This window comes from Equus caballus, chromosome 7, assembly GCF_041296265.1.
Source record: "Equus caballus isolate H_3958 breed thoroughbred chromosome 7, TB-T2T, whole genome shotgun sequence".
Taxonomy (NCBI): domain Eukaryota; kingdom Metazoa; phylum Chordata; class Mammalia; order Perissodactyla; family Equidae; genus Equus; species Equus caballus.
Window position 1 is genome coordinate 18,796,606 of NC_091690.1, and position 288,358 is coordinate 19,084,963.

Sequence of the window (288,358 nt, forward strand, 5' to 3'; positions counted from 1 at the left end):
AGCCCCAAAGAATTAATGTTTACTGACATGTGAGCAAGTGAAGAAAAGGGCCTCCAAACTTTTGAGGGGGAGGTTCTTTTTTTCTCAAGTTTGTCAGATTATCTATAGATACAGGAATAGGCTGAACAAACAGGCCTGAGTGAGTCAAATATGACAATGGTGCCTTTTACTTGAGCCCTGTCCTCCTAGGAAACTGTGATGGTTAAGAGATTCCCCCAGCCTTTTGTGCCTAGGGAAATGGTTCTTTGTAAAGAATTTCTCTTCCTCATATGACTTAGATAAGACTCAGGGATGCCCCTCTTGTTTACCTGTGACAAGGTCAGACACAGATGCTCCAAATTCCTTCTTTGCCTCATGAATGATTAGCTGAGCTCTTTGTACCTACTGACCAACCTGGACAAAATATCTGCCACCTTCACTTGACCAAACTTTAGTTAAGCTTCTCTCCTTCCCCCAGGTTTTTAAACTTTGACCCACCATCAGCCTGAGCCAGCATAGAAGCTCCTCCTTCATGGCCTGAGCATTGACTGACTACAGGAGAAACATTCCCCAATCAACTGTCCCATTAGTCCACCCCTTCATTCCACTCACTCACATCTGGTTCTTTCTAGCCTTATTTGCTCCTCTTTATAAAATAAAAGGCCTTTTCTGCCTGGCTTTTGAGACAGTTGCAGATCTCATGGTCAGAGCATTCTGCCTATTGCAATCATCCTCTACGATAGTCTCCCCACGGTAATAGTCCTTTCTCTCCCTCTTGCAATAATCCTTTCAAATAAGTACCTAAGTCCAGACTTATTTTTTATTTTACAAGTAGGATATGGAGAAGGAGATTCTTGAGAGGAACGTGGAAGGGGCTACTGCCAACCTTCTTCCCCTCCTTCCTGGAAATGCCAACCAAAAAAGAGAGGAAGATAGCACAGTGATAACTGGGTTGGACAACCTATTGTTATAGAATCTTCTAAGTAGGATGGATCTTAGGGATTAACCCTCAATTTGTAAATAAGGAAGCTATGGTCCCATGCTTCAATTTTCTATTGCCATGTAACAAACCACTCAAAACTTACTAGCATAAAACAGCAGTCATTTATTTAGCTCAAGATTCTGCTGTTTGCCACTGTAGACCAGCTCTAAGTTTTTTAGCTCTGTTAGACTGGGCTGGGCTTACAAGTGGGTCTGTGGTCAGCTGGAGACTGGCTGGTTTAGGAGGGCCTCAGCTGAGATAGCTCACCTCTGCTCCACATGGTCTCTCATCCCCCAACAGGCTAGCTTAGGCTTGTTCACATGATGGCTGTGCAGAGTTCTAAGAGATTAAGTGGAAGTGTGCAAGTCCTCTTGAGCCCTAGATTCAGAACTGGCATCACATTGCTTCTAATACATTCTATTGACCAAAACAAGTCACAAGGCTGGCTCATATTTAAGAGGTGGAGAAATAGACTTCATGGCTTGATGGAAGGCACTGCAAGGAATTATGGTCATTTTTGCCATCTACAAAATCCACAAATTCCCATGAGGTGAAATAATTTTCCTAAATTCAGTTCACTCAGTTCATGGCAAAGTTGGAACTGAAAGAGATAGTATGTGCCTTGGTTCAGTGCATTTTGCTGGTCATAGCTTTGCAATCTCCAGGTGACACTATTCTGATTGGGACTCTGGAACTAGAAGAAAGAGGAAGACTACCCTTTTCAAAGGATTTGCCATGGAAAGCACATGGAAGTGAGACGGACAGGCTCCTCTATATGATTATTCAGGTGGTGCCCTGCACAAGAGTGACAGGCCATGCAGAGGATCGGGAACTGAAACTCAATCTGTGCTCTGCCCACAAGCCACGTGCTCATGCACAGGTTTGATTACTTGGACAAAGGACTCCCTTTAACCAATTTCTGCAAAGGGACTGTTCCTTAGCAAGCTGCCTGAGAGGATGCTTATTTCTAATCCTCTCAAAGCTCTTTGTGAACTGGCTTTGGTCTTGGACACACAGCTCTCAATACTGCTAAGAAGCTGAACACGAAGGCAACTGTTCCAAGCTCTTCTCCTAAAGTGGCCATTCTGATGGACAGCCTGAGATGTTTGCCTTTGGAAAACTGTAGATGAAAACTATTGTAGGTACTGAGAAATAACCGATAAGAAGAGGCAAATCCAAGTTTGAAAGCCTGTAAAGGAATTTCAGGAAAAGGAAAAGTCCTCCTTAGTGTTTTTGGTTCATCCCACACTTGGCTTCCTGTTCCTCTTACCACTTTCCTCCAGCCCCTCTACCTCTCTAGAAATAGCAATTCTGTAGGTGTTGTCAACCACATTGGTTGTGTGCTTTGTCTCAGTCACCTCCCTAGCAACTCATTCCTTATGTTCACTGATTTCTGTGGGCTGTTCTACTTGAATTTCCTCTCTGCACGTGGTTTCTTACCCTATGAAATCTGATCTATTTACTTTTAAGACTCTGAAGAAAATTGATGATAAGAATAAATTTGTATTCCCTCAAATGGAAGATCTTCTTTAAAAATTTCCATAAGTGTTTCCAGACATTGGTACTATGCTACCAAATTGTTTTGTGCAACACTCACCCCATGACAACAGCCATCCTGTGGTTGAATTTGGGAGACATTCCATATTTGTATTCCCCTTTTAGAGAGTCACATGTACATTAGCATGTTAGAGGAAAGTTCTCTAGAAGTGAACTGTACTTAATATTTTTTAAATGTTCTTAAACTTATCTGCTTATGAAGAACTTTATTCTCTTAAACATGCTAGTATCTGGTAGATCTAGTGTTCTGTGGTGCATAATGTGGGGAATACTGCTCTATCTGATACTACAACAGACAGAAGAATGAGCTTAAATTGAAAGTAGATAGGATTAAGGACCTATCTTGAGTTCTGACCCCATCTCACTCCTAGCCATCTTTGTGACTTAGAGGGGACCAGTCACTCAACCCTTCAAAACTTCAACTTGGTTTCACATTTTTCATGAAGGCTTCCCTGATCACACTAAGCTTTTGTGTCCTCTCAAGTTCCTGAAATTCTCTTGCATTCACTGTGCTACTAATCTAGCCTTTGTCATTCCCTTATAGCCTCGTTGTGCCCCTGGCTTTAATCCTGGCCCCTCTCTCTCATGTGGGCATTTGCAGAATTCTTCTAACTTGGACCCCTGCCTCAGATGTGGACCTTTGACCCTCACCCTGCTTCCAGTCCTACCCACTCTGGCGCTGGAGGGATTATTCTAAAACACAAATCCAAGTATTTAACTCTCTTGCTTTAAAACTCTTTGATGAATCCTTCTTGCTTACAAGATAAAATTCAAACTTCTTATTCTGTCCTACAAAACATACACCAATCTGGTCCAATTCAACTTACCTGCCTTAGTTCTTAGTACTCCCAACCAAAGACCTGATATCCTGCCCACACTGGATTCTCTGTTGTTTCCTAAACACGATAAGCACTTCACCATGTGGTCATACTCTCTCTACCTTTTCTTCTTGGAAGCTCCTTATCATCCTTCAAGGTCAGTCCTGAATATCACTCCCCTGAACAGCGTGCTCTCTCTTTTACATACATTCATATAGCCCTTTGTATATACCTATATCATAGCACTTAATCACTTTGCATTATAGATGGATATGGGTCTGTATTTATGATATATTATGAGCTCTTTGATTGCAAAGTCTATCATAGGCTTCATGGTGTCTCAATGCATAGTATATTGTCAACCATATAGAAGGCTTTGAGTAAATGTGTGTGAGTAGATTGAAAACTAACCAGCCCCTCTCTGCTTTAGCTGGAATTTATCTTTATGATGATCTAGTTAAGGAGATGGCATATGTATGGCTCTCTCCCTCCAACACTCTCCCCCTTCAAAGTCATGGTAGTCATTGCTCATCAACAATGGCACTTTTCCCACTGAGCCCAGGTGTATTTTAGAATTCATATCATCACATTGCTCTCGTCATTATTGATTGGTTACAGCTGGCACCTAACTTGAAATTTATTTACCATCCTTGATATATCTGAACTCTGATGAGAAAAGAGACTTAATGAGTTGTCCAAGAGGCCACACAACAAATAAATATCAGACTCATGATTTGAATCCAGGTTTCTTGATTCCTGCTCTAGTGCTCTTTTCACTATACTGAGATGCCCACCTTTGTTAATTATAATTTTATTCCTGTATTTTCTGGGCTCTTCAATTAGTTGGAAATTCTCTGAGGGAGAGAACTAAGGATTATGCATTTTAGTGCCTCTTGTCTTGCACATTGTAGGAGCTCACCGCGTATTTTGCATGAATGCTGAATGGACAGATGAGGTTTCACTGTGTTTCTTGGTTCTGCCACTCCAATTGGCAGCCTTGGCTTTGGCATCACAATGACTCTGCACTTACAAAATTGCCAGATTTTTTGTGAACACTACATTTACAATCATGGTTTCACCAAGTACCCCCACCCCAAAACAGGTAGAGTACAGTATCAACTTAGTCGTGACAGCAGGGGAAAAAAAATGAAACACATTTGTAAATAATGCAATACATCAAGCACACCCAGTCTTCCCTTCCCCATATGGGACTTGTGAACATACATTTAAACAGACAGAAAAAAAGAATCTTTACCCTTTATAAGGTAAAAGATCTTTACCCTTTACAATCTTTACCGTTATATCCCTTTTATTGTGTTTACAATCAGTGATGGGCTTTCTTTTTCCTATGGCAGCTGCTTACACATTGTTGTGAGTCAGGAAAATACAGGAAAGTGTGATTACCTGAGAAGGGCTAACATGACTTTCTGCTTTAAATTATCCATTTCTTCTTCTTCTGCCCTGACTGGCTGACCAACATGCTGAAAATTCCTGCCATTGGAGTCATTCCTTTAGTCCTATGCATTATATTTCCAGAAGGCAACTGCTAAAATACCACGGATGCCCATGGACTTTTAAGTATGAAATATTTGAACCAGCCAATTAATTTTCCATAGAAGGATAAGAGTACAGAACCCTAGGTAGACAAATTGTTCATGTTTTTCAAGAATTGTTGTTCAAGAGTTAGAGAACAGAAAAGTCTAAAACCTGAGTTTTCTGGATATGGACGCTTCAGGCACCCAAGAGATAGCACATAGGCACTGGGCATCTGTAATGGGGTGTTGAATGGGGAACCCCTAACACAGACATAGAGATGGAGAAAGTTATAAAAGCAAGTTTTGTCTCAAATTTAGCTCATGGATTTGATGACTAAATGGCCAATAATTTGGAGAGTAGTGCCATTCTTTGGGTGATATGATACTTTTTACCATTTTTGTTTGGATTTATACAGCATCTTCTACATTGACTTAGCTTGATCCCTCTGTCTCTCACTTGAAATGCTGCAGGTACTATTAACTGGTCTTCCTTCTTCCAGAACCTTCAGCTTAGTTCATTCTCTGTACTGCCTCCAAGGTTATCTTTCTAAAATACAGATCTGATCAACACCCACTTTGTTGTCTTGGTCATTCTGTTCCCTCTGCCTGGTGGGTTTCCTTCTCTTCTCTGCTTTGCCCATTCCTGGTCAGCCAATATTCTAGGCCCAGGGAAAATGTTACCTTTTCAGTGCAGAGTCCCACATACACCAGACAATCATTTACTGTCTTGTCTGTGCTCCCATTGTACTTTCTGGTAGTGACTTTGTGGCATCACCACTTGGCTTTCTTTTCAGTGGTCTCTCAACCTGTTTTTCCCCTTCTAACAAACTTTTACCTGTTGATTAACTTTTGGCTGCCTAACACTTAGTACAATGCCTGGCACTTAGTGTGACCTCATTAAAAGTTTTTGGAATTAAATTGAACCCAAGACATTTGATATTCAATAAAATAGAGCAAACTTACTATAAAAATAAAAAAGAATTCTATATTTTGAGGCCTTCTCAAGAGCTAGGAGCACTGTCTTTCGATGTGTAAAGCATTCGTCTCTCTCATTTGGGCATTTAAAAATCTTTTTCTGTTAGCTGGAAGTAAATTGAATTAAAAAGAAGCCTCCATTTGCACTGAATACTTTCTATCTTGCTTTTGCCTTTTACATGACTTTGACTTACTTTTATAGAGATTGCTACACCTCCTCTTTCTCAAGAGTTAGATTTGGTGGATTTATTTTCCTTCCCCTTCCTCCTCCACCTTCTCCCTTTCCCTTTTCCCTTCCATCAATGTTGTTGCCATCATCAGTCATCATTATCATCACTATCCACCCATTGCCCTTATTCTATGTGCCAGATGCCTTACAAATACCGTCTCACACTTGATCCTCACAATGTTTTGCTGCAGTTTTTTATTTTTTTTAAAGATGAATAAACTGAAGTTCAGGGAGGTTTAGCATCTTGTCATACAACTGGGATTTGATGCTAGGAATGCCTCTCTCTCCTTCTTTCTTTCTGTCTCTCTCTTTCTCTCTGCTCCCTCCTCTATTTCTTTTCTTGTTCCCGTTATTATAAAAGAACAAAGCCAGGATTTTACATTCTGCTCTTTTACTTCTGGAAGCGAATTTCTTTTGTTGGTTAACACATATGCGGTTCGAGCAATTTTTCACCCACTTCAACAAACCCCCTTTAGACTCAAACTCAAGTTGAGAGGCTGGATTACCCTCCCTGTTGTAGAGAGCTGCTTGTGCTCCCATACAGATATGCATAACTTGCTTGTTATCAGCCCTAGATCCACAGGCAGGGCCTATTTAGCGCTTGCTGTGTGGGCGGCTCTTTCAGAGACAGATTTTCCTCTTCCCCTCTCCGGTTTGTTCTTCCTGATCCCTTATTTTAGATCCAAATGTTTTCTTCTGGAAAATAGTATATTTCACTGTGGTCTAGTTTCCCCAGCGCAATAGCAAATGGAATTTTTGTGTATTCATGAACAACTAGATTTTGACTTTTTATATCCTAAGGAAGCTAATTCTTGAACTTGAATAGATCGCCAGAAATCCTTATCCAGGATTTGGGCACACACAGTGTAGGTGGGTTACAGATGATTGTCTAATAGGAAAAGGGAGAATACATCCCAAATCAAGCTAGACAATTTTCCTTCTAACTTGTTAAGTTCTCAAGTATCACTGACCTGGATAAGTGGTAACAGATGGGCTGAGACCTAACTTGAGCTGGGGTGTGGCCACCCTCGCAGCCTACTCTAAGTTGATAGGTACTCTTAAAGGTGGGTGCTGGCACTGAGAAACAGCTCTCTGTGCTCTCAGGGGACACCCTGTGTGATTGGTGTGATGACTGAAGCATCTTCTTCACTATTGACATATTGTCCCCCAGGGTCTCATTGTCACCAAACTTCGAAAGTCCCTCTAAAGGGCATTGCTCTCAAGTCACTGTTTCATTGCATTCTTTCTTTCAGGGAAGGGCACTGCCTGCCTCAAGAGACATCCCTGGTGCCAGCATTCTTTTCTTCAGACCTTCCATCTGCTCCTGTAAATAGTTCTACCAACTACATTTTCTGTGATTTGCTTCATTATGTCTTAGTGTCCCTCACACAGTGCGTGATTTTTACGAAGTTGGTGTTTCTTGGGGAGGAGAGCGGAAAGGAAGGAGGGGGTTTATAAAAATAAAGAGACTGAGCTTTGCTTAAAGATGTTCCAAATCACCCACTTATAAATTGACTGTTTAGAGAGGCAGCTTTCAAAATTGGCTGGGGAGCTAGAAGGAAAAGAAGTAAAAATAATTCAAGCTCAGCAGATATATATTTAGTTAACAAATTCAAAGAGAAGCAGATGAAGAAACCTGGATAAACAACTAAAAACCAGCAAATGAAAATAACAGATCGCAACTGGGCCACACAGCTGACACATGAATAGTAAATCCTGACAGGGAAAAGCTGCAGGCGAGGCAGCCCAGGGAAACAGAGATTATCTGGGAAGCTGAGGCCAGCCAGCCCCAAAGTCTCAGTGTCTCTGCTTGAACAAGGCTCTGAAGCCAGGGCAGCGTGAAATTTCCTCTTTGCCTCAGCATCAAAGGAAGATAACTGTACCACTCTGTCATGCCAACATCCTTATTCTCAGCTTGGCTTTGACTCCTCTCTGGCCCCCTGCTAAACTTCAGGCCCTTCTCCCGTGGCCCATTTGTGGAACAGCTGTGTGCTTGTTCCTCCATTCAATCAACACACACTTACTTGCCAGGAACTATGCTAGTTGCAGGCAAATGTTGATTTATATTTGTACAATGATTTCTAGATTACCAGGTATATTCCAATATAAGTCTCCCAGCTACTTGGGAAGTAGATTATAATGCTTTCATTTCATGGATGGGTTAGAGATAGGGAAACTCAGGAGGGTACATGACTTTGTCTAAGATTTCACAGCTCTTGAGAGGAAAATCTGGCATTGAACGCCTATTGTGCATTATACAAGGCACAGTATCAGTTGCTGAGACCCCAGAGATGAATAAAATGTGATCTCTGCCCTCAAGAAGATTAGAAAACCAGGAAAGGAGAGCAAAGAAGAATAAAGACTTCTGTATGGATAGTGCAAGGAAGAAACTAAGTATGATAAGAGAGGAACAGATAAGAGAGGTATAATTGAGTGAAGCTGATAAGAATTTAAGGGATCTTTCCTTCCAAGGGCATTTGAGATGTAGTTGAGAATGGCTGGAGCTAAAAGCAGTCTCTAAGATCCAAAGAAATGTATCATAAATGGAGGCATTTCAGGTAGTGGTGACTGGCACGTGGGAAAAATATATTTGGGGCAGGACATCCTGCTGGCTGACTCCTAATTCACACAATGTAGAGAGTTTTCTATTGTTAAATCTGACCCATTGGCCTATGTTTTAGAGGCAAGTGGCTAAGGATAAACTCCCCAGTGAGTGATTAAAACTCCATCATTAGAGGGTTCAGACTGTGGAAGTGGTTTCTTCCTTAGACTCCACTCTGAAATTGCTTGGGTCCCAGCCTGCGCTTAACCATGTATGTGAGAAAACTCAGCCCATTGGTTCCACATCCATCCCCGTGCAATACCTCCTATACTTCTCCTCTAATCCTTGTCCCCACTGCTTCTGCACCAGCAGCTTCTCGCTTTTGACTTAAAATAACTGTTACAATGGCCTCCTACAGCTTCTTTCCAGTCTGTGCTGCACAGTGACCAATCTAACTCATAGCCATGATCCAGCGCACTGCTAGGTTCAAAAACATTGGATGACTCCCCTAGGTTAAGAGAAAAATATCCATAGTATGATGCTGAAGGCTAGGATAGCCAGGCATCTCAGTTTGCCCAAAAGAGTTCTGGTTTACACCTGTGGTCCCAGCATCACAGCCCTTGCTTCCACTCTCAAATGTGTCTTGGTTTGGATGTCACTTTACTTTAGGTCCTCAACCATCTAGTCTCTGCCTACCTTTCCAGACTTATAATCCACTCACCCCTCTCTGCCATCGTACCCAGTGCTTTAGATACAGCCCTCTTAGTCATCCCTGGCCAGGACCTGCACTTCTGCACCTTCACACTTTTGCACTGGAGTGGTTTATTTTTTGCCTATGCTATACTTTCTCATCTTTCAAACCCAGCTCAGATGCCACCTTCTCCTTCTAGCCAACTCAATTCCCTCCAGAATTAATTGCTTCTCCTTCTGGACTCAGAATACTTCTTTCATCTCTATCATAGCGATTGGGTCCTTCTGCCATGTATTATAATTTTTGTCTGAAGATTAGAAACCCTCATTAGAGTGTGAGTTCCTTAAAGGCAAGGACTCTGTTAATTGTCTTCCCTTTAGTGGCTTCCTGGTCCAGTATTTTGTATGTAAGAGGGGTTCAAAAGTGTTGATATGACTTAGTTGTTGAACAGTTCAGTAAACTGGGAGTTAATTCACAGCTGCTCAATTTCAGTAAGATTGTTCTCTTTTCCAACAGTTAGATCTCCTGGGGCTTGTGACCCTCTGACTTTGCCCCAGGGTCTCATATGACTTCTTCTTATATAACCCTGTCATAGGTTTCAACCAGATACATTTATCCTTCACCAGATATTCTTTGCATCATTAATAACCACTATCCCTTTCTGTCTACTTTGCTTATTGAATACTTGTGTTCTACTTTGAGTTAACCAATATAAGTCAACCAGGGTTTATGAAACACATTAAGGAGTAATGCTTTATGTAAGGATTCTCTATAGGATTGCTTTTGATAGCCAATTCTTCTTATTTTTATTATTTTATTTTAAAAATGCTTTGAAGAACGAATTTACTAAATAAAGGCAGCCCCTGTGTTTTGAAGACTGTGAGTGGATTTGTGTCTTGATATTGTTTATCCTTTCTTAGTTTCCCGATTGTTTTGAGATAAGTCCACTTACCTTTGGCCACCCTTGGGTTTCTGCCCTTGTCAATTCTTTGCTTTTATGTAGACTAATTAAGACTTCAGCCCTAATTATTCCTGGAAGATCACCTCACCAGGTGAACATTTGTCATTCTTTTTGGCCATCCAGCACCTTTGAACACTCTTCTATATTTGGGGAATTTACTACCATGTAAGTCATTGCCTGCCAGTATAGAAGACAGAAAAAAATTATTTTCCTACCTTCCCTTGTAGTCAGGGTTTAGGTATGTGGCTTTGGTGCTTGAAAGTGGGATATCCTCACCAAACATCAAATTGGAAGCTAGTGCTACGGAGAAAAAGCCACCTTGGGAAAAATCACTGTGGCAAGGATGATGGCAGTTACATCTGATTCTCTGAAGCAGCTGTGGTTGTACTCAGCCTTGGCCGTGTGGGAGGTGCAGATGTGGGGCCTCAGACCAGCAGTGGGGGCAGTGATGTTTCCAACGAAGCAGGATTGTGGTGTGATTTTGCCAGGATTCCTGGATGCAGAACTTTTTATTCTGCTTCTCTGGCCATCCAGGAGATTTGATGAATGACCTAATATCTTCTAATAAATTATTTTCTGTTTAAACTAACTAGAGTTAGTTTCCATTGTTTGCAACTAAGAAAATCCTGATGGATATAGAACCTACATTATGTCTGGTGCTAGTTCATATTGTTGATTCTTTCTCTGGAAATAGTCTGTTGTTGCAGAAGGGATGGTGAGACAGAAGAATCCTGCTGTGGCTTGTGTCTCTGTAGTGTAGCTTGTGTCTGTGTCGTTAAGACCTGGAGACTCTAACTTTTAAAGAACTTGCCCATCTGTTGACTTTTCTCCAACTCTATTGCCACCATCTGAGGACAGCCATCACCATTCTCTCTCTGGGCTGTTGCAACAGTCTCCACATCTAATTCCCTGGGTGCAGTCTTGGCTTCTGTGATCCATCCTCCATACTGCAGCCAGAGGGAGCTTGCTAAACTGTACATTTGATCCTGGTATTCCACTTTGCAAATGCCTTTAATGGCTCTCTAATACTCTTCAAATAAAATATGAAGTCTCCAACATGGTTTCAAGACTTTAATGTTACGGCTCTATTTACATTTCAAACCTGATATCTCACTTCTCTGTTCCTCCTACTTTATGTTCCAAATATGTTGAACTCTCTATCAGTTCCTTGACCATGGTCTTAAAGTCTGGGTCACTCTGTTCCTTCTACTTAGAACACTGCTCTTCTCCTCATTCAGCCTCTTTTGTCTGGTTCACTCTTTGCAATAGGCAAAGTATTGCTAACTGCTGTAGAAGAAAAATCCGAAATTCTCAGAGGCTTAACACAATGACAGTGTATTTCTCATTTGCTTCAGAGTCCAGTGATGGCATTCCTACTTCGTAGACCTTCTTCATGGCCATCCTGGAACCCAGGCTTCTTCTGTCTTGATAGCTTCACTGTCTTCTAAGCCCTTGGAGATGCCTCCATTCAGTGGAGCATAGGGAAAGAGAGAGAATGAAGGGTCTCTGAACTAGGTCTGAAAGAGGTGTGCTTCACTTTCTCTCTCCCCCACCCCCTGCACACACCTCAGTCACATAGCCACTGCTAATTATAAAGGGAACTGGGAAGTGCAGTCTTAGCGTACCCTATGGGAAACAGAAATGGAAGTCTCAGTCACAGTAACTCACTGATTTTCAAGGCTTCAGCTCTGACAGCCTTTTAGAGTTCTTCTTTGATCCTCTGTTCCCAAGTCCATTCAGTACGCTTTTGGTGCTCTCAAACTAATGTGTTTTCCAAGAGAGGCAATAGAGCATAGAAGCTAAAAATGTAGGTTCTAGAACCAGTCTCACATGGGTTTGCATCTCAGCTTCACTATTTACTAGCTATTGGATTTGAGCAAGTTGCTTACTTAAGTTTTGGGCGTGATTGATTACCTTTTCTGTAACACTTGGGCACCAGTAGTGCTTACTTTGGAATGATGAAGATTAAAGGAGTAAGGATTAACTGTAGAGCAGTTAGCACCCTGCTACGTATATAGTAAGCATTTGATAAATATTAGTACTTACAGTTCTTTTCTGTTTGTCCCTCATGGCACATATCAGTCTATAAAGCAAATGTCTGTTTACTGGCCTGTTCAGTAGTGTTTTGGGGCTTGCTTGCATCAGTTCACAAGAGCCAATTGTGTATTTCTCTTCCCAACCCCACTTTTGGAGAGCTCACATTGGTAGACTGAAACAGGCCATTGTGTAGATAATTATACCATGGAAATAGGCAAATTTTACAGAATATCAGTATTGTTTTTGTTTTGGGGTTTTTTTTTTTTTTTTTTTTTTTTTTTACCTGCGCATCACTGCTTCTGCTTATATTCTTTACCTGGTTCTGTGGGGGAAGTTCTGTGATGGAAAATCCCCACACAGTACCTTCTACATAAGTAAGTGCTCAATAACTATGTTTTGAGAGACTGGTTGAAAGTGTTGGAAGAAGATAGACTGGAGAACCACAGAGAGGGTGGAGCAGAGTAGTGTATGCCTCGAAGATCCTGAGTAACAGAAGAATGAAGAGGTAGTCAGTTCCCAACGACTTACCCAACAGTATGAGGGCATTTCTTGACTGAGCTGATTAGGAAACCAGAGTAGAGGTCAGAATAGATTAACGATCCATTTGTGTTCTCCAGGTGTCACTGAGAAGTGCAGGGTGGTATACAGGTGAAGTTTCTCAGCAAAAATTGAGCTGGTAATTCCCTGAGAAAGATGATATAAGCAATGCAATGGAGAACAAAGCTCCAGAACTGATCCTGGGTTGAGTTTCATCCACTGTATTTTTGTGGCGAGCTGAATTGATTAGTTTTATCTTCCAGGAATTATTTTCCATGTTTGCACTTGGTGTCAGGATCAGCTTGGGTCACTTCATTTATCTTATATACACTTATTAATTTTGAGGAAAAGATCATTCATTCTTTTATTATTTCAACCCTTTTTGGAAAGTATCATAGTGTTTAGGGGCAGGACCTTAAGCAGTTACCTGGTTCTGTTCCCTGCCTCCTGTCAGGCTCATCTTTATTTTCCTCACAGCATCTTGCCTTTGTTAAATAAATATTTATTAAAAGAACAGTATGAACTAATTACATAAGAACCCTCTCATATGAGAAGGTGATCTAACCTACTTTAAAAGATACGCAGAGGAGCTTTCATATACTGACCCATTTATGTGAGGGGTTTTCATTCTTCCTTCCACCCTCTCATCCTTCCTTCCTTTCTTTCGTTTTTAAAATTTCAGCCTAACTCCACGTCTATTACTTTGCAGATGTGACAGTGAAGATGGTAAGTGGTGGTTAAATTTTATCTTTTATTTATCACATCAAATGCAATACTTACGCACATAAAAACTAGTTCAATTTCAACACTACCTTCTCTGAACTTCAAAATCTAACTCTCCACCCTTTTTTCTATGTTGTAAGTTCTGCAACACTCTGAATCTCTGTTATATGAAATGGGTCTCCCATAGCCATCATTTCTTTGTATTGAAATTTCTTTTCAGCCTATCTCCCAGTCTAGGTAGCGACTTAGTTGAGAACAAGGACTTTGTTTTACTCCTCTAGGTTTTTCTGGCAAGAACACAGTATTTGGTACATGGGAGGAGTTCTAGAAATATGTATTGAATGTCTGTATATTTCATCAATGATAGAGAAGACTGAGGCTTATAGTACTTCTATATGCCTTATAGTGCAGAGGATATAGAGTTCTTAGACAACAAAGAGAATTTAGAAATCTTTTAAGTTCCCCAATTCTCTTTCAAAGATAAAAACCTCAAAGGCTCAAAGAATTAAATTTGAAACAGAGATTCAAAGTGAGTTTCCTGAAGTCACATGACTAAGTAAGTGGCAGAGCTGAGATTTGAACTCAAGTCTCCTAGCCCCAAGCCGAACTCTTTCCATAACACCACAGCTGCCCTTTTGCTGAGGGACCTAGTCTGATGGATTGTCCCAGGCAGCCTATGGTGATTAATAGGAACTGAGTAGGTACCTTCAGGGGCAAGCGCATTTTTTAAAGATCCATTTAGCAGAGGAAAGGCCATGAATTGCTACTCAGAGTTTACAAAGTTGTGTTCATTCCTGCAGGAAAGAGAATACACTATCAAATAAAGACTTATTTACACTAGTCACTGCTCCTTCTCACCCATTACTTTAACTTTCAAGTTTATCCTCGAAAGCAGGGATGAAAAGGACCTAAGGAGGAATTATTATTTAGAAAATGTAATCCAATCTGAAGCTGTGAAAACATCAGTCTTGTTCCTATTGCGGGAAAAAATATCCATTTACTAGGAGATTAAAATAGTGGCTATTTGCATTTCTTCCAAATAGAATCTTAAAATCTGTGATGGAATAATACAAGCCACGTGAGGGACATGCCTGGCCAATCACAAGTATGTTGACAAAGATAAGCCAAGAGCCAGAAAACTAAGAGAGGAGAATTACCTCACCCTTAAGCCTGCCCACACTCTGACTGATGTGTTTGGCATCTCCTTTAGCGGACTGGGCCACCGCTGTGCTCTCTGGACTTTTGTGAGTATAGTACCTGTTGACTACAAGGTTGTTTTTGCTGTGGTTTTTTTTAGCATAATAATTTCCCGGGAGATGGGGGCTCTGCCTGATACCTAGCATCAGATCAGTAACAAAAAGGATATTTCTGAAATACATAACTGTTTTAAGAGTCTTCAATAACTGAAATGAAGGGAGGCAAAGACACAACAATTTTGGTGATGCATTTCATTCCCTCTAAGCCCATGAAAATTACTTAAATTAGCCAATCCTAAAATGTTTTCTCTGCCGTGCCTTGCCTTGTTATCCCAATAAAGGCTCAGGCCTAGGCTTTCCCCTCGCTCCTACTTCTGCCTCCTGACCTAAACCTGATGCTTCCTCCTCGGGCCTGCGTGGCATGGCTTGCTCCCTCCTCTGGAGAAACCTCAGTAATAAGTTCTTCTTTCAGTGATATTGACCTCTCCATGTCTTCACTAGTCATCTCTACAAATTAAAATCCTGTGCGTACAAATGAGATATCTGGGTGGTATGAATTCAGGTTAATTTTACTTTCGTCTTCATTCTTGCCTAGATTTTATGTGTGTGGGCATTTAAAAAAATATATAGCATCCTGGTTTTTTTTTTCTTTCCTCTTATGGTTTTGATCTCTTCCTTTATTTTAAATATTCTTCTTTTAAGGACTATCTGAGAGCATCTGGTATTTTGGGAAACCTTACTCCTGTTGCTCTTGAGTTTTCAGGCTCGCTCGTAGTAGATTGTTTTCTTGTCTGTTGATAACTCTGTGAGCTTGTCTTACCTGGACCTTATCTGAGGGGGTCTTATGTGGATTCCCAGAATTGTTTCCCCAAAGGAGTTTTTCATTCTAACCCAGTGGCGTCACTACCTACTATTTCTCAGTTGGAAGCATCCCTGACCGTGAAGTTGGTGCACCTTCAGTCGGAATGCAGTATGAAGGCAGGCTGCAGTTGCAAATTCTCTTAGGGATTTAAAATTTCCCATTTAGGGCACAAGTAGCAACATACAAACTTCCGTGGTCTTCCTGAGCTGGTGGTCAGTTATTTTTTTTGTTTTCTAGCCCACACTTTCCTCACCTCTTTCCTTGCCTTTAGGCTTACATTTTGCTTTTCATCTCTTTTATCTTCACCCAGATCTCTTCATCTTCCTCATTATCTGTTTCCCTGTCTTTAGGACCTTCCTGCCCTTGCCCTCCTCATGTGAGGGTCTAAATCCCACTCTCTACCTTGCCTGAGCCCAGGGACTCACCCGCCCCGTTCGTTTGGACATGAAATCTCAAGCTTCTCAGCTCCCGAGCACCGTGTGACGCTCCAGAGCCCATCCTCTCTGCCACAATAACTGTGGCGGCCTTAGCTCACAGACTGGCTGCTCTCTCTGGTTTTTAGCTTCATTTTTGTTTTTCTGGCTCCTGAAAATTCCCCTTACTTTCCTAAGAGCTCAACTTCGTATTTGAAAGAATGTCATATTTTATCAAGCTTTACTATGGGTTTTGCAATAGAAATTCTAAAAATTTTGTCCTGGAAATGAAAATCTTATATAAATAGGGGAAAAAAACAATAAGCTGTTTCATTTTGGAAAATAAAAATGATTTGTCCAACATCATATATTGGCAGAGGCAAGACTTTAGTATAGGTCTCTGGCTCCAAATCCTTTGAGTTTTTTCACTGTCTACTGACCTACAGTCTCTTAAAAAAGAACACAGTGAGGCCGAGAGGCAGTGAACAGCATATGAGAAGGCAAAGGCCTAGGTTCTTTTCAGTAAATTTACCACTGGCTTCATCTTGAGCAAGTTTTCTTACTCCTCAGATCCTTAGTTTCATTATTGCCCAAATGGGAAAAATATCTACTCTGCATATGGTCAATCTTGCCATAAAGATGTCCATAAACAAAAGACTAAAAGTTCTTATAAAATGTTGAGAAAGAAAAAAAAAAAGCTGGTCTTGTAAAAAGATGTGTTGTGGAAGTGGAGGTCATGGTACAGCTACATTAATCCTTAAATATTTTGTTTATAGCTAACCTTTTATCTTCCATTTTATCCTTCATCATCAAGATTTCCAATCTCCATATGGTCCTTTCCACCCTTGTCTTCATTGTAATCCTCTGATATCTTGAACACCTGTTTTCTTTCTATCAATTATTCAAACATTTGTTGAAACCCTGTCTGTGGATACAGAGAGGTCATAGACCGTGAGGGAAACAGGTGAGCAGACACAGTGACCCTGCAGTGAGATGAGAGTTAGGCAGAAGTGAGTGCAGGGGACTGGAGGAGCGCAAGGGAAGGAAACTCCTTACCGTCTCTCATCCGTAAAATAATATTTGTCCTGTGTGCTAGTCTTGCGGAATCTCCTCCCAGTTAGCTGAGTGGATGAGTCGGAAAAAAACTGACCTATTTTGATAGAGGCTGTTGTTTTGCTTTTCTTCAGAAAATAAGCTTTCTAGAGACAGTGCTCCAGCCTGAAGGAATGATACTGATGGTGCGGATTGAGGCAGCCCAGGCTGGCAGAGGGATTGTTTTGGAGCAAGCAGGCTTCTGGTGCATCCTTGGATCACATCATGTCAGTTAACTACGTTGACAGATGGCCCAAAGGACCCTGAATGGACGGCTAAAGCTGGGTTTCTCTTTAGGAGAACTATCTGACCAGCATTGATAAGATCTATGTCTTAGGAGAGGTGGCTTTATGTACCAGGTGGGGAAAGCTTTCTTCCATGAAATGCTATTCACATTTGTAACGTGTACCCTTAGAGTGGTCTTGTTGGAACAGTATCACATACCAGTAACAAGCGCAAAATCAATTTTGTTTTGACCTTTTTAAATGGCTTGAGATGCCTCTATCTTTTAGTTCTGAGGTTATCAAAGTTATAGGCTACAGTACATTTGTCCTACTGAGGAATCTCAAGGAACATAAACCAGGGGTTGGTGGAGAGAGTGGGGGGTGGTTGAAAGGGGGTGACTAATCCTAGAATAGGTTAAAAAAGCGAAACACCCAAAGTAGAAATATTAAAAATAGAGAAGCCTCCAGGACCAGATGGTCAGAACTGTGAACAAGCCTGGGGACAAAATTAAATCAACCCTCAGGGAAATATTTTGTCATCTTTTTGGAAGATTTGGCGGGCACTCAGAACTGCTGAAAATCTTCCTGTGCCCCTCCTCCATTTAACAGCTATCACAGCGAGAGTTAGCTACAATCTGACCTACTTTCCAGGAAACTTTTTTTGGTCAGAAAGAAAAGAGAAAAAAAACATGAAAAGATATGGAGGCAGTGGGGTGCAGTGATAAAAAGTTGGATTTGCTGTCAAGAAATCTGGACAACAGTCCTAACTGTCAATAATGAGATAAAAACTAACATCTATGGAGTATTAAGGGCACTACATACGTTACTTCATCTAGTGCGTACAAAATCCAGATGTGTGGGGCTCTTGTCCTCATCTTACTGAAGTAGATACACTGAAAGAATAAGGGAGGAAAACTTCTTTCTGCCTTCTTAGGTTCTATAGCTCTGGTCTAAGAAGTAAACTGTCATAAAATAGATTAACAGGATAAAAACACAAATTTATGTAATATTTTCACATGTATGTGGGAGTCTTCAGAAAGAAAATGAAGACTCAAGGAAGCTTATATACCTTTTTACATAAAAAATGATAAATTATGGGGCCATGACAAGATAAAGGGGCTTGGGCTAGGGACAGCAACTTGTGGGACAGTGACTAGGAAATAAATGAGGGAAACTAGTGGAAGATACGTTATTTAGTAGGTTCGTTGATACAAATCCATTCCGATGTTGACTCCCAGCCTCTGGTGATAAGAATGTTCTCCTCCTGGTCCAGGGAAGCGCCTTTCTCATGAGAAATTTTCTGACCTGCTTTTAGGTAGAATGACGGAGGTCACAGTGCCCTTCCTGCATCTGCTGTTTCTCAAGTGCCTTTGGCTCAAGATCATCAAGATGTCAAAGTAGCATATTTTGGGGTGGCGTGTTTTAAACCCATTTAGGGGTTAAGTAGCTTGCCTGCTATTCTGCAGCTATTAGGGAGAAGGGCCAAGACTTGAACCTGGGTCACGTTTGACTCCAAATAATATGCTTCTAAGCATATGCTGCACTGACTCATCTGCCTGACTAACCTGGGGAAAGTCACTTTCTCTCTCAGCCTTTTTTCATTTTTTAACTTTCAAATGATCCAGCTAGACTTGTCCTATTTGTTAATAAGTAAGTGCATAATTATTGGCTTGATATTCATCTCTCTCTCTCAGATTATAACGGCGATGAGGACAGCCATTTTGTTGGAATTGCCATATTTCCAGCATGAGGCACAGTGTCTGACACATGATACATGCCCACTAAATATTCACTGAATGAATGAAAGACCCACAGCAAATCTCTTTCTTTCATCTGTTAATCCCAAGATCCAACAGCAGCAACGTCAGATGAGTCTTTTTCCCACTCTCCCCTGCTTCTGGAGGGACTTGCCAGAGGGATGGGGACTTTCTTGTTTGGTTTCTCTGTGATCCTGCTCTTGGAGCCAATGCTAATTTCTGTGGGACAATTTCTGTCCCCGACACAGCAACAAACATTGTCATATATTAAAGTCTCTTTATACACTTCAAGAAGCAATGGCATCATCAATAATAAGAATTTAAAAAGCACTCTCTCTCTGCCAAGGCTTGTGCTAGTCATTGTGGTGTTAGATGTGACACCAACCTCCGCCTACTAGGGCCCTCGAAGTTGGTGGGGAGAGCAAGCAGGTGCAGACAAGGCAGTTGTTAAAAGTACTATGTGGGAACAAGTGCCAGATTATGCAATGCTGAAGCTAACACTGTGATGGTCCTGAGAAGGGGAGGCCAGCTGTGGCAGTCCTGAAGGCTTGGTGGAGAAGGAATAATGGAGGAGGGGGAGACTAGAGGAAGAGGGTTTGAATAAGTAAAGAGAGGGAGGAAGCACAGGCCCTAAAAAGCTTTCCTCCTTCTAGAGAAGAGAAGGTTGCACACCAATTCCTGGGCTGGCCCCAGATTCAGCAATAATGGCATCAACTCAACATTTATTGAGCAGTGACCATGTGCTGTGCACTGTGATTAGTTCTTTTATGTGTATTATGTATTGTATAATGCTCAACACAACCCAAGGAGGTAGTACTGGTTGTTATTATTGCTTTCATTTTACAGATAAGAAAACTAAGGCACAGACTGGTTAACAGCCTCCCCAAAGGACCACACTTAGTAAGTGGTGGAACCAACATTCAAACCTGAGAATCTGCATCACAAGATGTATTCAAGGGAGAAGAGACCTCGATACGGATTTGTGGTGAGGAGTTTCTCAGATTTCAGCATGGCCCTGCTCCAAGAGAAGCAGTGAGGACTCCCCTCACAGCTGAGCTTCTGTGTCTTTTTGAGTGTATTCTGTCTTGGGAAACACAGGGAAAGTGAAAATCATAAACCAGATGGGGTCCTAGTATGCAGATCGGAATTACAGAAAGCCCCAAACCTCAACTAGAATGGCTAAATTGAAGTGTGGTTTAGACATGCCTAGACTCATCAGGATAACCTTGGAAACTGTGAAGATTAGAAAGGGGATTGACAAATCCATTTCTTAGCAGCTCAAAAATAGCTAGTCACTAAGGTTACAAAATGAGGCTCACATTGCTACAACCTGTCTTGTCTCCCTAGGATGGGAGGTGTGTTTCTTGTAGGAACCAGAAAGCTGGACAAACGTGTTTTGGGGAGTCTAGTGCTTCTGGTGTGTTGATGCAAATAATCCATAACCAACCTATAAATGAAAATCCAGGTGAGTTTATTCTGAGCCAAAATGTGAGGACTAGCTTAGCCTGGGGCCTTCCTTCCTCAAGCAAAAAAGGGCACCAAAGAAGTGGGGTGTACAGAGTAGTTATAGACCCTCAAAGAGCATGTTTCACATATGATTGAAATGTCCCTTTTACAATAGTCACAAGTCTGCTCTGTTGGCACAGCGATTGATGGACACAGCAGGTAGGAGATCTGCTGTCTGGGTAGGCACAGCAGGGTGCAGAGTGGCAGGTCTGCTTTCTTGAGCTGGGTGGTCACAGGTGAGTGCAGTAATCAGTTCCTAGCCTAGGGAAAGATGCTTATCCTTAAGGAAATGTCAATGTGGGGGAAGTTGCACCTTTATCTTAAGGCCATTTGTTCTTGTCTTTAGGACACAGCAAACGCTTGAAGCAGATATACAATGCATGCTCAACGGCCATGTCAGTCCCTTTTGGAACAACAAAGACAGGCCGAATTAGCTTTACACCAAATGCCTTCCTCAGATACTCCAATATCCTATTGCTTGCCATTTATTTGTCAGGTGAGAAGTCAGCATCATTTGGGACAAGTTAGCACCTCCTCCCAGGGAAGTGGGCTGAACACAAGATTTATATGTGTCTCTGGAGTGAAGAGGAAAGTGATCTGGAAGGTCATGAAGCTGAGGAAAGAGCTGAAATGGCTCAATCTACATCCTAGTTTTGTATCGCTGCTTGTAGATGGCTGGAGAATGGCTATGCCTGGGCTTGTCTTGGCAGTGACCTTGCTAATTGCTTTCCTTCCTGATGGCTTTCCGGTAACTATATTGTGAAGCCATTGCAGTTGATGACTTCTCTCTGTTTTTCAAATGGACTCTGAATTAGCGTGCTTTAAGGTAATAGAAACCTTTTCACATGTGCATGTCTTGTCCTTTTTATAAGTTTCTGGATGGTAGGTACCTTAATTGGCTCTTAAATTCATGGTGGAACTCATGATTTCCAGAGTCTCTTCCAGTGCTGACATTCTGAGATTTGTTTGCTTTTATCCAGACTTTTAGAGGGTGACTGAGATTGGAGTGAGAGTGGGGAAAGCTAGGAAATGTGTTCTGACATAGCAGCTATTGATAGTAAATTCTCTTCCATTGGTTATTCATATTATGGATGAATGATAGGAAACTGAGGTTTGCTTTTTTACTATCTTGAGTGATGTGGGGTCGGTGAGCCAAGGAGTCGAAAGAAAGATTTCTTGGACTCTCAAGGTCTGGCAGTAGTGCTCTTTTATTCAGAGAATAGTATGTAATAGCATGGGGACAGGACCCATTGGCAGTAAAGAGCTGCTGCATGGAGACAGGACCCATGGGCAGTCAGAGCTGCTGCTGCTGCTGCTGCTGCTGCTGCAGACATGAAGACAGGACCGATGGGCAGTCAGAGCTGCTGCGTGGGGACAGGACCCACAGGCAGGAGGAGCTGCTGCTGCAAACATGGGTGGAGAGTAGGGCTAAATTTAAGGCATAGGTGTGTGAGTTATCTCTTTACAAGACAAAGGAAAGAATATGTAAAAAGAGTTGTTAAAATGGTATCAGTGCTGGTGGGGTCTGGTTACTGGGTGGTCTTATAACTTTTAGATAAGAATCAAACCGGTTTAAGTAAATGGCAGAAGCCACCGCTTAAATATTATCTTCAGCTAAAGACAAAGGAGGATGTTGGTGGGGGGCGGGTCAGTTTCATGAGGTTACCAGACAGTAAACAACTTAAGTCCTTGCCTTCTCCATTAAGAGTTTCCAGAGATAAGGCCATCCCCCCTTCCTCCTGGTGCAGAGAGGGAGACACTCCCCACAGATGGAGACTTCCTTCACAAATGCAAATGTCTCTCATCAAAGGGGAAGGAAATTCCACTCCTCAGAGCTTCCTTCTCATCTGCAGTTTTTAAAAGTAACCAGCCTAAAATAATCCTCATCATTGAGGATTCAAACTTGTATCTCTTTTTCAAATTTTATGTTGAGTTTGCTGGCTAGCAAATCTCAGGACAGTTTGGGTAGAATTGATTTATTTTTCTTTATGAATTTTTCTTCCACGCAGAAAACCCAATTCTGAAACATTAGTTAACAAAGAAAATGTCTTTACTTGTCAACATATGAATTTAAAACCCTGCTGTTTTAATGTTTTCCAGACAAGATCAATATCTAGAGTCACTTTCTTCTTGAGCAAAGAAAACATCTCACTCTCCTAGTCAGGAAAGGGCTGCTCACTGAAGGCAGGGCTGAGACTCAGAGCTGCAGGGAGTTGGGGAGGAGGGCAGAACTCATAAAGACACGAGTGACAAGACTGACTTATTTACATTGCATGGATTACATTACGTTGCATGGTACTCAGGTCCGATGATCTTGTCCTTGCTTTGAACTGTCCTCATTGCTGCCAAAAGTGTAATAAAGGAGATGCATTTCTTCAAACTTCCTGTTCATAGAGTTTGATTTTTTGTTAACATACTATGTTTTTTTGTGTGTGTCTGTTCTTTCTAGGAGTCTTTCCCCATAGCCGTCTTGATCCAGCTAATAAAAGGGTATTTTGTCTGATGATGATCTTCTGTATTAAGAATTTTTGTGGAAAACTGAGGGCCTTTTAGGGAAAACTTCATGATTTTCCTGCTCTAAGTTCATTCCTTTGTATTGTTCAGTTGTATTCAGTGGTATGTACTACAGCTTCTTTTTAATCATTCACTGATTGAAGGACACCTGTGTAGTTCTTAATTTGGAGTTATTATGAATAAGGCTGCTATGAACATTTGTGGACAAGTTTTTGGGTGAAACTAAGTTTTCATTTCTTTTGGATAAATGTCTAAGAATGCAATTTCTGGGTTGTATGGTAACTGCATCTTTAGTGTTAGAATAGACTGCCAAACTGTTTTCCAGAGTGGTTGTGCTATTTTATATTTCCACTAGCAATGATGGATTTCTCCATGTCTTTGCCAGCATTTGGTGTTGTTACCATTTTTTTTTTTTTTACTTTAACCATTTTGTATGCATGTAGAGATATCACATTGTAGTTTTAATTTGCATTTCCTTAAGGGCTGATGATATTGAACACCTTTTCATATGCTTATTTGCCATCTATATATCCTCTTTGGTTAAATGTCCATTTATTTCTTTTGTTAATTGACCTTTTGAATATGTTCTTTTGTAAAGTTTATTTTTTTTGGCCTATTTTTTCTATTGGGTTTTCAGTACTTTTTTTTTTCTTTTTGGTTCATAGGGCTTCTTAATATATTCTGAATTTAAGCCTTTTTTCAGATACATGTTTGGAGATATCCTCTCCCAAGTGAATTACATTTTCACTCTCAAGGGGATCTTATGATGAATGGGATATCTCAATTTCAATGTCTGATTTATCAAAATTTTCTTTCTAATTAGCACTATTTTGGGGGTCCTCTTTAAGAAATCTCTGACTACCTGAAGATCATGAAAATGCTTCCTAAATTTTTTATTGTCACTTTTCTATTCTCTTGAAGATTATGTCTCTGACTGGTGCTATTGCTTCCTTAAATAGCTTGAAGAATACACCAGAGAAGCCATCTGAGCCTGAGGTTTTCTTTGTGGATAGGTTTTAAGTAAAGGGAGAAATTTTAAAAATAGTTATAAAACTATTAAGATTTTTTAATTTCTTTTTCTGATAGCTTTGATGACTTCTGTTTTGAAAAATTTCAATTTTATGTAAATTTTGCCAAATTTTTGGTGTAAAGTTGTTCATAATAATTTTCATTATTTTTTCAATATCTGAAAGATCTGAAGTGATGTACCTTTTTCAGATCTGTTAATGGTAACTTACGTTTTCTCTTTTTTTTGATCAGAATTGATAGTTTATTAATTTTATTCATCTTATAAGGAAACATTTGGGTCTGTTGTTTTCTTCTGTTGTATCTTTGTATTCTAGTTCATTAATTTTTCTTATCTTTATTATTCCCTTTTACATTGCATACATTTTATTTACTGTTCTTTTTTAGATTAGTGTGGTGATGCTTGAATGATTGATTTTCTGCCTTTTTTAATAATATAAACATAGAAAGTTATTAATTTCTCTCAGAGTGATACTGGACCTGATATCAGTTCCCCTACATTAAAACCAGCATATATAGGGTTAAAATCAAAGCACTCATCTCCTTTCCCTGCTTATCCCTTTGCTTCCTGGCACCAGAATCCACCATCATCCATGGAGACAGATAACCACACACACCCACCTGCAGATTCCCTTATCTTGCCATCCTCCTTCTGTGAGCAGCCTCACAAGGCCAAATGCAGGCTGGTGGAAAAACATGAACTAGCAAGGCCACAGGCTCCTCCCCTCCCTACAAGCAGCCACATTCCTTGCAACTTTTAAAACCCCTGGCCTCCCATCTTTTGGGGAGACAAGACAAATTTGAGGGCTCACTCTCATCTCCCAGCTGACATCACCCAAAATAAAAACACTTTCCTTTCCATAAGCCTGGTGTTCCAGTTTTTATTTGGCCCTTCTTGTATGGCAGGTAAAGAACCGATGTTTGTAGCCGGTAACAATAACACTCTTTATGTTCCATAAGTATTTATATTTTATATGTTGTATCTTCATCATCGTTCAGTTCAAAGTGTTTTCTGTTTTCTTTTTTGATTTCTTCCTTGAGTCATAATTCATATCTAAGTATATTGTTTAATTTCCATTCAATCGGATTTTTTTCTGAGTATCTTTTTGTTGTTGAATCTAGTTTAATTCCATGTGGCCAGAAAATATGTTCTGAATGATAATCAATTTTTTGAAATGTGTTGAGGCTTTCTTAATGGCAAAATAATACTCTTTGTATAAAGTTAAAACAGCCAGAATTTAAAAAATATGTTTTATGAGTACATGGAGATGCAACAAAGCTATTGTGAGGGAAGAGAGGACTATGTAAAGAATGGACCATATAATTGTGATTATATTCTAGCTGTATAGGTAGAAGCAGATTTTTGTAACATTCCTAACTTTCATTTTGAATTGTGGATTCATGGTGCTTATTATATATTTAATCTAACCAATCACTATGTTTATATAAGTTGAAGTTTTTACTATTAAGAGCTATTCAAACATACAGAAAAAGGCTGAAAATGATATAACATAACTCCCCCCACCACACAAGATTAAATTATGTTAACATTTTGCTTTGTTTCAGATCAGATCTTTCTCTATCTGCCTTTTAAAGAAATAATATATTATAGGTACCGCTACAGACTTTTACAGTATTCTTTTCTTCTCTCTACTGCACTGGACAGAACTACTACCCCAAAATGGTGTCTCCTTTCCGTGAAAGTTTGTATATTTTCACTATATTTGCATATATTGATAAATTATAACTTTTATTGTTTTATTGTGTTTTGATTTCAAAAGAATAGTTTTATATTTTGAAACTTGTTGTAGAGGATTTATTTTGTTTCAACTGCTAGTATGGTAATCCCTTATTGTAAAAAAATCACAGTTTATTCATTCCTCAAAATTTTCCATTGTTTATGAATAGTAAATATTCTTTTCCTATGTCTTTTTGGGTATATATGTACATGTCTGAGCTATGCATCTACTAGTGGAATTCTAATAGAAATTGTAAGATTGCTCTTCAAAATTATTTTAATAAGTATACAGTTATCAGCAATGCATAATTAACTAACATTTCTTATGTCTTTGCCAACACTTAGTGCTCATTTAAAAAAATTTACATTTCCTTGAAATCCAGATAAATAGAACACTTTTTCAAATGTCTTTTTTTCTGCAAATTTTTTTTTCCTGCAATTGCACGTCTACATTTTCTGCCTTATTTCTGAGTCTGTTTGTCTTTTTATTATTTATTTGGAGTGGTATATAAATACACACACATGTTATATAATCTGTATATGAATCCTTTGTAGGTTTTATGTATTATAAATGTATTCTACTAGGTTATGTCTTATATTTATACTTTATTGATGATGTCTTGTCACTTAAAAGTTTTAACTGTAACATACATAGATTTTTCACTTTATATTTTGTCCTTTTATTGTCTTACTTAATAAATCCTTCCATACCTACATGTCATGAACATATTTTTCTGTATTTTCTTCTAAAAAAATTTATTTTTTCATACTAAGCTTTTAAATCTGCTTGGAATTTATTTTTCATGTCATATGAGGGAAGACTATGCTTTTTTTCCTTCTCCTTCTTCTTTTTTTCCCTTAAGGTTAGCCCTGAGCTAACATATGTTGCCAATCTTCCTTTTTTTTTAAATTCCCCAAAGCCCTAGTGTGTAGCTGTATATCCTAGTTGTAGGTCCTTCTGGTTCTATGTGGGAAGCTGCCACAGTGTGGCTTGATGAGCAGTGTGCAGATCTGCACCCAGGATCCAAACTGGTGTACCCTGGGCCACCGAAGCAGAGCATGTGAAGTTAACCAGTATACCATGGGCTGGCCCCCTCCTTCTTATTGATAAACAGTTGTCTGGTCACCATTTATATGAACAGTCTATCATTTCCTTGCTGTGTTGTAAGGTTAGCTCTGTAATATACCACATTTTCATGTACACCGATGTCTGTTTCTTAGATGGTTCCAGTGGTCTAGTTATCTTTACATGCAAAGAATACAAGCCTATAAAATCATTATAGTTTTATAGCAATTTGCACAAGCCTGAAAAGTCCTGTATTTCTCTGCCCCTTCAAATTTATCTTGGCCCTTTTCTTTTCCAAAAAAATTTAGGATCAACCTGTGAAGGATTTTCTCGGAAAAAAGATAAGTTTGAGGGAGAATTACCTTCTTAATAGTACAGAGTCTTCTCATCCATGAACATGATATGTTTTTCCATTTATTTATGTTGGCTTTGATGTTTTTTAATAAAGTTTTATAATTTTGTTCATAAAGGTATTATATAGCTCTTGTTAGAATTCCTTCTGGTTACCATATTGTTTTTATTTCTATTGTAAATGAAGGCATTAAAAAGAAAAACAGTAATTGTTATTGCTTTAAAGAAATGCTATTGATGTTTTTTCTTAATCTGTTGTTCATGAGCTCTCAGTTCTGTTCTATTGATTTATTTGTCTATTCTTTCATCAATACCACACTGCAGCTTTATAGTATACCATAGCCTCAAAGTATAGCTTTGAAGTCTGATAGTGTCAATCCTCCAACTTTATTTTTCACCTTCAATGTTGAATTGGTTATTCTGGGTCTTTTGCTTCTCTATATAAACTTTAGAATCAGTGTGTCAATATCTGGAAAATAACTTGCTTGGACTTTGATTGGAAGTGCACTGAATCTATATATCAAGTTGGGAAGAGCTGACATTTTGGCAATATTGAATATTCCTATCCATAAACATGAAATATCTCTCCACTTATTTAGTTCTTCTTTGATTTCTTTCATCAGAGTTTTGGAGTTTTCCCTATGTAGATCTTGTACGTATTTTGTCAGATTTATACCTAAGTATTCCATTTTTGGGGGTGCTAATGTAAATGGTAATGCATTTTTAACTTCAAATTCTGCTTGTTCATTGCTGGTATATCGGAAAGCAGTTAACTTCTGTTTATTAATCCTGTATCCTGCAACCTTGCTATAATTGCTTACTAGTTCCAGTGTGTTTTGTTGATTCTTTCAGATTTTCAATATAAGCCATTATGTCACCTGCAATCCAAGACAGTTTTATTTTTTCCTTCCCAATATGTATATCTTTTATCTCCTTTTCTTGTCGTATTACATTAGCTAGAACTTCCAGTACAATATTGAAAAGAAGTGATGAGAGGTGACCTTCTTGCCTGCTGCTGATCTTAGTGGGACGGCTTCTAGTTTCTTACCATTAAGTAAGATGTCAGCTGTAGATTTTTTGTAGATGTTCTTTATCAAGTTGAGGAAGTTTGCTAAGAATTTCATCATAAATGAATGTTAGATTTTGTTCAATGCTTTTTCTACATCTATTGATATGATCATGGGATTTTTCTTCTTCAGCTTGTTGATGTGATAGATTACATTGAATTTTTTTCTTTTTTTTTAGGAAGATTAGCTCTGAGCTAACATCTGCTGCCAATCCTCCTCTTTTTGCTGAGGAAGACTGGCCCTGTGCTCACATCCATGCCCATCTTCTTCTACTTTATATTTGGGACACCTACCACAGCATGGCTTGCTAAGCAGTACCATGTCTGCACCCGGGGTCTGAACCAGTGAACCCCAGGCCGCCGAAGCAGAATGTGTGCACTTAACCACTATGCCACCAGGCTGGCCCCTATTTGATTTTTGAATGTTGAACCAGCTTTGCATACCTGGCATAAATCCCACTTGGTTGTGGTATGTAATTCTTTTTCATACATTATTTTATTTTATTTGCTAAAATTTTGTTGAGGATTTTTGCGTCTATGTTAAGGAGACGTATTGGATAGACAGATTGGTCTGTAGTTTTCTTTTCTTGCAATGATCTTTGTCTGTTTTGATATTAAGGTAAAGTTGGCCTCATAGAATGAGTTAGGAACTATTCTTTCTGCTTCTATCTTTTGGAAGAGATTGTACTGAATTGGTATAATATCTTTCTTAAATGTTTGGTAGAATTCAGCAGTGAACTCATCTGGCCCTTCCACATGCCTTTTGAAAAATCTGCTTTCTGTCCCTGCAATGCACTTCCTCATCTATTATACCTAGAAAACAATGACTTACCTTGTTTTAAAATTTTTTCTGAGAAGAATTTACCATATTTCTCTTTCTCTCCCCAAAGCCTCAGATGCTGGGTCTGTGTTCCTTTCTCTGCCGCCTTTCACTTTGCCTCCTGAGGTCTTTCTTTCTATAAGCCTACCCACTAGACAAGGCACAATTTCCAACTCCTTCCTTTCCTCTACCTTTGAAGACATGCCCACAGGTCCTTTTTAGTGGAAGAGACTTTATTGCTTAACACTGTGGACCAAGAATTGGGCAGCAAAAATAATGAAATGTGAGATGAATATTTTATGGTTCTTCGAATAATAATCTCTGGCCTATGCTTCTTGCTTTTCTTTTGAGTTCTTAAATTTGTAAAACAAGATAGACTAGGTTTGGGTGTGGTAATAGGTAACCCTCAAATATCAGTGGCTTATCATAATAGAGTTTATATTTTCCTCAAGCTACATGTCCATCGTGGTCACTCAGGGATCCAGACTAATGAAGCAGCAACCATTCTCAACACTACTGACTGGTGCTGGAGGAAAAAAGAACTTGGGGTGTGGTCGGGATCTTACCCTTGCCCTCAAGTGATACGTATCTTCCTCTCAAAACTTATTTGCTAAACCTAGTCACACGGCCCCACAAAATAACAAGGGGATCAGGATATAGTGAAAAATTGGAAATATTTAGGGAAACAGCATTACTGCCTACCAGTGAAGAAAATCCTCTTTCTATTTCTTAGGGAGGGACCCACAACTCTCAGCACTCCAACTCTTCTCCAAATTTAGGGGAAAAGCAGGCCAACATCCTCCTTCTCTTCACAGTATGAAACAAGCTTGCTGAGAATAGCTGGGTAAAACTATACATGTCTTCATGTTTTATAAAGGCAATTTTCACCTCTAAGAACATTAGAGTGAGAGATATATATTTCAGGGATCTCTGATTCACACAGAAATCGTTCCTTTTATGCATTTGGATTCTAGTCTTAGCTCTAACTGGCTCTGTAATCTAGAATTAATAATAATAATAATTAATAGTTATAAGAATGATGAAAGCTGACAATAATTTGGTGATTACTACATTTCAAACATGTTCTAAGAAGTCTATTTATATGCATTAATTCACGTAATTCTCACGACAACCCTCTGAAGTAATTTTAGTAGCCCCATTTTACAGATGAGGAAAATAAAGTGCCAGAGAGTTAGGAACCTAGCCCAAAACCCTACAGCTGTAAGCCAAGGAGTTGGGTTTCTGTGTTGAGCAATCTGACTCAACAACTAAGGTAGTGTAGCTTTCTGTCCTCTAGTTTTTTTTACCATGCTACTCGATATGCTCATTTTATTTTATTTTGATGTTGTGACAACCTCCTTTGTCTACACTAGGACTCTTCGTATATACCAGAGTGCAAACAATGGACATCTGAGTCAGTGACAAGCTTTACTGATTTTTACCTCTTTGCTCTCATAATAGATTTGAGATACGTTATCTCTTAGTCTATTTTTAGGTGTTTTGAACTATTTGATAGTCTTAGCTACACTGAACTAATGCCATGATAAAATGTCATGGGCCATGACACTGACTCTCTCCTAATATCCTAAAATACATCATCTGCTTCATTTTCCTTTGTGTCAGTCACGGTCCAGTCAGAGAAAAAGACCCCTTTAGACATTTCCTACAGAGGGACTTTAGTGAAAGGCAGTGGTTAGATGTGGAGAGGGGAAGAATCAAATAGGAAATGGTGAGGCAATCAGAGAGGAGCAATAGCAGAAAGCCACTACTGCCCTTAGGGCTGGAAAGACAATGAGAGCAAATTTGTTCCAGAGTCCAGAAGACAGGACCATTCAGTGAGAGTTAGACCATAATTAAGGGCTCCTGAGGAACTGGGACCACAGAAGGAGGGGTTGGCTGTGTATGGGGGAAAAGCAGCCTTCTGCTAAAGATGCTACCCAAGGCAGACAAGAAAGGGAAAAATATCCTGGCTTCTCCTCATCTCCTCTCCCCAGTAGTCTACCGGTTTCTACCCTTGGCCAAAATTTTCCAGATGTCAAATGACAAGGAAACTTAAGATATGTAGTTCCTTGCAATACAGAGGAGACCGGGGCGGGCAGATAAAGGATTTGAGAACAAGTAAGCAAATGATTGGCACACTGACAATCTCTGTAATTCTCTCTGAAAGAAATGGATAAATTTTGTATAGCTCAGGCAGTGCCATGAAAAAGTCATTTCTCTCTTAAATAAATGTTATGTGATAGAATCCGCTTGAATGAATTTTTCACTTTTAAAGTGAATGACTTGATATCATATAGACACAGTCATACTTGATAAGTTTTACTAATTATTAAGGGAGTGTAATTCCATATAGCAGATGAAAGCTAATCCATTTATAGCCTATCATATATAAGTACACATTCCTTTCCACGTTCCACCCCCTTCCTGTTCTAGTTGCCTGAAATTGCAATATTTTATCTCAAGATTACTCACTCAATGTGTTCTCCAGTGAAGGCCTTGCAATAACAGTTTTCAGTCAATGTGTGGGATTATGATCCTTAAGGGCAGAGTGGAGATCTATGACTCTACTCTGACTATGTGACATAAGTTCACCTTGTTACAAAAGGAGAACAAAATCTACTAAACAAGTTACGGTGAGTCATATAGAACAACACTTCCCATACTGTGTTTCATATACAAATCATGTCAGATGCTCTGAGGAAAAAACCAAAACGTAGTGAGGTAAACTGAATAAAAGCTCATAATTTATCGCCCTTTAGGAAAGTCACAATGTCTAATAAGGGGTTGGTGACAAAAAAAACAGTTGTTTAATCAAGCATCCCCAAATTAATGTACTTTAAAAGAAGAGTCAGACTCCTGCTGTCATCTAAGTGAGAGGTGGATGGCTGAACTAGGGTTGTGATCACAGGCATGATATGACAGAGGGATGTGACAATGCGGACATTGAATTGATGAGGGTTGCCTTAAAATTGGACTGGGAGTGGTGTTAAGTTGAAGAGAGAAATCAAGAGTAGCCAACATTTTCAATGATCAAAAAGTTAGTTGTGTCAATGACACACATGGCCATATATAAGGAAGTTTGTTGAAGCATCATTTATAGCAGTAAAAACCTGAAAACAAAGAAGTTCTCATATATGGTAATAATTGAATAATATATATTCAATATAATATTCCATGTACTAATACATAATATATTGAATATCCTGAAATATATGTATATATATACACCCACACATAATATAAGATTATTACACACCTCATAACAAGACTGAGTAACCTCTATACCAATAGCCTTGGAAGAATTTATATCATGTTCAGGGACAAAAATAAGTATGTAGAATATGATCAAATTTTAGTAAAAAAAAGATAAAATATGAGATGGTAAAAATTATATTCATCATGATAGACTTCATTGCTCTAACAACCCACCCCAAAATATCAGCAGCTTAACCCAGTAAAAGTGTTTTTCTTGCTCTTGTCATAGTCCAATGTGGGTCAGCAGGAGTTCTTTTTCCTCTCCATGCAGCTGGCAGATGGGGAAAGAAGACAAAGGCGGCCTGTGGAATGTGGTTTGCTTCTCTTTATGAGTCAGGCCTGGTGCACATTACTTCTACTCACATTCCTTTGGTCACATCCAGCTGCAAGGGAGGCTGGAAAGTGAAATCCAGGTACATGCCCAGGAAGGAGAGGGGAACACAGATGGTGGTACATATTAGCAATCTCCTCTTCAGAGAGTTGTCATTAATAACGTGGCCATGGTAGGGATTTGAGATTTAAGAGATGCTGAAGTCAGGCTGAGATATTGAGTAAGGAGATGGGAAGATAGAATGGATTTAACTTTGGCAATAGTCTGGGGTGCTGATAAGATCCCCTGGAGAGACCCAGTGGGCAGTGGGAAATGCAAATAGATCATGGAAAAGAAGCGGGAACTGGAACATTGCGTTATTTGCCTTGGATAAAACACATGCAAACTGAAGAGGCTGCCACGGACTGAGGAGAGAATATCTATTGACTTCTATAAAAGGAAGTATGAGAGGAAAGTTGAGGAAGCACAGGCAAACTAGTCAGAGAAGTAGGAAGAGAACCAGGGCATACAGTGCCTTGGAGGCTGAGCTTGATAAACTCTTTCTGGTTCTGAGCAACAGTGCATCAGGTGATGTGTTTCTGTAAAGAATCTGGGACCAAGTGATAGCTGAAGAACTCATCTCAGCAAGTTAGAGGAAGACCTTAGGAAGAAGTAGGATAGTTCTTAAGATGGAATGTGCCTCTAGGAGCTCATTTTCTCTTGCCTCAGTATCTCTCTCTCCAAGTCTCCCTTTCCTGTTTTAATTTACTACTCCACTGAATGACTGACTCTTTTTCTACGTTTAACTCACATTCGTCTCTTCTAAGAGAGGAGTAGATTGGTTTGGGTAATTGTTATACAGTATAAAGAGCTCTTAAGGGCAAAAGTCTAGGACTGGGCCTCCTCAAGAGTTGTTGGCAGAACTTCTGGTACAAACGTGGTAGGTTAGCTCTGAATCTACTCCTTTCTTTTCCAGGGAAAGAAACAGAGCAAGGCGAATTAAATAGCACACATACAAACTTCATTTTCAGTGAAACCAGGAGACACATAAAATATGGAAACTCCAAATATTGTGAAATGGTATCCAGAAGTGTCTGCGGGCCAGAGCTATGTGGAAAACAGTGTTGGGAGTGGTGGAGAGTTGAGTAAGAAGTGCTCAGGTGCTTGCTGCACTGAGTGACAGCAAATTTCAGGAAGGACTTGCACAATACCATCCCTTAGGAGAGAAACCAGACCTGACAGTATAGGAGCTGAAACTGAAGCTCCCACTGCTATGAGAAGAGCTAAGCTCAAGGAGAACTAGAGTCAGACAGTTGTCACCTGTACAGGGACAGGTGAAGAGCGAAGGGGCAGAAAGTACCACAGAGGAGACTATTAGACTTCAGATTATACAGGCTCCAGATGAATAGTTTGGGAAGAACACAGGAAATAATTGTTTCGCAAGTCCTTCTTAAGGAACCTACTAAAAGAAAAAAAAAAGAGATGACTGGAAAAATTTTGGCAAAATACTGGTGGTGAGCCCTTTATATATATAACGTTAGAATTAAGGGGAAAAAAATTTGAAATGAGGAGGTGAATGATATAATAACTTTGTTGACTGCTTCATCCCTGCTCCAAGTAGATCAGCTACATGTGTGTCAGTTATAATTATTGGTCCAGAAAGACAAAAAGATTTAATGTGGAAAACAAGCTTCAACACTGTGAAGCAAGGTCATCATAAGTGACTCTCATACACTAATATTCTAGGGACCTGTGTTTGTTTTGCAGGCCATGTGACCTCATCATCTTAATTGGACTTGTGGTAACTTGTGCTTGTCCTTCCAGAGATGGCTGAAGGTAGGTAGGAGCTAGTGTGTGACCTAAAGTCCTAGCAAGATCTGCACCAAAGCATGGTTCATGGGGATCGCTTGGTTCTTGACTCGGCTTGGGAGCCAAACATTTGGTCTTTACATCCCTGCAGACTGTCCTTCCGTTGTTCAATCTCTGGTGAGTTTTGGTCAACCGAGTACAATTATTTCTAAGGCTGATAAACGTCTGCTCGTCCCTTCTCTTTCCCTCTCAGCCCTGCAGCTCCTTAATTGTTCCTTCATGTTCCCTGCATCCCGGAGCCCTTGCTGAGCACAGCTTTATGAAGCTTTGAGGGCAGTGATGGTGCGGGTTGCTTGAAAGGCCAGTATCCTCCCAAGGAAATCTTGCACTGCTATGTTTCCTGCTGCTGATTCGTTATGAGCTTATTTTAATTAAGGCTCACAGCAAGTACTGATTAGGCTTTACAGAATTCGATGTGGCAAACAAAAGGGAAAAGAGAAATGGTGAGTTAGTTTCTTTTCCAATAGCACCAAAACAAACTGGTCAGCTTAGTCAAATCAGTCTGATTTTATTTCCATGAAATGATTTCATCAGTTTGTTTGCTTGGCTCAGGCTGGTTGACTGTCTAATAACTGTCACATGCATGGGAATGGAAGAACTAGTTGGCCTGTTTGCACTGCTATGAAATGATATTGGCTCATAGCTCAGGTTGGCTGAAGTTCATGTTTAGAGTTATGAGCGATGGGGGCTGTCTTATCAGTGTGATTTACAGAATGAAGAACAATTTACCTTGCCCACAAAGGACCCTTCTGTGTTTCATGAAACCCCAACATTGCTTGTCCCTACATTCTTGGGCCCTGAAGATTGATGTATAAATATGAATGATATGCAAATACAAATGCCCTGTGGGAGGAATAACACATAAAATCTCTATGATGCAATCATACCGCAGCTCAGATTCATGTGTAAATGGCCTTCCTGGAACCTACCAGGGGCCGAGTAAATAAATGGAGCAGAAGGAAGATTTTAATGGGTAAAAGGGAGGCAAGAAAGTACAGAGGGCATGGGGGCTACCTGAATAAGGTGCTGATGTGGTGAGCATCGGAGCCTTGGGACTTGGCCTGGAAAGAGTCCCTATAAGGGAGCTTGGGGCCAGGGATGAAGCTGGTTTATTGTATAATCCTGCACAGAGCCAGACTCGCTGCTGACAAAAATGGAAATTTCACGTGCACTGTGCTGGCCTCCTTTCCTAGCTTTATCATGAAAGGCCTCTTATATTTGGGCTAAGAGGTGAAAATAAGGAGGACAAAAGGGCAAAGAAGGGCCAGTTATTTAGGGTAGTCAGAGAAAGAACATATGAAACCTCTTGGCTAAAATTGGACAGAAAGAAGCAGCAGTTAAAAGCCGATCTGCAGGAACTGAGACCTGATGAGGGCCTTCAAAGCCCCAGCTCTGCCTCTGTGGACTGTCAGCTTTCTGATCCTGCCTGGGCAAAAAGGAGAACAGTGAGTTTTCTCCCAGTGATGCCAGGAGCCAGGAGTGGATGTTGTGTGTGATACTGTTTCATGCTCAGGATAAACCCAAGCCAAGCGATGGGTGAGGGTAGGAAAGAACTGCCTTTGGGTCCAAAGAATTGCACCTCTGATTGTTTTTCTATTGGGAAATTCCCTGGGGTCTCATCCTTTGCGTGGAAGGATCATTGTGTGCTGAGTTCTTTGTTTAGGGGATTTATCTGCTGAGGCAACACTTAGAAATAAGAGGTTGAAGGTGTCGAGGAGCGACAGGTCTGAGAGTGGAAGCAGAGCCCCAGAAGCGGAGCCCCTGGAGATAAAAATATCACAGTACATGTGACTGAGCACCTGAGAAGAGAAACTGTGCCTTATAAGTTGTTGCAGGTTGGATCCCCTGGGATCCTCTGAGATGGAGCATGTGGAGTGTTTCTTAGAGAGTGCTTTTGAGATCAACATCTGTGGAAGGGGAGGAAAGACAGTAGGATTGAGCAGAGGGAGAAGTTGAGTGAGCCCCACAGGCAACTCTCGAGCTGGCATGGGGCTTCAGCTGACATGAGTTGGAGGGAATGAGTGGACCTTTATAGCCCCACAGTGATTGGATTTGGGCTGCCCCTGTAAAGAGGCATGACCTTCGGTAAGGCAGGCTTCTCCAGCCAAGGCAGTCACCAAAGAGGGACACAGCTTAGAACTGTTTTCCAGGAACACTCCCAGCAGCTAGGGAAATGAGTCTGTAAAATCTGACGTCCTCAGCACCTAACACAATACATGGAATACAGTCAGTGCTAACACATATTTTTGACCGGATGTTGAACTGATTTCCTAAGAAATAAGAAAAAAAGCTACCCCTCCATGGGCCCCATCTCCGTTAGTCCTGTGACATCCCTCTGCACTTATCCATGGCAGGATGGAGCAGGTTAAGAAAGATTTATAGAAAATCACTGCCTGGACACTGTTCAAATTAGTGGAACTATCTCTGGGTGCATAGAATCAGTTATCAGTTACATTCTTCCAATGTGATGATCACGTGGCTCTCAATTGGGGGCCATTTTGTCTAATGGACATTTGGCAATGTCTGGAGACATTTTTGATTATCATGATGGAGGAAGGCGGTGCTACTGGCATCTAGTCATTAGAGGTCAAGGATGCTGCTAAACATCCCACAATACACAGAACAGGGGCCATAACAAAGAACTCTCCAGCCAAATGGTCAATAGTGCCAAGCTTGAGAAATGCTCTCTTGGCCTACAGAGTAACAATGTACTTTTTGGCTACCTCTCTTACTACACCTACCTCCTGTCCTGATTCAAGTCTTATTGAATATTTTTCTCATTCCCGTAGTAGATTATGAGTGCCTAGAAGTTCAGTTCTTGTTTATCGTATATTTCTCACAACATCTAGTACATGGTAGGAGTTAGTTGACTTAGAGTGAAATACATCAGGAAACCATTGATATTTTTAGGTTGATACCTTTGTGCCAGACACACTGATGTTCCTCTCAGAGTATCAGCCACTTGCTAGGATGTATCTAGAGATTGGGTCCTTTCTGTGTGGGGTCATCAGGTGAGCTGGAAAGAGGATGGTGGGACACTTGCAGTGTGGACTGAAGACTGTGGCTAATCATGGGCCTTGGTTCCTACTTATATGTCAGGATAATTCAGGACACAGGGCATGAAGATAGTATGTAGCTGTTGCTTATTTCCTCAGGGTCTCAGGGGTGGAGGCTGGCTAAAAATGCCTCTGAAGCTGAGGATGGGAAGAAGCACCCAAAGAAGAGAGGATTGTTTTGTATCTATGCTTTGCTCCTTTCATTCCCCCAACTCTCCGGGCCCACTCCTCTTCCCCTGCTCCCCACTGTGCAGAATCCAAGGGGCAGATGGTCCTATACGTTATTTCTCCGGGTCTCTTGGAATCAAGACAGCCTGCAAACCTGTGTAAGGGGCCATCCTCAGGGATACAGTTCTTTACTGGGGAAAGAAGAGGTGTAAGAGCCTCTTCTTCTTTTCTCTATCTTTCCTTACTGGGAGGAAAAAGCAGAATTAATAATCAATTTTCAAGGCCTGCCTTAGAGAAGGGCTGGATTCCATTCCCCATTGACAATAACCTTGTGTCCACAGATTCAATATCTCATAGCTTGTCATTTTAATCTGCAAGTTTATCAGACCACACTGATAAACAATCAGCTCAGTGTATTAAAAGTTACCAGGATTAAAACTGCTTGAGTGTAGAGTATATATTACTGTTCATGGAACAATTTATTTTTCTGGAAGAAAACTATAGGTATTTCTTGCTAGTGGTGGAGCAAGCTGGCCTAGAATCCTAGCTTTTTGTTTTTTTGGGTGAGGAAGATTGTCCCTGAACTAACATCCTTTGCCAATCTTCCTCTTTTTGCTTGAGGAAGATTGTCACTGAGCTAACATCTGTGCCAATATACCTTTATTTTGTATGTGGGACACTGCCACAGGATGGCTTGATAAGCAGTATGTATGTCCACACCTGGGATCTGAACCTGCCAACCCCAGGCCACTGAAGCGGAGTGCGTGAACTTAACCACTATGCCACCAGGCTAGTCCCTAGACTCCTAGCTCTTGAATCTCATGAGGTCTATCCTAAGTGGGATTATAAAGTTCCTCCCTCTCTAGTCTTTGAAGACCCACTTTTTGGTGTTCAGTCCTGAAGGAGGCATTGGAAGTGATGTTATGCCCATATCAATAAAGCACATATCTCCCATCCTGCAAAAACAGTATGTCATTTACATAACGCATTCAGCCCAGCTGGTACTGTTGCAATCTATCATTCAATTAGGTGTTTAGGATATGTCTTATTATAGTCATAATAAAATCATTATGAAAATCCATGGAGAAATGCATTCTTCTTGGGCAGACATTGGTTTTTAAATTAGAACACCTTTCATTGTTATTCATTGTTTTTATGTGAAAATACCATAAATGATTGGACCAAATTATGAATGAGCTGTCTGCCAAATTACATTCTTAAAATCATCATCATTACTGGGTTATGCTAATGTGAAAGGAAGCAATCAACCTAGGAAACATTAGAATATTCCTGTATATTTGATGCAGAGTCAGCAAGGTGCCCGGAGAATGAGCTTAGAAGAATCTGATGGAAACGAGCAACTGTGATTGGATTACGTGTCCAGGAGCACGACTTGATGTCAAGACAGGGCCAGGGGAAGGATGCAGGCTACTGATGTAGAGCCAGACTCAGAGAAAACTGACAGGATTGCAGAGGGAAGGCTGCAACAGGGGTTGTCAGGCTAAGTCCTCAGTTTGCTAACAGCCTGGGCAGTGGCTTGATGAGCAGACTCTGACTTGGACAGGATGTCCTCAGTGCCCCGTCCTCATCTGGCTGCAGGTGCCTCCATCTCTCTCTCAGCTCTGCCTTGCCCTGGGTAACTATTTGCTCTTTTCTGCTTGGCTACCTGGCCTCTGACACACTGCTTTCCTCTGCCCCTCAGTTTTTGTGTGAAAGTGCCTAGATCCCTGACCCCAGAGTATGAATTATTCAACTAATCTTTTCCTGCCTTCACAGCCTCTCCACACCCTTCTAGAGCTGCTTGTAACCCCAGAACTAACGGGGCTGTAGTAGGGGAAGGTGTATTCCAGAATGCAAAGATAGACAACAGGTAAACCAATTTTATTTCTGCAAGATGCCACAGAATTCAGTTAAGCAACTAATCAATTTGGCCAGGGATGAGGGAGAGCATGAGATGGAAATACATCAATTAAACCAGTTGGATTAAATTGACTGGTCATTTCAGCCCAAATGCTTGATCAGTTTGCACTGTAGACACAGCCTTAGAGAGCTTGCGAAACACGGTTCCCATAGCAACTGCACAAAGAAGAAATGGCAATAAGATACAGTGCATGTGAAATTTATTTTATCTTCTTTTGCCTGACTTTCTTTAGGCCCATCTCATATTCCCTTAGGCACTGGCCATCTGGGCATCTTCTTTTCTTCCTAGCAGTTTCCCCCAGGAAAGAACTCCGTTTAAAATGCCCTTTCTTACCTGCCTCTGACTGACAGATTGAGATTGTCATTTGCAATAGTGAACTTCAGTCCTTTGTGTCTCTAATGAAAGCCTGCCTCAAACTGGCCTTGTCCTTCTCCCTTGAACTTCCTGGGTTCCCTTTGCTATAGGATTAGGGGGTTTATTGCAAAGGGGATTAAGATTTTAGCTCCAGGAACCTGTTCTAGATGATTTCTCTCAGTTAGGGAGCACATCGTTTTGCACACAGCTGCTTGTGCAGCTCTGAAAACCTGAAAGGAGAATCCAGCCTCAAGGTATCTCATTCTCCTATCACTGGCTGCCCCCCTTTTTATCGCTAACGAGTAGGTGATTCAGAACATTCCCTGTTTCTGCAATTTACTGACTGATGTTTAATTCAGCTTCTTCTATTGATCTATATCTTGACTCAAATGTCCATCTTCTGAACCTTGAAATGTCTTCATTAGAACTACACTGAGCCTCCTTCTTTAAATAAACACATAACACGGCAGAGCAGGCTGTCTCATCCCAGTCCATTTCGTCAGATGTAAAAGAATCTCTCTCTTCTTTTTAAAGTCATTCTCCCTATGAATTGCCTCTGACTCCTCTTTCTAATACACATGCAAAGAGCTTTTGTTTGAAGTTGTCTCTTCTATCCCATATCACAAAAGCAGCCTCTGTCTTTCTTAACTCTCTCTCCTAAAATGCATGTCGAATTTCCTCAGAGTGATGTTCCAAGTCTTCCACATGTCTATCCTAACTTACCTTTGCAGTTTATGCCAAAACAAGAAAAATGCAAAAATCTTCTGCTTGAGCCCAAATGGCTTGTTTACTGGACCCCCAAAGCAACTCACCATTTCCAGGTATACATCTTTGCTCATACCGTTCTTGTCTCCTGGGATGACCTCTGTCTTCCTCTGTGCTATTCAAAATCTTCCTATCCACTCTCTACTTCGATTTCTATCTCCTTTTAAAGCCAATTTTGATCACATAAGTTTATATTCATATAGCTATTATTAGGTGCTGCTTGATTGGTGTTGGTATTAGTTGTGTAATTGCTGTGTAATAAACCACACAAAAATCAGTGGCTTAAAACAGTAAACATTTGTTCTTATGCTAAAGGGTCTGCAGTTCAATAATGGTTCAACTGATCTAGGCTGGGCCTGGCTGGACAGCTCTGCTTCATGCTGAGGGTCAACTGGGATTGGCTCCAGATGATGAGTTGGCTCAAGTCTGCTCCATGTACATTCATTCTGGAGTCCGGAGCCCAGGTTGAAGGGGCAGTGGTTACTTGGGGCATGTTCTCATGGTAGACCACTGGAATGCAAAAGAAGCAAGCCAAACACACATGGAGTTTTAAGGGTTCTGTTCAAATCATGTTAACTAATAGTCCTTGGCCAAATTAAATTATGTGGCTAAGCCTATGATCAAATGGGGGAGGAAGTCTACTCTACCCACAGTAGGGGGGAGAAGAGAATAAATATTCACTGAGCAAGAATGAAAACTATCACAGCATTCTTCACATATTGCAATACCCCTTTCCCATGTAAACCTGTTGCATCTACCCGAATGGCTGATAAGCTTTTGCTTGAAGGGCAGGACTGTATTGTGTTCATCACATGACCACATAGTACCCTATTCCAATGACTGAAACGTAGCTGGACCCAAGTTAATATTTGTTTATGTCTTGTTCTCACTGTATATTTTTAACAGACTTTATTTTTTAGAGCAGTTTTAGATTCACAGCAAAATTGAGCAGAATGTACAGAGATTTCCCACATATCCCCTGCCCTTACACATGCATAGCCTCCCCATTAGCAACATCCCCCAACCAGAGTGGTACTTTTGTTATAATTGAAGAACATACATTAATACATCATGATCACCCCAAATCCACAGTTTATATTAAAGTTTAGTCTTGGTGGTGTACATTCTATGGGCTTGGACAAATTTATAATTAAAAAGTTATAATAAATTTATCATTGAAATTTATAAATGACCATTATAGTTTCATACAGAGTATTTTCAACTGCCCTAAAAATCTGTGCTCTGTCTATTCATCCCTCTCTCTCCACTAACCCCTGGCAACCACTGACCTTTTTATCATCTCCATAGTTTTGCTTTTTCCGGAATGTCATATAGTGGGAGTTCTACAGTTTGCAGCATTTTCAGATTAGCTTCATTCACTTAGTAATATGCATTTAAGTTTCCTCCATGTCTTTTCATGGCTTTGTAGCTCAATTGTTTTCTCTTTTTAGCACTGAATACTATTCCGTTGTCTGGATGTACCACGATTTATCCGTTCACCTACTAAAGGACATTTTGGTTGCTTCCAAGGTTTGGCAATTATGACTAAAGCTGCTATAAATATCCATGTGCAGGTTTTTGTGTGGACAGAAGTTTTCGACTCCTCTAGATAAATACCAAGGATGTGATTGCTGGATTATATGGTAAGAGTATGTTTAGTTTTATAAAAATCTACCAAATTGTCTTCCAGTGTGGCTGTATAATTTTGCATTCCCACCAGCAATGAGTGAGAGCTCCTATTGCTCTGCATCCTTGCCAGCATTTGGTGTTGTCAATGTTCTGGATTTTGGTCATCCTAATAGCTGTGTAGTGATATTTTACTGTTATTTGAACTTGCATTTCTCTGATGGCATATGACGTAGAGCATCTTTTGATTTGCTAATTTGGCACTCATGGCATATTTTCACCCTTACCGTATACTAAGAGTTACCCCAGAAACAGGTCTGAAAGCTATGAGAGTATTTCCTAAGATGGTCTGGACAAGAGTAGTTCCAAGGGGTGCTGTCAGTTTGGAGTAGGCAATCAGTGACTATTTCCAAATTCCCAGGCATTTTAAGTAAAGACTGCATAGCTGTCTCGTGGCAACAATGGCTCTCTTTCTTTTTTTCTTTCTGTCTACTCTATGACATAGATTCCAAGTATCTCCTTGAGAGAATTCTTGAGTGGCTTAATGCAAACTTGCAGTGTGTTTGATGGGCCCTGACACATTCAGGGCTTTCGCTTGCAGCTGTGTGGCTGATCCACATGTAAAATCCTTCCCAAGACGAATTTTGTTCACATTGAGAAAGTAGTGGGGGCTACAGAGGAATTCCTAGCTGAGAGGTATTATAGAAAGAGCATGGGTTTAGAGCTAAGAAAGACTTGATGCTGAATCACAACTCTGCCCTTTTCTGTCTGTAACTTTGGGCAAATTACTTAACCAATTTGAGCCACAGTCCCCTTATCTGAAAAACTAGGATATCATTTTCAGTAATTGATATTACTGTAATTGATAATATTTATTGATTATTTACAATGTACTTGGAAGCGTAGCTCCAAGGACCAAGTGAAACTGCATATTTTTATGTGAAACACCATGTTTGGTGAATATGAAGTGCTCACATTGTACATTATTCCTGACTTCCATTAGCTTCTATTTCTTACACTGTGCTGCCATTCCTCTCATGACTACCTCATCCACATATTTGTGTTCCTTAATTTTATTGAACTTTAAACAAATGATTAATCAACCAATTAATAAATCAGTCCACAGGTGTTTATGTGTTCTGAGTGTATGTACTGTCCTGGGGCCTGTAAATAACTGCTTATTTTTGTGACAGGTTAGGAAAACACAGATCTTTGTGATTTCTTGTTCTAGAAAGTATCAAGCTGGACCTCTCTCCAACTCAGTCCTTTTCAGCTGGGAACAATTTTGCTCCCCTAGCAGACACTGGGAATGTTCAGAGACAGTTTTGATTGCCACAACTCGGGGAAAGGGGAACTGTTGGCATCTGGTAGACAGAAGTCTGGAATGCTGCTCCATATCCTACACGGCACAGGGCAGCTCTGTCCCCCACAACAAAGCATTATCTGGCCCCAAAGTCAACAGTACCACTATTGAGAAATCCTACAGCCCAAGTGGGAGAAGGGAATTCTTTAAGTGAAGAACGGATTTTGCACAATCTCACTCTTACCTTAAGAAGCATGCTGAATAGGGACTTAGGCAGGGAGGTGTCTAATGGTGCTGAACAATTTGGGTAATTCACATTAAGACTATCTCTGCAAAAATCCATGTGGCTCTGGTGATTAACTAAATGTAAGGAGCAGAGTTTCTCTCCTCTCATTGCTGACAGATTAAGGTAAATGACTCAGAATTCCTTGGCAGAAATTACTGACAACAACCTTGTTTGCAACTGCTCCAGAAGCTAGGATTTAAAAGCACGCAAACATGCAGTGATAACCAAAACACAGGCCCCGAGCTGCCCTGCCTCTGACTCCTCACTGAAGCTTTCCTTATGTTTGGGTCCTTGGATGCTCAGGGAAGGACCCATCCATTTCTCTAGAGCTGTACTCGGAGGGTTGAGGAGTTTGCACAGTTCTCCTAGGCAGAGCGTCCCATGAGGATCCGAGGCCCCATCTCCCCATCGCTCACGCTAATTCCTCCTCTCCTTTCATGTCTTGCCGTGGCGAGTCTGGGAGTCTCCACTTCATGTGTTGCGCGTAGCAGCTGACAAAGATAAGTCCAGGAATTGAAGTTAATCATCCAGAATCAGGCCTAATCTATCAGAAGTTGTTTCAAATAAAGGACTTTGCTGAATTACACAAAGAAGGGGTCAGAAAGTAAAAATCAAAGGAGAAGCTAAGCTGAAAACTAGAGGGAGCAGTGTGGCAGAGTCTGGCTAGCTGTTCATCAAAGCCATTTCTTTTTCTTTCTGAGGTCACAGCTAGACTACATTTCCAGCCTTCCTTACAGCAGGCGTGGCCATGTAACTGGCCTGTGGAACACGGGAGTAAATGATGTTTGCCTCTTTAGGCTTGACCCTAAAAACTTCCCACATATCCTCCAACTGGATCTGGATGCTTAGGGCAACCTTGAAAGCTGTGTATTGAAGAAGAGCTCCCTCCTCCTGCAGTAACGTAATAGCCAAGGTATGAGAAGCAAAATCATATCCATAGCCCTGGATGGAAGCAGATTGGGGACCAGACAACTCAACTAACAACCAGAAAAGAGAAACAGATGCGAGAAGGCAGTGATGACAATGAAAGAAGGGGTATATATGATTTTTTCTTTTCTTGAGGTCGTATTAGCTTATAACATTGTGTGAGTGGTATATCTGATTTTTACTGACCAAATATTACTTGCTGGGGAACTTTCACTCTGGCTGCATCTTGCAGGTACCATTCGGTTTCTGGGCAATGATTTTGGACAGCGGAAGAGGGATTTGATAAGCTCATGAGACTAAAGAACGTGTAAGTCACTGTGATAGAAAGTGCAGCCCTCACTCTGATGGATCTACCTGGAGAGACAGGAGTCAGAGGTATATAATTTCACTCAAAAAACGTCATTAATGTCTTCCTTCTATCCACACCTTCCATTTATTCTGGCCAAATATTTTTCCTTCGTTATGCTCCTTAGGGTAAAAAGAATTTCCTTTCAACAAAGAAAAAGGCAAACTGATGAACACTACAAACAATTCAAACACACTCAAGTTTTAATTAAGAAAAAGTCTTTTCCCACCTCAAAACTGGCCTTCCTGAGCAGCACAGGTGCCCATAGAAATCACTAGGAAGTGGCCTGGGAGCGTGTTTAATGTCACTGCCTAATCACTTTGCTAAATGTCACTGCTTCAGAGCATGCATTTTTATCTTAAGTTTCTCCCCTGCTCATTTTCCTTCTCAGGTAGGAGCCCTCAATGCATCTACAAGGATGAACAAAACCTTCTCCAGCTTGGTTTCACTGCTTTTGTTTTCCTCTGGGATTCTGGGAGAGACTCTAGGCAGGGGACACTTATACAAACAACCAGATAATATTTCTGTTACAATAAAGAATTTTTTAATCTGTGACAACAAATATTAATGCTGAGAATTAGGATTTTATATGTCTTTATGTCTCTTTCGAACTCCTGCAATTTTGGCAAGGCATCTGCGAGCTTCGCTCCCTACCCTAGACCTCTAGATATCCAAGGGCATAGACATCCCTCCCCAGTTTTGTCTAAATATTTCAATGACATAATTCCTTTGGTCTTTCTTCCAATTTCTACCTTTACCCAAGACTTTTATACCATGCTCATTTCTTCCAACTTGCTGATAAGTAAAGAATGGTAGTGCATTTTAAACATATTTTAAGTAAACCACAAAAAGAAAAGTACAATATAACTCATTCTTTGGGACCTTAGTATGAAGGAATGGTACAGATGAGGGTGCTGGTTGGGGAGATATGTGGAGTCAAGGGCATGAGAGGCTTAATCAGCTCATTTAACCCCAGAATCTCAGTCCTTCACCAGGTTAAATATCTTTACTCTCTTTCTGCATCTTCTGCTCCTTTTGAAACTATGGCTTAATGTTGTCAAATGCCTTCCCTTTCTCATGTTCCTTTTGGTAAAATGAATCGTTTTATTTAATAACAAGCCTCACAGAGAAGGGAAATGAGGACTGCCTCACACAGTGGGCAACACCACTTGTTACCCAGCAAGCATCAAATGCTGCCAGTCTCTGGGACTCAGAAACGGAAATAAGCAGTTTCTGCTTCCCTGAGAGTTCCTAGTCCAGTGTTAGGAGTGGACATATTAGAACATTATTAAACAAGTATAAATGCCTTTAGGAAGGTGAGCAAGACACCAAAGGAACTAAACAAGAAAGTCTTTTAACTCATGGAGAAACTGAGGGAGGCTTTCCAGAAGAGGAAGTAATTATTTGACTTGATTTGCAAGTGATGGATAGGCTGTTAATCCAATGGGAGAAAATGTGAAAGAAGCAGTTGGGGGGAAGGAAGAGTTTAAACTGGCTGTTCTATGTCCATATGAAGTTACTGGTCTTGCGTTAAGGATGTATAAAGTAGATCCATAATAAGCTATGTAACAGTAGATTTGGGCATCCTTTGTAGATAGTAGTTGCAGCAATAAAACTAAGTTTTCCCAAGAATAGTATATAAGTATAAAGTCCAGGTGGATGATGGAAGAAGAAATTTGGCACACAAGAGGTCCTCAATAAATATCTGTTGTGTGAATGAATGAATGAACCTGGGAAAGCTATTGAAAAGGTCTAGCGCAACAGATAAGCAGAAAACCAGTAGATAATGATATAAAAGATAAATTTCAAGAAGGATGACTTATCAACAGTACAAAATGCTGAAGTGGGGACAAATAAGATGAACATATTTATTGGGCTTGACTGGAAGGTGTGCATTGGATTTATCTACCAGGAGATTATCCACAAAATCTACATTTTTATATTATGCAATATTATGCATTTTATATTACATTAGGTGCATTTTCTTTTCAATATAATCCTGGAGATTCTGACCATCAATAAGATAAGAAATAAGAAGCATAAGCACTAGAAAGGCAAAGACAAAATTGTCATTATTTGAACATAATTTTAATAAAAACCTAGGAAAATCAACAAATGATTAGAATAAGAAACAGGCTTCAACAAAGTTACTGGATTCAATATTAGCAATAGCATTTTTCTACACCAGTTAGCAAGTATCCAATTAGAAAATGTAATAGAAAATACATACCACATAAAATGGGCAAAAACCTACAAAAATATCTAGTAATTAAAAAATTATTCACAAAACTTTTATGAGAATTTAAAAAATATTATGGGGAAAATGAAGAAGCTGTTTTGGAAGGGAGTAAGACAAACTGATTCTAAAATTTAAATGGAGAAATAAAATCCTTGTGCACTAAATAATTTTTTTGAAAGAAAAGCAAGGAGAACAAGAAGTCTAGACTCAGCCTACCAGATACTAAGAAACAGTACAAAGTCATAATAATTAAAACAGTGAGGTACTGATGCAGAGATGCAGATGCAGATACACAGACCAATAGAGCAGAATAGAGCCCAGAAACAGAAACAATTTGTATGAGAAATTAGTATACCATAGAAGAAATATTACAAGTTAGCAAGAAAAGGCAATTGAAAAAGAGGAAATCCAATTGACTCCTAAGTATATGAAGAGATGCTCTGTTTCACTGGTAATCAGAGAAATGTAAAGTAAAAAAACAATTTAAACTAACAGCTAAAACAACTAAAAAGAGAAAAAAAATGAAAGCGTAATATCACTACAAAAAAATGCAACACAAAGGAAAACAGCAAGAGAGGAAAAGAGGAACATAATAACTATAAGATAGAAAACAGTTAACAAAGTGGCAATAGTAAGTCCTTCCATATCAATAATTACTTTAAATATAAATGGATTAAACTCTTCAATCAAAAGACATAGAGTGGCTGAATAGATACGAATAAGACTCAGCTATATGCTATCTACAAGAGACTCACTAGATTTCAGAACATACAGAGGCTGAAAGTGAGGGGATGGAAAAAGATGTTCCATGTAAATGGTAAACAGGAGAGAGCAAGGGTAGCTATACTTATACCAGAGAAAATAGGCTTTAAGTCAAAAACTTAAAAAAGTCACAAGAGAGAAAGAAGGACATTACATAATGATAAAAGGATCACTTTATCAGGGAGTTACAACAATGATACATATATATATACACACCCAACATCAAAGCACCTGAATATGTAAAGCAAAGATTGACAGAACTGAAGGGAAAAACAGAGAGCAATACAATAATAGTAGGAGACTTCAAGATCTTCAAGAACGGATAGAATATCCAGACAGATTACCAGTGAGGAAACAGTGTACTTGAACGCTATAGACCAAATGGATCTAATAGACATACACGAACACTCCACCCAACAGCAGCAGAAAACTCATTCTTCTCTAGTGCACATGGAACATTCTCCAGGATAGATCACAATAGACCACTAAGCAAGTCTTAACAAATTTAAGGTGATTGAAATCACATGAAATATCTTTTCTGAACACAATGGAATGAAACTAAGTATCGATAACAGAAGGAAAATTGGAAAATCCACAAATATCTGGAAATTAAACACCACACTTCTGAACAACCATTGGGTCAAAGAGGAAATCAAAAGGGAAAACAGAAAATATCTTGAGACAAATGAAAATGGAAACACGACATACCAAAAGCAGTACTATGTGGGAAATTTAGAGAGGTAAATGCCTACATTTAAAAAAGAAGAAAAATCTCAAATACATAACCAATTTTACACCTCAAGGAAATAGGAAAAAAGAATAAGCTCAGCTCAAAGTTACCAGAAGGAAGGAAATATTAAAGATTAGAGCAGCAATAAATGAAATAGAGAATAGAAAAACAATGGAAAAGATCAATGAAACTAAGAGTTAGTTTTTTGAGAAGATAAAATCGACAAAGCTTTAGCTAGACTAAGAAAAAAAGAGAGAGGCCTCAAATAAATAAATTCAGAAATGAAAGAGGAGACATTAAAACTGATGCCAAAGAAATAAAAATTATCACAAGAGACTACTATGAACAATTATATACCAAGAAATTGAATAACCTAGAAAAAAATGGGTAAATTCCTAGGAATATACAAACTACAAAGACTGAATCACGAAGAAATAGAAAACTTGAACAGACCAATAATGACTAAGGAGATTGAATCAATAATTAAAAAACACCCAACAAGAAATGCCGAGGACCAGATGGCTTTACTGGTGAATTCTACCAAACATTTAAAGACGCCAATCTTTCTCAAACTCTTCCAAAATATTGAAGCAGAGGAAACATTTCTGAACTCATTTTATGAGGTCAGCATTACCCTGATACCAAAGCCAGACAAAGATGCTACAAAAAAGAAAACTACAAGTCAATATCCCTGATGCATATAGATACAGAAATCTTCCGTGATATATTAGCAAACCAAATTCAACAGCACATTAAAAGGATCATACACCATGACCAAGTGAGATTTATCCCTGAGAAACAAGGATGGTTCCACGTATGCAAATCAATAAATGTGATACACCACATTAACAGAATGGAGGTTAAAAATCACATGATTATCTCAATAGATGCAGAAAAAACGTTTTACAAAATTCAACACCCTTTCATGATAAAAAGTCTCAACAAACTAGCTATAGAAGGAATTTACCTCAACATAATAAAGGTCATATATGACAAAGCACAACTAATATTCTCAACAGTGAAAAACTGAAAGCATTTCCTCTAAGATCAGGAATAAGACAAGGATGCCACTTTCACCATTTCTATTCAACATAGTACTGGAAGTCATAGCCAGAGCAGTTAGGCAAGAAAAGAAATAAAGACTCCAAAGTAGAAAGGGAGAAATCAAATTATCTCTGTTTTCATATGACACTATCTTATGTGTAGAAAACCCTAATGACTCCACAAAAAATTATTAAAACTAGTCAATTAATTTAGTAAAGTTACAGATACAAAATGAAAATTCAAAAATTAGTTGCATTTCTATACACTAACAAGGAACTATCTGAAAAGGAAATTAAGAAAATAATCCCATTTACAACAGCATCAAAAGGAATAAAATACTTATGAAGAAATTTAACCAAGAGATGAAAGATTTGTACACTGGGAACTATAAAACACTGAGGAAAGAAATAAAGAAGAAATAAAAAAAGGAAAGGCATTCCCCATTCATGGATTGGAACACTTAATATTGTTAAAATGTCTATAGCACCCAAAGCCATCTACAGATTGAATGTAATCCCTATCAAAACCTAATAGCATTTTTTTACAGAAATAGAAAAAGCAATCCTATAATTCATATGAAGCCACAAAAGACTCTGAATAGACAAAACAATCTTTAGAAAGAACAAAGCTGGAGGCATCACATTTCCTGATCTCAAAATACATTACAAATCTACACTAATTAAAACAGTATGGTACTGGCATAAAGACAGACACATAGACAATAGAACTGAATGGAGAGCCCAGAAATAAACCCACACATATTTGGTCAACTGATCTTTGACAAGGTTGCTAAGAATACACAATGGGGAAGGACAGTCTCTTTAACAAATGCTGTTGGGAAAACTAGATATCCACATGCAAAAGAATAAAATTGGACCCATATTTTACACCATACACAAAAATCAACTAGGAAGGGATTAAAGACTTAAACATAAGATCTGAAATTGAAACTCCTAGAAGAAAACATAGGGGGAAAGATTTTTGACATTTGCCTTGGCAATGATTTCTTGTAGATGACACCAAGAGGACAGTGAGCAAAAGCAAAATGGGCAAATGAGACTATTTAAACTAAAAAGCTTCGCATAGCAAAGGAAACAAGCAACAGAATGAAAAGACAATCTACGGAATGGGAAAAAATATATTTATGAAACATATATTTTACAAGGGGTTAATATTCAAAATATATAAGGAAGTTCTCCAACTCAGTAGTAAAAAAGTAAATAACCCAATTGAAAAATGGGCAAAGGACTTGAATAGACATTTCTCCAAAAAGGACATCCAAGTGGCCAACAGGTGTGTGAAAAGATGCTCATCATTACTAATCATCAAGGAAATGCAAATCAAAACCATAATGAGCTATCACCTCACATGTTAGGATGGCTACTATAAAAAACCAAAAGATAACAAGTGTTGTCCAGGATATGAAAAAAAGTAAACCCTTATACACTGTTAGTGGGAATGTAAACTGGTGTAGCCCTTATGGAAGACAGTATGGAGGTTCCTCAAAAAATTAAAAACAGAACTACTGTATGACCCAGCAATCTCACTTCTGGGTATATATCCAAAAGAATTGGAATTGTATCTTGAAGAGATATCTGTACCCCCACATTCATATAAACATTATTTATAATAGCCAAGATATGGAAACAACCTAAATGTCCACTGATGAATGAATGGATAAAGAAAATGTGGTATGTACATACAGTGGAATGTAATTCAGTCTTTATAGAGAAGGAAATCCTGCCATATGCAACAACATGAATGAACCTGGAGATTATTGTGCTAAATGATATAGGCCAGTCATAGAAAGACAAATACTTCATGATTCCACTTATATGAGGTATCTAAAACTGTCAAACACATAAAAGCAGAAAGTAGAACTGTGTTCGCCAGGAGTTAGGGCAGGGGAAAATGGGGAGTTGTTCAATGAGCATAAAGTTTTGGTTATGCAAGAAGAATAAGCTCTAAAGAGCTGCTGTCCAACATAGTATCTATAGTTAATGATACCCTTTGGGCACTTGAAACTGTGTTAAGAGGGTAGATCTATGTTAAGTGTTCTTACCACACACACACACACACACACACAAACCAAATGTCAAAAAAAAAAAAAAAATCCAAAAGGGCGTGAAGAAACTTAGGAAACTTTTGGAGGTGATGGATATGTTTATTACCTTGATTGTGGTGATGGTCTCATGGGTATATGCATATGTCCAAACTCATCAATTTATATACATTAAATATGTGCCATTTTTTGTACATCAGTTATACCTAAACACTGTTTTTTAAAAAAACAACAGTGAATTGCCACAGTGGAATGATTATTAAAATTTGATATGTTTTGGGGCTGGCTTGGTGGTGTAGTGGTTAAGTTTGCATGCTCCACTTGGCAGCCCGGAGGTTGCAAGTTTGGATCCCGGGCACGGACCTAGCACCACTCATCAAGCCGTGCTGTGGCAGCATCCCACATGAAATAGAGGAAGATTGACACAGATATTAGCTCAGTGACAATTTTCCTCAGGCAAAAAGGGGAAGATTGGTAACAGATGTTAGCTCAGGGCCAATCTTCCTTACACGCATACACACAAAATTGGATATGTTTGTAAGAATGTGCAGTGACAGTTACTCTTGTGTACTACTGGTGGAAAAATAAATTAGAGTAGTCATTTTTGGAAAGTGATCAGGTAGTATTTAGTGAAATTAAATATGCGTAAACCAATTTTTCTATTCCTGGGTATATGACCTAGAGCAGTATTTCTCTTAGTGTGTATATGAACCACCCGAGGATCTAGTTAAAATGTAGATTCTCATGAAGCAGGTGTGTGGTGGGGCCTGACATTCAGCATTTCTATCAGGTGCCAGGTGATGCCTATACTGCTGATTGGTGGAAAACACTTTGAAGAGCAAGGCCCTAGAATAGTGGTTCCAAACTTTGTCTACATATTACAATTGCATGGGGCATTAATAAAACTACTGATATATAAGTCACACTCCAGACCAACTGAATCAGATTTGAAGGGTACAGTGAGGTCTTCAGGCGTTAGAATTTAAAAACAAAGAACTTGCCTGTTAATTCTAATATACAGCCAAAATTAAGAATAATTGCCCAAGAGAAGCTTTCTCTTAGGAAGCGCAGGGACACATATTTAAGAACGTTTATCACAGAGCTATTTTGGCAAATAATTAGAGATAATCAAAATATCCATCATTAGTATATAGATAGGTAAATTTTGGCATGTGTACAGAATTGAGTACTATTGAGAAGTCAAGAAAACTAGAAAAGATTTTTATATGTAGCAATATGGACATATGTCAAAAATATCTTGAGCGAAGGAAAAAACAAAGTTAAATTTATTGCAAAATAACTTTTATGTAAACTATACATACAGACATCAATGCTGTGGATTTTATGGTGACATATATGTATATAGAAATACATAAAAGGTGAATTGAGTGCCTTAACCAGATAAGAAGAGTAGATTTGGGATGGGCATAAAGAGGAAATCCAACGAAAAAATTTAAAAAAAATAGAAGGCAGTCATTTCATAAGATATTGGTGACAGTCTTCCATGACTATAGAGGGTGAAAAACTCAATTCTATTCACCAGGTCAAAAAATAAGAATCTTCAGCTCTTATTGATGAACTTTGTAAGAATCATTTTTATGAATTTGCTAGGGTGGAAATCAGAATGCATTAAGTTGAGAAGAGAATGTGAAGTGACACTACTTTCCTTCATAGCTACCATCAGAAAGGTTAGCTATCAAGGAAATTAAAGAGGTAGGGTAGCAAGAAGAGTCTAGAGAGGGTGTATTTATGTGAGATTCTTGAATCAGTTCATAGATGGAGGGAAGGGGATCTATAGAGAAGGTGTAGTTGAGACCAAACGACCAAGAGAGTGGCTAGTTCTTAAAAAGAAGTTCTGAAAGACAGAAAAGTATGAAAATCCAGAACGATGGATCCCAAATGCTGTTCTATAGACTGCAGCTTGATTGTTTTCAATAGATCACCTGGGAAATACACTGTATACATATCCTCCCCCTACCTTTTTTTTTTTTTTTTTTGCATGAACTACTTTACCACAAAGAAATGGATCATCAGAGAGCTTGTTAAACTCTAGATTCCTGACTTTAGGAACTTAGATTCCTAAATCTAAATTTAGATTTAGGGGATTTAGATTCAGCTGAGTGGGTCTTGGGAATCTATATATATATATATATATATTTTTAAAGATTTTATTTTTTCCCTTTTTCTCCCCAAAGCCCCCCAGTACATAGTTGTATATTGTTCATTGCGGGTCCTTCTAGTTGTGGCATGTGGGACGCTGCCTGAGCGTGGTCTGACGAACAGTGCCATGTCCGCGCCCAGGATTCGAACCAAAGAAACACTGGGCCGCCTGCAGCAGAGCGCGCGAACTTAACCACTCGGCCACGGGGCCAGCCCCAGGAATCTATATTTTTAACAAGATCTCCAACTGATTTCTATGCTCCCCAGATTTGGGAAGCACTCATTTAGGGCACAGTGAAGAGAATAACATTGGGAAGAAGTAAGAACACTTCTTTTGAGACAGATAAAAAGATTTAAGCATGGGTGTGGATTTAGATTCATTTAATGGCCAAGCAAGGTTGGTCTCTGGATATGTCATCTGCTAAGAGGAGTGAAGAAAATGTGTGCCTCATCTAGAAACATGGCTTCAGAGCCCAAAAGGAATTTTCTGAGGGTAATAGTGATGGACATTGCTTTAAAAGTGCCTCCCTTCCAGGAATAGAGGAGTTCTTAAACCAAAAGTGTAAAGTGGATACAACTTTGAGCCTCAATGACCTATGGTGCTATAGAGGCTGGATCTCCCAGGGTCCATCCAGAGCAGCCGAGTGGAGGCAGTGAGGATAAAGCAGTGGTCATAGAGTTGACCATAACTGGAGAGCAACAAGAGATTTTCAAGAACTACAGCAAAGAGAGGAGACTCAGTCGGGACTTCTACTTCTCCAGTGGATGCCCCTATCTGAGAGCTGGGGTGGAGAGAGGCATGGGTTGGGAGAGACTGATAGGAAGACTACCAACTGGTGATGAACCACCATTCTGTATCCCTTTTCTGTGACTTTCTGTGCTTTACTTATTTCTGCTTGAATCCCGTTCTTCTCCATAATGCCACTCACACAGTTACATCTATCTGGCAAACTTAAGTTTATCCTTCAAGAATCATCTTCTGTGGGACTTCCCCTGACTCCCAGAGATCGGTGCTTTCTTGCTTCATGTATTCAATGGATTGTGTTTACGCTTGCTGTTGTAGTGTATACCACATTGTGTCATTTCCCTCAGTAGTTGAAATGGCATGTTATAGATATTCAATAATAACCACAAATTAATTAATAAAGTAATAATTGAGTGATGGTGGGAGTCAGATATTTCTGTGAAGCCAAGATAGCCTGAAGAAAGAAGTGTTACAGAAGGTAGGCATGATTGCTAAATGGATAGTTGAGAAAGATCAAGGTCAAGATATTCACTGCCGATGAACCAGGAGGTCTAGGAACATGAAAGTCAACAGACACAATTTATCCTAGGTAATTTAAAAGTGATTGAAATATCCTTAAAGTCTAGTGAGAGAAGCTTGCTTATCCTGGGTGAAATTATCTAAGGAAACTGAATTTCAAGATAATTCTACCTCCTGTTTTTTAAGATACCAATGAAACACAAAGTCCTGAGTGGGAAAACGACTTTTTTTCCAGATAGAAAACAGGTGATCTGTATTTAGCCGAGCGTAATCTTCCTTGAATCTCCCATCATGTCATCTAGCCTTATTCTCCCTGAATATTTAGCACATTCATCTATATTTCCATAAGTTATAATTGGTTATATATGCTTGCAAGTTCCATCACTGTGATTATATATTGTGTATATGGCTAATCCCCCGCAGGGTATCTAGGTTATTGCTTTTCATGCAAGAGATGTGACATCACAGAATGTTAAAGAGCATATAACACAAAATTCTCATTTTGCAAAAGAGAAAGCTGAGCCCCAGAGACATTATAGAAACCTGCCTCATATTACATATTCACTTAAACAATGACAAAGTCATCAAATCATTTGTTCATTCCACAAATATTTCAGTGACTTAATGTCAAAAAATGTAAAGATCTTGGATATGAAGATGAATGACACAATCCCTGACATCAAGAATTGCACAACTTTCTTGTGAATAGACACATAACAGCAGTATACAGTGGAGTGTGTACTTTGGTTTAAATCTTTGTAGAATAGTTTGACAATATCTAAGTTTTGAAACAAATGACTTTGGTCTTTCAATTCCCCTTCCAAGAATTAATCCAGTGGAAATAAACTTAGATGTAAGCAAAGATTTAGCCATGTGTTCTTTTTTTTCTTTATAAATGATGGTGCTACTTATGAGAGTGTTGCTAGATTTCACAATATACTATCATTTATGATACGTGGAATTCTTTGTAGTCATTAAAACGTATGTTGAGGAAGAATATTAACACAGAAAGATGATCGTGACACGTTGTTGAGAGGGCAAAATAGTAGATACCATGGCAGTTTATATATTATGAACCTGTTTTTTTAAAGAATATATTTATGCCTAAAAAAAACCTTTCAAAGTATTAACAGTAGTCATCTCCAAATGGTAAATTATGGGTACTGTTCTTTTTCTTGTTCCTGTTGGCTGTATTTTCTAACTGTTTTACAATCAATGCACATTTGCTTTAAAATAAAAAAGAAAAGAATTATTTCTAAAGAAAATAAACTATCTGGATATCCAGACGGTGCTTTAGTTCCTGAGTATCTGGCCCCATCCACGTGGAGCCAGAGGGTGGGAAGGTCTGACCTGTACTGACCCATTAATCAGTGACCCATTGAGCATGAGCAGCTGTTTTTCACAAAATTGTCCAAATGGAGTATTAAATGTAAATTCTTTTTTTTAATTTCATGGAGGAAAGCCAAGAACAAATGTTTTCTCTAAATCTTCATGGGGAAGAATCAAGTAGTGAGTCAATACATCAGAGTCAAATAGGCTTTTAAAAAATTTCCAGAGCATGTGAGAGCACAGCTCTGCTCCTTCTCTTGTGCCAGCCAGAGTTATTGATACTCCTCCCCATGAGCACCATGGCCCTGCCAGCCTCCAAGGAGGATCCCAAATCGCCGAATATCTCATTGTGTTCAGTACTGGTCATGTGCTTGGATGGTTTCTATTCTTTGAAAATTCATAGGTCAAGCCTATGTGCTAGCTCTCTATTAGGCAGAAAAGCAAGTTACCCAGAACATCCCACTCTCCAATCACCCAGGGTAGCCGGTATTTACTGGTTATTAGATCTCACTAATCTCTGTTCTCGACAAAATGCTTTCAATCTATTAGGAAGGCGTCAGCATGACATCAAAAGGACGAACTGAGACAAATTCAATGGGAACGCTGCACCAAGGTCAGAGCGAAAACAATATTTACCTCTCAAAGACCTCCAGGCACTCAGACAGATTAAATTAGAATAGGAACTCTCCTCTATTTATTTAGTTGGCAGAAGTTGCTTTATTTTATATAGATCACATAGCCATCATTGAAAATGTGTTCTATTTTTAAAGTGGCACACCCTGTCGGGGATCTGGCTTCTTACAGGACATGGTGTAGTCTAAGGGGGCAGAGAAAGAGGAAGAGGCGGAGAAGGAACAGTTACTGAACATCTCTGGGAATGTTATATAACTTCCCCCTTGAATTCTCATTGATCCCAATTCTCAGCCCTTCCGGGAAGTTATTATGATTCCCATTTTACAGATGAGCAAATTGAGGTTAAGTTTCAGAGAGTTTAATAAATGAATCCTTACTTGCACAGTTGGCTAAGTGGCAGCGACAGATTTCAGACCCAGGCTTGTCAGATCTCAAAGCCTCTCCCTTTTCTAAAGCACCCTGCTGTTTTTGAAGGTCAGACAGAATGAATGTCATAGTGTTATGTTAAATCAAAAAGGAGGCAGAGAGATCAAGTGACAGGGAAAGTAGACTTGGCTTTTAGACATTGAAAACCTTCTGCAAAATTGTCATACACTTTTCTATGCTGATATCAGCAGAACCTGGCAGATGCTGTAGTCAAGGGAGGAGAATCTGTTCAGGTTATGTGCACCTTTGCAGCCAGCCACCAGCAGGACGACACTCAGCAAAGTCAAGGAGCAAGTGGCCATTCTCTCTGGTGTTGAGTAGGCCTTGCTACTTGAAGGTGGGGCACAACATGCAGGCCTGTAGGGGAAACCCACTGCCCAGATTCAGGCTTGACCAGGCATGCTCCACTGTGCTGACTGCCCACTCCTAACCTACCCCCTGTCTTTGTTCTAGAAGCTTCTGATTTTGAGCCTGCCTTAACGCTGGCTTTAGTGATCTATCATCTGTGATTCTGCCACTAGAGATTTGTTTCATTTGTGGGGAGTGATGACGGGATGGGCTTGTCTTTTACTTTCTGATTTAGAGAATCGTGGTAACTGATTCTTCACTGACCTCCAAACATACAGTTCCTTCTCTGATAAACTGTTCTGCTTGAAGCCCATTTGGATTCTGACTCTGCAAACCTTTTTACTGGCTCTCAGGATCATGCTGGACTTCACAGGATTCTGCACCAAGAAAACCACTGGGTCACAGCCCTCCAGGCTTGAAGGTCTCACTAAAGCTTTGCTCTCCTGTGTCCCCTTCCCTTAGGCCCTGCAAGGTGACTCGTTACATTTAAATTTAAAATCATGGAATTTGTAACTTTGACCTCAGAAGTTAATAGAGTTCAATCTTGAATCTCTACCAATTCAACTACTTCCCCATTCAAAGATAATTATTTGAAAGTTAGGTCTTAAGTTGAGTCAAAATCAGCCTCCTAGCTACCTCTCACTGGTCCCAATTCTGCCCTCAGGGATTATGCAGCCCACAGGAAGGCAATGCTAAAAGATGTTTAGAAGAACTGATGCCCTTAATGAGGTTGTTAAGAGAGGCTTTTTGTCGGAGGAAGTGTGGCATGAGAGCAAGCTTTAGGCAGGCCACTTCCAGGAGTCACCTTTAAATTCTCATGGATCCCGTTTTGTAGTTTTGTGCCCTTGGATAAATCACTTAACCTCTCATTTTCTTCATCTATAAAATGGAAGCAATTATATATCCCATAGGGGTGTGCCAAGGATTAAGGGGGATTTCCCCTTTCTACTGATAGCTCCTTTGCCTTCGGCTCTTCTCTAGTCTGGGGTTTGGGATAAGGATGTGTTAGAAAGTGCTTTCAGGAATACTTCCATCCCCCTGCTCTTTGGGAGCTCTGCCTCTGCCTACCACTACTGCTTCCTCCTTTGACCATTTTGATCCTCATTATCACCTCCGCGGAAAGATGAACCAGAAGACATGGAAAAAGCAAAACTCAAATCCATCTGCTCAGTTCTGTGTATGCACAACTTTTGGAAGGAGGTTAAAAGCTGTTAATGAAAGTGAGTATGTAAGAGGCTTTTATTTATGATGCATCTATTCTAGACAGAACAGAGAGTAATCAAACATGACACCTGCCTTCCAGTGCCTTGCTGCGCAATGGAGGAGTTGGACATGCAGGTGAATAAATTCAGGAGTGTGATAAATGTTATAATAGAAGTACGCCTGGGTCATTGGGTCATTAGGATCCACAGACTGCTTCTGTCTCTGTCTCTGTCTCTGTCTCTCACATTGCAGCTAAAGAGGGTTCCTGGACTGTCACTGCTGAAGCGGCAACTCCTTATCCATCTGGGAAGGACCTTAGCCTCTTAAATTCTCCTTGAGTTTTGCTTCTAGTGAATTAATTCCTAGATGGTGGTGGAGAACTTAATGGCAACTTGCTATTGTTAGCAAAGAATGACAGATGTGGAGATAATTTTGAATTGTGTTAATGTTCTGAGAAACAAATGAGCTCCTGTTGATATAATACCTGATTTAAATAATGGATTACAGTGTATTAAATTTCAATGCCTTTGCTGGAAAGCTTAATCGAAGAGCAAGAGGTGTTCTTGTGAGATCTGATACCATCATAATCCCAAGACTTTGCTTTTTTCCTCTTATTAAGGCAGGATGAAAGTCAGTTTCTTTGGATTATCTAATCAAATTCCTAAGAATAAAAGCATTACACTTGAGACATCTTTGTAAGTCAAGACAATTATGCCAGGATGTATTCTGTGATATAAAAATGATATAACTTAAGACTATCTGTTAGAATATCTGTCCTTTTTTTGATTTTTGGTTTTTTGATGTTAATAATAATCATAAACTTATATGAAAGAAAATATACCTGTTTTTTCAACAATATGGATCAAATGGCATTAGAGTAGAGATAAAAAATAACTCGTGCTTCCTGTTCTCACTAACCCATCAGACCTGAGTCTGCAATGGCCATCTCTCCTCTGCCGCAAGGCGTTCCTCTGACCAGTCAGCATTGGAAGCAGGCGAAGGTTGATTTTATGTCACCAGCCCTGATATCATACTTCCATAATTTTGAATAACCCTGAGGTCTGTGTAGAACCCCTGTGTGCTCTGGATGTTCTTAACATCTTCTTCGCCTTCCTATGGTATAAAATCACTAGGGATAGAGAGGGAGGTTTGGAGCAAGGGAGAGAGGACAACACTAAAATCTTACTATACATTGAAGGATATAAGAATTTTCACTTGCTGAATGCCTTTTGTGTGCTAGGAAATTTACATGTATGTTTTAAAATCTTGATTTTGTACTATAAAATGGAAGCTTATTATCCCCATATTACAGAGGTGGAAACTGAGGTTTGCAGAAAATAAATGATTCATCAAATTTTCCGAATTAGTGGTGGCTGAGCTAGGGTTCACATCTCAATTTATCTGGCTTCAAATCTGCTACACCGAAGATGGCCTAAATCAGGAAACTAGGGGCTCCTGGGCCTGATCCAGCTCAAGGTCATGGTGTTTTGTTTTGCGCAGTCAGCACTGGGATACACTTTCCCTGGTTAGTCATTTTTACTCTTTTATATCCTGTCATATATATCACAACTTTATTTTCTCTCCCTGGTTCTGGTAGTATTTAGGGTTTGTGATCTCTGTCCCCAGTGTAATGCAATGATTGTGGGCTTTGGGCCAGTCAAGCATTTCAGTTCAGGCCCAGCCAATTCCTAACAATCTGTGTGCTTTGGGTAAGACTTAAGTGAGCCCAATTCCTCCACACAAATGGGGATCGCCAAACCTAGGTCATAGAGCTGCTGTAAAGATTAAAATGAAACACATGTAAAGTCCTTGGCATCTGGGAAGTATTAGTGCCCTCTGTGATCTCCTCCCACCCTCATCACCATCTTTTATGAAATCACTTCTTTGAAAATTGTCCACATGCTCTGTTCACTCCAAAGACTGTCCCTACAGAAGTGTTGCTTGGGGCTACAGTCTCAATTGCTACTGTAAGAAGATATTGAACTATCCATCCTCCCTCCTTTTCTACTCAGGTATGGAATTGAAAGATGCCGAATACCAAAGAGAGTGTGAAACTAAACTTCATATTTATGTGAGATAATTCATAACAGAAATGTTCAATAAATACCCTCATGATCCTTGGTCCCTTAACCATATCAAAGACATTTTAAAAAACTATAAGGAGAGGTGGGAAGATTGGTGGAAAGATTTCCTAGGAGTTGGCTGTTGCTGTGTTAAAAGGCTTTGCTCCTCCCCTCCTTTGTCTGAGCCTAATGAGGAGGGACATCTATAGGGCCCTTTGAAGAACTAGATGTATAGGTTGCTGCAGCTGTTGGTGGGGAGGAGGGCTCTGTTTACCTGGGTTGGATTCTTAGGCAGGAAATCTAGAGGACAAATGTCTGATGGACTTCTTTGGTGGCAGAACCAGGGGATGGTTGCTCAAACTGCATTAATCTGCATTCTTCGATCTCATTCTGGGCGAAGGTACATGAACGTTTCCCATAGAGTGAATGCGGACTGCATGGAGGAGCTTATAACGGATGTTGTCAATGCTTCTACATCCTGTAGACCTTTCCCTTTCGGTGTGCTCCACTGACTTCTAAGTACTAGTAACTCCATTGCTAAGGATTTTTCTAGAACTGAAGGGGGCTACTCTGCCTCGGGGTGAAGTAGGCCAGAAGTCCCAGGGGATTAACTGCTCCTTGGGGCAGTCTTAAAACAAGATTGACTTGAAATGTGAGACTGAGGTGTATTCGTACACCTACAAATACCACAGTTCCCTTATTTCTAAGCTGAGATAATTCTGAGGCATGTATATGATGCTGTTTCCCAAAATTTCCATGTGGGGTTAAACTCTAGTGGTAGCTGGCTTTGTGTTGTGCTCTTTATTGGCTGTCTCCTCTTCCCTTATTACCCGACTGGTGTTCTCTGCAACTCCCAAATAAATTACTTGCATTCAAATCCTTGCCTTCAGGTCTACTTCTGGAGGAACCCAAACTAAGACAATTGGCACTAGAAGAGATCCAAGGAAGATCACCTTTGTGATAGGATTCTGGAACTTGCCAAGCAGATCACAAAAAGGGCCCCATTACTGGTGATGATAAGAGAGGTGATGATAATTTCTGGCATGCTGAGCATCACAACTATGAATATTCTCATCTGTGGTGAATTACAATGGGATAAAGACTTACAAAACATTTCTAGCATTTTTTAGATATGGTGGCAACGGTAATTATGAGGATTGTGGAATTAATTGTTGTTAATTGTCATAGAGGCACTGAAGAAAAAAAAAATGGCAGCCTCAATTCAGCTAACCATCAAGTTATTCTTAGTGTGAAGTCCAGAAGACCTCTAACAGCATTTAAAGCGGCCATACTTCCTGTAGCCAGAGGCCACATCTAACCAAAAGTCAGGTACAGACCTGAGTATGAAAGAGGTAGAATTGCAAAGACTTAATTCTCAGGCCTGGGAAGTCTCTTATGCTAAAATCAGGGCCTTGATAGGGAAGGAATGTGGCCCTGAGAGGTGAGATGGGGATATTTGGGGCAGATGTACTTGAGAACCTTGAATTTACAGATTCTCTTGAACCACTGAGCCTACAGAAATGGTTCACTCCCCATGGTTATAGGATAGTGGATTCTCGTTGCCTAGAAATCATGACTAGGCAGACACCTCATAAGATGATACTTTTCTTCAAAGTTTACCTCTATCTACCTCACAGATTACAGGACAATAAATAGGGTCAAAACTCAGCTTGAACCCCTGGGAAAATACTTTCCCTGCACAAAAAGGTATCATTAACAAAAGAGCTGCAAGACTTGGCTACTATGTCCTAGCACAATCAGGGAGAACATACCTGTTAGTGGACTTTGAGGGTGCTAGCCCAGCAGTGAGGACTATGAGGCTGGATATAGAGTTTCTGAAATGGGGGCATTCTCCCGTGATGTCAGCTTTAATGTACTGGGAAGGACTCCTGTGGTCAATTCTAACATGCTGCTGGGATAGTTCCTTGAAGCTTAGAAAATGATTGCCTGCAGCAAATGAGATGCAATTGCTGTATAAACGCCCAGCTTCCTGGCTCCTCAGATGGGAAAATTCTTAGGTGGATGTTGGACACTCTTTCCTGGAGTTTTCTCTTAGGATTAAGCAGCAAGAAGCTGAAAGAAATAAACTTCTAGGGAGTGAAGAAATAGTCACCAGTGACAACTGAGCAAAGGGGTGAATATAAACAGGTCAAAGAGAAAGTTCTCCATCCTAAGTCACCCTGAACATCCATTAGGCCCCAGGAGTGTAAAGTCATCTTGGAACAGAACCAGTCTAGGTAAATTTTTCTATCCCTTTACCATTTTCCCCTCTCCTTTGCTTTGACTCCGGAGAGATAAGAAACTATCTAGCAATCCAGGGATGAATGGTGAGGAAAAAGGAGGAGAAATACAAGCCAGAGAAATAAACAAGAAACCAAGTGTTACTCCTTTTCATGGTTCTAGGCTTTCAGTCAAAAATAAGCCCATGCTATGAGGAAAGAGAAAGTATATGATTAATGTTTTTTTAATAAGTGTCTTAGACTAGCTGTTCTAATTACTAAATTGACATTGCGTTATGATTTAAAAGGATGTAGCATTGTCTTTTAACTAAAAGTGATCCAACAGGTCGTGATACCTATGAATTTTTCACTCAACAACAGAGAAGATATTTCTGGACAGTATCTAAAGGTACAGTGAAACAAACAAAGACAAACAAAGTTTCATTTGATTACATCAAATGTACCTGTCCAACATGCCCCCTCTGCTACTCCATCATTGTTTTTGTCTTCCTCTGAAACACTCTGGCTTTGTTCCCCATACACTTTGTTACAGTAACAGAAAGCACAGTTTATAGCAACTGACGTAGAGAAAAGGTAACAAAGAGTACAGGAAGAAATCTAGGCTGGCTCATCTGTTTCTTTCCTACTCAAGTCATACTTTGTGGTTGATAACTCCCAGGCTATTTCAAAGCCCTATTCACATTTCTTCATTTGTTTTCTTTTCCAAGCATAAAATGATATATAAAGACAATGAAGAAAAAAGAACTAAAAGAGGTAAAAGGTTAAAAATCTTGGGACCATTTGGGTTTCTTTCTTGATTCTCAAAATAAATACAGTAATGTTTGCTTCATGAGGGAGAGAGAAACAGGAGGAGTTGAGATGGCCACCCACAATGGGGAGTAAGTCACTTACTATCACTGTGTTCCATCAGAATCTTCCACCAATAGATCTGTGACCCAAACCAAGTGTTTCTCTCTTGTTGTGAACTTTTGTGTTATAGAAAACAGAACCCAAAGCTGTTCTCAAATCCAGCAAGATCGCTTCCCTTTTCTCTGCATGAACCTTCATTTACCATGGAAGGTAACAATTTTTGTTGGTACTGTTTATTCTCCTCCAAACCCTTTTGATTGATCCCTAGAACCTAATGATTTTTTGAATTTGTTACAGATTTATTTAATAGAGAATTCTTGATACTTTCATTCCACATCAGAGTCTTTCTTGGTCAAATTCAACGACTCAGAGAGAACAATAATTGAAATTATCATAAAATATGAGTAGGGCTCAAGATGCCTATCTCTTCCTTTGGACCACTGTTTCCTAACTGTACACAGGCAAGTCATACGTCTAGGCCAGTGGTTCTCAACCAAGGGTGGTTTTGCACTCCCACTCCCCTGTGACATTTGGGAATGTCTAGAGATATTTTTGATTGTCTTGACTGGAGAGGGTTGCTACTGGCGTCTAGTGGGTAGGGGCCTGGGATGCTGCTAAACATATATGTAGTAGTTTCCTATTGCTGTGTAACCTAGCAGCTTAAAACAACGCTCATTTGTTGTCTCACAGTTCTTTAGGTCAGAAGTCTGGGGGATTGGGAGAAGAGCTCAGCCAGGTTCTCTACTTACAGTCTCACAGGGCTGAAACCAAGTGTTGGCCATACTAGGCTTTTATATGGAAATTCTGGGGAAAAATCCACTTCTAAGCTCATTCAGGTTGTTGTCAGAATTCAGTTCCTTGCAATCATAAGACCAAGGTCCCCATTTCCTTACTGGTTGTTAGACATTCTCAGCAACTAAAGGGCACCCACATTAGTTTGTTTATGCCCGCTTCATCTTCTAAGTCAACAACCACATGTTGAATCCCCCTTGTGCTTTGAATCTCTGACTTCCTCTTCTGCCACTAGCCAGAGAAAGTTCTCTTCTTTTAAGGAGAATTGAGAGGCCTGATTAGATCAGGCCTATCTGAATAATCTCCATATCTTAAGATCAATTATTTGGGACTTTAATTACACCCACAAAAATCTCTCCACAGCAGTACCTAGATTAGTTTTTGATTGAATAATCAGGGGACTTAATCTCGGGGGACCATCTTTAGTATTCTGCTTATAATGCACAAGACAGCCTCTCACAACAAAGAATTATCTGGCCCCAAAAGCCAATACTGCTGAGATTGAGAAACCTGGTCTAGGCATATCTTTTTGTGTATGGTGGAAATATTTTCAGTTTATCTTTCTCATGAAAGGCAGATTCACAGCCTGCAGCACTTGAAAGAAGCGGATGCCACTGGGTTTCTGGTCATGATCCACAATTCTCATTTTCCAGGAGCTATTGGTCACAAAGATCTTAGGAGTTGTTTGACACCTGCTGGCCCATCTATCTTTACCCATCTACCTCTCTAGCTTCACATCCATCAGTCTGTTTAGTTTACATTCTTCTGTTCCTTGACACAAGTGATATTTCATTTAAAATATCAGGAAAAGAGAGGAATTTTAGCATTCTTTGCCTTTGGCCAGATAGTCAGAATGTGATCATGTGTGTAACAAGAATGCAAGTTCCTGATTACAGAGACTTTTCTTTGGTCACTGATGTCCTGAGCACCTAGCACAATTTGTGACACATGGTAGGAACACAATGAATATTTGTTGAATGAACGAGTTTTTCCAGTCAAGCATAATATAGCAAGAGGAATCTTGATTTTTTTTGCACAAATATCCAGATTTAGTAGGTCTGAAGCTTGACTGGAGAACGCTTTTATTATGAAGTGTAAAGGGATGAAACATATATTTATGCGACTAGAACTTAGAAGTACCCTGATGGGTATATAAAGGTGTGTAGGCTCTCAGCCTTTCTTAAAATTAGAGAAGCCACCTGCTTTAAACTCCCACCCTAGTAAGAAATCTCCTCTGTGACACCTCTGATGGGTCTAGTGTCACAGGAGTTGGACACTTTGGAATAAAAATCTTCAAAGTTTTTTGCCTGAATACTTCCTAAAAGAATTTTGGAAAATCATGGACGCCTCTGCACATTTTAATTTGACGTTTAAAACTTTTTAATCATTTAGTTGCAAAGAATGTAATTTCTGGCATATTCTATATCATATATGTACTTTAAATATATTTTGTCAAAACATCAGGTTGATAGATTTAGTACATTCAGTTGGTATAATATGTCTTCCATACTATCTATCAGACAAATGAAGTTCAAATTATCAATCCAAATAGACAAATCAGGCTTACTTTCTGTGAGCAAAAGTCTGGATTCATCTTCAATTTAAATAAACTGGAATACTTGTATCCCTGTGACAACCACCTCACTTCTAAATTCTAAGATAGATCGATATAAAGACAGTCTAGAGCCTTAAAATGAGTTCGTCACCTGGAGGAAATAAGGCATTATCCCATCAATATTGCTCATACATGACTTTTTGCTTTGCTGTCACCTCCTCAACAGTTATACATCCTCAAGATATTCCTTTGTTTAGTTTCCCAAGATTTCTACACCCTGAGTAACACACGGTGGGAACACTGAGGATCGGTGGACATAGGTTTTTCTTTTGTAAAGTAGCAGAAATGCAAGGAGAGGTGACAAGGATAAGTTTAACCTCAGACAGATACATTTTGGGGAAAGGTACACATAGAGATTGAGAATTTGGGAAATGATTCCTTTAAAATGTAGATAACCATATACCCCTGGAAAAAATCTTTATGTGCTTCCAGGGATTTGAGTCCTCCAGTTTGAAGACTACTGGTTTAGATGATAACCTGCTACATGGTTAGAAAGCTCTTTCCTATACTGAAATAGAATTGAAATATATTTCCTTCCTATATCTGTTCCACTTTATTTCAGTGCTCTCTTGAGTACCTAGAGTAGGATAAATTCATCTTCTGATGATGATGCTCCAACATTTGTAGATTCTATGACGCATCCCCCACATTTTTCCCTCTCTAGGATGAATATTCCAGGTTCCTTGAATTGTTCATTATCTACATTGTTTTTAGTCCCTTTACCTTTATAGTTATCCTCTCATAAAGGATACTCAAACTTATCAAAATTTTCCTGAATTATTTCCAAATTTTCCTAAAAGTTTCCAAAATTTCCTAATTTTGGTGTCCAAAACAGTATAATGCTTCTATTGCCAGGGATAAAATATTAATCTGAGTAATTTTCTTTACAATGTAAAGAGTTACCGTTTACTGAATGCTTACTGTATGCTCAGTGGTTAAAATAACACTGCAAGGGAGATACTATTATTATTATTCTCATTTTACAGATGAGAAGACTGAATCAAAAAAGGACTAGATAACTTGAACAAGATTAAGAGCCTCATTCAGAACCTTGTTTATTAATTAGTTGCTAGCTGGGCCAGTAGTTGATTTAACAGGAATATGAGAACATATGGGGCATACCTCTGTAGATATGCAGGGCCAGAGGAATCGAGATATATGATTAGGCAAAATGTCAGGATCACCTGGACATCCTCTGGAAAAGTCCCTGTAAGCATAAGAGGAGCCTGGCATATGTCATGCTGCACTGTGGTCCAGAATGTCATGCCTAGGTGACCTAGTGCAGAGCAAGGGTTTCCAAATGGAACTCTGCTCCGTCCAAGAGAGTGTGTGGAGCATCTTGTGGACTGCTGCCGGGGGAGGGGAGAACCCCCACAATGGGGCCTCTCATGTCCCCTCCTCTGCTCCAATCAAGCAGCTCTGCTTTTTGCTGGTTTGACTTGTTTACGCTTCCCCAATCAGAAGTATATAGAGATAGAAATAAACGAAATAGAGACAGAAATAGAGATGTATGTGTGTATGCGAGAGACAGAGACCACTATTCATGGAAAGAATACTAAGCTTGGAATCAGTTTGCTCGGGTTTGATTCCAGTAACATTCTTCTGTTAAGTGCCTTGGACATGGTCTTTAGCTACTCTGAGCTTTAGTTTCCTCACCTGACATATAGCAGGTACTCAAAGATTTTTTTTCAACAACTAAATGAATGAATGAATAAGTAAATAATTTTGCTTTTTGGCAAAAATAGCCTTGCAGGGTTATGTTGAGGATTAATGTTAATATAGAGAGAATTTATTTCATTTTATTTTTTTTTCTTATGGAGGTCACATTGTTTTATAACATATAAATTTCAGGTGTACATCGTTATATTTTGATTTCTATATAGACTACATCATGTTCACCACCCAAAGAACTAATTACCATCCGTCACTGTACACATGTGCCCAGTCATCTCTTTTGCCTTCCCCACATCTCCTGCTTCCCCTCTGGTAACCACCAATCTAATCTCTGTATCTGTGTGTTTGTTTGTTGTTGTTGTTATCTTCCACTTATGAGTGAAATCATATGATATTCGACTTTCTCCATCTGACTTACTTTGCTTAGCATAATACCCTCAAGGTCCACACATGTTGTCGTAAATGGCAAGATTTCATGTTTTTTTTTATTGGCAGAGTAGTATTCCTTTGTGTATTTATACCGCTTCTTTATCCATTCATCCCTTGATGGGCACTTAGGTTGTTTCCAAGTCTTGGCTATTGTGAATAATGCTGCAATGAACATAGGGGTGCAAATATCTTTTGGACTTAGTGTTTTTGTGTTCTTTGGAGAAATACCCAGAAGTGGAATAGCTAGACCATATGGTAGTTCTATTCTTAATATTTTTAAGAATCTCCATACTGTTTTCCATAGTGTCTGCATAAGTTTACACTCCCACCAGCAGTGTATGAGGGTTCCCTTTTCTCCACATCCTCTCCAACATTTGTTACTTCTTGTCTTGTTAATTATAGCCATCTGACAGGCATAAGGTGCTATCTCATTGTAGTTTTGATTTGCATTTCCTTAATAATAAGTGAGGTCGAACATCTTTTCATGTGCCTGTTGGCCATCTGTATATCTTCTTTGGAGAAATGTCTGTTCAGATACTTTGCCCATTTTGTAATCAGGTTGTTTGTTTTTCAGTTGTTGAATTGTATGTGTTCTTTATGTATTTTGGATATTAACCCCTTATCAGATATGTGATTTGCAAATATCTTCTCCCAATTGTTAGGCTGTCTTTTCATTCTGTTGATGGTTTCCTTTGCTGTGCAGAAACTTTCTAGTTTAACCTAATCCCATCTTTTAATTTTTTCTTTGTTTTCCTTGCCTGGTGAGACATGGTATTCAAAAAGATACTTCTAAGACTGATATCAAAGAGCATACTTCCTATGTTTTCTTCTAGGAGTTTTATGGTTTCAGGTCTTGCATTCAAGTCTTTAATCCATTTTGAGTTAATTTTTGTGTATGGTGTAAGATAATGGTCTACCTTCATTCTTTTGCATGTGGCTGTCCGGCTTTCTCCAGCACCAGTTTTTGAAGTGCTTTCCTTTCGCTATTGTATGTTCTTGGCTCACTTGTTGAAAATTATCTGTCTATAGGTGTAAAAGTTTATTTCTGGGCTCTTGATTCTGTTTCATTAATTTATGTGTCTGTTTTTGTATCAGTACCATGCTGTTTTGATTACTATAGCTTTGTAGTATATTTTGAAGTCAGGTAATGTGATACCTCCAGCTTTGTTCTTTTTTTTTTTTGTATCAGGATTGCTTTAGCTATTCGGGGTCTTTTGTTGTTTCATATAAATTTTAGGATTCTTTGTTCTATTTCCGTGGAAAATATTGTTGGAACTTTGATAGGGATTGATTGAATCTGTAGATTGCTTTAGAAAGCATGAACATTTTAACTACATTAATTCTTCGAATCCATGAGCATAGAATATCTTTGCATTTCTTTGTGTCTTCTTTAATTTCTTTCAACAATGTCTTATAGTTTTCAGTGTACAGGTCTTTCACCTCCTTTGTTAAATTTATCCCAATGTATTTTATTCTTTTTGTTGCTATTGTAAATGGGATTGTATTCTTAGTTTCTCTTTCTGCTATTTCATTGTTAGTGTATAGAAACACAACTGATTTTGTACACTGCAACTTTACTGTATTTGTTTATTATTACTAATAGGTTTTGTGGATTTTTTTTAGAGTTTTCTGTATATAAAACGTCATCTGCAAATAGTGACAGTTTTACTTCTTCCTTTCCAATTTGGATGCCTTTTATTTCTTTTTCTTGCCTGATTGCTCTGGCTAGGACTTCCAATATCATATTATATAAGAGTGGTGACAGTAAGGATCCTTGTCTTGTTCCTGTTCTTAGAGGGATAGCTTTCAGTTTTTCACCATTGAGTATGATGCTAACTGTGGGTTTACCATATATGGCCTTTGTTGTGTTGAGGTACTTTCCTTCTATACTATAGGGAGAGTGTAGTACAGACTGACACATAGTAGGTACTTTGCAAATAATAATAACAATAGCATTTATTATTTTTGTTATTATTTTTATTATTGTTACTATTGATTCAGTGCATTTTTGGTTTGACATATCAGGTGCTCATGTGGCATCTAAGCTAGATGGACATCCCTCATCAAACTTGAAAGCAAGTATTATATGTTGCTGAATATTTGGAAAGTGCCTGAGTCCAGAGGGGCTTTCCTGTCACAAGGGAAGATTCTGGGAATCTCAGACATCTTTTGGTCTTCCACTCTTAGAAGTGTGGTTGTCTGGGAGAAGGCTTGCCATTGTGCCAGATGTGCCAAAATCATATAGCAACTCAGTAAGATCAATTTCTGCCACCCAAGAAGTGTGCATGTTTGCTCTCACTGGTATTCCCGGGGCTTGAATCACACTACCCGGAGACATCCAACTGTATGCATTTAGCACATTCATTCTCTGGGTAAGAACAAATTGTGCACCCACAGCCTATTCTTTTTGAAAGAGAAAGGAAAAAAAAAGTGTGCTGGGCTTTTGACCTGAAAATTGATGTCTTTAATCTACCTAAATCATTTCCAGTTAAATACCATTGACTTATGGATCACATTTATCTGCTGAAGATTGTAAGTTTTCGAGGGCAACACCTTGTCTTTTCAGAGGTTGTATAAAATGGTGCAGACACTTTTAGCACTCCTGGTATAACGGATGGTTATCGTTTACAATAAAAGAGTAAGAACAATGGCAGCCTCATCACATGTCCTAGAAGCTTGGTGTGCAAAAGGAATCCCATTTTATTCATATTGTAATCCCATGATAACATATGGTAAAGATATGTATGGCCCTCACTGGGAAAACCTGATAAGTCATTCCTCCAAATCTAGAAAACAGATAGACCAGTGAGAGTTAATTCTAATTATGTAAAGATTCTTTGCTTTACAAGACAGTTTTTCTTAAGAGTCTCTTTATATAGCTAGATCCCTTTTTAGAGTATTCAAAATTGGATTTGCTTTCCAAAATGTTGATTAGATTCAACTTTTCAGGAGCAAAGAGAGTGCGCAAAAATGGGGCACTGCATGTCAGGTGGTCTCACTTAGTGATTACAGTGAAAACAAGGCTCACCACTTCGTGTCCTGAGCCCATCAAAGTCAGGATGTCCAAATGTGGTGGGTGGCTTTTACAGGACATTGGTGCCCTCGTTCAAGGCTAAGCCAGCATTAGGGTCATTGGCCATCGTTAATTGTGTGACTCTGGTATCCAAGGGCATCAATCTGTGCTCTGAAGTAATCACGCTTTATTCAGCACATACTGAACTATTCGCTTAAATACGGATCCCTTTTTCTTTTTTGAGACAATTATGAAGAAAAAGCTGATGACTTTTATTCAAATAAATGAAAACAGAATTTTGGGGAAAAATGATGTATTTCTTCCTCCATATATAAGCCAAGGGCAAGCATAAGAAAAGATGTTGGAGTAGGACTAAATAGGAAGCCAAGGGTAAGAAAGAGGGACCCTCCAATTACAGACAAACAATTTTTACTGTCCATGTCAAACCTTTCTCACACAACCCTCTGCTTGCAAATACAAGCAGATAGGAGGGTGTCAGTCATTCCTGCTCTCTCTCAATTCTGATGCATCGCAGGAAAAATCAGCAACGCATACCGCGCCACTCAGTTTAGCAAGTAAATATCGTACAGGCACTGTGTTAGACTCAAAGAGGGGAAGGAAACAAGACAGGGAGGGAAAAAGCAAATGCACGTTTATTCAGACACCTGAGTGTCTTCGAAGACCATACACTGTTTTTAGGTGCTATTCCAAACTAGCTTATCCAGTAGAAAAATGAGAATACCTCATTTTGAAGCTGGCTACTGTCACCAAATGCACTACTAATATCTTCCCAAGGGTTCTAAACCAATAGTTGATTAGTCTCTGCCCAGATTTAGACAGGTTGAGGAGAATCTTTTAGGAAGTTCTATCCATTTGCTGAAAGCCTATTGTTAATACTACAGCAAACGACCAAGCACTTATAAAGCACTGGGGCCGATGAAGGCGTACGTTGTAAGAGGCACAATGCTCAGAATTTTTGTAGGGCGGTTCATTTCTGTGCTCCTCTGGGTGACTTTCGTCTTCCTGCCTTGTAAACCGCGTGTGTGCTTTGCGTGTTCATGAGCCTCCAGGTAGTCAGAATAGGAGAGTTTAGTACATTGAGCGGGTCTTGCGCCTGGAGATGAGCGTGTGAGCGAAGAGAGGAGGATCATGAGTCAGGTGGACTGAAGGGCAAGTTGGAGACTCCAATGGAAAGGAAAACGGTTAATTTGGATTGTTGGATGTTAAATACATGTCCAGGTTTGTACTTCAGGTTCTTCCACTCCTGCGTTCAGAAATGCCCCTCTCATCTCTCCTAAGCACGCAATTTCTGTTCAGAACCAGGCCAGCATAGACAGGACTGGGGAGCGGGGTGATCCTCATCAACGGAGGGAGAAAAATCTAGCGTGTGCCCTGACGGGAGATGGATCTCTAGATTGTAAAAAGGTGTACCTGGGACCACGTGGGAAAGGGTTGAGGGTGAGGAACTGGGCAGCCAAAGAACTGAGGCTTCAGCCCTCCTTCCAGGCGTCGGAGTGCAGAAGGTAGGTGGCTTGGTCACAGGCTGGCGGTGGGGGCTGCTCTTCATAGCCCCTGGGCAGGGAACTGGGAACGTGTGAGGCGGAGGCTCGCTCTGTCAGGACGAGGTGCTGGGGTATGAGGGTGAGGTGGGGGCCTGAGGGGTGGCTTGGAGCCCTGGCGGTGCCTGTCTGACGTCACCGGCCTCTCTGGCAATAGGCTGCGAGCTGAGCTCCCCAAAGCGGCAGCGGCGGCGGCGGCGGCGGCGGCGGCAGCGCGGCTTGGTCTCTGGCCCCTTCACTCCGCGCGTTCTGCAGCCGCCTCTGCAGCCACGCGGCGGGGGCTCCCTCCCTGCAGCCAGCTGGCGGCCCCAGGTAAGGGACGCCATGCGGCTAAAGGCTTTGGGCGGCCGGGTGGCCGGGCGCGAGTGGGTAGGACAGCTCCGGCGGCCTGCGCAGGCACCCCTGGCCGTAGCTTCGGCCCCCGCCCCTGCCCCGGCCCGGGCTTGCGCGCCGCCTCGCTGCTCCGCAGTGCAACAGTTTGCAGCTGCTTCTTGAGAGCGGCCAGGGGGCTCTGCTGCGCGCTGCGGGTCTACTTGCCTCTCATCTCCGGGAAGAGCCTCGGGGCCCTCGGGCTGGGTCTGGGAAGGCCGGAGAGAAGGTCCGTTCCCCTAACTTGGCAGGCAGGAACCCTCCCCTTTCCATTTCCAGCTCCCCTAGAAAGAAGCAGGATACTGTCAAGTGGGGGGCACAGGGAGATGGGGAAAAGGGAGCATTTCCGGGGATGTGCTTTAGCTGAGAAAGGTGCTTCAGTTCCTTTTTTTGGTGGAGGGGAAGTACCAGGGAAGAAGGCTGGCGAAAGGATGGAGCGCGATCCTGCGCGTCAGCCGCGGCGGCGGGCAGAGGCGGAGTGCGGTATGGTGCCAGCGGCACCCTCACGGGAATGGGACCTAAGGGAGCTGACGCCGTCCGGGAAGGGAGAGTCGGGAGGGGAAGGGACGGGAAGCGAGGATTGCGAGCCCGCTCGGGGGCAGGGTGTGGGCTGGGTAGGATAGCATCCAGGCGAAGACGTCCATTGAGAGGGCGCAGGAAAGAGAGTCCGTGCTCTGGGTAGCAGAGACCGCGTTTTGAGGCGGCTGCGTGGCTGTTGCAATTAGAAAGTTGTGGAGGGCGCAGGGAGGCTGCTTTATCTGCTGAGTAATCCACGTCTCCGCGGTGCCGGCGCAGACCCCTTCCCTGCGGGGGCGCGAGCCCGAAACTGGTGCGCGGCCAGGGGCGGGCGGGCTGGGGTCCGCGGGCTGCGGAGAAGACCGGCAGCGCCCAGCTGAGGCAGGGTGCCCAGAGGGCCGCTTTGCAGTGGCGGCTGATCCTTCCAGTCCTCTGCACTCCCCTGGGCAGCGGCCGGGATCCTAACTAAGCCTGTTCTCTTTGCAGCCTGGTGCCTTGGCAAAGGAAAAGGGCGCGCCGACACGCGTTCGAGGCGGGGCCGGAGAGGATCTCCTGGGCACCGCTCGCTCCCTGGCCGGCTTGCTTGCCCGCAGTTGCTCCCTCAGTCCTTCGCTCGCGCGCATCCCCTCCCACACCAGGGAGTAGTTTTGGGTGGCGTGGGCTCAGTCCTCTTCTTGGCTGGTAGGAACGGTGTGCCCAAAAGAGGAAGTCTGGTGGGCCCGGCCCCTCCCAGCCCAGCGCCGATGAGTGCCAGGGCGCCCAAGGAGCTGAGGCTGGCGTTGCCGCCGTGTCTCCTCAACCGGACCTTTGCTTCCCCCAACGCCAGCGGCAGCGGCAACGCGAGTGCCCGTGGCCCGGGCGCAGGCGGTGGCGGCACCTGCATCACGCAGGTGGGACAGCAGCTCTTCCAGTCCTTCTCCTCCACGCTGGTGCTGATTGTCCTGGTCACCCTCATCTTCTGCCTCATCGTGCTGTCCCTCTCCACCTTCCACATCCACAAGCGTCGGATGAAGAAGCGGAAGATGCAGAGGGCTCAGGAGGAATACGAGCGGGATCATTGCAGCGGCAACCGTGGCGGCAGGGGGCTGCCCCAGGCGGGCCGCCAGGCCCCAACCCAAGCAAAAGAAACCCGGCTGGAGAGGCAGCCCCGGGACTCAGCCTTCTGCGCTCCCTCCAACACCTCCTCCTTCTCTTCGTCCCCTGGCATCCCGTGCCAGGGTCCCTGTGCTCCTCCGCCTCCACCACCGGCCCCCAGTCCGCGAGGAGCACACGAAGCCTCCTCCTGTTTGGACACAGCTGGCGAGGGCCTTTTGCAAACGGTGGTACTGTCCTGATTGTCTAGCCCCTCACCTCTCCCCTTCCTTGTTTCCAGCATCTTTGCCGTCCTCGCTTTTTTTCCTCCGTCCTTCCTCTTCCACTTTCCTCTGGCCTCTCTTTCCTCTTCCTTCTTTCCGTATCTGCCCTCTCCTTACTCTGTTTTTCCTCCGCCGAGGCACTGTGCGGTATTTGTAAATATTGGGCGAGGAAAGTCTCGGAAGAAGAAATAACGCTGATAATAATACTTTATTATTAACATTTATAGTAATTATAATACTAATAACACAATCCAAGCGCATGACAAATCACATAATTTTTCATTGTCAATGAAGGATGTATCTTCCCTCTCCACCCTGTGCCCCCTACAACAAGGAGGAGAAACTGCACAAGCTACCAAATATATAAAAGGCATTGACCCCCGGGGCGAAGGGAGTGGAGGGGGCCCAGTGTGTTGTACATAGCTGTCAAGTTAAGGTTCAGTTACCTTCCTTTCCCTCCGCCCTCCAAGCTTTTACTTTTCCTTCAGCTTCCCTCCCTTCCCCATTCCCACCCTCAGCCGGGCTCAGGCAATAGTATATTATAAAGAAAATGTCTACGTTAAGCACCAGGAGTACAAGAGGCCACAGAGACAGTCCCAGAAAAACGTTTATGACAGGTACTGCTCTCCAGTCAGCCCTCTTCTCACCCCTTCCTTAACCATTCCCTTTTTCAGGACCAGGCATTTTAATTTACTTTTAGAAATGTCCCTCGCTGGCCGAGCATAAGTACATTAGAAATCTTTAAGTGATTTTTTTTTTTTTTTAAAGAACCTACTTCTTTGGCTTCCTGCCCCGCCCCCTCCTGTACACCTTTGACTTGTGGCATTTTCAGGATTCACAAGGGACCCAGGAACTGTCCAGCCAGGTGTGGTGCTGAAATTGCCTCACCCAACTGGTTACTTACTGTGGTTGTGCAGGTGGAGGAGGGGCTGTTTTGGAAAGTGACTACTCTAGCTTTTTGTTGGTTTCTTTCTTCTTTTTCTACAATCGGGTTTGCGTGTACTATTGGTTTTCTTATTATTAAACATTGAGTAAGTTACCTTTTTTGTAAAAAAACCAAACCAACGAAGTATTAGGTGATGTGCAGTCCTGAAAGTGCAGTATCTAACCAACCAGAATGTTTCTGTTTAACTTTTAGAACAAATGCACCTTTGTTATATATTTATTATATTGGTACCAAATGCAGAAGCAAACTATAGTTCTGTACTACGTCCTCCAAACTGTATATTCTTGTTCTTAATTTCCAGCTGTTGATATAAAGGTTACCACTGGATGAAGAATTCAGTGGTGCAGGCCTGGCTTCTGCTGTTTCCAGAAGTGTTCTTTTGTACCTTACTCTGTAGTAGACTGTTATAAAAATATGACACATGTTTTCTTTTTTCTTTTGCGAATATCAGAAACAACCACAAGAGAAAACAAACAAATAATGGATGTGCAGGAATGCCATCTATTAAAACTTGGTTAATATTTAAACAGTGCCTGTAGTCCTCCCTGCATGCAATTACCACCTGGAGGCAGTGGTGCGTGTGCTTGCTTGTACTGTATGCGTTTGGGGGTGAGACTGGTGGGGATGTTGGGCAATTTGGATGACAGGACATGCAAATTTCAAGAGAAGTTAAATCCGGTGACTACACGTAGCATAAAAATGTTTGCAGCTTGTTTAGTTAGAAATCTGTGCCTGCATCAGAGATGCAGCAAAGGAAGGGCTCTCTGTCTCCTTCTGAGTCTGGTGTGCCTAACTTCACTGATTATGTGAGGAAAGATTGAGAAAAAAAGAAAGTGAGAGAAGAAGATCAATAATTTTCTTCTCTCTGCTAAGGCCAGACAAGGCCATCTATGTTAGAAATGGAGTCCACCTATGGTTATTTACCACTTTGTTTCCCTTGAATTGATGATAGAAGGGGCCAGAAGCATATTATAATCTTAATTATATGCAGTGGCATCCTTTCTTGGGAACCAATTCTTTGACTGCTGTTCAAACATTTGGAAAATGTATGAATGAGAATGTTCTCAAAAAAGCTCAACCAAAAGAGTTCTTACTAACCTGCAGGGTGTAAGGCAACAGTGCCCCTAAGTGCATCCCTCTCCCAAGTAACCAGTAGTTCTGTATTCTCTCTCTTGGTTCCAGGAATATGTGCTTGTATCTAGGGTAAATATTACCTCTGAGGTTTTAGGTCATCTATTAAAATCCCCAAGCTCGGTCTGCATCTTTTATAAAAATAACTTAATAAGCTTAATTTTAATCACTCATGAGATCTTCACTCAAGTCCTTTCCTGAAGCACAGGGGATCACCATTTAAGCATGCCATGTTGTAATATTAGGAAGACCAGGTAAAATCTTTGGGTACAATATATTAAACAATGAACCAGATTCTCTCCAGTGCCTTAGTCACTTCCTAGTAATAGGTAAAAGAGTGCATTAACTCCCTCAGGCCACTAGGGAATCCTTTAGTGCATCAGAGCTCTACATTGTACATCAGAATGACTAAGGCACTGTGAAGAAGAAAATCCATTAATTTTTGTAGCTCACCCTCATCCAGCTGTAGCTCTTTAATACCTTATTACGGAATGACTTTTGGACTTGAAATTTGAATAGAATCAGGGACTCAGAAGGGAGCTTCCTCATTTCCAATGAGCTCCACTAAGTACATGGATATTACTTTCCCCTTCTTATTTGGTGCACTTTTTACAGTGAATAATTTCCAATTTTATTAAAGCAATAAGATGTTCTGTTGTGAGCCGTGCTGGATGATGATTCCATTTCCTTGGTGCTGAAGCTACTCATACATTCTTGCCTTATGAATCATAGTGCATTCAAGGCATGCAATAATAATCCCCTTCCAAGGAGCAGCCTGTACACCGTAGGGGGTAATTATGAAATTGTCCTATATAATTTCTCCCCAAAGGAACAGAGGAAACAGGAGAAACAGAAAGCATTATGAATATTGTTTTAAAAAAAGATCTTGATACCTCTAAACATGGGCACACATCCATAATATGCTCTGATTGTGCACCTTTAAATATGTATACCTTTCTCCATTAATTGACTATGGTTTAATACTTTTAATAGTACTCTGTGTAAAGATGATATGGTTTGTGAGTCAAATTTCATGCTGAGTTTAATATACTCAGAACCCTACGCTTCTGTTGGTGTTACTTGAGATTTTTTATGAGATAGCGAATTACATAAAATTCTAGTAATGCCAGTCCCCACCCCAAATTATTGCAATAAGCACATTTCCAAGCAATTTGCACAGACCCTGTTTAAAGCATTGCTTTTTATAGAGCTCTATTGACAGTCTCAGGAGTTTGGGATGCTACCAACAGGGCATTTTGGATTTCATTTATATGAAACAAAAGGCAATTTGGAAATAGCTAAATTTATTTTAAGGATTTTATTCACTGATGTCCCGTCAAACTAATTGCTTCAAATCCCTATAGCTACATCTCAACTTCTGCACTTGCTATTCAGTATTAATAAGGTGGCATGCTTGATTCTTATTGTTTTTAAAAATGAGACAATTGGAGAGAGAATACCATTATGTCATCTGTATGGGACTCTGAATCTTAAAGATGTAGATGGATATAATCTTATTTAGAATTTATATACACCCATAGATGTGTATTTATATATGCATACATTTTGTACAAATTTACAATGGACTTTTTGTATTCTCTTTTCTGTCATTACAAGAATGAGATGGAAACCAAATAGTTGTTCCATCCTCTTATCCAGAGAGGATACTAAGAAGTCAGGTATATGCATGTACTTATTTCTCTGGGGTCAAATCTGAATGACTTTCTCTTTATTTAATGAAAGGGGAGAGTCCTGGTTGGCTCGGGGAATTGGTAATTAGATAAGCTTCCTTTCCTATTTAGTAACTCAAATGTAGCAGTGATAATGAACTTATGACCATATCTATGTGGTCTAAATATCTAGATGGAAAGCAAAAATATCTAGAACAGGTTTAGGGCCATTTAGACCACAAACCTGCATTGTGGCTTGATTTTTTATTTTCAACCTATATGTCATGTGGAGACACAACTTATATCTGCATAGCTAAAGGTAAAGTGAAAAAATGACCATTACCTGTTTAGTTTGATAAGTAGTTTTTGGAAAATATGGATAAATTAGCTTTAAAAACCTTTGACATCTGCCTTTTCCACCATTTATATTTATATCAATTCAATTAATTAGATAATGGTTAAAATTCCATTTTTTTTCCATTGTGCAGACATATATGCTTTAAATGCTTTTCTGTGGGTAACAGTTGAGCAACTGCTAGCTGATATTATGTGAAAGTTATAGGCTAAATTAGAACCAAAAAGTTTAGTCTAATCTGGTCAGGCTCCTCGGGTCCATTCCCATGTGAATCTGGACTCTGAATCTGAATCTGGAGAGCCACTTATCTGAGCTATCCGTTTTTGGATTTTTGGTGATTGTGGCTCATAGGTGTCTTAGTTCACAGGAGAATGAATTAAATTATCTATAGAGGGGCATTTAATCATTGGATTGAACATAAATCTGATTCTGATTTGGTTTTTGATTTATTTGATAACATTTGAGAAATAGCTTGGATGGCTTGACATCAATAGTTATTAATGTCACCAACCTAGTAATACAATTGGTGCCATGTAGGAATGCTTAGCTAAGAATAGGAATTTAATTAACTTTAATTGGGGACAATGGCTTGTCAAGGTGGTCCTACTGGTTTGAGGCAGGGACGCTTGTGATCTCATCGGGTTATTTCTATGGAGAGATTAACCACAAAAACAACGATGACAACAACAAGAACAACAAAAAACTGATTTTTGAACTTGAGTATATCCAACAGACAGAATAAAATAGATATTAGAATTCATGGAAAATTCGTTTTGCTTTTCTATCAATAAAAGAGTTTTCTTGCTAATTGCTTTTTTGGACACTATTTCCTTATTAATGTATAATTAGGATTACAAAATTGCTCATTCTATTACTCTCAGATGCTCAAAGAAATTAGTTTTTTTTAAAAAATTATATCATTCATCAGATCTTTCTCACAAACCAACTGCATCTGAGAAATGAGAAGTGGATAAATTTGGGTATAACTCAACAAGCTGAGTCCAGTACAATATCTAGTAATCCCTTTAGGCAGATACTCGGGCTCTAGGTCATATGCTTCGTCTCTCTGATATCGTCTTTCCCTGCCTATACTTCACTAATATAACCAGGTGTACAGGGAAAGGAGATGCTTGGCATGATTTTGTGGCTGTTGGGAGAAAGGGGAGCCTCAGAATCATACAAATTCCTCTGGATCCTAGCTGAACCTTGCTGAAAAGCAGCTGATTGGAATGGCTGTGTAGTCTGAGGAGCTATTGTCTTATCCAGCTTTTGTGCTGATGTTCACCACTACAGTCCTAGACCCTGGATCTTTGTCCCCAGTCTCAAAGTCATCATTCCCAGGAATCTATACATCTTGCCCTCTACCATCCCTAGGTACAGAAGTGCTCTTACACCTTGTCCCCTTCTTGCAGATATAGGATCTTCTGGATGTCCTGCATGCCACAGACCTACTGTAGAAAGGCATGGGTTCTAGCTCAGCATCATTCATCTATCCACCTCACTGCCACCCCAGCTCTACTAGTCTTCCTCCACGTCAGATGATGCCAGGAAAAAGGATTTCTTCTGAAGTCTTATAACTCCACTCTAATACATTCCAGACGGAGAAGTTGCCATTTCACCCTAATCCTTGGGCTTCTCCAAAGCTATTTAGATGTGTATGAAACACCACCTCCTTCTTTTTGATTCCTAACTGTGTGTGGAGAAGGGAAGCATGAAAGCCTTAACAACTGTCTGCCTCACTTTTCTTTTCTGTCTCATTTTTTCTCAAAATTGCCCCAGACTGCAAGAAGAAGATTTTCCTCTTAAGGCACCCCTTTCTCTACCTGAGACGACTCCTACTATAGTTAACATCCCACTTCTGCAATGGACTTTGTCTCCTCTTCTTGACTTTACGCTTATGACTAACTCTTAATGGCAGTTGGGCAAGCTGTAGGAGACAGAGAGATAAGTTTCTTGATAAGGAATCTTAACTGGGAGATATTTGAAACATACAATGCTACCATAGTAAACTTTTGTATTCTTGCAAAGGACATTTACTCATGATTAAGGTCTTACCCTCCCTTTTTCCAAGAAGATGAGAGCTTGATTATTATCCTACATTTATTTCTCTATAACTTCTACCCAATCCTTACAAATCTGGCTAGAAAACCTGGGTACTGATTGAGTCTTTTATCTTATATCACTATTTGGTCTCCAAGAAGGGATAGTCTCTTCCGAATACTGGCCCATTACATCACCCTACCCTCACCCCTTAGAAGCTGCAGATTACAAATGTTACAAATGTTCCCCTTGAACTAGGGGATAAATTTCTAGTGGATGCTGAATACTGGCATGGAGATGAGTAGCTATCTCTACCTAAAGGCAGCAGGAAATATGAATTAGCCACATCCCAATCTCTAACCATGTTCTTCTTTACTCTCAGGAGATAAATATTCTTTAACCTCAGCTGTTTGGCTCAAGAGAGGGATGGGTATTCACTTAGTTAGCTCTCACAAGACTGACAATGAATCTACTCACTGACTCCTTGGCTCTCCCTGGGTGGACTTAATGGATGAAATACTAGCTGGGTGTTCTCTTTCTGATTAATTGTTGAAGTCCAATCTCTTCATCCAAAAATACCATCTTCAAATATGTCCCAGTCTTAAACTGATGCTGATAGTACTAGGCTTCCCTTTCTGAAAAGCTGGCTCTACTTTTCAAAGCTTTACAGACTAAGAAGAGGCTCTGGTAATAACTTTTCTTAACCCCGCTTTTCTACCTTATGCTGAACATCCTCTATTTATATCTGCAAATCCTCTCTCTCTCTGGGTCATGGTCTTGATTCAAAATTTTTAATTGTAGCCTAGAGGTTTATAATCGCTCCATGGTATGAAAATTTGCTGCACACAGGTTCTCAAAATTCTTGGGAAACACCCTCAAAGGCACCGAGGTGGCAAAAATACTCACTTTTCACAAACAGATATGCAAAGCAAATGTGGCTACTCTATTTTCCTATAATTTTTATTTTTTATTTTTTCCTTTTTCTCCCAAAAGCCCCCCAGTACATGGTTGTATATTCTTCGTTGTGGGTCCTTCCAGTTTTGGTATGTGGGACGCTGCCTCAGCGTGGCCTGATGAGCAGTGCCATGTCCGCGCCCAGGATTTGAACCAACGAAACCCTGGGCCGCCTGCAGTGGAGCACGTGAACTCAACCACCCAGCCACAGGGCCAGCCTCCTATTTTCTATAATTTTATCTTTCTCACTGGGACTCACTTGCAGGGTAGGTCTTTGAAGAAAATTTTCAAACTCTCAAGTTTTCTCTCTTTCCTCTGTTCCTTTCCAAGGTGATGTCTAGATATGACTTATTTATCCTCGTGATGGCAGAAGAGGAAGTGTCCTCAGACCTGTGCAGTGTTAAAGGGATTCTTGCTGGTTAGGGCTAAAGAGTGGCCAGTCCTGTCTGTCTCCTGGGAAGCGAGTTCCTGCTAGCACCCACCAGTGAAGCCTGTGATCCTGGACAGTTTTATGTAGTCTCAAATTCTGAGTCTACAGTGGCTTTTTTGTTCCAAGCACAGGATTTTGCTATTTTACTGTGTTCTAAGCATCTCTCAGCCCCCTCAACTGGGGCAAATGGGAATTTCTGGGTCCCTTAGTACATCCTATTCAGACAATGGGAAACAGGAAGACTTCTAGTTGCCTATTGTCCCCATTGCCAACCCAGTCCTACTGCCTTCCTGTAGGAGAGAGTACAGGTACTCTCCCTGGCAAAGGCTCCCTCCGGTATAGCAAGAGAGATTTTCCAAAGCCCCAACCAGCCTCAAAGTCCTCAGGCTCTCTGATCCCATCAGAATGCTTATCAAAGGACCCTCTCTATTGCTGTTTGTCCCTGAATCAAGGGTTTTGGAGAGAAAGAATCTTGGAATCTGCCCTCTTCAATCAGTATTTGATTCCTTTATTTCCCCCTGAATTACCTAGGACTGGAAAGGATAGACTTTTCTATATAGTTCCTTAAGGACTGCCTCTGGTACAGCCAGACAGGAATGGGTAGATTTTGGGTTTTTTGCTTTCTAAATGCCATATCCTATACCCGGACTCCAATTTCAGAGTTAGGTCTTAGGGTGGAGGATAGGGTGTGGAAGAGTGATTGACCTACTGACAAACAGGCCTGCACTGGGAAGTGCTTCAGAAATATTTTATTAGTTATACTTGTTTACGCATAGGTGGTTATTTCAAGTTGAATGGCAGGAATTCAGTGATGTCAGAGAGACACCATCTCCCCACTCTTCTTGCCAGTGTGTGAAGTCCCTGTTAGGCTCTTAACTAACTTAAGAGCTTGGTTCCAGTGGTTTATGTTGTAGGCTCCTGTCAAGCACACTTGAGACATGGATCAGCTTTTTCTAGTGAACCTGTGATAGAAGGAGAGGAGGAAGTGTAGGTCCCTAAGTTCTAAAGGGACAGACATCATCAGGAAAGAACAAAGAAAGGAGAGGCTGAAAGATACACTTCTTTAGCTTTGCCCTTGTGGGCTGGACCCCCTCCCTCTGTCACAGTGTGTCCTGTGGGGCGATGCACAAAGGATGGTGATTATGCCCTATGTATGAGAATGTGGCCATGCTGGGGCAGGATTATTTGCAGGGTCTACCTGAGTTAGTCCTGTTCTTAGGCTCATAGGTAGCTTCATTCCTTTGCTCCAGTTATACTGCCCTGTCTGACAGTTGTCAGTCAGCCTACAGTCCCCAGTGCTTGGCTACATTCCTATATCCAACCCTGGTTTGGCCACTGACTAGGCGTCATTGACTGATTTTTTTTATCTGGTTGATGAGATGATCCTTTTGAATCTTGAACTCTAATATTTGGGAGTTCATTCTGTCAACAGATATTTGTTGCGAGCCAACTAAACACCAGACATAATTTTTGATGACAGAAATACAGCAATGAACAATATAGGCAAAATGTTCTGCCCTTCTGGGGGTTTCATTAGAGTGGAGAGACAATAAATAAAACATATAAGTTAATTATGGGGTATGTTATAGGGAGAAAAGAACTATAAAGACAATAGAGCAGGGAAGGGGGGTAAGGAATGTGCCAGGAGAGAGTGCTGGATTTTAAATAGGGTGGCCAGGAAAGGACTCACTGAGAAAATGATATCTGAGCAAGGACTTGAAGAAGCCATACAAATATATGAGCTAATTGATTAAAGGTTGTTTGGCTAGAAGGATTTGTAAAACCATTTCACCCAAGCCCGTAATTTTGTAAATGAGCAAATAGAGATTTTGGTAGGAAGAAGGCAAGAGACTGATGCTTACTGAACAATGTGTCAAGCACGGACACTCCCCAAGTATGGAAGAGGGGTAAAATCTGCCTGTAAACTCCTGAAGCTTATAGCCTAATTAACCAGTAAATTTCAATTCCATTCAATTGTGGTAATAAGTATATGTAGAAGTACTTCAGGACACAAAGTAAGTTAACAACTGAGTCTGTAAGGGAGGGTTAGGAAAGGTTTACCAGAGGAGGCAATGCTTTAATTGGGTTTTGAGGGATGAATAGGAGTTCATCAAGAGAAGGAAAAGCATTTTAGGCAGAAAGAAAAGAAGGGCCAAAGGCACAAAGGTAAGAATGTTGAGCATATTTGAGGAATGTTGTGATATTTCACACTGGGAGTAACATATAAGAAGTCTGAAAAGTAGAAGTAAGCCATATCTTTGAGGGCCCTTTAAGAGTAACTTTTGAGAATATGCTTTTCTGTTGTCAGTGGGGAGTCAGAGAGGAATTTTGGATACAGAGCAGAGTTACGGATTTGGATTTTTCAAAGATTACCCTGGCAGCATCAGTGTATGGAATAGATGCAACAGTGGTGGCAGAACTGGATTTAGAGACACCAGATGGAAAGCAACTGCAGTAATCCTGCAACGAATGATGAAGGTGTGAACCAATAGAGATGGAGATGAAGAACAAGGATATATTCAAGAACATGTTAAGTTATGAAATTGATGGAGTTGGTGATTAATAGATGCATGGTGTGAGAAAGAGGCAGCAAAAAGAGGAGGAAAAGGCGGAGGGTAGATTTATGCTTTCTATTTTGTGAATGAGGGCAACCTTGGCCTGGGTGTTGCTTAGCTGTCATGACTTGGGAACAAAGTTAATCATTAATAACAGGGAGTTCAAATGGAGGTCTGGGCTTTGCTGGCACAGCCTGAATGGGTTTGTCTCCAGGCCGTGCTCAGACTGTGGTGAAGCCCAGCTCTATAGAGCAGCCTGCAATTTGGCATATGAGCTTCAAGAAATAGCACTATCACTATCATGTAATTCCTGGATGACTACTCATCGTCTGTCAAGTTGAAGGAGTTCTCCATATGTCTGGAAGAGTGTATGTTCTGACGTTAGCTTCTAGGCCATTTGTTGCAATTCTGACATGTCTGCAGAGAATTGTGAAGTTTTGCAGGGTCTACTATAAACCCTGCGTAGCTCTCTTGGAATAGAGAAATGATCAGATAAGACATCATTGACAGCAATAAGAATCAATATACTGCTGAGAAGGAATCCCAGGGTACTAGTGAATTTTTGAAAAACCAGTGCAACCAGGATTATGGAGGAAAAGCCTGAGTTTAAATCTGGCTTTGCCGCTTGGTAGCCATGAGACCTTGGACACGGTCCTAAACTTTTCATGCTTCAGTTTTATGATGATTTGCTGTGTGGATCAAATGAGAAAATATATGCAAGGGTCTACCAAGAGTGGGCAATGAATGGATGGTAGTTCCTATGTTTGCTTCCTTTATGGAGATTGGGTGGCAAAGGGAGGAGGTGATTTTCTGGTAGGTCATTATTAGCAAGCTCCTGTTCTTTGTGCTCTGAAGTCACATTCCAGTCTCTAGCAAAGTGACTGGCACACAATGGTTATTCAATAAAAATGTTGTTGAGTAAACAAATGAATTGAAATTCTATAGACACATGCCTGATGAAGTACTCTGATGCTATTGTAGCAGTCTAGCCAGAATCATACCAGCAACAGGAAAGCAAAAATCCACAGGATATTTGTGACAGTGCCAATTTCACTTGACTTCTGGATGGCAATAAGAGTGGCATCCTTGGAATCTTTGGCATTTTTCAAGGATCTATATCTTCAAAGAAATGTTTTACAGATACAGTGGTCTTCCACCACACACTATCCCTGCTCCATGCTTGTCTGAATAGAACCTTAATAGTTCTCATGGCTGGTACAATGCAGTGAGTCAACCATAGGAGCTGAGGTCAAATGAACATTTGTTGAAGGAAAAGGATCAGGTAAGTAATCAGTCACCTGTCATTTTCTCAGCGTCCATCAAGCCTTCTGCACTGGGGGAGATGCTAAAGAAGAAGGTAGGACCCAATCCACTCAAAGAGATATGACTCAGTTAAGGAGGCAAGACTTCTAGAATGAAATAATGTAAGCAAAAGCAAGTTCAAGTGGCAATTATGAAGGAATAATAAGCCCAGTTGAATGAGCACAAACTAATCATTAATTGTATAGTTCTCTTTCACTTTCATGTTCAGAAAGGGAGCCATAGGATTCCACTTACATGTAGACAGAGAAATCTGGGTCTCACAGCAAGATTTGGAGGTGAGGCAAAGAGAGGCTGAGGCTCTGTCCATTTGGACTAGAAACCATGTTGCTGTCCCTCAGTGTTTATGAAAACTACTGGTGCTTGGCAGCATTGCCACAAGCTATCATTCTTTTTTAATACTTCCAACTACTACGGGATGCTTTTATTTTCTCCAAACCACGCAGTGTCCCACTCTGTACCCTACTGCCACCTGAAGTCTGTCCTCCTCTTTTTCAATTGCTTGACCCGATTCCAACGTGTGAAGGAGGGTGTTTCCCACACCACAAACAAGCAGTTCTTGGATACCAGCTGGGTGTCTTACAATTCAACTCAATTCTGACACTATCTACCCAAAGATAGTATCAGATTCCATAGGTAAAAAGCTCAGTCCCACAAGACTGCCCCCACCCTACTGCAGATGCCAGTCACAAGCTCAAGTTGTTCTCATGCTTCTGACCCACTGGCTATAAATCAGAGGGTCTCATGACCTCCTCCTCAGGTTCAATTAATTTGCTAAAGTGCTCACAGAACTCAGAGAAACATTTTATTTACATCACTAGTTTATTATAAAAGGATATAACTCAGGAACAGCCAGATGGAAGAGATGTATGGAGCAAGGTATGGGGAAAAGGCCGTCTCCAGATGTGCCATTCTCCCTGAATCTCCGTTTGTTCTCCAACCCAGAAGGTTGCTGAGCCCCATCTTTTTTGGGTTTTATAGAGGCTTTATTCTATAGGCGTTATTGATTAAATCATTGGCCATTGGTGATTGAGCTTCATCTCCAGCCCCTCCTGCTCCCTAGAGGTCTGAGGTAGAACTGAAAGTTCCAACCCTCTCATCAAGTGGTTGATTTCTCTGACCCAGCCTCCATCCTTAGGCACTTTCCAGAAGTTAACTCATTAACATAACAAAAGACAGCTTTATCATTCAACACTTAGGAAATTCCAAGGGTTTCAACTGGGAGCCAGGAACCACAGACAAGACCAAATATATATGAGAAATATATTTTGGTCATCTGAATGACCAAATATATATATTTTTCTTAGAAATCAGAATATCTCACCTACCAAAGTCACACTTTCTATTTAGGAACATCGTCTCTTGAAAATTCAAAATGAAAGTGTATCCCTCTCATAATATCTGGAGCCTGCTCCTTTCCTTCTTAGAACCATACTCTTTGCAATATTGAGCCTATGTATTTGGTACTAATCAATCATGATTATTGATGATTTAAGATGACATTCTCATTTTCGCAGAAGCCTCCAATGCCTTAGGTTGGGGCATATTTCAGAGCAGAGCTTTGGGTGCAGGAGAGTTGATCTCGAAACCCTTCTGATCCTGTCAAGGGAGTAACCACCTACCCAACTCTGCCCTCAGTGTCAAGACCCAGGACACACTAAGACCTAGAGAGGCCTCAGGTCTTGACAAAAGTGTGGCTTCCCAATCTATCTCCATCATGTGATTTAATATAAAAATAACATAAAACCATAAAATATATAAGGAAGTCCATTAATAAAGTTCTGTTTTTTCCCATGACAACTGTTTTAATACTTTGTTAAAACAACAGTTTTTATTTTTTTCATGCTTAGTCTGCCTGATGGAAAATCTAGCCAGTACCAAGCAGCCCTAACAGAGTAACTCGGCAGCCTAGTATGACCTCTACAAGGGCTAACATCTCAGATAGTGACTGAGGGGCCCTCTGTGGAAAGTTCATCAACCAACCCTCGAAAACTGCTGTGCTCCATCCCCCAGGAAGGAACACCTTTGGCTTCACATTGACATAGTTTCTCCTGTGTAGGGAGGAAACACTGGGACCACAGGGTCTTGTCAGGCCTGGTTGACGCTGATTTCTACACTCTGCCTCAGGTTTGAGGGTCACCTTGGCTAGGTGGAACATAAGAGCTTGCTCACCCCTGCAGCCTAGGACCAAAGAGGCTGTTTGCCTCTTTGGATGCCAGAACTTCCTAGGGAGCTAGTCCAGGGCCATCAGTTGTCTCTGACTTAGGTTTCCTCTGGGTCACTCTACCTGTGGGCCTGCAGTGGAATCTGCCCAGCCTTCATTCCCTTTCCTGGAATGCAGAAGAAAAAAAAAAAGCAAGGGTTGAAATCTTCAGGAAAACCTTGTTTCAACCCAACAGCATCATTGACCTTTGTTCTTTTTCCTGGTAGACATGTATCAACATCATTTAAAGGAAAGGACACTTTAGCACCACTTATGATCTACCCTATCCAGACTCAAAGTGGGTGCCTTTGTTTGCACCTGTTTTGTATTTGTTGAAGATGTCTCAGTTAATCTTCAGGGTAAACTTTCAGAGGTTATTATTTCCATTTTATAGATGAAAAACTGAGGCTCAGAGAGATTAATTTCCCCTAGCTCAACCAGGTAGTAAATGATCGAGTTTGGATTTGAATTAAGGTTTGCCTAACTCCATCTTTCTTTTCCATGCCACTAGGCCAAAATGCCATTTCTGTAACTTTTCTTATCAATTTCAAATAATTAAATTATTTCTCTGAGACTAAGAGCCCTGTGAAACTCACCTCAATAACACAGGGACATAAAACAAAAATGTATGTAGCCTGTTAGAGTGCTCCTTCTCAAAATGTAGTGCGGCGACCCATTTATCAGGATCTGAGGGATGTGTGTGGAGGATAGAGGATTGTCAAGCCTATTAAATCTATAGGTAACCTGGGCCCAACCCAATGCTTATTCGATCTGAATCTTTGGAGGTAAGTCTTAGCAATTTGTGTCTTTAGCCCCCAAGTGATTCTAATTGCAAGCTAAAATCCCCATTCTGAAAGGATGTCTGATGAGGATCTTGAGGGAAATCTAATTTCTGTACATTTTATCAAAATTTGGGTAGGAAATGGGTTATTTTTCAGGAGTCTATGGAGGGCACATGCTCATTAACTATTTATTGTACTGGTGGAACAGAGATGCTATTTCTCTGTGTCCTAAGATGTAGCTTTGAAATCGAATGGAATGACCCAGCTTTTGGAGCCCTGTTCCTTTTTGTTGGCATATAAAGAGACAAAAGAACCTCACGGCCCTACAGACCCTCACGACTGTAAGAGTCAATAGACCTGGTAAGCTCTTGCCTTCTAAAGATAAGTAACTAGAATTATGCAGATTGGGTTGGCGAAGTCATTCCCTCTGAAACAAACCCAAAAGCCACATCCACCTACCAAATTGCATAAAATAGACCTGTGGCCCAGAAGCAGTACACAAGCTGCGATGCAGTAAAGTAAAATGCTGCCAATACTACTGTTGGGATCTGTATCACTGGCGAAAATAATCAGTTACTCCTTTAGCACTGAAGAAGGTCATAAGCTGTATTAGAAGTACTAATAATATCATTCCTTCCCAAGGAGCCAGAAAAAGAGGACAAAAATTCAAATTGGGCCCAGATGGAGGGAAGAATGAGGAAAGGGGCTTCTATAAGGAAGGTAGAGACATAGCGATTATGTGTTGGAAGTGGAGATTTGAGCTTGCTCGTTTTTAAAAAACGATGTAAATGGAATGGTTGGAAATGTTTCGAGATCTTTTATTCAATAATAATGAGTTGCCTAAATGATACTAAGAGTTTTACTTTTATTATCTTATTCATTCTTCACAAAACTCCATGGAGTGGGTATTGTCCTCCGCCATATTTTACTGATGAGGAAACCAGGGCTTAGAGAAGGTGAGTGACTTGCCTGTGGCCACATGGTGAGTGGCAGAGCCTATCTGGCTCCTGAGCCTGGTGCCCCTCTATTCTGGCAGACTCGCCCTATTCCCGTATTGTCTCTGCACCTCCTGCAGGTTCTTTGCTAACATCAGGCTGTGCCTGGTCCAGAATGAGAATTGTTCCTCTGTGGTTGGCTATTCCATGAATGCTGACTCTAACCAACTCCTCTTGCTACTGTTTTGAAAATGGCCTATAGCAAGGGGTTCTAAATCCCTCCCAGTTTATTTACCTTGCCTGTCCCTACTTTCTGGTGGAGAAAGAGCTCACTGGGTGCAGATGACTCATTTTTGAGCTGTGACAGGATATGGTTAAGAGCCTGGGTTTGAACCCTGCCCCCATGACTCACTAGCTGTGTGAAGGTGATTTTGTGCAGGTTACCTAACTTCTCTACTCCTCAGTCTTCCAATTTGCAAAACTGATATGAGGATGAAAGGGTGAAAGGGTTGCAGGGAGGATTAAATGAGTTAGTACACATGAATTCATATGTGCTTAGAGCTGTGACTAGCACAAAGTAGATGCTCAATAGATGTTGTTGCAGTGTTGTTGTTAAAGAATAGTAATTAGAAACTGTGAGGCCATCTGTATGTTGATATATAACATTACCCAAACAATTCACACCACAAGTGAAACCAAAAGTAACTTTCAGAGACAAAACAAGGAGAGACCCAGTGACTAAGACTGTGCTTTTTCAACTAGACCACTTGTCTTCAAATCTTGGCTTGTCACTCAGTAGGTGTGTGATCTGGGGTGACTTACTCAAGTGTTTCATGCCTCAATTTTCCCATCTGAAAAATGGTAATAATAAGAGTATTTACTTCATGGGAATATTATGAGGATCAAAAACAAGTTAACATTTCTAAAGTGCTTAGAAAATGCCTGGCACATAGTAAGAATAGCCTAAGTGTTGGTTAATAAGCAACAACTAAAAGGACCAACTTAAGATGACACTCTCGAGGTCCCTTCTTGACATTGTGCATTTTCTAACCATCTATTCTATGTTTGTGGCCACTGCAGCTTTGCCAGCTGTTAAAGCCAGACTTGTTAGCAAATTCTGGTAATATGTTAACCTCAATTTACGAATACCAAATTTTTGTAACCCTTAGACTAAAGGCCTTAGTGTCTTATGTGATCATGCACAAAAGTAAAATTGATGCAATATGAGAACTGAAAAAGCACTTGCATTTTTGGAATAGTTCTCTGACCTTAAAGAGAACTCATATAGCCCACCATAGGCCACAGGTTACACTTTGAGAAGTGTGAGACTTGAGCTATATCATCTTCCTCTGAGAGTGTGAAAATCCCCCTTCATGCCATGGAAAATGTGGGAGCGGGGCAGCAGCATATCCAGCCATTCACAGATGGATTTCAGGCTGTGCCCATGGCAACCCCAAACCAGGGAGGGAGAGCATCCCTCGTCAATGCCTAAACCTTGTTAAATGTCCCGTGGGTATGAGCATTTGGGTGAGCACCTCTGCAGGACGTAGAAGAAAGCATCTGATGGTGCAAAGAGCATGGACTTTGGAATTAGTTAAGGCTGCATTGAATTACTGCCCCATCACTTACCAGCCATGGGACCTCGGACAGTTTACTCAGACACTCTGTGCCTTTATTTCTTCAACCTTAAAATGGGGATAACAATACCTACTTATAAAATAAGTTTGATGTCACAGTAAAAGAATTCATTTGCTGCATCTAACGCAGAACTGGAACATAGATGGTGGTTCTCCGTCAGCAGCAGAGCTATCATTTATCGTGTTCTTGCCAAATGCACAGGCGTGGAGTTAGGTACTTAAGATGCCTTATTTCACGTTGTCTCCACAAGGTTCTATGAGATAAGTTCTATTAACTTTTTTTCTATAGATGAGAAAATTTATAGTTGGCAAGATTAAATAACTTGCCCAAAGTCACATGGCTAGGACCCGTGGGAGCCATGATTTGATCCTGGTTTTATCTGAGTCTAAATTGTGCACTTCCCCACCTACTTTCATACCTCTTTCTCCTCTCCATCTCTCTGTTTCATTCCAATTCCTTCAGGCCTCCAAAGGCAACCATATGGCATTGAAGACCACCCATTCTTAGAGCAAATATACGGACTACACTATTAACGATCCATAAACTCAGCCCAGAACTTTAGTAAACGTCAAGGCAGCTGGGGGTGAGCAGAGCAGAGCCGGGCAGCAGACCTGATTGATCCTGTTGAATGCAGCTTATCTCCAGAAGGAAGATGCATTTGAGGGGCTGAGCTTCAGGTCTTCTTATTCTGTAGTTCTGAAATAACCTGCTCCGGAAAAGAAAGGCTGAGTTTACTGTTCCGCAGCTGGTTTGGAGGTATCATACTGGCTTAATCTGAGGCCTCCGATTAAAATGCCAGTACATGGTCGTCAGTGATATTTTCACTCTCTTTTGGTTTTTTTTTAATGAGGCCTTCACATACTTTCCAATACCTCACTGGGTGTATTAGCACCTTCTTGACTTCTATTTTTCCTTCTTCAATTAGTAAATCCAAACAAGGGTAATGGCCTCCAAATTTGGAACCTAATGCACCCAGACATTCAGTGAAGTGTTGGTTTTACAGTTTGAGAAGAGTGGCTCAGTTAACCAGGGAATTCCCCTATGTAAACGGACTTCCCTACCCCAGCTTAGGAATGTAATAAGCAAATAAAACAGTAACCCATAGCACAGGCAATATTCCCTCCCTAGGGGGCTTCAGGACATTCTCCTTAGACTTAAAACCAAAATGAAATTGACATGCACAGCACACACATTTGCACATATCTGACATATCTCACACTGTGTGAGACTTTTGCTTTTCCAGTTAGAAAAACTTTTGTGCAGAAATGAGGCTTTTCTTCTAAAACGATTATGGTTATTCATCCTCCCACTCTGGAGGTAGGTAGGTATTTTTGCCACTTGACAGAGACAGTCTTAGGAATGGGGGATATACTGAGAAATATGAAGCACCACTCGCTATCCTAACAGCCTACCACATCTGTCCCCATTAAATGGGTCCAATACACCAATGCAAGCTGGGTGAGTGTTTCTGAGCAGCCACCAGCAATCGCTCCAAGATTACTTCAGGCCACCCCCACTTACTTGCTCTGCTACTTTTGTCTTTGCTCTTTCTTGTTATTACAGTGTGCTCCACATTGGTTGCATACTATGGCTCCTGCTTTCCTTCTGACCCTTGGATCTGACCCAGTTTCAGCCTTGTTATCTGTGGCAGATGCTGTCAGTGCCTCCCCCATACTCCCTTGACATCAGTGAATGTCATGTGGATTCCCTTACATGTGAATGGCTTCTTACTGCAAACACAACTCTCTGCCTGAGTGCGTTTTCAGGCTGCAGGAACATGCTGAGCCTCCTTCCATGGTAGTCAGAAGTTCCAGGGAATTAATGCCCCCAGGAGAAGACTGCCGCCAATGACAGATGGGAGCTGGCGGGTAAATTCCCCAGCTTCCTTGCCCCTGGGATGGACTGATTCTGAGATATATTCTGTACAGTCTCCTAGAGACTCTCCTTGACTCATTTTTCCCCTCCTCTACTGGTGATTCCTGGAATCACCTCCCAAATAAACTAATCCTACTTAAATACTTGTTTCAGGGTCTGCCTCTCAGGATACCCAACCTGTAATAACATCCCAGTTTTAGACATGAGCTTCCTCTAGTACATGAACTTATATCTGTCTCCTGAGACAGTATGCCTCTATGCAGGAGGAGCTTGAGGCATTACAAACAAATTGCCGCAAAATTTCATGATTTATGCAAGTGAATAAACCAAATAGACAGTTTGTGAAGAACTTTCCCAAATTACTTGATTATTTGAGCAATCATTTTGTATGAACATAGTTTGGTATAGTGAGGGGGTACAACATGATGGTTAAGAGCCTGGGCTCTGGAGTCACATAAAACTGGCTTCAAACCCCAGTTCTGACTCATGCCATCTATGTGACTTTGGAGCAGGTACCTAATCTCTCTAGCTCATAGTTCCCTTATCTATAAAACGGGAATGATAATAATAGAATCTACCTCAGAGAGTTGTGAGAGTTAAATACCATAACACTAAAGCTCTTTTCACAGAGCCTAACACATTACACGCATCCAAATAAGGATTTGCTATCACTGATATGCCATAGTATGTCCCAAGGCATAAAATAGGGCATGTGTGGATAAACAAAGAAATCTGTAGATTCCGTTTCCTGCTACATAGTAAGTGGAAATTTGGGGGAAAAATATGATTTCTTTGGATTAACGTATGGCTCCTGGTATTAGGACTTGTTCCTTAGAAGCAGAGCCTGATATGGGCATTCTTGTACAAGTGATTCACTGTGGGAGAGCTCTCAGCTAAAACTTGTAAGGGAGTGAGGAAGGCAGGAGAGGGCCCAGAAAGTAGCTAAACAAAGATGTAGATTTAGCTGAATCTAGACTCAGCCTATTCCCTAACCCTGGGGAGCTTTGGAGTGTGAATGGCTCTATAGAGTTATTCCACACTGAGGCGACAGGGCAGCCCTTTTTACCCCATGGCAGTTAGTCCCTGTGTGGTACACCTCCAGGGGAAAGGCACAACCTCCTAAGTGTTTCCAGGGGAGGTGACTTTCATTTGCTGAGGACAATTCTCAGCAGAAGGGTGCAGCTGTGAACGGTTAGCAGCCAACATGCCCAGTAGCTGAGGGCTGGGTGCACTGCTTGATAAAGATGATTTAAGTGGGACCTCAACAGCCGCTTCTGAACTCCTCTATTCCCATAAAATGTATATCATATGTGAATAGCAGAGTTCTACTGTCTTTTCTGCTATAGTAATTAGAAAAAAAGATCTGCTAGTGCTTATCCTGCTTCTTGATCAATTAGTAACACAAAGTACATCAGTAGTCTGTTTCCTCCCTCCCCAGTCCCCAAGAATGTGACTTCTTGCTGGACATAGTAGCCATAGGCTATTACCAGGGAAGACTTGTATAAGCACTGCTCCCTCTGCTTCCTCCTAAAACTTCTTGCTGTTCTTGGGGATTCTGATTTTGCTCTCAGATCTCATTTGGGCAGCATCTCTGCATCCAGAAAATTCTTGGGATGGGAAGGCAATTTCACCATCCAGTGGGTTTATGAGAAATCCACCAGCCTGTTTTCAGACAGACTGTCTATATTGCACAGCAACTTGATTTGGGTCCAGGGACTAAAATCTTGAACACAACACATCCTAATTCTGAAAAGTCATTTTCTATTAATCTTTCCCTTCATGCCCATAGCTACTGTGTTTACTGGTGGCTAACAGAGTTGGTGAGCAAAGTCGGGTAGTGGGAGGGAGAACACTGGATTAGGAATTAAGAGGCCTGAGTGTGAATCCTGGTTTTACCACTTCCTAGTTGCATGAGCCTGAGCAATCACTTTTCTCTTGGGCCTCCTTTTCCTTCTTTATAAGACTGGTTTAAAAGACCTGCCCTGAGTCCTTCACAGGGTCATTGGGTGATCAAGTGAGAAAGCATATACTAAGGGGCTTTATAAAACACTGTCCCAAGGTAAGTTATTAATGTCATTGCTATTGCAATTATTAGTATATTTACCTTTGACTGTCTCTAGCCTTATGACTTTGGTTAATGTGTGATATAACCCAAAATAATTGTCTATGAGAATCCCTATGAAAGCTATGGCAATGACTCCACTTTCCCCCGAGCATTGTCTTTAGTGATCCATTTTCCCTTATCTCTGACATCCAAATAATTCCTCTGGGGTTACAAAGAAAGAGATTTTCTCAGGCTCCGCAAGTGATTTACTAGGGAGAGGCCAATGGAAAGATTCAATGAGATGCCTTGCTACAGAGTCCAGTCAGCTGAAGTCCTCCTTCCCTGGTTAAAAGTTACCCAACTTTTATCCAAGATTAGCTTTCCAGAGAAATAGAATTATGCTGCTACACTAGGGAAGGTAATTTCAAAATCCTTTAAAATGGATAATTTAACATCAAAATATTTATTCAGTTTATTATTTTTAATACAAAAGTTAACTTTTCTTTCAGAGCTGTACCGAGAACCCTTCAGTACCATCATGTCTGACATATGTACGAATTACATACATCATATCTGAAATATTCACAGGACACTTTGCAGTCATTGATAGGAGCTATGGATGTTGGTGCATTGAAGGTACTGAATAGTACTGTGTGTGTGGGGGGAGGCTGCCAAAAGTTTTCCTCAAGATCTGATATTTGAGACTATTTGTGAAATTATTGAAAGTCTTCAGTTCACTTTGTTTGGATATAGATTATTGAACCTATTGCATTAATTTGTAACTCAAACGTTTATTGACCACATTCTGTGTAAAAAGGGCCTTGACCTAGGTGAAGACAATCCCCATTTTGAAAGAAACACAAACTAGGAAATGGAGCTGGGAAGATAAAGCATGGGAGGAATATACAAGGATGGTGAGGAGAGAAGAGGACCACGCAGAAAGAAGACTGCAGATGTGACTAGCCAGTCATGACACACTAGATTGTTATGCCGGTGTTCTGCCACACAGGGGCTCTTTTGGAACCCTAGAAGGGTGGCATATTAGAGCATGGAGGATACTATCTGGTTTTGAAGGCAAGCAAAAAGATCAAATAAATGAGTTTACTTCTATAACTAAGGTTGCATAAAACCTTGCCGCTCAACATGTGGTCCACAGATCAGCAGCGTTGGTATCACCTGGATGCTTGCTGGCCATGCAGAATTTTAAGCCCATTCCAAAGGTACTGAATCAGAATTTTCATTTTAAAATATCCTAGGTAGTTGCACATTATGGTTAATAAGCACTACTTTAAAGAAAACGTATATAAGACGAGGTCTCTTCGTTAAGGAATGAGGCAATAGAGTTATAGGGAACTTCACAAATACGTGAACCAGTTTTGGTGTTTTTTCCACAAAGAGAGCTTTATTTTGGGGCCAGCCTCATGGCCGAGTGGTTAAGTTCACACACCCTGCTTCGGCGGCCTGGGATTTCACAGGTTCAGATCCTGGGCACCAACGTGGCACCATTCATCAGGCCATGCTGAGGTGGTGTCACACATGCCACAAATAGAAAGACCTACAACTAGAATATGCAGCTATGTGCTGGGGAGGCTTTGGAGAGAAGAAGAAGAAGAAGGAAAACAAAAATGAAGATTGGCAACATGTTAGCTCAGTTGCCAATCTTTAAAAAAAAAAGTAAATAAAAGAGAGAGAGCTTTACTTTAAGAAGTTCAATTTATAGTGGAAGAAGCAGAAAAATAGATTGATCATTTTAATGTAGTGTGATGAGTACCAAAGATATAAGTATAACACACTTGCAAATAAGGGAGGTTTCACATGCAACTTTGTTTAGTATTCTAGTAACTATTTTTTTCTTTATTTCTTTCAGCACTTTAAAAATTTTTTGTTAAGGGCTAGTTTTATAACAACGGAAGGGGCCAGGCCCTAACTCTAGTCTCAGTGCTTCTAAAATTGAGGATATTTGATGTCCTTCTGAAGGTCCTCTACCCAGGCTCTGGGTTCCCACTCTTACCCAAGACTAGATCTCTCACCAGCGCACAGTGACTCAGCATCAACACACCTGCTCTTTGTCTGGTCCTGTGCTTTGGTCCTCTTTCTGAGACTACCTGGCCTTCTGCCTTGTTTCCCCGCACCTGAGTCTTAGTCTTAATCAGTGGGGCCCTAACTTGCCAGTCCTGCCATCTCCAGTTGCTTCACTAAAGACTGAAGTTTGTCTTGATTCCAGTCTGGAGTCATCCTTCCTGCTGAGAGACATCCAGATACTGCCTGGATTTCTAAGGGTGACCTGGTTAGAGATTTGTCATTGCTGTATTTTCTGATTCCCTTATTACCTTTTTTAGACACTCAGTACAAACACCTTGCTTTCATTATAACTTACTGTTCTCTTACTCTCCAAATATTATGTCTTGCTTTTAGCACTCAACATGATTTGACAGTTTAAAAAGATGTAAGAAGAGTTCTGCTTCTAGCATGGCTTAGTAACTTCCTAACAGACTGATCTTTAGTTTACAACTATAAACTCTGGACAAAAGACAAAAGCAACTGCCTAAAGGCTCTGGAGAGTGAACAAAGCAGGCAAATTTTGCACTGCAGGCAGAAGAGGAAAAAGAGGGCATCACAGTTGAGTTTCCTGTTTTGACATCTTTTAGCATGTGCGAAGGGTATATCCAGACTGCTTAAGCAACAAAACCCTGATAGAAAACCTGCAATTTTTCTGACCTGAAAAACCAAACAGCAAAGGTCAGGGCAATTATGGCTGCTGAAAAAGTGAGAGAAGAGTTCTGGAAAGAAAAGTAGGAGAGAGGTAAATCCTTGAATTCTTTATGTAAACTCTCTTCAAATCTCAGATTGACCTCTGAACCACTCATGCACAAAGCACACTCAGAGAACCCAGCTAAGGACCAAAGGGCTTGAACTGCCACCCCAAGGGACAGAATTTTCAATTTGAGTCCAACCAAGTTAATTGACTTCTTAAACAAAGTTGCAACACTTTTGAGAGGAATATAATAGAATCCAGAATCTTTGCAACATACCATTCACAACAGCCAGGAGACAATCCAAAATTACTTAACATTTGAAGGACTAAGAAAGTTGACTCATTTCTGAGGGAAAATACAATCAACACAGAATATACCCTAGAAGACTTAGATGTTGGAAATAGCAGATGGAGACTTCAAAGCAGCTCTTATAACTGTGCTCAATGAGGTAGAGTAAAACGTGCTCATAAGTAGGGAGAAACTATAAAAGAGAGCTAAATAGAAATTATCGAACTAAAAGGAAAAATATCTGAAATAAAAATTTACGGGCTAGGCCCAAAAGCAAGCAGAGTGGAGGTGACAGAAGAGGGAATCAGTGACCTTGAAAATAGATCAATAAAAATTATCCAGTCTGAAAGAGAGAGGAAAAAAATGATTATCCAACAAACAAACAAACACGTAACAGGGTCAAGGGGCCTTTGGAAAATAAAGAGAAAACAAACATATACATAATTAGAATCTCAGAAGAAAAGGAGAGAGACAATGGAGTAGAAAAATGTTTTAAATAGTAATGGTTGAAAATACCTACAGGGAGGAAACAAATTTACAGATTCAAGATGCTCAGTTAATCTTAAGCAAGAAAAACAAAAGTAAACTTAAGTACATCCAAATAAAATTTCTGAAAAATGAAGATGAAGAGAAAAATCTTAAGTTGCTTATTTCTGCACGTGATTTTCTCAATCTTTGCTTTTTGCACATTGATCCTCTTTTATTAGGCATATACATATCTATGACTGTTACATGTTTCATCATAAAATGTCTCTCTTTATCCTTGGTAATACTCTGTCTCTTGAAATCTATTTTGTTTGATATTCATCTAACTGTGTTAGTCTTCTTATACTTATGGTTTGCATGGTACATGTTCTGCATCCACTTACTTTCAAACTATGTCTTTACATTCAAAGTATATCTCCTGTATACAGCATATAGTCAAATCTTGCTTATTTTAATTCAGTCTGTCAAACTCCTCCTTTTAATTGCGGTACTTATGCCATTAACATCTAATGTGATTATTGGTATAATAGGGGCCAGAAAAAGGATCTAGGTGTCTAATTTCTCCTTATTCCAATTTTCAGTCATTTTTTCTAACTTTTGCCCTTCCCTCATCTCTGTACTCCAAAGAACCCCTGTCTTGATTTTCTGAGTTTTTCTGGTATTCTTCACTAAGAATCTACTTGCATTTTATCAGAATGTCTCTCTTTGAGCTCCTAGGTTTTAGCTTCTCCATTCTGGTGAATTAGCTTCCATTATTCTATCTGCTTTCCTTCTTCCAAATATACGTTGCTGTTTTGTTCAACAAATATTTATTACGTGACTATATCAGGAAATATTTTAGGTGTTAAGAATATAGCAGAAAGAAAGCCCCTGCCCTCCTGAAGCTTAAATTATAGTGGAAGGAGACAGATAATAAAGCCATAAATATATAATACAACTTATGATGTGTTAAGTACTATAAAGTGAAACAAGCAGGGTGGTCAAGCTGGGAATTGGGGTTGGGGTGCTATTTCATACAGAGCGGTCAGGAACGTCTCTCTGATAAGGTGTCCTCTCTCACCTACCATCTTTTTCTGTTTAATATCTTGGGTTTTTACTTAAAAAAATTCCTTTATAGTCATTTTAGTGAGGTCTTGGGAAGAGAGCAAAGATAAATATATATGCTTAACCCACGAAGGTTAAATGAAATTCTAACTGTATTTTCTAACACAATTGTAGATCTTGTTCTTCTTCAGGTCTGTTAGGCTAAACAGGCTTATGAAAAATTTAGATATCCCTAAGTGGACTCAGTTTCAAGACATCTTATTGGTAAGGGTTTCTCTGATCCCTAGAGATCACTGCTACAAGCACTCAAATTCTATTAGAAGATATTAATAAAATAACACACAATACCTTTTTCAAACACAATTTGTTTAACATTTTGAAATCAGTTTCCCAATAATTCTACCTAGCTCTTCCTATTTTCCTAGCCTTGCAAATAATTGTATATGGAAAATTGGTATCCAGTTTGCCTAACATTGTTATCTAGCCTATCTAAATGCAGAAAAGTCAACATTCTACTATAGAGTTTAAGCTTTTTTCCCCAAGGACTTAGCATTTAAATTTCTGGGGTGAATGGTTTGCTCCTATTACCTTCTCATGATAGGCCTCTTATAGAAATGGATCCTGTTACGTGTTCGACAAACATTCATTATTTTTAGTTCTTTCCTGAGGGATGTTAACTTACCATGAAGAGGGCACATTAGAGTGATGTATAAATCAATGGCGTAGTTATCAATGGGATAGTAATGGGATGTCAGGCTCTAGTAGCTTGACGACCACCTAATATGGAAGTTAACAGCAGGACAGCCATGAAATCTTATGTCTGCTTCTTATTCCGGGGAAAAAATAAAAAACAACATGTTAAAGCTGCAGCTTCAAAGAGTTAAAATGGCATTGTTTTCCCTTTTGAAATGATCTGTAAAGTGGCAGGGCACTCTATCATAGACTTTTGCTGTTCGTGGTGAAATATGTGCTTTTTAGTGCAGTGAGTGCCTTGTTTCATGCCAGGTGATTATCTGCTCCCTTAGTTATTAAGAAAACATTTATTTAGTGCTTCCTTTTCACTGGGAACTGTTTGAGCACTGGGGAAACAAAACAAAAAAGAAAGACACTTCTCCTCTTCTTTTGCAGCTGCTAGTCAAGTGGGGTAGAGAAATGAGATGAAATTACAATTCCAGGTAGAGGAATTCAGGCCCAGAGGCACCCATCTTTGGGAGTCAGGCAAGGATTTCAGGGAAGAAAGCATTGTTCTGAATTTCCAAAGAGGTGGGAGCATAGTGTATGGATGGAAGGCATTCTAAGAGCACTAAAGTTTCATGATGGTAGAGTCTATGTCTGCTCATCTTTCTATCCCAGCACTGAGCATCCACCAGTACTCTGTAGACCATCAATAAATGTTTGTTAAAAGAAGGAAGAGCATGGGGCAAAATAGATGTTCAATACAGTGTCAAATGAATTTGCGTGTGCACATGTGTGTGTGTATCTGAAGCTACTGATGCTAACTGACATCTCCATACCCACCTCAGCCTTAGAGTCGTTTTCTCAGTAGTGGTAACTAACTGATGCTCCATACACAGTTGCTTGCCTAAGTAATGGATTTGAGTAATTGCTAACCATCCAATTGGGTTATAAAATAGGCGATCATTTTTATTTTACAGACGACTAAATAAGGCTTCTACTCTTTCTCCCCCTATTGTATATTTTCCATACAACAGGGTAAGATTTTTGAAGAATAGAATAAGATTCAGATAAAATGTAGAAAATAATTAAATTACTTATTCATCAAATATCTATTAAGAGTCTATTTTGTGCCAGGCTCTGTAAAAAGTCTTGGAAATAGGAAGATGAAAAGACACAGTCTTTATCCTGAAGGTGTTTACAATCTTTGAGCAAGACAGATGCTGAAACATACAATTACAACGTGGTGTAGGCATTATTATTAAGGTATGTGTAAAGCGCTATGGAACCATGGAAGAAAGAACCCAGAGTGTATGGGATAAGGTAGAACCAGTTTTCAGGGAATATTTCAAAGAGAAAGTAATGCCTTGGCTGAATATTATAAGACAAGTAAGAATTAGGTTATCTGTGTACTAATGGAGAAGAAAGATGTTTCTTGCAATGTTGGGAGGCAAGAGATCATGAGGTGTACTGGTAACGAAAAATTAGCAGTGTAGCATACAAGCCAAGGATAAGGAAAGGAGATTAAAAAAAGATGGTGGGAAATGTTCAATGCAGTGCTATTCACAACAGCTAAGATACGGAAACAGATAATGTGCCCGATCAACAGATGAATGGGTAAAGAAAACGTGGTGTATATATACAATGGAATGTTATTTAGCCTTAAAAAAAGAAGGAACTCTTGCTATTTACAACAACATTGTAAACCTAGAGGACGTTATTCTAAGTGAAATAACCCAGTCGCAGAAGGACAAATACTGCATGATTTCACTTATAAAAGTATCTAAAACAGTCAAACTCTTAGAAGCAGAGAATAAAATAGTGGCTGCAAGGGGCTGGAAGGGTGGGGGAAACGGGGAGATTTTATTCAGTGGGTATCAAGTTTCAGTTCCGCATCATGAATAAGTTCTAGAGATGTACTGCATAGCACAGTGCCTGTAGTTAACAACACAGTGTTGTACACTTCAAAATGTTTTAAAAGGGTATATCTCATGTTAAATGTTCTTACCATAAAAAAAAAAAAACAAAAAAACAAAAAACAAAGGATACAAGGAAACTCTGGGAGGTGTTGGATATGCCTGTTACCTTCATTGTGGTGAGGCTATCATGGATGTTTACCTATGGCCAAATTCATCAAATTGTACGCATTAAATATGTATAGTTCTTCATGCATCACTTATACTTCCATGAAGCTGTTTTTTAAAAAAGAGAAATGGTGGGAAATGGGACTAGAGAGATAAATGGAGTCAAATCATAAAGAACCCTGTATGTTATGCAAGAGTTGAGATTTCATTCTATAAAAAAATGTGAACGTTTTGAGTAGGAGGGTAATGTGGTTAGATTTAGATTTTGAAAGTATGGCACTGGCTGCACAGGATGTCATGCCTATATTCAGGGAGATGACTTAGAAGGTTGTGGCATCCTTCCATGTGGTGAGGGCCTGAAAGAGATGTATGGGCTGAATAAAGGGATATTTTCGAAGCATATATCAAGAAGAGGAGGAGAGGTTGTAGAGAAGAGTGAGAGAGGAGATATTTGCTGGAGTGAGGTCCTAAGGAGTCAGAAGGGAATTAAATCTAGAGCTGAGGTAGGAATTAGACCATCACGGGAGGAGGATCTTCTTTTCCATGGAATTCTGAGACTTATTTGTCAGCTATCTATCTACAAATACAGATAATGAGGTAAGAAGCTTATCATCATACACTTCTTACTGCAAAGGAGTTGAACACTATCTCTTCCACTGCCATTGTAACCAAACTATAGGATTCTTGTGGGCGGGCCCTAATGTCTTCTTCTTTTTTTATATACTCATATCTGGTATGGTAAATGAAGCTTAGTAGATAATCAATAAATGTGGTTTGTTTCTCGCAACTCAGTAACGGGTCGGTATCTCATACGGATCCAGCGTGAGAGTAAATGTGTGTTTAAGACTATGAATCATTTGGGGTTTAATAGCCTTTCGAGTTAGTCATGGTCCTAGCTTTTCTTGAGGCACAACTGTTTACAAGTACCACAAATAAAGGAAATGTCCTTTTATGTTCTTTTATTACATTATAGATTCTAGAGAAAGGGTCAGTAGGAGGGAGCCTTCTTTGTTGTTTTGCAGTTGATCTCAAGAAACTCAGAAATATGTACAGAATGAATTATGAGGATTTTCTCTATGAGCACGTGTGTATTATGTCTCCAGCACTTGCTGGCATGTCTAGAGGGCAGAAGATCCTCTGATGGGGCAGGAATACAACAAAGATGCCCACGTTCATGGAAAGGATTCTTTAGAAAATCAAATTAAGGGACTCCTGATAGCATTTCTGCACTCCAAGAACACTAACAAGGAGGTAGGGCTATAATTTAAAGATTTTCACGGGATTCAATCTGACAGAAAAAGGTATCCTGAGCACCTACTATGTGCAATGGACTGTACTCAAGGCTACTATGCTTTTGTAAAGCTAAAAACAAAAAAAAAACACATCACCTCCAGGAGGATAAATTATGAGATAAAGCTTTTGTCTGACAAAATGGTAATTTACACCTTTCTTTAAGCCCTCAACCAGGGCGTAAAGCTTGGCTAGTAGAGCTAGTGATCATTTTCAACACAGGCTTGCCATGTTGATCAGGCACATTTGTGTGGTGAACAAGCTGCCTAGCCTTATGTAGGAGCCCTGACTGTTTTGGGAATCCAGAATAGAAAGTTGAGGGAAATCAGTCCCTGACCTTAAGCACTCCCATCTTGGTTGGGGGAGACACACACAGTCAAACATCTGAGTGGCTCTACCGCAAGACAGAGAAGCATTAAATGTTCTAATTGAGGCATGCACATAGTTCTATAGATATCTCTAAAACAACAGGAAATCAAACAAACATATCTATCCTCACAGCAGCATGACATTGTGTGGAGGCAGCCACAGGGTTTATATAACCCAGCAACAAACATAGACATCTGAAAATGGAGGGGAGTCATCTGTGAAAATATGAGTGATCCCATTACTTATAAATACTCTGATAATATTTTAATTAGTTAGAATTTCATGGCTCTAGAAGTACAGAACTAAAAATATATCTCTAAGGAGAGTATGAAGACATCATTACATGCCGGAGTAAGCATTGGCTAGAGTTGTGAACAACTAATTGTAACAAAGTCACAACTAATTATAAGATTGGGAATTATTTTTCAAAAAGAAGTGATGCTTCACATATTGCATAGTGAGCATACAGTACACATTAACCTCCACAGAAAGTAAACTTTACAGATATAAATATGTCAAGAAAAAAAGTCATATAAATAAAGTATCTATAATATATATTTAAAGGGAAATGAGAATTTCATGGTATTTATGAGTAATGTCAAGAGTAATTTCCATTCCTTATTATGATATGATACCTGATGTTTCAATGTGAGAAAAAATGACGGTATGAGTGGGTCATGGATCTCTCCAGGGAGGTCTATCTTTGGTTCCAAGATTGACCTGGCAAGTGGAAAACACAATTGACCATAACTCTTATCCTTACAACCAAAATAATCTGGATAAGCTAGAAAATCATATTGTCTTTTTAACTCATCAAAGAGATGAGAATATGATATAAAGAAACTTAAATTAACTAGCCTCCAGAAAATGACAAATATTTCATAGAAGAAAGGAGACTCATGGCTACTCTCATCTCAAATAGAGTGGTGGGAGGTGGAATCTGCCATAGAAAAGTAAAAGGAGAAACCAGCCAAAATGTTAAGTAACTTAACAGCAGAAAGGGAGTCATGATAGATTAGAGTTCCAAGAATTCCAAGATGACCCAGTCACAGAGTGAATCTGAACCATCCTCCAACTGTTTCTTTCAGGGATTCACCAGGGGCTCAGAGATAGTAAACTAAAGCCTGGAGATGGGACAGGAGAACTGAGACACACACCCCCTGAAGCACAGTGTTTACGCTAAATGAAAATCAGCCACTCTCGGTAAGAGAGGGAAAGGGCGTGATTGCTGAGAGAAATCCATCTGAGGCCCTTTGAGAATTCATCCACCAAAGGCTTGGGGGATGGGCAAGAGAACTGAGAGAGAGCCCTCTGAGGCATTGAAGACCTTCATCAAATGTAAGGTACCTCTACTCAAAAGATTGGGGACAGAGAAGCAGGGATGAGAGAAATTCCCAAGGTACAGAAAACTGATGATGGTGCCAGAGAGCATTAACAACTCTGCAGTTACTTAATAAGCTGGCAGCTAGCTGTAATGCAGAAAGAGAGATCTTTTATGGTTAAGAAAGCTGGTAGTTCAACTTTAAATCATAATGAGAACTCTGGAAACTCACCAGTGCTCAGACCTTAAGTCATACAGAAGGAAAAGCCCTGATTCTACCATTAAAACATTTGAAGCTAAAGGAGAACTAAGTAAAACTAAGCAGCTAATCTAGAAGCCTGACACAACAAGGAATGTGCCCTTTTTCTGGAGGTGAATATTATTTACTTGTGTCTACTTTTTCTTTAATATAAAATATCTTTCATAAAACCATTACAATACATATGAAGCCCAAAGAAAATAGGACCCATGGACAACAGAAGAAATAGTCAACTGAAGCAGACCCAGAGATGATGTAAACATTGGTATTATCAAACAGAAAAGTTAACATAAATGTGATTTTTAAAAAAGTGCTAAAGGATCTATGGAAAGGGAGACAAAATGTGTGAGCTGATGGGAAACTTTGGCAGAGACATGGAAACTGAAAAAAGAATCAAATGGGAATGCTAGAACTGAAAAACAAAACAACAGAACTAAGAGTTCAATAGATGGACAGACTAGATACAACAAATGAAGAACTATCAAGCCATAAAACAGAACAAAATATTGCCATTTGTGACAACATAGATAGACCTTGAAGGCATTATGCTAAGTGACATAAGTCAGACAAAAACCAATGCTGTATGATCTCATTTATATGTGGAATGTAAAACAGCAACAACATCAAAAAACCAAGCTCCTAGATAAGGGAACAGATTCGTCATTGCCAGAGGTGGAAGGTGGGGGTTGGGGAAGAGGTGAGGGGGTCAAAATTTTCTTTATCCACCAATTCATTGATGGACACTTAGGTTGTTTCCGTATGTTGGCTATTGTAAATAATGCTGCAGTGAACATGGGTAGGCATATATCTTTTGTTTTATTTGGATAAATACCCAAAAGTGAAATTGCTGCACCATATGGTAGTTCTATTTTTAATTTTTTGAGGAAACTCCATAGTGGCTGCACAATTTACATTCCTACCAACAATGCACAAGAGTTCCCTTTTCTCCACATGCTCCCCAACATTTGTTATTTCTTGTCTTTTTGATAATAACCATTCTAATATGTGTTAGGCGATATCTCATCATAGTTTTGACTTGTATTTCCCTGATGATTAGTGATGCTGAGCATCTTTTCATGTGCCTGGTGGCCATCTTTTGGAAAAAGGTTTACTCAGATCCTCTAACCACTTTTTAATCAGATTGTTTGTTTTTTCCTATTGAGTTGTATGAATTCTTTATATATTTTGTATATTAACCCCTTATCAGATATATAATCTGCAAATATTTTCTCACATTCAGTAGATTAACTTTTCATTTTGTTGATGATTTCTTTTGCTGCACAGAAACTTTTTAGTTTGAAATAGTCTCCCTTGTTTATATTTGCTTTTGTTGTCTTTGCTTTTGGAGTCAGATCCAAAAAGTCATCTCTAAGACTGATGTCAAGGAGCTTACCTTCTATGTTTTCTTCTAGGAGTTTTGTGTTTTCAGGTCTTACATTTAAATATTTAATCCATTTTGAACTAAGTTTTGTGTGTGGTGTAAGATAGTAGTCTAGTTTCATTCTTTTGCAGGTGACTGTCCAGTCTTCTCCAACACTGTTTATTAAAGAGACTGTCTTTGATGTATATAAACCCACATACATATTGTGGGTTTATTTCTGGGCTCTCTTTTCTGTTGCATTGATCTCTGTGTCTGTTTTGATGCCAATACCATACTGTTTTGATTACTATAGCTTTTAATACAGTTTGAAATCAGGGAGCATGATGCCTCCAGTTTTGTTCTTCTTTCTGCGGATTGCTTTGGCTATTCAGGGTCTTTTGTGGTTCCATACAAATTTTAGGACTGTTTGTTTTCTTTATGTGAAAAATGCCATTGGAATTTTGATAAGAATTGCAATGAATCTACAGATTGCTTTGGGTAATATGGACATTTTAACGTTACTAATCTATAAGCACAGAATATTTTTCCATTTATTTGTATCTTCTTCAATTTCCTTTATTAATTTCTTATAGTTTTCAGAGTAGCCAGCCCTGGTGGTTTAGTGGTTAAGATTCAGTGCTGTCACTGCTGTGGCCCAGGTTTGTTTCCCCATCAGGGAACCACAGTACCTGTCTGTCAGTTGTCATACTGTGCCAACTGCATGTTGCTATGATACTGAAAGCTATGCCAGCAGTACTTCAAATACCAGCAGGGTCACCCATGGTTGACAGGTTTAAGTGGAGCTCCCGGACTAATAAAGACTAGGAAGAAGAACATGGTCTCTCACCTCTGAAAAAATTAACCATAGAAACCCTATGAACAGCACGAGAGCATTGTCTGATATAGCTCTAGAAGGTGAGAGGATGGTGCAGAAAAGACCAGTCAGGATTCAGCTCCGCTGTACACAAGGTTGCTAGGAGTCAGAATTGACTTGATGACACTAATAAAAACAACAAAAACAACTTTTCGGATTTCGTACTTTTCACATCCTTGGTTAAATTTATCCTGAGTATTTTATTCTTTTTGATGCAATTCTAAATGGGACTGTTTGCTTAATTTCACTTTCTGACAGTTTGTTATTAGTGTATAGAAACACAACAGACTTTTGTATACTAATTTTGTATCCTGCAACCTTACTGAATTTGTTTATTAGTTCTAACAGTTTTTTGATGAAGTCTTTAGAGTTTTCTATATGTAATATCTCATCGGAAAATAGTGAAAATTTTACTTCTTCTCTTCCAATTTGTATGAATTTTATTTCTTTCCTTTTTTTGCCTAATTGCTCTGGCTGGGACTTCCAATACTATGTTGAATAAAAGTGGTGAGAGTGTGCATCCTTGTCTTGTTCCTAATCTTAGAGGAAAAGCTTTCAGCTTTTCACCATTGAGAATGGTGTTTGCTGTGGTCTTGTCATATATGACCTGTATTATGTTGAGGTACATTCCCTCTATACCTACTTTGTTCAGAGGGTTTATCATAAATGGATATTGAATTTTGTCAAATGCTTTTTTCTCGTCTATTGAGGTGATAATATGATTTTTATCCTTCGTTTTGTTAATATGGTATAGCATGATTGATTTGTGGATGTTAAACCATCCTTGCATCCCGGGAATAAATCTCACTTGATCATGGTTAAAGATAGACTTTTAAAGAAATGATTCTGAGACAACTGGATAGCAGTTTGCAAGAAGTTAAAATTAGATCCATATCTTACACCACATACAAGACTAAATTATAAATACTATAAGAAAGTAGAGATAAATTATTACCTACCCTTAGTGTAGGGAAATGCTATCTAAAAATAATTCAAAATTCTGAGACAATAAAATAAAAGATTGATGTTTGACTACATAAAAAATTGAGGGACAAAAGACTAAAAATTCAATAAAAAATAACAAAGGGATATGGAGAGATAATTTGCAAACAAAGCTATAAAAAATGGCTCCCCAAGTCACTCGTAATTAGAAAATGCAAATAAAACAACACTGAGGAACCATTAATGACTTATTAGACTGACAAAATTAAAATTCTCCTGGCAATGTTGTGGAGAAATAGTCACTGATACAGTGCTGTTGTGGAAATGCAAATTGTTTTATCCTTTCTAAAAGAAAATTTGGCAATACCTACTAAAACTACATATGCACTTACCTCTGACCCATAAGTCCCACTCCTAGGAAAAAAAACCTGAAGATACACCTCGAACAATACAAACATACATATGTGCAAGCTTATTCATGGCAGCATTGTTTGTAATAGCAAAATATTGAAAATAATCTAAATGTCTACGCATAGGAAAGTGGTGGTTGAATAAATAGTATATCCACACAAGGAAGTATTAAGTAATTGTCAAAAAGTATAAGGTAGATCTCTATGAACAGATTTGGAATGATTTCTAGGATATATAATTGAGTGAAAAAAAGCAAAGTGTAAGAGTAGCTGTTGTGCTACCTTTCAAGAAGAAAGAAGGGGATATAATAATATACACATGCTTGCAGTCATTTGTGCAAAAGAAATATGTGAAGGCTACACCAGATACTAAAGAGATTGGATACATATATGACATATAGGAGGGTGGGAAAGGGGTGAAAAGGAGTGGGGAACGGGAGCAGATTAGTAGAGATGAGGATAGAGTGATACTTCTCTCTCTCTCTTTTTTTTTTTTGAGATTGGCACCTGAGCTAACGACTGTTGCCAATCTTTCTTTTTTTTTTAATTCTTCTCCTGAAAGTCCCCCAGTACATAGTTGTATATTCCAGTTGTGATGTGCCTCTGGTTGTGCCATGTGGGATGCTGCCTCAGCGTGGCCTGATGAGCGGTGCAATGTCTCTGCCCAGGATTCGAACCTGCGAAACACCAGGCTGCCGAGTGGAGGGCGCAAACTTAACCACTCAGCCAAGGGGCCGACTCGAGAGTGATACTTCTTGAAGCATAACTTTTTGTATAATTTTGGCTTTCAGAACCGTAGTAAGATTTCATATGCTCCAGAAAATAAATTAAAATTAACCAGGCTGCAGGGAAAACTCAAAATGGAATCCAAGCAATATCCAATTAACCCAACTTTATTACAAACGCAGTATATGAATAAATAATATAACCTCATTGAAAGGGATAAGGAAGAAAAGAACTAACCTAAGTAATTTTTGAAAGCCGTATTTTGACTGGATACTGTAAGGTTAAAGACAAAAAGATCTGCACTAAAATACTGTAGTCTAGCTAGTAATTCTGTTATTCAGAGGCATATGGGTTACCAACTCTAATTACTTTATGTCTATACTGTGATTAAACATATAAGTGAATATATTATAGATAAGGAGAGCAAGATTTCTCACTGTTAGAGAAAGAATTTACAAATAAGGAATCAGGAAAAACTAGAGTAAAACTTGTAGTATTGGCTTGCAGTGAAAGATATCAGTATGTGCTGCTCATATTAAAAATACATAGTAGTCCCCCCTTACCCATGGGGGATGGGTTCCAATACCCCCAGTGGATGCCCAAAACTGTGGATAGTACTGAACCCTATGTATACTATGTTTCTTTCTATACATATACACCAATGATAAAGCTTAATTTATAAACTAGACACAGTAAGAGATTAGCAACAATAACTAATAATAAAATAGAACAATTATAGCAATATATTCTAATAAAAGTTACCACAGATCCTAGTAACCTCAGCATATGGTTCTTTTTTTTCTTTATTGAGTCTAGAACTTTCAACTTTTCACTTAAAGGAAGCATTTATGGCTTCTCTTTGGCATATTCGATTTACCAGCATCACTACTCTTGTGCTTTGGGATCATTATCAAGTAAAATAAGGGTTACTTGAACACAAACACTGGGATACTGGGACACTCCATCTGATAACTGAGAAAGAGACTAAATGACTAACAGGTGGGTAGTGTATACAGTGTGGTATGCTGGACAAAGAGATGAGTCATGTCCCAGGTGAGATGAAGCAGGACATCACACTATTCAGAAAGGTGTGCAATTTAAAAATTATGATTTGCTTATTTCTGGAATTTTACATTTAACATTTGTGAACTGCAGTTGACTGTGGGTAACTGAAATCATGGAAAGCGAAACTGCAGATAAGGGGGGACTAATGTATATACAGATAGATAGATATAGAAATACTTCACACTGTAAGTATACACACACACATATACACGTGTGTGTGTGTGCAGTTTAGGATACTTAACATATTTACATATATTTCATAGCTCTTTTTGCTGAGAGGACCTAGGAGCAATGAGAATAGCTGGAGCCCAGATATTGAGAAATATCATTTTGCAATAGAAGAACAAAAGAGATCCTTGGAGAAGAAGTTGGTTCTAGGACAGAAACATGGGAAGTACAAGGTGAGCCTAAAATGTCTTGTGATGTCAGAATATAAAGTACTTAAAAATGTATGGAGAAAAATTGGATCACTCATACACTGCTGGTAGGAATGTAAAATTGTACAGCCACTCTGGAAAACAGTTTAACGGTTTCTTATATAAAATTAAACATGCAATTATCTTAAGACCTAGAAATTTCACTCTGGGCATTTATTCAAAAGAAATGAAAACTTATGTTCACACAAAAATCTGTACATGAATGTTCATAGCAACTTTATTCATAATAGCCCCAAAGTGGAAACAACCCAGATGTCCTTCAATGGGTGAATGGTCAAAAAACCTATTGTACATCTATACCATGGCATATTACTCAGTAATAAAAAAGAATGAATTATTGATACACACAAAAACTTAGATTAATCTCCAGGAAATTATACTGAGTGAAAAAAATCCATTCCTAAAAGGTTATATACTGTGAGTCCGTTTGTATAACATTTTTGAGATGACAAATTTTAGAAACGAAAAATGAATTAGTGGTTGCTAAGAGTTAGGGACCATGATGGGGAGTGTGGTGAGAAGGAGATGGGGTTTATAAAATGGAATAGTGGTGAATACATAAATGTAAACGTGATAAAACTGCATAGAACTAAATATGCAAACACACACACACAAACAAGTACAAGTGAAATGAGAAATACAAATAAGATTCATATCGGCGTCAGTATCCTGACTGTGATATTGTACTTTAGTTTTGCAAGCTCTCCCACTGGGGAGAGCTGAGTGAAAGGTACAAAGGATCTCCCTGTATTATTTCTTACAACTGCATGTAAATCTACAATTATCTCTAAACAAAAGCTTTAATTAAAGAAAAAGGATGGTGAAATGAAAAAAGAGCACAAATGCCAACAGAAGGGGCTCCCAATGGCCGATGCTGGAACAATCTGAACAACAAAATGAATATCTTGAGTATTAGATTGTAATCTATAAAATAAAGTAAATATCCATGAGGTGAAACTGATACAAATTAGTGAATAAATATATAAATGGAAGAGAAGAGACAATTCTATACAGAGGAATCCCAAGTACAAATGCAGAAGAAATTAGAGAAATATAAAATAATCATTAGGCAAATAACTCAAAAATAAGTATTGTAGGTAACATCCACAATTATTCTAAAATCTATGGGCAAAAATTTGAGGAGAAACAGGCTACTAATATAGCCTCAAAGTATCTCTCCCAAGGTATTTGTCAGTTAAAAAGGAAATGCTATTACGAATAAAGCTGCTATGAACATTCATGGACAGTTTTTTGTGTGAACATAAACATATTTGTGTGAACATATCTCTAAGATAAATGCCCAGCAGACACCACCCTAACTAAAGGGTCAATTAATAAAACTAGTAGTAAGACAAATTAACATTTTGCACTCCCCTAATATAATGCAGTTAGAAACACAGTGAGTAGAGTTAATGCAGCAGATCTGTTTTGCTCAGTTCTTGCTTATCTCTGGATCCATAGTGATGACCTTTTGTCAAATTCTGAGAACTACTGGAATGATCACAGTTACTGGGTAATGATGTTATTCTATATGCCTAAAGCAGTGAGTCAAGATGAATCAGGTTGTTGGCATGTTTACAGTAACTATGAAGATTGATGGTATTTACCTAGTACCTGGTTTGGGTTCTGGTCATATGGCAGAGATGCCCCTATGTGACCAGCAACCTTTAAGAACTTTGGACTACAAGACTCAAGCTGGCTTTCCTGGGCGAGGACCATCTCACACATACTCCTCCAGTTCACAGCTGGAAAGAAAGATGTGTCTGTGCAACTTTGTCCTGCCAAAGGATGACAAAGCCTGAGTTTGACCTTTTCAGCATACACCTCTGTATCTCTTCTTCCTGCTGTTCCGGCACAGTATCCTCTGCTGCAATGATTTTAACCGTGAGTCTGACTTTATGTTGAGCCCCATGAGTAATTGCTAAACTACTAAGTGATCGTAGAAGCCCTGAGACAGGGACACAATATCAAGTCTATGGTATTCTTGACAAAAACGTGTAACGACAATTTACTCAAACGAAAGTCATAAGATGTCCTACAAAAGAACCAACCAGTACTCGTAAAAACTTTCAAGGTCATGAAAGTCAAAGAAAGAATGAGAAACCGTCACTTACTGGAGGAGACTAAGGCTCCTCACAAATTGAATGCAATGTGAGGTATTCGATTGGATCCTGGACAAAAAAACTGCCATTAGTGGGGAAACTGACAAAATTTGAAAAAGATCTAGAATTTAGTTTGTAGTATAGTATAGTTTAGTTAATAGTATTGTATGAATGGTAGTTTCTTGGTTTCTCGTAATGTAAGTGTTAATATTAGAGGAAGCTGGTGAAATGTATATGTGAACTCTGCACTATTTTTGCATCTTTTCTGTAAGTCTATGTTTATTTCAAAGTACAAAAATGCAAACGAAAATGAAGATAAAACAAAAATGTTTGCAGACACACAAAAACTGAGAAAATTCATCTTCAGCAAACCTGCATTACAAGAAATGCTAAAAAGCAAAATGTGCTTAAGTCTGAAGGGAAATGATAGCACATGAAACTGAGGATCTGTCAGAGGGAATTAACGGCACCAGAAAGAGTAAATATAAAATTATTTCTTAATGTATACTTTAAAAGCCCATTGACTATTTAAAACAACAGCAATGTATTATGGGTTTACAGCATACATAGAAGACAGCAAGGACATGAATGGAATGAAAGGGTAAATCAAAGTAAAAGTAGTTTTTTTACTCTCTTCATAAAGTAGTAAAGTATTATTTGAAGGTAGACTGTGATAACTGAAAGATACATAATAAAATCTCTTAGCAACCATTAAAAATTAAAATGTAAATAAAAGAGATAAGATAGGAAAAAAATTAAATATATACTAAAAAGAAAGTAGGAAAAGGAAAACAGGAACAGAGCACAAATACATCAAATGACAACTAAATAGGATGGGAGACTTAAACCTGGTCATATCAATATTTACATTAAGTGTAAATGTATAAACTCTTAAGTTAAAAGGAAAAGATTATCAGGCTGAATAAAAAACAATATTTGTGATTTATCAGAAAAATATTTTATTTTATTTTTTTATTGCAGTAACATTGGTTTATAACATTATACAAATTTTGGGTGTACATCATAATATATTTTGAATTCTGTGTAGATTGCATCATGTTCACCACCCAAAGATTAATTACAATCCATCGCTACATGAATATGCTTAGTCACCCCTCCCTCCCCGACTCCCCTCTGGTAACCACTAATCCAGTCTCTGTTGCTACATGTTTGTTTGTTGCTGTTTGTGTCTTCTACTTATGACTGAGATCATATGGTATTTGACTTTGTCCCTCTGATTTATTTCACTTAGCATAATACCCTGAAGGTCCATCCATGTTGTCACAAATGGCCAGATTTCATCAAGAAAAATATTTTAAATGTAAAGAAACAGGTTGAAAGTAAAAAGGTGAAAAAAGTTACATCATGCAAATGCTAACAACAGAGGAGCCAGTATGGCCACACCAATATCAGACAAGTAGATTTTGAGACAAAGTATATTATTAGAAATAAAGAGGGTTATTTCATGATGATACAAGGATCAACTCATCTGCAAGACGAAATTATCCTAAATGTGTATACAGCTAATAATAGAGCTGAAAAATTTATGTAGAAAAAGGGACAGAACTTTAGGGGAAAAAGAGAAAAATCTGCATTCATTTTCAGAAATTTTATTAAGTAGTTTCTGTAATTGACACAAAAGATAGACAGAAAAATCAGTAAAGATATAGAAGAGTCGAACAACTTAGCCAAGTTGACATTTATAGAACACTACACCCAACAACTTCAGAATACACATTCATTGTTTGCAAGTATGAATCACATGCTGATCTATGAAATATGTCTCAATAAATGCCAAAAGATTAAAGCATGCAGTGTGTATGCTATGACACTGTGGAATTAAATTAGAAATTAGTAACAATATGATATCTTTGAAATCCCCAAATATTTGGAAATTAATACCACATGTCTAAATAGCGAGATCATCATGACATACAGGGAGTCATGATTCCAAGACATTCATGGGAGTGTTTGAGTGCTGTGGAGACTGGAACTTTAATCCTTTAATTGCATCCTCTGGGAGAAGCCAGACACCATAACAAAAGGACAATTAAGGCACCCTGTGGAGAGGTCCATGCCCTGAATTTTGAAGACGTTACCTCCAGGAAAATCACCAGGTTCTCAGAGTGAAGATCCAAGAAAGATTTCCCTGTGGCACTGATAGGAGGAGGGATAGAGTTAACATTGTGACATACTTCAGAGAATTTCTTCAAAACAAGGCTGACTTTCCAGGGAGAAAGATTTTACCAGACTGTTATCTTAACTGAGGTAAGGGTGTTTACCCAACTCCAGGCCTCTATAGCCTTCTTGTCTTGCCTTGGTGGGATGGTAGAACTATACCATTGGAGAAACATTTGTGAAGGTCACAGCTCAGAGACAGAGATGCCTTAAAACATTGAGACTAAATGACATACCCCATCCCCACCTTTAATCATCATACTACCAGGATTCCTGTGCAATTATGGGACTAAAGCTGACAGAACTGCAAGATACAGATTCTCTCTGAGGAAGAGTACTTAGGAAGGCCCCAAATCAAGAGAGAAGACAACAACAAGGATGCTAGAGGAATTTCAAGGCTCTGGCCTTGATAATATTAAATACACAACCCAACTCCTGGCAAGATTAACATAAATCTTTACACAAGAGGTGTATTGACTCCAGTTCCTATTATCCAATACAACATGTCTGGCTTTCAGAAAAAAATTAGAAAGCATGTTAAAGGCAAGAAAAAACACAGTATTGAAAGAAAAAGCAAACATCAAAACCAGAATCAGATATGACATAGTTGTTGGTGATACCAGACAATTTTAAATAGCCACAATTAATTTGCTAAGAGTTCTTATAGAAAAAGTAGATATCATCCAAGAATAGATGAATAATGTAAGCAGAGAGATAGAACTCTAAGAAAGTATCAAAAAGGAAACACCAAAAATAAAAAACACTAACAGAAATGAAGAAGGCATTTAACTGGATCATCAATAGACTCAACACAGGTGAGGAAAGAATCAATAAGCTTGAAGGTAGAGCAACAGAAGTTGCCCAAACTGAAATGCAACAAGAAAAAAGAAAAAGAAGAAAAAAAAGGACAGAACATCTAAAAACTGTGGGAAAGTTTCAAAAGATATTACATATGTAAAATGGAATGCTAGAGGAGGAGAAAGAGAAAAGAGCAGAAAAAGAAAAGGAGTAATAATAGCCAAATTTTCCAAAATTAATGACAGACAACATTACAGATTCAGAAAGCTCAGAGAATAGCAAAAATGATACACACTCCCAAAAAACTATATCCAGGAATTCATATTCAATCTGCATAAAACCAAAGACACGGAGAAAAGATTGAGAAAAGCCAAAAGTGGAGGAAAGGAGGACATTGCCTATACAGGAAAAGAAAGATTAAAAAAAGCAGTGTTTCCATCAGAAGCTATGCAAGCAAAAAGATGATGTAGTAAGATATTTAAGGTATTAAAAGAAAAAGACCCCAGCAACCTAGAATGTTATGTTCAGAAAAATCATCCTTCAAAAGTGAGGGAGAAATTAAGATTTTTGTCAGACAAACAAAAACTGAAGGCATTTATCACCATCAAATCTTCCCTGCAGGAAATGCTAAAAGAATTCTTCAGAGACATGGAAAATTATATTGATCAGAAACCTGTGTCTATATCACAGTGGATATAATGCTAGAGAAGAAATAAATAAAATCTTTTATTTTTCTTGTTCTTAGTGGATCTAAAAGACAGCAGTTTATTTAAAGTATTAATAGTGATAATGTATGGGTTCATCATAACATGTTGATAAGTGAGATGAATTTCAGCAATGTCATGAGGAATGGGAGGATTTGGAAATACTCTGTTATAAGGTACCATATTACACATGAAGTGGTATAGTGTTTTTTAAGTACAGACTGAGATTAATTAAAAATGTGTATTGAGGGGCCAGCCTGGTGGCAAAGTGGTTAAGTTTGCATGCTCTGCTTTGGTGGCCCAGGGTTCTCAGATTCGGATCCTGGGCACAGACCTACCACCACTCGTCAAGCCATGTTGTAGCAGCGTCCCACATAAAATAGATGAAGATTGGCAACAGATGTTAGCCCAGGGCCAATCTTCCTCACACACAAAAAACGTATATTGAAAACTCTAGAGAAACCACGAAAATTTTTTTAAAAGAAGTATAATAGATATGCTAAGACTGAAGGTAAAATGAAATCCTAAACTGCTTGATTAAAATCAGAAAAAAGAGAAAAAGTGAGGGGAAGATATAATAAATAAAAGCCACAAATAGAAAATGGTAAAAATATGGTAGATATCATCCAACAACGTAAATATGAATGGTCTCAATACAGCAATTAACGGAAAGAATGTCAAAGTAGATAAAATAAGACAAAACTCTGATTTGTATACAAGAAATCCAGTTTAATTATAAAGATGTAGACAGGTTAATAGTAAAGGGATGGAGAAAGATGTAGCACGTTACCACTGATCAAAAGAAAGCTGAAATAGCTACATTAATTCAAACAAAGCAGACTTCAGAACAAGGAAAATTATCAGTAATAAGGAAGGCATCACATAATGATAAAAGGTCAATTCTCCAATGACAATCTTAAATGTGTATGCACCTAACAGCATAGTCAAAATGCAGGAGGCAAAAGTTGATGGAACTGAAAGGAGAAATAGACAAATTTACTATCATAGTTGGAGACATCAACTTTCTTAAGTAATTGATAGATCAAGCAGACAGAAAATCATTAAGAATGTAGTTGACCCGATCAGCACTATCAATCAACTTGATCTCATTGACATTTATAGAATACTCTTCCCCAAAACAGAATACACTTTTATCTCAAGCTCACATGGAAGGTTAACCAAGGCAGAACACATTCATAGCCATAAAACACAACTTAAATTTAAAAGAATAAAAATCATACAAAGTATGTTCTCAGACCACAATGGAATTAAACTAGAAATCAACAACGGAAAGAGAGTTGGACAATCCCCAAACACAAGAAAATTAAACAACACACTTCCAAATAACTATCGGGCCAAATAGGAAATCTCAAGGGAAATTAAAAACATTTCAAACTAAATGAAAATAAAATTCTACCTAACACACATACCAAAATTTATGGGAATGCAGTAAAAGCAATGCTAAAACATGTGTATATATGTATAGAGAGAGACATGTTTAGTTATGTATATACATAGTTTATATATATATATAGTTGTGTATATATGGTTATGTGTACACATACAAATATAGTTATATAGAAAGTTATTTATATGGCTGTAATATATATTTATATATTACACTTATATATTACGCTTACATTAAATTATTCAGCTGTAAACATTTACACTGGAAAAGAAAAAAGATCTCAAATCAGCAATCTAAGTTTACACCTTAAGGAACTAGGAAAAAAACAAACTAAACTCAAAACTAGTAAAAAGAAGGAAATAATAAAGATTAGAGCAGAGATAAATAAAATAGAAAACAAGACAAAGAGAAAAAAATGAGAAAAATCAATGAAAATAAGAGTTGTTTCTTTGAAAATATCAACAAAACTGCCATCTTTTAGCTAGAATGACAACTAAGAAGAGAAGACAAAATAATTAAAATCAGAAATAAAAGTGGAGACATTGCTACCTACCTTATACAAATGAAAAGAATTGAAAGAGAATACTATGAACAATTATACACAAATTAGATAACTTAGATGAAATAGAAAAATTCCTAAAAATTCACATATTACCTAAATTGACTTAAAAATTAGAAAACCTCAACAGATCTTTAATAAATAAAATCAGTAACTAAAAACCTCCTAACATAGAAAAGTGCAGGACCAGATGACTTCACTGGTGAATTTTACCAAACATTTAAAGAAGAATTAACACCAATATTTCTCAAATTCTTCCAAAAATTTAAAAGGAGGCAATACTTCCAACTCATTCTCTGAGGCAAGCATTACCCTGGTATCAAAGCCAGATAAAGGTATCAGAAGAAAATGAAATAATAGATGAATACCTCTTATGAAAATAGATAAAAATCCTCAACAGAATACTAGCACACCAAATCCAACGGCGTTTTTAAAGGATTATGCACTATGACCAAGTGGGATTTACCCCAGGAATGCAAGAATGGTTCAACATAGCGAAGGCAATCAACTTAATACATTAGATTGATAGAATAAAGGAGAAAATATGTGATTAGCTTAATTGACAAAAAATAAAAAGCATTTGACAAAATCCCACACATTTCATAATAAAAAGATTCAGAAAACTAGGAATTGAAGGGACTTCTTCAACATGATAAAGGGCATTTATGGAAAACTCACAAATAAGATCATACTCAATGGTGAAAGACTGAAAACTCTGACCCTAAGATCAGGAACAAGACAAGGATGCCCACTTTCACCAATGCCATTCAACACTGTACTGGAGGTTCTAGCCAGAGCAATTAGACAAAACAAGAAATAAAGGGAATCCAAATTGGAAAGTGAGATGTAAAACTATCTCTATTCTCAGCTGATATGGTCCTATACATAGAAATCCCAAATAATCAACAACAAAGCTACCAGAGATAATAAATGAATTCAGCAAAATTGCAGGGTGCAAGACTAACATACAAAAATCAGTTGTGTTTCTATACACCTGCAAAGAACAATTTGAAAAGAAAATTAAGAAAACAATTCCATTTATAATAGTATGTAAAAGAATAAACTGCTAGGAATAAATTTGACCAAGGAGGTAAAAGATTGATACACTGAAACTACAAAATATTGCTGAAAGAAATTAAAGTAGTCCTAAACAAACGGAAACACATTCTGTATTCATGGGTAGAAAGATTTAATCTTGTTAAGATGTCTATATTATCCAAAGCTACCTACAGAGTCACTGCAATTTTTATGAAAATTTCAAAAACCTTTTTGAAGAAATGTAAAAGCCAGTCCTTAAAGTTGTATGTAATTGCAATGGACCCCAAACAGACAAAACAATCCTGCAAAAGAACACATTTGTTGGACGCACACTTCCCAATTTCAAAAGTTCCCACAAAACTAGAGTAATCAAAACAGTGTGGCACTGGCATAGAGATAAACATGTTGACCAATGGAATATAATTTAGAGTCCAGAAACAAACCTCTACATCTATGGTCACTTGCTTTTTGACAAGGGTGCCAAGTCCTTTCAATGTGGGAAGAAAAGTCTCTTCAACAAATGGTTCTGGGTCAGCTGGATTTCCACATGCAAAAGAATGAATTTGGACCACTACTTCACATCATATACAAAAATTAACTCAAATTGGGCCAATGACCTAAATATTAGAGCTAAAACCACAAAAATATTAGAAGAAAACATAGGGGAAAATATTAATGACTGGATTTGGCAATGGATTCTTAGACATGACACCAAAACACAAGCAAGAAAAGAAAAATGATAAATTAGGCTTCATCAAAATTAAAAGATTTTGTGTATCAAAGGATATTATCAAGCAAATGAAAAGACAACCTACATAACGGGAGAAAATATTTACAAATTACTTATCCGATAAAGACTTAATATCTAGAATACATAAGGAACTTCTACAACTTAAAAGACAAAACAAATTAAAAAATTGATAGAGGAATTGAGCAGATGTTTCTTCAAAGAAGATATACAAATAGCCAATAGGAACATGAAAAAATGTTCAACATCATTAGTCATTATGGGAATGCAAATCAAAACCACAATGAGATAGCACTTCACAATTACCAGGATGGCTATAATAATAATAATCTAAAAAAGAAAGAAGAGGGGCCAGCTCCGTGGCCGAGTGGTTAAGTTCGCTTGCTCTGCTGCGGCGGCCCAGGGTTCGGATCCTGGGCACGGACATGGCACTGCTCGTCAGGCCACATTGAGGTGGCGTCCCACATCCCACAACTAGTAGGACCTGCAACTAAGATATACAACTGTGTACGGGGGTGGGGGCGGTTGGGGAGATAAAGCAGAAAAAAGAAAAAAAAAGGATTGGCAACAGTTGTTAGCCCAGGTGCCAATCTTAAAAAAAAGAAAAAAAAAGAAAGCAGAAAATAATGAGCGTTGGTGAGGATGTGGAGAAACTGGAACCCTCCTACGTTGCTGGTGGAAATGTACAATGGTGCAGCTGCTGTGGAGAAGAGTTTGGTGGTTCCTCACAAATCTAAACATAGAATTACCATATGACTCAGGAATTCCTGGTTATATACCCAATAAAGTTGAAAACAGGAACGCAGATATCTGCACATAAATGTTCACTGCAGCATTATTCACAATAGCAAAAAGGTGGAAACAAGCCAAGTGTCTATCAGTGGATGAATGGATAAATAAAATATGATATACTAGGGGCCAGCCCGGTGGTGTAGTGGTTAAGTCTGCATGCTCTCCTTTGGCAGCCTGGAGCTCACAGGTTCAGATCCTGGATGTGGACCTAGCACCACTTGTCAAGCCATGCTGTGGCGGCATCCCACAAAAAATAGAGGAAGATTGGCACAGATGTTAGCTCAGCGACAATCCTCCTCAAGCAAAAAGAGGAAGATTGGCAGCAGATGTTAGTTCATGACCAATCTTCCTCACACACCCACACACACACACACACACAAGACATACTATACATACAGTGGAATATTTTTCAGCCATAAAAAGGAATGAAGTTCTGATACATACTATAACATGGATAAGTCTTGAAAACATTATGCTAAGTGAAGTAAGCCACACGCAAAAGGAAAAATATTATATGGTTCCCCTTAGATGAAATGTCTAGAATAGGCAAATTCATAGAGACAAAAAGTATATTAGGCATTACCAGGGACTGAAGGAGAGGGAACATGAGATATTTCTTAATGGTTACAAGAGCTTCTGTTTGGGTTGATGATAAGTTTTGGACATAGATAATGGTGACAGTTGCACAACATTGTAAATAAAATCAATACCACTGAATTGTACACTTACAAATGATTAAAATGGGGCCAGCCCTGTGGCTGAGTTGTTAAAGTTCTGCCTGCTCCTGTTTGGTGGCCCAGGTTTGCAGGTTTGGATCCCAGGTGCAGACCTACTCCGCTCATCAGCCATGCTGTGGAGGCATCCCAAGTGCAAAGTGGAGGGAGATTGGCGTACATAGATGTTAGATCAGGGGTAATCTTCCTTAGGCAAAAAAGAAAAAAAACAAAGAGGAAGATTGGCAACAGATGTTAGCTCCTGGCTCATCTTCTTCACATACACACAAAAGATTAAAATGGCAAATTTTACAGTATATATATTTTACCACAATAAAAAATTTTTAGTGACCAAAAATTTTGAGCAGACATTTCACCAAAGGAGATATAAGAATGACCACTAAGCACGTGAAAAGATCTTCAACATTATTAGTCATCAGATAAATGCAAAGTAAAACTATAATTTGAAATCAGTTCATGCACTCTAGGAAGCTAAAATCAAAAAGTCTGACACCACTGACTGTTGGCAGGGTTGTGGGGCTACTGAAACTTCCATCCATTGTTGGTGGGAATGTGGAAAGGTACAACCACTTTGGTGAATGTTTTTGTTCATTACAACATTAAAGATATATCTATCCTACAATTAAGCAATTCTACTCCCATAAGTATATCCAAGAGAAAGGAAAGCTTATCTCCTCAGTATGCATGTTTTCAGCAGCTTTATTCATAATAGTCAAAACCTGGAAACAGTTTAAATGTCCACCAAGAGGAGAATAGGTAAACAAACTTCTGTGCTTGTCAATGTAATACTACTCAGCAACTAAAAGAATAAACTATGAGGGCCAGGCCCATGGCTTAGTGCTTAAGTTTGGTGTGCTCCACTTCAGCAGCCCAGGTTTGTGGGTTCGGATCCCAGTCATAGACCTACACCATTCATCATCTATGCTGTGGCGGTGACCTACATACAAAATACAGGAAGATTGGCCCACATGCTAGCTCAGGGGCTAATCTTTCTCAACCACAAAAAAAAGAACAACAAAAAAATGGGGGAAGATTGTCAGTGGATGGTAGCTCAGGGTGAGTCTTCCTCAGCATAAAAAAAAAAAGAATAAACTACTGATACACAAAAAATATGGTTAAATCACATAGACATTGTTCTGAGTAAAAAAAAGTCAGAGACAAGAGTACAGACTGTATGATCCCAAATATATAGGAATCTAGAACAGGTAAAACAAACCTATATTGTTAGTCAGAAAATAATTCCTTTGGGAGAGATTTGGCTGCAAAAGATTGTTAGAAAACTTTCTGGAGTGATTGAAACGTCCTAAATCTTCTCTTGGTTGGTGATTACATGGGTGTATATGATTGTTAAAGCTTATTAAACTGAGAAATTAGGATATATTGCATATATATTATATCACAATAAAAAAAGGAAAAGAAATGAAAAATAAATAAAATTAGTTTTGCAAATTTGTACACAAATTTTAGTAGCAGAGAATGTGACTGACATTTAAGTTTTTGAAGATTTTCAGAAACATAGTTTGAACTGTTGGCACCGTAGATTGTTACTTGTTTCAAGTGAACTGCACGTAAATTTTATTTTTACCAGCAGGCTCATCATATTCAGCTTTGATTTTTTTTTAATTAATGTGAAAAATCATCAGAAAGTCTTTCCTTTCATATAACACTATCCCTTTTATATGTGTCAATCAAGTGCTGATTGTTATTTTAAATTCTTCTTGATATTTTTTAGATTATTTAAGGAAGATCATGGGAAAAAAGGAAAAGGTGAGAAAAGCATTCATTTATCTTTCTTGAAAAATCTGTGTCAGGTCATTGCCTCTATGGCGATGTGGTTTAGTCACCACATAAAAAAGATTTGGAGTTGGGGTTATCCATTGTGCTATAATTGCTAATTTGTTGGGTAATGAAGCAAGTAAGACAACCTCTTATCGAAGATCACCTCAAGGTGTGAATGAAATCCAGCTTCCTTGGAAATGAAGCCAGATAGTCTCCAAGAGTCATTACTGCAACCTGCAAAACCTAAAGGATTTGTTTAGGAGTACTTTTATATTTGCCACAGGATTAGGGAATCAGTTTCTACAGAGACTTATCCATGCCTGGGTGTCTAAACCTTTATCAGACACTATAAGTTGGTGAAAGTCCTTAAGCATTTTCGTGTTTAGATCTCAGTCCTTAGAAGGTTACAGTCTAGCCTAGGTGGACACATGACATGAAGTAGTGAGGAGGATGAGGAAGTGGGAAAGTAAGATATATAAATATTAAGCAGTTAAAGGACGAGGCACAATCACATTTAATTAAATGAAAAATGTATTATCCAGATATTAAAGGTCTGTGGGAGGTGACGAAGAGGAGAGGTCATTGGGAGTTAGAAATATAATGTTTTCTTCTAAAATAAAAATAGTGTTTGGTGTGCGCAGGGGGAGATGAAGACGGAGGGGCACTGCAGTATCCTTGTACATCTCGGTCCATCAAACAGCTGAATCCCTTGGCCTGCAGAACTCTCATTTAGTTGATTTTTATTGATTTCTTACAATAGTCAATAATTTAGTTCCCATTTAGTAAGTAAGGAAAGTCACTTAGGTTAATAACTTACCTAAGATTACAAAAAATTTGTGAGGGTAAAATGGGATTTTTACATAGATCTATCTGGTTGCAAAAATTTAACCATTATATATTGTCCTTTGAACTTTCTCAATTCAAATACTTGGGGCCTATGGTATTTTAGACTCCAGTGATAATCCAAAAATGGTACCCCAAAAATCCAAAGAATATTCAAGGAACACGTGACCATCACGAGTCATTCAAAGATACAAGGCCAGGATGCTACTCTTATTTGTGGGAAACCTGTGGTTGTGTTGGTTTCGAGGTAACCTACAGGGAAAACTCTTCCCCCAACCCTGTAACCTCCAAAGCAGTATTATGCCTCAGGAAGTTAATGATGTGAGCACCTGATCCACTCCTCAGGTCACAGAACCTACAGCAAATTCGGATCTTGTAGTTATCTTTGAAAATGTCCTGGCAGGACCCAGAAATGATAAGCTCCACTTCAGTATGTGCCAAACCATCAGACTGTGTTTAAATTAGTGAAAATTTTCTGAACACCTACTCTATATCCCATCCCCATGGTGCCTTGTATAATATCCGGAACAGCAATATTTCAGTGGTATGTTGAAAGTGGCTTGTGCACCACTGGGAAGGCTCAGGATCAGACTGAGAGGCAACCTAAAGCAATGCCCCAAATCACACTGCCAAACAGTCTCAATGCATTTGGCATGGCAGACTGTTTGCCACAGCAGCCACCATTGCCACAGCTACCCACAGAACCAGATCTTGCGTAATGCATGGCTTTCAGAGAGAGTTCTCTTCCTTTGAAATCCAGAGTGGATGTCAGATCGGTGGCTCCTGAGTCATAGTCCATATGTTCATGCCAAAGTAAACTAGGAAAGCAAGTTAATTTCAACTTCAACAAAGGGAGATAGACTCTCTTACCCATATAGATTCTGAGGGTGGGAAGTTAACCCAGCATAGGAAGTGTTTTCAGGTACCAGCAATAAAAGAAAAGAAAAAAAAAGATGTTTCCAGTCAGTATTGTTTTCAATTTAATTGAATAAACATGTAGTAAACACTCTATTTGCCAGGAATTGTGCTAAGTACTGGGGATTCCAATGAATGAGGCAGCGCATGAATTCAAGATGCTTACTTTCAGAGGCAGAAACAGACATACACAAAAATAACTAGAACACAACATGATCAGCTTTACAGATGGAGAGGTGAGGTAGGGTGGGCTTTTGAGCCTGTCAGGGAACAAAATAGACAAAAGAAGGCAAATGAAGTGAGTCTTAAAGGATGAAGAGATTTTTGATTTGAAAAGGAAAGTGACATTTTAGTCACATTCAAGCTGCAAATAATCCAATTTGGGGAAAAATATAGGTTAGTGAGAGATTAGATTATGAGGATATGGCATGGAAGAATAAAAAAAGGCATCAGGGAACCATGGAAAGTTTGAGGGGACAGATATAACACCATCAGAATGAGTAAATGAACTTGGGCAAGGTAATTCAGCAGTTGTGCAGAGGGCAGCAATCTCAGAAATGAAGCTATTACCATATTCCAAAGAAAAGGTAAGGAGGGCCTGAGCTAGGCTGGTGGCAGAGAAATGAAGAAGAAAATAGGATGCAAGAAGCACTGTGAAATTAAAAGGGTTTGGCAACTTGTTGGCCCACCAGTTGAGACAAATTTGGTCTTGCTTCTTTTACACTAGAAGGGCAGGTGCCTGCCTTAAGGCCTAAATCTGCTCTGGGCCTTCCTGTTCTAGGATATTTGCCCATCAGTTCTCCAAAGCCCAAATGATGTTTCATTTATAACAGAGCCCAGGTGTTTGCCCTTTGTGCAAACACCGTGGCTCCATAAACTTCAGAATGTCCTCGATCAATTCTGTCACATCCCTTTCATGAAGTAGAATGATTGTCTGCTTCACTGCCAGGCTCAAAAAGAGCAGTTCCTCTGTGGTTTCTCCAAGGTTGCGTTGATCAAGTTCTAGCCTCACCTGATACATCCAAGCATATCCTCTGAGGATCTACAGTGGTTCTTCCATCCAAAGGGAGCTGACAGAGGCCATCAGGGTTTTGTAATGGACTTCTTTTAGATTAGGTTTAATATTGGCTCATCTCTCCTAAAATGTAAATGGTATATCCTTTGATAAATGGACTGAAATGTAACCTAATTTAATTAAAATACCATGAGCAATAACTGACAAGCAGTTCTGGGGTTTTCATCTGTTTGTTTTGCAAGTAACACACATAATAATTCTTTAAATAACTAAATTATGGCTGTTTTGAATAAAAATCTAACTGTAACAATCATGCAAGGGTTGACTTTATTCTCCATAGATGAAAGCCAGTTAATTTTTTTGTTTTCTTCTCTACAGATAGTGAGGTCGTGGAGTCTGAACACAAATATAATCCTTTCATGTCTCACTAGTCTCGAAATCAGAGACTATATCTTTCCTTCAGTCATTCATTACTTATGGCTTCTGTTTATTTAAACGTATTGAGAGGAGTAATTTTCTTACACAACTGTGTAATTCTGCCTGGAACCTGCAAATTTCATGTAAGCTAATTCAAGTGTTTCTCCTAGAGCTAAGATATCCTAACCTTTGATCACAAAAGGGCTCTGTCATACAGAGACTAGTCCAACCACGGCAGGAGGATTACTAAAGAACTGAGGAATTACAATAGCAATGGCGAAGCTGCCTTAGACACACAGCATTACAGATACAATATCCCAGTAGGAATTACAATTAAAGCAAGTCCAGAAGGATTTTTTATTGAATATTCACCTGGAGTGAAAAGAATGTTCCAACAATGACAATTACATTGAGTGGTACTCCAGCAATGATTACAAGAGTGGTTTTCTTACTCTCACTATTGGATTTATATCTAAGTGTCACAAATCTGTCTGCGGTACAGAAGTGTAGCCAAAATTGGGACAATAACAATAAGAATACTTGCATTTGGAAAAAACCATGAAACAACGTTGTGTTTTAGTTTTGAGATTGTTTTGCCTTGTCTGCTTAATTCTGTTGCTTCATAAGTTTGACTCCCAACTGTCCCAGTTCTTTTATTGATGAATCCAGTCTTTCTCTCCTATTTTCCACTGGCCAGTATGTCACATATCATGTTTCCATTTATGTGTGAAATGTCCTTTTCTTCGATGTTGTGGACGAGTTGTAAAAGACTAAGATTTTCTGCTTCTTAAGATAGACGGAAAATATCTATAAAGTTGTTTAGTCTTGGTGTTTATCGGTAGATTAACAACTTCCCATTAAATATTTGTAACAGTTATAGGATTATGTAAGGGTGTTTTAGTCACTTTGATAAATTTTTTATGAGTTTTATAGCCTTGTCTTTTAATCTCTCTTTCACATTTCCACTTCTGTCTTTCTTGTTGCATGTTGTCTGACTTTTTTATTCAAATTTCTCTTCTAGCTCTTACTTCTCTCTTCAATTGTGTTTATTCCTCTTTAAAACTATCCACTGTGTTTTGTAATTAAAAAAATATTTATTAAAGTGTAACACACATGCAGGAAAGTGTACAATTCATAAGTGTAAAGCTCCATGAATTTTAAAAGCATGAACACACCAATTGAACCACAACCCACAACAACCACTACAAGGAATTAACAGTTACAGACTCCTGGAAGTTTTCCTTCATGCCTCTTTCAAATCACTATCCTCTCATCCACAAAGGCAATCATTATCCTTACTTCTATCATTGTAGATTAGTTTTACCTATTTTTAAACTTTATGTAAATAGAATCATGTAGCTTGATCTCTATTGTGTCTGGTTGCTTTGCCAGCTAGCAAAGAAGGTTTATCAAAGCTTTTAGTCTTTTCAAAGAACCAAATTTGATTTTCTTTATTTTTCTCTTTTCTGTTTTATTGATTTCAGCTCTGATAGTCCTTATTTCATCCTACTACTTACTTTGGGTTCTATTTGCCCTTCTTTTTGCAGCTTCTTAAGGTGGAAGCTTAATTATTGATTTTAGTTTTTTCTTTCATTCTAATAATTGCATTTAAAAATTTAAATTTCCTTCTAAACACTGAGTTAGCTGCATCACAAACGTTTTTATGTCATGTTTCCATTTTAATTTAATTAAAGATTTCTAATTTCTTTTGTGATTTTTCTTCAAATTGTGGGTTATTTAGAAGAGTGTTGTTTAAACTCCCCCACAATATTTGAGAATTTACTAAATTTCATTATGCTCTTAATTTCTAATTTGATTCAGTTGTGACTGGAGAGTGCCTGAGTTCAATTCTTTTCAATTTATGGAGACTTGTTTTATGTCTTAGAATATTGTACAACTCTGAAAAATTTTCCATTTGTACTTGGAAAGCATGTGTATTCTTCTATTCTGTAGAATGTTCTACATGGCAGGCCGTGCTAGTTTATAGTGCCATTCAATCCTATATCCTTGTTGATTTATGTCTAGGAGTTTTCAAACACAAAACTATAACTTGAATTGTCTATTTCTTCTTTCAGATCTAACTTTTTGCATCATGTATTTTGAGATTTTTTCCTTAGGTGAATATACATGCATAATTGTTCTATCTTCCTGATATATTGACCATTTTATCATTACAAAACATCCTACCTGTCTCTAGGGATATTTTTTGTCTTAATGTCTGTTTTGTCTGACATTCATACAGCTACTCCAGCTTTCTTATGATTACTGTTTGTTTGATCTATCTTTTGCTATCCTTGTATTTTCAGCCTATTTGTGTCTTTGAATCTAAAGTGTATGTCTTATAGAGAAATATAGTTGTTTCTTGCTTTTGTATCAAGTCTGAAAATTTCTGCCTTTTGATGAGTGATTAATCTATTCATATTTAATGTAATTTTTTATATAATTGGGTTTTCATCTGCTATCTTGCAATCCGTTTTCTGTATATTCCATGTCACTTTTCTTTCCTTCTTTACTGCCTTCTTTTGTGTGTAAAAACATTTGTTAACATACCAGCTTCTGTTTGTTTTAGCTATATTTTTAAAGGTTTTTTTTTTAAGTTGTTCCAGAGATTACAATATGCATATTTAACCTAGTGCAATCTACTTTAGGCAAACACTGACAATTTCAGTAAAATATGGCAACTTGCTACGATACAGCTCCATTTCCTCCCCTTCTTTGTGCCTATACACGACACCTATAAATGTTATAACCCAACAATAAAGTGTTATAATTATTGTTTTAGACAATCATATTCATTTAAGGAAAAGAAGAAAAGATTTTTTTCCCTGAGTAGCGATCACACTCTCCTGTTTCTTTGTATGTCATAATTTTTTTGTTGAAAAGTGAATATTTTACATGAAACATTATGTCTACTCTAGATTCTGATTTATATATCAGATACTTACAATGTCTGATGATCTTTATTTCTTCCCATAGACTGGAATTCTCGTCTCCTTTCCTTTCAGCCTGAAGGATATCCTTCATTTCTTGGGTGGCAGATCTGCTAGCAACAAATTCTTTCAGTTTTTTAAAAGAATATGTGAATGTCTTTAACTTCTATTTTTGTGGAATAGTTTTACTAGTATATAATTCTTAGGTGATCTTTTTTTCCCTCCTATTAGCACTTTGAATATGTCATTCCACTGCCTTCTTGCTTTTATTGTTTCTGATGAGAAGTCTCTTGTTAATTGTATCATTGTATTCCTATGAGATGAGCCATTTTCCTCCTCCTGCTTTCAAGATTTTTCTCATCTTTGACTTTCAAGAATTTGACTATGATGTTTCTAATTGTGATTATCATTATATTTATCATACTCGGTGTTTGCTGAGCTTCTTAGATTAGTAAATCAATATTTCTTATCAAATTTGGAAAGTTTCTGACCACTATTTTTTCAATTTTTTTTTCTGTCACCTTCTTTCTCTCCTCCTTCTTCTTCTGGAGAATAATTTCTATTTATCTTACTTCCTGTGTACTAATTTTTTTCTTCTGCCAACTCAGATATTCTGTTGAGCCCATTTAATGTACTTTTGTTTCACTTATTGCACATATCAGCTTTGGAATTTCTTTTCTTTTCCTTTTTTTTTGAGGAAGATTAGCCCTGAGCTAACATCTACTGCCAATCCTCCTCTTTTTGCTGAGGAAGATTGGCCCTGAGCTAATATCCATGCCCATCTTCCTCTACTTTATATGTGGTACACCTGACAAAGCATGGTTTGATAAGCGGTGCGTAGGTCCGCACCTGGGATCCGAACCAGCGAACCCCAGCCCTCGAAGCCGAAGTGTGCAAACTTAACCACTGTGCCACTGTGCAGGCCCCTGGAATTTCTTTCTATTAATAGTTTTTATTTCTCTATTGAGATTCTCTGTTGAATCATTATCATCATATTTCCCTTAAATCTTTGAGCATAGTTTAACTTTTTGAGCCTGTAATAGCATTTTGAATTCTTTGTCTAACAAGCCAATTCAACATCTCACTCAGCATCTCTTATTAATTAACTATTAACTGCCTTTTTTCCCTCCAAGTATGGGTCATACTTTGTTGTACTTTTGCATATCTCATAATTTCTTTTTTTTGCTTAAAGTGGTACATTTTCAATAATACATTGTATCGACTCTGAATTTTTATTTATTTTTCTGATACTTAAGAAAAAAGTAACTACCCTGAACTTAAATCGCAAAATCTAACTTCACTGCTGTATGTAGCTGTTGATGTCTCTGGGGACCCTCTGTATCTGCATAGTGGTGAGTCAGTGATTTAGGCAGAAATTGTGCTCAAATGTGTCAAGCCCATAAGACTTCAATACCCTCTCTTCATTGAATTTGTATGGTTTTGTGAGAGCATTCAAATTTTGGCCTGTTTTCAAGTCTCCCTTGCCTTCTCCCGTCTTATGACCTCTTTCCAGTATCTCCTGCATATGCACGCAGTTTCTCAGTCAGTGATGGATGCAAAGAATGCTTGTCCAGACCTTCTGTGACTGTCTCATTTACAGAGTTTCCGTGTTAAACATCTAGCTGGTCTGCCTTTTTCTCCAGCCGGGACCACAAACTTAGACTAGCAAAGATAAAGATTTTTCTATATATTTTTTTATCAAGCTCACCACTTTTAGCTAATAAATCTGGTATCCATCCATTCTACCCTGTCCCTCAAATCAAATATGCTCAATTTCTCAGCACAGCTGCTGGATTTCCCACACACAATGTAAAAACTACTGCCCTTGTTGACTGTGCTGGAAAGTGGGAGTGGGAATACAGGAAGGGCCCAGCCAAGAAGGACACAAATTCTCCCTGATCTTTATTTGAAGCTGTAACAGTTTACCCAAGAATAAATACTTCTCAATTTGTTGTCTGCCTTTTGCTGATTTCCAGAGCCCTAAAATTTCTTGTTCTCAACAATTTTATACAGCTCTATAGGGCTTATTTTGTGGGAAGGGCTCACCTAGTTATAGCCAAAAGTTCCTCAACTCTCTAATTCTTGAAATTCTCTTATACAAAAATTTTTATAGAACTGCACCTTTTTAGATTTATTCCTTATGTTTTCTGTCTTTACTTGCTCCTTAAATGTTGACATTTTCCTGGTGTCTGCTCTCAAAATTCTTCTATTCTCAGAAAACTCATACTTTCTGATTGATTGTAGAAAGGAGGTATATTAATTTGCTTGGGCTACCATACACACCACAGACTGGATGGCTTAATGACATAAATTTATTTTCTCACAGTTCTGGAGGCTAGGAAGTCCAAGATCAAGATACCAGCCAATTTGGTTCCCAGTGAGGACCCCTGTCCTAGCTTGGGTATAGCCACCTTCACACTGTGTCCTCACAAGCCTGAGAGATAGATAGAGAAAACTCACTGCTGTCTCTTACTATAAAGGCACTAATCCCATCATAAGGGCCATACTTTCATAACCTAATTATCTCCCAAAGGTCCCATTTCCAAATACCATCACACTGGGGCTTAGGGTCTCAACATATGAATTCTGGAGAGACACAAATGTTTAATCCATAACAGGAGAGATAGAGGAAGGTCTCTCAGCCAGAGAAGGCTGGAGCAGGTACAGAATACGTAGAGTAGGAGAGGATGGCTGGATCGGAGATAAGGCAGTGGCTTAGAGTATGTTGGCATAGGAAAGGGGCTCAGGCTGATTTTATACCTGGCACTCCAAAGCTACAGCATCAGCGACACTAGCAGATGTGGAATGAAGGAGTACTATTCAGCATAATGAACTTCAACAGAGTGGCAATGTCAGTGTATTTGACATAGAAAAGGAAACTGTGGTCTTTTGTGAACAAAAATCTGTACAACCAGATTCAATTGACCTGAAAGAAAACATTTTTCCTTCTCCTCTGGTATATGCTCACTAAATCTGTAATTCAATCTCCTGCCTTCCTAGAATTTTGTCTACAATTAGCAGTTAGGTAATAGGAGAAACACTTACATAATTACAATTTTGACTAATCAGGTCTTGGGAGAAGACCTACTTATGTATAAACTAAGTAGGGCATAGTGTTAACAAATATCTGAAGAGGGTGAATCTTAAAAAGAATACGGGAAATATTAAATTTGACATAAGGGAATATAAGTAGGAGTAATGAGATGACTGGTGAAAGGGAGTAAAGAAACTAGAGCAGGTCATAATTGAGATAAGAAAAAAAAATCAGCAAAATCCACAAGCCCCGAATAAAATCAGGTTGTTTCTCTGGGAAGAATATTTTATTAGTCTAAGAGACTCTAAGACATACACACAAGAAATCAAAAATGCGATATACTTTTATGACTATGATATCAGTCACACTTTATCTGGTATCTTTATCTGTGCAAAACAGTATGTCACACTTTATCCAGTATTTTTATCTGTGCAAAAAAAGATTTGCAATGTTAATCTAAAAGTTCTAGTTTAACACAATTACTCATCTCTCAAAGATGTCAGGTCTCTGCATGATACACCACACATTGCTATCCAGAACATTCCCAATGTCAGTTTTCTACCACCAACTTTTATAGCTCTACATGGGATGCAGAACCAGGAGAGAGACGCTTAACTAAAGTTAATCTCTGTCTTCATGTCTGCACAATAACCAAAGACTTGCTAAGCTGGGTTAACCATTTTGCAAGAATTTATTTATTCAATCCTTGAAATTATCTCATAAAGTATGTTCCCTTGTGTGGTAGATTACACTGATTTATTGCTTCCAATTATTTTCTGTTCTTTCTAAAAGAGAACACACGCTGGCAACAAAGCGTGGGCATTGACTTTCTCCAATGCTATGAATGTAACATTTTCCGGATAAGAGCTGCTCCTTTAACCTGAATCTCAGAAAGAATAATCCACGTCATGCATAGATACATGTGAAGAACACCTAACATGTAACATGAGCAAGATATAAATCTGCGTTGTCTGAAGTCACCAAGATTTGGAGATTATTTGTTGCATAGTATAATCTAGGGGGAACTGACTAATATGTTTTATTACCCGTATTTTGTACATGATAAAATTGAGTCATAGAAAGTTATGAAAAAGATATAATTGCCTGAGAATGTACAATTAGTGGTGGATATGAGAGCCCACACAATCCCTAAGCTCTCTCAGCTCTTATTATTTGGATTTAACACATCTCATGTAGGCATCATGCTGTCCTGATTATTCAGACGCAGTGGTTTGCAATTTCGCATAACCCATTAATGGCGCTCATTAGGATATCGGTCTTAGCTTTAACTATTCCGAAAGCTGGAATGAGAAAAAGTCACTTGTTAATAGAGTTATCTACATGATCATTTTCTTCATTGAAAATGTAAAGGACATCATTGGGTTTACTGAAAGACTCCAAAGAACATTTTATTGATGTTGGGCTCTATTTCATAGAATTTCACATCTTTTTAACGACTGACATTTTCTGGGCCAATCTTCTTTGGGCCGATGATCCTAGTTGTAATGCAAAAAAGATTCAGAATGAGAAGAATTAGGTTGTAATCCTGGCAGCATCACTTGTCAAAGTTCAACCTGGGACAAATCACTTAGCCTCCCATAACTCAGTCACATTATTTGTTGAACCAGGATAGTAATTCCTATAATACCACCTAATACAATTGCTAAAGAAATTAAACACGATATGTTATTACTTTACGTATTATAAAGATCCATATACAAATATAAATGATTATTCTTCTCATTAGAATCTTGGCATGAGAAAGGTTTTAAAAGGTCATATACAGATCTTTAATTTGCAAAGAGAAGTGCAAATTTCCATGTAATGGGAGCTAGTGAGAAGGAAAAGGAAATTATTCTCACCTTTACAAAACTTCACCAAAGCTCCTACATTTGTTTTGTGAGTCTATTCTACTTCCTGTAATGGGGAGAAGCAAATACATTCTGTGGTTAAACCTAGTAGAAATGAGCTTCTAGCTTCCTTGAGATAAGGAAGGTGAGAGTAGTTAGAGAAAGGGAATGATTATTTGCTACTCACTAAGTTTCTGCTTTTGCAAGTGTTTATATGATAACCAGCTCTCTGGTGATATGCATATACCACAATGAATCAATCAAATTTTGAGACAGCTCAAGAAATCATCTTTTCACTCACTTGAAAACATTTATTGAGGGTCTTCTATGTGCCAAGCGTTGTTCTCTATCTTAGAGATACGGCAGAAAACAGAACAATTGCCCTTGTGGAATTTACATTTTAGTGAAAAGAGACAGACAATAAACACAAAATAAACAAACTATAGTAAGTATAATTTCCGATAGTGGTATGTTTTATGGAGAATTTAAGGTAAGGACTAGAGACTGAGTTGGGGTGAGGAGATGGACAAAGGCAGCTAATATAGCCCAGGAAGATAACATTGAGGAGGTACTGTTTGAGCTGAGATCTAAAACAAGAGAGGATGAGAGAAGCGCCTTCTAGACAAGAGAGAAATGCAATAGTTGAGACATTGAGATGGAAATGAAAGAAGACAAATGCGGTTTGAGTACAGGCAGTTTGAGGGAAACTAGTAAGATGTGAGTTCTGAGAGGTTCAGTTAGGTAGGACTTCCAGGCCTGGAGAAGGATTTGACCTTTATTCTGAGTATACTTAGAAATCACTGGAGGCCTTTGTTCTGGGAGTGATATGAACTTGTTTATCTTTTTATAAGATCGCTTTGATTCCTGTGCAGAAAATGCACAGGAGTGGACCAAGAAAACAGACGGAGGCCAATGAAGGGTCTAGTGTAGGAATCAAGGTAGAAGATGCACGTGGCTTAGACGAGGGGTTAGCAGTGGAGGTGGGCCAAAGTAGAGAGACTGATACTATGTTTTGGCAGTGGATCCAAGGGATCATCCTGAGGGTTTGGATCTGCAATGTGAAGGAAAGAAAAACCAAGAAGGATATCAACAGTTTTATACTCAGCATTAGGATGGATTTTGGCATTTTAGTAGTTTAGGAAGACTTGTGGAGGAGCCAGTTGGAGTGGGGAGTGGTGAAGAGATTTCTCTTGGATATCATTCTAGATGGCTATAAGACATCCAAATGGGCATAACAAGTAAGCAGTTAGATAGATAAGGCTGGATCTCAGAGGAAAGATCTAGGCTGGGGATATGGATTATAGATTAATCAGTGTATGTATTAAATTTAAAGCCCTAAACTTGATGAGAGTGTAGATAAAGAAATAAGAAGACCAACAAAAGTACCATAGAATAATACAATATTTAGATCCAGAAACTTCCTACCATCCACACAGAAATACTACATAAATATTTGGTAACTGAGTGAATTTGTTACCATAGGGGCTGCCTAATTTGTTAGGAAAAATTTAATATGCCGTGCCTGAGCTGACACACTTGATTTATCTACTAAAATATGCTAAATTTATCATTCTTATTTTGTGCTAACAAATATTGAGGATCATTAAACTTTAACTCTTCATTTTATTATATTTATGCCAATGTGTTTTCCCCACTCCCAGACAACCTCTATGTAATACTGTGGTGGGTTTCATCATTCTCCTGGCCTGGGGCAGAGGGAAATCTTGATCTCATTCCTTTTAATTCCTGTTGAAGTACAGATATGAGGTGGAGGCTTTCCCTTATTGTCCCCAACTGTTTTGCACATCTAGGTGATAAAACATTATTACAGGAAGCTTATCAGTGTTCTACGTCACTATAACTTGGAAAAAGCTGAGCAAAATGTTAACCCAGACAAGTGGCATTCCTGCTCAATCATCAATGTGCCATAGGGAATCAGGTATTGCTGGGAAGCCCTCACAGGATGGGTATAGGAGGTTAACAGGACTTCATCCTGTAGGAAATTCACATTGTTCATTTGAACAGCAACAGAAGACATGTTGTATATTGACTTGGTTCCAACTTTCGATTAATGAAGCCCACGTGGGCAGATTTTGCGTTCTCTTGTTGCTGATTCCTCTCTGCTCCATGAAGTACATCCTAGTGTAACATCTTCCTTCACGTTTATGTCCCCGTTAATTCTCCTCCTCACCACCAGCTATGTAAATTCTCATCTAGCCTCATGTTTGAGTTGTATGTCTCTTAAACTTCTGTCTTTCCAATGTGTTATTTATATATAAAAATTGTGTCCTCTTGCTTCCGGGTTTTTTTCTGATTGCTATTCAAAGCCAAACTCATGGTATTCAAGAAAATCACTTCTCTTTCAAGACATGACTGTCTTTACCATGATTTTGATATTCTATTCCACAGATGGAATTGACATTTCTTTTAGATGATGTCTTCTCTCCTCCTAGGACAGTTAATGAAATCGAATTATGGTTTGGAGGGTAGTGGGGGCATAGGGAACCGAAAAAATGTGGCAAGGAAAATCTTAGGTAATATTTAGAAAGAGCACCCATTGGTAAAATAAATCAGATAAGGGAGATTCAATATTATACCACTATATCTTTACCTCTTTTATTTTTATAGTTTAAAGGAAACTTCTAGGGCAAAATAATATACTGTCTAACATACAGACAGAATGACATCTTCACCATCCTCCTTTGTTCTTTTATCTGTATATGAAATTACTCTCTGAGAGCTAAGACCCTAACGGGTCCACTGTGTCATAGTTTGAGTTTCTGCAGAAGCAGATCCTAAGCTGCAGATTTGACTGCAAACAGTTTACATAGCAAATATACCAAAAAGTGGGAATAAGGAAGTAAGACAGGGAAGAGAACGAAGCCAGTCTAGGTACATTAATGAGCAGGTTACCACTGTGGGCAACTGGGGCTCAAGTCTTGCTGAGAACTTGGGGAGATTGTGTAGAATGCACTTCATAGGAGTGTGGAAGGAGGGAGGAAGCTGGGTGTTGTCATTCAACTCTCATCTATCATAGACTGAGTTCTCCTTGGGGAATCAACTGACTGATATTCTGGTCTGCCTCGCATGGGCCTATCAATATGAGAAAAAAACCTCAGGCATAAAGATGCAGGCGCTTCTAGTAGAAAGCTGTCAGCATCCTTAAGAACTGAAAATGCCAAGGCAATATACAACCTCTAAATCTCAGTGGCTTAAAGCAACAAAACATGATTTTTCTCACTAATACTGTATATAAATCACAAGTTAGCACGATAATCTGTTCAGTGTCTTCCTCACTCTAGGACGAGGCTGATTGAAAGTTGGCAATCTTTGTGATGCAAGAAAACAGAACTCTGGAGGACAAGACACAAACAATTAAATCTCCTGACTGGAAACAACACATCTCACTTCTTACAGCTCATTGGCTGGAAAGAGTCACACGACCCGTCTCAAAAGCAAGAAAGCTAGGAAATGCAGGTTTGCATGTGCCTGAAAAAAAAAAAGAGGAGAACTGGATATAAATGAGCAGCACAGTTTACCACAATGTGCCCTTCGGGTCACCAAATGTTTGGATAACTCTCTTTTTCACTTGCAAAATACACTCACCCTCTCCTTGAGGAAAACCACCCAAAAGTCCCCTCCAGTCACAGCATTAGGTTATCCAACTGCTTCTTCCCCAAGCATCCAGTAGGCAGTGGTGGAACAAGAATAAGCTATTTGCAATAAACATTCCAATTTGGAAATGGGGACACTGGAAATACAAAGCAGATTCTAATCTGTAGCAATTCTGATATCCTACGGGGCAGACAATCTAAGGGCCTTTAAGGGGTGGGAGGAGATAATATTCCTTGGTTAAACTCTGATTCTGCTCCCAAGAAGAGTTCCTTTGTCTCTTTCCTGCTTGAACCATGTCTCTACATTCTGGATTATCCTTCATTTGCCATTATCTGTGTTGGTCAGATTTAAAGTGGGAGTTGACACTATGCTCTTCTTGGGGGCTGAGTAGATTTCTTAGCCTACTTCTTTCCCATAGAAGGTGGACAGCCCACAGGTTATTTTAAGTCTTGAGCAAGCACAGTCTTCTTTAGTCCAGACCAATAATTCTTTGGCAAAGAACTCTCTCAAAAACTTAGGTATCTTATAAATATTTGATTCCACTCTGTTCTATTTGTCAATAACCACGCTCAAAATTTATTTCAAGACTGATTCTCACGTTTGGTTTATTTCTTTTTCTGCTGACTCCATGCCTTTGCCTCTCCAATAGTTGAAGGTGTTTTGAGCCTATGAGGCTTTGGTGGGCAAGCCACACTGTTAGTCTTTTGTCCCCTCTGAGTCATTTTATCCAACTGAAAGGATTTACTGGGGCTCCCTTAATCCATTCCGAGGTTTTTAAACAGTCAGTGTAATAGTCACACCCTTGATTTGATCCTTGCTGCGAGTTTGAGTTTTAAACGTTTGTAACTGGAAGCATTTTTCAATTTTATCTTTCATTATTGACGGTGAGAAGCAATTGCCTCCGCTACAGCCACAAGTTTCTGAATTTGCAGGCCCTTCTTATTTTCTTTCTTGAAATCTGGCCAATTCTTTTTTCTGCTCTATTCTTTTTTTTTTTTTTTCTCTGATACCTTGCTAAACACAGCTACTAGCAACCAAAACATACTAATAACATTCTGTTTTTCAACCTCTTCCTTGTTGCTAAAAGTTCATTAAGTGCATAATTGGCCTTTCAAGTTATTGTGGACATCAGTTCTGCCAAATGTGTTGCCAGTGTATAATTTGGAAAGCTACCCTTCTAACTCTTCAGAATAGTTTCCTTTCTACTCCCTACCTGATCCCTAAGTTAATGGTAGATACTTTAGGTTATTTTTTTTGGTGTCACTCCACTTCTGGGTATACACTTGCATCAGTCAAGATAGTCTAAATTATGCTGTGATAACGAGCAAATTTGAAAATCCCAGTGGCTTAAAATAGCAAAGGTTTATTTCTTAATCGTGCTTATATATCCATCACAGTTTTGCTGGGAGCTTTTCTGGGTGTCATCTTGTTCTAATGACATGCTGATGGAGAAGCCATCATCTTGAAATTTGTCATTGCAGAGTGAAAATATGCCCTGGGAAGTCTCACACAAGCAATTAGATATTCTAATCCCAAATGGACACATGTCTCTTCTGCTCCCAACTCACTAACCAGAAATAGTCATATACCACCATCTAGTCACAAAAGGGTCATGAAATTCAGACTTCCTTGTACCTGAAAGGAGAAAAAACCTTAATGTTTATTAAGCAGAGTATGTCTGCTGGAGTCAGTCACTAGGCGTAGAGCCTGAGCAGTGGGGACTCACACACTGCCCTCTCCCATCTCCTACTGATTCTCCACCATCTGAGTGTGTTCAGCATGTGCTATCTTCTAATGCAGCCATACCTAGTTCCAGTCTTTTCCAGCTCCTAACTGCTTGGGAATGTAGAACCCGGAAACTATTAAAGTTGCAGAAATACAAAATGTTAGTGCTTGAGGGAGCTTTTGATATCATACAGTCCAATTTCTAATTTTTTAGAGATAAGAAAACTTAATCTAAAACACAAATGCGTAAAGATACATGTACCCCTATGTTCATTGCAGCCTTATTCACAATAGCCAAGACTTGGAAGCAACCCAAGTGCCCATCAAGGGACGAATGGATAAAGAAGATGTGGTATGTACACAATGGAGTACTACTCAGCCATAAGAAATGGTGAAATCCAGTCATTTGTGATAACATGGATGGACCTTGAGGGTATTATGCTAAGTGAAATAAGCCAGAGGGAGAAAGTCAAATACCCTATGATCTCACTCATAAGTAGAAGATAAAAACAGTGACAAACACATAGCAACAGAGATTGGATTGGTAGTTACCAGAGGGGAAGGGTGGAGGGAGGAGGGCAAAAAGGATGATTAGGTACAAATGTGTGGTGATGGATTGTAATTAGTCTTTGGGTGGTGAACATGATGTAATCTACACAGAATTCAAAATATATTATGATGTACACCTGAAAGTTATATAATGTTATAATCCAATGTTATTGTCAAATAAATAAATAAAGTTGGAATATAAAAAAATTAAAAAGAAAACTTTATCTATTGATGTTAACCATTAATGGTTTATACTGCTAATTGCACTTACTGTATAATTGTTATGTGCCAGGAACTGTGCTACGCAGTTTACATTTGCTTTCTCATTTAATCCTCCAAACAAAGCTACGAAGAGGTACCCTTATTATTGCTAGCCACATATTATGTATTAAAAAACTGATGCCAAGGGAGGTCCAATGACTCGCATAAGGTAGCACAGACAGCAAGTGCTAGGTCTTGGACTCAAATGCAAATCCTTCTGGATCCAAAATCCTTGTTGTCAAACATTGCAGGGTACCTCCTCCTGTGTCCAGTATTTCATTTGCCATTATTAGATTTTCATTCTCAGCACCTTCTATTTCAATATAATAATATGTTGTCAAAATCCATCTTTCTTTCTTCATATCAAAAAGAAATATCTCTGAGTTATGTGATAGGCATAAAGAGATACCTTTGCTGAACTGATGCCAGTAAAGAATGAATTCCCAAGTCTCAAGATGTTTAATTATTGAGTCCAGATGCTGGGATGACAAGTTTTATTTACATGTCCCTCATTTGTTTCCATGCTTGGTTTGGTTCCTCTTTGCTCTGCAACTGTCCTTGGGGGCATTTCTGCTTAATGGAACAGCAAGATCAATAAGCAGAACTGTTTTATTAGCCTCAACAAATGGCAGAGTAACTGGTCTGATGGTCACAATTTTGTAGCTCTGTTATCAGGACTTTGGTGTTCTGCATTTTATGATAGCTATTTCTCCAGGAAAGCAGAATTCAAAGATGAAAAAAGATTCCCAATGAAATTATGTAAACCCCTGGATCTAGTCATGCTTAAAGTAACTCCTTATCTTTCTGATAAAGTCTTTTTTTTTCTCTTAAGGTAGTTTAAGTATAGTTACAGTTAGTTAGAGTATCATATTGTTCATTTAATTCACAGTGGTCAAGTTCCCTTATTATATTTTCTCTTCTTCACTAGTTTCTTCTACCCAAAATCTATCTGATGAAGAGGTACTCTACAGGAGACGGGTTAGAAATCCTATATTTGCATTGTTAGCAATTTGGTGTATTATCTATCCTTCTCCAAAATGATCTTCACTTCAAAATTACTTATACACAACTTTGCACTTTGATATCAGCTTTCATTATAGGTCATTATAATAAAGAACCTATATTAGTGTCCCATGGCTGATGTAACAAATTACCACAAACTTAGAGGCTTAAACCCACACAAATTTATTCTGTTATGGGTCTAGAAGTCAGAATTCAGAAATCGCATCATTGGGCTGAAAAGGTAACGACAGAGTGGGGCTGCGCTCCCTCGGGTGGCTCTAGGAGGAAATCTTTTTCCAGCTTCTAGAGCTATCTTCCTTCATTTCTTAGTTTACGGCCACTTCCTTCACCAAAAAACTCAGCAGCATAGAATCTTCAAGTTTCTCTCTCTGCCTTGGTTACATCGCCTGCTCCTGGGTAGCCGTAACTCCCTCTGCCTACCTCTTACAAGGATGCTTGTGATTACATTTAGGCCCAATCAGGTAATCCAGGATAATCTCCCCAAATCAAGATCCTTAATTTAACCACAACTTTCACTATATAAGCTAATATTCACTCTTTTGCCATACAGGGCAAAAATCACAGTTTCCAGGATTAGGGAGTGAATATCTTTTGGCCCGTTACTTAGCCTACTACAGAGCCCTATAGAAACTGTTTCTCTATTTGTTGTAAACTCTAATTTGAGGACATTGTGTCCCAATATATATTTCTATATATGAGGTATGAAATTTTGAATTTTTTATTGGAAAAAGAGGTTTTAGATATTTTATATAAGTTGTTATGGTTCCATTTTTTGTCCTGAATTCCAAGAAGCTGATAGTTTAATTTGCTGCCCATGATGGAAGTATACTAATTTTATGGGTAATATATTTACCTTCTCTTCATTTTTAGCTTTGATTTTCAAATTGTAATATTTTATTAACCATAAATTACATGTGTGTACGTGTATTAGTGTAAATCTTTTCAGTCTTTTTAAAAAAGAAGCAGGATATCAGGTAGTGTGCTTGAGATCCAAGTTGCTTATAGGCCAGAAAAGAAGGTAGCTGTGCAAATGGGGTAAAATGAAACAGGCATTGAAAAGCAATATAAACACTGCTTTCTTAGGGTGAAGTAAGGATTCCTGGGAGGGGTTATATTTGAGCTGGATTTCTCAGGTAAAATAGTTGAATAGATAAAGAGAAGGCAAGGAGATTAATAAATTCCAGATAGAGGAGAGTGTTCATTCATTATTTAATACAGATTTTTTGAGTTGTTAGTATATGACAGGCACTGTTCTGGGCACTGGGGATACCGGAATGAAGAAGAGAGATAAAGCCCTATTCTCTTAGTATTTGTGTTCAGGAAAGAGGAGGTAGACGATAAACTTAAATAAATGTGTAGTCAAGTTAACTTAGTAAAAAATATGATGAAGAAAGTTGTTGTATTCTAGGAACAAAGACATGGCCTATATGACCAGAGTAGTTGTTCTCAAGAAGGGGTGATTTTGTCTCCTAAGGGACATTTAGCAATGTGTAGAGACATGCTTGGTTGTCACAATGGAGATGTGCTACTGGTTATCTAGTGGGTAGAGGCCTGGGATGCTGCTATACATCCTAAAATGCACAGGACAGACTCCCAGGGCAAAGAATTCTCGGGCCCAATATGTCAGTAGTGTTGAGGTTGAGGATCTCTGGGTTAGAGGATGAAAGTGAAATTGATAGTAATTGAAGTCACAGAAGTTGGCAGAGGTCAGCTCCTGCTGACATTGATAATCACTGGATTTCATTCCATGTGTAATGGGAAGCCATTGGGAAGTTTCAATCAGGGAAGGCAAATTATCTGATTTGTATTTTACATAATGACCTTAGCTGTTGGGTGTAAGATGAACTATAGTTGATGCCACAGGGATAAGAAAGAACAAGAAGCCTATTAAAATAATCCATCTGAGCTAATCATGATGACCATGATGCTTTTAAAAGATTTCTTCAAATTCTTTCATACTTCTCCCTTCAAAAGGTAGAGCTTAATTTCCCTTCCTTTGAGTGCAGACTTAGTGATTTGTGTTTAACGAACACAATATGGTAGAAGTGACAGTATGATTTCCAAGATTTGTTCATAAAAGACATTGTGTCTTCCTCCTTTCCCAATCTCTGGGGGAAACCAGATGACATGTTACAAGGACACACAAGCCCTAAAAGGAATTCCATCTAGGGAGGCCCTGAGGCTTCCTCTGTCCAACATCAAGCAAGGGACTGAGGCTTCTGCTAAAAGCTGTGTGAATAAGCCATTTGGAAACAAGTGCTCCAGCCCCAGTCAAGCCTTCAGATTAGGGCAACCCTGGCTGAAATCTTGACAGCAACTGCCTGAGACCCTGGGCCAGAATCACCAGACAAGGCCACTCCCGGATTTCTGACCCACAAAAACTGTGAGGTAATAAATGTTTATCAGAGTTTTAGGGTATTTTTTCGTGTTGCAATAGATAACCCATACAGGCAAGGAACCAGAACCAGCTTAGGTGCTTCGTGAGGGCAAATGGAATACAATAGAGGAAGGTAGTTCTAAATACCAGTTACAACAATGTGACCAAATAAGGAAAGGGAGATTGTAATAGTCATGAGTGTTTCTTCCTGAATTTGATATTTTATGTATATATTAACCAAATATTTTTATTTTTTCTTTCTCTCTCCCATTTCACTACCATACATAAGGTGTATTAATTAACTTTATATTCAAGAGTTAAGTAACAGAAATGTGAATAGCTAGAAGAATGAACATCACCCAGACACACAAAAAGGGGCTTTGCAGCCGTTTTTGGGGAAAAGGTTATCATGTTTTCATTTGTATGTGGGATGGCTGTCTCATGTTAGGTGAAGTGTGATTTTGTTATCATCTTTGTTTGGAAATTAGTATAGCCATGTTTTAAAGAGGTGTTTATGGGTGCCAACTTGGCAAGGCATGTACTGTGGTGGCTTTGTAATATGTCAACTTGCCTAGGCTGAGGTAAGTTCCCTAGAATGCTCTTCCTCATATGTTTCTGGTTAAAGTGAGCTGCAGAGTCATGTTTCTAGTGTGACATTTGGAGTGCGGAAGTAAAGTTGCAACCATTCTGGCTTTTGCACTCAGTGGTTTGAGAAGGTGATTTTGCAGCTTACATACATTTGTTGCTTATTTGCTAGACCACCCAGTTGTGTGGGGCAGCAACCAGGCCCGCAACTGCTCGACCTTCCCCTGGATTTTCCTTCCACTTCTCTGACCTGTGGGCAGAGGTATGTATTTTGTTCCGTGACTAAGGCACCAGGATCTCCTGCAGGATAATCCCATATCATCCAGGTTGGAGGCAGTGGGAAGAGATGGATTCCTTTTCATCCTTGTGGATTCCTTCATGTTCACACATTTTATATCTATGTTACCTTCCTGCCTACTGCCTAAACTGTCGATTTCAAGTTCTTGAATCAGATGCAAAGACAGCAGCTTTAGAGAGGCTGTTTAATTGGCTACCTCAATTGAGTAAGGTCTAATTCCTGCAATAGACCACACACACGCAGACGCACACACACACTCACACTTACTTCCTAGTGGATCATCTCTGACTGAATCCTGACTGTGAGGTTAGTGGAGAGGTGCTGACAAGTGGTTGGATTCTCGATATAATTTGAAGGTAGAACCAATGGAATTTTCTGGAGGTTTCGATCTGGGGACTGAAATAAAGAGAGGAATTAAGGATGACTCTTAGGTTGTTGATCTAAATCACTAGGTGAAATTAGGAAGAATAGGGGTAGGGAGAAAGAGGATGAATCAAAAGTCCTGCTTTAGATACTTTAAATTTCAGATGCTGATTAGACATCCAAGTGAAAGTATCAAGCAAGTAAATGGACATAAAAATGTATCTCAGGAAAGAAGTCTAAGTTGGAGATAAAACATTAGGAGTCATAAGTCTGTACATGATATTGAAAACAATGGAGCTGGATTTGTTTCCCTGGGGACATAGGGTAGATGAAAAATAGAAGAGAGATAAAGAAAGAGCCCTCCAACATTTAGAGATAAATCTGAAAAAGTGGTGCCAGAAAGAGAGACTGGCAAGAAAATAGTAAGGTAGAAGAAAAACGAGGTGAGTGTATCACAAAAGCCAATAGCAGAGAGCATTTCAATAGGAAGTGAAAAATGAACCCTAGAGTTGCCGATATTCCTAGAATGAAGGGGAGGCCTCAAACTTGGGGCATTCTGTAAAAGACTGCAGCTCCTTCACCTCCCTATTTCAATTGGCTGGACTCTAGAGTGGATTTAGAACTCTGCATATTCCTCACTTTCCTTTCCTTCCAACAGCATTCATGACTGCACTGAAATCTCATTATGCTATTTATCCTTTTGACTGACTCACTAACCTCTGGAAGTTCAGAGTCCCTAGGTCATTCTTCCTTTCATCCTGTGAAATCTCCTCTCCTTATGGCTCATGACATCCCCTTCATCCCCATCAACCTCAGGTATTAACTCTTTTCACTCAGCAACTCCTGAAACATTCCGACTGTGTCCTCCAGGATTCGTAGTCAGTCTCCAGCAACATTTCCTGTTTCTTCAACTTCCTCTTGAAATATTCTTTTCTTGCTCAACTTCGCTTTCCCTGGGGTTTCTGCTTTCCCTGTAGCCCTCTTTAGTGGTAGCATTTTCTCTCTCACATTCCACATACCACACGGTATGGTACCACATAAAACTTCCAAACTGGAATTAACACCTATGAATGGCATATTATCACACTATCTCAGTCATTATCTCCCCCTAGAACACTCCACTCACTCCTTAAATTTTAGCTCCCTGATTACAGACTCTTTCCAATACTACATCGTAGTTCCTGGGGATGTCAATTTCCATTAAGATAACTCTCCCAAGATCCTGGAATGTTAGTTACTGGATCACCTCACCTGCAATAATCTCATACCCTCCATATCCTGATCACTCACTCCCATAATTATACTAACTTGTCATTACCATTAACTTCAACCTCTCTATTGACTCAATTTCAAGCACCTGTTAATTCCAGTTCACCCTCTAAAGTACTCCACATCCTTCTGTATTTAATTTCCAGGACCTACAATCCATTGATTTTACAACTTTTTCACTGTCCTTAACCCCTTCATAATCTCACTATCCCCCTTACTCAGTTTAAATTCCACAGTTCATCATCGTAATCTGTCTCTTGCATACCTTCTCAAGTCTCTGGCACCTCTCTGTATTTATCTTACTTGCCTAGCAAAATCCTAGCCTTGATTAAATCCAATCTTCCACCTATTTTGTATCTGTAGCCCAATAACTGAACATGGCTGGGAAAACTCATAAACATGATTGTTATAGACTGAATGTCTGTGTCTTCCCAAATTCATATGTTGAAATTTAATTTCATAACTACTAATCTCAAATAAGTCCTTTGTGTGGCCCTGTAATCCTATTGTATTTTCCCGGTTCTTCCTTCTTCTGCTCTTCTAGATGACAACTGTATGCTCTCTTCTTAAGCCTCCAACATCTTTACTCTCCTAAATTTTCAGTCTCCTAAATCTCAGCTGGTGACCTTGCTGCTATTTCTCTGAGAAAGTAGAAACAAGAAGAAAAAAATTCCAAAGGTGCTCACCACCACAACTAACGACAGCCTTGCATTTGTGCCCATTTATTATGCTTTCCTGCTGTTATTATGGATGCACTGACCCTTCTTCTACTTAAGACCAACCCTTCCATTCGTACGCTATGTTTCATTCCCTCTCACTTAGTCCAGGACATGTTTATGGTAATTCCCTCTTCTCTCATGAATCATCAGTTTTACCATCTCTATTTGATCGTAATATCAGTTTATAAACAGATTATTCTTTCTCTTATCTGAAACAGAGCATTTTTTGACCCTAATCTCTCTTCTAGCTACTGCCCATTTCTCTGCACCCCTTCATAGTAAACATAGCCAAATATTTGCCCCCATTTTCTATGTCTAATTCCTCATCTCCCATTTTCTCTTGAATCCACTTCATTTAGGCTCTCACCTCTCACTTATCCATTGAAACTACTCTCGTCAGAGTTAGCATTCACCTTCTTGAAGCTGTGTCCAATGGTTACATTGTAGTCCATGTCTTACTGCATCTATCAGCTGCCTTTTACATAGACTTCTTCTTAAACACTGTTCTTTCTTGGCCTCTAGAGCTTCAGACTGTCTTTGTTTTTGGCTTGCCTCACTGGCTGTTCCTTCTTAGTTGTTTTGTTGATTTTGTTTTGACATTTTTGCTGGCTCTTTCTCATTGTCCTGATTCCCAAACTTTGGAATGCCCCAAGACTCGGTCTTTGGCTAGTCTCATCTTCTGACAACTTTCTAATTTTTTTCCTGGAGCTCAGTCCTTACCCCTGAGTTCCCCAATCATTTGTTCAACTGCCAACTTGTCCATTTGGATATATATTAGCCATTCCAAAATTCCTTGTCTAAAACCCAGCTCCTGGTCTTACCCCCACTGTATCCCTGCCCACACAAAGAAGACTTCCCACAGTCTTGTCCACTCACTAAATGACAATTCCATTCATCCAGTCCTTCAGGCAAAAAACCCAGGGGCCATGCTTCAGCTTCACTCCTTAGGACTTAGCAATTGCTATTTCTTCTGCTTGTTGTGCTCACCCTCCAGACAAGTGCAAAGGGAGCTTCCCTACCACCTTTAGGCCTTTACTCAAAAGTTATTTTCTCAAGGAGGAAATTCTCTGACACCTTACTAGAATTATAGCCTACCCCTGGTCCCTTGCCACCCTCTTGCACTGTTATCTCTATTTCCTGCTTTATTTTCTCCATAGCTTTTATGATATTCTGACACTATATATTTTTTGCATATTTGTTTGTGGACCATCTCTCCTCACCAGCATATAAGTTGAACAAGGACAAGGATCTTTGTTTTGTTCACTATTGTAGCCCCAGTGCCTAGACACTGTCTGGCAAGTGGTAGGTGCTCAATAAATATTTGCTGAATGAATGAATATACTTCAACAGACTCTAATTCCTTACATATATTTGAGTCTCAATGAATAGTTGTTGAATTTAACTTTGTGCAAGATGGAAAAGGATCATTGAGTACAAACATATTTTGCAAAGGATAAAACTTAAGTCTAAAAAAGCAAGTGACTTGCCATAATCAGACAAATAGTGGAGGGCCATAATTAAAATTCACATCTTTTGTAAGTATATATAAATTTGACCAAAATAAAAGCAGAGATTGATATACTTCAGATAGTTTGGAGCAGTGAGGTCCAGGACAGGTATCTTCATTTTTGTATGTGTTCTATATATATGTATTTAATACCCCCAATGTGCCCTGTCTTATTCTTAGGTCTGTGAATACAATGATGAGCAAGACAGAAAAGATCTCTGCCCTCATGGGGCTGTCAAAGGAGTCAATTAAACAAGCAATTACAACAAAATATGATAGGGAGCTGAAGGGTACTCTACAAGAATACAACAGAGACATCTAACATGGGAAAAGGCTTCCCAGATGAAATTACTTTTAAGGTGAGACTTAAGGCTAAGTAGCAGAAACTGATTTTGGCTTTTTCCTAAGCAAAGCTGTGAAGTTTGTGACTAGAATCTTGCCACTTTAAGAAGCTTAGAATTCAGAGTGTTAGATAAGCTAATGAAACTCCCATTAGCTTCTGTATGTTATCTCCTCAATGTTTATTACCATCATTGTTATCTCCACCATCAGCATTTTCATCATCTTGGCTACCGTGTTAGTTTCTATTATAGTAAGAACTTGCACCTTATTTGGAGTAAGGTGAATTCTTTTTTTTTTTTTTTATAAGGGAGATTGGCCCTGAGCTAACATCTGTACCAATCTTCCTCTGTTTTGTATGTGGGTTGCTGCCACAGCATGGCTTGATGAGTGGTGTAGGTCCACGCCTGGGATCTGAACCCATGAACCCCAGGCTGCCAAAGCAAAGTGTTCTGAACTTAACCACTATGCCACACGCTGGCCCAGGTGAATTCTTTTTTAACCTAAGTACACAGTATCATTAGTGTTCCAGCAGTATTTGGTTTCCATGAATGAATCCTGAGGGTGAATATTTTCCAAATAGCCTATATGTGCATTATGTAAAAAAGTGCATTTATGGACTTGCTTGATAAACTGCTCATCTCAAAGTACCCAATATACTGAGATCTTTTTTCCTTCTCCTATCTGCCTCAGCAGTACTTTAAATTGCTTATTAGAGCAGTTATGCATTCAGAATATTAATGAGGACCAGCATACTATTAAATTACAATGACATGTTAAAATTCAGAAATTCAGTGTCATCTTTATTTTGGTGCTTGGGCCACTAATAAAAGAAATACAGAGTCAAGGTGATTTTCAGATCATTTTAACAGGATAACTAATGTAAAAGGATAAGAATTTCTATCCTGGACTGCTTTCCATTTCAAAGTTGATGAGGACACTGTTCTGCTGGCAATAAAGGTAGAAAATTTATAAGGGTATGCAAGGCAGATTATGGTGAGACCTAGCTGTTGAATTTTTCATCTGTGCCGTAAACAAAGAAGGATGAGAAACATTTACTCTGCATTTCAAAGAACTATACATGAAAAGAGACTGTGGAGTGGGCAGCTGGCACAATTAAATTTCAGTCTTTAAAATGCCACTGCATTTTAGACATTTCTGTATATGGTTTCTCACTCTTCATTTTGTATTTTTTATTAAACTTTATAAAACTCATGTCTCATTTGGAGGACACGTCACTGCAGAGCAGCAACCAAGGAATTATAGCTCTCAATTACACTATAGGTTCTGAACTAAGGGTCATCCTAGTATTTCAGTTTGACAGTGATTTTCTTACCTTTCAAACCTGCTTATGCTATGATACAAAACCCTGATAACAATCCTTAAGCCTAAGTAAGATGAATTATCATCATGGTTGAGGGCGGAAAGTTCAAATTGGAATTGCAAAATGAACTGTCTGAAATTTTAGTGACCACGTATTATTATTGTAATGGATGGAGCCAGAGATTTTGGCATGTGCCCAGAAGATGGGGAGGAAGATTAAACCAAATGTTTCTGATAGGGACATCAAGGGCCTTTTAGAGGATAGAATGTTTATCTCCTCTGATGTCAAATTCTCTGACATCAGCTGGGTCCAACAATGTCCTTGTGTTAACATAAGGTCAGCAGTTAGTAATTTCTTCTGTTTCAGGTAATATTGATTATAATGTTTCACTTTTTGCCTTCCCTTACTGTTCATAAATGAGCCATTCCATTTTCTAGGTATTATTTATTTTATTTCTTTATTTGTATGTATGTGTTTGTGTGTGTATGTACGTATGTTTGATGTGTGTATATCCATATGTGCATATATACATACACACATATGATATACACACATATATATTACAGTAAATTTCATGTCTTTCAACTACTTTACAAGGTATGTTATTATTCAAGAGAGGGATATGTCATTAATATCTATGACTCACTTTGGTTTAACAGATGGAATGATTCTTCTTTTATTCAGCCTTAAAATCGGCTTTTTCATATCTACAATGATTTCTTAGCATATGATAATAAATGTTTGTGCACATTCAAGGATGTTGAAGAAACCATCTGTGATAAATGTTAATCACTGGGAGTTAACAAATGTACTCAGGATCCTTCAAGACTCTGTTGCTTGATTTTTATAGGTGTAAATCAGAGACCTGAAGCCATAAGCAAGACTATGATGCGTCGGCATAATGCAGAGGTGGAGAGCAGGTGGCCCACGGTAATGTTTTATTTTGCCAACATGAGATTTTAACATTATTTAATTTGCCAACATTTAAAAATTGAGAGTATTTGTAAAAATATCTGATTTTCTGCTTCTCTTGAAATACTGGAGGATCTGGGGACACTTGATCTATGTTCAGTGGTGTGCTAGTAGTAGGTGTTTAACAGCCAGTTTTTCCTCTGAAACAAGAGTCTTGATTTGTAGCATCTGCTGATTTCTGTGATGTAAATACTCCCACCTTGGCTGATTTCAAGCTACCAGTGTGAGGTCACTGAAGAGAGGTGGGGAAGAGATGAACACAATCTGTCCTTGCAAACCAGTATGAGCCAGCTCACCACTGTCTATATTACTCCTCAACAAAACTGGCTGAAGTTACTGCTACTGAACATAAACACAGATTCATTTACCCATCGCAGAGTAGGACCAATAAAGAAAAAACCTGAAACACCAGGCTTGGCAAGGAAAGAGGCTTACTATTATCAAAAGGCAGCCAGACAAGGAGATGGGAGTTAGAACTCAGATCCACCTCGTTGAAGGGAAAAAGGTAGGGGTTTTTATCTGGGGTTTTAGGTAGGGGAGGGGGAGCATGGGCTGGGGTTTCAGGTAGGGGAGGGGGAGCATGGGCTGGGGTTTTAGGTAGGGGAGGGGGAGCATGGGCTGGGGTTTTAGGTAGGGGAGGGGAAAGATGTGCTGGGGTTTTAGGTAGGGGAGGGGGAGCATGGGCTGGGGTTTTAGGTAGGGGAGGGGAAAGATGTGCTGGGGTTTTAGGTAGGGGAGGGGGAGCATGGGCTGGGGTTTCAGGTAGGGGAGGGGGAGCATGGGCTGGGGTTTTAGGTAGGGGAGGGGAAAGATGTGCTGGGGTTTTAGGTAGGGGAGGGGGAGCATGGGCTGGGGTTTCAGGTAGGGGAGGGGGAGCATGGGCTGGGGTTTCAGGTAGGGGAGGGGAGCATGGGCTGGGGTTTTAGGTAGGGGAGGGGAAAGATGTGCTGGGGTTTTAGGTAGGGGAGGGGGAGCATGGGCTGGGGTTTCAGGTAGGGGAGGGGGAGCATGGGCTGGGGTTTTAGGTAGGGGAGGGGGAGCATGGGCTGGGGTTTTAGGTAGGGGAGGGGAGCATGGGCTGGGGTTTCAGGTAGGGGAGGGGGAGCATGGGCTGGGGTTTCAGGTAGGGGAGGGGGAGCATGGGCTGGGGTTTTAGGTAGGGGAGGGGGAGCATGGGCTGGGGTTTTAGGTAGGGGAAGGGGAGCACGTGGCTTTGCTGGTTGGCACCTTCCCATCAGCCTGTGTTTGGCCTTGAAGACTGAATCTTGATGTCAGGACCTTGAATTTCTGAGAAAGCTCACTCACAGACTAAGGAGGGACAGAAAGGCCTGGTTAGTTTTAAACAACAGTTAATTACTGTTGACTAAGCACAGATTAGTTAGGAAAGCTTATCTCAACGTTTTTGCTCTACGGAACTTTTTTAACTCCTTAGTTCTTGGTTTCATTACTTCTTTCTCCCTTTAGACAAGGCACAATCTCTCTAGTTCTTCATGTTGCCTATCACATCGGTGTCACTTATTTCGATGATCTGCTCATTCACAGAGAGATTTTGTTTGTTTTTGCGACCTTTGACATAAGGAATAGTTTTACTGAGAATTAAGGCCTGGGACCTGGGAAAATGACATAAGCTCAATGGTATCTCATTAGGCACTGTGTGGTTAAGGCCTTAAGTTGAAAAGAACTGATCCAATCAGGAAAACTTGATAAATGGGACAGGAAGAGCAGACACAGAAGCATTGTGCCAATATCTACAACATCTATAGGATGTAGCCCAAGTCTTTTCCTGGAGAACTTGGCATTTGCAATGATTGATAAACAAATGCTAAAGCAGGGATGAGGCATTGCTTGGATTATAGTGTTGGATCATAAGGAAACAGCTGGTTTGAGAGGCAGCCTTCTGGACTGTGTTCATAGGGCTGGTAACCTGAGCAAGCGTCCAGTGATTTGAATTGGCCTTGTATCTCCCCACTTGCCTTTGGGGAGGTGTGGCCAGATAGCCGCCTCATCTGTAAGAGGGCTAATTTGCCATACCCCGTCTGGCCCTTTGTATACTCCACTGCTCTGCTTTCATGAACCAACGCTGAGCCTGCCCAGAAATGCCACCTATGACTGTGAGGGTTGTACACTGCACGACTCTGGTGCACACCTTTTCCATAGACTATGATTTGGATGGTCTCTCCTTAGCCCTTCAGTACATAGCCTGTGCAACTATATCTGTGTGGAAGTAAATGAAAACCAACTAGACAAGAACAAGAAAAGCCTACCTATTCAGAGCTTGCAATAGCAAGGGAGTCAGCCACCATCACTTGTGTTTGAGAAGAGACTCAAAGGCAAGCAAAGGAGTGGGAAAGCTTTATAGCAGAAAAAAGGAAGCCTTCAGGGATGCCCTGATTGGTGTTGGTGTGGGGAAGCTGTAGACGGGCTAACTAGAAACCTGTTAGTGGGGCATCCTGAACGATTGTTTGAGATTACACATTTTGCTTTCTCTGGTTGGTCCTAAATGGGAAGCAGGGACAAGAATAAGAGAAGCTGTCAGTTATCAATCAAGTCCTGGTCATTTTGGGCTGATTATTACAGAACTTATTGTTTGGCGTCCTGGATTGTTAGTAGAGATAGTAATCTGGCTTTCTGCAAGTCTAACTTACAGCAGGCTGGCTTCCTGGGTTGTTTATTGTAGATAAGGGGACTGTTTCCTGGCCAGGTTGTGAGTCAGAGTTCTATTTTTATACATGGTCTGGCCATCGTCTGATTGTATATTCAGTCTCTCAGGGTGGCCCTCACTGCCCTTCTCATTGATTACCTTTTCTCCGTTATACATTCTTATTTCTGAGGGTATTTGCAAATTGAGTCTGTCAATAGCAGGTCCTCCGTCAGTTAAAATAAGTTTTACAAAGGCATGTTTTAGGTGGTGTGATATTGTGATTTATAATAAGAAACATATATTTGGTCTACATCCACTGTTTTGGACACATAGCTCCTAAAGACTTTGGAGTTTCCTAAGTGATGCCAAAAACGTGACTTTTGGAAAGCACCTAAGGATGGAGGCTGGTTGCCAGGGGAAACAAGCATGTTCTTAGAGGGTGGGAACTTTCAGTTCCACCCCTCTACCTCTGGGGAGGGGAGAGGGGCTAAAGACTGAGTTCAATCATCAGTGACCAATGATTTAATCAATCATGACTATGTCATGAAGCCTTCATAAAAACCCAACAGGTTTGAGGTTCAGAGAGCTTCCAGGTTAGTGAACACATGTTTAACGCAGGGAGAGTGGAGCGCTCAGAAAGCACAGAAGCTCCACATCCTTTCCCACATCCCTTGCTCTAACCATCACTTTTATCTGGTTGTTCCTGTGTTATAGTAAACCAGTAATCTAGTAAGTAAAATGTTTCTCTGAGTTCTGTGAGCTGTTCTAACAAATTAATTGAACCTAAGGAAGGAGTTGTTGGAACCTCCAGGTGACAACCGGACCTGCAATTGGCATCTGAAGTGAGGGGCAGTCTCGTAGGACTGAGCCCTTAACATATGGGATCTGATGCTGTCCCCAGGTAGATAGCGTCAGAATTGAGTTGGATTTTAGGGCACTTAGCTGGTGTCAGAGAATTGCTTGGTGGTGTGGAAAACCCCCCCACACATTGGAATTGGATAGCAGAATTGTAGCAGTGGGGATGGGCGATTGGTGCAGATGGGCTAGAATGGTCCATGTCATACAGTGGGAAAGGGGAAGTAAGAATAAACAGAGAAGGACTGATCCCATGGGGCAAATCATGCCCAAGAGACCAAGCACTTCTCTAGCGCTGGCTCTGTTGCATTTTGGGGTCGACCAAGTTTTAGCTGAGGCTTTTATTGGAGGTGTTCCCACCCAAAATGATAACTGACCTTAGCTGTCCATCCTGAGATATCCAAGCCAGTGAAGGAGTTAAATATATCTTACATACTTAACTTCTAAGGGTGCAGAAATGAAAGCCAAAGAGGCTGCTGTAAAAGCACAAATAACTGATAGGAAAGTCAATAAAACGTAATAAAGGTTCCCCTAATTATTCTTCCCTGCAGATGGCATGCCCCCATGTATCAATTTCTTTCTCTTTTCCGACTTGACTATCTCTGTGAGAGAATGGGCTCTGCTCTCTGTTTTGTAATTACCCACAGAGCAGACTGGGTGCCTTCAACGTGTTGCTGGCTGGCCAACTAAGTTGTGTGGTTTTTATCAGGCTAAGCAATAAGCTGTGTTATACACATAGCCAATGATGGCAACTTTTTAGAGAACGCTGTTGACCTCTGATCAGGCCTAGGTCAGAGTCTAGCCTCTGTGTCCTCTGGTCAATAGACTCAACTCTTGTCCTCATCCAGAGCAGCACACATGGTAAACGCTGCCATTGAGTTTCCTTTTAAACTTGACAAATGATGTTCGAGAAGTTGAGCTACCAAATTCCTTTGGTTCCATATTAAACACGAGTTCTTGAAAGTTTGAATTTCCTGGATTCTGCTTTTCATTCTTTTTACCTTGCTGCTCTCTCTTCCTTCAGTACTCTGCTTTTCTCCAACCCTCAGATGTTGAAGCTTACCATGATTTTCCCCTTCCTTTCAATGAAATTCCAACTTTTAAGGTATTTCCCTTGCCAATTAGAAGCAATAATGTAATTTCTCTCTAGTTTTGCCTTATCTTGCCATGCAATATGAAGACTTCCCCTCTCTTTTTCCTTTCTTTTCTTCCACCTCTCTCTTGTTCTTTATTTCTTCTGCTCCTTCCTGTCAGCTTGCCTGTGTGTCCTTTGGCTTAGCTGTGCCTGAGTTGTTGGTTAGCATTATTGGGAGATCAGAGGGCAGAGATGTATTATTGAATCTGCTTTGCACCTCATTTAACATTACACAATATCCAGCTGTGTTTTCTGGTTTGACAATGATGCCACCAGAAACTACTTTTTTCTCCAGTGACACATTGAACTTTTCAACTTCAAACCATGCATACTAGATCTTTAGCAGAAAAAAAAGTCACATCATTTTGCATTATTTGTGGTGGTGTCTGTACAAATACATTAACAGGTGTAGAAAAACAAAGGAAATAGATTAGGAACCACAAGTCATCTAAGGTTGTAACAATTCTGGGTAGTTACTCGCATTTGTAACCATACATAGTGTGTACCATAAGGTAAGCTGCTGACACATGAGCAACGCTTTAGGTTAAAGTTTAAATGGTTAGGTGTCTTCACACTAATTGCCTATCTTCAGGCAGACAAATAAAAAAGAAAGCTCCTCCTTCTCTCCTTTTGGACATTTCCTCCCTTTTGAGCACATGGCTCAAAAGTGAGCAGACGGTGAAAAGAAAAAGTCCCTCCTTGCTCCTGGCAATCATTCCTCCTGCCAAGAGGACTTAACAAATGCTGGGTTGGTGCACTTCAGCTCCCACTTGCCCCTTTGGCTGGATGACTTTAGTAGATGGTGTCAATTGATTCCCTTTACCAGGCATCACACTGGTGGCCAGCTGCTTTCAACATTGGTTGCTGTATCCCTCGGGGATCCACCAGAGAAACAGACCCAGTAGGACATAGATAGATAGATAGGAGGAGAGAGAGAGAGAGAGAGAGAGAGATGGATTCAGATAGATAGATAGATAGGTATGTAGGTAAGTAGATAGATAGGTAGGTAGATAGCTAGGTAGATGGATAGACAGACAGACAGACGGATGGATAGATAGATAGATAGATAGATAGATAGTTAGTTAGAGGTTTACTGCAAGGATTGGCTCCCAAGATTGTGCAGGCTGGCTGGGAAGTCTGAAATCCACAGGGCAGGCCTTCAGGAAGGGCAGGCTGGAATTCTCTGGCTGAATTTTCCTGAAACTGCTGTCCACAGGCAGAATTTCTTCTTTTTCAGGAATTCTCAGTTCTGCTCTTAAAGGCTTTCAATTGCTTGAATCAGCCCCCCCAGATTATCTAGGATAATCTTCCTTACTTAGTGCAAACTGATTACAGCCTTTAAACACATCTACAAATACCTTCACGGCAACTCCCAGTGTTTGATTGGGTAACCAGGGACCACAGCTTAGCCAAGTTCATGCGTAAAGCTATCACAACTGTTAAAGAGTCACTGCTGCCCCTTCTCCAGAGAATTGCTGTCAGATGATGGGAGCTGCCTGGCTTGGGGATATGCCCCCATCTCAGGAGCAGCCCACAGCCAATGCTTGACTGCTGTGGGGTTACAGAAAGCCTGCCTGCCCTCTTACCTCCAGATGGAGATGATCTGTGGTGCCATTTATGCTCCAGAGTCTCCCACCATGAATCAGACCTAAGCTAGACTTTACCCAAGGCCAATTCTTTGGCTCCTTCCCCTACCCCTTCATGCTTCCGTCACTCATTCGCCAGTTTTCCCCAAAGAGCACACCCTCAGTAAATCAGGTACACCAGAATCCCTGTCTCAGGCTCTGCTTCTAGGGAGGCTGACCTAGTACAGTGCTTTTGTTCAGTGAACACACTACTTAACTGTACCAGCAGCCCCGTGAGTGGGCCTCCCTTATTTTCCTTTGTACTGCCCTCCACCTCTTCCCCTAACCTTGTTTTTCTAGAAACTTCCTTTATCAGGTTTAGTCTATCAATGTAACACTTTTGAGCTGACAAAACTGTAGAATGTTCATGTGGTTAGCTATAGTTCTACTGGGCTTTAGGACAGGCCTTGGGCCCTGGGTACTGGAGGTAGTTTGTAACAATTTTTTACTCCAAACTTTATTTTATTTTCTGTTATTATTTTTCTTCTCCCTCTCTCTTTGTGCTCCATTCCTTTCTTCCTTTCTCCCATTCTCTTCCTTGTTCCTGTTTCTAATGCCTTGGGCCTGCCAGTGGCAGCCTATGGGCAGTGCTCAGCCCAGCCAGGAGCCCACATGGGTAAGAAGGCTGCTAACCTTTATTCTGCCGTGTGACATACTATCAACCATTCGCAGGGCTTGTCATCACAAGTGACAGTTTACTGTAGTGGAAAGAGCTGAGGACCTGGATTCCTTTATGGTATTTTGCTTTTGATTTCTGCTTATTTTTGATCATCTGTTCTACCTTCTCCCCTGCTTTCCCCTCCCACTGAGGTGTTACTGCCTAGCTCTCCGCATTATGTCAGTCCAGTGCCTGGGTCTGCCCACTTCATCCAGGACAGTAGGTACCCGGTTTTAGAAAGAGAAATCTTAAGGATGAGCCCTGATCAGATGTAAATCTTATTGGGATCCAGGGCCTTAGGCTGCTGAGGCTCAAAAGCTCTTGAACACTAAGTGAGTTAATGGCTTCCATATCCTATACTTCTATCCTTCTTGGGCCATTGCCAAATGGAATCCCCCCCGGTCGTCTGTCATCTAGTGTTCTCAACCAGCTCAGCTCTTCTTGGTCCACTTTCCCCCTGTGGGTATCCTTCCACCAAAGCTTTCTAAAACAGTATTCTCCCGTTTGATCAATCTCTGGCCCTCCATCTTCCTACACTGCTTCTCAGGGATGCTATTGTCCTTGTGGCCCTTAAAATTGAGGAGGGTTGTCTTCATCTACACCCCTTATCTTGCAATCAGAAATAGAGAGGTTAAGAAGTTTTTTAGGGGGCTGACCCTGTGGCCTAGTTGTTAAGTTTGCGTGCTCCACTTCTGTGACCCAGGGTTTGGCTGGTTTGGAACCTGGCATGGACACGGCACCACTTGTCAGGCCATGCTGAGGTGGCATCCCACACAGCACAATCAGAGGAACTCACAAGTAGAATATACAACTATGTACTGGGGGGCTCTGGGGAGAAGAAAAAAAAAGAAGATTGGCAAAAGATGTTAGCTCAAGTGCCAATCTTTAAAAAAAATTTTTTTTTAGTTCCCTACACCATTTCTGGACTTTTGTTCTCCTTTTCTTGAGATAAACAGATGTTTACATTTACTGACACCATCCCACTACCATGGCTCCTTTGGGCCTCATCACCAACTTGTGCATCCCTTCTTTGAGATCCCAAACCGTGGTTCCTCATTCCCCTGATCCCCTGATCTTGCATCGCACACACTCACCATATCTGGTGATTTTTTGTTGTGGTGGTTTTTCTTTACTTCAATGCCCACAAGTGCCTTGACTCACCAGTTTCCTCCTAGTCTATCAGGGAGCCGTGTATCTGCACCTGCTTCCTCTTCCCCCACCTCTGCCTGGAGTCCTCAGCCAATCATTTCAGTTACTCTGTCTAACACTCAAAACACCTTTCCTCTCCCATCTGTTGAGCGAAGGTGGAGAAAAGCCATACAGAAGTGGGAATTCATGCTGTATATATTCTTAAATTACACTCTCAATGTCTTTTACAGTTAATGGTATGTATCCTTGGACAGTCCCCTTGTCTATTTCAGTGAATAGCTTTTTCGAAATTACAGACAATTGCTTTTGTTAATTTAAAATGCTATGATTCTAACTATGAAATTATGAGGAATATTTTCTTGAGAGCCAAGGAGAAAACAGAAGTTATAAGACTTGAACTCTCTCAGCTTCCTGCTGCCATTCATTTATATATTTATTTTGTTTATATATTATTTATTATATGTCATATAGTTTACATAAACACGCATATTATACATATTATATATTACATTATTATATATAATATCATATATATGCTATTTTATATATAATGTATATTGTAATATCTTATATAACATATAAGATATAATTACATGTATAATACACTGTAAATTTGCATATTATATATTAAATTCATAAATTTATATACATTCTAAATTTCCATTGCCTCATGTGCCAGAAGTCATGCTTTGTGTTTGCCAAACCCCCTTTCATTTTCCTCTTCCTGGGCACATAGGAAGACAACATCATTTTAGGGTGGGTCTTGTGACTACATCTGGCCAAGGGGCTATAAAGAGATGTGAGGTGTGTCACTGAGGCCAAATCACCGAAGAGCAAAAAAGTGTGAGTTCTCTGCATTCTTTCTTTCCTTCTGTGGCTCCCTGGCTGGTGGAGATGGTTTAAATGCTGTGGAAGCTCTAGATAGTGTAGCTGCCAGATGCCAGCAGCAGCACAGACCCCTGTGTCACTGCTTCGGAGGGGACTGCCCTGGCCCTGCTGTGGATTTTCATGAGCAAGAATGGAACCTTTCTATATTATGTTTCTGAAATTTGGGAGTTTATTTGTTATTAGCCCGATATGTATAAACCCTTTCTCCTCTCTTAGGTAAGAAATGTTGTACCTACCTAAGGATTCTTTTTTTAAGACGCAGTTTGTCTACTATGTAGCACATATCGTGAGCAATTTTCGGAACCCACCATGCATGTGAATCCTTCCATGCTCATTCCTGTGCTGTTCTCTCAGTCTAGAAAGTCTTGAGGCAGATTTGCAATCAGTCTTAGGTCAAGGCCTGATTCTATTATTTGTAGGCGTGACCGTAACTAGATTACTTGGATTCCTCATCCATACAAAAAGGACAATAATGCCTAGTCAAAGTATTGTTTTTTAGGATTAAATAAATCAGTGTTCACAGAAGCCCTTAGTCAATCCTTCATTCAGAAGTTAAAATGCCTGGCAGGATCTCATTAATGGTTTTGCTGTCTTTTTCTTTTCCCCTTATCAAAATCCTAGACATCCTTCAAGACTTACCTCAAATATGACCTCTCCTTCGTTATACATTTTCCTTTGCAATCGCTCAGCACAATGTTCACACATCTTATTGCTTTCTAGTAGATTTTAAACTCTTAAAGGGCAGGGAGACTTGTCTCTTTTATCTTTGTATTTTCTCCTTCCTCCTCACAGCACCCAATGAGTGCCTCGCAAGTAGGAGGCTCAATGATATTTATTAAGATGCAATGAAATGAAAGCTAATGGGTTTTGCTAATAAAATAGACTTGCCTTTTCCCAGAACCTCAAAACACATTTTGGAGAGCAGGGCAAGTGAGATTGGCAAAGCATACCCAGTGTATGCTCTCTAAGTCATTAGCAAGTGTTAAAACTGAAGGTTTGTGCTGTCTTGAAGCCATGACAAAGAATATTTGCAGTTAACTCAGTTTTACGAGGAAGCCATTCTACATGGATTTTGCACAGCTCGGTTGATAACAAAGACATGCCACAGAGATATTTGAAATTTTTCTTTACAGAGCTTGTTCCACTCACAGCTCTGGACTCAGAGCTTAACTTAGCTTGCATAATGCCTGTCAGAAGGGAGAGGAAGGCTGCAACTTAAGAGTGTCAGGAAACAGTGAAAGAGAGAATGGCACAGACAAAGGCATTTTGGCTTTCATTGTCTTCACAGCTCTGACCGCAAGGTTTAAAAATAATAGCAATGGTAAAGAGTTAGATATTTAGGTAAGTTGTGTGTTCTTCTACATACATTATGGTCCCTTGATTCAAAGGAATATTATGAGACATTTAAAAATCACATTTTGCAAGATATTTTCAATTGAGAAAAGGGTAAGAAGAAGCAGATTCTCAAACAGGAGCAAGCCTTAAATATATACGCTCAAAAAGTACGTATATGCAAATGCATAGAGAAAGCCTAGAAACAAATACAACAAAACATTAATAATATGTGTTCTTTTAAGTTTTTGGCTGACAGTATTATGGATAATTTTCATTTTTTATATGTGCTTTTCTGTATTTCACTTTAAATTCCTATAGGATTTCATCTTAACTTTTCTCATATTTCTGCTGTAATAGACGAAATCAGAAAACAAAAGACAGTTTGACTAATAGCGTACATTTAGGTACTTGTTATGGGTTAGGAACACCTCTAAGCATTTTTTTATGTTATCTTATTTCATCTTCATAAAAATTCTGCTATTATTTATATTTATTCACCAGATGAGGGAATCAAGGCCTAGAAAGGTTAAGGCAAATGCTCATGCCAAGGCCTGTAGTAGGTGGCAGAGCGCAGATTCAACATCAGTTAACTCCCTGCAGAGCTGAGCTCATAACATGAGACTCAAGGCAACTCCTAGCGAAGGGAGGGGAGGTTTGTGGTGACATGTGCTGTGTCATTTTGAGAAAACCATAGTCCTAGCCTAACCCATTGAGAGAAGTGATAAAGACTCAGGACTGATCTTGGAATGGAGGAAAGAGGATCTCTGAATTAACAGGGCAGTAGGGTGGCTTGGAAATACCAGCCTCAACTTCAAACTGCTATTTTCATCTAGAACAAGCTCCCAACGTTTGAGGGCCTGAATGATGACTACAGAATTTGAAGGTCTTTGAAGGTTTTTAACTGGAGAGTAGTAGTCAACTGTGTTCTTTTTTTAATAAGGAAAATATGTTTAATTTGGAATGCATGTTATAGTAAAAGGGTCAATGTCTTTAACATATATAAAGTTCTTCCAAATCAATAAGAATAAAAAATCAATAGAAAAATGAAAAAAGTACAAGAACAGCCAATTTACAAAAGAACATGTGTGACCAGAAAGCCAGTGAAAAAAATAGTTAATCTTTCTCATTAAGAATTTCAAAATTAGGGGCCAGCCCCGTGGCCAAGTTGTTAAGTTTGCCCGCTCTGCTTCAGTGACCCAGGGTTTCACTGGTTCGGATGCTGGGTGCAGACATGGCATCGCTCGTCAGGGCACACTGAGGCACCATCCCATGTGACACAACTGGAAGGACCCACAACTAAAATATACAACTATGTACTGGGGGGATTTGGGGAAAAAAGCAGAAAAAAAAAAAAAGAAGATTGGCAACAGTTGTTAGCTCAGGCGTCAATCTTTAAAAAAAAGAATTTCAAAATTAAATGACGGAATGTGATATCCATTTTTTAAATTGTGATATAATTGACATACAACAATGAATTAGTTTTAGGTATACAACATAATGATTTGATATATGAATATAATGCAAAATGACTACCACAATAAGTTTAGTTAACGTCTATCAACACACACATTTACAATTTTTTTTAAAACTCTGTTCTATTCAACAGTCATTAATTGAGAATATATCATGGGGACAAGGCATCATGCAAGTGATTCTAAAGGCTGGATTGGAGTGGTGGGAAGCTGGAGGCTTCCATGACTTGTTGAGATAAGGTCCTGGAGCTTAGGAGAGCGGGCAGGTCAGGCTTAGCACACAGACAAGAATGGTAACTGCTGTCTGTATGCTGCTTTTCAGTTTCCAATGTGATTTCTTAAACTGTTTTATTTATTTTTATTTTATCCACCTAGGAACCTTACAAAATGGAAAGACAAGCAGCATTTACGGAGTACTCACTGTATGCTTGACACCATGCTAGAACTTTTGCTCCTTCTGGCTCATCTAACCTCCTTAAAAGCTCCTTTCAGGAAGTCTTGGTTACATATTAGGTAACTAAAGCTTAGAAGAGTGAATTAACTTCTACATGGTCACAGGTTGTGAGCTATGGACCGCCACCTGAGTCCATATGCAGTGTGGGCTCTGGGTCACCTAAGGCTGACATATTGGGACAAATGCATTTCTACAAGAAAGATTTTCTTAAACAACTTGTTATGTCTTTCAGCTCTTTTCCCACTTATAAAAGGTGTTCCAGTCCTAGCAAACTGACAGATTCTCTAGAAATTTCTCCCACTATACACCATCTGGATCAGGACCCACTTGATCCATTTATGGCCCCTGGTGCAGGCTTTGGGCCTTGGAATTAATTCTTCCTCCTCATTAGCCTCCATTGGAATTGGGCTCAGCAAAGTTCAGTACACAGACAGCTGCCTGTTTTTATAAATAAAGTTTATTGAAATACAGCTATGTTCATTTTTTAATGTATATCTATGACTGCTTTTTTGCTACAACGGCAAGATTGAATAGTTGCCACAGAGAGTAGTCTTCAAAGACCTAAAATATTTACTATCTGTTGCTTTACCATAAAAAGCTAATCATAATATGTTTTGTCAATTTATTGACCTGGGTCCCATGTTGCTATTCCTCCTGAATTCTATTTTGGTTCAGGTCCACCTTTGTTCTATGACCATCATCATTAAGCCAGCCCTGTCCACTCCCTGCCCCACCCCATACTTTGCCTTGGACATGAGTTTGAGGAAAAGACAGATAGATAGCTGTGGCCTTTGAGAAGTCCACAATTTTTATAAAGAAGAAAAACAGGACTATCAGAAAACAGAGTTGCAGAGTCTAACAGAAGCCAACAGACAGATTTCAAACAAAAGCAGGCATTTACTGGGTGTAGAGTTGAAAAAGAAGGAGAAAAATGAGAAATGAGAAAAGACTATTGAATTTGACCATTAGCAGGTCACTGGTGACCTTTGGAACTGTAGTGTCAGTTGAGCGACAGGGGTGGAAACCAAATTTCCTGCAGTGAAGAAGATAATGACTCGGCTTTCCAGAACGGACTTTGTATTACTGGCTGAGGAGGTTAACACTTCCTGCCTGACTAATTTCTCACGGGCAATTTTGTGATTCTGTTTCCTTATTTAACTTCTCTACACATTCAGAAGAGCTAGTTACGCTCATCATTTGTAATCAAGCAGCTGCTGCAGATGGAGGATCTCTTGATAACCACAATCCACACGCTTACACAGTGTCTCCAATTGAGCGTTCAGTTTCACGTAAATTCTTTTTCTTCTTTGAAAGTGCAGAGACATAGCTTTTGCTCTGGTCTGTGCTCCTTGAAACCTGATAGCAGAAGTTGTGGAATGTTAATGAGGTCGTGTCTTTGCTGGTGGACAGAGAGATCAATGGCTTTCAGGTGTTAATGAGATGTCCTCAAAATTTATGCCCATTGTTGCAGGACTGGTGGCTCCCTGATGAACTGTTAGACCTTTTCTAGACGGACAACCAAAGGCATTTTTCAGCCCTGCATACATTTCAGTCATCAGGCTTGGATATTCAGTAAGCGCGGCAGAAATTCAAGCCATCTCAATCAGGAACTTCTTCCTTTCCACCTTCAAACTTTCATGTCTCTAACCTCAAAGAGAATAGTTCCTCGTCCTTCCCATCTGCGCTTTGATCCTAACTCCTATCACCTTCTCCAAGCATTCATCCATCATTTATCCCATCTCGTCAATATTTTTAACTTCTCTTCCACTGCTTCTTCTCTTACAATCTACAAATATATTTAAGCTGCTCCTCTCCTAAGAAAAAATTCTCGCTTGATCTGGCTTTTCTCTCAAGTTATTGCACCCTATGACATCACTCCCCTTTTACTGTAAGACTTTTTGAAAGAGAACACCAACCTCTATGTACTATTTCCTCAACCATTTTCTCTCCTTCATCCACTTGGTCTAGGCCTTACCTTGCTGTTGAAAATATTCTGGAAAGGTCATTAATCATCATCCAACTGCCAAATTCATTGACCTCTTACTCTTCTCCTACTTGGCCTCTCAAGTCTTCTGTCCTTTTCCAAATACTCTCTTACATTATGTCCTGGGGATCAAATGTTTTCTGGTTCTTCTCCCTCTCTGACCACTTGCTTCTGAATCATTTTTATGAAATCCTATTTTTCTGTCTATTCCTTAGTGCTGAGGTTTCTCAGATTTCTGTTCTAGGGTTTCTTTTCTTTCTTATTTCACAAATTCTTCCTGGAATCCTTCAACCTCATTAATGAAATTGCCTATCTTCCAAATGCTCAAATAACTCCCAGATTTGTATCTTTAATATTTCCCTCTCTCCTGAGCTCTCGACTAGCGGTATCCAATAGTACTGTCTGCAGTGAAAATGTTTTTCTGCACTGTGTGACACAGTAGCCACTAGCCACACACGGCTATTGAGCACTTGAAATGTAGCTAGTGTGATGAATTGAATTTTAGTTCTGTTTAAGCTTAGCAAATTTCAATTTCTTTTTTCTTTCTTTTTTTTTTTTTTGCTTGGAAAGATTTCCCCTGAGCTAGCATCTGTTGCCAATCTTCCGTACGCCCCTCCTCCCCCTCCCAAAGGCCCAGTACATAATTGTATATTCTAGTTGTAAGTCCTTCTGGTTCTTCTATGTGAGCCACCACCACAGCATGGATACTGATGGACTAGTGGTGTGGTCCCACACCTGGGAACCAAACCCAGGTCACCAAAGTGGAGATGCTGAACTTTAACCACTAGGCCATAAGGGCTGGCTCTCAATTTCAATTTCAATAGCCACATGTGGCTAGTGACACTGTATTTGACAGCACAGCTAAAGACCCTCTGATTTAAATCCCCTATTAAATATCTCTTTTTAATTTTTGTCCTTAACATATCCCAAACCAAACTAATCACCTAATCCCCCAAATATCTGCTCTTCCTATATTCCCCATTTCATTATATAGAATCATCATCTAAACATTTACCCAATGGCAAAATCTCAGAGTTATATTTGATTTTTTTCTTTTCCTCACACTGACAGTCAATTGTTTCTGTTCCCAAAATGTCTTTCAAACCTGATTTATCCTTTTACTGCTAATGACCACTTTCCTCCCAGCTTTGATTATTAATGACTTGTAATACATTATCTAATCACTTGAAACACATATGCACATTTACACACGTGCATATTTGCTATTTAAATGCTATAACACACCCATCTCTACATGCGGGGAGATAACCCTGGTATTGAACTTGAAAAGAATGAGATTTTTCAAAACTATTAAAAAATATTGAATTCTTTGGACTTTTCTATTCTCTGGGCAGTGTTAGTAATCTCAACTTCCTGTTATTTCATATGCCACCTGTGACTAACCAATGTTGCAATGGTGGCCGCTAATCCTTCACTCTTCCTGTACCTTAAAGACCAACCAATAGTTTACTTCTATTCCTCCTCACTCTCTAATGGTTTGAGCAGCAACTATACTGTGTGCTTACACTGACTAGTGAATGTGTGGCTGGGAGCCATTTTGAGGGATAGCCTTCCAGTTCTACTGAAACCATAAAACTGACCCTAAGAAAGAATAATCTTAGAGTTAACAGTGTCATGTCATTTCACTCACAGGGCTCCAGACTCTGATGTTCTTCCTAATCCTGAGGTCCAATGTAGAATTCAAAAAGTCTACCCAGCATGGAAAGAAACTGGAATGCTCAGAGGAACCTTGAGAATCCACCAAAGTGATGCTCATATCCCATCCTCAGTTGGTGTTGCTGTCTAACTGCTTGTCCTTTCAGTTCAAAGTCAGAAACATCCTCTTGTTTAAGTGATGAGGATTGGGATTGCCACCTTTGCTTTCAGCACACTCGTGAAGAGAAAGTCAAACCTCATGGTGTGGAGGACAAAGGCCAGGGTGTAGCTTATGGCCATCTGGACAGGAGGTAGTAGAAGAGAGCCTCCTCTTAAATTAAATCTGCTCTATGGACCACAAAGTGACACTCTTCTCTCTTGCCTGAATTATTTTAATAATCTAATTAGTCTTCTCACCTTTGGCCTTTTCTACTACAATCCATCCACACACTGCCCTATTTGCCTAATAAAATACAATCCTCTAGTTTTTCCTGATTAAAAGATAAAGCTCTAAATTTTCAAATAGCATACAAGATCCTTAATAATCTGATCCTCACTTAAATGATGGCCCCAATTCACACCATCCTTCTCACATACCCAGTGCCACGGAGTTTCAGGCATTTGCCAAAAATCAAGGTTGATCACCTTCTCTGGAGCAGACCTAAACAAACCACAAGAAAGAGATTTCAGGAGCCCAGAGGTACTTAGAAATCAGTCAAATGTTTCATTTTACGTTTAGTCACTATCTCAAACAATTTTGCACAGTACCTACTCGGATAACGTTAGGTTTCAGCTTTTTGCTTGTGAGACTTATTCCTTTATCTTTAATTTGTCAAATGTGGGAGCTTACTGGACCATCCTTCTCTCCAATCCACAAGAGGTTTTGCCCCAAACCAGATGTGTGCTTCAGTGAGGGGAACTGTTATGACCCCTTATTTAGCATCTTCTGAGAAAGACACGATTGACTATTGGAAGGTCCGATCATAACTTGATTCTTCATAGGAAGTGTCTCAGTGGGCACATCACTCCTATTCTTTCACAGTAAAAGGAAGCAACAAGCTGGGATAATTTTGGAAACAGAAACTATCATAGGAACAATGCAAGTTTACAACATCAATTTGTTGGGTACATGTGATTTTTAGTGTTTAGTTTTTTTGGGAAATGGATATACAGATCTTGGTGCAATATGCTTACTAGTAACAGGCTGTACATTTCATTCTTTTTCCATGAAAAGGAAAAAAATTGTTAAAATGTGATGCAACTCAGGGGATCAGCCATTTTGGGCACATGGAGGGGAATCTAACCAAAGGTCTCCTGTCATGTCTGAACACACCAAATTATTCACGGATTTCTAAATACAGTGCTCATCCATGCCTGTGGGTCTTTGTGCTTGCTGTTCTCTATCTTAATGCTCTTCTCTCCCTTCTGCCCTTGGCAAATACCTTCCATCTTCAGTGATGCTATTCATACATCCCCTCAATGATTCCTTCCTCTAAATTTCCATAGACATTTGTATTGGCCTCTGTACTAATAAAATACTCACCATATTGTACTTCAAGTTATGTTTCACATTTCTGATTTGTGTTAGACTGTGAGCTCCCAATACTAAAAGACAGTACAAAAAACAGGAAAGAAAAGAAAACTACAGACCAATAGCCCTCATGAATACAAATGTAAAACTCCTTAACAAATGTAAAATATTAAGAAATAGAATTCAGCAATATAGAAAAAGAATTACATACTATAGTCAGTGGAATTTATTCCAGAGATGTAAGGTTGGTTCAGTATTCAAAAATCAATTAATGTAATCCCCCACATTAAGAGGCTAAAGAAGAAAAATCATATCAGTTGATACAGAAAAAGCATTTAACAAAATTAAACATCAATTCATGATAAAAAAAACTTTCAGAAAATTATGAATAGAGAACTTCCTCAACTTAATGAAGAGCATCTGCCAAAAACATATAGTTAACATTATAGTTAATGGTGAAAGACTTAATGCTTTTTCCCTAAGATCAGAAACAAGACAAGGATGTCTGTTCTCACCACTTTTATTCAACATAGTGCTGGAAGTTCTAGTCAGTAAAATACAGCATTAAAAGGAAATAAAAGGCATACAAATAAGGAAGAAAAAACACTGCCTCTGTTTTCGGATAACTTGATTGTCTATGTAGAAAATCCCAAAGAACCTATGAAACAACCCCTAGAACTAATAAGTGAAATCAGCAAGGTCACAAAATGCAAGGTAAATATACAAACGATAGTTGTATTTCTATGTACTAGCAATGAACATGTGGATACCAAAATTAAAATGCAATGTCACTTACAATTTAAAAAAAAGGAGAGAAAAAAAGGCCAAAATTCTGAAGTGTAAATCTAACAAAACAGGCATAGGATGTATATGTTGAAAAAACAAAATGATGATAAAAGAAATTAAATAAAATTTAAGCAAATGAAAGAGACATACTGTGTTCACAGATTTAAAGACCCAACATAGTATATCAATTATCCCCAAATTTATTTACAAATTTGATATAATCCGCATCAAAATCCTAGCAAGATTTTTTTGTAGATGTAGAAGATTATTTTAAAATTTATATGGAGAGGCAAAGGAAGTAGAACAGTTAAAACAATTTTTAAAAAGAAAAATAAAATGTGAGGAATTTCAAGACATTATGTAATTTCAAGACTTGCATAGTTACAATAACCAAGACTGTGTAGCATTGGCAGAGGGATGACACATAGATCAATGGAACAGAATCAAGAACTGAGAAATAAACCCATATAAATATGCCCAACTGATTTCAACAAAGGCACAAAAACACTTTAATGGAGGAAAGATAGCCTCTTAAAGAAATGGTGCTGGAGAAATTGAACATCCATAGGCAAAGAAATGAACCTTGAACTAAGTCTCACACTTTATACAAGAAATTAACTCAAAATGAGTCATGGACTTAAACATAAAATATAAAACTTAAAACTTCTAGAAAAATGACTCATGGAAAGGGTAGGAGGGATCAAAGATGAAATGCTACTTCACTTTTGGAGAATAGTTTCTCAAAAAGCTAATCACACTCCCAGGATTCTATCCGAAAAAATCAAAACGTGTTCACACAAAAACTCGTACGTGAAGGTTAATAGCAGCATTGTTCCTAATAGCCAAGAGGTAGGAATGACCCAGATGTTCATCAACTGATGATGGATAAACAAAATGTAGTATATCCATAAAATGAAATATTATTCAGCTATGAAAAGGAATGAAGTGCAGATAACATGCTATAACATGGATTGTTTGAAAACATAAAGCTAAATGAAAAAAGTTAGGTACAAAGGTCGCAAACTGTGTGAAATATCCAGAATAGGAAAAACCATAGAGACAGAAAATCGAACAATGGTTGTCAGGGGGTGGGGGGAGGGAAAAGTGGAGAGTGAGTGCTAATGGGTTTGGGGTTTCTTATACAGAGGACAAAAATGTTCCGGAATTTAGCAGTAAATTCTGTAGTGGTAATCGTTGTACCACCTCATGAATATACTAAGAAAAATTGAATTGTACACTTTATAAGGATGAATTTTTTGATATATGAATTATATTTCAAAAAAACCTCTCTACATATGCAACTACCATATGACTCAGCAATTGCGCTCTTGGTCATTTATCCCAGAGAAATGAAAACTTATATTCACAAAAAAACTATACATGAGTGCTCATAACAGCTTTGTTCTAACAGCCAAAACTGGAAACAACACATGTTTTTTGGTGGGAGAATGGTTAATCCATTCACTGTGATACATTCGTACCATAGAATACTAGTAGCAATAAAATGGGATAAAGTATTGATATAATCATCCCCGTGGATGAAATGCCAGAGAATTATGCCTAGTGAAAAAAAAAGCCAATCCCCAAAGCTTTCGTACTGTATAATTCCATTTATATAACATTATTGCAATGATGAAATTATAGAAATCAGAATAGATTAGTGATTGGCAAAGATTAAAAATGGGGAAGGAAGGTGTGGGAGGGAAGTGGGTATCACTATGAAAGGGCAACAAGTAGGATTGTTGTGGTGATGGAAATATTCTGTATCTTGACTGCATCAACATCAATATCTTGGTTGTGATATTGCACTATAGTTTTGCAAGATGATACCACTGGGAGAGACTAGGTAAAGGGTACATGAGATTCTCTGCATTATTTCTTACAATTGCATGCAAATCTACACTTAACCTAAAATAATAAGTTTGATTAAAAAATACAACCTCTGAAATTGGCCTCTGGAGGTATTCGCCAATTAAACCTCAGTGGAAGTACTAGAACACTCTGAGATATAACCGTGGCACTTAAATTATCCGTAGAAATAACCCAGCCTGAAAGGAAATGCCAATGAGATTGCCTATTTACTGAGCAGGAGCCATCTGGGAAGATGAGGACAGCCAAGTCAAAGGGATCCCCCAGTGTAAGGGTGTGTTTTGCTAGAGTTTAGCTCATGGGAAAGGTTCAAAACTCCAGGGAGGATCGTCTGACTTTGGAAAAGGGAATTTAATGGGCAGTTTTAAACGGCAGCTGGAAAGGCTACAATCCGCACTTATTCAATGAAACTCTAATCTCTAGGTGTTGCTGCGCAGGCATTTTGTAGAAAGATTAACATTTGTAACCAGTTGACTCTAAACAAAGAGATTATTTTAAATAATCTGGGTGGGCCTGATTCAAGCAGCTGGAAGGGCTTAAGAGCAGTCCTGAGGGTTCCCTGAAGAAGGAGAAATTCTACCCATTGACTGCAGTCTCAGCTCATGCCCCAGAGTTCCAGACTGCCCTTCCTGATGGCCTGCCCTACAGATTTTGAATTTGCCTTGCCAGCTCCTACAACTGCAGAAGGCAATTCCATGCAATAAAGCTCTTATCTTCATATATATATTGTGTGCAATAAATCTCTTAATATATATAATATACACCCCCTCCCCCCCCGGTGGAACCCTGACTGATACAAAGGTTTGTTGCATTTAAAAACAAAGACAAAAACTCTTTTCTCATCTAGTAAACTCCAGAAATGTTTTGAACACAGCTCTGCAGCCTCAAATTTTATTATGTGATAGTTTTAATTGATTTGCTTGGAGCCTATGAGTTACAGGAAAACTCCAGCTCCTACGGTCAATTAGGAAATGACGAAGTTACGTTTAAAAGGGCTCCCCCTAAATTTAGAGACCAAATGGGAGTGAGCTGTCTGACCTTCAATTTTGATGAGACATTATCAGGCTAGGAGATAGAGGCTGTCTTCACTGTCAAAACTAAATTTCTCTCCCTCTCTCTCTTTTTCTCTCTTTCTTTCTTATACTTACCAAACTCTCACAAACTTCCATTGAACCTTGGCTAAGTGTCAGGCAAGGTGCTGGATACTGAGATTACAAACACAAATGAGCTGAATCCCACCTTCTTTCAAGGAGGGGCTCATGCTCTGTTAGGAAGACATGAACATAATTGACTATCAAGAATGCCTTGCCCTAAGGAAAGAGATTAATCTTTATCATCTTTAAAGATTCTTTTCCCATTTTGTGGCCAGGTGGAAGACATCCATGACATATCATTTCTTCACGATTTTAAGGAATCTTTGAACAATTTAAACTGCAAGCCCACTAGCACACTTGAAACCAAAGAACAAGCTGTAGCAACTTCTTTTGAGTTGTTAACAATCTTTACTCGTGAACGAACTATGCATTCCCTACTGATAATGTCAGGTAATTTATTTCACTAAAGTAAAATTTCTGGAATTATTCCATCCTGACACGTCCTCTGTCCCTATTTCCTGTACAGGCAGAACATGAAAATCTAATCATACTTTCTCACACATATTTTAAATGGCAAAGTAGGGGGCTCTGTGACATGCAACCTCTTTAGGTTTGATTTTAGATTTATTTTAACTACGAAAGCTCTATCTGCTGTTCAAAAAGAACTTTTTGTTTTTGTTATTGTATTTGTTGTGTGATTTTAAACCAGCAGAAGAGTTACTTTTTCTTTGCCAGTTTTGTTGATATCAACGTAAAGACACTATTGCTTTTGTTAGGAGTCATGAATTTAATTTACTTGTTTAGGGTCTTTTCAGAGCAATTAAGCATGGTGGGTAAGAGGATGAGTTGGGGGACAGTATGCCAGGCTTTCACCACTTGAGGGATAATAATAGCAAGTTGGTGAGGATTAAATGCAGTGACCATTTAAAGTGCTTAGAAATACACCTAGCATGCAATGAGCACCTGTGAATCTTAGCTACAGTTCTATTATCCCAGCAGCATTGTAGAAGTACCCATTTTGGCTACATCATGAGTCATATGACACTAACAAGTGGATGGAGTTTGTAGGAAGGCAGGCAGCTCATCATTGCTAACAAATATCTTGACCGTGTAATCTTACCTAATCTTCAGAAACACCCTCTGCAGATATATGGCACTTATCATTTTTAGAGCATTCCCTTCCTCATGATCTGCTTTACTGATCAGAAGCATTTCTATGGTCAGCAAAGGCATGCTTACCTCTCCATTTCACAGAGAAATTGTTCTCAAAGAAACAGAGGAATGTTCTCAAGATCAAAATCTCAAATTTGAAAGAGCTTAAACTGGAACTCTAGTTCTTCTGATTCCACGTTTCCCATCATATCTCATTTATTTAGTCTAAATCAAGAATTCACGTCCTTTGAAAATGAAGAACTTGAGTCTACCAGAAACATTCCCATTTTCCAGTGACTTCATTTTTAATATGCCTCACCAAAGAGAGGAAATATATCGTCTGTGTCTCTCAGGAACTGTTTTGGTCAAAGCTGCCTGAGATACACTCCCTCTTCTGGACAGGCAGCTCTGTCATTCTGTCTTTCCAGACACCCCTCAATGCTCCTGTCTTCCATAAAGGCCTCCTTGATCACCCTAGTCTGGACCTCTACTGTTCTTTTGCCTATCCAACTCCTTAGGCATTTTTATGCTATACTCCCTTTTATTGTTAATTTACATTTTTATGCTTATGCTTGTCTCTTCAATTTGACCATTAATGTCCTTATTCAGAGGGACCATAGCCTAGCACAGTACCTGCCTCAAACAGGGACATACGTGTTTGATGCTGTTGGTGGTGATAATGATAGTAATACCTACTATAATCTCTCCAATTATCCTCATTGGTGTTCTCTCCATGGCTGTGACCCTGGACAGCAACACTCATTTGGTCACTGATCGTTCACCTATTCACTTGTATTCATTCATTGTACCAATATTTTCTGAGAGTCTACTATATGCTAGGCCCTATCTAGTTACTAGGGTTATGAAGATAAAGAAGGTCTGAACTCAGGGACTTACGTTCCAACAGAAGAGACAGACTTAAAAGCTAATACATTCAATGACCTATTTCAAGCGCTACAATAGGAGTATTATTAGGATGGGAAAAATGAAGGAAATGTTTCTAAGTTATTTATGAGGGGAGAGGTGGGTTCAAGAAAAACCAGAGAAGAGGTGGAGTTTGAGCCAAGTTTTAAAAGATGAGTAAGTGGAACAAACCTACTTACGTCTGCCTTTTTCTGCTGTTGGCAGCAAATATGTTTCAAGGCATGACCAGACCACTAGTTTAAAGTGCCTGGAGCTGAAACAGAACTGGGGATTTTGACCTCCAGTGATTGGAGTAGGAGGTAATGACACGATCTAATTTAAAGAAACAAATTGCCTGTTATTTGGAGAAGTTACTGTGAAATGACCTAGAATTGTGTTGAGATCACTGTGGCCTGCTCTTTCAGAGCAGACTTGCTCTGCATTTTGACTTCTAGAAAAATGGTGTGTAGGATATGTCTCATGGTACACTAGTAGGCCAAATCCCTAAATAACTAATATATCATTCAACACATTTATTGAGCACCTACTCTGTGCCAGGTACCATTATAGTAGCTGAGGCTATAGCAGTGAACAAAGCAGACACAAATCATTGCCTTCCTGAAGCTTACATTCTAGTGGGAGGAACCTGACAATAGGAAAATAAATAAGTAAATTATCTAGTACATTAGAAAGAGAAAGCACTATGGAGGAAAATAAAGCAGAGAAGGGAGGTAGGGAGTATTGGGTGGAGGGTAAGCAAGCTGCAATTTTAAATAGGCTGGCTAGAAAAGGTCTCACTCGGAAGGGGGCAATCAAGTCAAAATGTGAAAGAGGTTGAAGTTTCAAGCAATGTAAATATGTGTGAGAAGGAACTCCAGGCTGAGTAAACAGCATGTGCAAATGCCCTGAGGTGGGAATATGCTTGGCCTAGTTCTGGAACATCATGGAGGCCAATGTGGCTAGAGTGGAGTAAATGAGGGGAGGAATATGAGGTTAGTGAGGTAATTAGGGGACAGATTGTGTATAGCTTTTACATTTTTGTGAGTATGTTGGCTTTAACTCTAAGTGACATGGGCAACTGTGGGATCCTTAAAGCATGATCTGTCTTTTGTTTCGGTGGGATAACTCAGGCTGCTGTATTGAGTGTTTTCTTGGGAGGAGCAAGGGTAGAATTAGAGAGAACAGTTAGGAGTATGTTTTTCAGTAATCTGGGTAAGAAATTACTTGACTTGGTCCAGGATGATAGCAGTGGAGAAAGTAATGTGAAAAGATCAGAATCAGAATATTGGTTGAAGATAAAGTCAACAGGATCTGTTGATGGATGACATATATGGTAGGAGAGAAAGAGAAAAGTAAAAGGTGTCACCATGGTTTTGACCTTATCTGTTTGCCATTTATTGAGATGGAGAAGACTATGGGAGAAGCAAGTTCTGAGGAAAGGTCCAGTTTTGGACATGTTATATTTGACATATTTATTGGACATTCAAGTGTAAATGTTAAGTCATAATTGGATATATGAGACTAGAGTTTAGGGGAGAAATCCATGCTGTAAACATAAATTTTTGAGTCGTCAGCATGGAGATGGTAGCTAAAGTCATGAGACTGGATGAAATCACCGATGGAACAGGTTTAATTAGAGAAGAGAGTCCTGGGGTGCCCCCAGGTTTAGAGGCTGTGAATGGGAGAAGGAATCAGCAAGGGAGTCTAAGAAAAAGTAGCTAGCGAGGTAGAAGGAAAACCAGGAATGTGTGGTGTGCTGGAAGCCAAGCAAAAGAAGTTCCAGAAGAAGTGATCAACTGTACCCAATACTGCAACAGATGAAGATGAATGAATGCTGAGAATCAGTCATTGCACTTTGCAACATGGCAATCACTGGTGACCTGATAGGAACAGTTTCAGTGGAGTGAAGGGGAAGAAGGTCTGACTAGGTTGAGTTTAGGAGAGGATGAGGGCAGAGCAATTGGATACAGCCAGTATAGATGACTCTGTTAATGAGTTTTCCTTAAAGAGATCAGAGAATGGAGCTCAAGTTAAAGAGTACAGTATTGGTGTTATTGGTTTTTTTATTTGTAAGGAGATAAAAATATTATATCCCTATAATCTGTATAACCCCATGACCTTTATTGGAAGAATTAAAACTATATGCCCAGAGCAGGAGCAGACTAAAATGTGGGTACCTATATCATTGTGCTTCTCTGTAAGAGATTAAGTGCTGTAAGAGATTGGGTTTTTTCAGAAGATTATTTTTCTTAATTTAACCAAGATAACAATCAGAATAGTTTGACTTGAAATAAGCTAAACTGTGCAATCATAAGCCTGAACATTGGCAACCAAAGTCCAGATTCGACAGTGATATTCCTGGTTGATTTCGCTCTTAGAACATCGCCAGCTTAATGATAACATTAATACAACAATTTGGTGGCCAAACTATGAAATTTTGATCACCTAAGACTTCACATTTAATTTAAGGATTATGCCTGGAAGAATCACAAAATATAGGGTTGAAAACAACTTTGAAGAGGATTTAATTTAATGTGCACGTTTGATCAACTGGTAAGTTGAACTTCAAAGGTTAAAATGACATAACTGAGATCACACAGCCAGTTATACAGGGCCAGGACTAGAATCCACTTCTTGATACCCAGTAAGTGCCCATTGTAGTATACCTCAGCTCCTTTCAACTTGGGAAAATATCCTGCCAATTCCTAAGAAAAGTGGCATATGTATCCGTTTATATGGCAATTTTCCATGAAGAACAAACATTACAAGAAAAAGCCATTAAGTTAGCTGGTCAATGCTGAAGTCAACACTGTTTATTGCTTTCCCGTTCAATCTGCAGCTGAAATAAGGAATTAATGCCCAACAGCTCTCAGTTTCATTTAGTACGTACTTAGAGACCATCTTCTGTGTGCCAAGCATCATAGAGGCATATAAGAGGAATATGATGAATTCTGTGCTTCTCCAAGGATTACGTCATTTGTAGAGAGGAGAGGGAAAAAGGAGACTGAAAACATCTGGGCCAGGCACCTTCATGTATGATCTCTTCTTAAATCTCACCACAGCTATGTGGAGTAGGGATGGTCATTCCCCTTTTACAGATAAAGAAACTGAGGTTAAGCAAGGTGCATTAAGTTGCTCAAAAAGTCAGAGCTAGCGGCTGGCCCCCTGGCCAAGTGGTTAAATTTCTGCCGGCTCTGCTGTGGCGGCCTGGGTTCGTGGGTTCAGATCATGGGCGTGGACCTGCTCCACTTATCAGCCATGCTGTGGAGGCATCCCACATACAAAATAGAGGAAGATTGGCACAGATGTTAGCTCAGGGCGAATCTTCCTCAAAAAATAAAAGCTATATAGGACAGACCTTACTGAATGTAGGGGTCATGTTTTTTCCATGCATTTCATGCATACCCAGCAGGGAATTGGAGCCTGATATTCTGTTTACAAGGTAGGGGTAAGGGACTCTCATCTGGGAAACTACATTTTTGAGGGACTAAAAAGAAAAGGTGAGGAGAAAATTCTCATAGAACATTAGAGGATCTTGCATGTTTCTTGACCTAGTAGCTCAAAGAAGGGTTGCTATGCTGTCCTCTCATGACTGGGTGAGTGGGGGAGGGGAAGAGGACATGAGAAGGCCCTATAGTTAGCTACTCGGAGTTGGGTTCCTCTAACCTAAGAAACCAAACTAATTCCCATGATGCCACAGAACTACATGGGCAGTTCTTTTAGAAGCTGGTGATGAATTTTAACCCAATGCCTAGAATTTGGTGACCAATGAACTTGCTGTATCTTTGGAAAATTTGAATTTTAATAACTTGAGGAACAACGAATTGAAATAAATGGATATCAAATGGATAGTGGTGGAAACGATACATCTAGGACCCAGAATACCTAAATTTTGGTCCTAACTCTGCCACTTACTACCTCTGGGACTAGAGGCAAGTCACTTGAGTAGGACTGTGTGAGTCCTGGTTTCTTCGTCTTTAAAATGAAAACAATGATGAGCACTACTTCCCGTAGTTCTTGAGAACAAATGAGATAATACACATGAAAATGCTTTAAAAACTCTTGAATGTCAATACAAACCTTAGTTATCATCATTCTTATAAGTAGTCTTACATTTCTGAATGCAATATAAGGTAGTTTGAACACACCAGGGTTATCTAGGAGTTTTTAGTCACTTTGCTTGGGCTTTTTGAGAGTCTTTTTTTTTTTTTGAGGAAGATTAGCCCTGAGTTAACTACTGCCAATCCTTCTCTTTTTGCTGAGGAAGGCTGGCCCTGAGCTAACACCCATGTCCATCTTCCTCTACTTTATACGTGGGATGCCTACCACAGCATGGCTTTTGCCAAGCAGTGCCATGTCCGCGCCCGGGATCCAAACCGGTGAACCCCGGGCCACCGAGAAGTGGAACGTGCACACTTAACTGCTGCACCACCAGGCCAGCCCTTTTTGAGAGTCTTTAGTACTGGGTAACCTAGAATCACAAGATCCGGTTCTATCTCTTGGGCCACTTCAAAGAATCCCTGACTCTCAGGTGTTCTACAGCCCTTGGAGTAAACAAAGAATCTTGGGGTGCCTCAGACTAAAGCCAAATTCCCAGCTATTACCCAGTGTCAGATCTAATAGTAGACATTAGAGTATAGGCTTTGGGAAATGTGATAGTATTTTGGGGATGCTGTGAGTTGGTCATTAAGACTACACTGAAAATGAAAAATGTGGGCCATTCTTAATGAAAATACACTTATGCAACTATCAGTGTGTTGAGCCTGGAACAGAGGACCACTGTACTTGATTTTGTGCTCCTGGCTCCTGAAAAACTTGGAATTTCCAATGTGCCAGCTAAGCAACAGATGTTCCTTGGAACTAATAAGATGGAAGTCATTGGTAGAAATATTCTCAGCATATTGAGATCTTCCATGGAATTCTAATTTGTTCGCTCACTTTACACAGAAATTTCCTTTAAAATCTATAATATAGAAGATCGAAGGTAAATTATTATACTAGAAATGTAAGAAGATTTAATTAGAATTGTGGCTCACTTTTTCTTTTAAATTAAATTATTCATCGTCTTTATTGTTTCCTACCTCATTATTGCGTTCATGATTGCAGTGGATGAAAGGTAAATTGTTTTGATTTAATGGGTTGAAGTTACTGCAGAAGGATTTGACAGAGTTCCCTTGGCTTCTTGTAATTGAAATAGATTTGCACTAAACATGCATTGTTAATTTAAATAAAACCTCTTCTATCAGCTGAGAGCCATTTTTGTGGGACAAAGCTAAGCCCCCACCTTTCTGACTTTGTGGGCAAAGGATTTGATTAAAATTGACCAGCTAAGTGTGACTGCCCTTCAGAACAATGGAACATTCTAATGAGAAACCCCTTTGCTGGGGTTTATATACTAGTGAGCAGTAGCTGACTAGAGTCAACTGTGTGGTTTTGGCTGAGGAGCTGCTCTCTATGTGTGAAAAGCAGAATAGAGAAGCAGAAATAACCGTCATGGGCTAAATTTGGGCAAATGAGATTGAGGTTATGTTGGTCAGGTATTACTTGGTCACAAGTAACAGAAACCCACTTAAAGTTACTTTCATATTAATGAGGTTCTATGCTAAGGAAACAGAATGCCTTTCAGAGCAGAGAGTGTAACCAGCCTCACAGGAGGTGGGAACCAGAGACTGGAGAGCAGATGGGAGCCCGGGCAGCTTGTCAACTTGTCTCCACATCAGTCCTTAGACTCACATGGTCTCTTATTTTTGCTTCTCTCTGCATATTTGCTTCATTTTTCTCCCCCTGGAGACCAGCTTTCTCTTGCCAATTCCACATGGGCTCAATACAGCTACCTTAGACCAAAGGCAAGGAGCCAAATTCTGGAGTCTTTTGTGTGTTGATTAAATTTCTTGGAGTTTGAGGCCTGCTTAATTCCCTTTGGAGCTGATGGTATAGCCTGGCCTTCAGGATCCCTGAAATTCTGAGTCCCAGAACTCCTGGGAACAGAGAAGCTCTGAGGGCTGGTCTCCAAGGTATTGGCATGATGTGGTTAGGAAGAATCCTAGGAAAAATTGAGGGGTCTGCAAGTATTCTTGGCTTCCTTCCTTGTTTCCTTCTGGATGTCATCACCCCATTTGGGGGCATCTACTGCCCTCAGAATGCCCCAAAGCTTCCTCCTCTAATCCCCATCTTTTCTCTGTCAGCAGTGGTCCTTTCTCTGGACTCATTTCCAGTAACTCCATTGCTATTTGTACCTTCCTAGTGATTATCTCCTCTCATTTATTCAGCTATGATCCGAATGATACCATCTAGCAAGCTGGAACCCTTCACAGTGAACAAAGAGTACTTGTTTTCGAAAGGTCTTTAACCAGTGACTCAAACGTTGAGAATGCCAGGTGCTAGGCAGGAGGCATTTGAGGTCCAAAGGGTCTTCACGTACATCAGAAAGATTTGGATTTGATTCCCTGCTCGGTTACTTTCAGTTGTGAGAACTTAGAGAAACTTGCTTGGTATCTCTGCTCCTGCATTTTTTTTTTTTTCCTGAAGATTGTTGCTGAGCTAACATCTGTGCCAGTCTTCCTCTGTTTTGTATGTGGGATACCACCACAGCATGGCTTGATGAGCTGTGTGTAAGTCTGTGTCTGGGATCAGAATCTGTGAAACCCAGGCTACCAAAGCCGAGCGTGTGGACCCAACCACTATGCCACTGGGCTGGCCCCATGCACCTGCATCTTTAATTGTCTCATTTCTACTTACCCCATAGAGTTGCCCTAAGGATTAAATGAGGTAAGGTATGCAAGTATGTACTGTATGCAAATGCAGTAGAATTTCAGTAAAAGATAACCCCTCAATCCTCCCCCTACCCCATGCCCTTCACTCAACTCTCATTACAAGGACAGTCACCTTCTTAGAGTAAGACCAACACCTTGTGGGGACCTTCAGAAATACTACTGGCTCCTCTCTTCAGGGCAGGTATTTCCCACTTTCTTATGCACAGATTGGAGATGGGAAATCACACTCTTCCAATAGAAGGTATGGTTGGTTACAACTTGCAAGACAACAAAGGGTCCCAAGACAAAGAGGCACTTTGGATCTAAAAGTGCCTGCTGGCATCATGGGCCAAGGAAAACATGGGGACATGAGTCTAGTTGTATCACCTTTTAACCACAGAAGCCTCTTTTTTATGCAGTTATATTAACTTATATATTCTCATGCCACCAAGCATGGCCATAATCTTGAAGATAATCACCTTATTAATAACCCCTACATTTTCACCACTGGTTCTATATTTACCATATCAAGTATTTCACACATTATCTCAGAAAACTCTGAGTCATTATCCTATCTTACAAATAAGGAAACTAAGAGATGTTCAGTAACCTGCCTAAGGTAGGATTCTATTGAAAGACAAAGGGATTCCAACTCCAAAAATAGTGCTTTAACCCCTTACAAAATGTGCTGTGCTGTAGTGTTTCCTGTGCTGCTTTCACTGTCCCTGTCCCCTCTCGCCATGCTCACAAAGCAACCTAGAAGTTCCAGCTCCCTGTAAAGCCTCATCTTCCTGGGTTCCATGGGGAAACTGCATCCCCACAGCTGAGATACAAGCCTCACCCACGACACAGATCTAGGACTCTGCTCTTCAAAGTGCTGCACTTGGACCAGTAGCATCACTTGGGAGCTTGTTAGCAATGCAGAATCTCACCCTGGACCCACTGATTAAGAACTGGCATTTAAAAAAGCTTCCTAGGTGGTTTCTAAGCACACGAAAGTTTGAGAAACACTGATCTGGGGTGTGAACCATAGTGGATGCAGATTATCTGAATTGCTATTTCAGCGTGTTAATCGCCTTTCTGCATTAACCACAACGTTTGATCCCTGTGAGCAATCTCTGTCATGGAGCTTTTCACCTTCCTCTCCCTTCCCAGCTTCATTCAATAGCGACTTTTTCACTGATTTGTCAGAGCATTTAGGAACCAGGAAATCCTTTAGGTTTCGGGGGCAGTCCTTTGCCCGGCCCCAAATAGAAGGCACTGTTGGGCCCACCGCTATACAGGTCAGGCCCGCCTTTGCAGCTCAAAGGATGAGGGATGTTTTCTTCATTTGCTAAACCTGAGCCTTACACTCTTCTTTTTTCCTCTCCACTTTGGACTTGAATACAGCACAGCTGCCTGGATGACAACTGTCTGCCTCTGTGGGGAGACAGGCTGAAGACATCAGCTGCTGTGCACCCAGAGAAGCCCCTTTCAATTTATTGCTTAAAAAAAATTTCTGGGGGCTGGTTCCGTGGCCGAGTGGTTAAGTTCGCACGCTTGCTGCGGCGGCCCAGGGTTCAGATCCTGGGCGTGGACATGGCACCGCTCATCAGGCCACGTTGAGGCGGCGTCCCACATCCCACAACTAGAAGAACCTGCAACTAAGATATACAACTATGTACAGGGGGGGTTTGGGGAGATAAAGCAGAAAAAAAAAAATTTCTGTCTTATTCTTAAGAGCAAAGAGATCCAGAGAAGGGGAATTCAGTCCTTTAGGGTAGTGATAGAGGGGCACTGGGCCTTTGACAAAGCAGAGACTTCAAGTAATTCTTTAATATAATGCTTGGTGAAAATAGGAGGTCAAGTTGTCCTTGGTGCTGTCGACCGATTATAATAGATCATTTTTAAGTCTTTAAAAAATTCTGTGATTTAGAGGTGCGGCAGAGCAGGAGAGCTCCCCAGACCCCCACTTCATCTCTCCTCCTCCCATCTCAGGCCTGAGTAGAAGGCCACAGAAAAGACTTTGAGCTGTGAGTGCAGGCCCCGTGACGGCCTGGGAGAATGCCGGTTGGCTCCTGGGGCTGCTGAGAATAGTGCTCAGATGGCTCAGATGGAGAAGGCTAGAAACCTCTGGAAGGGGGGAGTCTGGGTAATTTGACTGTTGCCTCTCACAGCTTCACAGGGATGGAATGATTAAAGCGTGCTTCTTGGGGAAGGAATCTCCTCTGGGAAAGATAAAAAAAGGATACAGGGTTGAGAGAAGACTTAGTTATCATGTGTGCTAAGAATTATTTATTGCCTTGGTTATAAAACTAATACATGCTCATTACAGAGAATTTGGAAAACATAGGAAAAAGGTCCACAGAGAGAAATAAAAGTTGCCTGTAATCCCACTAGGCAGAATAATTATTTATATTGGATTATATTTTCTTTCAGGTATACGCATTTTTTTTTCACTGAACATCATTCACAATCATTAGTAAATATTGTTAAAAATATGATTTTAATGATTGCTCCATATGAATGTGCTCAGTCTTACTTACGTAAGATTATTAAGTTGACCATTTCGCCTATTTCTAATTTCCAGCTATTAAAAATAACTCTGTTATGAATATTCTCTAACATAAATCTTTGACCATCTGTGATTATCTCCCCAGGCTAAACTCCTAGAAGTGGGAATACAGAATGAAAGTTCTGATTATTTTTAAAATTTCTGATATATATAGTGCTGATTTGCCCTCTGGAAAGATTGCTTCCGATTTGCAACTCCAACTGCTGAATTTGTTAGTACCTATTGCAGCTTTATTAGATGAAGTAGTCGCTATGCTTTCATTTATAAATAATAATAACAGCTAATTCAGACTGAAACAGAAGGGAGATTTATGGGCTCATGTAACCGGAAGGACACGGCTTCACTGCTTCCTCTCTACGTAGTTGCATTTCTCGCCTGAGTCTGATTTCCTTGCCGTTACAAGATGGCTGGCAGCCAAGTGCTTCTTTTTTTATATCTAGAGGAGAAAGAGGATTCAGTCCCACAGCTGTTGATAAAAGCCATTCCGATTGGCCAGGTTAGGCTAGATCACCAAGCACTAGGGCTGGGGGGCCCGTGACTGTGATGTAACTACCACTCAGGGAGCACCCTAGGAGCAGAGTGAGGGTCAGGCCCACCTTTGCCATATTGTTGCTCACAACAGCAAAGGTATGTAATGAGCCACCACAAGTCATTACATCCTGTACAGTATTGTCAGTTTCAAAACTTTACCAACCTGGTAGGCAAAAACGGTATTCCATTGCTTTTTTACTTTGCATTTCTTTGATTACTATTGAGGTTTAATATATTTTTAAAATATTTATAGGTTGTTTGTATGTCTTCTTTAGTGAACTGCTTCTTCAGGCCCTGTTCTCAGTGAAATCCACCTCTTACAGATTGTAAAAATCCTACTTAGGAGCTTGAAGATGCAGAACAGTGAGTGGCTCTCATCCTGGTTGCACATTAAACACATCTAGGGTGTTGCAAAAAATTACGATGTCATAACGTCACCTCCAAAGATTCTGATTTAATTCACATGATGTATGTTTTAAAATCTCCCCTGAAGATTTCAAGCTGCTTCTAGGGTTGAGAAATGCTAACCCTTTGAAAAACCGTCCCTCAAACTTACCTATCTCTCTGTCACAGCCAACCTAAACTTTGCTTCTTTTATAGATTACTCTGGAATCACAAAAGATATCAGAAATAGCTTTAGTAAAGTGAAGCACTTATTCAAACACTGGAAAAAAACAGAATGAGATGAATATTCATGACCACTTAGTATACATAAGTCAAGCAATCAGCTGCTTCTCCAGCAGGGTCGCTGCCCCAGAGCTTAGGTTTGCTGGAATTGTTATTGGCCCCTTCCTTTCTTTATTCTGATTAAAAGAAAAAGGCAAAGATGTCCCTAAGAAACCCAACCCAGGAACAGTACATTTGTAAACAGGGAGCTAAACAGGAACGTGTTCCTGTTGAAAAGCAGAAAAATATTTACTTCTACCTTTGTTGTTTATGGCATTGTAGCTGTACTACAGAAACAAATGGTGTTATGCTTGCTTTATTCCCACTTCTAAAGAGCCCAAGGAAATGTGAGCAGACGTTTCTTTTAACAAATGACAGTGCTTCTACTGAGCAGCGATTCTGCATGCATCTGCCTTCTCCAGGTTTGGGGAATAGAAGGGTTCTTGCTATTCCCAGGATGTGTTAAGTCAATGAAATCAAATGAGAAACTTTGTTCCTTCCATCGCTGTACTGACAAATTGGTTGGATTTCTTTTTTTTAACAATCAAACACACGTCACTGCTTCAAGTCATCAATCAGGAGAAATTGCTTTGTAAATGTTCCTTTTCTTGGCCGTAACTAAGATGTGCTTCCTCCTTTGGTGTTTAGGGGGGCTATTAAGACCTTTGAATACTAAGAGGAAAGCTAGCATTCTGTCCCAAGGGTTCCTGCCATTGCCTCTAAATATGTATTTGATACATCATCACATGTTCTTAAAATCTCACTTTGTACATCCATCATTGATTGATCATCTTTAATTATCTCATTCAGTCTTCTTGCAGATGTATCCATAAGCTGTTTGCTAATGTTTTATTTATCAAATTATAAAAATATTTAGTATTTTAAACAAACACATAAACACCATCTGTGTAAAATGGTTGCCACTATTGCTAGTGAAGTAAGCAGCACTGAGGCATGGTAGACTTGCTGGCGTTTGACAAGGACTATTGTTGTCCTCAAGAAAAATGACAAGTGAGTGTGTTGTAAAGGAAGACAAGACACGCACGGGGTATTTAGAAACCCTCCCTTGTGTAAGACAGAACCTTGTACTTTATACATTTTTACTCAAACTGGTATACCTGCCTGTCCAAAAGATGTAATGGAAATGCCTAAAGGACTTTATTATTCTAGCAGCCTAATTTGACCTACCAAGCCCAGAGCAGTAATCAGTTAGCTAAAGGAAGTCTTCTTTTCTCTTTTGCCTCTTTGAGAGTTAATGATACAAAAATGCAGATTTTTGAAAAATATAATCAGTCCCCAAGGAGGTTGCTCCCATCTTCACAATTTGCAAATCCAGCAAAGTGTAGCAAACTGTGCAGTTTCACAATGAGGGAAAAATCCAAACCCTCAAAGAGGCAACATAGTTTATTACGGTCTGAAAATTCAAATGTCACAGCCTTGGAAAAGATATGGCTGAGGTTTTTCTTGTCTGGCAGACAAGAAGAAAAGGTAGGCAGTAGCCCAGGAGATAGTCAACCCATATTTTCTTAAAGTGGAAGGCAGGAACAAGCAAATTTCTAGAATAAGCCAGTGTAACTATGACCCAAAAGACACTGCATGGCCCCTCAGGCAGATTTTGGAGGCACTTCTTCTCCTACCCCACCTTTCTAGATAGATGCCGCCCCCTTCTCCTATATGCCCCATCCTCTTTTAGGTAGAGGAGTAGAGCAGAAAGAGCAAGGGTTTACAAACCAAAGAGAACTTGCTTCGAATCTCCATCACAAACATAGCATATGACCTTGAGCAAGTTAGTGACCTTTTTAGACTCAGTTTCCTCAATAGCAAAATGGGCCTAAAAAAAGTAGCGGCTCAAACGATATACATGAAGCAAGGATGGAAGGGAGAGAGGGAAGGAGAGAGAAAAAGAGAGGCAGGAAAGAGCTGAGAGGAGAGGGAGGGAATAGAGAGAGGGAGGAAGATGGATGTTATCTGTAGGATCAAATAATTTCTCAACCAACCTTAGCTCCCTATCTGTTCCCTTTTTCTTCAGCCTCTCTCAGCCCCTCTCCCTTTATCCTCTCCTCAGGGCACTGACAACACTCCGTCAAAGCTCTCCCACAGGAAGGACTTCTGATGGGCGTGGCTGGGTAACTCATTCATAGCACAGCACGAAGATGAGAGGTGACCCTGCGTCTATTGGAATCAGGTTAACTTTACCAGTGGCTGTCTTCATTGTAGGGAAGGTTGAATATCAAAATTTTGTTGGGGAAACCTACTGGTAGTCCATCTGCTATTGTTAGGCTTTTATTTATTGCCCCTCACCCCCAGACCAACTAAAACATATTTTAAAATTAGCATCATTGTGCTCTATTGAAGAAGAAAAGTAAGACATAAAACAAAACAAATAAAAGACTTCAGGGTTTTATCTGAGAGGGATGGGCAGCAGGGAAAATAAGCATAATAAAGGGTAATAACTAGCATTGATTGAACACTTACTAAGTGTCATTTAGTTTGGTAAGTGATTTATATATTTATGTTATTTAATCATTATAACAACTTCACAAGGTAAGAATGATTATAGATCTTGTCCTTTAAACAGAGGCAATGGTGGCACAGAGAGATCAAGGAATGTCCTCAATTAGACCTTGAGCTAGAAAATGTGGAGCTGGAATTGAAACCTAGACACTCTGATTCCAGAATTCTTGAGCTTAATCTTTATGCTGAGAGCAGGCACGAGCTTGGAGTTGGACAGATATGGGTTCAAGCATTGGCCCTGCCATATAAAGGCTGAGTGGCATTGACGATGCTACTTCAATTTTGTGAATCTTCATTTCTAAACCCTTAGCATGAGACTTGACATAGGGTAACCTTTCAATAAATGTTAGCTGTGAATAGTTTAATTTTATAATGGAAGTAACAGAAATGGCAACATTACTTTGTTTTAATTTGCTAATTTTTGCATATTCATCATAACATAGGTGCAACTGACACTGACACAACTGTTTGTATTTCCTTCGAAGCATTAATTCTTAGTATGGAAAAAATGAATTATATTCTGAAAATGTCTCATGCATTAGGATGAAATGGTTTCTGCTGTTATGATAAACTCCTGAATAGGATTTAAAAATCATCCTGGAGAGTAGTGAACTGTGTACAATAACAAATTGCTGCCTTATTATCCTGCTTTCTTAAGACTATCTAATCCTTGTTGCTTTGTCTAGGTCATTAAGAAACTATATCTGAAGGGCTCAAACGAAAGCAATGTTGTGGAAAAAATTAAAGTTCAAAATTCAGATACTAAGATTCTTTTTGCTCACAGACTTGAAGCAAATACGTGCTTTGGCTTTCCATGTTGGAAATACTTTAATATACAGAGGCAACCCTTGAGTTTTCTTTGAAAAGGGATAGGCTACAAAATAATAGCTCCATGAAGAAGCAACCTTAAAATGGTGCCAATTCTATCAAATCTAGTTTCATAACTGTGTACTCTTTATTGGCTTTGAGTTAGCAGGTTGAGTAAAATGAGGGAAACAATTTAAGCACCTTTTCTTCCTTTTAATGATATGTTGAAAAGTGTTCCCAGTTCTCCTAAATACCCCCAATCATCATGCATGAATAGTGTTTCAACTCTGTCATTGGGAGTATTTCCTAAGATGTTCTGATCAACGTATATTGTTCACACCAAATAATTCTAAAGAGCTCTCAGTAATTTTGATCTTTATCAAAAAGCCCTGTGGCTGGGGAAAAACTAAGACTTCCAGGAGTGAAAAAAAGGTAAAGAGAGCAGTGAAAGGGAATACATGGTGGAGTCTTTCTCTAATTGCTAGCCCCAAACCAGTCTCTTTAAAGCTCCCATAACTGCAAAGAAGAGAGCAAAGAACCTCTCTTTTCTCCCAAACCATGTGGAAACTAAAGAGATTCTTTCTCTGTAAAAATTCTCATGGTTTCAAGCCTGCTCTGTTTTGTCTTACAATATTTGAAACAAACCAAAAAGGAAGAAGAGGAGGAGATGATAATGATACTGGATCTCTTTTCCACTTGCAGCAAAGTAAACACTCCTAAGTCATTTTTTGATACCAAAAATAGAAGGTAGCAATAGAAGAGAAGAGGGTGAGAATGCATATGAGAGAGAGGGTGGGAGAGGAGAGAGAGAGAGGCAGGGGAAATAGAGATACCAGGAGAAGGGGAGAGGGAGAGACTGGCCAAAAGGATAATCGTAGTTGAAATCCCTTCCTATCCTGCCTAATGGTTGTTTTCAGAGGCTATTCTATCCCACACATGAAATAAGCCTCCAAAAGGCCACCCTTTGTGATACCTGCCAAGACAGCCCTGGGCCAGCTCAGAAACTGGTTACCTGCAGAGTAGTGTACTGCCCAGAAAATCAAGGTGATAGACTCTAGGTGTGTTATTTCTGGAATAGAAGCTTATTTTAGAGAGAAAATTTAAGTGTCAATGATTATTTTCTATTTGCAAACAAGGCAAATGTATGATGGACACTTGTCTTCAGAAGCAGAATTAGAGGTACTAAGAAGAAAGTCATCTCTTGTATTTATTAGAGAGTATTCGTGATGGCCAGACACACTTATGGGCAAAGACGTTGGATCCTGGGCTCCCCTAGAGGAGAGAGAGAGAGAGAAAGAGAAAAGTAAAGAGAGAGAAAGAGCGAGAGAGGGAGAGAGAGAAAGAGAGAGCGAGCGAGAGAGAGAGCAAACAACCATGTAAGCACTCCTCACCCAACAGACGTAGACTTGAAGAATTCATGGAGAAAAGTCTGGAAACTCCAATTTAAGGTTGAGGGAATTAGTTTGAATCAGAAATGAGTTGTCCAAGGTTAATGTTTATTGGCTGGCATAAACAGCAAAAAACCCTGGTTTCTCAATCAGGCCAGTTCTTTTTAAAATCACCATCCATTTCAGATCTGTGGCCCAATGTGTTCTTCTCCCCAAGCTTTTAATGCCTACCAGTGTCAAGAACATGTGAGTGTCCTGCCCCCATTGCTGAATCTTCCTAAGGCATCTCTGGATTGCCTCCTCCCGCCCCACAAGTACCCAGTTTGCTCAGTTCTTTTCTGTGTAATATTTTGAATCTTTGTAAATTGACATTTGGATGAAGATGGGAGGGTCTTTTGTGCTAACAAGCAAAATTACCGTAAGAAACACTACAACATCTTCTAGAAACTTGAATCTAGAACCCTCAAAATACCTCACCTTTTGTCTTTCAAATAGTAAAAGCCAAAATGTCTCCTTTTTACCAAGTAAACATCCTTGAAATCCCATCTCCTCTATATTAGGAAGATGATTGATTATTTCTTCCTGTCTCTACCCTTTAAATCTGTAACTCCATAACCACCTCTTCACTGATTACCTCACTGCATCACTCAAACATTCCTGTTTTATTGTGTATGGACCTGCTCATGGCACGGTCTATTACCTGCCCCCTTCACCAGAACAGAGGAAAAGCTGCTGCAGCTCTTTACCTTCAGATTCAGAAATTGTTCCCGCTTGCTCCCTTTTGCCTTCCTAGGGGATTTCATACACTGATTTTCCCAACTAGTAACTTATCTCTCATAGGTACCAAAGATACCACAAACAAAAAATAAGTGTTCTCCATGCCTTTTAGCTCAAGGGAGAAGATAGATCCTTGCTACTCAAACTGTAGTCGTAACAGCTAGTAGCATCAATATCACCTGGCATGTTAGAAATAGAGAATCTCAGATGCCATCTCAGGCTACTGAATCAGAGTCTGCATTTTAATGAGCTTTCTGAGTGATTCAAACGCACATGAAAGTTTGGTAAGCACTGAAATCAACACAAGATAAGTAAGTAGAATGCAGGGTTGTCTTTACCATTATTGGAGCAATAAAATGTGTTGGATATAGAAGCACTTAACCTGGATTTGATGGGTCAAGGAGGACTGTTGAAGCTGAAATCTGAAAGACCATGTCTGTGTGCATGTGTGTTGGGGAGAGGTGGTTTTGAAGTGTGGAGTTATCAGTCAGAATAGGTCAGGTGCTGCTGCAGTAACAAACATCCCAAACGCTCAGTGGCTTGAAAATAGCAAAGATTTCTTTCCCACCCATTGTACTTGTTTATTGTGGATCAGACCCAGAGGCCCAATTGAAGGGAAACTCTGACTCTGCTTCCATGTTCACTGAGACAGAAGAAAGAGGATACAATAATTTGTATACTGGCTTTTAATCATCAGCCCAGAAGTGGTGCAAATCACTTCTGCTCAAATATCATTAGTCAAAAAGATTGACATGGCTACCCCTAATTATAAGAGGGCAAGCAAATGCAACCTTGCTCTGCCTGGATGGAGAAAGTGCCAGAATGTTGGCCAAAAATCTCTTATGACTGCTATGAAGGAAACAGCCATTAGGGAAGTGTTCCAGGGAAAGAGAATGGCATGTGCAAAGTCTCAGAGACAAGACATAGCAAAGACTGCTCTAGGCTCTGATAGGAGATCTGAATAACTAGAGCATGGGGTTCAAGAGAAGAAGTGTGAAAGATAAAGCTTGAGAGGTAAGGCAGGGGAAGATCCCTCTGAGTCTTGTAAGCTATATTAAATAACTTGGAATTTTATCCTAAAAGCCATGAGGAACCATTGGAAGATTTAAGCATTTGCAGCTATGCAATGAGGTCAGCATTTGAGAGGATCACTCTGGTGAATAGTCTGGAAGGAAACAAGAATAAATGCATTAATTAATTTACAATACTACTTGTAAAGCACTGTGTTGGGTTGATGAAGAAACGAAAACAGATCAGATCCCTGACTTTGGAGCTTGAAATACAGTGGATGCAGGCAGAGTAGTTAGAAGACTATTGCAGTATCCAGGCAAGCAATGACAGTGTCCTGGATGTGGGAGATCAGAATTGGCCACCCCAAAGTGTGTCTCTTTGGCATGAGGATTATTTTGGGCTGGTTACTTTTAAGAAATTGAAGATGGAGAAGAAGTTCTGAAAACTAGAAGTTACCCTTTGTAAGAGACATTTACATTTGTAAGGAAAATCTCTATTTGTAAAGATATCTCCCTCTCTGTACCCAGAAGAAGAGGGAATGATCTTATTTCTACAGACTCTCATCAATGTGGAAGGCAAGGACGTAAATCTGCATAATAACCTTACTCTTGTTTACTGTGCTTTTCTGGTAATCTCCCATAAGGACTCCCCCTCTCCCAACATCCTGCTTTGTCTTTAGCTGAAGATGGTATTTAAGGTAACAGCCTCAGCCATTTTGGTGAGTTCCTCAGTTTTCCTGAGTCTCTCCCATGTATACATGTTATAAAGCTTTGTTTGATTTTCTCCTGTTATTCTGTCTCACGTCAATTTAATTCATAGCTCAGCCAGAAAGACCTAGAGTGGGTAGAGGATTTGTCTTCCTCCCCTACACGGACTGAGGTATTAAGGTATCGGAGATGGGGATAGAAAGAAGTGGATGTATTTGAGAAAGTGTTGTTCAGTGTGGGTGGTGAAAGAAGGGGAGAATTCCATAAAAAGATTCTTTCTCTGATTTAGACCACAGAGTGGATGGTGATGTCATTTACTAAGATGGGGAATATTGTTGAAGGAGCAGATGTGGCAGGGAGGAAGTTAGATGAATTCCATTTTGGCCCAATGTTTGAACTTTTAACTAGGTGCTTATTTTCTGTTTGTTTTTATCCGTTGGATTTGATAATGATTTTATTTAAGTATTTGGTATATGCTTTTTAGTTAACCTCTTGGATCAGGTGATGGGCATTTGAAGTGTTCTCTGGCTTGGACCCTGACACTCTCCAGACTCTGCCTTTGGTTGCCCTAAGCTCATTTCTTCCCACAAGTTTCTGTCAAGGGGAAGATGGAGAGATTTGTAAGGCACTGGCGTCATCTCACACAGAGAAGAGGAGGAGACCATTCAGATAACTTCTAGTGTTCATTCAGTTCAGAGGCTATTATGGACTAAATGTTTGTGTACCCTCAAAGTTCACATGTTGAAATCCTAACCCCCAATGTGATGGTATTAGGAAGTGGGGCCTTTGGGAGGTGATTAAGTCATGAAGGTGGAGCCCTCATGAATGGGAGTAGTGGCCTTCTCAAAGAGACCCTAGAGAGCTCCTTCACCCTTTCCACCATGTGAGGACACAGCAAGAAGATGCCCATCTATGAATCACAAAGCGGGTCCTCACCAGACATTGAATCTGCTGACATCTTTATCTTGGAGTTCCCAGCCTCCAGAACTGTGAGAAATAAATTTCTATTGTTTAGAAGCCACCCAGTCCATGATATTTTGTTGTAGCAGCTCAAATTAAGACAGGACTTTATGCCATCTACCTTATTCATGGGAATTTATATTCTATTGTACAGTGTTAAAAGCTAAGAGTCACAGCAATATTCTAATTGGCGAGGATGTGGAGTTGGCAAGGATGTGGAGTTATGGAAACTTTTCTTCAGTGCTCTTGGGAGTTTAAATCACATACAGACCCTCTGACATGGTTAATCCACTCCTAGGTACACGCCCTAGAGAAACTTAGGCACATGTGCCCAGGACTCATGAACAGGAATATATGTATTGCAGAATTGTCATAATTAAGATGCGAAAAATCCAAATATCCAGAAAAAGTAGAATGTATAAATAACATTTGTATATTCACAAAACAGTATACCTACAGTAATGAACATAGCCAAATCATAGCTGTGGTCAACAATATAGATGGCTCTCACCAACACAATGATGAGTGAAAGAAGCAAGACATGAAAGAATACATAATGTGATTCTATTTAAGTAAGGTTCAAAATAGGCAAAGCTGCCATATTGTTTAGGAATGCATACATGGTAGAAAATCATAAAGAAAAGAAGGAATATAATTATCAAAAAAGTCAAGATAGTCATTGCCTCTGGGAGAAAGATTGGAGTTAGGACGAGGGAGAAGCACCCGAGTGTTGGGAGCTTCTAGATAGCTGTCGATGCTTTGTTTATTTTGTTTTTAAATTTTGATTCTGAACTCAAAGTTTAAATCCTTCTTTAATGCGGGTCCTAGAATCTATATTCATCAACAAAGGAGGTTTGTACTGGTCGGTTTAGCTAGAGAAAAGTGGACAAAGGAATTGGGTGATGTTGGATTACAGCAACCAGTGAGAAGACATACATGCGGGGGATCCTTTGACTGGCTTTGTTCTAGGTTCTGGCACACTGCTGAGCCTGGAATCCAAGGGTCACATCCTTCCTCCCCTCCCCCCAATTCTACCTAGATAGGGCATCCTATAATTTCAGTCTTTTCTTTTAATTTGGTTCTCAGCCACAGAGGTTTTCAAGGGGGTCTTCCTTTCATCAGAGGGTGGAACATGCCTGAGTCACCTTCTGTACCATGTTTATGTAGAGTGATGGTTTTCCAAAGGACTTTGTCTGGATTATGATTGCATGCATTTCTTCTTTGCTTTTATTACATTTCTTTTGTTTTCTGATTAATATATGTGAGATTTATATGGATTAACTTATAAAGGCCACTAAGACATAACACTGAATTTTAAAAAAGCAAATTGTACATATGCATAGAATAATGTCATTTATATTTTAGTTGTATATTTCTATATGACTGTATTTGTGAGCCAATGTGGAGAAAAAAGGCCTAGGAAGATATATACTAATGGTTCTCAACTCGGGGGTGATTTTGTTCCCCAGAGGACATTTGACAAAGTATGGAGACATGTTTGGTTGTGGGTGCTACTGGCATCTAGAGGATAGAGGCCAAGGATGCTATGAAATATCCTACAGTATAAAGAACAGCATACCTCCCCACCCCCAAAAAGAGTTATACTGCCCAAAATGTCCATAGTGCCCCTGTTACGAAATCAAGCTACTATCAAAATAATGTAATAATGTTGATCTCTGGGGAGTAGACTGAAATGGTAAGACATCTTAAGGGTAATTCAGCTCTATCCATAGAGTTTGAGTTGTAAATAAGACACTTCTTGTATTCTATAAAATATTAATAAACATAAGAAAGTTTCAATGTAATATGTATCTAATCCAAAAAAACAGAAAATACAAAAAAAGTTAAAAAGAAAGAAATTAAAACTACTCAAAAGCCACCATCCAGAGATATCTGGCATATTTCTTTCTAATCATTTTTCCTATGTGTATATCTGTGCACATATAGAATTATTTTTTTAAATGATGCTTATACTGTACCTAAAATTTAACATATTTTTCCACCTGTAATATATTATGAACATTTCCCCATGTCAACAAATATTCTTTAAAAACAGAATTTTAAGTGACTGTAAAGCATTCACTCTCCATGGAGGAATCAGAGACGTATTTCCAAAATAAATTGAGAAATATTTCTAATAAGGCAGTGTTTATCTGTTTGGAATGTGTTCAAGTGCAGACAAATTTCTGAAGCAAGAGGCTTATTGGGAGAATAAGCCATAGTAATAAACACCAGCTTCAGATTTCAGTCAGATGACAACCTCTTTCCATTTTCAACACTGAAGAAAATTAACAGAAATTAATAGATAGCACACACACTTGAAAATCGAAATTTGAGAGCTGGATGCTAACTTAGAAAAGATATTACTTAATAATATTGCTACAGCAAGAAGCCTGCTAAAATACAAGTAATTGCCACTTGTGGTTTAATTATTCCATTTTCTCAAGAACGTAGTTTGGAGCTCAAGTATGCATATTAGGTAGCGATTAACCTTCAATAGCAATGTAGAGGACACAAATAGCTTGTTTAAGCATCTCTCTCCTTGAAATGCCACTAAAATGAATTAAATTCCAATTTCTATTCACAGATTAGAGCAAATTGCTCATTATTGTCAGGCGGATGGAGACCTTGTGACAAATGGGAGGACACTGGAGTTAGAAATGACTGCCTGCAAGAAGGTTTGTGACAGTGAAAAGATGAGGAAGGCGAAAGAGCAAAGGCCCTCAGTGGCTGGCAGGCTCCCTGCCTTCCCCCAGCTCAGCTTTCCCTCGCTTTGACAAGCCTGTTAGTTCAGCTCTGGCTGGCTTGAAAATTCTTCGAGATCTCAACCAGATTCTCATTGCCCTACCTCTGCCCCGTGCACTTGAACTTACATGCTTTCAGAATAGCAGGAGAGTTCGGTGGAACAATTGGAATTAGTTTTCTAAAGGGCCATCCATTCAAAAGATATGTTTCTCCTTTCTGGCAACAAAGTGATGAGGTCATGATTCTGAGATGAGGCAAAACTGTGAAGACAGCTGTGTTTCTCTGTGGCTAAAGGTGGGGACTCTGGAATCAGAATGCCCACTGGTTAGTGGTGTAACTTTGCGGATGTCACCTAACCGCTCTATACCTTAGCTTCCTCCACCTGCCCAAAGGTCAGAGTGCTAATATCTATTTCTTATGATAGTTTGAAGATTCGAAGAGATAATATACACACAGCAGTGTGCTGGGCATAGGTACAGCCTCAGTCTCAGGAAGCGGCATAGATCTCCGTTCTCACTTCCCCGTCTCCAAAGGACCGATACGTCTACTCCCATTGAGATAGGGCTATCATAAGTGCAGAGGAGGGTTCAGAGGGAGTGTAAAGAGGAGACTGAGGGCATTTGGGAAGGCATTGTGGAGAACACTCTTCCATCACGGCCCGTTAGCCTCTCTCTAGTCTGCTCAGCCTCATGCTCCTCTCGGTTGACCTGTTTCTGAGTTGCTCTGCTTTCAGCATGCTGGCTCGGCTCATTTATCTTTTCCTTCTGGTTTAGGAAAGGGAAGAATCGCTTCCTGACACAGTGCTTCAAGGGGAATTGTCATTTACACACTGATTCATTCATTCATTCATTCAATTGTTCCAAAAATATTTATTGGATACCTGCTCTCTGGGCTACAATAATGACATAAGGAGATGAGTAAAATGCAGACTGTATTCTGAGCAGGCTCAGGGTTTATTGAAATAGGGAGATATTTCAATAGAATGAAGAAGACTGTTACCAAGCAAAACAAAACAAAACAAAACAAAAAAATCACTGACCTCTTTCTCTATATAGCCTTTTTCGGCTTCCTTTTTAAAAAACATCTGCCTCGTCTCCCAGCTGCTGGTAGAGGCAGAACATCAACATTCAACATAAAAAGCTGTGGCTTACAGTCAAATTGTGGAACATCTAGCAGAAAATCCTTTTGGAGTTCTTAAAGCGAGTAACTCTTTTCCTGCCCCAGTCTCTCAGAATGCACTGGCATTCGCTCCTAGTGAGCCCCCTCCCCATTTTTATGTTGAAAGGAAAATATGTCAACTTTAAGGAAAAATTTGTGAAGTTTGAACGGGATCTAATTCCAATGTTCGGAAGTATTAATTTCTAGACAAAATTCTCCATAAGGTTATCATGATAAATTCCCTAATTCTATTACGTTTGACTGCATTTTTGGTTGTATGGCCTATTTTGTCTTAAGGTTGAGATCGTTTCTCATTGGTCTGAGTTAAAATGATTCCTTTCTCCCTTATCCATGGAGCTTTGTCACAGGGGCTATGACTTGGAGGCTTGACAGAAGTGGTAAACACCAGAATGGCATCTAGCGAAATATCATGAATGAGTTCTACTCCACTGACACTCTCAGACCAGTACCTCCCCTAACAGTGTGGTGACTCAGACAGAGTCAGACATGGCATGTACTTAAAGAATGTTATTTGAGAACAGCACCAACATATAGGCCTAAGAAGGACAAAAGTTCTTTGCCAACAACTTGCTCTTAGGGTAAGTAGACAACCCTCCAGGGGAACAATAAATAAAAGCGATGCGCACTTCTGACTTGGGAGTCTGCTCTTGCCTTGCCTCCTTCTCCAGCTTCCAAATGGATTGCCCAATGCATAGTCTATGCAAAGTAACCACTAGATGCAGCCTAGTCAGCCAATCAGTTTGGCCTTCTAATGATTACAGTGCCTGACAAATGTAATGACTTCTTTGGTCCTTGTGCTCAGATCTCTCAGATTACCATATCAGGAGCCCTTTAGCCTTCATCTGCGGGCAGAGCTTTTCTCTAGGCTCTGGAACCAATTATTTTCCTGAGTTTTAGGAAATCCAAGAATTCCTAGGTTCTACATCTTTCATTTGGTCTGGCCCCATCTCTGACCTTTGTTGCAGGCCTAATGGATGTGTTCTCACCTTGTTCTTGATGCCCAAACTTTTTGTATTATACACTGATTCCAGTAATTGGATCTCTACTTTGTATCTTGACCCATCCAGGTTCCTTTGGGACTGGGCTTCTCCCTTGCGTTGGAAAATCTTCCTAAACATAAGGCTCAGGGTTCTGAGTGCTAATCCCCATACTTGGTAGCTGAAACCCAAAGCTAGACCCCTGCATGCAGCCTTCGCTAGTCTTGGGGATGCCTACCTGCAGCCCTTAGCTGGCATTACTGATAACTCTACCTAATATATGCTCTGCTTTGGACTAGAACCCTTTGCTCAGTCTTCCTAAACACTCCACCTGTCCATTTTTTTTCTGCTTCTCTAATACTGGTACCACCTCACATGATCTGAAATTTGTTCATTCAAAAAATACTCATTGGGCACCTATGGTAGGCACTTTGGACACAATGGTGTGCAAGACAGAGGACATCATCTTCACAGTGCTTCTCATCTAGTGAGGTATGCAGATAAGGAGAGGGTCAATTACAACAATGTGGAAATGCTGTAGTAGGGGAATGTTGGGTGCTGTGGAAGCATTTGGGGAAAGACTGACACGAACTGTGGAGATAAGAGGAGACATCCTGGAGGAAGTGACATTTAAACCGACACAAGAAAGTTAAGCCAGACAACGGGGAAAGAAAGGGTAAGGAGATTATATCAGGCAGAAAAACTAGATTAGTTGAAGACCAGGGGATGAGAGAAAGAGAACATGGCAAATTTGAGAAGTTGAAACAATCTTGAGAAGCTGAGTGGTGAGAGAACAAGCTGGTTGGGGCCCAGATCATACAGGTAAGAAGTCTGATCTCTACCCTAATAGCAATGGAAAAGTCTCGAACAATTTTAGATAGGGAAGTGGCATGCCGTGTGGCAGTGCAGACTCTTAGTCCTGGGCCCCCTGATCTGGTCCATTCTGTTTACAACCAAAATCAGGATTCTGACAGGCAGTTATATCAATTACCATTGAAGGTTTTGTCAAAATGGACCAGAAAAGCTTCATTTATGTCATGTAGATATAGTCTCATTTCAATAGTTGATGTGGATGATTCCACTAAAAATAACTCCTTCATTTGATGACCGCAGGCAACTTTGGGTGCTGATAACTTCGCTATTCTTTCTAATGATTGTGAGGTGTATTTTGGTCAATCCATAACAGGCATTTTATTGTGGGAAATGAAGCCAGATTGTTCTCCAGATGCTATCCTAAGAAAGAAAACATTGAAGTTTTAATTAAAATGCAGCTTAGGTTATATTTCACTAAAACTTTGTAATAAGTATTTCCAATATCTAGAGAAAAAAAGACTATTGCTGATAATCTATGTCCACACCCTTCTAGTTATTCTTATGTTTATTTTTAAATGTTGAAAGAGAGAGCAAGTGAACTCGCCAGAATCCAATCACATCTTCTTTAAATGTGCAATATCCACTAATTAATTCTGAATAAATATTTCAAAAAAACCTGTTAATTCCTAGTTTATAAAGCTGACAGGGGGATTTTTTTTTTTTCTCCTTCTGGAGAGAAAGCAAGCAAAACATTAGAGCTGACTCTAAGTAAGAAAGAGTTAATATAATGTATCAATAAGATGCTGCAGTCTGTAGTCTTGTAACTATCATCTTCTTTCTTGACTTTTCTATTCTTTCTTTGGGGCTGGAAGGGATGGGTGAGAGATGGACTGCTTCTTTCTTCTTAAATGGAAATGGGGATTGTGTTTTCTGCCCTAGGCCTTTGCCCTAACTTTAATCCTTATCTGCCCCATCACACGTATATACATACAGGTGCACGTGCAAGTGCATGCACACATGCAATCAACCAGATGCTAAATAGGTGACAACTCTGGGGGTTTTTTGTTGTTGTTTTTAATTACAGAGAAATTTAAACAATTTCATTTATCTTCTTTAAATTTTTAAAAAATGATTCAAGAAATATGAAATACAGGATATTCAAGAAACAATGCTATTCAAGAAATACAAAATTTCTTGTATACATACATATTTTTCTATTCTATATCACAGAAAATTAAAGAAGAAAAAGAAAGGGAATAAAGCAGAGAAAAAAATGAATATATATATACATGCATGTGTGTATTTACGTCTCTACTTGTGTATAACAAATATAGACAGATACTTGGGGAAAGAGAATACAGACAGAAGGACGCAAAGGGAGATCTACAGAGGCAAGTCCACAGTAAAGAAGAGAAGCAGAAATCTGGAAACCTACAGAGAGAGACAACAGCCTGGAGGCCTTTGATAGACTTTCCTCTTCACCTGGCCTGAAAGCATTAGAGCAGGTGAGCATCTCCTGTAACCACCCTTCAGTACACCAATGAACTCTCCACTACTTGGAAATTGTCCCTTTTCAGGGACAAAAATAATTTTTTCCAGTGTTTTTAAAAGCTTTATTGAGATATAATTGATATACAAAAATTTGCACACATTTAATGTATACATCTTGATGAATTTGGATATATGCATCCACCCATGATACCATCACCACCATCAAGGTACTAAAGGTATCCATCAACTCCAAAAATTTTCTTGTGTTCTTTTGAGTGTGTGTGTTAAGAACACTTCTCATGAGATCTAGCCCTCTTAATGTATTTTAATGTACACAGTGCCATATTGTTAACCATAGACATTATGGTGCACAGTAGTTTTCTAGAACTTATTCATCTTGCATAACTGAAACGTTAATACCTATTGAATAAGTCACCATTTCTCCCTCCCTCCAGTTCTGGCAGCCAGCACTCGGTTCTCCACGTCTATGAGTCTGAGCATTTTAGATACCTCATGTAAGTGGAACTGTGCAGTATTTGTCCTTCTGTGACTGTCTTATTTCACCTAGCATGATGTCCTCTAAGTTGATCCACTTGTTGTAAATGGAAGGATCTCCTTCCTTTTTAAGGCTGAATAATATTCCATTGTATGTATATACCACTTCAAAAATAATCATTTCTCTTTTCATTTACAAATTCCATATTTTTAATTGTTCTACATAAGAATTAAAATTATTTTGAGGCCAAGATCAACTCCAGAGGCCATAGTTTCCCCACTCCTGCTATCTCAGGCTCTTGAATGCACAGTGTTCCCCCAGCCCCACGTTTTGTTGTTGTTACTTTTGTTATTGTCTGAAGGCCACTGCCTACACTTCCTGGGCGGGTGCCCTCTCTCAGGGGTTGTGTGTAAGACCTGCATGGATAATCTGGCCACTTCATGCTTGTACCTCTTCAGAATCCCACATCTTGCTTTCCCTCTCTAGCTGCAGATGAAGATAAAGAGGCTAGATGTGGTCCTCAGTACTTACTATAGTGCCTGATCTGTGGTAGGCACCAAACAAATTAGGAGTACTAGATAAATTAGAAGCTGTACTTTTTGTTCTTACTACAAAACAAACAAATCAAGCAATATTCAAAAATCTCTGGTATTTACATTTCAAATCCTATTAGTTGTTGATGTTCTCAACCAAAGCTCCCTGTATTGTCTTATGTTGATTAGTTCCTCAGATCAGCTTGGATTTAGGATATTTGTTAGTCTCAAATATTTTTAACGGCCTATTTGGTTATTCAGGAATGTAATTATACTTTGTTCTCCAAATATTTTGATCTCATTTTCACTTTAAAACTGGAATGCTTCATCATCCTCCCTTGAAAAAGAATGTTAGTTTGATAACCTTGACCCGCGTGTACTTTAGAATATAACTTTTTTCCATGAGAATTTGCAGATATTCGCCCTGAGCCATTTAAATGAATGTGAGAAACTGGAAGATGAAATGAATGAGTTTGTATCTCAGGACTTTTGCTATAACCCCAAATATATCACTAGCCACCAGTTCCATTTTCAAGCTTCAATGCAACTCTTCTGGGCAAGGGATTTTATTTAAGTCTTTCTTTTTTCCCTCTGAAAGCTTTTCTAATATAAGATTGGAGATTGAAGTAGAGCAGTGGCCTTCACTGCTTTTTTTGCTTCCCAACCATGAGCATCCGCACAGGAGATTAAGGAATGAACTGGAAGGAAGCCGGCCTGCAGCCTTCCCATTCTTCTCACCTCCCCTGCCTTTCTCTATATTTCTTTTACCTCCATTCAGCTTTGAAGGTGAAATGAGGATAGCAGGAGGGCAGGTGGTATTTCCCGGATGAAAGTGAGTCAAATGAGGGCAGAACCCAGAAGACAATGATGTATTGTTCTGTGTTTCCTACAGTTAAATTGCTTTTCAGGATTTCTGTGTTATAAGAATGCATGGATTTTTAGAAAATATACTTGTTATATAATCTAATCCTCATTCCAACCCCGAAAGCCAGATGTATGGCAAACTTTTAGCTCTTCTTGCTTTTCTGCCTCAGCCCATAAAATACGAACTTTTGACCTCTCAGAATTCTCAGAAGGTTGGGAAAGCAGTGTAAGTCCTTCCTTCTATCTCTCACTGATTTCTCTCCATGGGAGAAGAGTGTTCTGACCAATTTGTGGTCAGACTAGAGCCTGATGTCTATTGGTCTGGGTTTTTCCATTGTATTGAGTTTACATGTTTAGAGTTTAGTACAAAAGTAGCCTCAGAACCTTTGGCTTCTAACTTCTCTCTGACTGGCTCTGGGGACTCAGTGTACTCAATAACGGAGGGCTTGTCATGGTTCTCCGTGCTACTGGCTCAGTTAGCGTCTGCACAGCAGTCCAACGTCTCACCCCAAATGTTCGTAAAGTCTAGGATTTTTAGCAACTTCAAACCCCAACAAAAGATTTTATTATTTCCATGTTCAGATGTGGAAAATGTCCCAGAGAATTGAATAACTTGTCCAAAGCCATACAGTTGGTGAGTGGAAGAATGAAAGTTTGAACTCAGGTATACTTGGCTTCAAGCACACACGTTTTTATTCCTACTGTCCCATACTTAACACAGACCCTATAGTTCCTGGGCTAATACTGTGTTGGGAAGCTCCAGCAGACACTTTTCTGATCTTATAGGACAACCTGTTTTTATACCTGGGTGTGGAGATAGGAGAGAAGGCAGTGGCCAGAATACCTGAGTTCTATTTTTGCCTTCTATCTATGCCTAAATTTGGAGAAAGCTAGGATATCATTCATGTCTGGAAGGCTTGTCACATAAATCTTCTAGAAATCCCAAAGAATTTAGCACTTATCTATACCTTCCTGACCTGTATTGACTGTCCATCCAAATGTAATAGGTCCTACCCAATATCTGTTCTAGAAGGTATGCTGTTTAACTGGCTACATAAATGAGAAAATCCAGACTATCAGTTGCTTTGCATAAAAAAGCATATTTCACTAATAAATAAATAAAGTCTTGGAGGTAGATGGTCTAGGGCGGGTATGGTCATTCCATTCCCTCATCTTCAAGACCCAAATTCTTTCTGTCTTCTCTGCCATCTTTCCCATGTCTCTTAGCCATCCAGATTGCCTACTGGAGCTCCAGCTATTATGTCTATACTATAGGCAGCAGGAAAGAAGAAGGGAGGGAGGGTAAAGGAATTTTCTTAAATGCTCCACCAACAACTTCTGCTTATAGCCCTTTGACACCAAGCCCCCAGGGAAACAACACTTTTGCTGGGCATTCTATAACCCAGAATAAAAAGCAGCATTCTATTAGTAAGGAAGAAAGGTAGAATGGATATTGGCAGGTAACTTACAGTTTCTACCACACCTGCACACACACACACACACACTCACACACACACGTGGTTGCCATGTTGTACATCTCCAGGTGCCATTCACACTGTATTCTATGAGTGCAGAAATTTAAATATTAGCTATATTCACCTGGTAGAGGTACCTTTCCTGAAGGAGTTTATTTAAATTACACCTTTATACATTCAACATCAGAATTAGTGAAGAATGGAAGAATTTTTCTAAAATGGTTAATTTAAAATTTAAAATACACATATGAAACAAGCAGAGATACTCATCAGATAGAACTTTAGTATGTTTCTGGAGTTATTTGCTGTTCCTCTATCACTAGGAAATTGGAGAGGCAGATAGAGTTCTGCGTCTCACTATCAAAATTTTTCCCAGTCCCTCATGGGCAGCAAGTGAGGCTCAAGTCTCTTCTCTTGCTGCCTTGCTAAATTTTTGTTATTTAATCATTTATATGTGCCTATTTACCTGTGTATCACACACCTGTGTTACATAGCCATTAGGAAAATCCTGAGAAAAATAAGTCACATCTTAAAGTCATACTTCTTTGAAGGCCAACAGCCACCCTGACCCACAGATGCACCCCCCCTCAAAAGGAACTACCCCTTCAGAGAGGCAAGAGATCTCTCCTCTGGGTATGAGGCTTGAAAGATGAGTCTGGTGATGTGTGTTGCCGTGGATTGTAAGGACAGCCAGTCTAAGAGAATGGAGTCAATAAAGGAGATGTGAAAAAGGGAGAAGGCCCTGAGGATGTACAAGTCATCCTCTGCTGTTCCTTCAATGAGCTCATATTTTCCTTAAGCGAATATGAGTTGGCTTTTTGTTACTTGGATCTAGAGACCTGATTAATATAGCCTGGACTATCATCATGCTGTTCTACTGTGACATCACATTCTTATATTTCTGGATGCAAAGCTCTCTCTCTCTAAAGGTCATTAGCTGGATTGGATTTAGTTTGGGGTTTCGTGCCCCAAATCTCACAAATTTCTGAGTGGTTGAGACCACCTTGAGAAGTACCTCCATGCAGCATGAGCCCCAGAAGGGATCACCATAGAGAACGGGTCTTTTCTATCTCCATCTTGAGATGGGAAATGTCAATCTACCTTCAGAGGTAAAGCCTAGAGTCAGATATGGGAAGAGCCTTCTGTCATGGAAGGCTGGTTATGTGACTCAGACTAGGCTTATAAGATCACAGGTATGATATAGAAATGAGTGCTGGAATGCATTCAGGGTATTTTCACTCTTCTGGGAGAAGACTTTTTCAACCCAAAGCATAGCAATGAGAAGTATAACCAAATTTGAAAATACAGGCCCCTTTCTTAACACTAATGAGTTTCTTGAGCCTTAAGCAGCAAGACCTCATCTCTCAGTGTGTGGGAAGGGTACATACACTTTGCTCAGGTATTATATCAAGGAAGTGATAAAAGTCACAAGTAAACTGGATCTCCTTCTAAAAACACAGCAAGTTCCAGCATCTTCCCTCACTGATGCTATTTTTACTAAAAAGTTGTGTTATTTTATGGCTTGTGTTTCATCCCCTTTTATATGATCCTCCTTACCTCACAGCCAGTTGCTAATAAGAAATAAAATGAGCAGAGGCAGACAACAGGGAAGAGAAGCAAATGGCATGGATAACCTCAAACGACACAGACTTTCCCTGGGTAATCAAGAGCAAAATTTGCAAAATTATTGTGCGTCCTAAACAGCTTTCAAAGGCTGCAAACTCTACAGTAATTACCTAATCAATAAGCTCAATCCCCTGCATTGAGTAGATTTGCAATTTGCAGATGGAGAAATAAGAAATAGAGTCAGTGAGGGAATTGCTTTATTAAGAAATTCTTGCATGAGTACTGGGTTTTATAGCTCACAGTGAACTCTCACATTCATTATCTTGTATCTGCCAGCAATTCTGTAAGATAGTTAGAAGAGATATAGGTATTCACATTCAATGGGTACAAAAGCTCAGACTCAGAGAGGTTCTATGGGCAGCCAAAGTTCACGCTCATGGAACGTCTTAAAGGTGGGACTTCCAACCAGCATCTGGATTTCTAGTTTAGGAGTCTTTTTTATTAAAAGATCTGAGCTCAGGATTAGGAGCATTAACCCTTTGGACCACTTTATTTTTTTTCTTCCCTGAATATTTAATTAACACGTACTCTTATGGAATATTTATAAGACAAAACAAAATGCATACAAATCACTCAAAACCAATAGCCTGGAGACTGAATGTTGAAGATATTTTAGAATGCATTTTTTTCTAATATTTTTGTTGCATAACTAATAACAGTAATCGCTAACATAATACATATGCTAAGTATTGCTTATCTACTTTATACATATTATTTAATTCTTACAATAACCCTTTGAAGAAGATACTGTTATTATCCTCAGTTTATGAATGAAGAAACTGAGGTACAGAAGGGTTAAGAAACTTGCCCAATGATACATAGCTACTGTATGTGACTCTTAAGCTTATGTTCTTAATTACAATAATATGTAATTACTCCCCACTGCAACACACACATACACACTCACACACACATGTATATCAATATACAAATTTGGGATCATGCTCTACAATTCTTTAGAAGCTTCCTTTTGCATTTATCTATATTTATTGTATATTTTCACATTATTAATCGACAGTAAAATATTTGTAGGTATATTTTAGATTTACTATAATTTTCTTGACCTTCATTTATTAATAAATAGTTAATTAGCTTCTATTTTCTCATTTGTAAATAAAATAAAAGTGAACATTCTTAAACATATCCCACTTTATCCAGCTCTGACTTTTTCTTAAGATAAATTCTTAGCCCCCAATTAAAGTTTGATACATTTCCTTCCAGTAACTTTTCTTTGCATATTTACATTGTTGAGACCAACCTGTATTTGCAGCTTTTTATCATGCTTTTTAATTTGCTGGCATATTATAGTAATCATTTTCCCATTTAATCTAAAAATTTTATGTAAGTGTTAATATAACAAAAGCTAAATCGATAAAAAAAACAGTAAAGGAAACAATGAGACTTGAAAAGATGTCTGCAATGGTGACTTGCTCCCAGTTTTGCTCCATAAAATCCAGCCTTCACACCAGCTAGAGTTTTCTCTCTAATATGAAAAACAACCATGCTAGCCCTTTGCTGACAACTCCCATTGGCTCCCGTTACCCATAGGTTATTATCCAAGTTCCTCTGCAAGGCACACCATGCGCTGTATGATCCAGCTATCTCATACCTGGAGATCTTCCAGTCATCTGGGAGAAAAATTTAAGGGTCCCTACAGATTTGATATTTGCATACGTTGCAAAATGGTCACTGGTATAAGTCTAGTTAACATTCATACCATATACAGTTACAAAAGATTCTTTTTCTTGTGATGAGAACTTTCAAGATCTACTCTCTTGGCAACTTCCAAATATGCAATACAGTATTGTTAACTATAGTCACCATGCTGCACATGACATGCCGTGACTTATTTATTTTATAACTAAAAGTTTGTAACCTTTTCCCCATTTCACCAATCTGTTCTCTGTATCTATGAGCCTGTTTTTTTTTAATTCCACTTATAAGTGAGATCATATGATATTTGTCTTTCTCTGTCTGACTAATTTCCCTTAGCATAATGCCCTCATGGTTCATCCATGTTACTGTAAATGGCAAGATTTCATTCTTTTATACAGCTGTATAGTATTCTCCCATACCCTGGTTTTTGATGGTTCTCTTCCCTGGAATACTTTCTCTTTCCTCTTCCGAAGATTAAACTGTTAATTCTTTAAGACCCTTGTCAGAAATTATTTCCTTCAGAACAAATTTTTTCTTGGACTCCACCACATTCTGAACTGAATCTGTGAGCCCCACTTGTGTCATCATGTGGCACTCTGTGACAAGAAAGGAGCTTTGGGACTCCCATGTTAGGAATAAATCCCTTCTGGGACAAGGCCTGCCTAGATGTTACATTTAGGTATTCCCCATGCTCTGTGGAATCTAATTCCACTCTCAAGGAATCTTGTGGAATCTTGTAGGAATCAGATCAGAATTTCCCTGGATCATGAGAGATCCCTGGAGTGGGACAGCTTGTGACTGTCCCTCTTTGTCCATCTCCTCCAACAGCCTGCCACATTTCCTGGTACAGAAGTCAGTCTACGTCTTAGAAGACTTTTCTAAAAGGTTTACTTCACCTGCTGCTTTGATTGCCAATAACCGTCTTTAGCTTCTGGCTTAGGTTAGTGAGAAAAGCAAATTCCCTGTGGGCTCATACTGCTTTTATTGGTTTTCTGTACCTTAGTAAGAATGAGGATCTGAAACAAGCATTCAGAAAGAAAGGGAAAACAGCAGAGCATTCTGAAATTTGCTAACGGCCATCCCCTACTATCCCACCCTCAGAGTTGCAGCCACCGACCCCAGGGTGTGAGCCTAGGGGGACCTGCACCTGGAAACCCACCAGGATTTCTACCAGGCCACAAGTGTAATCCCTACACATTTGCCTTTACTTTCTGCCAAAGCAGTTAGACAGTACCCACTGGAGGTGGACTTGGCTATCTAGCCGCTATTGCCGAGGTCCCATGGCCTCCTCCTTCAGAGATCACATGACAATTACCTCTGCGCCCCACACCGGGCTCTGGACACTTTCAAATGCAGTTTGAACCATCCATTATTGCCTGGAGGATTCGTTGCTTGTGCAGGGTACAGAGGCTAAGATCATAAGGAATGTATCTGCCTCTCTCTGACTCCTTTGTAGGTAATTTAAGATCACTTATTTAAGCAGTATCTGCCTCTTTATGAACAGGACAGAGTTTGTCTATTGCTGGTTTTTACCTTAATGTCTTGTTCAAAATGAAAGTAACTTTGTTTACAGATATTACTTCCTGTCCTTCTTTTGCAGATCCTTATTTCAAGTCCCTTCTGTTGGCAGCTTACTGAAACCAGCATCCAAAATAGCAGAGCCCTCAAAGCAAATATTGTACCCTTAATGGAATGGTCTGGGACCAGAGGCCAGCCTGGGAATTAAGGTTCCAGTGTGATGCTCAGCTTTCTTATACAGGCTGTAATGATCTGAATCAAATCATTTCACCACTGAGTTTCAATTTCTTCCTAAATCAGGAGAATGGTACCTCCCCCCTTCATCCAGGTGCTGATGGAGAGCAGTTGTCAAATGTTCCCAAGGCATTGGCGTTACGCAGTTGCTTTTTCCAGCAGCATCTCTTTCTTGGTAAAGGTTCTCAGGGGCTCAATGCGGCTCAGGTAAAAATTGCCTTTCATCTATTTCTCCCTTGCTTTCCAGATAATCCGTGGCTAAAATTAGCAATGCTTAGTTCAGTAAAAAATATTGTTACAGCAGGCAGCCATGGAAACGGTGTCTGAGCAGCTTCCCCTTCAGGCAGCTGCCTTTTGCGGGATATGCTTTCTCGCTGATTAAATGAAACAGCTTGCTGCTTTTGAAGCTGGGGTTTAAAATCAGTTGAGTACAGGCAAATCTTGCAAGAGAACCATCCTCCTCATTTTTTCCCTTTCTCTTTCCATTAAGGAAAGAAAAATGTCTCTCAAATTAAGTGCCAGATTTTGCTTTTGAATGGAGTATGGGAAGATTAATACGTTGACCCACCATCTTGCATTTGAGGTGTCTTTTCAGTAGCAATAGTGGAGAATGATATTAGTGTTAATTAATGCCTTCCTCCATACCTCATTTTATAGTTTACAAAAAAGCTTTCTTGTGCCCTGCCGCTGAACACTTGTGATAATTCTAGAAGGTAGATAGAGCTTGATGAGGAAATTCCTGATCAGGTGAGGAAATTGAAGCTCAGCCATTCCTGCCCATTTGGCTAGTAACTGGGGAGATGGGATGAGAACTCATGCCTCCACCTCTGATTTCATCGTTCTTTCACACTCCCTGGCCTGTCTCCTTATGCCTGGGGTACCAAATCCAAGTGGCTGAGGCCAGGCTTGTATCTAGTTAAGTCTGCATTTGGCAAACTCTCAGCTTTGCCGTGGTCAGCCTCCTTGACTACCAGGGTCTCGCCTACCTCAGAGAGCAGAGCCCTCCTGATGCCCCCTGGGAAAGAGCTTGTATTTGAACGCCACATTCTGATCTGTCTGCCCTCCCTCCAAAAGACCTTTCCTCTGGGTCCTTGTTTTTCTCCAACTCCACCATCTTAGTTCATCTGTGCTCATCCCTTTCCTTCTGGTCTCTGCTTTCCTGACAAAGATGTCTAAGAAGTTTATTTATCTACATGTGGTTATAGAGCCTAATGAGTAGTGGATCCCAGGACAGGGGCTTTTGCATTTTAACAGACTCTAATTGCTTTGGCTCCAGTACATGACTCCTTCATGCAAGTTTGGCCAACCTGACCAAAGTTAGGAGCCAGACCCCAATGTATTCTACTAGGGCCACAATGGGAATTGAAAGGTGATGATTTTAGGGAGAATGAGGGTAATAAACTATCCCGTGGAAAAGTTTTTCTTTTTTGCTGTTTGGTAGAGCATCCTTAAGAAATTGCAGTTTATGTTATTAAAAGGATTTAATATTATTTTAAACATTACTCTAATTTATCATGCAGGTTTCTGCTCCCTCGATATTCCACTCCCTTCCCCCATCTAAATGCTTCAGTAGCTTCCCAGGAAGCTCTGGAGCCAGAGTGGGGTTTCTGATCACTGCAGCCACCATAGTCACAGGTAGCCAGCTTTCTTCTCGCCCTCTGGTGCCTGACCAGAGCTTCGTCGTTGAATCTATGAACCCACAGGCCATGTGCTACTTTATATGGTAAGGAAAGGGAAGAATTCACCACAGTGGGTTTCCTTGGCTCAGGAAGTATCCAACCCTGCCACACTGAGTTCTGTTTCAAATGATGATTATATTGATGAGCTTTCAAAATGGCGTCATTATCATGTGCTCCTGTGGAAATTCTCTGCCCTCAATAGTGCTGGAGGACAGCGTGAATAGTGAAGTTTCTCCTCATATAGAATGATTCATTCAAAGCTGCAAGAGAAGGTGTGTCAGGCGGGCAATGACGCATAACCCTCACCGTGTAGCATGGGTCAGAGAAAACAACCACACCCATGACTTGTATTTCTCTGTTAGAAGTTGTTTATTCTGAATATATGAGCTTAATGGCTTCTTCCTCCATGAAATCTTCCCTGTGTCTCTTCCACCCTCCACTCTGCTCGCCTCTGGATTCCCAGAGTATCCCACATTCATCTCTAAGGTCTTATCAAACTACATCAGATTTGCCCATATTCTTGGTTTTCTCCTGAGGGGAATAGCTATTTATCTGTAACTCCAATATCTACTGTTAAATCTGTTGAATGAGTCTAGACTAAGGGCTTGCGTGAAAATATAGATGACAAATAGATCTCATTTTCCATATTAATTCTCCTCAGCTGAAAGTGGCTGACTAGAAATAGTGCAGTGGTTGATTGCTAATGCCTGACATGGGCCTGGATGAGGTCCTGGTGCCTTTAGTGTAGTGTTAGGTGAGTGATGTCATCTCTGAATTAAAAAATGCATAGCACATCAAGAACTTTTGCATGCTGTGATTATTTCATATCTGCCCTAATTAAGAAAATGTTATTTTTAAACGCCAGGTTGCACAGCTATAGATTCAGAAGCCCACTCTGATTAGGTTTTCACCTTTTTTTCTCTATTCCTAGTAGAGAGGTTCTTAAGTGTCTATAACCAGAGTCATATGGGCTAAATTCTTGAGAATGAGAGCACATCCACACAATACACTTTTTGAAAATTTTTGCCTCTTCAGTTGAAGTATTGTGAAATGGGAGAAAATATCTATTTGATTGTATGTTACCATATATCTGGTAGGTGTCTGCCAAAAACTGTTATCTTAAGAACATCTAACAATTCTTTCAACTGAAATGTATATATAATTGACTTATATAAGCAGAAAATGACAATTTTTCTCATTTAAAAAATAATAAATCATTACTGATGACCCCAATAAGGACTAAATTGTAATCACAGCATTTATAAAATATAAAATTGATATTTTTAAATATAAACTTAAAAAATTTTTGAATATACAAAGTAAATATGCAAAGGAACGTGGAAGATTCAAATTCTGAGGTGAAATAGTGTGGTTCGAATGGTGAGCAATCTTAGCCTGTGTGAAAAATGAATAGTTAAATTTACTGTCCTTGATGTACCAGTGCTCACCCTCTTCAGAACCTCCAGGAGACATCTGTGTTAGGCCAAATTTAATATTCATTCTTTTCATTGGCTGTGGCAGAGACAGCTAGTGATCCCCTTTTAGTAATAGAACCCTGAAGTTTCCACTGGGCATATGCATTTTCCAGCTTCCTTTTCAGCTAAGTGTGGCCACATGACTAAGTTATGACTGGTGCATTATGAAGAGAAGTGAATTTTGTAACTACCAGTTGTTTCTTCCACTTTCTTTCCTCTTTTCCACTAGCTGAGGTGAAGACTCGAAAGTGGGAACTAGAGAAGTCATCTTGGACCAAAGCTGGAAGCCACATGTTGAAGATAGCAAATTGCTGACAGAGTCCCTGATATTATGGAGCTTCCTCGTCAGTCCTGGCCTGCCTTTGCTCAGATTATTGTGTGAGAAAGGCATAAACTCTCTTATGTAAGCCACCAGTATTTTGACTTTGGTTCTATCCTATCTCTTACAGTGGCTTCTTTTTGTCACTCTTCCTGATAAGAATGCTGAACTCATGATGTGTTTGTACTGGAGTAGGATCAGCTTTGGAAGACTACACTGGAGGAACAGAGAGGAACAGGCATTTCCCAAATCACTAAGACCAAGGAACACATACACACAGGTAGTTAGGTGCAATCTCCTGTCTCTCTTCTCACACATTGGGCTGAGGTGGTTGAGATTAAAGGCTTTGCTGTAAGATACACCTGGGCTTGAGTCCTTAGTTTTCTTTGGAATCTGTCTCTTTTGGGTCTGACTTCCTTGGCTGTGGCAGATTGTTGGTGTATTAGTCAGAGTTCTCCCCTTACTAGGGGAGATAGAAGAAGAGATTTATTACAGGAATTGGCTCACACAGTTATGGAGGCCAAAAAATCCCACAATCTGCAAGCTGGAAACCCAGGAAAGCCAGTGATGTAATTCAGTCCGAATCCCAAGGCCTGAGAACCAGGGCAGCTGATGGCATAGCTTTCAGGCCAAGGCTGATCCAAGAACCAGGAGCTCGTCCGAGAACAAGAGAACATAGATATCCCAGCTCAAGAAGAGAGAGAATTCGCCCTCTCTTTGCCTTTTTATTCCATTCAGGCCCCCAATGGATTGGATGATGCCTGCATACAAAGAGCGGATCTTTTTACTCAGTCTACTGAATCAAATGCTAATCTCTTCTAGAAACATTCTCACAGACATACCCAGAAATAATGTTTTATCAGCTGTGTGGGCATCCCTTAGCCTAGTCACAAGTCCATCCCTTGCTAATTCAACACCTAGACACATCCCCAATGTGTATTAAGTATTAAACCATATTTAATCTCCAAGTAAAGTTTGATTTCACAGTGGTCAAGTCATCCATCTATTTAGCAACACTGTATTGAAAACCTCCTACGTGTGAAGTGCTGTCGCTAGCGCTGGCCTGCAATTGTGAACAAGAATTTAGGACAGTCCCTGTCTTCAAGGAACTTACTATATCTAGTACTAAGACAACCAAATAGTCCATTATAACTGAGCTTGATAAAGGCTCTGATACAAGAAGTACATAACATAGACTTGTGTGTATAGAGGCACAGAGAAGAAACAGAGATTGCATGGTCATTGACGATAGTTAAGGTTGAAGTAGTAGTTACAGTAGATAATACATATATAGTGCTTAGTATGTATCTGACATTGCTCTAAACAGTTTAGATATATTAACTCATTTCATTCTCATGGCAAACTTTCTGGCTTCTCAGTACAGTACTGGTCCCACTACAACCAGCTGTCTTTCAGGATGGAGAGAAATCCACCTTGTCCATTAAAAAAAGTTACTCTTATTCCACTGTCCACAATACAGAGATCTGGATTGTGTAAAAGTTATTTTTGAACCAATGTTCTACCAAATACTTGCTGAGCCACACCCATTTTATTTGGAAGCCAACTTAACCATGGGTATCCCATTGGCATCCCATGGGTGAAAGATTAAGTGGAACCAGGTCCTATAATCATTCTGAATTCCTGGGCTATCAAGAATTTAAAGCCATAATTGTGGAATCACTTTATAAAAATAAGATGTTGGAATTTAATTCTATGTCCTCTTATATTCTCTGAATTGTAAAATGAGGGTTGATATAAACTAGTTATTCTCATTTCATGTCTATCTCAATACTAAAATTAGTATCTCAATACTAAAATTACAATTCCTGCATCAGTTTTCACTTGCTCCTCAAAATAAAATCACAACTATGGCTTTGACAACTTGGTAACATAGGCCAGGCTCCTGTAGTCTCCTCCTTACTATTGTTTGGATAATGCTATTAAAGTCCAACACACAACCCAGTGCTTCCTTTTCTTCATTCTGAAGAGTATCAGGAAGTGCTTCATACCCAAAGCAGATGGACTTTCCTTGGTGTGTACAACACTTACTACACTCTCAACTCTTCTAAATTGTCAACATAAGAATTGTCCACATGAGCATCATTTTTTCAAAGCTGTAATTAAAGACTTAAACAAGGACCCATGTGATAAATTCCCCCATTGATTTGTTTTGAAGAGAAATAAAATGGTTTCACTCCTCTGGAAAATGCTGGAACATTTTAACTTAATGTATTTCACTCACTTGCCTAGGTGCTATGCTAAGAAACTAGCATTCAGTTATGGCATTTTAATTATTGCTTCTGCCTGGTAACCTCTACCCTCTTTCTTCTCTTTCATATGTATTCCTCTTCTATATCTTTTATATGTTTCTAACTCACCTCAAACTCCTTGTCAGCAGATAGAGTGTAAAGATCAAACAGTGTTTTATATTTGGGATTTCTCAGCTCCTTATGCTTACTACAGTTGATTCTTGGGGTCTTGAGCATACCTGAGTTCTTTTTTGTCTTACAGTGGTCCTTATCCTTTCTGAAAAGATAGTCTGATGGGAGACTCATCTGCGATGGTGACTCTCTACCCAAATATCCCAGAAGCTCAGCCACCAATTGCCTGTGGAGAATTTGTCTTCCTTATGGACCACTCAAGAAGTGTGCAGGGCTCCATGAGTAAACAGGATAAATCTCAGCTGCGCATAGGGGCAGCCAATGTAGAACTAGTTTCTTTTCCTGGTCACATGCTCAAGTGAGGATGAATCTCAGGGATTAAATCAGAGCCCATCCTGAGCTGTGGGTCCGTTCCCCATCTGAACTACAGCTAACATGACCACCTGAGGCTAGCTTGGAACATCAGGGCCTGGAGCCATGAAGGAGGTGAAGGCCCAAACTTTCCAGAATGAGATTGGCAGGATCTGTGTGTCTGAGAGGATCCTCTCTCACTCTGTCTCCTCATACTCTCTTCCTTCAGGAAACACTGCTTTTACTGCTGAAGAGTTTGCCTATAGGCTGTTATTTCACTGTGGATTTGTATCTTCCCATAAGATATTCATTCAGTAAGTTTCTAGAAAGGCCATAGAGAATCCAAAAAGATGCTTTAAAGAAAAGACTAGCTTGTTAAAGGGATTACTCCAGAATTGACTTTGGCATCCAGGGTTTTAGGTAAGTCTGTTTATCACGAGTGTGTCACAATTCAGGGACTCAATACTGGGCAATGTCGAGTAGCTGTCATGTCACTGAGTTTGTTTTTCTCAGGAATAGTGTGAATTACAGTCAGTATACCATGGAGGAAGCACTGAGGAGAGTTAAGTTTATGTGGGCTGATCTACGGGGCACAGAAACCTTGACACCACTCCAGACCATTTACAGGGGCCTTCCATTCCGGGTCACCCATTATAGGTAAGAATTGGAACACAGCTAACAGAAAAGGACAGAGAGAATGATATCTATTCCAGAATCCATAGCCCTGAGCTTCGTTTCAGGATTCTTGACATATGGTATGTAATTCAGAGTCTTCCATCATATAGTAAAGAGAAAAAGAGAAGAAGCATTTCATAGAATTCTTCTTCCTTAGCTCCATGCTATAAACGATAGAAGTTCTTTTCCCAGGTGCTATGAAAGCCTTAGATGAAGCTAGTAGGAGAAGGTGCTGAAAATTCCCAGGGTTCTGAACAGACCATGTGAGAACATGGTGCAAGTGACAGTGGAATATTAGGGGTCTCGTGCCTGTCTGAAGAGGTATAAAGGGTCTCTGGAAAGAAATAGTTTGGTTTTTCAAGGGCAATATCTCATTGATACTCCTGCCTTAATTCTCAGGCCATGGTTATGAAAGACCTTGTAGCTCCATTTAGTGCTCTGGAATTTATTCTGAGGGCAATCGAAATCCATTCAAGTGTCTGAACTAGGTAAATAACATGAGATTTCTGTTGTGTACAGGTCATTCTAGAAGCGTTGTGGGAAAGGATTGGAACAAGAGAAGACTAGAGACAGACAGTCCAGCTAGGAGGTTAGAGGCATCTGGTTGGTAGATAACACCTAGTTTATGCCCTCAACAATGGAAGAGTGTGCAGATACCACCCCTTACTAGAAGGATTTATGATAGTATCTGATCAAGAGTATATGTGGAGTTGAGAGAGGATGCAAAACGCTTCTTTACTTTTCTTTGCTTACGTAGTTCATCTCCACCTCTATTGGAGACAGGAATCCTTTTTCCTTCGGTCCCCTTCTCTCTTGCCATGTTCCCATGAGGTAATGTGGGGGAATGCAAGTGGTTATACCCAGGGCAATAGGCATGTAATGGCCAGTGAACAGAGAAGAGAGGATGCAGGTGCCATGTCATGAGGAGACACTGAAGGCGGATCTGGAGTTTCAGTATTAAGGTCAAGAAGGGGCCAAGTGCAAAGGGAAGAAGGAGGTCATTGTGTAGAGGCCAGTCTCTGCTCAAGTGGGAGAGATAGTGATTCCTGTGACCCAGAAAGGATGTAGGGCAAGCTTCTAGAGAGCAGCTGGTTGGTGTTGCAAGCTGAGGACAGCCACACAGGCCAGACAATCCAGCCAGCAGTGAGGCGACAGTTACTAGGTGCAAGATGAGAAGCATAACAAAGGCAAGACGTGAATAGAAGGTGAACCCACCTGAGCCCTGTGGTGAGTTGAAGGAATATCCCACCTGCAGGGTCAGAGTTTTTCTCCTACCCTTGTTTTAAATCTGCTCCAGTGCACAGAGACTCAGGCTGTCAAGGAACTGGACACCTCATGTCAAACTCAGAGATATCTCCTCCCTATAGACCCCTTGCCAGCACTATTCCCCTTGGTCTCCTTCTCACCTTCAAATGCACTTCTGCCCCAGTTCTGTCCATACCTGACAAGCAAGCTCATTCAGTCATTTCTTCCTTTCTTTTGTTTGATTTCTACCAGACCTGTGAGGATTCTCCCGATTTCTCTGGCTGTCAGCTCCGCTTACATTAGAATGGCTTAACAGAGATCATGAGAGAGAGAAAAAGAAATTTTGGAATAACATAGGTATTAAGGGAATTAAGTAGCCCAGGTAGGATTACGAATTTCATAATGCCTTGGACTGGACTTACCTCACAGGAAAATAGTCATGTATCAACATCCACAGGTTTTGAAGCTACAGGGGAAATATTTGAAAATCGTTATGCTCAGATATTTGACCACTGTATCTGAGCATCTAATGGAAGAGTTTCTCTGCACCATCTGTCTGACTCTGGAAAAGCACAAGTGAGGTTTGAGATATTGGATCAGCATTACAAAAGTTTGACAGAATTGATTCTAGTCTACTGAATAGCAAGTAGCACTGGCCCACAGATTTCTTAGAACTTGACTGATACACATCTATGCCTTCTTTGTTTCAGAAACAGATTTTATTGTTCACTAAATCTTAGATTGAGAGTCTTACATACACAGCCTTGTTTGTGCAAGTCAGTGAGTAAATGAGAGTGAATTTTTCCTCTCATCAGCATGACCAGTACAGACCTGAGCAAGCACTCATTTCATATGGGTTTTTACTGGTATTGTATGTGTGGTTTTCTTCCCAGTCAACCCCCCAACACACACATACACCCACCCCATTCCCTGCCACCAATACATTTTACACTCCTCTGGAGCAAGGGCAGATCTTTTTGTACCTCCGTTTACCCCATAGTACCCAGAAGACTGTGTTGTTGCCATGATCACCATCACCAAGTAAAGTGTCTGCCACATAAAAAGTACTCAAAAAATACTTACACAATTAATGAGTTGGGGAAGGTTTTACAGTGGTAGCTGTAACCTCAAAAGTGAAATAATTTTTCTTCATGCAATAATCACCCCCCCCCCCCCACTACTCTCAAAGACCACCCCCTTGAGCATTGTTACGACAAATCCTCACAAGATTCTGAGGTCAGAGCGTGGGATCTTCCTTTAATGGACCCAAATGAAGAGTGATCATTTTTATTTTGCCAACTAACTAGTTTCTCTGAATAACGATTTTGGATTTCCTGTGATGACCTATGGAAGGTATAAGAAATGAACTTCTTAAAGTCTGATAGTTCAGTCAAACCAGCAAGTTGCTTCCCACTGAGTCTATAATGGCAAACTCAAAAAGATAACTGACAATTTGAGAGAGTTATGACTGGACTAACTACAATCCCTGAGACAGTCATGCTGTGGTACTGTAAGCCTTCCAGAGACGTCAAACCCCAAGACCTTTTGAAGCTGAGTGGCTTACAGAATTTTAACTTTAAAAAGTAGGTAATAGCTGTCCTCCCCTGCCATTGGCAGGTAACAGGCCACTCTTCCAACACACTCTAAAACAGCCTTTTCTATTCTCTGCTCATAGCTAGAGTTGCAATGAAATATCTTTCCGCCTCAAAGTATGAGGCCAGATATAGCCAAGAAAGAAATAAAAGTAAAACTTGGAATCTTTTTGCAAATATTAGCATTAATTATGTCTCTGGCAATATGAGGTCAAAATCCCCATAGGGTCTAGCTAAATGAACACTATACTTATTCTTACTAAAATGCAGTATGTGGTTCCAGATCTGCTTGCCACCTCATACTTGGGCCTGCTGAAGTTTCACTATGTAAGGTTGAGTTTCATCAGAATTAACACATCTACTGACCTAAGACCCTTATGACCAGAAAGATTTATTAGAAGATTAGACCGTCATTTTCATTCAGTTTAAATAGCTTGCATAAACTCTCACATACCTTTTATATTTTAACAGTTTGGAAGTGACTCTCTTTACATAGAGCTAGAAAAGGCTGCTGGGGCTGAACGAAGAGAGAGAATGAAAGAGAACTAGTATTTATTATAGGCTGACTTTCATGTATCTGAAGAATATTGTGAAGAAATTGAATAAAGTCTACTCCCATTTTGCTATCTCTTGTATTTTTTATGTGCTAGATCCTGGGAAAATCCATGCAGTTCTGCTTCCTTTTTGTTCAAGATGTACAACTGATATTAACATGAAACAGGGAGGAAAAGCAAAACTAACACATCTCATTTTCCCATAAAAATTTTCCTCAGAGAAGTAAAAGGCTTTCTCTTCATCTAGCATGCAGAAATATTCTTAGCAAGTTTCTATGAAGTTCCCCTGACCAATGAGATATGAATATTGCACCAACTAGTAGAAACATTTCATAGCTCTTAGGTCTTATTCTGCAAATGAATACTATTCTTCCAATAGTTTCCAATAGTCCCTATTTAGTGAAATATCTCATATTGTTGATATTGGAAATACAAAGATGATACTTTCATCATAAACTCTCATTTAACATGTAATGAGTGCTGCACTAGGCATTCACTGTGAGACTAGAAAATGTAATGAAGAGAGGACTTCCATTCCCAGCCAAGAGAGAAGGACCATACCCACCTGAGTAAACTCAAAATATAAACAATGCTAATCAAACAATGGTTTGAAGACACTGGAAATCAGACAATAAAGGATAGCGATTCCTGTAAGATGGGAAACAAGTAGGGTGACACCTACAATTGCCTCATCTTAATGCCTTGAAAGAGTTTCCAGGGTTCAGCACAGGGATGGGGAAGTCAGGAGGAACCTGCAAGACTCCCTGAGTTTTGAAAATGAAGCTTAAAGTCCGGAAAGGCCAAGGTGGTTAGAATTCATAGGACAATGTAGCAGAGATCAGAGAACGCTGGAGATCTACAGAGGATCCCCTTTGAGTTTTCAGCAGAGTTCTTATTTGTGCATATGTGTGAAGAAAAAATCTGTGACTGAGGAAATAACCACCAGAAAGGAATAGGAACAACTCTCCAGTACTCACATACGGCTCACATATGACTAGTGCCTATTACCACAGCCAGACTGGAAATCCTTATGACTCATGGGGCATGGTATAGAATACACAGAAGGCCTTGCCTCTAGAGTGGTAAACCATTAGTCCTGGTTTGAGAATGCTCTGGTCCCGTCTAATAAATCTTAAAAGAAGACCTGAAAGAATCAAATTGTTTTAAGTAACTTAACTGCATTACAAAACAAAGCTCAAGAATATTTATAGGAATACAGAAATATCTAGTATGCAACAAGGTAAAATTCACAATGCTCTGCACCCAATAAAAAATTGACAGATACAAAAAGAAGCAGGAAAATAAGACTCTCAATGAGAATAATCAGTCAAGTGAAACTGACCCACCAGTGACAGAGTTTAGAATTAGCAGAGAAGGACATTAAAACATATGGAATAACAGTATTGCATATATTTGAAAAGTTAAGTAAAGAAAAATTATAAAACCTGAGTAAACTTTTGTAGATGAAAATTACAATGTGGAAGATAAAAAAAAATGCACTGGATAGGATTAACCACAGATTAGACATTGTAGAAGAAAATGTTAGTGAACCTGAATACATAGCAACAAAAACTATACAAAATAAAACAGAGAGAAAATTTTTTTTTAGTCAAACAGTGCATTGGCAGCCTGTAGAACAACTCCAGTTGAACTTACTTATGGGTAATTGGAGTCCCAAAACAGAGGAGAAAGGTGAGAAATGGAAAAAATATTTGAAAAATAACAGCTAAAATTTTCCCAAACTTATTGAAAACTGTAAATCCACAGATCCAAAATGCTCAACAATTCCAAGCACAAGAAACAGGAAAAAGACGTACACCAATGCACTTCACAATCAAATTGCTAAAAACTAGTGATATAAAAAAATCTTAAAAGCAGTGATAGGAAAAAACATTATCTACCAAGGAGCAAAGACTAGGATGACAGCACATTTATCATGGTAAACAATACAAGAAAGAAGATGGCAGAGCAACATCTTTAAAGTACCGAGAGAGAGAGAAAAAAATGAACTGAACAAGACTGAAAGACAAAAAAGAATTCTATAACCAGTAGAAATATCATTCAGAAGTGAGAGTGAAATAAGGACTTTTCCAGACATAAAAAAGCAGAAATAATACATCACTCACAGAACTAAACTACAAGAAATGTTAAAAGAAGTCCTTCAGACAGAAGGAAAATTATATCAAATGGAAATATAAACCTATACAAATAAATCAAAAACACTGGAAATCATAGCTATTAGGATAAATATATAGCATGTTGTACTTTTGTTTATACCTTTTTAAAAGTTAATTGACTCTTTAAACAAAAAAATAAAAATGAACATAGTGTAGGACTTATAATATGTATAGAAATGAAATGGGTCACATAAATAGCACATAGACTGAGAGGAAAAAATTAGAAGTATAAGTACTAAAAGGCTTTTATACTATAACGAATGTGGTATATTATCACTTGATTATGCTTGGATAGGTTAAAGATTCATGCTATAATTCCTAAGAAACTGGAAAAATAAAAGCCAATTAAAAGTAAATAAAAAATAGTAAAGATTAAGAGGAAATCAATGAAATACAAAAGAAACACACACTACATACACAAAGAAAGAAACAAAAAACAATAGAAAAAAACAATAAAACCAAAAGCCGGCTCTTTAAGAAGAAATATAAATATACACACACACATATATATATGTAAATGCATCATGACCAAGTGAGGTTTATCCCAGGAATGCAGAGTTGGTTTAACATTCAAAAACCAATATTAACCATACAAGGAAAACAAATAAAATCTGTCTCCACCTATGTTCCCCCTCCCTGTGCCGTGGTCCAGAAATTCCCTTAAGGCAGAAATTCAGAGAAATTATAAGATTCATTTTGTTTATTTCTTTTCTCCCATTCACAGTCCTACACTACCTGATCAATTTCTGAAAGCTGTTTCATAGTTGTTTTCTATGTGTTTATGGCTAGAGGTTAAGTACAATCCTTAATACTGCATATAATGTGTGTAGTCAGAATTATCAATCTTTGTCTATAGTTGTAGACCTTATGCATTTCTTTTTCCACTAAATAATTAATTGATACATGTAATTAAACGTCAATGTAAATACTGATACATTTGGACTCATGTGCCATCTTGCTAATTTTTTTCTTAAATTTTCTCTTTTTTCTGTGTTCATCTCTTTCTCTTTTGGATTAATCATGTCTTACACAGCATTTCTCCTCTACTAACTTCAGCTTTACATGCCTGTACAATTCTTTTAATGGTTACCCTAGACACTATGAAATGCATCTTTGATTTACTTCAGTCTACTTTTTTATTACATATTTCATTTCTCAAACAATTAAAGAAATATTAACTCCATTTCCTTGCCTCTAGAGTTTATAATATTATTGTCATAGTTTCTACATGTTATAAAACAAGAAGACATTACTTTTTTCTTGTAAATAGTCAGCATTATTTTATATCAACTCAGATATTTAATTATTCAAGTAATCTTTATTACTTCCAGTAGTTTTGGAGTTCCACCTGTAATCATTTTTCTTAAGTCTGAATAATAGGTATTCTGGTGATAAAATACTCCAGCTTTCTTTTTCTAAAAATGCTTTTACTTTCCCTTTATTCTAAAAGGATTTTTTGCTGTTTATAGAATTCTAGCTAGGCAGTTTTGTTCTACTTGACACTTTAACTATATCTTTCTATGAATTTTGGCCTCCATCATTTCTGTTAAAAAGACAGCTATAATATTTTTCATTGCTTATTGAAAAATTTTATCCATTATCTCTTTAAATATGTCTTCATCCCCATTTTCTCTTCTCTTTTCTTCTGGGACTCCAACTACGCGTATCTTAGACTTTTTGACTATGTCCCACATGTCTCTTGTGCTCTCTTTTATTCGTTCCATTCTTCTTTTCTCTGAACTACAGTTTGGATTTCTCTATGTCCATCTGCAAATTCATTAACCCTGACTTCAGCAATGTCCAGTCTGGTTTTTAACCTAGCCAATGAGTTTTAATTTAATACTTTGTAATTTTAAATTGTAGAATGCCTATTTAATTATTTTTTCAAGATTCCAAGCCTCGCTTTAATTATTTATCTATTCATTTGTTGTCTTTCTCTTTTCCACTATTTACTTGACCCTATTTGTCCCATCTGGATAATATGTATCACTGCTTTTGATGTATATTTTTATTTTGATTATCAATCACATAGTCCTGGCTCTTGGATGTTTACTAATTTTTATTGAAGTGAAGACATTATGAATTAAAGAAGCATAGATGCTGTATATGATCTTGTCCTCTAGTAGAAATGATTTTCTCTTTCTTTCAGTAGAGTCTGAGAACCTCAATCGAATCAAGAATTGATATGACATAAGAGTGGATTGAGGTTTTAGTAAGAAGACTCAGTACATTTCTGATTCATTCCTGTTTTTTGGGCATGGTCATCCTGGAATTTTGTTGAGAATCTGGCAGAGCCTTTGTCTCTTCAATCCTAAAAGACTTAGAACAGCTCTCACTTCTCTGTAATTTTAGTTCATCTACTCCCCATTGCCTCACAGTTCTCTGGGATCTTTAGTAATATGACTTTGTAAATCAGCTGGACTTTTCCAGTTGTGGAATTAGAGCATTGGTCTTCTCTTCTCTACCACATCCTATATGGAAGTCTCATCCACCTATTTTATATCCATTGGTCAGGATTAAAAGTTATGTGAAATATAAGATGAAAGTATAAGTAATATTAGTCTAAATTCTCTTTTTTTTGGATCTTTAGTCAAGAAGCTTGAACAGAAAATCTGTTACTGGGTTTTGTGGTATGGAAGCCATTTGACAATAAGAAAGAAAAGAAATAATAAGTAGATCAAATGTGTATGAGATGCGAAACATTCAATATTTTCTGGTTTCCACTTGTTTCTGAGTTACTGAATACATATGTAATGTCTCATTCATCAGTACCCATTTTTATATCTCCAACGTTTAGCAGAGTGCATGATGCAAAGTCAATGTTCAAAAAGTACAGTCATTCCTCGGTATCTGGGAGGTTGGTTCCAAGACCCCCCACAGATACCAAAATCCATGGATGCTCAAGTCTCTTATACAAGATGATGTAGTATTTGCATATAACCTAGGTATATCCTCCCGTAAGCTTTAAATCATTTCTAGATTACTTATAATACTCAATACAATTTAAAAGCTATATAAATAGTTGTCATGCTATATTGTTTAGGGAATAAGGATAAGGAAAACAAAGTCTGTATGTGTTCGGTACACATGCAACCATCGTAGGCCTTTCCATCCTCTGTTGGTCGTATCCGTCAATGCGAAATCTGCAGATACAGAGGGCTGAGTGTATTTACTAAATGAGTAGATAAAGCAATGAATCAATCTCCTAGCACTTAATAAATGGAAACACATGGGATACTAACATATGCTCAAGTCTTATTATCTTTTCATATCTTCCTAATTTCCTTCTCTCCACAGCACTTCTTTTACAAACCAAACCAAAGAGACTGAGATATTGTCTTACAAATACATACTCAGTGAGTATTTCTTGAGTCAAATGACCAACCCCAGTGGGGAATTCTACCCCTAGTTCACTCTATTTCCTAACATTCATTATTTTCTGGCATCTATTATTTTCACCCCAGTTTTTCTTAAGTACAGTTCTTTCTGCCACAACTATATTTCAGAACATTCTTTCCTACACTGTAAAAAATGTAATTGCATTACTTCAGAGAATTACAAATTAAACTGACTATACCTAGCAATTCTGAAATTTTGTCTTTTAAGAATTCATGGAATGTCTTTTGCTTTTAGACATCATAAAGTAACTGGCACTGGACTCACTCTTCTGCCATAAACAACTGCAAAACTGGAAAAAACTAGATATCTATAGATAGATAAATAAATAGATAATAGATAGATAGGTAGATAGATAGATAGATAGAGATGGATACTTTCAATCACTGAACAACACATAGTGCAGGGACATGATATTCAAGAAAAGAAAATATGTGAGATGGTTCCCATGTCTGCCCCACCTTTCCGCCTATAGGTACTTCGTGACAGGAGGTAGAGTTGTGGATCCCAAGCAGAAGAGGGAACACAACCAACATATTTTGTGATGTCAGCATAACCATATTACCAAAACCTAAAGAAGATATTATAGGTAAAGATAATTACAAATCAATATCCTCCGTTAACATAATTGCAAAAGATACTAACAAAACATAAAGAAATCAAACTCAGCAACATACAAAAAGGAGGAAGCATCATGCTCATATGAGAGTTTAACTCTAATGCGAATTAGTTTAATATTTATGAAGTAATAAATGAAACTTAGCCCATTAATAGAATAAAGGATAAAAACCTATGATTATCAATAGATGCAAAAAAACATTTGACAAAATTTGTCAGCCTTCATGATAAAATGCTCAACAAACTAGGGAGAGAAGGAAAATTTTCAATGTGATAAAGGTCATCTGTGGAAAACCTACAGCTAACCTCATACCTAATGATGAAATATAAACACTTTTCTCCTAAGATCAAGGTCGACACAAAGATGTCCACGTTTACTACTTCTATTCAACATCATAATGAAAGCCCTAGCCAGGTACAATAATGCAAGGAAAAAAATGTAATCAAATTGTAAAAGGTACAAGTAAAGCTGTCTTTATTTATGGGCCACATGCTTGCTTATGTAGAATATCCCAAGGAATATACAAGAAAGCTACAAGAAATAGTAAGTAAGGTCACAATATATAAGATTGATACACCAAAATCAATTGTATTTATAGTACAAACAGGTTATAATTAGAAAATGAAATTTAAGGAAGAAGCCATTCCACTCGCAATATGATCAAACTTAAAATACTTAAGAATTAATTTAACAAAAGATACGCAGGATCTCTACAGTGAAAATTATGAAGCATTACTGAGAAAATTTAAAGAAGTTTAAATAAGTGGTGAGATGTATCATATTCATTGATTGAAAGACACAGTACTGTTAACGATGTCACTTCTCGCTGTATTGATCTATATAGTTTTGATACAATTACAATAAAAATCCCAGAAGATGTTTTCTCTAGAAATTTACAGGCTAATTCTAAAATTAGTATGGAAAAACAAAGGCTGTGGAATAGTCAAAATAATCCTGAAAAAGAAAAGGATAGGAGGATTTACAATAACTGATTTTAAAACAATATAAAGCTACTGTGATCAAGACTGGCATGTCCTTATGCTAATCTGTCATAAGGATAGACAAACAGATCAATGGAACAGAATGAAGAGTCCAGAAATAGACCCCAAATATCTGGTCAATTGATTTTCAACAAAGATACCAAGGAATTTCAACAAGAAGGTAAATTTTTTCAATTAATTTCACACCATAAGCAAAAATTAATACCTAAACATAAAAGCTAAAACTATAGAGCTTATAGGAGAAAGCTTAGGAACAAAGATTTCTTAGAGAAAATAGAAAAAACAATAATCATAAAGGAAAAAAATTGATTAGTTGTATGTCATCAAATTGTAAAACTCTGCTAGTAAGGGACATCATTTAAAAATGTAGAGCAAGCACCAGTTTAAAGGAAAAAAAATACATATATACATTTGTATCCAGAATGTATAAAGAATTTCTAGATATTAGTAATAAAAGATAAACAATTGAATAAAAATGAGTAAAAGGTTTGAACAAGTAGGTCAGTAAAGAAGACGTATCAATGGCAAATAAGCAACGAAAAGGTATTTCGCCTCATGAGTCATCAGAGAAATTCAAATTAAAACTGCAATGAGATATCACTCTACACAGTATAACGGCTAAAATTAAGAGGACAGTAACAAATTTTGGCAAGTGTGTAAATCAATTGGAACTCTCAAATATCTTTTGAAGCTGTATAAACCATCAAAATTAGTTTGGAAAACTGTTTGGAAGTTTCTTATAAATTTAAAATTTCTCCTACCCAATGACCCTGCAATTTCACTCCTAGATAATTATCTAAGAGAAATGGAAGCATATGTCCTCAAAATGACCTGTAGAGGTAAAATTACAGCAGCTTTATTTATAATAGATCACAACAAGAAATAATCTAATTTCCATGTAAAGAATAATACATAAACAATTTTAGTATACTCATATAACGGAGTAGTACTCAACAATGACAATATGAACTGCTGACACATGCAATAACGTAGGCTAACATCAAAATATTATTTTATGTGAAAGAATTCAGATGCAAAATATTATATTCTCAACTCTTTCATTTATATAAATTTGAAGGACATACAAGACTAATTAACAGTAGTAGCAATCAGAACTATGGTTGCCTGTGGAACGTGGGAGTTGATCGGAAGTGGCCAGGAGGAAAATTTCTGGGAATTATGAGAATACGCTGTATCTTGATTAAAGTTGGTTATACTATCATAAACCCTCACAAAACTCATCAAGTTAAATGTTTAAAATCTTAGCAGTTCACCTTAATCAAAAAAGAATTTATGATCTTCAGTTGGCTGTGAAATCTCTTTGTCTCAATTCATCATTAATAGGATAAAATGAAATTTATCTCTTAAGTTAATGAGTTTTTTGAGCCAAAAAGTAAAAACCTTAGATATCAAGGATCCCACTACCATTATTTTGCAGATGAAGAAACCAAACCCCAGAGAAGTGTGCTCCCCAAAGTCACGAAGGAAGAAAGAGGCAGTGCTTAGAGAAAAAAAGACATTCTGATCCTAATCCCAATACATTTAATACTCTTTATTAGCAAACTTACCCAAAATGACTTAACAGATTCAGACTAGATTTATAAAATCCTTAAAAATATAAAATACATTATTGAAGGTAAATTTGAACAAGATTCATAGCTCAATTAGATAACAAAATGAATCCTAACATCAAGAGTTGGTGTCTAGGCTTTATGTACTATTGTTAATTCAATACTTATTGAGTGCCTTGTATGTGACAGCACTGTCCTGGATTATTTTCTGGATGGAAATTTGAAGACTAAGTCATTGCTTAGGGTCACTTAATTGGCTTACCTTACCCACCCACTTAATTTTAAGTAGGCATTATAAGCAACAATATTATGATTTCATAAAAAGCTTACTTTAAAAGAATTATAGAAGTAGAATTTTGGACCAAATAATGAAGCCTAGATACCACGGCTTGATGTTAGGAGTCCATTTTGTTGTCTAATAGAGCTATAATTCTTGTTTAAGTTTGCTCCAATTATTTTATTTTATCTTTTTAATTATTTTAGAAATTTAACTTAGATTTTTAGAGAAATATACTATGATGTATTATTAAAAATATTGGGTGTTAAAAATAATCCCCTGTGCAATTAGTGATCCTCTCTTTGTGATGTGTAGTTGGACAGAAAATAACGGTTTCCCAGATAATAGACAGAGGACCTGATCGCTCTCCCTCACTGATAACTTATTCTGTGGTGAATAATAAGGATGAGGCCAAAGAATAAGGAGGCTTTCAGTCTGCTATTCTAGATATAGCTGTTCACGTGAGTAGTCACCCCCAGAATGTGGCAATCCCAACCGTTCTGTGTAGGATCAGCTGCTCGATGCTCTGTTGGTATCCTCAAGGCATCTTGCCGCCTCAAACATCCTCTTTGGATCAGCAGTTGGACAGCTCCAAATTACTCTCTTACTCAGCTCCGCACCACCTCTAGAGGGCACTTCATAACTGGGTGCATGCCGATCCCTCTGGAACAGAGGCTTTCAAACTTTTTTGAGGGAAATCTATAAGAAGAAAGATATTTTACACTGTGACCAATTAAACATATACATGCATATATAAAGCCAAAACAAACATCTCAAAATAGTACCCTTAATACACGTGATTTTGTATTCTATTTAATTCTTAAATGAGAATCACGACCATCTGAATTGATTTCATGACTAATAATGGCGTACAACTTGCTATCTGAGAAACAGGAAGAAGATAAAACAGGATACTTCTAAAAAAGTATTCACAACTTATGGGGCATCATCTTCAATAAGAGATTTTTAAAGAATTTAAACAAATTTCAGGTTTAGAAGAGTGAATGATTTCTAATACTTTGAATATGAGGATATACATGAAACCTAACCAGAGATTCTTATAATAGAGAGATGGAGAAAAACACAGTGAAAAATTATATGCTAATGCTTTCTACGACACCACTGGGAATTTTTGGTAACATGTTTTGTTTATTTCAGCATCCATCTTTATATAATCACACTTCCCCTACCCCAAGAAAAACCTGTTTAATTCTTTTTAATACATAAAAGAACATGACTGGCTTATTTTTTTAGCTTATTAACGTGTATCTTCTACTTCATTTTTTTTTCTTGTAAGAAAAATTCACCTTGATTTAGTATTTGAGGATTATACAAATCTAGGGTTGGATGGATTCAGATAAGTGCACCCATACACACACCCCGCAGCTTTGTTCTCTGCCTCCAGCTCCTGCCAACTGAGCTCCCCAGTTTGATGCACTGTTTTTTACTTTCTACCCAAGAGTTAGGTCTAGGGTCAGAGCACGATGCCAGAACCACACATGGAGAAAACTACCCATGAAAATTCCCTTCGGAAGACAGCTTGCATATCTCAGCAATTCCAACACAGGCAGAGTTTCCTCCACTATCAGAACAGATCTCAGTTCTCAGATGAGCACCCCAGGAAGCCACTGGCTTGTGTTGGGGGGTCAAGCTGTATGAAAAATATGAAACCTTAAAAACTAGACTCACAGTTGCACAGTGAGACGCATATACTATGAAATGCGGAGTGACACCTCCCATCTCACTCCAGAGTATATGTTACTTAAAGGACTGACAGGTGGAACCGTCTACTGTTTCTGTTTGTCTATAACACCACCACCACAAAACAAAAATCCTTCAAAGGATTAAACAAATAGGAATTGATTTGCTCCAAGCAATAAGATGAGCATACATAGGCAGGCTAGGACTGGTTCTGTGGCCCAGCCACACAATCAGAAACGTGGTCTTTAACTCTTCATCCGTTGTCCTTAACCCACTGGCCTTTGTTCTCATTCTCATAGTCATGGGCTCAAGATGACTGCTTGGCCTCACATTTATTTTTTAATTAAAAACAATTTTATTGTGGTAACATTGGTTTATAACATTATATTAATTTCAGGTGTACATCATTATATTTTGATTTCTGTGTTGATTACATCATGTTCACCACCCAAACACTAGTTACAATCCATCACCATACACATGTGCCTAAACACCCCTTTTGCCCTCCTCCCTCCCTGCTTCATCTCTGGTAACCACCAGTCCAATCTCTGTCTCTATGTGATTGTTTGTTATTGTTTTTATCTTCTATTTATGAGTGAGATCATATGGTATTTGACTTTCTCCCTCGACTTATTTCGATTTGTGTAATACCCTCAAGGTCCATCCATGTTGCCACAATTAGCCAGATTTCTTTATGGCTGAGTAGTATTCCATTGTGTATATATACCACATCTTCTTTATCCATTCATCCCTTGATAGGCACTTAGGTTGCTTAAGTCTTAGCTATGGTGAATAATGCTGCAATGAACATAGGGGTGCATGTATCTTTACACATTCATGTTTTCATCTTCTTTGGATAAGTATCCGGCAGTGAAATAGCTGGATTGTATGGTAGACAGATCTACAGATCAACAGAACAGAATCAAGAGCCCAGAAATAAACCCACACATTTATGGACAGCCAATTTTTGACAAGGGAGCCAAGAACATGCAATGGAGAAAGGAAAGCCTTCAATAAATGGTGTTGGGAAAACAGGACATCCACATGAAAAAGAATGAAAGTAGACCATGATCTTATACCATACACAAAAACTAACTCAAAATGGATTAAAGATTTGAATGTAATACCTGAAACCATGAAACTTCTAGAAGAAAACACAGGTAGTATACTCTTCAATATTGGTCTTAGCAGCATATTTTCAAGTACCACGTCTGACCAGGCAAGAGAAACAATAGAGAAAATAAGCAAATGGTACTACATAAAACTAAAAATCTTCTTCACAGCAAAGGAAACCACCAACAAAGCAAAAAGACAACCTAACAAATTGGGAGAAGATATTTGCAAATCATATATCAGATAAGGGGTTAATATCCAAAATATATAAAGAACTCATACATTTCAACAACAAAAACAGTAACAACCCAATTAAAAAACGGGCAAAAGATCTGAACAGACATCTCTCCAAAGAAGATATACAGATGGCCAACAGGCACAGGAAAAGATGTTCAACATCACTATCAGGCAAATGCAAATCAAAACTACAATGAGATATCACATTACTCCTGTCAGAATGGCTATGATTGGCAAGACAGGAAATAACAAGTATTGGAGAGGATGTGGAGAAAAGGGAGCTCTTATACACTGCTGGTGGGAGTGCAAACTCATGCAGCCACTGTAGAAAACAGTATGGAGATTCCTCAAAAATTAAGAATAGAACTAGCCTCACATTTACATCTTAGGCAGTAAAGGGGGAGAGGGCAAGAAAGCTTGGAGGAAAAGTCCCTTCTTCCAAGGAAGCTGTGCAGGATGCCCTTCCTAGGGACTTTTACAGACATCCTATTGGCCAGAACATGGCCATTTCATTGGGGCTAGAGGGTGCAAAATCAAGTATTTTTAGTGGGACATATAGGTGCCCTGCACTGAAAGAAGTAAACGAAAACTGGCAAATGACAGTCTCTCTCTTTCTTTCTTCCTCAGTCTATTTTTCTTTGTGAGTGTCTATAGCTGAGTTCAGTAAAATAAACTACATGTATGACGTGAGTCCACTATAATTCATTTGTATATATCTGAGAAGGGAATTTGGAAGTGAATTAAAGTTTATTTAGTACCTTAAACATGTTAGGCACATTGTTAGGCCTACTTTGAATGTATATATATAAACAAACACACAGACATATATATACACATTATATATGTATTATATATTTTTTCCTACATATATTTTACCGTATATATTATGTATTATTATCCTTTGTGTATATTAGTCTCTATTACTCATTATTCTATTCTATTCTATACGTATATACATACAATATATACTATCCTACAAAAACCTATGAGAAAGGTATCATAAAGATATTACTATGTCCATGTCACAGGTTGAGAAAATTGATGCTCAGATAGATTAAGCAAGTTGCATGCAGACCCTTAGTGGCAAAACTAGAGTCAGGATTCAGACATAATTCTGTTCATAACTCATGCTGCCTCACACCTAGAAGGTAAAACAGGTAAGAGAAGATACACATGCAGTGTTTAGTAGTCTGCACAAAATTTTAAATTGATCATTGTGAGGCACTCAAGTCACTAGGTCAATATATTCAACCAGAAAATAGTCTCGGGTGCCCAATAGCTCATATGTGAGTTTTGAGTGTCTTCCAATTCCAGCTGTCCTGTGACAGGGGCTTGGACGACCTGTTGCCAAGGAAGCAGCAGGGCCACAGTTTTGACTCGATAGACTAGCTGTTCTGTTGTCACTTAGGAACAGCCTGGGGGTAAATGCGTCTTCTTGCTCCTATTTCCTGAATCCCAAATGAACACAGTTTTTGACAAAGCCCCATGTCAGGCACAGCTTTGGCACCAATCCCAGAGCCACCATGTGGCCATCAGAGCCCTCAAACTCTTTCCATTCTGGCAGAGTGAAAGCAGGATCTATTCTGAACTGGAAAAAGGAGCTCAGCATTGTTCCCCAGAAGAAGAGATGGTAGAGAGCAAATAATTTCATGGATATTATCAAAATACAGCTCACAAATTTCATCACTAGGGAATTTAGGAGTATTTCAGACACTGTTTATTTAACACAGACTCTGGAATGATTTCACCATACTCTGCAATGGGTAAGGTATGCATAGAATAATAGGGTCTTCTTTTGCATAATCACAACTGTTTAAAGCTATGTTATCTCTGGGAAAAACGAGACTTCAATCCACTAAAAAAATACAGTAAGAAATGGATTTAGTTTAAAAATGGATTGAATTTAGCACAGATATGCAAATCAAGTGATAGAATATTTACATCTCATCACCTTTAAGAAAATAACCAGGATAAGATCTCACAGTCTTTTGAAAAACTGAAACTGTCTTCCCATCATTGTCTTGTTATTAGTACACTGCTTCTACTAACTGTAATGATCAATTCTCATGGCAGCTTCATACATTGTTTCTTCAAGTGAGAGGGGAAATGACAATCATCCTTCTTCCTCGTGGCTAATGGCTGTTGAGACTCATGTCTTTTGAGGAAGTAAATAATTGAGCTATGGAAAATAATTTTTCCTGTGATTTTCTGCAGGACTGGAGAAAATCTGCATCCAAGGCCAAATAGGGCACTTTGCATTAGTGGTCATAAATAGGAAGTGGGGACAATTATAGGTGACCAGTAGACCCCTTTTAAGGCTCTGAAAAGCAGCTGGATGAGCAGAAAATCATTAACCATGAACTTTTCTATCAGGATCAGAAATACAGGGGAAGCTAGGATATTTTTCTTGATGTCGTATGGGTGTACTATTTTAATCTGTGCTCCCCCAACTGAGGGAAAATGGAGGAAGCAAGAATTACTTACAGAGCCCCAATTTAGCGTGTTCCAAGACACTTAACATACTTTTCTTCATCCTCATAGGAGATAGGTCTTATTACTTCCATTTTACAGAAGAGGAAATTGAACTTATAAGTGGTGAAGAAATTTGTGCAGGGTCTCAAGATAATAAACAGCAGAGCTGAAACATCAACACAGGTCAGACTAGTTCCAGAATCCATTTTCCCTCCTCTATATCATGCTTGTAGATAGGGAAAACTAGACTCACTAATTTCCTTATTATAACCTATTGTAAGAGATGGAAGGTGGCACTCCTTTGGCAGAGAATGTGGGGATATTCATACTCTTAGTGTACATTTGGGTCCGCATATTCTACAATGGGAAAGGACAAGCTGGAGGTCATTTTGAAGAAGGGTGACCAGGATGGGCAGGAATCTGGACATTATGAGACAAGAAAAGTCAAAGAAAGGGAGGAGGTGGAGGAGATTTGATCAAGGATATTGATGAGCATCTTCAATGGAAGAACAGAAGGACCACCCACATTCTGAGGATCAATTGATAGCTGTTAGAAAGAGGGACATGTCAGTCTACCACAGGAAATGATTCGTTGTAATTTGGTAGTATTTCCAAAACTGAATAGGCTATATTATATGTTGTTGACACAGAGGCTTAACAATCCTGTATCCAAGAGGCTGAAAAGGAACTTCTGTATTGGGTAGGGGATAGGATGAGATGACCTTTATTGTAGCTCCCACCATTATTCTTTGATTCTATGATTATAATCCTGTACAAGCTAGGAGTAGTGCATGACTTTTGATTCTGGTGCAGAAGTATTATTGGTATCAGCAATCCTAGAGCAAAAAGGGAGATGATCCAGAGAAATGAATAGCAAAAATAACATGAGTAAAAGAATGATTTAGTCAAGAGGAGGGCAAGTCAGAAACGAGATTTCTAGGGGCTGGCCCCATGGCCGAGTGGTTAAGTTCACGCGCTCCGCTGCAGGCGGCCCAGTGTTTCGTTGGCTCGAATCCTGGGCGCGGACATGGCACTGCTCGTCAGACCACGCTGAGGCGGCGTCCCACATGCCACAACTAGAAGAACCCACAACGAAGAATACACAACTATGTACCGGGGGGCTTTGGGGAAAAAAAGGAAAAAATAAAATCTTTAAAAAAAATTAAAAAAAAAAAAAAAGAAACGAGATTTCTAAAGATGCTGCTTTCTTACATTAGGTTTCTTGAAAACTAAGAATCAACAGTTTAGAAATCCATACTTCTAGATCCAAGGGGAAAATAAGGAAACAGAAGGGAGAATGGCCAGATCAGACAAGTACTTTATAAAACTGAACACAGTCAGGGTAGATTTTAGGGTTCCCTGAGCTTAGTGTTCATGTCTTATCCTTCTACACGTCTAGTCCAGCATCCACTGCCTACCTATTCTTTGCGTATAGAAGATATTATCTATTTGTTGGATTTCTCAGAAAGGAGAAAAAAATTAACAAAAGACAGAATTCAGATAAATGGAGGAAAATGAGAGGAAATTATGTTCACTATGTTAAAGGAAATATTTTATGCTATGCACACCCTACTCATTGTGGAGGTCAACAAATGCCTGCAGGATTGTGAGCTGATTTTGTGCCTAGAAAAGTGGATAGTATGGAATCTTTGACTGATACAAAGAAATGTGAAAGAGATGGAGGTAAACCAGCATATCTGCTGTCTGAAAGAAACTGCATAGGTTAGAAACATAGCCTTTAGTTGAACCATATGAATGCCATTCCCACAGACGCCCTTGCCTGGGCTGGAGAACTAGGAAATTCCTTAAGGGTATGTTTCCATGCATTTCTCACTTGAGCCTACCATAGTGATCTGGGATGATTGGGCTAAGGATGGATTTCTAAGCCAGAGGCTGGTATCTATGTGCTGTCCACAGGTTTATCAGGTGGAATGGTATTAGAGGTCTATCAACAGGGACATTCTTTGCTGGTGATTTGCCAAATAGACCAGCTTCAGGATTGCCAGATTTAGCAAATGAAAATACAGGACACCCAGTTAAATTTGAATTTCAGATAGATACAGTGTTTTTTAGTGGAAGCATGCCACAAATATTACATTGGTCATATTTATACTAAAATGTAGTTCTGTTTATCAGAAATTCAAATTTAACTGGGTATCCTGCATTTCTTCTGGCAACCGTCGTCAGGTTGGAGCTCAAGACAGAAAGTTTCATGGTAATAGAGAAAAAAATAGAAGTGGTAGGAGAAGAGATAGAGATGAGAAAATGGATGGAATTCATGAGTAGAAATCAATACGTAGTCACCTACTGCTGGAGGAATTAAAAAAATGACCCAACCACTAGAGCTGCTACCAAATGAAGAGGATGCTATGGTACCACTAATAACATCCGAATTCCTTATGAAATCTAAGTAGGCTGTATTGAGACTGTTGCCCAGGCTTTCTATTTCTTTGTGATTTTGTGTAATAAATCTCCACTAACAGAGGGAATTGAGTGCATTTCTATTATTGACAACATAAGAGAAAATAACTGCTACAGACACTGTTACTTACCTACTCAATATTCATTCCCTGTTTTTCCTTATTATTGAAACCCTGATTTTAGACAAGACAGTAATGTGTTTATATGATCCAAATCAAGCATGACAGTCTGGTTCCCTGTTTCACAGCCTCTCCCAGAGGAAAAGGAGAGATGCTGCTGGTATGGTCCCTCTCTCCACCCTCTTCTGGCCTCAAATAAGAACTGATATGTCACATGGCAGCAGCTTTTGCTTGACCGTGATGCAGCAAACATCAGCAATGAAAGCTAACTTACTAAATGACAGCATCATCGAGCAGCTGAAACAGCACAGCAACCTTCTAATGGTTATATATCTTGTTATATAAGAAAAACAAACCCTTGTTTGCTAAGCCACTATAAATTGAGGTTTCTGTTACTTGCAGCCATATCCAATCCTAACTGATAAATCAACCAAAAAAAAAATCATCTTAGAATCCACTGAACATACCATACTTCAAGTTTTATAACAAATAATGACAAATAAGAAGACAGGATTACCTCCAGATACACCATGAGCATTTCTAACTTCATAAATCTTTTTAGAATTGCTCCTACATTTAATTCCCTCTCATTCCTCTCCACTTATCTGAATTCTACCTTTCATTAAATTTTGTCTCCTTCTGAGAGATTCTATTATCCAAGACCACATTAACCCCCCTTCCTATTCTGATGGTATTTACAGCCTGAAGTATGAAACACTTATTTCACGCTTGGGGAATGCAACCCTCTGTTGTTCTATTGCTTGATTTTTGTGCTTTTAGGTATGCAACATATCCCTGTATTGGATGGTAAACTTCTGGAGGGCAGATGCTATGCTTATATTTCTGTTTTTAGTGTCTAACACAGTTTTTTCTAGGTATAAATAGTAAATAAGTACTTATCTTGACAAATGACAGCAATAATAATGTTGTTAGAAGAGATTTTGGGGGATTTGATAAGACTTCTAGCCATGGGTTCTGGAGTACAGGTGAGACTAGATGGGTGTACCAAGGCAGCCATAGCCTGAGGGACAGCCAAGGAGGGCAGAAATTTAGCAGATATGTGACTTTGGTAAATTACTTAACATCTCTGAGCCTCATCTTCTCTTCTGTAAAATAGAGTGTTAAGATGAAGACCAGAATAATGTTGGTAAGCACATCCCCCAGTGCCTGTTATATAATAAGCATTAGAATCATTAGAATTCAGTTTCAATCTTCTAATATATATGCTAACAAAATTATAAGATTTTTTGTCAACGTTGAAAAAGAGTAAAATTGTATATTTCCCTTGACGAATGGATGCAAGAGAAGGAAAGATAGTACATTTAAAATGTACTGGACTAATAAACAGAAGATCTCGTTCTAAGTCTAATACAGCAGCTAACTGGTTGTGTGGTATCAGGTAGGTCACGATCTGTCTGAGACTCAGTTTTCTGTTTGTAAAATACAGAAAATGAGACTTGATTCACTTGCCTTGTAGTTATTACAAAAGTCATGTGAAATAATGTATGAAAGTGTACTTTAAGAAATACAAAGTATTATATGAACTTAACGATGAAGGAGGGAATCTATAGATTTGAGAATCATCAGCAGATGCAAATTTATTCATAGCTGGAAAAATCTTGTCCAAATTTCAAACTCACATTGAGTGATTTAGCAAAACTTCAGCACTTAAGAAAGTGTTCAATGACAAAATGAGCTAGACTTTAATTAAATGGAACTGAGATGAAATTAAAAAAGAAAACTCATTTCCCTTGAATAAAACGCAAATGCATTTAAACGCACAGAATGGCAGTACTATTTCGTTTTCTAAGGAACACTCGTGAAAAATATTAACCACATTTAGAAGTATTGTCAAGCCTTCATAACTACTGTGTTAGACTGTAAAAGAGAGGGGGCAATAATTATATCTGATACGGATAGGGCATACTGTGGTGAGCTCTCAAATTCAGGCTCTGCTTGAAGAGCTGCACATCTAGGATTGAGGAATAAGGAAAGTTTTTTCCATCAGTACTGCTTATCATCTTATTTCCCATAACCCTTGGAGATATGATTACGCATTTTTGTTTATTTGGGGGTGGAGTAAGGTGGAGAAGGATGTGCAAAAGAAAAAAATCATGCAAAACTAGATTTGTTTGCAAAGGCATGTGGTGTTAACTGTGCCAGAACTCTTTCCCATCTTGAGTCAGCGGGCCTCCCTGGAGGAGAGTCTTTACAGTGAGGAGAGTCTATACCAACCCTAGTGCATTTGACGTTTCCCTTCTGAGATGGAGTGCTCCCTCATTTCCCCAGCTGGAAGGAATTACTTGCTCTTGTAAGCTACTGGAGCAGATATAATCTGTGCTAACCATCTGGACACTTTTCACTCCCTTGTAGTGAAGCTTTTGTGTGCATCTCCTGTGGTCCATAGTAGATTGTGAACTCTTAAAGGACCCACTAAATATGCTTTTGCAACCCTATTCCAATGGTTTCTAGGCCAATGTCTTTAACAAGGGAAACAAACAATAAGCACATTGGCTGACGGATTAGTTATGCTGCTTGAACCTCTAGCTTTGCTAGAATTCTGACCAGTGGTTATTATTCTGAGGTTCTTCAGCTCCCACCAAGTCTATGAGTGATCTTTCATAGTATTCATGAATCCTGGTTCTGTCTACCCATCCATCTGTCTGTCTGTCTATCTATCTATCTACCTATCACTATCACCTCTCTATCTGTCCACCTACATTAATTGGTCTGGTGAGATAAAGGATCTGAGACTTTCGTCAGAATCTCAGACAGGGTTAAGAATCATCGCATTCTACTCAACTGTATGTTGCAGACCTTCATCCAGTAGTCCTTGACTTTGACAGAACATTCGATAGCTTTAAAATATATGGGTACCACTTCAAGAATTATGATATAATTGATCTTGGGTGAAGTTTAAGCACAGGTGCTTTAAAAAATTCCCTAGAACATTCTAATGTGTAAACAAAGTTGATCCATAACCTCAGAACTACCTTTAATCTTTGGATATTGGGGCTCTCACAGGCTAGACTACTGCCCTGACCCCCATTTTATGGAAGTCCTGACCATTCTTACAGGTAGTAATTGTGCAAGGTGCGCTTTCAATTCACCTCTTAATCCAAGACCTTTGTGCCTCAGACTCCAAAACACTCCGTTAGGTCATTTAAAATTTCTTTCACTTTACTCAGTGCCCTCTTAGCCTTTTAATTCTAGCAGGGAACACAACATACTTTCTTAATATTGGCTGTGTACCTGGGGAAAGGAAGCGCATTAACTGTAGTGCTCAAGGGAACATATCCATATATGGTCATGAGTAAGCACAAAATAAGCTTGGAACAAATAGCTCTAGCGGTAATTAAATGGTCCCTTCAGACAGCTGGTGTCATAACCCGGGTGAGAGCAGCCTTTTGTCCATTAGGTTTGATTTTCATGACTTACAAGGAGACTCAAAGCTTGATTTCCTTCTCCCATTTTCCCCATGTTAAGAATCAGCAACATTTGGAATGGAAACAGATTTCCAGGACATTGTTGGATATCTTCTGGTGATTTTTCATGACTATGTTGTTTATCTCAATTTGCAATTTCCTATAATTAGGCAGCACCTCACAGATCTGATTCTTCGAGAGAGAATTATTCACTGTGTGGATCATACAGACTCTGTTTCTCTGCCTTCCTGAGGCAACCTCTTTGGACCTTTCACTCCCTATTAGCAATTCTCCCAAAGTGTGAGATGTAGAAGAAGCAAAAAAGAAATTCAAATCTCTGTATTCTTCTTTCTCACATCTTTGTTCGTGATCAGGTAAGAGAAGAGGTCAGATTTCATAGTTCAAGTTTATTTTACAATTGCTTATGAATGCATATTCATACCATCCTACTCCAAAATACACAGATATTTTTAAAAGGTTAGCTCACTTCATAAATGTCTTTTTAGACTATTTTCTTTTTCTTTACTGAAAGTGGAACGTGATTTTAACTTCTAATTTTACTTCTCATGAATAGCTCTTCTGATGCGAAAGGTCCCAAATACCAGTGACAGCCTGTGTGTGACCTTGATGGGCTGACCAACATAAAAGATGACCAGAGAGAAAAAGAAGGAAATTGTGGGGGCCAAGCCCATGGCCCAGTGGTTAAATTCGCGCACTCTGCTTCCAGGGCCCAGGGTTTCGCAGGTTGGGATTCTGGGCACGGACATGGCACCACTCATCAAGCCATGCTGTGGAGGCATCCCACATAGCACAACCAGAGGCACTCACAACTGGAATATACAACTACTCACTGTAGGGCTTTGCGGGGAAGAAGGAGGAAAAAAAGAAAAAAGATTGGCAACAGTTGTTAGCTCAGGTGCCAATCTTTAAAAAAAGAAGAAAATTGCAGCGTCCTACGTATAAGGAGGAGGAATTATGTAGGCAGAGGCTGAGGAGTAAGTGACTATTGGAGAATGTGACCGAGATATGGCTGTGAATAGAGAAAGTCACAAACCAGCAGAAGTCCTGTGTTTATAAGGTCAATTGGTAGTTCTGATAGAGCAGCCATAGGATGCTGAGTGTTGAGAAATCAACCTCAATGGAATGTGTAATCATGAAAAAACAGCATGATAAGAACAAGGACCAGCAGTCTTTACAATCAGTGCAATCAGTCAAAGTCATGAGGAGTGCAGATCCTGCACCATTATGAAATATACGGATACTAGAGGCAAAAGTTATTAATATTTAGAAAAATAAAGCTCATTTGTGAAGCATGTTGACCTTCCCACTAGTTTTTCTTCTGGGGACATTAATTTATATTTTTAATGCTTTAGAGGAGTACTGTGACATAGAAATTTAAGTATGGGTTTCAGAATTAGACAGTCAAGGATCCAAGTTTAAATTCTGCCACTTATTGGCAGTGTGATTTTGATATTTTTAAAACTTCTATAAGCCTAGCACAAATAAGTATTAATATCTAGTAGCTTCTATTTATATATTATTATTATAACAATCATCAAAAATAATATTTATTAAGTACTTAGTGTTATCTTAGGCACTGAGTTAGTTAGTGTACCTAGCTCCTGAGCTCTGCAAACAGTCTAACATAGCGAGAAGAGTAAGTTTTCATGATGTGGAGACCTTAACTCTAGTCTGAGCCCTACCAATTGCCCCTTTATGACTTGGGGCAAGTTACCTTGCCATTTTAAACCTCCATTTCCTCATTTTAAAAATGAAAGTAATAACACCTACCTAACAGTTCTATAAGAATTAAATGACAGCAAAATAGCTTATGTTACACGGTTAGTAACTGTCTACTGTGTAAAGGGCTCACAAGATAATGACAATCCTTTCCATCCGCTGTAATCTTCCAACCACCAAAAGACAAGATTGATGTGGAGAGTGGCAAGGCACATTCTGACCCAAGCATAAGCAGTGAGTAAGTGCACAAATTAAAGTAAGATTGAATGCACACACATGGGCAGATAGAGAAATCAGAGTGAAACAATGAGTGATGAAACCAGCATTGAAGTTGACACTTTAGACATGGAAGGGTCAAGAAACATTCACTATTAGTGGGTGAGATTATTTTAAACAATGTCTTGTGGGAAAGCAGAGGGGAAGGCTAATTTCTGGAGGCTTCCATAGACCTTATGAAGAGCTGAGAGTTAATCATCTTGTGAATATATCTGTGATTGATTGGCATGTTTACAAGACATGGCTATTTTATAACATCTAGTACTGAGAGCTTGTGCAAAGTTACAAAGGATGGAAAAGGACATTTTTTTGCTGTTGTTCTATATATAACCATCAGAAAATTGATAGGTTGGCTCTATTAAATTGGTCTTTTCATTATAGTGTGTATCTTGTTTATTTAATTAGTGTCTGTTGTCTTCATTATAGTTAGCGCTTCAAAATGGCGTTGATTGAGAACTGAATTGAATTGATCAAGAAATGCTGTATTTGTTGTATTTACTCTTTTCTTCTCAAGATTAATTTTTAAAACCAACATCTCCTTTTCTTGTCTCTAACAAGAACAGTTAAGTAAACAAGTCATTAAGCTGAGAACAGATGTGCCACCACAGGTCCAATAGCCCAATTTAAATGATTGCTGATGGATCTTAGTCATGACATATGACATTTAACTTTCCAGAAAGCAAAAGGCCTGCACTGTTTTGTCAATTATTACAAAGAATGGCAGCTTACAAATATGTAAACCAAGAGAAAAAAAGAAAAGTTGTAACATGTCACTGGTGCTTGTTTTCTGAGACCTGTTCTCTTTCCTTTGTCAATGACAACTTATTTCTGTTGGATAACAGAAATACAGCATGTTGCTGTAATCAGTATCTGCTCTGTATGAACATGCTCTTAGGAATAAGCAGCTGCTGTAATACTCGTTATTCAAACCTCCAATTTTTCTTCTATTGAATAACAGCTTTTATTTGTAGCATTAGCGTTGATTCCATTCCAACCTTTTCTCTCAAGATGGAGGAGGATTGAGCTCCTGGGGTCCTTATATTGCTTTTCCAGCTAGGAATTATTTTCTAGTAATGTAGGCAGGAGGAGCTTTCTTCCCAAGGGCAAAGCATTAAATCCCAACACTTGCCTTCCTGGGGCCTTAACTGAGTTCTGAGTACTCTTGCTGAGCCAACTCTGGGAAAGGAATCAGGTTTCTCTGTATTTAATAGATGTGCTTGGCATATAAGAGGGAAGATCATATCTTCCAAGGGCATTGGAAATATTATTTTGCAAGCCTTAGTTAAAAGGTATGATAGAGGTGAGATAAAGGGCCTTAGTTCATTTCTTAGAGAAATTGTCTAAAAAGAGACATGGATTTGGAGAGTAGGAAGCAGTTGCTCCCTCTTGGCTGCTTTGCCAGTTAAAAAAAAAGGCCTTAGCAAAGTTCTCTTCTAATTTCTCCCTTTCCGTGAAAGCAATACTCAAGAATGATGATATAATGTCCTCCATGTACACGGGATGGGAAAATAAAAATATTAGAGTCTGTTCCGTTAAAGTGTATATTCTAGAAAAACAAATCCTCGTCCTAATAAGGGCTATGGCTAACTTAATATATGCTAAACATCTCAACAGGTGTGAAAAGTTGATGATGGGACTGCATAGTATAGATTTTATGCTCATTCCAGAAACAATGAGGATGATGACAATAGCTATCATTCATCAAATAGTTACTGTGTGTCAGTCTCTGGCTAAGCAATTCACACATGTGACTCATTTATTCCTTCCCACACCATGAGGTAGGTGTAGCCTTTTTTTCTCAGATGGGGAAACTTGCTTCAGGTAACTTGCAGAAGTTTCCACAGTTGAAAAAGTGGTAGAGACAAGAATTGAATCCAAGTCTGACACCAAATTTTGTACTCTAACCCCACAATAGTTAATTTTATGTGTCAGCTTGACTGGGCTAAGGGATGCCCAGATAGCTGGTAAAAGATTATTTCTTGGTGTGTTTGTGAGGGTGTTTCCAGAAGAGATTAGCATTTGAATTAGTAGAGTGAGTAAGGAAGATTATCTTCATCAATGTGGGTGGGCATCATCCAATCCATTGAGGGTGTGAGTGGAACAAAAAGGTGAAGGAAGGATGAATTTGCTGTCTGCTTGAGCTGGGATATCCATCTTCTCCTGTGCTCAGGCATCAGCGCTCCTTATTCTCAGGTCTTTGCACTTGGACTGGTACTTACATCATCAGCTGCCCTGAGTCTCCAGTTTGCAGATGGCAGATTGTGGGACTTCTCAGCCTTCATAACTGTGTGAGGCAAGTCCCATAACAAATCTCTCTCTCATTTTCTCTCTCGCTCAACCAGTTCTGTTTCTCTGGAGGACCCTGACTAGTACAAACTCCTTCTTAGGCTTTCCTCTCCATACAATCTAAAATGCCAGCTCCAACCTTCATATTTATCAGCTGAGACATCTGTTTCTATAATGGACTCATGGGTAAAATCTCATTTCACATCTTCTCCTTTTTCCTCCTTACATTAGAATGATAATAAATCTTGAGAAGCCGCTGAACTGTACACCAGGAAGCCTTGATTCAATACCATTCTTTTCCAACTCCTTTGAGACCTTGAACCATTGATCAGCAACTTTCACTACAGTACTTTTCCTCTCTACAAATCCTATTATTTCAATCCTATCTCTCTTTCCGTAAAAACAATTTTTCCTTCATTCTATCCTGACTTTAGTTACTGTACTCTTCCTTTTTTTCTCTTTCTTGACCAGACTTTTTAGAAAAGATCAGTATAGGGGCTGGCCCCATAGTGTAGTGGTTAAGTTTGAGGTGCTCTGCTTCAGTGGCCAGGGTTTGTGGGTTCAGATCCTGGGCACAGACCTACACTACTTGTCAACCATGCTGTGGTGGCAACCCACATATAAAGTGGAATAAAACTGGCACAGATATTAGCTCAGGGCTAATCTTCCTCAGTGAAAAAAAAAGGTCAGTCTACACTCCTCCATGGCAACACTTTTTTAATTCCCATTCATTCCACAATCCACCTCACACTTGCTTCCAAGACTGTCAAGCCACCAAAACTGCTCTCACTGAAGAAACCATGACCGTTCCATCATCAAATCCAGTTGGAGCCTTTCTTCTTGACTACTCTAGAGGTTCTGCCCTTCTCCTTCTCTCTCAGGATAGTTTTATCTCTTTTTCCTCGTGTTCTCCTTCTCTTCCTCAATTTCCTTTGTTGACCCTCCTCCTCCGCTCCCCTTTCAAGTGTTGTTTGTATGTATCCTTGAATACACACATGCCATTTTGTGGTTGCTTTATTTGTTGGAACAACTTCAATTACTTCCTACCACATGACTTTCAATCCTATAACTCTAACTTGACCACTTTTCTTCCATTCATTCATTAATTAATTTATTCACTCGATAAAAATATCAAGCAGCAAAAAACACACAAAGCTCTGCTTGAGTCTATGTGCTAAAGGAATTTGGAGTCTGAGAAAGGAGACGTACTCACAGGCAAACAATCATAAAATACAGAGAATACCTTGATAAAGACGTGAAAATGTACACCAAGGAGGGATCCTTAAGTCAGTCTAAGAAGTCAGGAATTATAATGAAGGAGCTTTCCAGAGAGATGGCCACTTATCTCTTGAAGTGTCATGCATGGGGGGAGGTGCGAGGGGGGTAAAGGAAGATGAGAAAGCATTCCAGCAAAGGGCAGCATGAACAAAAGCATGGAGGTGAGAAACAGCTGGTGTATTTGAAGAGTTTCACATAGTTTGTGATTACTAAAGACCAAGTAAGAGAATAGCAAGGGATAAGCTATGGTGGATAGCAAGAGTCAGATCACAAAAGGGAATTTGTACCTTGTTAAGGGTTGCATCATATCCCATAAATGATGGGAGGTTTTTTGACTGTTAATTTTGGCTTTCCTTTTTTAATCAAGATAACTGTTGGTTTAAAACATTATATAAATTTCAAGTGTGCATCATTACATTTTGACATCTGTATAGACTACATCATGTTCACCATCAAAAGTCTAGTTACCATCCATCATCATACACATATGCCCCTTTGCCCTTTTGCTCTCTTTCCATCCACTTCCTCTCTCATAATCATCAGTCTGTTCTCCGTATCTGCATGTTTGTTTGTTTAGTTTCACATATGAGTGAAAAATTATACAGTAATTGTCTTTCTCCATCTGACTTATTTCTCTTAGTATAATATCCTAAAGGTCCATCCAGAGTGTTGCAAATGGCAAGATTTCAACTTTTTTTATGGCTGAGTAGTATTACATTGTGTATGTATACCACATCTTCTTTATCCATTCATCCATTGGTGGGCACTTAGGTTGCTTCCAAGTCTTGGCTACTATGAATAATGCTGCAGTGAACATAGAGGTGCATATATCTTTCCAAATTAGTATTTTCATGTTCTTTGGATAAAGACCCAGAAGTGGAATTGCTGGATCATATGATAGTTCTATTGTTAATTTTTTGAAGATTTTCCCTACTATTTTCCATTGTAGCTGCACCAATATACATTCGCAACAGCAGTGTGTGAAGGGTTCCTTTTCTCCAAAACCTCTCCAATGTTTGCTGCATCTTTTCTTTTTAACAATAGCCATTCTATCAGGCAGGGGGTCATACCTCATTGTAGTTTTGATTTGCATTTCCCTAATAATTAGTGATGTTGAACATCTTTCCATGTGCTTCTTGGCCATCTGTATATCTTCTTTGGAAAAGTGTTCATTCCGATCCTCTGCCTGTTTTTTGATCTGTTGGTTTGTTTTTTTCTTGTTGAGTTGTATGTGTTCTTTATATATTCTGGGTATTAACCCCATATTGGCTATATGATTTGGAAATAACTTCTCCCAGTTGTTAGATTGTCTTTTCATTTTGTTGATGGTTTCCTTTGCTGTGCAGAAAATTTTTAGTTTGATGTAGTCCTATGTGTTTATTTTTTCTTCTGTTTCCATTGCCTGAGGAGACATAGCCAAAATGATATTGCTAAGACTGATGTCAGAGAATGTACTGTCTGTTTTCTTCTAGGATTTTCATGGTTTTAGGTTTTTAATCCATTTTGAGTCAGTTTTGGGATATAGTGTAAGATCACGGTCTACTTTCATTTTTTTTCATGTGGCAGTCCAGTGCCATTTATTGAAGAGACATTCCTTTCTCCATTGTGTGTTCTTGTCTCCTTTGTCAAAAATTAGCTGTCCATAAATGTGTGGTTTTATTTCTGAGCTCTCAATTCTGTTCCATTGACCTGTGTGTCTGTTTCTCTGCCAGTACCATGCTGTTTTGGTTACTACAGCTTTGTAGTTTATTTTGAAATCAGAGAATGTGATATTTCCAGCTTTGCTCTTTGTTCTCAAGATTGCTTTGGCTATCCAGACTCTTGTCATTCTATGTAAATTTTAGGATTCTGTGTTTTATTTTTGTGAAAAAAATCATTGGGATTCTCATTGGGATTGCATTGAATCTGTAGATTGCTTTAGGTAATATGGACACTTTAACTCTGTTAATTCCTCCAATCCATGAATACAGAATATCTTTCCATTTCTTTATGTCTTCTTCAACTACTTTCAAGAATGTTTTATAGTTTTTAATGTCCAGTGTTTCACCACCTTGGTTAAATTTATTTGTAGGTATTTCATTCTTTTGATTGTGATTGTAAATGGGATTGTATTCTTGATTTCTCTTTCTGACAGTTCATTCTTAGTATAAAGAAATGCAACTGATTTTTGTATGTTGATTTTGTACCTTGCAACTTTACTGTATCCGTTAATTATTTCTAAGAGTCTTTTGGTGGATTCTTTAGGGTTTTCTATAATAAAATCATGTCATTCACAAATAGTAACAGTTTCACACCTTCCTTTCTAATTTGGATAAATTTTATTTCTTTTTCTTACCTAATTGCTCTGGCTAAGACTTTCAATACTATGTTGAATAAGAATGGTAAGAGTTGGCATCCTTGTCTTGTTCCTGTTCTTAGAGGGATAGCTTTCAGTATTTCACTGTTGGTATGCTGTTAGCTCTGGGTTTGTCATATATGGTCTTTATTATTTGTGGTACTTTCCTTCTACATCCATTTTATTTAGAGCTTTTATCATAAATGAATGTTGAATCTTGTCAAATGCTTTCTCTGCATCTATGGAGATGATCATGTGATGTTTACTCTCCATTTTGTTAATTTGATGTATCACATTGATTGATTTGTGGATGTTGAACCATCCCTGCATCCCTGGAATAAATCCCACTTGATTATGGTGTATGATATTTTTAGTGCATTGTTGTATTTGATTTGCTAATATTTTGTTGAGGATTTTTGCATCTATGTTCATCAGTGAAATTGGTCTGTAATTTTCCTTTTTTGTCTTGTCTTTGTCTTGTTTTGGTATCAGGGTAATGTTGGCCTCATAAAATGAGTTAGGAAGTATCCTATCCTCTTCAATTTTTCCTAAGTTTGAGAAGGATAGGTATTAAATCTTCTTTGCATGTTTGGTAGAAGTCACTGGAGAAGCTGTCTGGTCCCAGATTACTGTTTTTGGGGGAGTTTTTGATTACTGTTTCAATGTCTTTACTTGTGATTGGTCTTTTCAGAGTGTCTATTTTTTCTTGATTCAGTTTTGGAAGGTTGTATGATTCTGAGAATTTATCTGTTGCTTCTAGGCTATCCAATTTGTTGGCATATAGCTTTTCACAGTATTCTCTCATAATCCTTTGCATTTCTGTTCTATCCATTGTAATTTCTCCTCTTTCATTTCTGATTTTATTTATTATTGCCTATCTATTTTTTTTTTAATGAGTCTAGCTAAGGGTTTGTCAATTTTGCTTATCTTTTCAAAGAACCAGTCCTTAGTTTCATTGATGTTTTCTTTTGTCTTTTTAATTGCTATTTTATTTATTTCCACTCTAATTTTTATTATTTCCTTCCTTCCACTGACTTTAGGCTTCATTTGTTCTTCTTTTTCTAGTTTTTTAAAGTATAGTGTTAGATTATTTACTTGAAATTTTTCTTGTTCTTGAGATATGCTTATATTGAACTATAAAATTCTCTCTTAGTACCACTTTTGCTGCATCGCATAGATTTGGTATGTTGTGTTTTCATTTTCACTTTTCTCCAGGTATTTTTTTGATTTCTCCTTTGTTTTTTCTTGGGGCCAGTATTTGTTCAGTAGCATGTTGTTTAGTCTCCACATATTTGTAACTTTTTCAATTTTTTTCTTGTAGATGACTTCTAGTTTTATGCCATTATGATCAGAAAAGATGCTTGATATGATTGCAATCTTCTTAAATTTATTGAGGCTTGTTTTGTTTCCCAACATACCATCTATATTTGAGAATATTCCACATGCACTTGAGAAGAATGTGTATCCTTCTGTTTTTGGAAGGACGGTTCTATATATATCTATTAGGTCCATCTGGTTTAGTGTTTCATGTAAGGCCAATGTTTGTTGACTTCCATCCAGATGATCTATCCATTGACATAAGCGGAGTATTAAAATTCCCTACTATTATTATGTTGCTGTCAATTTCTCCCTTTAGGTTTGTTAATATTTGCTTTATATACTTTAGTGCTCTTATGTTAGGTGCATATACTTTAATAAATGTTATGTCTTCTTGGTGGATTGTCCCCTTTATCATTATATAATGCTCATTTTTGTGTCATTATTTTTTTAATTATAATCTATTTTGTCTGATATAAGTACAGCTGCACCTGCTTCCTTTTGATTGCCATTTTCTTGTAGTATCATCTTTCATCCCTTCACTTTTAACTTATGTTTGTCTTTAGAGCTGAGATGGGTTTCCTGGGGGGAGCATATTGTTGGATCTTGTTTTTTAATCCATCCAGCCACTCCGTCTTTTGATTGGTGAATTTAATCCATTTAATTTAGGGTGATTATTGATATATGAGGGCTTAATACTGCTATTTCGTCTTTTGTTTTCTAGTTGTTCTGCATTTCCAGTGTTTTCTTTGCCTTGTATTTCTGTCTGCCATTTCAGTTTGGTGGTTTTATGTGATGTGTTTCTCAGTTTTCTCTTTTTTCATGTTTTATGACCCTGCTATGAATTTTTGTTTTGTGGTTACCAAGAGGTTTGTACAAAAGATGTCAAAGATGAGGGGCCAGCCCAGTGGTGTAGTGATTGGGTTTCCACTCTGCTTCGGTGGTCTGCAGTTCACAGGTTCAGATTCCAGGCACACACCTACACACCACGGCATCCCACATATGAAATAGAGGAAGATTGGCACAGATTTTGTCTAGGCAACAATCTTCCTCAAGCAAAAAGAGGAAGATTGGCAATGGATGTTAGCTCAGGACCTATTTTCATCACCAAAAAAAAAAAAGAGAGAAAAAGATCTCATTGATAAGATAGTCCTTTCTCTTGATAGCATCTTATATCCATTTGCTTATGCAAGTTCTGTCCTCCTCCTCTTCCCCTTCTATGTTTTTGTTGTCACAAATTATCCCTTTTTGTATTGTGAGTTCATTACCAAATTGAAGTGATTATAGTTGTTTTTAGTGTTTTCTTTCCCTTTAGCCTTTATGTTATAATTGGGTGTTTACTAACCTATTCTGATATGGAGTTGCAATTTTCTGATTCTATCTGTCTATTTATCACCTTGCTGAAAGCTTTGTTTCTCTTTGCCTTTTTGTTTCAGGCAGGAGAGCTCTTTTCAATATTTCTTGTAGTGCAGGTCTAGTGGGGATGAATATCCTCAGCTTTTGTTTGTCTGGGAAAACCTTTATTTCTCCTTCATATTTTAAAGATAACTTTACTGGATAGAATATTCTTGGCTGACAATTTTTATCTTTCAGTATTTTGAATTTGTCATTTTACTCTCTCTTGGCGTTTAGAGTTTCTGCTGAGAAATATGCAGATAGCCTAATAGGAGTTCCTTCATAGTTATTGGTTTTTTCTCTCTGGCTGCCCTTAATATTTTTGTCATTGATTTTTGACAGTTTTAATATAAGATATTTTGGAGAAGGTCTTTTTGTGTTGAGATATTAGGTTTTCTATTAGCTTCATGTACTTGTATATCCAGTTCCTTCCCCAGGTTTGGGAAGTTCTCAGTTATTATTTCTCTAATTAAGCTCTCTTTTCTCTTCTCCCTCTCTTCTCCTTCTTGGATACCCATTATCATTATGTTGCTTTTCCTAATTGAGTCAGATATTTCTCTTAGAATGTCTCCACTTTTTAAAAACCTCAATTCTCTCTCCTCTTCCACCTGAATCATTTCTAGATTTCTATCTTTGTGTTCACTAATTTTCTCTTCCATATGGCCTACTCTATTTCCAATGCTTTCTACTATAATCCTCATCTCACTTATTGAGTTCTTCAGCTCCGGAGTTTCTGTTTGGTTCTTTTTTTAGAGTTTCAGTCTCTTTGGTGCAGTAGTCCTCCTGTGCATTAATTTTATTCCTGAGCTCATTGAACTATCTTGAGTTTTCTTGTAGCTTGTTGAGTTTCTTCATGACAACTATTTTGAATTCTGTCAATTAGATCACAATCTTCCCTGACTTCAAGTTTGGTGTCAGGAGGGTTGTCATTTTCTTTTTGTGTTACCATGTAACTGTAGTTTTTTATGGTGCTTGATGAGGTGTTCCTCTGCCAGCATATTTGTGGTAGCAAACACCTTTCTTTTTTCTTTCTTTGTGAGGAAGATTGGCCCTGAGCTAACATCTGTTGCCAATCTTCTTCTTTTTGCTTGAGGAAGATTGTTGCTAAGTTAACATCTGTGCCAGTCTTCCTCTGTTGTGTGTGGGATGCCACCACAGCATGGTTTGATGAGCAGTGCTAGGTCCACACCTAGGACCTGAACCTGCGAAGCCCAGCCGCTGAAGCAGAGCATGCAAACTTAACAACTACTTACAACCATTGGGCCAGCCTCACACCTTTCTTATTTGGCTAAGGCTTTGTTTACTGGGATTCTGAGCTGCTACTGGTTGTATTTGAGAGCCTATGCTTTCCACCCTCCACTGCCTCTGCCAGAGGTGTCATTAGTGCTCTTGTTATACTGCTTGTGCCTCTGAGGTTGCTGGTGCTTTGTTGCTTACAGTGTCACTGCAGTCACAGGCATCACCACTGGGGTCACTGGGCTGGTGAGCACCTCTGCTACTTCCAGGGTCACCTGGGTCATGGGTTTCCTTACTGCAACAGGGGGAGGGGGAGAGTGGGGTAGGAGCTGGGGTCATGGGCACTTCCACCATATCCTGGCTTGCTGGGACTGCAGGTGCTGCTGCCATCGGGGGCGGGGGGCAAAGTTGTGGGTGCTGCTACAGCTACAGGGGACCAGAGTCATGGGCTCTACTGTCACTGTTACCAAGTTCCCTGCAGTCTCAGGCACTGTTGCCACATGCACCATCTGTGCTGTTGCTCCAGGTTTTCCAGGAGTGTTGGCACTGCAGCTGCCAAGAATGCTGGGCTTGCAGTTGTCACTGCTGCTGCTGGGTGGGCCAGGGTTACAGGTGACACCACCACTTCCATGAGGGTAAGGGTACCTGGGTCGCAGGTGCCACTGAGGCTCCTAGAGCCTCTGGACTCAAGTGCTAGTGCTGCCAGAGGCCCAGGGTCTTGGATGCAGCCCTTGCTTCTAGAAGGGCTGGTGTTGGAGGTGCCACCACAGGGGGAGGTGGTGTGGGCTGGGTCTCTGGCACCGTTGCAGTTCCTGGAGCCTCAGGTCACAGGTACCACCACTGATTCTAGGGGTACCAGGGCCTCTGATGTATCTCCCATCACTGCTGGGGCAGGGGGAGGGTCTGGGTCATAGACACCATCGCAGTTCCCAGAACCTCCAGCTGTGGGCACCACAGTGGTTCCTGGCACCTCTGGAGTTTGGGCTGCCTGGGTTCCTGCAGCCTCCATTCATGGGCAGTAATGCAATTCCTGGGACCTCTGGTATCAGGTGCGCCCACAGTTCCTGGAGCCCCTGGTCCCAGGAGCTGCCACTGCTGCTCCCCTGGTTCTACCACCTCCACCAGGTTCAGTTCACTCACCTTCAGATATATAGATGTATGAATATCTCAAGCATGCTGGTGTGCGGTGCAGAGAAACCTTCGTTGGTCTATGTATGCTCTGCTGGTTGTAATTTAGAGGGTAGAGACAAAGGGAGCAATTCACTCTGCCGTGATGGTAACATCATTCTTAATGATGGGTTTTATACATAAGATAATTATAGTCCAATATGCATTTATATAGATCATACCTATGAGCTTCCGATTTGTATTTCTGACTGCCTATGTGGCCTTTCACTTGTATAGCGGTTACCTCAAACTCAATGTATTCTTTATAGTATTCCCAAAAGTATATATGTGCTCTGATCTCTTTGAAATTTTAGTTAAAAATATATTTAGGTACGTTCTGGACAATACTATTTAGATATTTAATAGTCAATTCAAACTTATCACATATTCTTTATCTCTGTTGTAACATTATTGGTCACTTACTCATCTAAACTAGAAAAATCAGAGTTATCCATGATTATCCCCTTTCCTCCAAACCCTGCATCAATCCTTCTCAGATTTTTCTACTAAAAAATCCCTAAATAGGGCATCCTGCGGATCATCAAGCCTTGCAACCATGTGCTGAGCCTGTCCTTCCCCATCCGGCGCGATGATGGCTCCTAGGAAGTCATCGAGGGCTACCGGGCCCAGCATAGCCAGCACCGCACGCCCTGCAAGGGAGGTATCCGTTACAGCACTGATGTGAGTGTAGACGAAGTGAAGGCTTTGGCTTCTCTGATGACTTATAAGTGTGCAGTGGTTGATGTGCCATTTGGGGGTGCCAAAGCTGGTGTTAAGATCAATCCCAAAAACTATACCGATAATGAATTGGAAAAGATCACGAGGAGGTTTACCATGGAGCTGGCAAAGAAGGGCTTTATTGGTCCTGGCATTGATGTGCCTGCCCAGACATGAGCACGGGCGAGCGGGAGATGTCCTGGATTGCTGACACCTATGCTAGCACCATAGGGCACTATGATATTAATGCCCACGCCTGTGTCACTGGGAAGCCCATCAGTCAGGGTGGAATCTATGGGCGGATCTCTGCCACTGGCCGGGGTCTTTTCCATGGGATCGAGAACTTCGTCAATGAAGCTTCTTACATGAGCATTCTAGGAATGACGCCAGGGTTTGGAGATAAGACGTTTGTCGTTCAGGGGTTTGGTAACGTGGGCCTGCACTCTATGAGATACTTACATCGTTTCGGTGCTAAATGTATTGCTGTTGGTGAATCCGATGGGAGCATATGGAATCCAGATGGTATTGACCCAAAAGAACTGGAAGACTTCAAATTGCAACATGGATCCATCCTGGGCTTCCCCAAGGCAAAGCCCTATGAAGGGAGCATCTTGGAGGCCGACTGTGACATCCTGATTCCTGCTGCCAGGGAGAAGCAGCTGACCAAGTCCAATGCACCGAGAGTCAAAGCCAAGATCATTGCTGAAGGTGCCAATGGACCGACAACTCCGGAAGCCGATAAGATTTCCCTGGAGAGAAACATTATGGTTATTCCCGATCTCTACCTGAACACCGGAGGGGTGGTGTCCTACTTTGAGTGGCTGAAGAATCTCAATCACGTCAGCTACGGCCGCCTGACCATCAAATACGAAAGGGATTCCAACTACCACTTGCTGATGTCTGTTCAAGAGAGTTTGGAAGGAAAATTTGGAAAGCACGATGGGACGATCCCCATTGTGCCCACGGCAGAGTTCCAAGACAGGATATCGGGTGCATCTGAGAAGGACATCGTGCACTCCTGCTTAGCTTACACCATGGAGCGCTCTGCCCAGCAAATCATGTGTCCGGCCATGAAGTACAACCTGAGGTTGGACCTGAGGACGGCCGCCTACGTCAACGCCATCGAGAAAGTCTTCAAGGTGTACAATGAAGCTGGTGTGACCTTCACATAGACGGATTGTAGCTGACCTCCGCACCACCCTCTCCACCTCTTCATTTGCAGACCTATCGCGAGTTTACATGTAACCACGGAAGTCTATCTCCTCATGACTTAGTGGATAATGGACACCATCCTTAGAAAGTCAATGCAAATCAGCCCCTTAAGAGGAAAGAAATTAAGGTTAGGGGATCATGTACAAGCTAATGAGTGTGAGAGTAGAAATTACCTGGGCCAGAGAGCCATTTGGGTGTTTGGCCTTTCCGTAGAAAGTCTCTGCCTTCTGGCCTTGCCGCCTTGCTGCGTGGCTGCTTGCCAGCCCCGGCAGGGCTGTGGCCCCAGGGAAGCACCTGTTGTCCAGAAGCCATCAGCTGCTTGCTGCTTCAGCTCTGGACAGGTCTGAGACGTGCCCTGACTTTGACACATTTAAGAAGCAGGTGTCTGGCACCTTCATGAAGGTGGCATGGTCCTCAAGTGAGTTATTGGTATTTTACATCAGCAAAATAACTCAGTTTTACAGGTTACAAACAAAACAGAAGCTCTTTCTCTTTATGCATTTTATTCTTTTAGAATAAAATAAGTACATGCTGCTGTAATAAAATTGCCTTTGATCACTTAACAAGCCTAACCCTGACTCAAGCAGTGAATGCCTATAAACATAATAAATGAGAAAAGCTAGTATTTTTATAGCATAAAACAGTATCCTTTATAGCTTATCAGTCGTGTATTGTTGTCCAGCAAAAATAAAAAGCCCGATGGAGAATTAAGTTATCTTCATAGCTGCAAGTGATGGGGGCTATTTTTGTTACGACTGTCGGAATTTACTAGCCACAATTATGACATCTAGTCCAAAGAATGCAGCAACCTCCTTATCATGTTAGTTCATTGTTCTTCTCTTTGGAAAATCTGCTGTGTTGACTAATTAAACAAAAATTCAAGTAGAATGTCCCAGAAAAAAAACCCTTGGGCTCCATGTTTGGAGTCTGGCTGGCAGCTCTGAGCGTTGCCAGTGGCCCCGACTTGGCCTGACTCTGCGTCCGCTTTCAAAGGCCTCGCATTCTGCACACCGCTTCCTTGACAGTGGGCTGAAAACACCCTTGGGGTGAGTGTTTTGTTTGGGAGTTATTTGGCCAGGGCCTTTTCCATAGTAGTGTCCCAATGAAGTACTAGATATTATTTATGTAAGAATGAGCTTTTTTTCTTTTAACAATAATATCCTTTCAGAAATTTCTAACTACTTTGTAACTGTATGACTTAACCTGGTGATAAAAGCAGTTGTTAAAAGTCTACCTTTTCCAAAAAAAAAAAAAAAAAAAAAATCCCTAAATAGCATAGTAGAACATATCTCCCTGTGTAGCGGCAATTGACCCACCAAAAGTGAAAAATCCTTTTACTTCCTATATCTTGTCTTAGGAAGTCAAGCAAAGTTTGCATTTAATCCAAAATATGCCTGTTATGTTTGAATATCACTTAGCTAGTACTGTATTACAAACAATCACAAAATCTCAGTGGCATACAGCAATAAATATTTATTTAACTCCTATATCTGTGAGTCAGCTGGGCACAGATGAGTGGATCTGCTGATTTCAACTGGCCTCCCTTACACATCTGGAGCAGGTAGGAATTTGCAGATATGATCTGGGCTTGACTTGGGGAGCAGCTCAGCTAGACTCCACATGTTTCTCATCTTCCTCTTGGAACGAGTGAGGAAGCAACAATAACTTGGATCCAAGAAATTAAGTCCCATCGGGTAAGCAGTTTTTAAGCCTTTGCTAGTGTCCTGTCTGCTAGTATTTCTTTGGCCAAAACAAGTCACTGCAAAGTCACTGGTAAAGGTCATGGCTGCAGGTATGGTGAAGAATTGGAGCTATTAATGCAATCCACCATGAATATAAACATCCTTTAAATGACATAGGCAAATTACTCATTTTTCCCTAAGCTAGATATAAAATTGATGCCCCAGAAGATGAGCCATATTTATTTTATCGATCTTTTCATCTACAATATGTGGCTAATAATGATATTATTCAGAGGAGTACATGGCTTAGCTGAGAGCTTGGCATGTAGTAACCATCTGACAAATGTTAACTATTGTTAATATTATTATTTCTGGGATTAGGTTGAAATATATACCCTCATAATACCTCCCTGAGTTTAGCCAAAATTAGACATACACCCTAGGATTTACCCATGGCTTTAGAAGCAAATCTGATTAGCTTTCCAGATAATGCCGTATTTATGCCTCCTAGAACATCACCACATATGTCAGTTTGAGAAGCTCCTCAAAGCAAGATTATAGGAGTTTTTATACCAAATTCATGCAGGAAGTAGTAAATACTATACCTTCCCCAGGCCTCTCCCCTAAACCAACCTTTTCAGAAACCTGCAAACTCAGAGGCCCTTGCAAGTGAATTTCTCCTGAAGTCAAACAAACCAGCACACTTCTGTGTTGCTCCTTGATGAATGGAGGCCACTTCCAAATAAATTCTTCCCTACCCACGTTACATTTATTAACTGGAAATGAAAAGTAATTTGGACGTAAATTCATTATAAATAGATCAATATTCCCCTCTGCTCCCTACGGCAATTTCATTACACAGGATTGTAATGCATTTACTACATCCAGCACCTAGGCCTTCAGTGGTTGTATTCTGTAAATCAATGCTTCATAATATAATTCAGACTAATCCCATAATTGAATATAATTAAGAACAGCTTCAGAAAATTGTTATAGAATTATAGAAAGCAGAGATTGAAGAGATTTGTTCGTTGATCCCATGTCCCCCTGCTGAGACTAGGGTTCCCTGTAGCTTTTCTTTCCAGTGATCTGTCTGGTCTTGTGTTGAAGTCTTGTAAGAATTTGTCTGTCTGATTTTTCTCTTTGAGACCCCACTCAGAAATATAATAGTTTTCACCAGATATTTTAGCATAATATTTATTTTCAGTGGTACTTGCCTCTCATCATTCTTTGAAGATGTATTTCATTTTGGGAGTTACAAGGCAATCTAGACTGCAGAACGTTCCAAAGAGAGGAAATGAAACCCTTAGGGGGAAAATGTATAGTGACTTAAAATGAGATAAAATATTGGCTTATTTAATGAAAAGCACAGCCAGATCCAAGCAGTCACACAGGGCTTTATTTCTCCTTCTCTTGGCTCTGTTTTTTCTCTGATCAGTGTCTGTTTCTGGCAGATTTTCCCTAAGGGGTGGCAAAGGTGGACCTTGACAGCTCCAGGCTTTTACAGGAGACCTATTCATTCCCAATATCTATATCAATCCCCCAAAAGGATGCTGACTGGTTCTGAGGTATGTGCCTACCCTTGGCCAATCTTATCCCAACTTAGAAGGGATATTCTGATAGGCTAGCCTAGGTCACATATCTCCCATTGTGGTAGGAATGGTAAGACTCCTTGATCAACAGTTCCACAGAACCATAAGGAGAAGAAGAGAGGGTTAGTTCCCTTAAGGAATGGTTTGGGGGTAATAAAAATTAAATATATATATATATATATATATATATATTTTCTACTTATCTTATTCTTCTTCCATTTTGAGTGAATTGCAATTCCTATCTTATTTCCTCAGGAGTGAAAACTGTAAAGGTAGCCTACCTCCTAGTCCAGATATTTGGAGAGTACAATAGAAAAATTTTCTTTTGCTGACTTCTAAACACACATTTGGGTAAACAGGCTACCTGCTGAGGGAACACCTCCCATTTCAAGCATCTGATAAGGAGATAAAAAGGAAGATGTTGGGGTTGGTGGAAGACAATATGGCCAAGGGGGAATGGAACTGAAAGTATTACATATTCCCTTCCAATTCTGAAAATCCACTGTCAAATGATTTTCTTAACACAAGAGAATGATTCCTTGGATCCAGCTAAAATATAGGACACCTACCAATCCTATGTTATAATTCCTTCTTGAATCCTCCTTCCTCCTGAGAACTAAATTCTGATAACACTGGGGCCTGACTTTTGTTGGCAGGTCAGAACTTGTGGATACAGCAAGTTGTGGGGTGGGTGCAGTTTCCGTGATTCATGGGAGCCCAAGATGAACTGCGGAGGGAAGATGCTGCCGTGGAGGGAGGGTCTTTGAATGTTTTCTCCAAGTGGGATTCAGTTCAAGAAAAGTTGCATCTTCATACCAGGACAACCATCTTCCTGGATATTTTTTTGGCAAGAGAAGAAATTCGTAGGCTATGCCGTTGTCTTCTCTTCTTCCCCTCAGCAGAACCACTCAGTTTACCACTAACATTTAAAAAAAAATTCCTGGGGCCTGCCTGGTGGTGTAATGGTTAAGTTCCCATGCTCCACTTGGGCGGCCTGAGGTTTGCCAGTTTGGATCCCAGCGGAGACCTACCACTGCTTATCAAGCCATGCCGTGGCAGGAGTCCCACATATAAAATGGAGGAAGATGGGCACAGATGTTAGCTCAGGGCCAATCTTCCTCAGCAAAAGGGGGAGGATTGGTGGCAGACGTTGGCTCAGGGCTAATCTTCCTCAAAAAAAAAAAAAATTTCCTTGCCCTGTCTCTTATCTCTTCAGTGAAATGTCATATAGTATACGGAAAGATCTAGAAGCAATTAAATTTACTTTTGATCTGTGATTTTGGAAAAATTGTTCTATAATAAGTGTTTTTAATATATATTGAAAGATATCTGATATGAAGTGAATAACAAATTTCAATAAATTAAATAACAGCCTGGTCCCTTTGTGAATTTGTCTTGTGCATCATTTTCAAAATGATAAAGATGCCGAGAAGGGCTGGCAGCTAGGAAAACACTTCCATGCAATACCGGAATGTGTACAGTTTAAAAATAATGGCCAAACCTTAGATATTGATTGAAGTACCTAAAACTGTTTGAAAACCAGAGATTGGCATTAGAGAATGAGACTTCTCCCAGGAGGAATAGTTACCTGGCTCCTGGGCTAGCAACCACCAACATGATTATTAAAAGTTTAAAGACGATTAGTAGTATTTAAAATAACACAGGTTAGGTCTAGTAAAATTGATACCATTGTATCCCCCTTTGCTATATTACAAAACTACCTTCAAATCCCAACCCATATCTACTTATCATTTATCTGAAGAACTGAAATATTTCACTATCAGATGATTTTGACCATGTATTGGAATTCATTGTAACTAGTTTTGACCTGGTTGCATCACAATTTATACAATAAAATACCTTTGAAAGTATCTTTAAAATCTGGATAATGATATTATCCTTTTCGGCCCTCACTCCTACCTTGAGCTTCCTCTAGGTGCATCCCTCCTATAAACACATCCCTTGTATCCCTTACAGATATCTGCATTCACAGGCTCTTGGAGTTTGCTGACCCATCCAAGAGACTTAGAAGAATATTTGCCGTGCATGGAGTACATTTCCCCTCTAGTTAGTCACCTGACCTAATCTTAATTAGCACCTTAGGTGAGGGACAAATTTTACCTCTTGCTTAATGAATCAATACGTTAATGAAATCCTTCTAATATGGTGTATGTTCCTTATTCCCCTTTCCATGTATGTCCCTAAAAAGCTTACAGAGCTAGCATTCTAGCAATATAGGATCCAGACTGTTTGTTTTCCAAATAAATACTCAGTGACAGAATTTCTAAACTTGACAACACCTTAGACTTTGCTTGATCCCTATGGCTAATGACAAAGACTCTATAAATAGCGTAGGTGAGAGAGTCCTGTTCTTGGTAGGTGGAGAAGTCTCCACTTATGCTGGATGTATTCACAGTCAGGGTCAATACCACAGATGTTCCTGACCCTGCCTCTTCGATGTGCTCTTAGTTGATGAGGATGGGGGAAGGGAGGAAGAAAAACAGAGGAAGGCATGCTATGTTAGACCCTCCTATCAGAATGACTGATAGATCCTCCTGTCAGAATGACTCTGGCCCCTGAGGAAATAAGAACACAAGTGCAAGTCTAGCCTCTCTGTTGTTGCTTTAATACTTAGCACCTAACCGTGTCTGAGAACTCTGACAGTAACTACTCTCCACTCCTCGAACGGGGGAAGGTCCTCTCAAACTGCCCCCAAATACTGTCAGTCTCTCTTAAATCCAGATTATCATAATGCTGTTTGCTGGAATCTTATCTCTTCTGGGCTAATCCTTATTTTTTTCTAATCTTTTTTTTAACTTGACTTTTATTTTTATCAGACCTATACATTCACCTGGTTTTAAAAATCAAAATTTCCACGATGATCATTATTTAAAACAAAATTAAACAAAACAGCTGTCGTTTGCCCAATTTCCTTTGCCCCATCCTGTTCCCTAGAGTCAATGACTTTAAGTTTGTTTTCTTGAATATTTTAGTGTTTACCTCCATATCTCTAAGTAACGTGATTGTTGCACCACTTTTGATCTGAGGAGGTTTTGGTATTAACAATTATAATTCTATAGAAGAGGAGGATCTAGTTCTCTTTCATGAGCATCTCCACACTATTTGTGCCCCATTTTTCTGAAATAATTGTATCATCATTATGATAAGCCCAGCATTCAGTCCTCACCTTAGTATGGCAATGTGAACATTATTCACAAGTCAGCCTTGCATTATACTAAAATTATTTTTACTTTTTTGCGTTTGTTTTATTTTCCTGGAGCTAAAAACTGTATTCTGTTTACTTAGTTTTCTATGCACTATTAACTCACTCATCTACAAGCTCCCTCCCAGTTATCTAAAATCTTCTTCCAATATGCGCAGATACATCAGACATCTTATCAATTTCCTCTCCTTGGAATCATCTTTCTCACGGTTTTCTGTCCTATTCCAATATGAAATATGGTCTCTATGTTTCACAGCTGTCCTCTTGAGGTCACCCTTCATCATGAACCTGGGGATTTCTTTGCCTTTCTCTTGAGTGATCTGAACCTCAGATCCTGTCTTTTCCTTTTTCTTGGTCTAGTCCCTTGTTTTGTTTTGTTTTGGTGAGGAAGATTGTCCCTGAGCTAGTATTTGTGCCAGTCTTCCTCTATTTCACGTATGGGACACCATCACAGCATGGCTTGATGAGTGGTGTGTAGGTTCACACCCAGGATCTGAGCCTACAAACCCTGGGCCTCTGAAGCAAGCTTAACTGCTATACCACCAGGCTGGCCCCAACTAATCTTTTGTTTTTGTGGAGCACATTCTCCAGCAGCTTTCTCATAAAGGATGCCTGAAGGTGGGGGAGGGTAGACTTTTTAAGATCTTGCATATATAAAAGTCTATAGTCTACCCTCACACATAATCAATAAATTTCCTGGATTTAGACTTTTATAGTGAAAATTAATTGATTCCAGAATTATGAAGGCATGGATCCATTCTGGTTCCCAGTGTTGCTGTTGAGAAGTGCAAAGCCATTCTGAATCACACTCCTCTAGGAATGACCTGCCTTTAATCTCGGGCAGTCTTTAGTATCTTTTTGTATCCCTAGTGTTCTTAAATTTCACAGTAACACATCCAAATGTGGATCTTTTCTCATCCATTGTACTGAATACTCAGTGAGATCCTTTAACCTAAAAATTCACAGCCTTGAAATTTTCTTGAATTATTTCTTTGCTTATTTCCCCTTTCTATTTGGTCTATTCTCTCTTTCTGTAACTTCTGTTATTTGGATGTGGAACCTCCTAAATTGATTCTTTAACTTTCTTCTTTTATCTATTTTCCATATATTTCTTTTTTGCTCTACTTTCTGTGAGATTATCTTAATTTTTCTTTTTTTTTCCACTTTATTGAGGTATAATTGACAAATAAAATTGTAAGATATTTAAAGTGCAGAACGCGATGATTTGATGTACATATATATTGTCAAGGGATTCCCACACCTGAGTTAACAATCCATCACCTCGCATAGTTACCTTTTTCTGTTTTCAGTAAGAACATTTAAGTTCTACTCTCTTAGAAAATTTCAATTATACAATACTGTGTTCTCACCTATAGTCACCATGCTGTACAGTAATGTTTTCTTTCAACCGTTACACTGAAGTATTTTTGTTGTTTGCTCATTTCTTATTATTTGTTGTACTTTCTGTTATGATTATTTTTAATTTCTATGAGCTCTTTGTTATTTACTAAAGTTCTTTTTATTAATCCTGTTCCTATTTCTTAGATATTCATTTTTTTCTTTTATATTTTGAAGTTTTCACTGCCACTCACAGCATTAGTTTCTCCAAGATATTCGTTCTAATTTTTGTTCTTTGAGGAAGGTTACCCCTGAGCTAACATCTGCTGCTAATCCTCCTCCTTTGGCTGAGGAAGACTGGCCCTGAGCTAACATCCGTGCTCATCTTCCTCTACTTTATATGTGGGACGTCTGCCACAGCATGACTTGACAAGTAGTGTGTAGGTCTGCACCTGGGATCTGAACTGGTGAACCCCAGGCCACCAAAGCAGAACGTGTGAACTTGACCACTGTGCCACCAAGAAGGCCCCTATTCTTTTTAATTTTTAAAAAATATTTCCTGAGATGTCTGACCATCTTTACACATCTGTTCATACTTAAGAATGAAATTGTTTAAAAAGCTAATTGGATGTATCGTGACAATGTCAGGTTCCTGGTTTTGATAACACACTGTGGTTATTTAAGATGTTAGCATTGGTGAAGCTGGGTGATAGGTACATGGAAATTTTCTACACTGTACTTTGCAACTTCTTATGAGTTTATAGTGATTTCAGAACAAAAAGTAAGAACAAATGCTAATTGGAAAGTCCAGGTGTTCAGAGAAGGGCTTACTTCCTGTAGTGTGACTGGATGATCTTCTGGCAAGACACTTTCACTAGAACTCTGATAGCACTTTCTTCAGGGCTTTAACACTGGGCTGCTCAGATGCACCCATCTCCTGCCTACTGGCCAATGCCCTGGCAACTAAACTGAGGAAAGTACGCTATACATTTGGTATAAATATTCACTTGATCTCTTCATTTTTGGTATGGTTCCCACCCTTAACCATCCTGAGGTGATTCCCAGTCAAAGGTCTCTCTACTATACCTTTTCTAGAGGACAAACGTCCAGTCTTCTGTTGAAGTGGGAGAAGCGTAATTGCCTGGCTGTATGGAATGGGTGTGTGGGAGGGTGGACCTGGAGACATAATTGTTTCAATTAATCTTTTTCTTTTTAGTCTTATCCAAACCATCAATTCCCAAAGAGCCTGTTGCTCCCACTCCTAAAGGTTTCATGAATTTGGTTTGCTTCCTGTTTTTCTCCACTGCTGAGTCAATTATTACTCATCCTTCTGCTTTTATGTTGTTGTTGCTGTTTTTTGTTTCACTGTATTTCTTCCCCTTTTTTGTAGGATTTTGCAATTAATGAAATCTTTTACTTTCTTTTTGATGAGGTTTCGAGGAGGAAGCAGAGTAAAAGCTGTCTACCAAGCTAATCTTAAGGTAAAAGTCAGGTCAAGTCAAAAGCTTAAGCATGGTTCCATGAGACACACAACAATGAGAAAACGGTTATACTTTCAAGGAGCTACCCTCACTGCGTGGATCCAGACCAGAATTTCAAAGGCAGCTAACGTGCTTCAGAGGAGGGTTTTCCTACATTAAAAGAAACAAACATCCTGATACTATCTCTTGAAATAACCGTAGCCTGTCTCAAAAAGCTCAATATTTTCAGACAACAGTTCATGACAAATGCAGACCAAGAGAATTTGGTTCATAAATGCTAATATCTGGTGCGTATCATAATCACCATGATATGATGGTGGATTTATTTACATTCATTTATTTATTCAACAAATATTTATTGAGCCCTTGCTATGTGCTAAGCGCCATCTAACCATGGACACTGCCTGAAAGAAATGTGAAGAAAATGGCAGAACTAGTAATATCGACAACTACAATCTCCTTTAAAGCACAGACACAAAAGCTGTTAAGTTAGGAAAAGACTATAAACATTATCTAGTCTCAAATCCCTAATTAAATGTATGAACAATGGTTATAGACAACAACCTGTAGGGGCTACCCCCTCTTCTATTTGTTGAACTAAAGTATGATTATGATTATATCTAGTGTCCAAATGATGGCAACTTATTGATTATACAATAGCCACACCAGGGTAATGAAAACAGAATCCATTTTTAAATTATATATATACACCATTATCATGCTCTTATTTCTTTGCTCTTATTTTTGCAAAGCAAATTGGAATCTAAGGAGCTAGTTCAATTCAATGTTCCTGAAAAGGGGGATCTGGGGTTCCAGGTATGAGATGAACTACTAAAGTATTTGCAAAATCCTCCTAGTGGCTTGGTGAACTTTACTATTTTACATGAAATGGAATTCACAAAGTTCAACAAGGCACTTTAGTGTTTGTTTGGCACTATGTAGAGTATTACTCAATCACTTCCATAAATGTCATTTGTATATAACTTAGAAAACTTTACTCAATGACCAGGAACTTCTATCTATACCCTAGAGAAAATTTTAGTCTTCTTTGTTTACACGATTGGAAACAGCATGATAGACAAGAAGACAGATTCTAGAGCTAGATTATCTCAGTTTATATCTTGGCTCTGCCATTTACTGATAAAATTAAATCGTGACAAAATTAATTTTGTCCTCTATACCTCAGTTTCCCCATCTTTAAAAGAGGGACAATGATAACACAATTAGCATGAGATAGTTTATGTTAAGCACTTTGAACATACCTGGCCCTTGTCGTACCCATTGTGGCCCCAGATATAATGTTTAGGGAAAATTTACTAGAATTTCTATTTCAAAAGGGATTATGCATCTCCTTCCTCTACTTTGTGGCATGTGTTTGTTTTCCCTTTGGCTTTTAAAATTTATTCCCCTACAGAAGTATAGAGCCTCTTACAGTCTCTTTCCTTTTCTTGTCTTATTCTCTTAATAAATTTAATAAAAATTCCTTGCATTTTTATAGCACTTTAATGGTTTGCAAGTCAGGTTCCCACTTTTTCTGGTCATTAGGACAATGTCATGCTTATTATTATCATCCCATTTTCAAGGTAAGCAAACTGAGATTCAGATGTTAAATGATTGCCTGGGGGCCACACTTAAATCCAGGTCCTTTAATCAGAAATCCTGTGCTGTTTCCATTACATCAAATGGCTTTCTCATAAATAGAAAATGACAGGAAATTATCAATTTCAATTTTACCCATTTTGTTTTAATAAAATGAGTTTAGCTCCTTTTCTTTGAAGAAAATGCTTATAGCAATGACTCCATGAACAAAAATATAGCTAGAAAGATGAATTCAGCCCAAAGTGATTCTATATCATGAAAATTTGAGGCTACAGCTCTTGGCAATGGCTTTTCCTCCCATGACTCAATCTCTCAAACCCCCAGGGTACCTAAAGCCTTACTTACGAAGACAACAAGTGAGTCTCTAGCTGCCAACCTCAACATCATTCAAAGCAAACTGTCAAGATGTATTTAGTTTTGAAATGTATGCCCATGTTTATATTATAAATTTAAAGTCCAAATTTTGAAGAGGGGTAAGATATTTGCTAAGAGTTTGAAAATGTTTGAAGGATCTGAAAGACCACATTAGTATTTTTTAAAAAACCTTTTTATTAGTTCTGTTGGTTTATAAGTTTAAAGGTATCGCAACACCTGATTCTGTAGTTTTTACCTGTTTTGTTTCCCATCCTTATCCCTGGTGAGGGGGGTACCTTGTAGTAGGAAAGCACATCACAGTCAGCAATGGAGAAGTGATCCATACTGGTGTAAGACAGGGGTTTTGTCCTGTAAGCGCTGAGATACATCCAGTATCAACCTGCAACACAAGAGGAAGAGTCACACTAGCCTTGACCAAAAGGGAAGAGAGAAAAAGAAGTTTGGAACACAGCACCCAAAGGAAGAGGAGTGGAGGAAGGAGGAAGGGATGCAAGGGGAACAGGACCCAGCCACTCCATTGGAGGGCAAATCTAAGGCTGAAAGTTGGGCAGTGGCAATTGCAAAGAAAAATTTTGCACCCATCTCAGTATTCCCAGTGGATTCATCAGTGGCTACTCCTAAGACTGACTGTTTTTTTCTGGTAATAGAGGATGCCACTACACCATGATTCCAGACACTACAAGACCTAACACAGGACAGCAGAGGCATGATTATTCCTGAGTGTGTGGTGAGAGAGAATGGTACAATACAATGAACTTACCAAGGGTTGAAAAATTGTGCAATGAATTCACTGAATTTTTTCCCCTTCTTTTTCTAAGCATAGATGAGCCAATTGCCCAAATCCTTGAATATCAGTGAAAACCCAGGCTTGAAAATAGGACATCAGGACATCAATAAGACAATGCTGGTGGGAACTGTCTGACCCCTGGATTCTTTGTGCAATCAAAAGATTCCCATTGTATCTAGAGCCTTAAAAAGTTGAAAATACAGTTGAATAAATTATTTCATTCTTTAATACCTAATACCTCTGCAAAATTAGGTCATCATTCTCTAAATCCTTTGTTTTAAATACTTTATTTTTAATATAAATGGTACATAAAAATAAAAGGACCTTAAACGCTAACAGACATATTTTGTCTTTGCCCCTTTTACATTCTTTGTTTCAGCCTATAAATCATATGTGAACCAAAGCAGTTTCTTGAATATTAAAATATGGACTTCACACGTAAGTCTAAAGTTTAAGCAGAGACTCTCGTCCAATCATCCAGTGTGGCCAGAAAGACTTGAGGCTGACTCGCTCCCCAGGGTCATCTCAGTTCACCCTGCACTAAACGGACAAGCTCTCCCACCTAACGGAGAGCCTTAAATCTGTCAAAAGGGAGGTGGCCTCAGACACAGAGTGGAACAACTCCTTACCTTGAGTTGTTTAAGTGTTCAGTGATGGTTCAGGAAAAACAACTCCTTATTTGGAGCTGTTTACTCTTTCTGCCTTTCTCCCTTTCCTGGGACCTCAGATGACCCTCTCCCTGAGGCGTGGGGGGCTCTCCACAGGAGCCCATTGAGGTGTTCTGTCCTAGGAAGCCTGCTTGCAGCGTGAGGCCGCGAGCTTTTCGCCTTTAGCACAGGCAGGCCCCAAATCAGCAGGATTACCTCCTCTTGGCCTTGTTTAATAACTAGCTCTGCCCTCTTCAAGGTAACACATTTCCCAGGTCTGAAGTGGCATAGACAAACCCGATGTCTGAAAGCTCAATTTTGGGAGTAAAGACAGAATGAAATAAAATGCGCTGTACAATTGTTTATGAAAACGTGGGGACAGGAATAGAGAAAGAGCAATAACAGAAATCCCTGCTCCTCCTTTTAGTCATTTGATCCTGTTCTGTCCAAATCTTTAACTAGCGCTGCCTTCATAGCAATACAATGGATAGATTCAAATTTTATTTCTACTCCCATCTCTCAGCAGAGAGACGACCAAGCTGACAAAGCCAAGTGGAAAAGATTGCGGGAAGTAAAAGAAAAGAGAAAATTGAGGTCTAGATTCCTAATGCCTGTGTAATTGAGCATTAGCTGCATAATGTTTGTGTAATTTCATGCCAAGAGCCCAGATGGGGGTGGGGGACACAGTCTAAGGGTGTACAGGACTTATTCTTAATAATATGTTTCTTCTTGGCATGGACATTCTAACCAAACAGAGAATGTTTTTGGCTAATTAGATGCATCAGCACGTTCCCAGGAAGTGGAAGGTGAATTAGTACCTTGTGTGATTGGGCAAGGATCCAGCTGGATGGAGCAGAGCAACTGAGACACCCCACCCTTCATGGTGGGCTGGCAGATTCCAGAAGGGCTCATTCTGTGAGCTGGGAAGTCATCCAGTATCAATGACGGGTGGTTTCAAACAGGCGCACTCTAATATGCAGACCCAATGAGCCAGAGAGAAAGCCCCTGTCAAGCAGTTGCATCCCACCCTTGTTATGAATCAGCTGCATTTCTACCTCACAGCATATGGGGTTTAAGACCCGGGTCACAACTACATGGTGGGCAGCTGCAGAGTTTAAATAATTGTTGCCCCTGACTCAGAGAGGCCATATCACTCTGTGGTTTTAGATGACAATGTTTTAGACTTTAGTGAAAACCCATTCAGAATGGAAGTCGGGCCCAATTTCTTTGTCTTAGTGAATCTGATTTTTTTCTCTCTCTCTTTCAAGAAGCAGCACAGAGTTAAGTCAGTGAGAAGCCAAAGGGAGTTGCTGCCCTACTAAGTCAGATTTAAACGGAATTGATTGGTGTCACCAACATCTCAGAGATTCCTGGAAACTTGATAAGGCTGTTCATTTCCTTGAGGAACAACCTAGAACAGGAGCCGGGTCTGTTTGGCAAATGGTTGAATCAGAAGAGCAGCACTGTGTGCAGTAAAAAGCCATGCTCACCACTTGAACGGGGAAGCCATAGGGAAGGAGAGGAAGAAAAGGTCAGTAAGGGGTGGACTCAAACCACTGCTGTTGGCAACATCCTTTGTTCTCCAGGGAAAATTGAAACTTGAGGCCAGAGAAAAGGGAGGCTGTGGGATGATTGGGGAAGGAGTACTCTGATCAGTCCTCTGGCATATGAATGGAGAACAGCTCCAGAGGCTGGGATTACACTGACCTGTGTTCATATCCAAGCTCAGTCACTTCTTATTCGTTCACTACCTTTGTCACCTAAAGCGAGTTAGTTTTGCTCAGGAACAAAATGAATGTTATAATACCACCTCATCTTCGAGGGCACTTGAGAAGATTAAAGGAAATGTTTTTAAAGTGTTTGTCGCCACACCCAGCACATAGTGAGCACTCAATAGGTTATTGGTGGTGGTGGTGGTGGTGGTGGTGATGTCATAGCCACTGGCTAGGAAAAGTATGTCTCTTCTCAAGCCCCTTGTAACTTTCCTCCCAAGGGAGGAGGAAGGCCCCAGAAGCAGAGAGGCTGTTACTCCAGGCCATCAACCTCTTTGGCAATACAAATAATCATGGCAAAAAAACACAAAAACTTTGAACTCGAACAAATAGAAGGGGCAATTTATTTTAAAGATCTTAGACTATCTCAGGGAAACTCAAGGAGAGAAACTCAGTTGGGCCTCAGGAGCAACTGGAATCAGAAGGCAGGGGCCTAATTGCTTGTTTTGTTGAGTAGGATTCTCTTTCCCTTCCCTGAGGCAGCACAGAGCTAAGCTTATGGAAAGCCAAAGGGAGTTGCTACTCCTGTCTGGACCTTGTGCTAACCTTTTCTTCTAAGTTTGTTCTATTGTCTGGTTTGCTGAGGTCATAGCTGTGGAACCATGGAACTGTGGAATCCAAGTAGCAGAAGATGCTCTTGGATTTACATTTTACAGTCTAGGTACCCAGACAGAGACTAACTTATCTTTGTCAGATCCAGTTACAAACAATCTAGGACAGACAGAAATTGTCCAGTTCGGGTAAGGGAGCCACTCCTCGACTACAACCATGTCTGTAACGGACACAGCTCGGGGCAGGTGCCCAGGCCTGGATCAACCACCATGACCATGAGGGCAGAATCATGTCAGATTAACACAGTGTCTCCCATGGTAACCATATAAATGGGTATGGAATCAGTTCTCAGAGGAAGTGGAGTTCTTGGAAGACAGAGTTTAGTAGGTCTCTGCCCAGAACCCTCTCCATGCTGGAAGGGCAATGTGTTGGAAGCAGATCCCTAATTCCATATCCTTGGATTCCTTGGGATTGTCACGTTCTAACCTGCTTTTGCAGAGAGGCAGAATGAACTATGGCATCAGGGTGACCTCAGAGTTGCTGTAATCATGGAAAGGGGATGAAGGGTTTAAGGAACTTTGGGAAAAAAAAAGAGCTTTGCACCATTTTTTTTAAATGAGTCCTTTGGCCCAATGCAAACCACTCAGGATTTACTCAACCTCTATTTATCGATAAAATGTAAACATTAAGATAGATTCGAGTCCTGGCTGTGCCATGTAGTAATTGTATGACCCAGTGTAGGTTACTAAACCTTGGTTTCCTCACGTTTACAACGAGGATAACACTGACACCACCCATCTAGTGTTGTGAGAACTGAGTGAGAAAATAGGTGTAACATGCTTAGTACAGTGTACATGGCATAGCACTCAGGAAACATTAGCTATTATGGTTCCTACCTCAAACAATTTTTCATTCTACAGACTCGTACTATACCACCTTAAATTATAGCTGTTAGTGTCTTTCTCCTCCTTCAGTGATTATGAACTCTATGAGGGCAGAGATCACTTCTTGTCTTTATGTCGCAGGCCTCCCACAGCAGAAGCTCACTAAATACTGACCAGATGCATGAAGAATGAATGATGCCTGGGCTGGATGGTCCTGTGTATGCTTTCCACTGTCTCCTGGGGGCTCTGCAAACGGGAAACATCCTATGGTAACACAACTGGGGCATACGTTGTGAGCTGACATCTTTCACAATTTCAGATGGTTTCATTCCATTTATCTGTTCATTCATTTCCCAAATAATTACTGAATGTTTACTAATATTCCAAATAGGAGCCAATTTCTGCTTATATAGCGATGAACAAACTCCTGCCCTCATGGAGTTTACATGAAATATGGTATGTTAGTGCTGGGTTCTGATGCCCCCATGTGCAAGCCCATTCGGCCTGGATGATAACTTCTGTTTAATTCTGTCTGCCTTGCTTGCTGGTGACCTCCTTGAGTACGAGAGCTGTACATTTTCTTCTGTGCCTAGCTCAGTGACTTTTACATAACAGGGCTCAATAAATAATGAACGAATGAATGAAGAGAGAAATGATTTCCTAGAATTATCCCTGATAATTTTTGCATATATTTATTCCTTATTGAACCTGCAGATCCTTTGAGTGAGAGGGGAAGAGCAGTGAGTTTTATGGGTTCGGCCCTTTGAGACTTCCAAGTCTTGCATGAATGAGTTGAGTGATAGATATACCCATGGTCTCTGAAGCAAACAAAACAAAACAAAGCAAAACCAAACAGTGAGAATAAAATTTGATTTTAAGAAAATACCCTTTTCTTTTAGAAAAGAGATACATCTCTCTCCCAACCTTAGCTCTTTCCCCTCAGAGCTCAAACTTATATTATTAATCATTTGAAATAATTGTTTCCATGGAGACAGCCCAGCGACTTCCCAGAGTGGAATAGCAGCTTTGCAAACTTTTGCGCCCTTAGGTCAGACACACAACTGCTTTGACTAACACAAACTTTTAAAGGTGATTTTAAACAGAGTTTTAAAACCAAGCTTTAAATAAGAATAAGTTGATTTAATGTGTTATTCTATTAAAAAAATGCTATCTAGACAAGCAATGGGTTATCTTTATCCCTCCAAGAAAATATTAGACAATAGGAATTGGGTTATTAAAAGATTAACTTGTAAATAAAACATATTTTCTTCTTAGCATGTTCTTATGAAATGCACGCTCATTATGAAAACTCTGGAAAACACACAAAAAGAAGAAAATGTAGGTTTCTGCTCAAGATGGCAGACTCAGCCATTCCTTACAACCTCTGTCTGTTATTGCCAAGTCCCCAGACATTGGAGAAAAGTGATATTTATAGCTCCCGTTATCCTGTCTCCTTCCCTGGGGTCCAAAGTTGTCAGAGGGGTCCCTACTGAATTTAACATTGAATAAGCTGCATCACTGACAGGCACCACATTTTCAACTTGTTGATCCATGAAATTTAAATATCCTTAGTATCTAGTTCATTAACAAGCTCCCTTTCCTCTCATTTCAGTGAAAGCAAAACAAAACAAAATACCTTACTTTTCTAAAGCCAGGAGCAATTGCATAGGACTGTTTTTCAAGTATTGTTTTCATCATTTGTGATTTATTTATATAGTCAGGCACCATTCTAAGTGCTTTAGAAATATTATTTCATTTAATTGCCATAACACCTTATAAGGTATGTGCTATCATCTGCATTTCATAGATAAGGAAACTGGCGGCATTCAGAGGGTGAGTAAACAGGAGTAGTGGTAAGTGGATACGTTTACAATATTCTTATATTCTCTAGATAGTTGCTGGAATCCTCTCCTGCTGAAAACCTGCTCCTGGTACAATTCTTGCCCATTCTCTTCTTAGCGCCAATCTATTCCACTACCCAGCCCCAAGGACATACAACTAATGTCTGCAACACTTTTTTTATGAAAGTTTGGAAATCATTATGTGTCTGTAGTTTATCTTAAAATACTTTGGCATCTATAGACAAGCACATTATCATGTATGCAATAGGCAGCTTAAGCTTCAACTCTAGGAACACAGTTGATTTCATTGAGAATGCACACTGCAGGGGGTCAGCTGGCGGTGTATCAGAAAGCCCACACTCAGGGACAGCTGAGACAACTGCACTGCAACTTGATCCAGGTCTCCCTCAACACCGACGGCCTCGCTAATCGACCTAAGTGACATACGTGTCTTGATTATTGGTGAAAATAGTGGCTTGTTAATTACTTTGACAAGTGTTAGAAACAGATTTTCATTAATAATTTTACAGGTATTCAATATATGCGCATTGGGTTAGCTGTTTTAGAAATATTTCCTGTCCTTGCTTGAAGAGACTCTGAGACTCTAGCAAGCCTAGTAGGTTCTACCCTTTGTCCTACATCTGCCACTTCACAGAAGGATTTCTGGTTGGCTGATGCCAACCGTAAAGTAACAGAGTCCTGCCTCTGGAATCTTGTCCTGAATATTTCAAGTGACCTTTCATATGAAGTGGCACACAGAGCACCTGCAATGACAGAGAGCTGTGACTTCATTGAGCTTAAAGGACATGCTTAATCAACCATATTGTGCTTGGTTACTGACGCATGTTTGTTCAATTCATGTCTACCCGAATGGTAGAATATGGTCGGAGACTTGTGTACTAGTAAGTTTTAACCTCATTGTAGTAAGATTGTGGGGCCGTAGCTAACCCTCACCTGCTGCAAACTTCTTTTGAGCCTACTGTTTCCATCCAAAAGAACCCAAGAGTTGTGCATGGTGAAATGATCTAAGGTCAGTTCACAACAGGCATAACAGAAGGTAATTATGGAGGAGAACTGAGAATAAATCTGGACACCACTGTTCCTAAGTCCATTGGCCACCTCCTGCCTCAGGGACTCTCTTACTTGTTGTTTCTCTCCTTAAATTAAGCCAATTGCCATGTCACTAGAATCCACACTCTTATTTATTTCTCTGCATGTTGGCAGAGAGGGTTGTCACTTTATTACCAGAGCCATTTTGCTTAGCCTGGGTCTCGACCTGTCCCATCCAGATCGCCTTGAGGTACTTTCCTTAATGTATTTTTCTACACAGAGGTGGTTATAATGATGGTAGTCACCCTTGTTCCTTCTTTCATAATACAGAGTTAACCCTAGGTTTGAGATATCACATTTGTTTTCTTCTTTTGTTCTGCTGTTAGCAAATGACCCACGATGAGCCAGCCCAGGCAAATGCTTGAAGTCAGCAAATTTCATCTTCAGAGCTCTAGGTGCCTGTAGGCACTCTCATCACAAGGTGCACATGGGCGTTCACTCTCTCCCTGTCCAAAACAGTTCTTGAGGAAGGATCTGATAACCTTGTTCTTACCAGGGTGTTGTTGACTGGTAAGCTTTTTAGCAGGGAACAAAGGAGAGAAAGCATAAGCCTGGTTTCTAGACATCCATATTCAATAAATGTTTATTGAGAAACCACCACCTCTTGCTAGGTGCATGCTAGTAGGTGGGCATATAAGGATTCAAACCCCAAACCTGCCCTCTGGAGTGAACATCAGAGGGTGGCTAGGTGCCATTCTTCACAGCTACTCTCTCCCTCTTTGCTGTTGACTTTGCTCCAGAGCCAAAGTGACAGAGGCTATTACCCCACCAAAGCCAGCATCCAAGTCTGGGCTTAAGGAAATTCCTAAAGAAGTGTGCATTACATAAATTCTGGGAACAGAATACATTTGGTTTTGTGTGTGAAAACCTACCTTCTAAATTATCTTCCTCCTAAGTGTCTGCTGGGGAAAGTGCAGCATATGTAAGAAAGGGTATTTTTGATTCTAGTTTTGCTGCCTAAAACCGCATACAGCATCCCACCTGCAGGGCACTGCCCCAACAGGCAACGAGCACCGTCTGCTGTGTTGATGAAGCCATTTCTCCCTCAGCCAGTCAGCAGTGGCTCAGCTGGAAGGCTCCGGCTCCCTAGCTGATTGCAGTTAAGTGCTGAATGCAAAGTCGTCTGGGATTTGGCACCTCCTTGAACCTGGCCCATGTTTTGATTACAGAAACCAAATATAGGTAAGCAACGGTGGAGCTCCAGGTAGGAAGCCTGCAGACAAAAGGCAGCTGCTTACCCCTGAGTAGGAGCCGACCTTTAGAGATGTGAGTTCTAACACCTGCCCCATCTCGGCCTGTGATTCTGTGTTTGTAGGGGTAGGAGAGGTGGGGGGAGGTTTGGGGAGGAACGCTACATGCCTACACCATACATAGGGATTGAAGATTATCAAGTGAGGAAAGGGTTATGAATTCTTCCTAAATATTTAAAATATTTCTTTCTATTTAAATGAAAATTACCATTGTAGCAAGAATATGCAGGCATTTTTTGAAATAAATGCATTTTACACAAAGCTCTATAGCTACAAACAAACTCTACCTCAGTCCTAGCTTCTATACCTTCTTTCATCAGGCAGGCCAGTTCTTACACCTGAGCACTCTCCTTTCACCTGACTCTTTCACTTCTCAATTTGTATAAGGTCTTTTTGGTTTATAGGAGCCATTCCTGGTCCTCTCTTGCCCATCACGTCCTGGCACTAGAAATTAAAATATTGTCTGCAGAATGCCCCAAGTGCCTGGTTGTCTTGTAGCTACCTCTTCATTTTTCTTCTCTTCCGCTTCCTTCCTTCTTTCCTTCTGGTCCCTAAAATAATGGAATAGTGTGGAGGGAGCAGAGAATTAGAAGTAGACAGGTTCGAATTCCAGCTATGTCTCTCCTAGTCGGGTGATTTAAACACATTATCTAATCTCTCTGAACTTCAGACTCTTCATCTGGAAAAGTAAATAAATAAGGCTAATGATACATATCTTGCTGGTTGCTGTGAGGCCTGCAAGAACATGAAAAGCCTTTGGGGCAATGCGTGGCTCAGAGCTGGTTTGATGCCACCAACCTTACTCTGCTCCTGTCCTCCTCCATCTATTTGCACTCTTCTTCTTTTATTTTTATTGAGGTAAAGTTTACTTACAACATTGTTTTAGTTTCAGGTGTACAACATAATGATTCAATGTTTGTATATATTGCAAAAGGATCACCACAATAAGTCTAGTTAACATCCCTCGCCTCATATAGTTAAATAATTTTTTTCTTATGAGGAGAAATTTTAAGATCTACTCTCTTAACAATTTGCAAATATACAATACAGTATTATTAATACAAATGTTAATACAGTATTACAGTATTATAGTCACCATGCTGTACATTACATCCTAGGACGTATTCATTTTATAACTGGTAGTTTCTACCTCTTGACCCCCCTCACCTATTTTACCCTCCCCTCTCACCCCCTACCCCTGGCAACCGCTAATCTGTTCTTTGTATTGATGAACTTGGTTTCTTTTTTTTTCAGATTCCACATATATGTGAGATCATACCATATTTGTCCTTCTCTGTCTGACTTATTTCACTTAGCGTAATGCCCTCAAGGATCATCCATGTTGTCACAAATGGCATGATTTCTTTCTTTTTATGGTTGAATAATACTCCATTGTATATATATACCTCATCTTCTTTATCCATTCACCCATCAGTGGACAATTAGGTTGTTTCCGTGTCTTGGTTATTGTAAATAATGCTGCAATGAACGTGGAGCTGCAAATGTCTTTTTGAGTTAGTGTTTCATTTTCTTCAGATAAATACCCAGAAGTGGAATTGCTGGATCATATGGTAGTCCTATTTTTAGCTTTTTGAGTACCCCTCATACTGTTTTCCATAGTGACTGCACCAATTTATATTCCCACCAACAGTACACAAGGGTGGCCTTTTCTCCACATCCTTGCCGACACTTGTTATTTCTTGTCTTTTTGATAATAAACATTCTAACAGGTGTGAAGTGATATCTCACAGTGCTTTGGATTTGCATTTCCCTGATGGCTACTGATGTTGAGCACTTTTTCATGTACCTGTTGGCCATCTGTTTGTCTTCTTTGGAAAATGTCTATTCGGATCCTCTGCCCATTTTTTAAATTGGATTGTTTGTTTTTTTCCATATTTGCACCCTTCTGGTCTGTGAAACAGATGCCTATCATTTCAGAGAGCTCTGAGATCTTATAAATCTGATCCCTTGACCCCAGGTTAAGAACATCTCCTCCAAACCTCCCTTTTACAAGTGAGAGGAATCTATATACATATAAAGTGCTTGGATACACTTCAACTGTGATAACAAAAATACACTTCTAAAAGCCATGCTGATGCTTTGATACTAGCTTCACGATCCTGGGCAAGTTATCTGATCAATTTGTGCCCAAGTTTTAACAACAGGCTTTTGTGATGATTAAATGAGTCAATACATGCAAAGTGTTCAAAATATTTCTTGGCACATAGTACACATTCCCTAAGTGTCAATTATTATTATTGATAATAATAGTATATTTTGAGCACCAAAGAATTTCCAATCAAGTGAGGTCCTATCTCCAACATTCTGTGCAGCCTTTTAAAAAAATTAAATAAAGACTTTTTTAAAGATCCATATCTACTTCCTACTGTCTTATCTTAAAGAATAATCCTGAAAAATGGCAGGCAAGAGAAATCACAGTGGAAAGTTCATGAGGCTAAAAGTCAAAACAACCAGGTTTTAATGAGTACTCTGCTACTAACTAGTTGTGTGATCCTGGGCAACTAACCTTGTGTTTTTGGGTGTCGTAATGACTTTCTCGTTGTCTTATCAACTATCTCTTGAAGATGCCTTCTAGCTCTTACACCTTCTGAATCTATGTTCTACCCCAATGACTAGAGGGTGAGGCGAGGTGTTGATAGAGCTCAGGGAATCTGCCTCCTTCCTAGTGCTTCACATTTGGCTGACTTCCTCAAACCTGACACTGGAAAAAGAAATTCAGAATATTTTAATTTATGGCCCAAACGAAAAGTGCTCCTAATTAAAATTTGGAAGCCAACTCCACAGACAATGTCTGGAAAAGAGCCCAGAAGAAAAGAGAGATTATAACACAACGAAATAAACCTGTAGAAGTTTAAAAAGTGGTTGGAGAAAAATCAGTGTTTATCTATGTAAATCAAGGTAAGGTCATTCGGGGATAAAAGAGGATATGATAAACTGACTTAGCACAGAGCCTCACTCAGCCTTGACAATTTAAGTGGTCAAAGAAACATATATAATCAACTGCTCTTTCACTTTTCACTGTGCGGGGTTATCTTTGGACAAGAACATATGACAAAATGTTAGACGAGTGTCTGTTCCTTAGAGAGATTCTTACTAATGGGAGCTATAAGGAAACTTTTGGGACAATACATATGTTTATCAGCTTGATTGTGGTGGTGGTTTTATGGGTATACATGTCAAAACTTATCAAATTGTACGCTGTAAGCCATACAGTTTATAGTATATCAGCTATACCTCAATAAAGCTGTTAAAAAAACATTCTACCACAACCACATAATCACCTAATTCTTCATGATCCTATTCATATGTTTCCCTTGTATTCTTTTTTTTTTTTTTTTGGTCAAGAATATTGGCCCTGAGCTAACATCTGTGCCAATTTTCCTTTATTTTGTATGTGGGACACTGCCACAGCATGGCTTGATGAGCAGTGTATAGATCTGTACCCTGGATCTGAGCCCACGAACCCTGGGCCACCAAAGCAGAGAGCAGGAACCTAAACACTGTGCCACCAGGTCAGCTCCCCTTGGGATCTTTTTAAAAGGATTATCCCTGGCTTGAAACATGACTTGTACATTGTTGGGTTGTTGGTCAAATTCCATCTCAATAGCTCCCAACTCCATCTCAGGTAATAACAAGAACAGCATCTTTCACCTTTGCACAAGGTGATCCTTCTTTCCCCAAAGAGTTTTTTGTCCTTGTCTCCTCCTGGCTCAGTGCAGTTATCTTGGTGATTGTATAAGCTTGTGCTGGCTTAGAGAACCATACTAAAACCAAAAAGACCAACAATGGAAGGAGCCAGAACATAATAGATAGACCTTGGGACCAGTATAAATAATAGAAAGAAAGGCAGCAAAGGAAAAGGAAGATTTCTAAGGAAGCCACGGTGGACTGTCAATCTACACAGGCTTTGTTGGGTATAACTGACTATGAGAAAGCCTATAATGCAGAGGCTTAGGAACTTCACTGACAAAGCTTTGCAGAAAGTAGCAGCAAGATAGGAGAACAAGATAATTTTATTTTATAGTTATGTAAAACTGAATGTAATTCAGAATTGGTAGAGATCTTTGTTTAATGATTGTTTTAGAAGACTTGTCAATATGTATCAAGCACATGATTTTTATTATAATATGAGAGGAACTAATGAAGTAATACATATGAGTATGCTTTGTAAAGTATAAAGCATGGATAATGCTAGACACTAAATGTTCTTTAGTACACTCAGAAGAACTAATGGCATAGATGAAATCATCCTGATGATGTAGAAAGCATAAGGAGCAGGATATAGAAATCAAAAAAGGTCTGAGTGTCTTTATAGGGTTTATTTCTGGGATATTTAAAGAGAATCACATGGTCAAAGAGTTTCCAAGGGATAATATATAAACAGTCTTTATAAACTATAGAGCTTTACACAAATATTTATTTTATATATACATATATATGTATACATCCATATATATGTAAATGGGTGTATCCATCTATTTATTTGTATGTTTATACATTTATGTTGATATTATTGTAGTTATAGGCCTTACCATTTTGACTTCTATATAAAGCCAGAAGTCTGGTTCTGTGACTCAACCGGAGGGATAAGCATCAAACGATAGTGACTCTGAATATTAAAGATGGTTATACATTATAATAATCAAATCAGAAGCTACTCTTTTGCAAAAAAGACTGTGTGATTTGCCTTTAGACCAGATTGGAGAATCCCTGTATTAGAGCAGCTCTAACTCATTTTATGCTGCAATGTATTAAAGATAAATTTAAATTATGCTTTTCGCTGACCATGCTTTCTTTGGGGAACTCCTCTCCTCCCACACTTAGTGAATGAGATGATCCAGCCCTAGATGATGAGGACACCATCTTCTTGACCATAGTGGTTAGTTCAGTTATGGGTACCTGACCCAGGCTGGGCCAATGAGGATTATGCCTGAGAGTTTTTGATATAGTTATTGATAATGAGGTGATGCCTTTTCACCGGGGTTGCTAAGGTTATAAGACTGAAGCTGCTGGTGGCTACCACAAAAGGGAGAATTTACTTCAGAATGAAGCCAATATATAGAAAGGAAAGCCAGCCTAGAGATGGATAGGTAGAATTTTCGTGTCAACATTTGAGCCTCCGGATCCAATCATTCTTGAAGTCAGATGCATCACTGTATTTGGCGGGTGCATAAAACAATAATTCCTGTATTTATTAAATGAATTTGAGCTGGGTTCTGCTACCTGCAACCAACATATGCTTACCAAAATTACAAGAAGGATTTAAAATGCAGGTCCCTCATGAGCTGTGGATTTTACCACTGACGTCACATCATCAATTTCTCTTCCTACCCAAATACCAAGGAAAAGCTGGCTTTCAGAACAGTAATATTTACCTTCAGGAGTCTTAAAGGTCCTGGCCAAAAATGTAGGGCTAGAAGAGCTTAAAACTGCCTTCAACCACTCAGAGATAAATCTAGCAGAAATTCTGGAACAATGCAGATTCCAATGCCTTCTTTTAGACAGAATGTGAAATACAAGGTAGTGTATATTAGGTTGGGTGGTTTTCAGTTCTGTTTATCCAGTCTAGTAAGTGAAGCGATGCATTTATGTTGACCATGTGTCTTACTATATTGAAGAGAGAAAGTTGTTCATGTTTTCCTCTACGGTGTAAACATTCTAAAGATTTACACACCAATCTGGTGTAAACACTTTACAGATTTATACACAGATAACAGAAAGGGAGAGGAACATTCAAAACAGGTTCTGAAGATTAGGAAATTTTTGCAGACAATTTATTAACCATAAAGAAGATTCCTGGCACCGGGCTGGGGAGCAGGAACTCTGGTCTGTGCATATATTGTAGCACATACAGTAAGGAGTGGAAGGAGAAAATTTAACACTTCTTACATTATTGTGCTAAATGAGCCTTTAAGATAATTATATAAGGCATTATATCCTGTTACAGTAAAATTTTCATCCCTTGGGAATAAATATATAAAATATAGAGTCCAGTACATCATTCCTCTCCAAAAGTCTCCAAATAAGGAGAAATTCCTTTAAATTTGTTTGGTAAGCCAGCTATATGTTAGCCAACAGAAAGCCCATATCCTTGTAATACTTGATCAAGAAGAAACATTCAAGCTAATTTATGTTACAGAAATCTCACTGGTATAGATTTTACTGGATTCAATTCTTCAGAGAAGAAATTAAAATCGTTTTTACTAAATCAATATGGATTCTCAGACCTGGAACTTTCCTGAATTTAGAAAATGTAAACTAATCTTTGAATACCAGCTGAACTCCTTGACAGTAGGTTGTGGAATATTAACCTGTAGTGTGATACATACATACAAAATATGTATAGACACACACATATTTTTAAGAATAATTGACATCTGAATTCTATTTACATTTACCTATCCATATTTACCTCTGGGTCTTCATCAATTTCTCCCATTGTTCTCTGTCAGTAAGAAATAAAAATATAGGCACTCGCCTGCAGCCAATTTTTTATATTCCATTTATTCTATTTATCTCCATCCACTATTTTTTGCTGCTACTATTCAATATTCAAATACAAAACAATTTTCTGAATTGTAATATGAAAGATCCAATACCACTGTTTAAATGTCCAAATTAATTTGACAGTGATCCTAGTTACTTAAGCTTTTAAAATAATGAAATACACAGTCTCCTGAGTGATTGACAAATAATTGGCATTAAGTCCATTTCCAAACATATGATATATGCTGAATACAGACCCAGCCCTGAATTTACTCCATTAGAAAAGCATTTGAAAAGCATGAGGGAAAAAATGATGTTAGGAACTAAAATATTCAAGGAAAGAGGAGGACTGACTTTGGGGTCGGAAGATGACTACAACAAGGAGAGGTGGTTGATGGCGTGAGTCTCCAAGTTGGTAGATTTCAGGAAGGAAGGAGAGTAGGTCTGGAAGTGAAAAGCATGGAAGATGCCTACCCTGCCCCCTAGACCCAGCAGCATGAGGGCTGTGGAAATCAGAACCAAACTTCAGTTAGAATAAGAAGATGGAGGGAGCATTCAGAACAGGTTCTGAAGATCAGGAAATGTTTGCTGACAACTGACCTTGAGTTTCAAAAGGTGCAGTTCATTGATTTCAGTAGCTGGGAGGGATGAGATAAGGTTAGAAAGGGGGATGTGAATAGTTTGATGAGGAGGAGAGTGAGAGTTGAGGAGTGACCCGAGAGTCCTGGACTTCTCCTCATGACTGATACCAACAGAGTGGTGGGAATCATTCTTTCCTAAGATTCTGTGATGTGTTAGTAAAGGTATTTTATAAATTAACTATTTCTGTTCTTTAGCAAACTTCTAAATACCCTCATTATTTTCCTTTGGAAAATGTATATTGAAGAAATATGATTTTCTAAGAACAGAGATGGACAGGGATAGGGTAGAAAAGTTGTGGAAAAGATAAAAACAATTCAGATGCAGTCCATGAATATTTTGCATAAGAAAGAAGGGAAAATAAGAAAAAAAGGTTATAAATCCTAAGTGTTTGCTTATTTTTTCAAAAAGAAACATGGGCAAAAACAACCAGAAACTCATAAAAATGGTTGCCTACAAGAGATGGGTAGAGAAGGACTGAAAGTTTCAGGGTGGGAATGAGACTTCTCTGAGGATACTCTTCCACATAATTTTAGCTTTGCAACCATATGTATGTTATCTATAGTCAAAAAACCTAATTTAAAGTCAAAAATATTTTTAAACAAGCTGAAACATTGAATACAAACAAAACTAAGTGGATCCAGCTTTATATTAAATTGACAACGTAACCACAAAGCAAAAAGTATTGAGTCAAACAATTTTAAATGTGGTTCTCTGATTGTACTTTCTTAGGAGGATATAATCTAAAGACGGAAAGAGTAGTAAAGACATCTGGATCTATATTTAGTTGATTTGTTGTTGGTCATGGTCTTAATATAGTAATTCTGAAACTATTTTGTGTATATTGAAAGAGAGAAGAAATAATTTAAATGCACTGTTTGGGGAACGAGGGCTCTGACAGTAGGAGAAGAAAAATAGAAACATGCAATGTGTTAAGATGAGAAAAAACGTATGACATCAAGGTATGAACTATAAATATCAATGTTTGTTTATAACTCATTTCTTCAGCTCTGTCCATTTATAGGACTTAGAGGCTATGAAACCTTGGATGCAATTAGAATGCCTGGCAGTCAGATCTTGATTTCTCAATACCATTCTCTACTCCAGAGCTCCTTGGAGAAATAAGAGGTGGATTCCAGATATGGAGCGGAAAAATACAGCCCTGTGTTATGCCAAAAAGCAAGGAAGTGCTCAAAGAATTAAAGGGATGTATGAAAAGAACAGGAGCTGGCCTGAAGGGGCTCCCACAGGCTAAATTTTGGATAAGTCAAGCAGCAAAATGAATAATAACCATAATGGACTATAACACTGAGTGAAAGAAGAATTTATGAGTTAATACTGACACTACAAAAAGGAGTAGAAGGGGTAAAAAAAATGATTTTCTTTACTGAAGAACACCAGGTCACACATGTAGAAGAACTGATATAATGAGAAAATCTACATTCTGCAATTACCAGTATAAGGACTGAGTCAAACGAGGAACATTAATGGATGCTAAAACCACTTGGTGACAGTCTTTTGGGGACTCTACTTGGTCTCAAAGTATCTCCTGCAGTTATTTATTTATTACAAAGAGGAGGAAGCACCTTTACAATGGAGAGATCTGAGGGATATCAGATGGCCAAATGACCAAATGACTGATAATGAAACAGACGTAGCATGCCTCTCGAAGTGATGCGGTAGGAAGGACACATTACATCTGTAGTATTTTTACCAAAAGAACAAAAATGTTATCCTGAATCTATTCATGAGGCAATCATCAGACAAATAAGATTTGAGGCAAGACAATTAATTTAGATTCTCTCTTCTTTTTTTTTTTTTTTTTTTGCTGAGGAAGAGTCACCCTGAGCTAACATCTACTGCCAATCTTCCTCTTTTTGATTGAGGAAGATTTGCCCTGAGCTAACATCTGTGCCAATCTTCCTCTATTTTGCACGTGGGTTGCCTCCACAGCACAGCTGCTGATGAGTGGTGTAGATGGTGCCTGGGAACTGAATTCGGGCCACCGAAGCAGAGCACGCTGAACTGAACCACTAGGCCATGGGGTCAGGCCCTGAATTTAGACTCTTAAAAAATGTTAATGTCATAAAAGACCTGGGGAGGGAGTGAAGGAGTAGAGGTTCCAGAATAAAGAGCAATAAAGAAACCTAGCAACTTGATGCAATGCACAATCTTTGGTTGGATCGTCAATTTTAAAAATAATAAAAAGAAAAAAGAGAGAAAGAAAAGGAAAACACAACTATAAATAAAATTTAAGAGAAAACTAGGAATTTTTTCCTATGGACTGCATTTTGGATAATACTACTCTCTACGTTAAATTTCCTGAGTGTGGTAATAGCACTGTGATTATTTAGGAGAATGTCTCTGTTTTTAGGTGAAATGGGTTGAAGTATTTAGTTAGGAAGTGTTATGATGTCTGGAATATTCAAATGGCCCAGCAAAAATAAAAATGGAAAGAGAGAAAAAAGTAAATGTGGCAAAATATTAACAACAGAGGAATTTAGCTGAAGTGTATACTGGTGTTCAATGTACTATTCTTTAAATTGTCTGTAGAGTTGACATTTTTCAAAATAAAAAAGTTAGGAAACAAAACCTTAACTCTTCATGTTGATAAATCTTATATTTCAGTTCAACTTAAAAATACTATGCACCAGCACCCTTCACGAATCTCTTAAGTAGATTTTGTGATGTCTCCTTAATTGGCCAGAGTTATTTTAATAAACCTCAAGATTGTTTCTGGTTAAAGTACAAAGAAGAGTCACATAAAAGGAAAATGGCATCCGGGATGCAAAGGGAAAAAAATCCTCTATTAAAATGTGCGTTTATTTCTTGTCTTTGTTGTGCCCAGCAAGTTATGTCACTTAGTTATTTCTAATCCCAGTTAGAGAAGTTTAAACTTATTTTAGAAGGACAAGTGAAATAGACCCCAGCAGGGTTTGTCCTTATTAATTTACATCTCTAGACAAGCTACATTTTGTTCTGTTTAAATGTTTTAAAATTTTTAGCTTGAGGATAAAAGTCCCTTTAAGAATTAGATGGTAAGTTGAAAGACTGATAAAGCTGTTATTTTTAATGTATACCCACTCATTTGGAACTTCTTGATTTTTATTACGGGAATGGGTAAGGGAAGGAGGGTCAAGTTGGAGTGATTTAAAAGTGGTTTCCGGAAAATTCTCTCTCATTTAAAAAGAATGTGCCCTGAATGCACATTTTGTATTCACACCTTTCCTTTTTTTTCAGCTTTGCCACAAAGAGGAGAGCAGAAGCAGGTGCTAGAACATGTCATTTAGAAGAAATTAATGCCTTCCTCAGCTAGAACCAAATGGTTGACCTAATGGAAATTTCTCGCAAAGGCTTTTAATACCAAGGTGCTGCTGAGCCTAGAAGGGGAACCAGAGGTGGAGATAGAAAAAGCTTACAAAGCCTTTACTCTGTTCCTCGTGGTGTGGCCCACAACAGCAGCACCTCTCAAGAGCTTGTGAGAAATGCAGGCTCTCCTGCCTGGCTTCAGAACTAGTGTATCGGAATCCACATCTTAACAAGAACCTCAAGTGTTTCATATGCTTATTAATGATTGAGAAGAACTGTTCTGGAAGAAGAGGCTCTCTGCATTAGCGACTGTGCCATAGATTTACTTAGGGAATCAAAACCACTGACGCCTGGTGTGGTGGGCTGAATTGTGTCCCCCCAAAAAGATATGCTGAAGTCCTAACCTCTAGTACCTGTGAATGTGACCTAATTTGAAATAGGGCGTTTGCAGGTGTAATC

At 39.2% G+C, this 288,358-nt stretch overlaps 2 protein-coding genes and 1 long non-coding RNA gene across 7 annotated transcripts; all 3 read left to right on the forward strand.

The window, feature by feature from the left end:
* The first annotated feature begins 14,663 nt into the window (after positions 1-14,663).
* LOC111774101 (uncharacterized) lies at positions 14,664-215,384 on the forward strand. Of its 2 annotated transcripts, XR_011440455.1 has the most exons (8): positions 14,664-14,810; positions 19,957-20,095; positions 151,637-151,815; positions 153,970-154,049; positions 189,847-189,966; positions 198,533-198,623; positions 202,994-203,164; positions 214,936-215,384. It is a non-coding gene; the product is annotated as an uncharacterized lncRNA (long non-coding RNA). The 2 variants fall into 2 exon arrangements; XR_002808944.2 differs by lacking the exons at positions 14,664-14,810; positions 19,957-20,095; positions 151,637-151,815; positions 153,970-154,049 and adding an exon at positions 154,366-154,596.
* Positions 73,065-80,967, forward strand: C7H11orf87 (chromosome 7 C11orf87 homolog). Of its 4 annotated transcripts, none has more exons than XM_070272750.1 (2): positions 73,065-73,497; positions 75,189-80,967. In XM_070272750.1, the coding sequence occupies exons 1-2, from the start codon at positions 73,446-73,448 to the stop codon at positions 76,034-76,036; spliced, it is 900 nt and encodes a 299-aa protein (XP_070128851.1). In that variant the 5' UTR covers positions 73,065-73,445; the 3' UTR covers positions 76,037-80,967. The 4 variants fall into 4 exon arrangements, with proteins under 4 accessions (XP_070128851.1, XP_023500527.1, XP_070128852.1 ...); XM_023644759.2 differs by lacking the exon at positions 73,065-73,497 and adding an exon at positions 73,770-74,129; XM_070272751.1 differs by lacking the exon at positions 73,065-73,497 and adding an exon at positions 74,023-74,415.
* Positions 215,385-255,913: 40,529 nt separating the features above from the next.
* On the forward strand, positions 255,914-258,574 carry LOC100069935 (glutamate dehydrogenase 1, mitochondrial-like). Its single transcript, XM_023644760.2, is given in 2 exon segments — positions 255,914-256,262; positions 256,265-258,574. Coding segments are annotated over 2 exon segments (1,170 nt in total). The 5' UTR covers positions 255,914-256,099; the 3' UTR covers positions 257,272-258,574.
* The last annotated feature ends 29,784 nt before the right edge of the window (positions 258,575-288,358 follow it).

Bases quoted from the DNA above. Each gene is read 5' to 3' on its own strand.
- C7H11orf87 (XM_070272750.1), top strand. From the start codon at position 73,446: ATGGAAAGGAAAACGGTTAATTTGGATTGTTGGATGTTAAATACATGT. The intron at 73,498-75,188 runs GTTTGTACTTCA...TTCTCTTTGCAG, and splicing joins GATGTTAAATACATGTCCAG to CCTGGTGCCTTGGCAAAGGA.